Raw genomic sequence first — 288,358 nt, 5'->3', positions numbered from 1 at the left:
TCTGCAGGAGGGTGCAGGTGAACTGTAGTTTCAGAGATGGATATTGCACTCAAAAGTTGAGTATCTTGTGTGTGTCATTAGAGAGGTGTAAGAGTACTTTTTCGCTGTTTAGTCTTTCTTCATGTAACCTCAGTAATTTGCACATGTGGTATGGGGGTTACCCCTCCTAGTAAACAGAGATAAAAGAGATACAGTGTTTTCTTCGGAGGAAGATGTCAAAGTTGCCAGTAGCTGTGGTTTGTGAACGGGTCTGTAACAGTTTCACAACCAATTTTTCATGGTTCTGCTAATCCTCAGTTCCCAAAAGAATTATTACCTCACATTGAACATTTTACCTGTGCCTATTTAGCTCCTGCAGTTTTCCTGCCTGAGCATCTATGGTTTTTAAGTATACAGCCATTCACATGTTTCTGTAAATCACAAACCACTTGTCCTGTCGCTTATGATAGGATTTTTTTTCAGTACTACTAAAGCTTTCATATTAAAAAAAAAAAAATGAAAGCTTTCTAAAGATTCACAATTTATTGAGCTAGTTTTCTAGTGAATTTTCCTGTCAGACTCACGTTCTTTGCAGAACAACTTTCTAATTTTCTGAAAGGAGGCTTTACTTTTAGGAAGATGGTGTCAGAGAAGGGGGATTTTGAGAAATGTTACTCGTTTTTACCTAATGAGCATTGGAAAATTTTAGGAGATGTTTTGTCCTCCTAAAGCGTTGTATTTTCAAATTTTTACTTATTTACAGATACTAAGGGTTAAATAATATTTAAACCCATCCAAACATTGTAATGGAATAGAAGTTATTATTATCTGTGGAGGAGTGCATCTTTAAATTTGTCTTTATATAAATGCTCAGCTACACTGACAACCCAGTGCAGACCAAGCTCAGGAGAGCACAGTCATCTTCATGTTGGCCAAAGTTTGCATAATATAAATGGGTAATGCAAAGCAAACAAAAATGAGTTGTTAGGCTACTAGTTTAACTAGCATAAAAGTGATTCACTCGTTTCAGTTTGTTGTCGTTCTATAACTAACTAATTGTTCAACATGCCAGTTCAGATGAGGAAAATCTATGTTAATAAACCGTGAGTTCTGTATATTGAAAAAAATAATTAGGAGATATTTAAACAAATACAAAATGCATATTTGTGTTCCCATTAGGAGATCCCTGAAAATTTACTTCTAGCAGCAGAAAATAACCTCATGGTCCACTTGAAGAAGTTGGAAAAAGAAGGAAAAGTGTGTAAGTTCTGGATGGAGGGGTGGAAGGAGGGTAATTTCCATTTTTATTTTCTATCCTGTTTCTCATTGTACTGTAGTGCATTGTTTCCTGTGAAAACATTCTTCACTATGAGGGTGGTGAGGCACTGGAACAGGTTGCCCAGAGAAGTTGTGGATGCCCCATCCCTGGAAGTGTTCAAGGCCAGGCTGGATGGGGCTTTGAGCAACCTGGTCTAGTGGAAGGTGTCCCTGCCCATGGCAGGGGGGTTGGAACTGGATGATCTTTAAGGTCCCTTCCAACCCAAACCATTCTATGATTCTGTGATAAAAACCCCTGCAATTAGTTGCAGTAGCTGTCCTACAATTTGAAGTAGGATTATAAACAAAAAGCCTATGGTTATGCATTATTTCCAGAAGTTTAGAAAATATTTTTTAAAGTATTTGTGACATGCACAGATTACTGCAATGCATATAAGTTTAAATTTTGATTTAAAATGTACCATGGAATATGTTCCTAATGCTAACGTTTACGCCTTTGTGTATTTTCTGGAATTCATACCTAAATATGCATGTACATAGCATTTTATGGGATTACATTTTACATTTCTGCCTTTCCTAAAGGTGCATTGTTTTATATATGTGTTCTAGAGACGGTTAAAATCACACAGTGTAAATTTTTTACGATTTCTGATTAGTACAGTACTTAAACAGAGCAACTGTATTTAGTGTTTTGACATTTTGCCTTTACTTTTAGTGAACGAGTTGAAATATTCTATTTCTGTAATAGCATATGCATTTTGAAACGTTATTTAGCCAGAAGCTAAGGAAAAGATTTCTTTCTGTACATTACATAACTGCACCCAGGATTGTCTACTTAAAAGTAAATAATTACAGGAATATTTAAAACTGTTTTGAATTTCCGGCGTTTACCAACCTGAATAACAGCGTGAAATTAGTGTATTTTTTCCATCTTAGACCTCCTGTTTATTTCAATGATAAATCAGCTACTAGGTAGTAATTGTTAGAACAACTGAGACTTAATTTTTGTAATTATAATGATCTGCTTTTTATTCAAAGAAAATGGACTAGTCACGTGAATAACAGTCATTACTGAAGTTCAGAAAATGATGTCTTTAGGCATATTTTGTGCAGACTGCCATGGAAGCTTACCAGCATGATTCTTACTGCACCAGCTTTTAAAATGTGATCTCAATTCTTGGTTATTAACATACATTATTGACCTATGCGTTTGGCTCCACAAGATTCCTCTGGGGTATCAGATGCCATTGATTATTTATCCTTTCCTTTCACTGCCAAAGTAACTCAAACAACAGCATTTTCTGTTTAGATGAAGTAGTGGATAAATTAACTTTCTTTTTAAAGGTAGACTTGCATGCTTCCCTACAAAAGACTATGTGTATGCATCTTAAATGTCCAGGAATTAATTTATCTGAGTGAGCTAACTTGTCTCTTAAGCCAGGGTTTGTTTTTTTTTTTTTCCCCAAAACACCCTTTTCATGCATACTGGACAAAAATAGCTCAGCTTTCCTCAGAAATTTTGAAGAGACAGGAGACACGGAGCTTCAGTTAGGTATCTGTTCACAAAGTAGCAACTGCTTAAAATTATTAGAAAGTTTAAAGAACTAGAGGAGATACTAGTCAGAATAATTGTTGTTACTCTTCTAATCTAGTTGGAGCTCCTTGGTTCAGCTGTGTGCTCCTGCTTTCCATGTAGCACAGGAAATGCCCTTTAAAGTTTTGTTTGTTTGTTCTGTTTTTTAATCCTCAATTTGTGCTCACAGAGGAGGAGGAAAGCAATCTCATCAGAACACTTGGGGTTTGATCTCTGCAGTGTGGAAACAGTTGTTAATTTTTTAAGTACAAGCTTAGACCCAGATCTATGTTAAACATTTAACATAATGACGTGTTAAGGAAAGTTTGTTCTGTTGGTTCTAAGCATGTAGTATATGAATGCTTGCGCGCTCCTGTTACTTGTTCATTTGGTTTTGATATTATGTCCTTTCCACATAGTCTGAGTTACAGTATTTCAAGTTTTGTTCTCATTATGGAAGATTTGAGTTGCGGTCATAACACTGTCTGCCTAATTTTCACTAAATATCTTTCCAAAGAAACATGTTGTCAGTGTCGGTAATGAATGTGACCAGCATATTAGAATGTTACAAAGAGCTACTCCATGCAAATTATGGCCATATGCTGTCTGCTGCGGTCATTAATTTACCACTTAATTCTAGGGATTGCAGTTTATGTTGGTACATAACTTTTATAGCTTCAATTAGGAGTGATACTGCCTTTACAGATTTGCTTTTCCCACTTAAAACAGAAAAGTAATGTATTGTGTACAGGAGCATGACACAATATGCGCCTGTAAGCTTTCTCCCATGTTTGCATATAAATATCTTCGTCATTTTTTCACATTTTTAAAACACAGCTGATGAAGAGATAAAAATAATTTGGCTGTTCTTCATTTAGTAGCACAGATTTTTTTTTCTCTAAAGCTTATAAGTTTCAGAAAAATGCAACAAGTGCTCTGCTACCTCAAATTTCTTAATATCTAGAAATTTTAATGTCCTGAACTTTAAATAACTACAGGGTTAGTCAACTTTTTTTATTAATCATTCTTTATATTGCTAGGTTACATTGTGAAACAGTTAATGTTTATCCCCTTCCATTAAAACTCAACATTAGCCTAAAGGAAAGTATTCTGACATTTTTAATAAAAAATTACATACATATGCATGTACACGTTAAGTTTGAGATAGTCTAATGTTTCTATATAGCATCTAAGTGTTAATTTGTGACTAATTTGGTCTTTTTTTCTTAACAGTACGTGAGGCGTCTCCCAACTTCAGATGGAGAAACAATTTATAAGTTAGGCAAGATTGCTTAAGAATATTTTTAATCCGCACAGTTGCTGCATGAAAAAAATATAACTGTGAACTCAGATGATGTGTAAATAAAAACAATTCTTTTTTTTTTTTAAAAAAAAAAGTAACACAATTTTAAATCAATGTTACAATCAGTTAACAAATGTTTTTCATATTCTACTTTACATGAATTTTAAAAATAACCTGATAGGTACTGAGTTAATCAAATTGAATGACTGTGTGAAGAACTGAATGTTACCTTTGTTAAAAAATACCCAGCTTTATCATCGGTGGCAGAAGACAAATAGCAAGGTCTTATAACCTTAATATTACAATATTATAAGGAAATATTATAAACTTAGTAAGTCAGATATATTTTAAAATATCTAGTAAAAAGAAGAGAAAATATGTTATACTAAACCTGTTTTCATTTGCTTGTGCTTTTCAAAAAGTTATTTTCTAGGAAGCTATCTGTACATTCTAAAAACTGAGATATTTTTGTTAACAGATGTAAATACTGGGGTTTGCATTCCTTTTTAAATTTAGCTGCCTGTGCACATATTCATTGGTTCCTCACTCAATAAGTTTTAACAAGTGATTAAAGTAATTCCAGAGTTCTCTGTTTTCTGGTGGAAACACCATTTCTATGGAATTCATTCAAAGGATTTATAAATTTTAACTACTCATTGTCAAAAAATGCAACGAGTTGGAGCAGACTCTTAAATTCTTTATCTTATAAGATATTGCAAAAATGTGATTAAAAAGCTGTGTAAATTGAGCTATGTATTACACACCATATGAAGTTGTTTGTCTGTCACTTTATAACACAAGCTTCAAGTTTTGCTGTTAAATCCATTTAAACTACAAATATTTTAACTAAAGGCTGTATTTGGTTGTAAGGTACTGTACAGTGTATTAAAATACAGTGTTTGAAGATTAATTAAAATGGCAAGTTCAGTTCTCTGTGTCAGTTAAACTTTCAGAATCGTGTATAAATATTTGCATTACTTTGTGTATTCAAAGTGTGTGAACCTTTGATGATAGATACACTTTTCATGCTGGCTCAACCTTAAAAAAAAAAAAACAAACACAGATATGAGATGTTTGAAAGTACCAAAGACAAATATATGTCCTTGAAAATCCTTGAAAACCTTTCACAGTTCAATCCTGTATCTTCCATTTGTGAAACATGCATATGTTTGAGTATTTAAGGCATGTCTTAAGTCGATGACATTTGTTCTGATCAGCTAAGCCAAATTCAATACAAAAAACTCCTAGCAACAGCAATCCAGAACTGAAATCATATTCTGAAGTAGTAACCACACCTGAGGAGGGTAAAAAATAAATTTCTGGTCTATAAAATGATCCTTTTTGCAAACTTCATTCACCTGGGGTTTTTTTACCATATCATGACTCTTGCTCACTTCTAACTTTCTGTGCAGTGCCATTTTGGGGTCTTTTTCAGGTCTCCTAGTTTTTCTTCCTTTTATATTTCCTGTTTACTTGCATTTTTCCATTTCAGCCACTTTTTTCCCCTCCTCCCACAAACCTCATTTTTTTCAATTCCTTTGCGATTGTTTCTCTCTTCATAATTACTCAGAAGCTTTCACATGGACTTCTTGACATTAATAATTACTGTTTTCCTGTAGCTATTTCATTAATTTATAGTTACCTTTGCCATTGTTTGAATAAAGAGGTAATTATCACTGCTTTGTTTTTTAAAAACTTGCTCTGAATGATGTAATTTTGCTTCAGGAAAACAGATAGATCAGTGAAACAGCACAATTTTCTGTCATGAGGTCTGAGAACCTAAGCCAGCAGGAAACTGGTATGAAGAGGTGATGTCTCATTACCTTCCTGAGCTAAAGAAGAAATCCACTGGCAGGCAAGATGTCACTGAACCGTTTTCTTTTATTTTACTGTGCTTCATTTTAAAATACCCTGAAATGGATTTGGAATTCAGTTAAAGTATCGCTGGAACTTGCAGGCAGTGAAGAAAGCGAGAAGATATAAATCAGGGAATCCCACGTTCCCTGCTGTTCTGCAGCAAACACCTGCCATTCTCAAAAAAAAATTAGAGAAATTGCAGTTTAACCAGACTTGTCATTAATGATCTATATGGTGTCTCTGAAATACTAAAAGCCGAGATTGTGCCATTACTAAGATGTATATACAATAAAGGATACTTATATCAGCTATGACATGCTGTAAAAATCTTAAGACTCCTTGAGATTATAAATCGGAAGTGTGTGTGTTTATTTAAAAATAGAATGGTAATGTAAGCTATATGTCATGTATGTATAAAAATGAGGATTAGCCCATTTATGTACCTTGTAGTGAATACATTCATCTGTGCAGAATGTATTAAAAGTTAAGAATAAAAACAAAAGGAGGGGCAATTTCTGTCTCATCATTCTAGGAGGGCAAATGGCATTCGATGTGTTAACTTCCTAAGTAGTTAGGGACAGAGGCTGTAAGAAGCACAAATTGCATTTCCAGTCTTCCTGCCAGCCAATTTTCAAGATCTTGTCCTAAGAGGCAGCATCATTTATTAGATTTAAGACCCAGAAAAGAAGTTTGATGGTAGTTATGACCTTTTTTTTTTTTTGCATTTTCTGTTCTGTGTCTTGCTAACTTGCTGATTTATGTTTCACTTAAAATGTCGTTCTTTGTTGTATCTTTAAGGGTGCTTAGGGACAAGTGAATTCAGGAAAGGTTCTCAAATAGGAAGAGCATTGTTCTGTTTGTATCTGTTACTGGGGGTGCAGTAATGCACTTACTGCTAAATCCTCCACAGCCTTGCCACCTGAAACTGTATATGCGATGATTCTGAAGCCTAGAATTTCCAAATACAGACATCTGGAAAGAAACCTGGCAAATATAGACGAGCAATCCTTTGGCAAGAAGCAGACTGAATGCTGACAGTCCTGGGTGTTTTCGACTATCACACCTTGCAGAAGGAACTGCAATAAAAGGCAGGTGTAGAACCTGTTCACGTGAGGCAACAGGTTGCCTCATTTTCTATTTCAGTATAGCAGTTTGCACTGTACCATCACGACAAACACAAAACCAAGTTGAAACCAAGGAGCTCTGCGCCTGCATGAGAGGACTCCTCGCCAGACAGCCGAGGCACTTGCTGATTATAGCTTGAGAAAAGGATGTCTTGTCCCAGTTAAGTCCTGTCCATTATGTTCTGTGGAGATGACATAACCTGATTTCTTTTAAGGCCAAAGCAGGAAATAGATGCAAGAATACATTGCAAAAAGGATTCTAGTTTTTATCCCAACTCAATGTACTTCACAGGTGCAGTACATTACATCCATGCAATTGGGGATATGCTTTCACATTGTTAGTGCTGAAATCATGTTGTTCTTACTTTAGAGTAACAAAATACTGGTGTGGCCAGGGGATGAAGAGATTTTGAAGATAGAAAACATCTTGGGACTGAAATATGAATGCCTGTTTCATTTAAGCTTTTGTATTTAAAAAAAAAATATTACAGCTATGAAGGAAAGGATTTCTCTAGCCTTTTCTGTATTTTTACATCTCCAGATACTAAGTATCCCTGTCTCCTGATTTAACAAATTCATACAAAACCCCTGAGCATCTTCACAGCTGATGAAGGTGTTTCCCAGTTGCAAAAACCTGGTCGTCAGTCTGCTCCATATAGTAGGAAGAAAGCAAGCTGTTAAAAACAGTTCACAGAATGTACGCGGTGCACCCTGCAAAGCCATACCCAGCAGTTGCATCTTAACCTCTTACCCTGCATTCGCTAGCTGCTGGCAGCAAAAGCCCTTCTGATAGCGCTAAACTTCAGCCATAAATTACTCCTTTTCTCATTTTCTTTTTTTTTTTCTTACATACATTGGGAGTATCTGTCAGCCAGAAGCTTTAATAAATAAAAGTAGTGTAAATTTTGGGGGGTCTGAAAGACAGCTCAGTTCGGCCTGGATGTTTTCTGCATCCGTGTTGATTTCTCAGACCTCTTCATTCATTAACCTGGAACAGCCGTCTGTGACGGGGATGACTTTTTAACCCACATCTTGCCTCTCTTCTAACGTCTCTTCCCGGTTAGCTTTTCCGTAACGGTGCCCGCTCGACCCCACCCCGGTGGCGGGGCTCGGGGGGGAGGCAGAAAGAAATCAGAGGCGAACCTGGATGATGGGGGGATGCCGGGGGTAAACCCTCTCTGACCGGCCAGTGCCCGCCTTCTCCGCGGCCCCGGGGGACCCAAGGCCATTTTCTGTCGCTGCTGCCACGGTGGGAGAGGGAAGCCGAGCCGGTGCCCAACGCGGGCTCCGGGCTACCGCCAGGGCTGCCAAACACGCAGCTCCGCTGCCCGAGGTGGCTCGGCTGGACTCTGCGGACAGGCCTCAGCCCGCACTGCCACCCGTGGGCGGGGAGGCGCCGGGCCCGCCGCCGTTGGTTGGTTTGAATGGCCGGGCACTGCCCCTCGCCGCCCCCGGGGCGGGCGGGAAGGCGGGAGGCGCCCCTCCAGCCGGCAGGGGCGCTGCTGTCGGCGGGGGCTGGTCCCTGCGGCCGGGGCGGGGCTCAGCGGAGCGGCGGCTGCCATTCCTCGGCTGCGCGGCCGCCTCCGCCCCTTCCTGGCCGCGGCGAGCGGAGCTGTGCTGGCAGCGGGGAGGCGGCAGCGGCTGCGGCGGCGCCCAGCTCCCTGCCCGCCATGGCGATCCGCAAGAAGAGCAACAAGAACCCGCCGGTGTTGAGCCACGAGTTCATCGTGCAGAACCATGCAGACATCGTGTCCTGCATGGCCATGATCTTCCTGCTGGGGCTCATGTTCGAGGTGAGGCGGCACCGGCGCCCCCGCTCCCGAGGGTTTCGTCTTGCTTCTCCCCTCACCGCCGGGGGCTCTGGACGCTGGGCAGGGAGGGAGCGGGGTTCTCGATGCGCCGGGGGAGGCCGGGCGGGCGGGTGGCTGCGGCTGCCTCTCCGCCAGCGCGGGCGCCTTCCGGCGCACCTGCCCGCCGACCCACACCCTCCCCGGGCCCTGCGTCCCCCGGCCCGCTCGGCCCCGCTGTGCGCGGGGAGACTAGCCGACCCCCGCCCCGGCACACGGCCGGAGGAGGCAAGGCGGGCTCTCTGCCCGCCGCTCAGCCTCGCCGGGCCCAGCCCCTCGAGGAACGCCCTCCTCCCCGTCTCGGCCCGCAGAGGCGCAGCCCGTGGTTGCCGCCAGGACTGGGCTCCCGTTCTCCCTCGCCGCCTGTGAGGGGAGGCCGTGCCCCGCCGCGCCGCCGATGGGAGGGGACGGGGAGCGGGGCGGCGGGGCGCGCTTCCTCCCGCGGCAGCGGGGAGTTCCTGCGGGCGGCGGGGTTACGTGGCAGTCGGAGCGCGGCGGCCGGGGGAGGAGTGTGCGGGGGGCGGGGGGGGGGGGCGAGGCGAGGCCCAGCCGCGACAGGCGATCCCCGCTCTTTGTGTGCGCGGCCCAGCTGGGCCCCGCCGGCACTACGGCTCCCGTCAGGCCGCGCGGGGAGGGGAGCGAGCGGTGACGTGTGCCTATGGCCGCCGCTCGGGGGGAACGGGGGCGGTGGGTTTCCCTTCCCGCCCCCGCGGGTCGTCTCACGGGGCTGCGGGCGGTTTGAGGAGCCGTTGGCCCGCAGCGGGGTCGGTCCCGGTGTCTCGGCTGGTGCCGGAGTTACCCCGCCGCCTCCTCCTCCTGCGCTTTCGGGTCTGACAGCGGCGGAAGGGAGCTCCCCTCCCAGCCCCGCTGCTCGGGCAGTCTCGTTGGGCCCCCGTGTTGGATGCAGATGGTGTAAAATGCGCTTTTCTGGCACTTCTCGGTTACCTGCTGAGAGAACTGAAGAGGTGGTTTGCCTGCGTGACACCTAAAATGTTCTCAGTGCTGTCCCGTCCGAGTAAGATGCTTCCACTTTTGTTGGCTAAACGGTTCTGGCTTTTCGGTGTTTTAGCCATTTGTTTATAGAGTTGTGGGCCTTTTTATTGTAGGGATGGTTTTCATGATAACTTTGTCCAGTTTTTGATATTGCTCAGCCCTAGAGGCCAGTGGAGTTAAGAGAAGGAAAAAAAAAAATTAAAAAACTTTAAAAAAAACACGGAAAGAAAAAAAACGGCAGACCAAGAAAGCTGTCATGTTTGGGTTTACTGTGAAAAATTACCATCCTTATATGGCGGTTCTCTATGGACTGAGGTTCAAGAGATGGACTTAAACCATTACCTTTTATGTCTGCTTCTGGCTTACTATATTCACAGTATTACTGGTAGGGTTTGAAGTTTTGGGGAGACTGGATGTGGTGAATTCTTTTGTTGCCAGTCAGTTGGGGTTTTTTTGTTGTTGTTGTTTTTGTTTGTTTTTTTTTTAACCGGGGTGTTTTCCACCCCACTGTAGAAAGGCCATGTGCCTTTGTTGGTACAGATCTGGTACAGCTGAGAAGATTGTTGCAATTTTTAAAATGCTTTTATATGGGTCTTGGAAATCACCCCTTGGTACGGTAGGGTGTTTATACTGCCTGACTTGTCAGGACAGTGAGTAGCTGACAGAGCCTTCAAAGGGCAGCTCAGAACTGACTAAGGTTTTGGATTGTCCTCTGAAGGCTCCCTTGATGAATAGAGAGCTCTAGGCAACTTCACTAATTCAGGCAAACTCCCTGAAGTTACATGGACTGAACAGTCCGCTGCATATTCAGGGATGCCTGGAAATTGTAGGGCTCATTTACAAAGCACTAGTTTTAAAAATAAATAAATATTGTCTCTTGTGAATGATAACAAATGCTGGTAGTAACCTCATCGTTATCTTCAGATACTCAAAAGTATCCTTCCAAGATACATAAAGGAATGCTTTATGATGCTATGAATGCCACAAGGATGCTAGGTTTTTACAGCAATGAGAAATTATCAGATCATAAATACTGTAAAGTGTGGTTATGTTTCCCCCTCTGTTAAGACAGTTGATTCATGTTGGGTTTCAACAGAGATGTATTAAAGCTGATAATTAATTTGTGGTTATTGACAGATAAGGACTTGTGCTCCTGCTTGCTTATTTGAGTTTTTATAGTACCACCACCCCCCGCAGCCCCCCTCAAAAAAAAAGAAAGCACTTAGAACAAACTTTCTCCCCTCCTCTTTTATTCTTTCTGCTGTTTTTCACTGCCCATCTTAAAGGGGTAATACCACTACTGCTGGATTTAATTTCTTTTGGTTTACACTTCTTGCCAAAGGCTCTCCAAGGTCAAAAGAATGCTAATTCTACTGAGTTGGTATGCAGCTGGCCTGAAATGGTTCTCTGTTCTTGATACCTTTTCTTCTTGTCCACATTTTCCAAATCACCCACATATTTATTAATATTATATTGACCTTCAAATATTGTCAAATTAAAAAGTCAGTTTTAAATAAAGCTTATTCTCAACCATTGCTGCATGTATCATGGTCTAGGGATTACGTGATACAGTGCATTCTGTTAATGTAATAATACAGTATGGACTGGAGAAAGAATTGCAGCATGTGTTTTCATTTTAATGTTGTAGAAAAGGCTATTTGTAAGTAGCATTTTTGAGGATATTTCATTCAGCAGATTGGGTGTTCTGTAAACAAACCTATAGAGATCATGCAATGTATTCTGCCTTTGGAAAGTCAGGTGAAGTGTGTGATAATATGAGTTGATCAGTTTTATGGGAGGGGACAAACAAGCCGGGGAAGGGTGCTAAAACTATGGGGAAATGTTTTCGGTTTAATATAGTTTATTTCAGTGAGAACTTACAGCACTTTTTATTTTTTCCCTTTCAGATTACAGCAAAAGCAGCTGTCATTTTTGTTACACTTCAGTATAACGTTACCATTCCTGCCACAGGTATGTATCTTGCAGGGGGTTAGTTATGAGACAGTATATGCAGACATTATTAGTATGCTGTACTTTCTAGACTGAGGATAAGTGAATTTGTCAATTTGAATAGGTAATAAGCGATTTTCAAGTATTTCACTTTATTTTTAGTAAAACTCAATTTTAATTAATTAGGTTAGGGATGATGTTTCTGTTCTGCTGGCTTCATCGTTAGTGCTAAAACACCATCTGACTGGTAGATAAGCTCGCACTAATTCTTGCTCTAGTTTTGCAAGAGACGGTCTTTAATAGTCAAAGCAGAGTGGTAGTGCAACATAATTATGTTGTCCCCTTTCAGTGCATTTGGGTAAGCTTCCTAAGTGCACTTAAGTTTTCATTTTTATAGTACACCTTTGCAGAATCAGAATTAGTTTATGATGTGACAGAAAAGATGACAGTAAACAATCCATTGACCTAGCTCATGATGGCAGTTCAGTTTGACTTCTGTTTGTTCAACTGACTACAAACTACTTCTGTCTGAAAGGTTTCACTTTGAGAAACAAACTTATTAGCCATTAAACTATATTGGTGCCTAACAGTTAATTCTGTTTGTCTTTTAGAAGAACAATCTGCAGAAACAATCTCTCTTTATCACTATGGCATCAAAGACTTGGCTACAATTTTCTTTTACATGCTTGTAGCAATAATCATACATGCTATAATTCAGGAGTATGTACTGGATGTAAGTACAAAATATTAATTCTTTTCGTCAAGATAATTGTCTGATTTTAATTAGACTTTATTAAGTTAAAAATAAACTTTAATGTAAAGGTTTTTAACTGTTAAAACATGCATTGAAACTTTTTGATGTTCCAGTGCAGTTAACAGGTAAACGTTAAGGATTACAGCATATAAATAACAATGGATTTTCATTTCAGAAAATTAACAGGAAAATGCACTTTTCAAAAACAAAGCATAGCAAGTTCAATGAGTCTGGGCAACTTAGTGCATTCTACCTTTTCTCCTGTGTTTGGGGAACAAGCATTCTTGTCTCTGTAAGTATGCTTTCTTTTCTATTTGTATTATGAGATTTCAAAAACTTGACTTACGACGATAATAAATGAGTTTAAGGCTTACTTTTCTGGTTTTAGCTAACTTTAGTATTAAAGTGGGGACAAGTTTAGGGATTCTGTGTAGGTTGTAGTCAGAACTGATTATAAAGACCGATGGTGTTACTGTTGCTCAGTCTGAGTTGATTTACTGTCAACTGAATAAGGTAAAACTTTTTAACTCTGTTATGGTACTTCATTCTCTGTAGTTTTTCTGTGTTGACTTATTAGTGTAAAATAAATATTAAAAAAGCATCATAGGTAGCATTTTGGCAGCCTAGGGAATGAGTGTGTGGGCAGATTGCTGTAGGCTCAGGTGAATGTGTGCTTTCAGATTACATGCTCTTTGCTAGTGACTGTATGTGTATAAGCTTAGTTTCAAAAAAGGACAAGAGTATTATTTTTTTTCTTTTTTTTTTCTTTTTTTTTCCCCTTAACATAATGACTCCTGGAAAATCTTTTCTCTTAGTTAAGCTCAAAGCTTGTCAGCAGTTCATAAGGGAAGACTTATGGCTCTAATGATACTGAAATAACCTCCATCTCGTAGGGGCACTCTGTCTTGAATGAATGCTTGATTTGTTTGGTTACTTTTTATTTTTCTAAGCCAATATTGCTGTCTGGGGTTTGGTGTTTTGGGAGTTTGGTGTTCAATTTTGGTGGGGTTTTTTTTTGTAAAAGGAAATACATTGTTCTGCAGTTTCTACTTGTATGTGTAGATGTATGTACACCTGTGCATATACAGAAATAATATACGCATATGTATGTTCTTTATTTCTGATGAGGAAGTAACATCTTTGAAGGTTTATTGGGATTTTTTTGTGTGTTTGTTTGTTTTTAGGAGAACTATGTATCAGATCCAACCTCTCTGTGGAGGGACTATCCGCACACTCTGATTCCGTAAGGCCTCTTCCTTAGAGGATTGTTGGGGAGAGGAGGGAGTGTTTTAAACTTGGGGTGTGTCACATACAGTCTGTGTAGAATACGTAGTCTGTAAAATTTTCTTTGTCAGTAATGGTTTTTTGCTCATATTTATGGAGGAACTTGATTCTCTGTCAATTTGTAGCATAAAGAATTCTCTTTCTGTAGGCAAAATAATTAAGTTTTTGCAACCTTTATTTATCTAATAAAGGTTGCAAACCCAAAATGTTTGGGTTTTGGTTTTTTTTTTTTTTAAAAAAAAAAATCTTACTTTTGAGTTGGCTGGCAGGAGGGATCTGTATTTTTTTTTTCTTTGGGGACAGTGACTAAATGTATTCAATAGAAAGCTTCTGAAATGTTTTAAGTTCATTAATAAAAAGTAATATTCTTCAATTCTTGCTGTATTGTACAGGTTTCAAATGAAGTTTTTCTACATCTTACAGTTGGCATACTGGTTTCATGCTTTTCCAGAACTGTACTTCCAGAAAACTAAAAAAGTAAGTTTAAAATGTAAATCAAAAGAACGTCAACCAACTCGAAACAGTGGAATAGTTAATTTCTTTTTGACTTCCAGGGTAATGTGTTACCCTAGATTTCCCACCCTGTTCTTAATTTGTGCTACCCATTTTTCCTGATGGAATTTTGGGTGCTCAGATGTCCATGTGAGAAGATAGGTTATTTTCAGTTAAATCCAGTGTTTCTAGGGGCAGTAAAATTGTTATATATCTGTTGTTCAACGAAAAAGTTATATTTTTTTCTCATCTATTAAAATAATTTTTCCTTGAGCAAATGAATATGAGATTTTCTTTTCAATTTTTTTTTTTTGTTTCTTGTAATTAGTAGTCTGAATAGTCTCACTGAAATCACAGTTGCTTCATGAATCATGATACAGGTATAGAACATAAGCAGTGAATAATTTCATAAATCCAAGGAATATTAAACTCTGGGATTTGATTTAAATAGCCCTGTCGTCAGTAGAAGTTATGTTTAGTTGTGTATTGTGTTTTGGTTTTTTTTCAATGCTCAATTTTTAACAGCATCGTTTTCCCCCTAAGGATTTTCTCTGGGATTCTCAAAACGCTAAATCTACTGTAGTTTGGGGTTTTTTTGTAACGTACTCTTTACCTTTCTGGACTAGTCTCTTTGCTTGTTTTTGCTGAGGCTCATTTTGCATATGCAATTTCCTTTTTAAACTTTTCTGTTTTAAACTCTGCAATGTGATGTTACCAAGGGCAAATATGCCTGACTAATTTCGTGGCCTTCTATGGTGGAGTGACAGCATCAGTGGATGAGGGAAGAGCTACTCATGTCATCTACCTGAGCTTCTGTTAAGGCTTTTTATATGGTCCCCCACAGCATTTTTACTTCTAAATTTGAGGGAGATAGATTTGATGGATGGACTGTTAGTTGGATAAGGAACTGGATGGATGGCTACTTACGAGGAGTTACAGTCAGTGGCTCAATGTCCAAGTGGAAACCAGTAACAAGTGGTGTTCTTCAAGGGTCTATCCTAGCACCAGTGCTATTTAATATCTTCATCAATGACATAGTGGGATTGAGAGCACCCTCATCAAGTTTGCAGGTGATACCAAGCTGAGTGGTGCTGTTGATTTGCTTGAGGAAAGGAATGCGAACCAGAGGAGCCTTGACAGGCTTGAGGATTGGACCTGTGTGAACCTCCATGAAATTCTACAAGGCCAAGTGCAAGGTCCTGCACCTGGGTCATGGGTATCCCCAATATCAGTAGAGGCTGAGGATTAATAGATTGAGAGCAGCCCTGCAGAGGAGGACTTCAGGGTACTGGGGGTTGAAAAATTGGACATGAGCTGGCAATGTGTACTTGCAGCCCAAAAAACAAATTCTGTCCTGAGCTGCATCAAAAGAAGCATGGCCAGCAGGTCGAGGGAGGTGATTCTGCCTCTCTGCTCTGGTGAGTCCCCACCTCAGCGTCCAGCTCTGGGGTCCCCAGCACAGAAAATATATGGACCTGTTCAAGTGGGTCCAGACCTGTTGAAGTGTGGTCCACTGGGAGCACAAAAATGATCAGAGGGCTGGAGCACCTCTCCTGTGAAGACAGGTTGAAAGAGTTGGAGTTGTTCAGCCTGGAGAGGAGAAGGCTCTGGGGAGACCTTACAGTGGCCTCTCAATATTTGAAGGGGACTTACAAGAAAGATGAAGACAGACTTTTTATCAGGGCCTGTAGTGACAGAACAAAGGACAATGATTTTAATTTGAAAGAGGGTAGATTGAAATTAGATAGGAAGAAATTCTTTACAGTGAGAGTGGTGAGACACTGGAACAGATTGCTTAGAGAAGCTGTGGATGCCCTGTCATTAGAAGTGTTAAAGGTCAGATTGGGTCAACCTGATCTAGTGAAAGATGTCTCTGCCCATGGCAGAGGCAGTTGGACTGGATGATCTATAAAGGTCCCTTCCAACCCAAACCATTCTGTGATTCTGTTGTTGCTCTGTGACTAGACTGTGTCTCTGCTGCCAGAGTTCTGCTTCATAAAAGAAAATGAAACATATGTGTTATGTAACCGTAGGTCTTTGTTCAAGAGCCTAGAAAAGGCTTGGGAAAATAATAATGAGATGCTTTGTTTGTATGCTGATCAGATGCAGTATAAACACTGATGTTTTGCAGACACAGTGCAGCTGATGTTCCCATATTGAGCTAGTCATATCTCTCGAATTTGACTTTATATCCAAGTGTGGAGATTTTTTTAACGTAACTTCAAGAAAGCTGTCACAAAAGTGCGGCATATTGAGTAGCAATGTTTTACTGGGTCACTGGTGGGAACTTTGGCCTCTAACTTTTGCATTAGGTTTTGAGAGTTCATTTGTTTTAGCAAGTTCATATTTGATGCTTATTTCACCACAGTTTAACCTCTGCCATCTTGGCTTCTCTGCCTTATTCCTTCCCTTAAAGGAACTGGCTTCTTTTACTCAGATCTAGTTGTCTGTACTGCTGAGTAGACAAGAAAAGAAGTTCTTTACTCAGCTTTCTGTATAGTAGTGTATACCTCTGACTCCATTGTTCCAGTAGGCTGGCAGTCTCTGGAACAGAGGAGTGCAAAAGGCTCATCCTGGTAGTCCTTGGAGAAAATGAGCTTTTGTACTGAGACTGTTCTCCAATTTGTCTGAAAGAACTCATTTTTCCTATTCTTTCAGATCATTTAGAGTAGGTCTGTTTTCTTGCTCTTTGTGTGTGTGTGTGGTGTTTGCTGCTGTCACAAGTGTTTGATTCTGTGCTTTTGTTGGCTTTGAGATGGAGTATTGCATAACATAGCGTAGATCTTACAAGATGAAATTTTTAGGCCTTTTTTTTAATTACATGATATGTATACAAGATAAAGCTTGTTTGAAGTTTAGGGAATCTTTCCCAAAAGTAGCAGTTTTTTTAAGCACAACTGAATGTACTCTGCATACCCCTTCAAGACAGATTTTTACTGTGATCTAGTACACTTCAGTGATTCTTCTGTTCACAGATGGCACCTTTGGCTTTCTGTGTGCTGTGTGTCTGTGCTTGAATTTTTGTCTGTTTCTCTATTATTTTGTCTCAATTAATTGTTGAATTTAATGAGGCTGGCTAAAACCTAACTTGAAGCGTGACCATGTGGCTTAGCGTGATTAATAACATTATTCCCTGTATTTGCCAGCAACGGTGTGTCAGAATCTTGGGTGATCTTGAATTTTTAAAATAGATCTCAACACTAAGAAACCTTTTCATTTTGTTTCATAGACTGTTATTTTATTTCTGTACCAATCTGACAGAATCTGAAGGGCAGCAAATGTGGAACTGTAGGAAGTTATCTGATGATACAGTAATGCATACCAAATAAGTATTGTAATAGCTAATACAAATTGACAGTAGTAATATCAAATAAAAACAGGCCCTTTTAAAAAGCATCTTTGTGATGTTTGCTGTGTTTTCTCACAAGATCCTGAATATTATCGGTAAGTAAGCAGTCTATGGGTTTAGATGATCTAGACTGAGTAATTCATTGCCAGAACAGGCCACATTAAGGTAGCTGATAAACCAAGAAGAGTTTCCAAGACTAGGGAATAGTTTGTAATAGTAGATAACGTTGTATAATGATGTAGAACATTGTGTATAATGCAGACTTACTTTTTTCTTCCTAATAGGAAGATATCTTTCGCCAGATTGTCTACATTGGCCTTTATCTCTTTCATATTGCTGGAGCCTATCTCCTGAAGTAAGTAAATCATAAACTTTTGCTTGCTTCATTCTCTATCTTAAACATCTGACAAAATGTCTGAATGTTTGCTCTATTTGTTTCAATAGTCTGACCCATCTTGGACTTGTTCTTCTGGTATTGCATTACTTCGTTGAATTCCTTTTCCACATATCACGTCTTTTCTACTTCAGTGATGAAAGATACCAGAAAGGGTAAGTAGTCTTTATCTTTTAAATTAGTGTAATTTCTGTCTCAAAGGCATGTGCATTTAACTAACCAGAAACCAAAATTTCAAGGGAGTTCGAACAATGTTTTCTTAGAGGCTGTAGTTCTCCAGACTAGTTTTAGTATTTATATTTGTAAACCAACTATTTTTTTAACCTTATTCACCTAGTAAGTATGTTAGTAGCAGTATAAAATGAAATTAAATCCCACATTAAGTACAATTTTTTTTTTTTTTAAGTTTTGTAGAGAAAGGAACAGCATAGGTTGCTAATACAGCCAGTTCTATAGGAACTAATAACGTAGTTATGTACTAACAATAATGGAAAGCACTTTCCATTGAGTTAGAATTACTAGAACATTTTTTTGGTTTGAAAAAGATTGTGAGGCAGGGCTTTTCGTGCTTTTTCCCTTCTATAAGTACTAGAAATACAAGCCTAGTGTAGGATAGGTACGAAATAATGAATATAGGTTAAGTTCTTGAATTTCAAATGAACTCACATGGTGAGGAGCAAACATTTGCGTTGTTAGTACTTGTGTTTGTGAGTGGAATATTTGTTTAGTGTTTGTGGTGTTTTTCTTCCTAGGTTTTCACTGTGGGCAGTTCTTTTTGTTTTGGGAAGGCTTCTCACCTTGATTCTCTCGGTCCTCACTTTTGGCTTTGGATTGGCAAGAGCAGAAGATCAGCAGCTTAATTTCAGTACTGGAAACTTTAATATCCTGGCTGTTAGGTACAGTGAACTTGGAATAGTTCTTAAGCATGGGCTGTAAAACTGTGTTAAATGCACAATATAAACAATGTGATATTAATGATAGTAATTCTGAATGGTTAGGTGTTTTCATGCAGCCATCAGTAGGAGCAGCTTATGTAACACTCTTGTAAGGCACAGTGAAATGAATTGAAGAATTTACAGTCTACAGCTGGGAAATGTGTTGTCAGGTTGTTTGTCAGGAAAAAAAAAACAGTTAAAATGAATATCCAGTTACAGAGATTACTTTCAAATGTTTACAGTTAGTAAATTGAATTCTAGATATAATTGCAGTGACTTTACAGTCACTGGCCTTATGGCCAGAGCATCTTTGGCCCTGGTTGAAGACTCCTGCCGCTTTCTGCCTTTATTACAGCTCTTGTTGCTGCTGGGTGATGCAGAATGTTCAACCAACCGCCTGACTTTCTTGTGAATTAAGTCCAGAAACAAAAACTATTGAAACATTGACAATGTCTGCTTTACCCTGCAGAGTTGACACTTGGAATTGCAAGCCTCTCTTAAACCATTTTCAGCTGTTACTACCTGGTACCTCAGGAGTAATACTGAGAAAGGAGAAAGCAGGAAAGAAGTCTAGTACTTCCTAGTTTTGATGGAGGGGCAAAGACTTCACTCTCACTGTGTATCTAGTTTTGTTCAGCTATGCGAAGCCCAGTGGCCCTATGTGAGCTAACTCTTACATGGCTTAGGAATTGGGTGTTACTAGGAGGGAAAGGGAAGTTGCTGAAAAAACCCAAACAAAACTGAACTTTTGCAGATTCATGTTAGAAGGAATCACTGTAATGTGTTTGAAGAACCTGAGTAAAAAGGCAATTTATGACATACAAAAAACTATCTGAGGTGATGTTCTACTTTCCCTTTCTATTTGAATAATGAGATAAACTTACTGATAAGCCTTTACTTGGGTTTTGTTTCTAGAATCAGTGTGCTGGCCTCTATCTGCATGACTCAAGCATTTATGATGTGGAAGTTCATTAATTTCCAGCTTCGGAGGTGGAGAGAGCATTCTTCTTCTCAGCCTCAGTCAGTGAAAAAGAAGTTTGTAACAGCTAAAGGAAAGACCTCCAGAAAAGAAAGAGGTTTGTATTTTCAGTTTTTCTGTTGTCTTGACTTCTCAAAAGCAACTTTAGGTAAAAAAGAGCCTTTTTAAAAATATAATTGCTAAAGAAACATTTTATGTTTAACTTGCAAGTGAGATGACTCAGTTACAGAAACAGTGTCGGTGAGTGTTGTTGTGCAGGTTTTTTAAATATGAAAAAACCCAGTATATTTTAATTGTTTGTTTTTCTCTTGTAATTGAATGAAAGAATTACCATTTCTTTAGTTAATGCAGCATGAGATTTTTATTATGTCTAATTTTATCACTTGAGCAAAATGTGCCATGCTTATGTTTTGTTCCCTTATAAAAAGGGAACAGACACATTTTTAGATCTGTTCTGATAATAAATTACTTCTAAATTTTTCTTGCTCTTTTTCAAGCTTTTTTTTTCCTTTGCCACTAAATTCTGAGGTTTTAGGACAAGGAGATGGTTTGATGATCTGTCAAGTAAATAGGCTTATGTTGGCCTGATTTTACGAAAAATAGAATTTTGGTACTTCTTTTAAGGGGAGGTAATAACTACTTACTACTCTAAAGCTGTGTAGAAGCATTTGGAAATTAACTCCAGATTTTACTTCTTGATTATATCAGACTCTCCTTATGGAAGGGGCATGAAAGATGAACTGAAGCCTTTTTCCTCCAAGGAAAATTATGTGCTCCATTAAGAAAAAAAAAAAAATTCCCCACAATTCAGGATTTTTGTTGTACCAACAATTAAAACTTTTGATATTTAATTACTAACTTGAGTAACTTCCACACTTTTAAAAAAAAAAACTACGTAAGTCACTTTAAAAGCTTATTTCAGCATGATCCTTTGCAACCTGTTCCACTTTTTGATATATTGAACACAACATGTGTGAAGACCATTTGCACAGAAGACTGAGATTTGTGGTCAGAGATCAATTCAGTGATTTAAAAAAAAATTTTTTTTTCAAGTTTCTTTATTAAAATCATGTGCTTTGGAGTATTTCTGTACTCTCTTTTGATGATTTGTAATTATCACAACTTGGCTTTTGTGCAGTGTTGAGTTTTTTTTGTCAGAAAATTCAGTTGGATTTTTTTTTTTTTTTGAGTGAAGGTAGTTTCCTTTGTAGATGTCCTGCTTAATCAGAGTTTCATGTTCATTGCATTTTAAATTAATTCCACAAAACAAAAAAGTAATCTGTTATGACAAATATTTTTAAAGCATAAATTTAAATGGCATTTTAATCAGTGAGTCAAAAATGCAGTAGCTTTTTAAAATCTCCTCAACTGTTTCATTCATGTAATTTGGTGAACTTGCTGGTTTTCACCCAACTTCAGTGGAGACTTGCAAGTGGTAAATGAATAGTGAAAAAGTCAGTTAATTGGAATTGTGGTTTAATTTACAAAATAGCTGAGCTATGGCTTTCTTAAAGACTGGGCAATTTTACAGTTTATTTTAAATGGAAAGAAAAGAACTTTAAAATCCAAAAGATTAGTGTTGTTTCAGTTTCTTCTGTTTTGAAGATTCCTGTACTGTTATCTGTTCAGAATACTTGCAGAAAATACAGCAAAACAGTGCTTTTGAAAGAGTAGTAAATGCAATTAAACTGTTTAAAACAGTCTCTTTTCTTTTTTCTGTGGTTGGATGGATTTTTTGGAGACAGGGCACAATGAAATGTGTTACTTCTAGACTATCCCAAAAACAAGAAATGACAGTAGAAAAATCCTACTGGTGGATGTAGGTGGGGTACCCAGGCACAGCATGAGCTTTTTAAAAAGTATCCAAAGATGACCTTATGTAGGCTTAAAGTGGTGGTGTCATTTACAACCAAATACGTTGGATAGACTCTGACTGTTCCTGTGCGACTGATTTGGCCTGTGTCTGGTCTCAGTCTCATGTATGGTTCCGATTTTATTTTTTTCTTTTAGTTGCTTGTTTTCATAAATCGGAGCATTTGGGTGTAGTGGGGGAGAGAGGGAGATCAACAATTGTTCTTGTGGATTGGCCACGCTCTGTGGTGATCTGCAGCACATCTGCAGATGGAAAACATTCATTTAACTAGTTATTTGTACCAAAAAAAAAAAAAATCATCGCTTGAAGTTGGAATGATATTGTAAGTTGGAGCAGGGATGTTAAGCAGCAAGCATTATAGCTGGCTATGCACTCAGCTCTTCAGATCTTTCTATAAATATAGTTACTGCCAGGCAACACCTCTGCTTCCTTGGTTGTGTGACACTCAGTAACGGAGATACTTTTAATTCACAATGGTATCACATTGCTCTGTTTTACTGTAAGTTGAATGCATTATAAATGTGCAGATTTTAGGTCATTGTTTTAGGGCAAACTTTTGCTACCAAATTGTCACTGTGGTGCCTGTACAGATTAAAACTCTTGAGATCTTTAAGTTGGCCCAGAAGTGGGGTAGAAGTAAAGAGCTGCAGCTGATTACACATTCTTGCTTTGTATTCTTAGATAGGTGCCTGGTCTTGTGCTTGAACTCTTTCCATGTACACATGCTCATCTCAAATCTAACTACTGTTTTACTTCTGTCCATCTTAGCTATGTAAACATCTTCATCAGAACATAAACGAATTCCATATGTTAAAGTACATACTTTAAAAATTGTGTGTGCATGTGTATGTAAATTACTTTTCCTATATATATGAAAAGCTTGTAAAGGTAAGTGAAGGAGTGTAATTTTAGCAAGAATTAAAATATTAAATAGGTGGGATAAAGAATAAAGACCTATACCAGGTAATTGTGTATATACTGTGTGTCTCCAGAATTCCATGGGACAGTCTCATCTACAGGTTGAGTATTTTACTTTTTAAGGGAGTATCTTCTAAAATATTGTAGCTGGTCTTGATTTTCAGTCTAGATGTATATAATGCACGCATTTTGGTGTCTAGCCATGTTGGGAAACCAGACTATACCATAGTAAACTTTAAATTTTACCCTTTGTAAAAACTTAATTATACTATTGCATTATGAATTATAATGATGAGGTTTAACAAATAAGATAGATCAGAAAAAACAGTTTAAAGACTGTTTGTATAGAACATCCAAAAATGTAATCAAATACAAAGCGTCTCATTGTATTTGAAAAATGTTTTCTCCTTTTTTCCAGAAAATGGAATAAATGGAACAGTGACCTCAAATGGAGCAGACTCGCCTCGTAGCAGGAAGGATAAATCCTCGTAAAACTGGGTTTTATTAAGTTAATTGACTAATGTCCCCAAAGAATCTGCTTTTTACATGGATGGCCGTTCAGCACTAGAGATGTTATGGATTAAAGAAAATACAATTCATGGGTTTTGATTATTGCTGTTGTTTTGAGAAACTTTTTTTAAAAGCCATTTTGACTAAGGAAAAAGGTTTATCTGTCTTCAGATATTTGGGTGGGGGGAATACAACACTTTTTAAATAACATTGACACTTTTTTAAACATTTATTGTGACATAATAACTTCACTTAATGAGGATCACCGTTGCAATGTATTATTTCCTTCCAGTTTTTGTAATCCTGGTGATATATACTGTTCTACCAACTTCACTTTTTCCAGGTTCTTCAAGAAATATTGCAAAATTGACGTAAAAACTTGGTATGCATTTTCAGATACTCTGACTTTTCAGTTAATTACTTTGATTCAAATTTACAATTCAAATTGGGATTTTGAGACACCAATAAAACTCTTTATTTTGCAGTTATTAGCTACACAATGTGTGCTCTAAGAATTGCCCCATATCATTAAAACAAAACTGAACTCATTGGAAATGTTGCGGAGTCTTATTGTTTGTTGGTTAGAAATCTCTTACAAGGAACAAAAAAAAACTTTTGAGATACAGCTGTAGCACTTGAAAATTAGAAGGGAGCATGTATGGTCATAGAGTTGATTTGAGTGCACTGTTAACTCCTGTCTGTGCTTTTAAAGTGTATGTATCTTGGAGAATTAGTGTGCATTGGACCTTCTTTGAAAACTTAACCTGTCTGATTTTAGAGGGTGGAGGTTCTTACAATGTCTTGCTGTGTTTGTTTTAGGAGGCATTCAATGCTTCGTGAAGAGGCAGTTTATTAGATAAATGGATCAAGTTATGAGAAACATTCATTTATTCTAACTACTTTGCTTTGTTTCACCTCTGTTAGGATATAGTTTGATTTCTCCTATGTATATTTTTATGAAAAAAAAATATTTAAAAGCTACAACTTCTTAAAACTGATTTATTGTGCCCTTTGCAACAACTGGAAGAATCTTAATTTAAGAATTTTTCCATTATCTGTCCTTCATAGTTGTAATAAATGTTGAAGCTTTGTCCAGTTAATTTTCCAGTTTAATGTACAGTTAATGTTTCCTCTGTACCTTTTGTAATGGGTATCATTCAATCCATTTCACTTGAGAATGAGTTAGAGATTTAATTCAGCCTTAAGAAGTTACTAAATTAGTCTTTCAAGTTAACCCAAGTATTGGACTGCTTATTGATTGAGAGGAGTAATTATGAGCAATCAAGCTGATAAATAAAATAGTTTTAATTAAAATCTGTTATTATAATGGAGTTTATACCCAATGAAATAATAAATCTGCATTCTATGTCTTCTACAGTTCGGTTGCTTACTATACAGAATAAACATTTCTCGTACAAAATCTTCAGTACAAGTAACTATCCCTTCTTCAGTTGTTTAGTGCTGTTGAGAGTTACTGCAGTATAATTTATTGTATGTTTTGGCTAATTTCAGTCACAGTTCACGAGTACTTGCTTCACAGCTCCTGAAGTGAACTTGACAGGTTTGGACTTGCTTAGCTTGAGAACTCTGGGGCAGCATGCCCTGCAATACGCCCGGTCTGCTTCAGCAGAAGTAGCTATGCCATGTCTTGATTTGAAAAAATAAAACTGAAGCAGTGAAACTGTGAATCTATCTGATCTGACCATGAAACTGTAAAATTGGGACTCAGAATTTTTGAGGGAATTGCCTACGTTAAATACTTGCTGCACAAAATCATGTTTGGTGTCTCTAAAAACACCTTCATCGATTCAGTGTGCCTTCCTCTCGAGTTGTACCTTAAGCCAAAAGGGGCACATTTTTAAATTTTCTAGTCTGGTACTTTAAGTCCGTTTGCTTGTGGTATCTGGTTGTACTGGTGTGTCAAAATCATAAAGAGTGGAGGAACAAATTATGAAGAGAGCATTTAAGGTACTTCTTGAGATCTTTTAAGACTTATTGGAGTCTGAGGGTTGTAATAGTTGTTTCCCTAAGGCAAACTGTTTTTTGTAAACCTCATTCCTTGGCACAGTAGTCTTGAAATGTAAACTTGAAGTTCACTTCTTTCAGGAGACTGTGCTCTTGCCTGTTAATACTGACGTTGCTTTTTGTCTCCTTTTGGCCTTATGGACGTTCTTGGCCTTTGGACTTTTAAAAAAGCACTTTAGTTTCCGCAATGGCTTAATCTTCATCCTTGCCTTATAGGAGTTGTTGCTTTCTACCAAGTGACAGAGAATAATTTCTAGAATTTGGGTAGAGTATTGGAAACCAGTATATTCTGTCTCTTGTGTCATAACTAAAAATACATATTTATTGGTCTGGATGAGGCAAAAGCAGTAGTTTTGAATTTTCTACCTTGGGGTGGAAACCCCCATGAATTTAGAAGATTGAGACTTCTATTTCTAGTTTGATGTTACTTGTTTTGGCATAAGATAACTGGATAACTTATTTTGAATTGCTTAAAACTGATTTTCAAATGTTACTGCATTTTAGCTCTGTGTAATCTGAGATTCGGTAAGCTGGAAGAAGAGTAATTGTCTCATCATGGTTTCTTAATTATGGAATCAGGAAAATCAGAAATGGAAATGACTGAAGAGCTCATTATTTATATTCCTATGCATAATAAAATAATTTTTGCTTAGGCTGTAGTAATTTATCCTGGTCAGTTACCAGGCTTTGTCTGTTTAGATGGATTTGAATTGAGTAATTAATGCAGACTGTGGATAGGGTTTATTGGGTTTGTTTTTTTTCTTAAACCCCTTCCTCCCTGCTCCATCTTGTCAGAACTTTTCAAGAGCTAGAACAGATGATTTCAAGACCTTTTTTCACACCCAGTGTATGTTTGGTTTATGTGCCAAAATCTACTGTTTAAACCAGTATTTTACTTTTACTAAATAATTATATGTAACTTCAAAGTAAAAACAAGGCATGCAGAGCAGCTGAAATTAATTCAGAGTCACTGTTTTTATCTAGACACTCTCCTCTTGACTAGTTGCAAAGATTGATTTATGTTTGAATTTTTCATGGCTCTTTGGAAATACCGGGTTTTGGGTGATTCCATGGCCAAACTTTGGAATGATCAAGGGATTTGCCATGCCGCGAAAATGCGTAGGCTGTTTCTGCTGACGTTAGACTATGCTGAAAGTAAGTAACGTATGTTGGGATAATGCATTTAGAAAATCAATAGTTACTGGTAAGCATTTGGTATTTTTCCTAAATGCTTTTTTCTTTGAAAATGTTAGTTGTGTTTATGGAGTTAAGAGTACCCAGAATTCTAATAAGCAGCGTGGTACTTCGGTACAAGTAATTGGACTTCTGTAAAAAGGATTAATACACATCTGCTGTTGTTTTGCTCTTTGCAGATTTCTGACTGCACCTGAGGTGATTTTGTCGGGGTACAAAACTTGATATTAAAGGGAAGGGAGCATTTTCATGGTCATGCTTGGCTGAAAGTAATGCAGGCTGCTGCCGAAATTGGGGTTCTGTCCCTTGCCTTGTCTAGCACAAAGCCTTTCTGATTGCATGGTGAGCTACATCAGGGAGCTGGTGCAGCTGAAAACTAGCCTGCTTGAGCAGTTGCTTTTTCACTGGATTAGTTGCCTGATAGTAATCCTGGAGATACACAGGTATTTGTGTAGAAGCAAAAAGAAAAGATGCAGGGAAAGGTGAATCGAGCTCTAAGACAGCTGCCCCTTTCAACTGCACTTCTGGTTGCAAGTGACACTAGATGACAGTATGAGTTGGGAGATCTCACTGAAGGGCTTCCAGTCATCAGTACCAGAGGGAGCTGGTCTCTGTCGTAGCTCCTACATGCCAAACTGTTGTTTAAGTGTTAACAGATTTTTGTCAGGTGTTGTAGGGGAAGGGGGAATACTCGGTGTGCTTTACTGTACTGAGATACCTTCTATCTGTCTTAGTTTCAGGGTTTCCAAACAGTGCAAGGTGATACTGGTGGTGTAGAAATAGGAATCCAGAAAATGTAGTTTCTCTTGAACCAAAAAAAAAACCAAGATTACTTTCTGAAACAGAGAGGAAACTACAGCTTTTTGCTTTTTTGGTGTGGGATTTTTCTTGACATGAACCATTCATGTTTTGAAGTAGATCTTCCAGAGAGCTTTGCAAGAATTGCACTGTATGCCTGTCAAGGTACGTGGAGGGGAGGGTTGTTTGGTTTCTCTTACTTTGTTTTCCTGTTTTCAGGAAGTTCACCAGCTGATTCCTAGGTCATACTTGGGTTTGGTTCCATTTGTGACTCAGCCCTTTGGGGCTGTGTTGTAGAAAATGGAGACTGGCAGCTTCAATAGGCTCCCTGTGCAGTGCTGGTCATTGCTGTCCTAATTGTTCTCTGTGGAAAATGTTGGTATTGAAGGGACTTGAACATGAAGTAGAGAGAGTCGTGATACTTGTAACGTTTACAGGCCGGTGAGAGCCTGCATACAGAGATACTGCATTCCAGGGGGCTGTGGTTTAATTCCTGGAGGCTGTAGTAATAGTCATCTTGTTATGCAAATACTTGGGTTACTTCTTGCACAGGCTATAAGAATGTCCCACAAAATTAAGGCTTGGGGAAAATCTGGGAGATCATTTAAAGAGAAAAGACTCTTCAAAGGACTGACGTCAGTTATCTGTTCATTGTATTGTTATTTCTCTTTGTTAGTTGTGGATTATCTTTAGAGCACTGGATTAGCCCATGCCTGATTTTTTTTTTTTTAATTTTTTTTTTTTTAAATACTGTCTGTTGTTGTGGTGGATGTCTGGTGGGTATCCCCTCTTCTCATTGCTTCCTGAGCTACTCAGCTTACGATCTGATAAGCCTAGTTCTGTACACAGTAAGGAAGTTGGCATGCTCTTCAGGACGAAAATAGAAGCAGTGTTGGAGTGTTCCTGCATCAGACGTGCAAGAAATAAGCACATTAGTATGTCAGGTGTCATCAGAACCCACTTAGTGGGAACTGAAACTCCTTAGGATGAAGACATTACGATGCAACTTGTACTGCACTGTAGTGTTTGGATATAGCTCAATCCAGATTGCGAGTGCCTTTGTGGGTGAAACAGAACTGCTATTGGCATCTACAACTGTCGGTTCCCCTTCTGTGAACAATGGGTGAGGAGTGCTGGGCTGCAGCTGCAGTAGGCTTCTTTCTGCCTTTTAGTCTTTCTGATGTTGACAAGACAAAAGGCAACAACTGTTATTTCAGGTTTAAAAAAAAATGTACTACCTAGTTTTGAATAGAATACACTTGCTCTTAATCTCTTTCTATGTGTCCTGTCACTTTTATTTTAGGTTTCTGCAAATACTTTACTTTTATGCAGCTTTTATGGCAAATCTGTGATGGGAGTGCCAGAAATGACAACTCCTTTTTCTTCTTTTTGTGTTTGAAGCTTTTTGCAGAATCGGAGCAGCTGAAGTGTAGCTTTATAATTTGATAGCTTTTCAGTATTCATTCTTTGTCCTTATTTATTGTGGTTAACATTAAAGGTCAGGCATTGTCATGTAGCACAACACAGCTGTTACTTCTTCATTCCACACATGAGAGTGTTAGGCAATTTGATATACTGAAGTGAAAAAATGTATTGGTGAGTCTTGACTGGTTTAGCAGAAATTGATATTCCTGGATGGTTTTGTCTTCCGTATTGCAGTTCACTGTTATTGCCTTTCTCATTTAGGAAGCTGGGCACTTACTCTCTAGACTGTAGTTTTGCTGCATACAACTTGACAAATTATAGTCTAGAACTTGAGGTTTGTGTCTCCTTATATTGGTTATAAATGTTGAAGAACGTGTCTTGCATTTTAATTAACAGATAAAAATTCAGCCCATGGTGATAAGAATACTGTAATGGGGTAGGAATTGCAACACTTGAACTCCAGACTAGAAGCCAAGCCAAAACCATCTTGTGTTCTCTCACACAGGTGATTCCTCCTCTTTGTTTCTTGGTTAATCATTATCTTTGTTTTGTTTATTTAGATTGTAAGTTCTTTGTGGCAAGGGTTGTCTTTTGTGTGTGTGCGCGCGCGCGTGTGTGTACCCAGGACAATAAGGCCTGGAGCCCCGGTCTGTGGAAGCTGTAATAAGCAATCACCTTGTTATTGTTTTCCTGGATATCATAATAAAGAGTATCGAATTAAAACTGTGCTTGAATAGTCTGTTACAAAAATGGAGGCATGTAAATGGCATCTGGCCTTGCTTACAGTCCAGCAGCATAAATAGCAGAGAGGTACTGGTCAAAGACAAATACAGTGTTCTGTTTGGGGATGTTCCCTTGAACCCATGAATGCAGGGCCAGGAAATCTTAGGCTGAAGAGAAATGGCTTGTAACTCAGGCTGGAGCTTGCACAGAATTACTGGGAATTCAAGATTGTGTTTCTCACCTTCTATCAGCTTGAGAAACTGCATTGGTCCGGTCTCTTGGGATAGGGGAGTTTGCTTCCTGTAGCACTTGTGCAATGTTTTGTATCCCTTGAGTAGCACTTTCAAGCTTGAGAGGGTAACCATGAGTGTAGAGAATGCCAAAAACTGCACTGGGCAGTGCCTGGCATGGCCTGAGAGCTTGCTCTTCAAATTAAAGTGTCTCCACTCTCTTCAGCTAAGCAGCTTTTAAAGCCTTTGTAGACTTCAGCTTCACTGATATGGAAAAGTAAAATTTCCTCCAGTCTGAAGTTGAACCTCTACACTGATCCATTGGTGAGCTAGGCAAGATGGTAGGGAACTGAGGACTGTTACCCAAGTTAGGGAAGGTTGGACTGTTTTTAGACAACTTTTTTTTTTGCTGTGAATATTACTTTTCCATGGGTTTGATATGCTACATGGTGGAGGGATTGACTAGAGATCCCAGGATCTCTTTATTCAGCTCACATCAAGATATATCAGATTGTTGCTTTTGAAGAATTGAACTACTTAATCATTCTTAAAACCTGCATTTCTAACTTGTGAATCTTCAAATTAATTGAAAGAAAATGTTACGTGATTAGTCTTCCGTGAAGACACATTTGATTCTTGGCTTCATTGTTAGACAACATAGCTTAAACTGTAGCTTAAAAAGAAATTGTGTTAGAAAATCAATGGAAAGCACATAATTTTGAAAACCAGAGCTACCTTACCACCTGTCAGGTGGCTAACTCAACCATAGCTGGTGAGGTCAGGCAGATACTGATGTGTAAGTGGCATCTGGGACGATGGTAACGAGTCTCGCCTTATCTTTCCCCTGCTGCCCCTCTCACAATCATCACCTCGCTCTGCTGCCACTTTCAGAATGACCTAGCAGATACTGGTGGGAAGTGGGGCAGCTGCGGTCTTACTGAGCCATGTCAAGTGATGAGATTGGGACAAACAGCCACTAGAGGCCACCACCGCCTGTCAGCTGTGTTTGCGTCTGGGTGTCTGGGAGTCAGCAAAAAAAAAACTGTCCAGAGGCCCATGGCTTTTGCTGCACTTTCAGCAACACTCACTTGTTTCCTTTTAAGTAGCATCTCTGCCGTAACTCAGAAAACCGAGCATTGAATTAAATGAGATGCAACTCCTTGTAGGTTTGGATCTTGGTGCCGTAGGAATAAAGTGCATGTTATATCCCTCAGGCCTTGGAAAATGGCCCTATTTGGCCAGGAGCTACTTCCTCACTTCTGGTTGAGAGAGCAGGATGTAGACCTCCAGTATTAAAGCTTCATCTTAACCCCGAAGTGCAACATCTTCGATTAAAAACAGTGTTGAGCATGCAAAGGAAGCCTCAGGTTACATCTGCTGGCTGTGTTCAGTTTTGTAGGCGAGTACGCGGTGCTGGGGCAGATGCTGATTTCTTTACTTCATCCTTGGGGCAAGGGGGAGGTACAGAAAACCTGCTGTCTGTATTTCCACCAATTTTTTTATGCTTTCAAAACAAAGTTATTTTAGAGGGCCTTATAAAATTGTTTCCTGTACCAAAAAGAAATTTCAGCTTTTATGTGTCAATAGGAGACGCTTATTTTGTGGGAGTGTTGCTTGTGGACATCTCCCTTTAGATGCTGCAGCTGTTAAAGCAACTTCTCAGAAAATAGAAATTAAAACTTGCAGCTTACAGATTTTTGTCTTCAATAATAAGAAAACATCTTGTTTCTTTAGCATATGCCCCCTCTAATATAGAAGAAAGAGTTCCGTGGTGACACTGGAAAACTGTGTGTGATATACTAATTTTTGTTGTTGTTGTCTTTGGGGTAATTTTACCCTACTCTGCCCAGAAAAAAAAAAAACATCGTGCTCTGGCTTGAGCTGTTCTTGGCCCCAGTAGGATTGCTCTTGCTGCTGGAAAGCATTGCAGTGCAGGGTAATCTAGCCCTGGAAGAAGAATAAGGAATATGGCTCTCCTTCAGGAATTTCTTGGGACTTTGGTGGAGTCTGGGCAAAATTTTCCTCAACATCTGGATTTGGGTAGTCCTGGTAAGAGAATGGCAAACTAGCTGCATCATGTTATGAGCTGTGAATGTGCTTTGATTTGTAACTTGTTGAATTGCCAGCGACAGGTTCAGTGCCTGACTGGCCTGATCACCAGCATTGCTATGCTGAGCTCAGAGACAGACATTGTGCAAAATGTCAATTTGTGTGACTCCACGTCTATGGAAATGTACTTGAAAATGGGTCGCAAGGCTTGCAGCGCGTGCACTGAGGAGGTGCGATGGTGAGCGCTCTCCTCTTGCTCTGGCTGTTGCTTTTGAGATGAACGGCTGCGCTGAGACCCGCAGGAATGCGGCAGGAGCCGGGAGCTGTGGTTGTGCTGGAAGCAGTCAGTTCCCTCAGGACTTGAATAGGTACTTCCATCTCCCCACCACCAAGCCTGCCCCACTTCAAGAACTTGTGATTTGAAATGGAAACCTTTTCATTTATAGTGATAATTGCAGCTCAGCAGCATGGGGGATATTACGAGCCTCTAAGTGAAGAGAGGACAGAGTATGCCCCACCCTGGAGAGAATGATGTAAATCACTCTAATTCTTGGCACTGATATTTAAATTTTGTTCATAGCATGCCATAAAAAAAAAAAAAACCTTTCAGACATTGTAAACTGTCTGTGCTGTCAAGAAAACTCTCAGGAGCTTTTTAGAGGAAAATTTTTTTTAGAAGGTGAAGGAAATGTTGGTGTAGTTTCTAGATGCGGTGTGAATGGTGCCATAGTTCTCTTAACCACCTCGGCTCCTGCTCTTTCACTCTCCCCTCTTCCCCTTCTCTGCCCCACAAGTCAGTGAAGTCATGAGAATGAGCTGCAGCGAAGGCTGAGAGAAACTATGGTTAACCCTGGAGGTTCCTCTTACAGGGGAGCCTGGCAGACTTCTTGTCTCCACAGCTGTAAGGCTCCTTTGCGAAGAGCTGCTGTCCTGGACAAACCCAGAAGACCACTTGCTCCAGTGTCTTGCCTTCATGGCTCTTTAGGGAAGGGATGTGGGACTGAGAGAAGTGTCATCTTGTTTCATCCACCCAGTCTCTGGCAGTCATCAGCTAAGGGACTTCCGAAGCATCTGGTTGCATCAAAACTTTTGTTGAGATTCTTTTATTTGATTTTATAGCCACCAATGGAAGTATTCTACATGCATTTGTATAATCCCTCTTGAACCCATTTAAATACTTGGCATCCACAACACTCAGTAAGTTACACAATTTAACTATGCCTTCTTTGGAAAAAGTATTTCCTTTGGCTTGTGCTTTAAACCTGATGATTTCCTTGTGTGAGTCTCAAGTAGTGAATAATCATTCCCTTTTCATCCTTCTCTTTACTACACATGATTTTATAGACCTCTCTGTTTCAAGCCGGAGGGTTCCCAGTCTATTTAGTATTTTCTTGTGCAGAAGCTCTTCTGTACATCTAATTATTTGTGCCGTCTTTTGTGGAACTTTTCTAGTTCACCTAAATGCTTCAGCTTTGGGTTTATGTGTTGTTTAAGTTTATTGGGAAGTAGCTCCTAACAGTTCGTCCACTTCTAGATCTGATTTTTAAAAAATCTTAAACGGTATTTTTCTGATACGCATTTCACATTGTCCTAGCTGGTTTTGCTGCGTGTGTTTACGTGTCAGTTGAGTTGCACAACTATATTCCTAGAACAGTGAGATATTGAGATATTCATTTTCGAGCATTGATCAGTGACACAGTAGTTCCTCACAAGGAAAATGAACAGTAATTTGCCAACACGGAAGTGAAAGGCTTTATCTTGAGCGTGGCCTGGTCTTCCTTGGCCCTGCTCACTCCCTAATGGCCTGTTGGTTCTCTTTGTAGTCTAATGCCCATGTAGTGGTGGTTCTCTTTCTTGCTGATGCTATTAAAACATTTTTCAAATTATTTGGGAAAATGCTTTTCAACAGTAGCATTTGTATGCAAGTATATGGCCTAAACTGGCCATAATACCTTAGTTCTGCAATATTTCCATAGCAAACACTGGACGTTTCAAAGGTCTGGGATCATGAGGTCTTGAAAAAAGGCAACATAACAAATTAACCCCTTTTGGCGGGAGAGCTGTTGTCCTCATTGCTGGGAGTAGCTTGGATTTCTTTTACTGGAGATCAGCTAGTTCTGACAGGGTTATAGCTAATTACAAGACATAATTTTTAGAAACAAAAATCTCCAAGATCAAGCTGCCTTATTTGTTGTTATGCCAGTTTTTGTCCTTTTCCCATTTTATTAGTTACCCTTGTCCATGGTAACTTCATAAAATGCGAAGTTGCTCTCTTCCAGTGAGCATTCTCTTCCAGAACTCTCTTTCGAAGGTCAGAGCAGTATGGTTTGATGACCCCAACATCAGCCTGCTAGTACTTCCAAGGGCAGACTTAGGTCTGATACCAAACTAAGTAGCTGCATAGTAAGGTTAAGACTGTAACTTGAAAAACATGACGAGTTAAGTTCTGCTTCTGACTCTATCTCAGTCCTTTTGTGAACCTTGCACTAGTCATTTTAAACTACTCTGTTTAAAGTTTAAACAGTTCAAACTGTTAAATAGTGGATCATATTTAGCTCATATAGGTACTAGGACACTGACTTAAGGATCTGTGACCTACAAATACATTTTATCTGCTGTGCCTTGCAGTTGCTGCTTTAAAGGAAAATGGTAACGCATTGGGTTCTGCATGGCCAGGTGGTTCGGCTTCATGAGGAAGGTTGTCAAAAATCACCAATTACTTCAAAAGCAGATTTTGCTACTCAAAATACTGAAAACAAGGTGCTGTGCCATAGCGTTTTGGATTTTCTATACTTTCAATTCAGAGTCCTTTGACCTGGATGTCTGAATGACACTATGAGTTAAAATAGCATGTCTACACTAGAACAGCTAATGGCCCCAGGCCTTGGATAGAAATGTGATAAAAGGTGATCCTTGTATCAGACAAAGAGAACTGGAGAAGCAATACATTCTCACCATAAAGCAGAAGAACTGGACCTGATGGTCCAAAGGCTTCTGTGGTACCATGGGGAACTCAGCCACTGGATATGTGCATTGCAAGTGTTGCCTTAGATGCACTGTTAAAATTCATCTGAAGCCAGAAGATATAGAATAATGGAATCATAGAATGGTTAGTGTTGGAAGGGACCTTCAAAGGTCATCTAGTCCAACTCCCCTGCAAGGATCAGGGACATCCCCGACTAGATCAAGTTGCTCAGAGCCCCATCCAACCCGACCTTGAATGTTTCCAGGGATGGGGCATCAACCACCTCTCTGGGCAATGTGTTCCAGTGTTCTGTCATCGTAAAAAATAATTAAAAAAAAAATTAACATAGTCTAACACCATATATCAACTCTACATGTTGATATGTATATTTGTTTTCTTAAAAAAAAATGAACTAAAAAGAAGAACTGAAGAAGGGCTGGGGTTTGACAACCCAACCCTAGAGATTGTGGAGTGCAACTTTTAGATGAGCTTGCAAGTGCCTATAACAGAAAGAAGAACTTTGTTCTGGAAGTCACATGCCTACGAGGGAGCTGCTGACTTCAACACTCAAGCTCTGAGGTACAGTGTAGCCATTTATACAGCTCCAGAATTGTCTCCAGAGGATTGAAAACTTTTTCAGGGCTTTTTTCCCCGACTCTGGCACGCAGTCCCTTTTCCATGCCTGCAGCAATGAGCAGCGTTTTTATCTGGGCCTGTAATTTGGTGCGGTTTGGGATTTCCAAGTTCTACAGTGCCCCTACGGTTTTTGGCAGCAGCAGTGTTGCTGAGCGGCTGGACCTTTTGATCTCCCTTCAGCCTGCAAATGAACATTTCATCTAACACCTCCATACCTGTGTTCCCCAGAACAATCAGACCCTTGATTGCCTCCTCCCTCCCTCCTTCCCTCCCTCACCGGCGTACAGCAGAGGAACGCCACAATGGATGGCTGTACTTCCAGCAGTGTCTGGAGGACTATAAATAGCCTTAAAATAAATGTGCGTATGGATGCAGCGCATTGTCTGAATGATCTAAAATTAGATTGCTCCAATGTTTGCGCATCAGTCTTCCTTCGCTGCAGAAAAATGAATTTCTTTCCAAAGTATTTAAGCTTGAATTATGGTTCCTTAATGATGAGAGCGGGTGGGCGAGCTGTCTGAGGGGAAACTCCTGTAGGGATGGCTCTCGTTTTCCTAAAAGAATGAGATCAGCTGCAGCCACTACTGGGGGGGGAAACAACAGCTGCAAATTCCTGGAAAGCGTGGATATACATTGTTGCAACTTGGTCCTATAACATCACCTTTATGCTCTCCTTATTTTTCTCTTTCAAGGACATTTGCACCTTGAATGCAACAAACGATTTGGAAGAGATTTGCAGAGGGTGGGGTGGAAAAATCCCAGAGCACACGTTTACTTTTTTTTTTTTTTTGGTCTGGGATTAAATGACATTGTGTGTCCTATGTTCAAGGTATTTTTAATTCTTGGTCTCCAACCATTCTTTGCAACAAATAACAGTAACTGTGTATTTTAGATAAATTTGAACATTTCCTGATATCAGCTGGAAATACCGGCGTTAGTTGTTACTCCAGTGAATTACGATATTACTCATTCTATATAATGAAATAATGCTTTCTTGTTTAAATAACTTACTATTGAGTTAAAAGAGAACACAAATATTAGTAATGCCATAGTCTTCTATTCCCATCTTCACACTACCATGTTTTTGGGGAGGAATTTATTGTAAAATGATAAAAAATTCTAATATACTTAGCTTTTTATGTAAATCATGCTTTGTTAGCAATGAAAGCATAGAAAATAATTCATTGTTCTGTTGATGAAATTGCTTCTTGAATGGAAATAGTTGTGTTTGGTTTTTTTCTTTTCTTTTTTTTTTTTTTTTTTTTTTTTTTGTCTCTAGAGACCTGTTTACGCCAGTTTATGATGCAAATCTGCATAAAGAAGGGTCCACTGCATTGAGATAAAATGAGAGGCTTCCTCTGCTTTGCTGTCAATTTAGAAACCGGGGCGAGGGAGGGAGCTTCGAGCCATTCAAGTGCATTGGTAGAGCTCTATTAAACAGCACTAATAACGCATCTCGTATTTGCTTACACATGGTAAGAGACTTATAATGGCCATTCAGGTGAATTAAAAAATAAACTGTTGAGGTCGCTGGAGCCACCAAAGTCTTGAAATGCTCACAGAAGGTCTTGTATAGGATTCTGAACACCCCAAGAAGAGATTTAAGGGTGTGTGTTAATCCTGTAAAGGAACCCAGTAGTTTCGTATCTTTAATTTCCAAGCTGGTCTGTGAGTTTAACTCGTTCGTTATCTAGGGAGTAACAGTGCAGTCAGTGTCTGGGTATGAAAAACTTGGTCACTTACAGCCTCTTTTGTAGGGAGTTGTAGACGTCTGCATGTTAGATCCCTGGTCAGTTTTCTTCTCTGGTTTTGGAGATGAGAATTTTTTTTTTTTTTAAGCATTTTAGCATTTTAACACAGAGATACTAGGTGAAATTGTATATCCAATATGAACTCTGTACATGGTGTATTTTTATACTTATACTTTCGTACGTGTGAACATGTATGTGACTGCACCCTGAGATGTAAAGTTAGGCGAATAATTCGTTCCTCAATGGGTTTTCATGAAAAGATTTGAGGTACGGTTAAGCTAGCCATCGCCAGTTTTAGCCACGAGAGGGAGCGGTGTTTACCTTCACAGGCTACATCACTGGCGCTGGAAAGGCTCAGCACTTATTTACAAGGGTAGAAGTATTTCTTTTCCTTTTTTATCACCGTTCTGTCTTCGTTTTTCGATGTCTGGTGAACTTTGTGATAAAGAGAATGCTGCGTTCTATGCTTTTTACCTAACATAGTTGATTACAAACCTTCAACTGCATCAACCTCCACCTGAAAATTGCAAAGTAGTTTTGAACAGAGTGTATCCACCGTGCCGTTGTTAATTAACACCGAACCTACGGTCCGGATGAGATATCACTTCTGTAAAAGGATTTCTCTAGCAGTGTCGAAAACGGTAGCCACATCTCCAGATTCTCCAGACCTGTGCTTTTCTCTCCCATTCCCTTCTGCTCCCTTGGAGGCAGCAATTGGAAATATAATTTTATTTCATAATTTACTAATTTACTTGACAGCAAATGAGTTCAGAAAGCAAATGATTGCCTTTTGCTGCTGCAAGCTGCTGGTGCAATTTTTTTGTTGTTTGGTTGGTTTTTTTAAACCCCTAAAATATTATAGTTAAGAATTATAGTTAAAAAGTTTAAGTCCTGGACACTGGCCACCTTCTTAGGTGATTCCTGAGCTGGGATACAAAACACGTGCAGAAGGGAAGCAGAAAGGACTAAGATGGGGGTCTCATTACCTCCACCAGCTATAGGCTGATGAACATACATCCAGTTGCACAATAGCAGTTATAAAACAAAGCAAAATGGGAGCAGCAGATGGAAAGTGGCTAGGTGCTGTGGGGAGATACAAAGCCTGAAAGAGAAAAAGCAATGTGGAAAGGAGAGGTCGGGAGCAAGGAGGCTTGACAGCTGCTCAGGGATCTGTTAAGGGCTGGGAAGACGTCTTCTGCTGTTCAGGCTGAGGTCCTGTGCTGCAAACCTGGCAGGGAGGGCCGGCGTCCCAGCTGCTGCAGGGAAGGAAGTGGCTCTCCAGAGGAGAAGAGGTGTAAGGGCTGGGGGGTCTGAGACTGGGAAGTGGCCTCAAGCCAGTCCTAAAAACCTCAGATGCTGTAGGTATGACCAAATGGCTGCTACATGTACCCACATGGTGGATTCAGGTCTGGGTTAGATGAACACCTGCTGCTTCCTTATCTGACCCCTTATAAAAATATCTAATTGATCTGGCAGCAGGTAGTGATACGGTTTGTTAGAAACCTCTTATCATCATTATGTACTGATCCCAGCTCCACCTAAGGAGTTTATGTACCCTTCTTTGACTTACCAAAAGAATAAGGCTTAAGTAAAGTTTCAAGGTGGTGTTACAAATGAATGACACTGCCATTCTTGTATTTCATTTTTCTTTACATGCCATTTTGCATTTTATTTTCATGCGATGGCTCTTGCTTGTGGGTTTTTTAATGTATCTTCCTGTTGATTGCAGGCTAGAGAGCTGGTCTGTAATCCTTAGACATTGCTCTCTTAATAGCAGCCTTCTCACTGTTCACAGGTTCTCTTCTCTGACAAAAATGAGAAATGACAGGTATTTGCAGCAGCACAGCTGCAGCAGCCCCTGTGTCCTGGTTTTGGCAGGCATGGAGTTAATTTTCCTCTCAGTAGCCAGTGTGTTTTGGATTTCAGATGTGAAGAATGTTCATAAACACACTGATTATATGAGTTGTTGTTAATGAGACCAAGGACACTGTCTGGCTTTCCAGGTCTCACTAATATGCAGATCATAGGATTGTAGAATCATTATGGTTGGAAGAGACCTCCAAGATCGTCAGGTCCAACCATCAACCTAACACCACCATGCCGACTAAACCATGTCCTGGAGTGCCACGTTTACATGTTCTTTGAACACCTCCAGGGATGGTGACTCTACTATCTTCTTTGGCAGCCTGTTCCAGTTCATTTTGTATATTTCAGTATGCTTATATTTTGTTATTATTGCAGTTTTCCTTTGCTATTCTAGTAACCTATCTTCATCTCAACCCACGAGTTTTCTTTGCTTCCTAATTCTCTCCCCCATCCCTCTGGGGAGGGGGAGGGCGAGCGAGAAACTGTGTGGTGACTGGGGCCAAACCACCACACTCTGCTAGCCTGGTGCGGCCTCTGAACACCCAGCAGTGTCCTCTTGCTCCAAAGGAGTTTGTGTCCCTTTTGGGGGGTGAAGGGAAGGGCCGGGGCAGCTCAGTCTAGGTGATTTTGTTTTCTGGGTTCTTAGAAGTGCACCTGTAGTTCTTCGTGCTTTTTCCAAGATTTCACAGGGGTTGCCTAACAGAACTGCTGAGGGTCTGTTAGTTTAAAACCCAGTTTTCAGAAAATAACAACATATTTATCACTTGTGATGTTAAAGCAGTTCTTTTCCTGCTGGAAGATGAACATGATGACTGAATTTTACACTTTGACCATGCCTGGAGTATGAAATGATGAGGAACAAATGCACCTTTGGCAATGTTCTCGGGGGTAAGTAAGGCTGTAGATGGTCGATTAGGCTAGAGGATTCAGTAGAAGTTTAAGTATTTGCGTATGATAGAACTGGCAGCTGTTAGAGGGTTTTATTACAGGGTTTGATCTATGCTATAATAAGAGTCTAAGCCTGGAACCAGAAAATGGTCCTTCCCATGAACAAAGCTCTGTGTGCGTATTTGACAGCCAACATGACCAAAAATGTTGGCACTTCCCAATGGGTGTATCCTGAAGAAGGCTTTTTTGTAATACAACCAGAAATATGCTTTAAATCAGAAAGACTGGACACTTTTGATCTGTTTCTCTTTACATAGATACAGTAGAGAAACTTGGCTTTAGTCAGAAAATCCTTTGTACAAAAGTTAGTTTTATGTCTCTTGCTAGCTGTTTTGCTGATTAATTATTTTTCCATGTGTCATTTCTCATGGAAGCTTGGTTGCTTCAGAGATACATGGTCACTTCAGTTGTAGTTCTCTTTTTACAACCCATTTGTAGGAAACTAAATTACGGTGGTAGTTTGTATGTCTCGGAGATTTTTCTGAAAACACAGATCCCCTCCAGCAGCATTGGCCCAGGGAATTTGTGTCTTTGGTCATTTTGATATAGTTAAAGGCATTATAGTATGGCTTTCATTCTCATAGCAAAGGCAGTGGTGAGAAGGAGAAAAAGAGAATAGGAGCGGATCTCCTGATTAACTATTATCGTTATGTTTGTTGTGTGAGCACACTGATTTCTAAAAAGATAGAGGCAAGCTAGACCTTCACTGTTTGTTGTTCTCTGTAGAATACTAGCTTTGATTCACAAACACACCGCTAGAAGGTTCCTGACAGCATCGTTAGGAGAATGTGGAAGAGATTAATGCTGTTTCAGAAATGTTGTGGAGGGGAAACTCTTTCTAGTGGAAGAGTCAAGAAAGAGAGATGGAGGAAATCTGCACTGAGGTACAGGTACTGGTGACCAGAAATTTGAATTTGGTTTGGAAAATGAAACATTATAGTTTGCAACACTTTGGTCCCACTGAAAAGCAAACGATTTTTAAAAACAACCAAAACCAAATCAAAACAAAAACACCACACCAAAACCCCATCCCAGAACAAACAAAAAAGAAAGCAGTGGGTGACAGGCAAGAGAGAGTTAGTTTCAGTACTCAGAGGAAACCCTGGTTCACTTTTAGGGGTACTGAAGAAATGTCAGCATGAGGAGAGCAGTGCTTCCGTGGGGAGAGGAGGGATCTTTCAAATTCAGCTTCGCCAGTCCCATGACTTTAAGTGCTTCTGTTGTGCTCGGACGTCCTCTTTTCTCTTATTTTAGTGAGATGACATGATGAAGGAGTAAAAATGTATTTCATAATATCGCTCAAGCTACTAAAACACAGCTGTGAAGTGCACAACCTTATTCCTGTTTGTAGTGAAAGACTTCCAGTAGTGTGTGGTCAGTCATTACTAATGAGACATCACAAACAGAGAGAGAATAACAAACCAATATTCACCAAAAAGCTTAGAAAAACAAATTCTCTTTGTATTTATAATTGCCCTTTTAATTTGACTAGAGCTCAGGGAGTTTTAGTATCAGGAGAGTTGTTTCACTGATGACTGAATCGCAGCCACTTCTGCTTGGAAGAGCACTATCAGTTTGACAACTCAGAGCTTTTATTGCTCAACAGCTTCGAGCAGGAAGAGGAGCCGATAGTCATCTCGGAGGAGGCTGAGGACCGCTTCCAAAGCTGGAGCCTGGCCAGGAGTCTGGGCCAGGCTGTCTTGCCGAGGTGCCTGTGCCAAAGCCTTTTTCCTTCACCCAAAGCCATCTCGCGTTTTGGTCCTGTTCTGTAAATTCTGACTGTTTTTCAAAAAACACTGTCTTGAAAACATTTTAAAATACCAGCGATGTAAAAATAGGACTTGTAATGCAAAGGCAGGGTGGTTTTTTTGTCCCCAGCCACTAGGTACTTCTAGATATACTCATTTTAGACATGTTGTTCGAGTGTCAGCTGGATGCTTTGCCCACTTCATTCTTTATCTCCTTTAATACTCTGACTATCCTAGCCGATCTCTCGTGGCTGTTCAAAAGCACACTGAACAGAGTTGCCCTCTGCTCTAGTTCTAAGTGAGCAAAAGCTTACAGAAATTCTATGAATGTTAAATAGTTTTGCCTGTTTTCTTCTTGTTTCAGTCTTCTGTGTTCCCAAATATATCATCTATACATTTACACCAATGGAACAAACAGCTGGTGTTAAGCCTCATAATAATCTCTCCATAGGCCTGGAGATTACACCTCTTCCACACATGGGGAACCTACAGTACCTCAAAATATAACTTGCCCAGAGTAGATCTGAGAATTTAACAGAGACCTATGTTTTATCACTACATTAAACTTCCTTCTTTCCCTTGGTTTTCCTTTTACCTTTCTTTGCTTCCCTGCTGGGTGCCAGTTTGGGTCCCCACATGAGATCCTAGATTTGATATGATTTATGACCTAGGGTTCCGAATGAATCAACATACCTATACTGCTTCATATGGCTTGGGTTTGTTTTTTATTTTTTTTTTATTTTTCCTGTTATCTAAGGTTTCCCAGGTCTTCTAGTGCTCTAAATGCTGAAGAGTTGATTCTATACAGGGTCTCAAAATCTACAAAAACCGTAGCAGTTAAAAGCACTTAGTGCAAAGCTAAAAAAAATTCTCCAAATTCCTATACCTGCTCTTATGTTGCTGTATCCTTTCTGAGAACCTTTCTGGCTTTTTAAATCTCCACCTCTTTGCTGCATCCTTCATCTCTGCAGAGACACCCTACTTAGGTAACTTTCCACTTATAGCAGAACAGCCCAGATTCCTGTGCAGTGCATCAGCCTCACTCAAGAGGTGATGTTAATAAAATATTGTTACAATGGTAAAGCATTATTCTTCATTTCTCTTCATTTTGGAGTCCTTTTAATTTGTGTTGATCAACTTGCAGCCTGGATTATGTCAAGTATATTCACAACAGTAGACTGATAGATCCTTTCAAACTGTAGTAAATTAATTAAAAAAAAAAAAAGGTTCTGTTCTGTCACAGCAAAAATTCCATGTTAAGGAGTGTTTTCACTTTTGGTAGAGAGAAAGATGAGTGCTTTGCATCTGTTGAGGGTCTAGCTGTAAGCACGGTTATGGAAAGGCACCTCTCCTCGGCACCGCAATGGACTCAAAGAATGACCTAGGGATAAAATTATTTAACTGCAGGTTAACTGTGGTGGTTGGTATCAGAGGTGCCTATTGCTTCCAGCTGCAGTCGGATGCTTTCTGATGCAGAATGATGACATGTTATGTCTTAAAGATACAGGAAATTGGACTTGTGGGCTGCAGACTTCTGAAACTTGCTGAGGACTTTTGAATGCCTTCATTTTTGTCACTCTTCTTGATGCCACCAGCCTTTGAGATACCTATCTCTTGCACTAACTGCCAGGCCAACTTCTTAAATGCTCCTTTTAGGACTTCAGCTTGGGTTCACAGAAAAATACACTCAAAAACAGTAATGATTTTTTGAAATATCTGGATCTTTGTGAAGCATTTGGAGCTCATTAGCAGAAAAGCATTAGAAGCAACTCTGAAAGTATTGTGTCACACACAAAGCATTTGGCTAGGACAGAGGCTCTAGCTGTGCCATCCACTTGGTATCTGCTGTCAGCCACCCTTCTTTTCGCCTGTTGTACAAAAGAGAATTTTTTTCCAATCTTAAAGGTATAAGCATTTTGTTTTATTTCACACTTACGACCAGTGTCAGCGTCACCCAAAGGACTTCAGAGACATTGGACCTCCAAATTCTTGACCGCTGTCTAGAGGCATCTAAGGCCCCAGATGGTTAAATGGCACATGCACCGTGAGGGGATCAGGTTGGCTTCAGCACGCCACAGGAAGGTTCACACTGTTCACAGGGAGTCCAGTGTCACATCTGTTGCACGTGGACAGACCTGTTTAGTAATGCAACTTGCTCATCCCTATCCCCAGAAAAAAAACCAACCTGTTCCTAACAGAAAAGCTCCTCTGGGCTTTTCATGTGCCATGGGGTTTTTTTTGGCCATATACTATGAAATCATGTAGTATCTGCAATGTCTGGTAGCCCTACTGCAAATCGTGAGGGCTCTCCAAATGGGTGCTCAGGCTTCAGATCCTGCCAATCCTCTCCTTAAGATGGCACCGCTTAGCTAAAGAGCCTACATAGTCATATAGGCTAATTTTCACAACAGGAATTTTCCATGGCCTTTACCTTAGGTTACTGAGAACAGTCATAGCTCTTCTACAGTCTTTTGCCATGCTCCCTTTGCAGAATGGAAAGCTTTTGACGTTTTATATATATATGTGTGTGTGTGTGTGTGTATGTATTAAAATATATATATAGAAACTAATTTTTATATATATACACAAATAAATGCTAAAACCAGCCACGTAACCAGTGAAAAGCAAAACAAAACATAGCGAAATATGGGATAAAAGCTTGTCAAAAGGCTCTGTGTGTGTACACTCTGTATGTGTGTACATATGTGTTTACACACACAGCTTTCTGGATCCTTTCTAGATACATCCCAGTCACAGCTGCGATGTATTCTGTGTGTTTAGGTGGTTGGTTTCTTGATGGTGCTTTTGCATCATCTATGAATAATACTGTTTAAAATATAATGAATAAATACTGTGTAAAAGCTGCTATGAATTGGGAAATAATTTGTTCAGAATGACACGGAGAATTTCTTGGAAATTTGTCTCAATTTTTTTTGCGAAGCAGTTAGCTAAGTTTGGTTTCTTTTAGAAAACCACCTGTCAACACAAAAGCAGTATTTTTATGTCAATGACTGTTTAAGTCAGAGTTTGTGTACTGTAGATTTACTATCTTTCTCCTACTAGAAATTTTCTCATAAGCAACAACTATATATAGAGATGTTTAGGTAAAATACATTCCAATTTTGTTGTTCTTTTAACAAAATGTCAGATGTCCCTGCTCCTTGCACGGGGGTTGGACGAGATGACCTTTAAAGGTCCCTTCTAACTCAAACTATTCTATGATTCTAAATAGTTCCATATTTCCTGAGGTTAGGGACCACTTTTGCCAAGGGACTGGTTTTTGCCACTTGTAAAGTCATTACCCCACTGGCTTCAGTCAAGGTGGCCAAGTGCAACATACGGAATTGCTGTTTGGTGGAAACGTGTTTATTTTTCCAAGAGGTGATTGTGGCTCCCAAAATAGCTGCAGTACGACTGTGTAGTAAATTTTAGATTTGCTACTAAATCTATCCTTCTAAACAATTTATTTCCTCCCCCATATTACTTCAATGGTGTCCTGAATGAGTATCTCAAGCAGTGACAAGGGCAATTTGAGTCCATCTTGTTTTCTGGTAAACATCCAGTCTTCATTGAAATGTGCTCTTCTATATTTTAAGTTGTGTGCAAACTTTTACTTCCATTTATTATCATTTCCTTAGATTAGTCAGTGGACATTACAGCAGCAAGTGAAAAAAGAAGATGTTTATTTTCTCCAGTTCTTGGGGGAGGAGAGTAACAGGAAATAAAAGCATAACGTGTATTTTTACTTCTATTTTAGTATTAATATTGCTGAAATGGGCAGTGCAAATCAAGCTTGACTGCTTTTAATCTAATAAGACGATTGAATATTTTCAGCTAAAAAGACACTGACAGGTAAAGAAAAGTGGTGGAAGTTTTGTCTGAAAACCAGGGAGAAATCTCAAAGCACTCATCGGTAATTGGGAGAAAAAAAATACATTACAGGGATGTTGCATCACGGAAAAAGCATCAGAAATGCAGAGAAGGCAGAAGAAAGGCTAATGAAACACAGGAAGGTCTACCTGAGGCACGCCAGCAATTAGAGGGCCGCTCCTCCTTGCAGTTTGATTAACATTGTGAATCCTGACAAAGTCACTGTTTTTATTAAAGACGCGTTGCACGGTATCGTCCCTTCCTGTGGAGCAGTCTCATTAACTGTTTCCCTCCATGGGACTCTCGTGTGGGCTCTTCTGCGTTAAGATGCTCATCTTCCACAAGTTATCGCATCCTTCATCCCTCACGGGATGGAAGCCAAGGTGCCCTCTGAAGAGGATGTATCCCTTGTCCTGCCAGGGGATGGAAAGGGACAGTGAAAAATAGATTAAAAGAAGCAGTGACTGTCTTTAGGAAGGGCGGCTGGTGGCCTGGGACCCGCTGAGAGCAATGGGAGGCGACAGCCGTTTGGAGAGGGGACATTCCTCAGAGGGGTCCCATCCAGAGCCCTATTTATCAGGGCTTCGTCAAGGGCGAGTGTTTGGGGCTGGAGAGCAAAGGGCTGTGGAGCAGGAGACATTTTCTGCTCGTGAGCTCTCAGTGCTTTTCAGCTCTGTAGGGAAAATCTGAACTGCTCGAATACAATTGCTTGGGATGGTGCAAGTGTGATGCTGGGTGGTGTCTTCTGCAAGGTCTCATTTTAGAAATGAACTTTATTTCACGGTCTGCTTACCCTACTGTTCTTCTCAGAAATAAAGCAACAGGCCTGCTGTTACTCTGCAAAAATGACTTCTGGTCCAGGAGATCATTTTGGGAAAAAACATTTATAATTGAAATAACATAAAAACTGGGTTGCTGCTTTACAGATAAGGTGATGTTTACATTTAATTGTGGACTGCCTCCGTAACACCAGTTAAAGACAGATAGCAAAGTCTTCTAGTCCACATAAACCCAAATGCTTTCCACCTTTCTTTCTTTTCAGCTTTAATGCCATGTTGTCCTACTTAGTGAGTGAGTTATGGTAATTAGTAATAGAAAAATCCTTTAAAGAATACTGAAGGTCTGACTTATTTTTATATCAATAAAGCTTCTGTAATTTCTTGGCTGTCTTGTAGCTTCAGAGAAAACTCAGAGTAAGTGTAGTGTGGGAGGGGTTCAGCTGAAGCATAAATTAACTGTATTTCATTTCCCCTTAATAAAGAATTTCAGTTTTTCCACAGCTAACTGTATAATCAATTTGCTCCCCTGCTGGCTTGCTAACTTGCTGTTGGCTTTGCTTCAATAATATCAAGCCTGTAATGAGGGAAATGGGAGGCTCTAATCACACAGAGGAGAAATAAGCAGCTGTGATTGAACTTGTACTTTAGCTGCGCGGAGTTTTGCCGCGGCTTTTATCGCTGAAGAGCTCAAATGCATTTCCCCCCATGCCCGCCTTGCTTTGGAGACTAAAAAGCAGTGTACTCCTCCAGACTTATTAATCATATTTCACTTATTGGGTGACACTAAATACTTAAACCCTATTCAGTTTTCAGCAGCCTGGAGCTTACTCCTTCTCCTCTGTAAAGTTTTATCTTTAAGCTGTACTTTGCGTAGCCAGGGTGCATCGCAGCTCTGCTTTTCTGCATTAGTAATGTGACATAATTTCATTTTGTTCTGCTCTAAAATTGTTAGTCAAAGTATACTTTAATTGTAACATTATTGTCCCAAAAGTCTGGGAGACATTATAAAGAAAAAAAAAAAAGGTATTATAACTGCTGAGTTTGTTTTTCCTGCCTTCACCGTGCCTAGAAATTATACCCTGTGTTATGGGTTTGTTCACTTACTCACTTGTAATTCCACATTTTTTTTTCCAACACTTTGGATATACAAGACACAAGTTAAGCATACAAGATAAACAAAGATTATCTTTAGTCACAGTATCGCCAGACAAAAGGCTCTTCTGAGCTAGCAGTCCCCACCCCTACATTTCTATTTCTGCTCTTCATTCTAAACGCTCTACTTCTGGTTGTAGATAATCTGCCTGGCAGAACTCTGCAAAAAAAAAAGAAAAGCCTTATGTCAAATTAAATGTACTTGGTTTTGGTTTTGTTTTTGGGATTTTTTTACTTCAGCATTTGTGGGGGAATGACTTTTCCTTCATATTTGGATTTTTTTTTTTTTTTTTTCCTGCGAGTGCAAGAGGGGGAATAACTGGGGGGAGGAGGTGGGGTTAAAGTTCAATTTTAGTTTTCTGCGTCATTTGGTCTCATTTTGACTTGTGGCCATGTGATCAGGCAGCATTCAGTGCAAGGCGAGGCAGAGCGGGGGAGGCTGAGCCAGTGGCAGAAAAGCTTAGAAGAAAAGTAAAGATCATGACTTAAAAGTGGATTTTATTTACTTTTCTGACTTGTTTTTCTGATTATGAATATACAATTATAGTTCATAGACAATTTCTTGTTTCTTCCCGTGGTGTTTTGGAATCTCCTATGTTTAGAATCATGAAGAAAAGCTTTTTTTTTTTTTTTTATTGCACAGCAGCAACAAAAGTCAATATTGCTGCAAAGATATCTGCCTTTTTTCTGTGTTGTCAGTGAGTCCTTGATGTCATTCCAGAATGTGCCCTGTTTGTGATGAAAATTTAAAAACAAAAAGTGATGTAAATGTAATTAGGAAAATTATCTTATTTCGCTTTATAAGCAGGATGACTCTTACCATTGATTTTATCGATGTAGTACGTAGTGCACAAAATATTACCTTTTTTTGAGAGGAACGTGATCAGAATCAACAAAACCCACCCATCACCTTTTTTGGTGGCTTTGAACGGCTATCATACTGCATGCGCATGTATGTGAACACACCGGTGAGTGCTCAGACATCGGGAAGTCAGGTGAAGGTGGGATGCTCGTGGCCTTTGCGCTGTTTCAGATTCAGAGGACCCTGCCATTGCCCACGGTGCTGGAGCTACGATTATTCTACTGCTGCGTTTGGGCTGGACCCATTAGATATGGTCCAAAAATATAGCACAGAAGAAATCCTGCAGGCTGGAACTTGGCAGGGTGGAGTCCTGGAGGTGTTGAGTCCTGAATAGCAACTCAGCACGGGGCCGAAGTTGGAGGGGCCATGCAGGAGGCAGTCTGGTTGCAATGCAGGAATGGGCCAAGTTAATTATTTCAGCTATCATGGGTAACTGCCAGAGGAAGAGGCTTTAAGGCACGGAGGATTCTGAATATGTGATGGTGAACCTTCTCTGATACTGTTTTCTGTGCTGGCTGGATTGAGCAGACCAAGTCCCACCTTGACTTTGTTTTCTAGTTGGATCCCAAGATTTTTGGACCATACAAGGCTTTTTGTCTTGGCTCAAAAGACAGACTTGCATTGCCTTTTAATTCTTCTGATTCACCATTTTCAAATGTGAATGCATAAAATTAAGGATGAGAAGCATACTGTTTTGGTTTTAACCCTTCAGAAATTAAAAAAAAAAATCAGTTATTGATGAAGTTTTATATTTCTGCCTCTGCATAAAGCAGAGTGGTTCATATTACAACATGAATACTTCAAAGTTTCAGAGAATAACAGTGAGGAAAACGTGCACCCAGACCCTACTGGGGCTATAGTGGTTGTTATATTTTTCAGAAACTAGGCCAGAAATCGTCCGTGATCATGGCAGTTGTCAGTAGAAGCCATTACCTTGAGCTCTGGTTTAGAGAGAAGAGCTGGAAAGCTTCGGAATAGAGACAGGGACAACACAATTTAAAGGAAGCTTTGGTGGGATGAGGAGGTACCAAAGTCTAATGGTTGCAGTGCTCACTGCTAAACAGCAAAGTTTGTGGCTTTCCACTTCAGATGATTTAACGTGATTTGAGTGTCAGCTTTCAGACTGACACATTTTTAAAACGTTAGTCAGAATTCATGTGAAAAATACAGATAATGAGCCCCTGGTCCTCGTGATGAATACCGTCCATGAAATAATTTGAGAATAATTGAGAGCATGTACTTTTGAAAGGAAGCTGCCTGTCTTCTCCTTTCAGACCTTGACTCTTTTGTTGTGACTGATGGAGATGCGGTTTGGCAGGAGGCCTTTGCAAAGTGAAGCCCTTCTCCCTGGGACTAGCGGAGAGAAGCACAGCTCATTTCTAATTTGCTTCTGCAAGGAATTCTGATTCTTCTGCAAGGAACTTCTTGAGTCAATTGACTCAAGAAAATATAAGAAATACACCCATTGCTAATGCCTCCTTCCTTTTTCTCCATCTTGTTTTATTTAGTGTTTCCAAACTTTTGCTCTTGTAACGTTTGTGAAAGGGAAAATTCAAAACCTCTTAACAGTTTAATGTTTTCCTTGCAACCTTTAAGACCTTTTCTCTCTTTCTACCCTTCATTTCAGTTCATTCCAATCTATGCCAGCATGCTGCTGCCTTCTGGGAATGAAAACTGAACCAGATTTAGCTAGCAAAAGTGGCTTTCTCTGCTCTGTTAGAAGAGAAATGCTGCAGTAGCAGCCTGAATTTTACACAATTTTTTTTTTTGTGTTACTATGTCAGGTTATGAAACCTCCTCCAAGTTGCTGGCTAGTGTCACCTGCAGGGCTGCTCTGGCATGCCTGCCTTCACCAGCGCAGCCTCCCCTTCACAGACTTTGCCTTCGCTCTCCCTCTAATAATTTTCAGAGCTTGTTATTGTATTTTCTTACGGTGTTTTCATCCTCCCCGGTTTATTTTCGTATTATCCCCATTCTCACTAATACCATTAGAACCTCTTATTTTAGCATTACATGATGTGATTAGCATGTTGTTTAGAACACGCTTTGCTGTTTTATTAATGAAGATGCTAAATGAGATGAAACCAATTTATAAACCTCCTTAAGCTCATAGAGAGCTAAATAAACTCAAATACTCACTGCTTACCTTTCTGGTTTTTAAAGATGGCTTTAAAATGGCTTTCGAGCCATGTAAGCCAGCTTGAAGTCACTCTTTATGGAAGATTAACAAGATTCACCGACCCTCACGCAAACCTGTGAAACAGGCTCTGCTGTTTCATGAGGGCAACCTGGCTGGGGACTACACGTGTTACTTCCATTTTTAAAGCATTTAAAATTACAGGTATCATCTTTTTTTTTTTTTTTAAGCAGTTGATATTTCTTTCAGAGGTATTAGGCTCCTTGCTGTACCTTATTTGGAACAAGCATTTTCTCTTCTGATCTGCTGCCTTGCAATAAAAATCAAAGCACGCTAGCATTTCCTTTGTGAGATTTTTCATGACGAGCATCAAAAAGGTACGCTGTTCTCCAGAATACTCTTCAGTAATTCCTGACTTTGAATTTAGAAAATAGGCACCCATGTGACTACAGGTTCAGACCACAGGCTGTAAAATCCACTTGGTGCAAGGATGAGTGAAAAAGAAGATTTAAAGCAGACTCCAGTATAAGGCCTTATATATTTTTTGTTTAATCTTAACTTTCTTCAGGACATAGTCAAATAGCTTTGAAGAATTGTATCTTACTTTTTCTGGACAATAGTCTTGAAATGCGTTAGTACTTTTTTGTGTATCATCGTGCTTGAACTATTTTCTTGTTGTGGATATCCCGTACACTCAGGTATGTTACAACCTTCTCAAAGACTTACCTACAGTTTTCTGGCTGAAAAATAAAGAGTATAGTAATAAAAATATATCATGCACCAATTTATAGTTTTATAGTGTCCTGTGCTGTTGGCATTAATTGCACCACCTTACTGTGGTAATGCAGTAAGAGAGAACTTCCTCAGCTTCACAGAGCGATGTGGTTAGGTTGTCAGACTGAGAAGTATTGGGCATTCCTGGCTTTTAGTTTGGTACTTTCCCAAAACATTTAATCAGTCTGACATGGGTTGCTTGTTAGTGATTATTCTGATGCACTGGAGAGGTTGTTTCTCCTCGTAAGCAAGTTAGATTTTTTTTTTTCCCTTTGTAACTTTATCAGATAGGATGCTGCATCTTAGTTTTTCTTTTGAGAAGGTGGGACTTATGTGTTAATACTCATTTTTGGACATTCCGCTATATTCCATTTGCCCAAAATTTTCTTTGGAGTCAGTCAGAATATTCATCAAACTTTGTGAGGTTATCTATTTCCTGAAAATACTTTCAGGCCACAGTTTTAACAGATTGGTAGTTACTCTGAGTGCCCCAGTTTTTGTGGAAATATCAGAGGGGACCTGATTTTCAGAAAGCATTGAGGGCAGGAGAACAGACCACATTAAAGTTTCAAGTACCCTGAAATTACCAACTGTTAAATCTTGGCCATTACTGCATCCATTTCCCCAGATTGTACTCTGTACTTTGCATATCATCTATAGCATAAAAATAATGAGCATTTTGTCTTGCTATATATTTGCTGTAGAAAGCATCTAATTTAATTTTGAACTGATGTATCATTCCTGTGCTTTACTGGATTTATAACAATTTAAACTGTGTTAAAAATATGTAAATACCAATTTTAAATCCCTCCCTCACTTGATTTTATCTTGCCTATTTATCATATAATCAAGTGGTTTTCACTTTGGTTTTTTTACTGAGAGCAAGTTTTGTGACATGAATGTTTAATTTCATTAGAAATTAAACAAGAAGCCACATCTCTGAGGATGAAAGTCAAAGAAAGAATTGTACTTGCATTCGATAAATTTCAAAAGGAAAAAAAAAAAAGAAGCAAGCCACCAAACAAATAGTTGCTGTGCAGAAAGCAGCGTATATAGGAGAGCAAGGTATCTTTAGGAGATCACTGAAAGTACTTTGATTTCCTAAGGAAAAAAAAAGTTGATATGAACAAATGAACATAAAGGGAAACATAGGGAGACCATCATAACTCCAGTTTCTCCAGAGGAATACCAAGTAAATTATAAAACCAAAGATCTGGTTTGTGTCTCAAGTTATATTGTAATATTTCAGTGAAGGGCTTGGAGAACTGTTCTTCATTTCTTAATGGAACTGTAAGCAAGTCCTTGTTACACAGGGGTTTTTTTACTGTCCATTATTTTGTTTATTTTGCAATATGATATCTCAGTTTTCCAAGTGAAGTTTCTATGTTCCTTCTCCAGCTAACCTAAGAAAAATATGTTGTTTACTTTAAAAGATTTCAAAGTCTGGGCAAGCCAAGATAGGGAGACACAAATCCGTCCGCATGACAATATTATACTACAGGCCTGCATATTCTTTTCTCCATCAGAAATGGAATTATAGCACAAGTATACAAGATTTCTTATCCATATAATTTGATGGCAGGAAATATTAAAATAAACTATAAACTCAATTTGCAGCTTGTCTTAGGGAGGAAATTGGGATATGACTGGGTAAAATACAGATTCCAGACTGGCAGCTAAAAAACATGGATTTGCAGAAATGGAACGATTACATAAGGTTCTCTGTCATTTTCTTCCAGTAACATGGAATATAATTATCTTACCATTTATCTTAATAAATATTGGGTTCCCGAGCAAAGCTACACATACATACACAAATTTTTCTATCCCTTAAAAACACCGAAGATACTTCAACTAGCTGTAATCTTGGTGAAGCTTCTGTGCTTAATTCATGCAATCAAATTAACCAAGGAATCGAAGTCCAGAGAAAACAGTTATTACTTTGTGGAAAATTCACTTCTACAAACAGAATGGGTATTTCCTTCATTTTTTTAGAACAAGGACCTAATTTTTAAAGGTGCTGAACCTCTTCTAATTAGTTTGTGAGTGAATTAATTGCTTATGGAAGCTATTCTATTGAGATACAAGGAAATTACAAAATGGGCTTTGCTGCTGCGAGCCCCATCTCTGTGCCTTAGGCCCATGGGCAGCTGGCCCGTTTTCCTTATGCTCATTTTGGGCCGGTTCTCTTTCTGTACGAAAAGTCAAAGCAAGGGCCTGTCGGTATCCACTCCCAAGGCTGCTCTTCCCAGGCGGTGCTGCCTGGTACCCAAAGCCATGCGGCTTCTGACGGGATGCACTGCCTATGGAAAGCAGGGGGCAGTTGTCCTTTTGTTATCATCGTGTTGAGATTCTAGTTTATTTTATTTTCCTCACATCTGCCTCATACCCAGGTTTCAAGAAAAGGAGTTCTACAAAAAATCAACATTTGTTTGATTTTTTAAAAGCAAGAAACAAACAAACCCTAGAATTTTTATTATTTTTGTATCATTTCTTCACCCAGTTATTGCTTTGAATTTTCAGTAGTGCAATGATTTTTTAATATTTTTTTTTTTTTCTGGTGCCTGTGAGGGACCGTGGAGGTGGAGAGCTGGCTTTGGAGGGCTGCGTGGGACCACACAGAGCAGGGCAGGAGCCCCCCAACCCCAGCCGCCCCTGGCAGCTCCACCTTCCCCCCAACACCTCCCCTCTGTCCACTCGTGCTCAAGATGGGAGAGAAAGCAACTTCTCTGTGGAAAAGGGAGCCTGGGGATTTTTTTTAACATTCTCGGTGAAAGAGGAAGCGAAGACCAAGGGAGGAAAGGATGGAGGCAAGGATTGTTTTAAAGGAGTGCAGCTGGGGCAAAAGGAGCACACTGCTAGAAACTGCATGGGTGCAAATCCAAGAGGTGTAAATTTGCGCCTCTGTCTTGGCTTGTACCACAACGGGCCCCTTCGCCCGAGTGGTAAATAATGCCATTATTTCCTGGCTGAGAAGTCCAAAGTAGTTGATTTGTTTTCTAGAAGTGCATTGCTTTTTTTTTTTTCACCATTAAAGCCAGTTCATGTTAACTTTGACAGTTTGGCTTACAGAGTGGTTTTCTTTGGAAGTTTGTCGATTATATTCTTCAGTGCCTGAAGATCTGCCTGCCTTACAATGCCTGAGCCCCTCCTGCACCCAGAACCCCAATGCACAGGGGTTTGGAAATAAGCAGGGTTTAATTTCTGATATATAAAACACACTAAGCAATTGACTGTGACATAGTACAGATGTGACGCGCTTTTTAATAGAGCTGAAAACATCGTATGGTTAGGGAATTTCAAGCCTTTAGTTTGGAGCTGATACACCGCAAGCTGCTTGGCTTCTTTTGCCCTGCTCATCGCAGCGTTTTCCCCAGGGTGTTATTTATACTTAAAACAGGCAGTAAGTAGCAGTATCGATAGGAACAGCTTGCAATGCAGAGAGAGGATTGCTGCTGGCTGGGAGAAAGCACAGGGTATAGCCAGAGAAAGGTTGCCTGTGCTCCTGTTTTAATGCTGTACAACTTCCGTTGCTGTAGGTAAGCGATGTCAGTGCTGCAGTTCCACCCCAGCGCATGGGGCAAGGAAAGGGTAAGACAAGACATATAAAAATGAGCTGACGCAGAGTTTGGATGCAGATTTCTACCTACCTGTGTGTGAACCAGTTACACCAGAACTACAAAGTGCTTGTTTCTTTTTTTTTTTTTTTTTTTTTCAGTAAGTAGTTGTTGCAGACACTGTGATTTGAGGTAGGGCGAGGTTCCTTTCTGCTTGTATTTAGAATAATACTTGCATTTACGAAACACAGCATAGGGTTGTTTCTTCACATTGGCTTTCTTGGGAACTTTTTTTCAAACAAATCATGTTATATTTCAATGTAGAGTCTATCCTTATTGCAATCTGTACAGTATTTTCTCATGTTTTTCCTACCTGGTTTATAGATAGGTAGGTCTTAGAGAAACATATGAAGTTTGGAATTGCTGCAGGTATCAATAAAGAGACATTTCCATACCTTGACTATTCAGGAACAACTTTTTTTTTTTTTTTTGCAGTAAACCTTTTCACTTGCTCTGAAGTAGCAATTCAGTCATGATTTGGTTATGGATTATGGGATATCTAATATGTATGTACATTTCCTTGTTTAAGAAACAACCTGATTTTCAATTTCACTTTAATTTGCATTTAATTTCCAGAATTTATTCCTCCCATCACCAAACTGGCATTTTGCATGTAAAGAGGAGAAATTATCTCTTGAAAGTGTTCTTGTTTATTAGAATTTTATCTGCTCAAAAATATGCATAGTTTTATCTTTTCTTTTTTTTAGCTTATATTGCTTTGTCTCTTTGCTTTGATTTCAGGATGTTTAATTACAGTGAGTATGAATAATTACAATTGGTGATTTTATAGATGGTATTTTATGCCTAGAATGTGTATATAAGCACATTTTGAGATATAATGCATTATATCACAGATTATAAATCCGGGTTTTTAAAGCCACACATTCTGAATGGTGGTGTTCAGATGAAATTCCAAATGTTTAAGTACCTTGCTTCTACAAAATAAACAACATTAAATAGGAATTACTCTTGCATTACTTCCTTATTCCATTGTTTGGGGTTTGCCAGCTCACTTGATTTTCTTGTTTGAGTCATGTGAATTAGGAGGGCTTACTAGATGTAGGCAAGCCTGCTACTCATTGCTCATGCTCTCCCTAGTATCCGTGGTTATAATTTACTTTTTCTGGCTTTTGACTGTATAGTGAGAAAATACTTGGGAAATAAGCTCACACAGTGAGTAAATTGCAATTTATTACTACTACGGCATAGGCCATCTGATAGTTAAACAGCAATACAATACATGACTTCTCCAACCAACATAGTTTATTTCTCCACCAAAATTTGCAAGTATTCACAAACAATGCGTCAGTGAAGAGGATGCTAAGAAACAAGCACTGAGGAATTTAATACACAAAGTAATGAATCAAATAGAATTCTTGAATAATGTAATGAGCAGCTCCTCCAGAGAAAAGAGATATAATCCATTTAATAGGAACATGTAATATTTTACTCAGTTCTTATGGGTAGATTATAAGCTAAAACACATTTTGTCATAAAATTGCATGTAAGACAGTCGATGTGGAAAACGAATGTATTATATTTATGAATATTGACACATTCAAAGTTATACATGTTATACACAATTACACATTGCTTTCCTTGAATAGTACTCTTTCTACATGTCACAATCCAGGGTTCCTTCTTTATCATTATTGTTAAAAGAAAATGAAAGATTTTATCAAAGCAGTAGGGGATGGGATTTAAGTAACAAATTTTTTGTTTGCAAACATGCTTTGCCTCAAAATTGTAAGTAGTTTATGAGTACTGAAGGGTTGGATTGATTCATTTCTTTCATTGATTTCATTTTAACAGAAAAAAAAAGAATAAATGGATCTACAATAATGAGTATGAAAGAATTCTATTTTAAAGATATATACCTAGCAAATAAATTAAACTAAAGGCATGTTTGGAAGGCACATTGTATTATGCATGATTCTGTCCTGCAAGAACTAGCTAAAACCAGGCCCACCAGCTTCACACAAACAAACACATTTCAATTTCTGACTCCAAATAGCTTAAATAGCCTCCTGATTAGCAAGGTACTTAGGCATGTAAGTAGTCTCAGTGAGTATCCCCAGCAAAGCTAAATATATTTGCCAAATCACTTACCTAAGGGTGTCTCCTGAATTTTTCGAATTGTTGCATTGTTTACCCTGCTCTAGTTTCTACCAGGAGTGACTCAACAACAGTTCAGCAGCTGCTGGAGCAGGACACCTCTCTATCACACCAAACCCTGTACTTGGCCAATTTTTCATTGTTCCTTTTAACTCCAGTTTCTAGGTGCAGGGTGGGGATGGGGGTTGTAGGTTGGGGTTTGTTTGGTTTGGTTGTTTTTTTTTTTTCAATCCACCCATTCCTTATCTGGGATTTAGCTTGTAATGTTTGGCTAGGGAAAATCTTTTTGCAATAAACTCGTACAGTCCTTAGCAAAATGGGATCCTGTTCAACAACTAATCGCTGCAACAGCAGGAGCGTGGTTCCGTGTCTGAACCTATAGTTATGTGACTTGTTTCAAAAAATATATAGGTATGAGCAGAATACCCGAGCAAATGTGACCATCTCAGTTTCATAGACATCGACAGTACCCTTCTCCATCCTTGGAGGTTTTTTCTACAAATCAGACTGTTTGGCTTAAGACTGTAACGAGACATTGGTAAGGCTTTCCTGTAGTTAAAGGAGTGGTTCTCTGATAGTCCTGATCCTGATTGTAGAAATACTACCAGTACAGAAAATAATGTGCGTGCCATTGTCTTTGAAAAAAATTCAGGCAGATCTATACACAAGCAGTAGCAGTATTCTTTGTTTATTACACTTGATTTAGAGTTTTGATTTTGCCAAAATATACAAACATTTGTGCTCTAAACACCTGTTAGATTACGTTCTTTAATATTTATTTAAAATAATGACTGGGTGAGGTCTTCAGTTGAAGTGGTGTATGTCCTCATATCACTATGATGTCTGCAATAACGTATGAAACTGCATTTTAAAATTCAGGGGACCTGAAGTTAGGATGGTAGATCTGATCTCTGAACAACAGTGAGCAATTCCATGTTTTTGGAGGGGTGGGAGAGGAATAAAATGGTTATAGTGATGTGGAAAGGGACATACAGCTTGTGTGGTAAATGAAGTGATGCTTCCAGCATCAGTAAGGCCTCAAACTAAGCAGTATGCTCAGTATTAAAGTGCATCCTTTTCTCTGCACCAACTGGAGAAAGTCCGTAGCAGCTTGCATGAGCAGGGACCAGCATAATGTGCTCCAAAAGGGGAGCTGGAAGAAACTGGGATTGCTTGGACTAGAAAAAGACTGAGGAGAAACGCTGCAGCAGCTTTGCAGAAGGGTGAGAAATGGCAAAGAGAGAGAGAAAAAAAATCTCCATATCCATGTTAGATCTGAGGAGACGACAAAGGCCTAAAATGCAGCAAAAGAAACCATATTTGAGCATTAGAAAAAGGAATGGTGAGGAGAGTAGAGCAATGCAGCAGCCTGGGAGGCCGAGATGTCTTCATCACAGGTCATTAAGAACAGGTTAGACCAAGGCATGAGGAGTGAGATCAGTGTTGATCATCCTGCCTTAAAGGAAGGGGGTGGACACACATGGCCTCTTGACCTCTTTCAGCCTCATGATCTTCTTGTTTCTTTCTTTTTTTTTTTTTTTTTTTTTTTTTGATTCAGGGTATATATTTAACCAACCCAGCTGTATTTAAACTAAGAAGGAATGTGGTAGTTTTCTATACAGAAATTAAATTCCTCCTCATCATTTGGCACTCTCTGATGTAAAAAATGGACACCTCTGTCTCAGCTCAGTCTGCCCTTCGTAGGACATTTTTTCCCTTTGGTAAGCACAAGGCTGAGATTGGATAGAGGAGTATACAAAGGACAACTGGGTTTGGAAGCCTGCATCCCAGCAAGCAGAGTATCTGTAACCATCTCAACAAATATGCAGGATCTTTCTTAATTTTAAGAGTAAAAATGGGGAGGGGAAAGCTTAGGCTGCAACTTGTCTTCGGAAAGGGACAGCATAGAAAGTACTGCAAAAGCAGAGAGGAGGGATAGCTTTATGCCACCCATCTTCCAAACATTAGGGCTACAGTGGCTCTTGCAAAACACTTGTTGATTTAAACAGTGGAGGCTGAACTATTGACAGAGCCCATTACCTTGGCTGTCAGGCTGGAGTCACCAGACAATGGTAAGGCTGAGTTGGTTAAGTTACCTGTAAGTACACACATGGTTACAAATTGTGCTTTTCCAAACTATTCAGTGCATTTGCATCATCTTTCAAGCACCTATTCAAGCATGTATTATCTTACTGTAAATACAAGCCCTACGTTAGTTTACCCATTTCTCTCTTAGTTCCTTTCCTCTTTTTCATTTTTTTTGGTTTTTTTTTTTGTGAAACAGCTTTACTGTTTAATATTTGTTTTTTCAAACATTATGATGATTATTACAAATGTCTTTGATTCTGCAGAATGGCTGGAGTGGGATGGCATAAGAAAAAATATCAAAATGTAATACAATTGTAGCCTCTTCAGCCTTTGCTAACCTTACTATTTCCCAATGAGCCATATTTAAAGGACATATATAGCAGGTACACGTAATAAGAACAAAAGCAAAATCTCTGTCTACAAAAAACGGAGATGTGAGAATGTACTATGATGGTATCATCGCTTCAGAAACATAAACTATCCTTTACTGATACAGAGCTGCCTACCTGAGGACGCAAGAAGGCTGGAGCTGAGACTCAGTTTTAGCGAGGTGCTATTTCTGATGTCCAGTGATTACTTAAAAGTCATTACCGTATCCTTTCATTCCTGATAACAAGAAAGGAGCTATATTGTGAGCTATATTGTGAGCAATGTGCCATCTTGATCCTACACGTGGAGAAATGATTCAGTAATAGCATGCTACTAAAGCCCCAAAAGTGAGGGACGACAGTTCAAGGAGATGGCCACAGTTTGCAAATCCAAGGAGCTGCTTGGGTAAGGAAAGGAGAGATGTCCACAACTGATCAGGGAAATCTTCAACTTTTCTGGTTGCTCTGCACTCTCTGGCTCAGTTTTTAAGGATACCGGTTCCCCAACCCTGATGCCTTCGTCCGGAGAGTCAGGTGAAGCTGATGCTAAGGTGCTTTCAAAAGGCATGCCATTAGGGTGAAATGGAGGTGATCTCAGGGAATGGAAAACCTCTGTCCTACTACATCGTCCAAAAAGCACAGGAGCAATATTTTTTTCTAATATTTGTTAGATTAAAATAGTTGCTTACAAAAATTTGGTTATTCAGAATTTTAGAGTTGGAAGTCGAACCAAAACCATGAGCTTAAGAAGCTCTAATGAAAATGTAATTGCTTTAATAATAAAAGTAAATTAAAGCAAGCATCTGATTGTCTGAATTTACAAAACTTGAACTTAAAACTCTTAACTCTGTCCTGAAGTGAAGCCAGGCTCCTTATATTTCCTTCTTCATACCTTCTGGACTTTATTTACTTCAGTTAAAGGTTTGTAAGATCAAGCTTCTGAGCTATCTGTTAATCAAAAAGCTATCTGTGGCCTCAAGTTTGGAAAGCCATTTAACTGGTTCTGTGACTAAATTACTGTCATCCTTCCATCTCAATTTCATCTCTTTCATAATGGTATTAAGAACTTCAACACGGAGCGGCACATCTTAATTCTGCTGCATGAAATGTGCTACTTGTACAGACATGCAGAGTTTTTGCCGGTTAAAAACATGCTTCACCACCACTCCGATTTTTTTTTTTTAATATCTTCTGTGCTCTAATTACATGAGCTAGTAAATCTGCATGTGTATGTAACTCTAGATTTACATAGCAAGTGGCCAATGGAGAACACAGATTGATCATCCTCAAGGTGTAATCAGCTTAATAGTGAATATAGAAAGTACCTTCAGTATAAAAGATGTAGGGCCACTTAGGCTGAGGGTTGCACAATCATTAGGATTTAGCAGGAAAGGATTCTAATGCATGTGGTCAGTAATGAGAGGTAATTGTTAAATATGAATTAATAAAGCTGCCTTAGAATAATTTTTCGGAGGACATGCCAAAGAAAGCAGCACAAAAGTTGTGTCTAGGAGGCCTGTTAAAGTGTACCACTCCACTTGATAATGGTGGGATGGCTTTTAATTCTGCTCTTCCTCAGCAATGCTTTTTAATATCAAATTCTTGAGAAGGTACAACAATTTATGTATTCAAGTGCAGGAAATCAAGGGAAGAAGAGAGTGTTGCACAATTCTAAATAAAAAGTAAGTTAACATATTCAACAGTGTAATTACAAGGGGAAGAGAACATCACTCTTCAAACAGCAAAACCATAATGAAACACTTCTAGCTCAATTTTGTATATGCAGTTCAGTTATACCCCTTAATGTGTATGCTTGAGGGCTGATGACATTTTTTTGTTAAAGTTGCAGTACAGGGGTGAGCTGGGCTTTTGTCTTACTCAGTAGGAGGAAAGGCAATGTCTTTTTTAAATAGACTGCACGAATATACAGACTATGTCGTAGCATAACTATTGTTGAGCACATGCTGCAGGATGGGAACATGGGAAAGACAGAATAAAAGACTAGCAAAAATAAAGATAAAAGGGAAAATAAGGGCAAAAGGGGAAAAAAAAAAGACTGTTAGAGAGAAGAACGATTGGAGAAGTTGGGAGAGCAATGTGAAATAAAGCAGAGTGGCAGGAAGAATTTTGTTTTCCACAAAAAGTATCACAGAGTCACAGAACTCCTGAGGCTGGAAGGGACCTTGGGAGGTCATCTGCTCCAATGCCCCTGCTCACGCTGGGTCATCTCCAGCAGGCTGCCCCGGACTGTGTCCAGCAGGCACAACCCCTTTTCTCATGGTTGGAATTTGGTTCCATCTGCTCAGCAGTCCCATCACAGCATGCGAGAAGGACTTTTGAGGTAGATCTTCTTTGTCTGATCCAGCACTTCATGTGCTCATAATTGCTATTCATAGCCAAAGGAAAGTGGTAGAAGCAAGTGGGCAGGGCAAATGGAGGTGCAGGTCCAGCAAGGTAAAAATGCAAGCTTTTTGGTATGATATTACAATACAAGAAAAATACGCATACTTCTGGTACCAGTACAGCAGTTGTGCTTTAGCTCTACAGGTGTATTTCCTTCTGTTGAACATTACTTTGTTTTAGCATGAACTGCTACCAAAGTAGCATGAGTAAAAACAGTAATTTATTCTGGTATAAAAATATTTGCACAAATATTGATTACATTTCTAATTCTTTCCCTAAACATTTACAACTTTCTTCAAAACATTTTATAAGGTGAAACTGATCATTGTATTAAAAAAAGTATGGAGCTTTTCAAAGTTATCTGATTAAAAAAAAAAAATAATGTGAAGCAAATTATTGAATTAATAAGACATCAACATACAATAAGATGTTTGATTAGCCACTTTTTAATTTACAAGTTTGTTGAGGTGCAAAAGATTTTTTTTAATGTCTGAAGTTTCTCCTGGACAAAAAAAACCATCTTATTTTTAGTTTCAGCACATAGCACTATATACCTAGGATATGCTCTTCACTGCACGCTCTTAAGGAGTGCAGTGTACCACTGTATCAAACGGCAATAAAGCCAAAGTGCCGCTGAAGAAGCTGAGCCAGATCCTAGGTGCTTTAAAAGAGCATGGCACCATGTCAGTCAATCTGTTATTTTGAGAGGACAGATGGAAGAAGGATAATCAGCGATAGTCTGGAAATGTGATGTGAAGTCAGAGGGGCACAGTAATTGTAGTAACGATAGGATACGCGTACCATGACAGGTGTGTGTGTGTGTGTGTATTGTGTAAAGGTAGTGGTGAGTGGGGGAACCACTTGGTTGGAAAAAGACAAATGTTGTGTCCATCTTCAGGGAGGGAGATCCAGGGAACCACAAGCCAGCCAGCCTGACCTCAGTCTGTGGGAGGATTAAGTAGGAAATCCTTCTGGAAACCATGTCCAGGTGTTTGAAAGACAAGAAGGTGACTGGAGACAGGCAGTAAGGTTTTACAAAGGGCAAATTCTGCCTGACCAACCTGACTGCTTTCTGTAACAAGGTAACTGAGTCTGTGGACAAGGGGAGAGCAGTGGATGTCATTTACCTTGACTTTGGCAAAGCTTTGGACACAATCACCCATCGCCTTCCTTTAACCACATTGGAGAGGTACGAGCTAGGTAAGTAGAAGATAAGTGAGGTGGAAAATTGGCTGGACCATTGGGCACAAGGACTGTGCTCAGCAGTAGCAGGTCCAGCTGGTGGCCAGTAGTACGCTTCAAGGGTAGGTACTGGGACTGACACTGTGTAACACCTTTGTCAGTGACCTCAGTGATGAGATGAAGTGCAGATAACAGCAAATTGGGCAGGAGTGGTCAGTGCACTGGAGGGATCTCAGCAGGCTGGAGAAATGGGCTGGCAGGAACCTCATGAAGTTCAGCAAATGGTGGTGCAGCATCCTGCATCTGGGACAGAACAGTGATCCACTTTATGTGTTGTTGGCCAAGTGGATAGAAAATGGCTTTGCAAAAGAGAATTTGGAGGTTCTGGTGAGCAACAAGTAAGTCAGCAGTGTGCCAAGGCCAAGGGCATCTTGGGCCACAACAGCAAGAGAACAGCCAGCAGCCTGAGAAAAGTGGTTATTCCCATCTCTGGAGTACTTGTGAGATCACATCTGGACTACTGTGAGCAGTTTTGAGCTGACGAGTACATGAAAAACATGGACATAAAAAAGCAAACCCAGAGAAGGGTTGCCACGATGGTCAGGGGGCTGGAGCACATGATGTACAAGAAGAGGCTGAGGTCAGGCTGTTCAGTCTTCAGAAGAGAAGACTGATGGGAATGCTATTGTTCTCTTCAGCTACCTAATGGGCAAGTACAGAGAAGATGGAGCCTTCTTGGAGGTCCACAGTGGCCTTTTCACTGTGGGAGGCAACAAGCACAAGCTGGAACAGACCTGTTAGATATCAGGGGGGAAAAAAAAATCACAAATGCAGTCAAACATTGCAACGGGTTGCCCGGAGAGGCTGCAGAATCTTGGAGATAGTAAAAATTCAGCTGGATATGACCCTGTGAAATCTGGCATAACTTCAAAACTGGCCCTACTTGGAGCTGAAGGTTCAACCAGAAGACCTTGACAGGTCCCTCCCACTCTGAAGAGGATGAAGATGGTTTTAAATTTCATTTTGTCTTCTTTGTGGGTTTGAGTTAGGTATATACTATGTCAACAAAAATCTTATTGGTTTCATAAAGCCCATATTTAAATCCACTTGGGAAGGTTACTGAGTAAGTTGGGACTCAATTCCCCGTAAAGATGAGAAGAGTGATTCTACAGAGTAAATGCAGCTGCTCATGAAAAAGGCTTTGTGCACCACAAGCTGCATTACATACAGCCCTGGTGTCAGCAGGTGCACATAAACCCTTCTTCCTTACGTGTTAAAGCCACAGATGATAGAGCTTTACGAGACAGCAACCGTACCTGAGTGACCCACCAAGTTCATAAGCATTCAACAATTTGTTCATAACCTTTCACCTTATGGAAGGATAACTAATTTATTTGGAAATCAGTTAGAAACACACCTGCAAATGCTATTTTTCCTCACAGTACCCTGTGTACTGATTTTTAAAGAAATACATTATGTAGAAAAAGTGAGAAAAAAGAACATTGACAATATAGGGTTATACTGATGAGGAAAACATGGTTGCATTCAGATTCTGTTTTTTTTTTCCCCCGTTGATTTAGAAAAAGAAACTGATGAGGGGGAATTTAAACAAACTTCACTGAAAATTCAAAATAATTAAAAACGTTTCTCTGTTAAATTACACACTGGGAAAGGTTTGCTGACTGCTGTGAATAATGAAGTGAATGTATAAAGTGATGCAGTGAACAAAATAGCCAGCAGAAGTATAAATGGCAGAAGGATGAATATGAGAGGATGACAGAAAGTTTATATTACTCTTCTTCAGAATGGATGAAGCTTCTGTTGAAAAACTAAGCCCAGCTCTAGTCAGCACAATGCAGCAATGGTGATGCTGGAGAAGGTTCAGAGAAGAGCCGTAAAGCTGAATAAAATTCAGCACTAAAGTGTGTTTATCAAATCTGTTTCCCATCTGGAAGATGGTACTTTCCCTTTAAAGAACAGCACTTAGGAATAACGTAATTTCTGGTCTTTGCACACAGTGATATTTGTAACCAGGGGTTTTGAGTTTTGGCCATAGATGACAGAATGTATTTGCTCATGAGTTAGACGCTTATAATAAATTTCAGTGGATCTGAACATATGTGTGTAGTTAAATCCCCTCTCTCACCCAGTTTGAAAAGGACACTCTGCCGCATCAGACTCAGGGGTTTTGTCAATATTGAGACCATAAACTTCGTGTTACATGGGCTACCTTTTATGTTTGTACTACAGCAAGTTAAAAGGCGTTCCTTGCTCTTCCTGGTGGATTTAGGTACTAGTTTAATAAAGACTTTGATTATGTTACAGGAAGTGTGAAGTTGGAAAAAAAAAATCAAGCTTTTGTAACTAAGAAATGCTGGAATTAAAACTACCTGTGCAATTCTGAATTGGACTGCTTATGGTCATAGAACTAAAGAGATACTTTTTTTTTTTTTCTTCCAGCAGACCACTGTTTCATTTAGCATAGGAGAACGAACGAATCACAACTATGAGGTAAATGAGATTATTGCCTGAATAACTGTTTGCTTATTTGCTACAGAGATTTGCACAGATATAACAAATGAGGCCAGAGGAAAAGCTCTGTCTCTCCAGAACTCTTTGCCCCAGGTTTTTTCACATACAGACAACTCTCATTTGCCATGCTATTTCAAGGTAATATTCTGCACTCCAGACAGAATTAACCTTCAATCTCTTTGCTGCCTGCCTGTGTACGGGTAGAGTGGAAGAGCTTCCTAAAGACAGAGTAATTTCTCTGCAGAGTACAGCTGATGGGGAGGGACATTGAGAAAGGTTGTCCTCTCCAGCTGCTGCAGCTCAATGCTGGAGCATGCCCAAAACTTGCCTTCTGGAGATGATGCTGAAAGTACTCCCCCTAAACCAGTGGCATTTAGTGTAGGTAGGATCTCTGGTTAATTTAGCAGCAAAGCTCTAATTGAGCACATACAAACGACAGTCTCTCCACCCCCACTTCCTAATGGGAATGCATTCAAAGAGATTTCTGATGGCCATCCCTCCCGTACCCAAGTTCTTCCTCCAGAAGAGGAAAATAATCAGGAATTTTCAGCGACTTGGTTGCAAAGACTTTTTTTTTTTTTTTAACATGAGGAGAGTGGGAAAGACAGTTTTCCTTTAATTTGTTTGGAGCAACAATTGAACTATTTTTGCCCAATGAAAGAAAAAAGCTTAACAAAAATTGAGTCAGGCACAAGTATGGGAAATTGTATGCAGCACAGTAGGGCAAAATGTAACCATCTGAAAAACAAGGGTTATGATCAAAAAACTACTGGACAAGCCAAATTGCAAGCAGAGTTAACCATACCGCCAGTAACAATATATAATCTGCAGAAAAAACGTGGGGGTGCACACCCATGTGAGAAAATGTCAAAAATAACACTAGTTACAGTGTGCAGAGTATAGCTGGCCATTGCTGACACGTGAAAATGTACAGCTTTTCTTTTAAGATAGAATTTCTGCACCGTGGATTGCTTCTTGAACTAAAGGGCAACGTTTAACAATCATCCTCCAGCCCCTAATAATTTTTAACTCGCGTCTTCACTCCTCCAACCTCGGAAAGACCTGCATCTTCATCCCCCCTGTTCCCGTCAGCAAGATACAGTCGATGCTGTGTTACTTGTGCCACGATTTTCAGCATGTCTGTGTTTCCCTTTTTTTTTTTTTTTTTTTTTTCCACGGGGGCAAAGAAAGGAAATAAGGCTGTCCCCTCCTGCCCCCCTGTTTTTGTGAATACGGGCCACTGAAAGCTGTATCAGGGCTGATTGCTCTGGCCCCGCTTACGAGCCAGGTTCCTCCGAGGGCGGCCAGCAAAGGGCCACATTTAAAGTCCTCCGAGGGCGAAGGACTTTTTTTTTTTTTTTCTCCTTCTCTTCTCCCTTCCCCTTTCTCTCCCGTTCGGGTGCCGAGGAGGAGGCTCCGAACGGCAGCGGGGTGGCTGCCATTGTCCCTGGGGCGGGGAGCAGGACAGCCCCGCGCTCCCGCGCCCGGCACCGGCCACGGGTGAGAGCGGCAGCGGCCCGGGCCGCCCCGGCCCCGGCCTCCCCTCAACGCGGGGCCCGGGCCGCTGCCGCCGTGCCCGGGGGCAGGGGGGAGTGACTTGTGCCTCCCCCCGCCTCCTCCCCCGTCCAGCCCTCCGCCGGGTAGAAGAAGAAGGAGGAGGAGGAGGAGGAGGGCGAGTGGTGGGAGGGTCTCCATTGAAATAAACAAGCAGGCAGTTATTAAAACGGGAACATGGCGGCCGCAGCCCCAGCTTCAGCTTCATCTTACAAAGCGAAGGTCAGCGCCGGCGGCAGCCGCGGCGGGAGACGGCACTGACCCCGGTAACGGCTCCCGCACGCCCCCTCGGCCGCGGCCCGGCGGGGGGTGTGCCCGAGCCCCCCGCGCCTCCCCGGCTGCCTTCTGTAGCGCCGGGGGGACGCCCGGGGCCGCGCCGGTGCGCGGAGGGGGCGGCGTTGGCGGGCAGCACCGCGGCGTTGGCGGCCAGGCGGCTTCCCCCGCGCCGGCGGGGAGCGGGGCGGGGGCCGCGGCCCCCTCCGCGGGGAGCCGGGGGCAGGGGACCACGGGGCCACCCCTCACCGGGGGATCGGGTGCGCACCCCTGGGGCCCGGCGGGGCTGGGGTAGGGGCGCGGGTTTACTTCCCCGGGACGTCCCCCGTTTCGGGAGGCGGGGAGGTGCGGGGGGGGGGGGGGGCGTACGGCACCCCACCCTGCCGGGCCGGGGTGGGGGCTGGTTTCCTGCGCCCAGGCCAGGCAGAGGTCGGGTGCCGCCTCTCCGCGGTTCGGCCTGGGGGTGGTGGAGGAGGGGGGAAGTGTGTGGGGAGGCGAGGGGTGCTGCGGAGGGTCCAGCCCTGCCCGTGCTGAAGGAGGATGGAGCAGTTGGGGTGCGGAGGGCAAGGGGTTGTTTAGGACATTCCACCCCCCCCCCCCCCCCCGTACCGCAAACACGCACCGACATGGAAACTTGGGGGGGGTGTTGTCTCTCCCTGGTGACAAAAGGGGCGATTTGGGGAGTAGGGCGGTGTTCACCCTCTCCCCTTCCCCGGCTGACAACGACTTGGTGGGCTAGGGTGCCGGCCGTCCCCCTCTTCCCCCCGCGGCGCCCGGTGCCCGTTCACCTTCCCGCTGCGCCGGAGCCGGGGCTCCGCGCCCGCAGGAGACGCGCAGGGAAGGAAGGTGGCGGGGGTGGGCAAAAGCGGGCAACTTAGCTCTAACTTTCTGCGCGGGGGTTGCGCCTGCGTGTGCGCGCCAGCGCCGAGCTGAGCCGTGCCGTTCCGCGGGGGAGAGCGGCGGGGCCCCGCAGCCAGGCCGCGGCGGCACAGCTGCCTGCGAGCGCAGCCCGGGGCGCCCGGCCGCCGCCGCCTCCTCCCCGCGGCCCGGGGAGGGGTGGGGGCCCGGCCGCCGCAGTGCCGTGTGCCTGCGTGTGTGTGCGCGGGGCGGGGAGCGGCGGGAGGAGGAGGGGTGGGGAGGGAGGGGGGATGGCAGCCGGCTGGGCGCGGGGCCGCGGTCCCTGGGCGGGTGCCGCCCGCTCCTGCTCGGCGGCGGCCGCGGGGCTGCGCGCAAAGCCGCGGCGGGTGCGCGGCCGCCTCCGCCGGGAGCGGGCCCCCACGCGCGTGGGGAGCGGGAGGGGGGAGGGGAGAGGGGCGGGGAGGTGCCCGCCGCCTCCGCGGAGGGCGGGTGCTGAACACCACCCCCCCCACCCCCCTCCCTTCGCGGGGACCGCGCTGGTCGGAGGCTGCTGGGCGAGGTGTAACCGGAGCCTCGTCCCTCTCCCTCGCTGCCCCTCGCTCCTTCGCCGCCGTTCGGGCCGGAGCGTTCCCCCCGCCGCCCCCGCCCCAGCCCAGCTCGGGGATCACATGGCTCCGCGTTCAAGAGAGGGGCGTGTGGGCCCGGGAGTTCGTGTGCAGGAAACCTGCCCCACAGCCTGGCCAAAAAACAAACAAACAAACAAACAGCTTGGGGGTGGAAGGGGGAAAAGAAAAAAAAAAAGGAGGAATGAAAAAAAAAAAAGAAAAAGGCAAGGAGGCTGCTGGTAGTCATCGGGAAATAACGATATCTGAATCTTAGTTTCTGTTATCCTGTCTGAAGTGTGCATGTGTGGGAGCCCACTGTCTAAATACACTTGTAATTTATCTGAGAAAGTCTCCCTGTGAAAGGAGAACAGCCTGCTTGTTCAGTAATAATCAATTGGTTTTGTATTTTTTTTTTTTCTTTCAGAGTAGTAGGAAGCAGGTGAATAGGCTTTAGAACGGAACTGATAATATTTTTATGGTATTTAAGTATAGTTTGAGCTAAGCATCTAATGGCTATGACAGTTACAGCAAAGCTCTGTTGCCGCTGTAAATAAGTAAGCAGTTTGAGACTGCCAGTCTCTTTACTTAAAGCTTTTTTTTTTGTTGTTGTTTTGTTTTGTTCCTAGTTTGCTACCATTGTGGCTAAAGGCAGTCATTTGTTTTTTATCCCTTTGGGTTTTTATGTACTGAACTATAAAATCAACTGTAAACAGTTAATTTCCTGGCTCTTTACAACCCAATCCACCCGGTGGGCTCCTCTCCTGAGGGAATCCTCTGGGAGTGGCTGAAGGGAGGGAGCTGCTGCTCCGCTGTGCTGGGCTCTCTCAGAGCAATGACGATATTGCACGTCATCGTTAGTGTCATACCGAAACTGTTATTCCTCAAAGCAGGGCTCTTGTTTGCCTACACACGGCTTGAGACCACTGTGAATGGAAACCGGTTGTTTTATGGCGGTTGGTGTAGGTACTGCGCCTCCTACGTATTTTTCAGGACATTTGCTTGTTTACATCAGCGGAGGTGTCACAAATAGGATATACCAGGCCTGTGCATGTTTGCACGTACAGACATGTATGTAAGCACATACAGACACTCATGATTTGTGTCCCTTATTTTGGCATTTGTGGTACAGCTACTTGGGGATTGGAACATAGAAGTCAGCTCTGCTGTGTCACACGAGATAAAGATGCGAATTGCCCCCGAATGGTTAATCCCGAAGTTTGAGAAGTGCTGTGGTAAACTTAATGTTCATAGCCAGTCTTGGCCGTCTACAGTCCTGAAGAAAATACTTTGTCATGGACTCAACCTTCAGAAATATTGATAGCAACTTCAAGAAGAAAGGTTGATCTTTTTAACATCATGCAAATATTTGAAGAATGATGTGATTTTTTTTTAATACATTTGTATCTTGTTTTGGTGAGCATTATGCAATAAATGCTAGACAAAGGTGGTGAAATCATCTCATTTTTCTCAGCTGCCATATGATTTTATTTTGTATAAAAACTCAATATTTCTCAACTTTGTATTTTCTCAAGCTTGTGGTCTTTACTAGGGAGAGGATCCATGTATGACATGCTTCATCAGTATCTTGGTGATGTCTGAAGACACTTTTTTCCTAAATGTGTGAATCTCCTTGTGTTCCTTGTTGTGCATCTTGGTGGTGTCAGTGCTAAATTTGAAACTCGAGGCACCTGATGAAGGACTACTTTACTGCTATCAAGAATGATAGTTTTGGAATAAGACAGTTCAATTTAAGTTTTTTAAACTGGAGCTATGTTTCTTGAGAGAGAAAATAAAGAAAATTATTTCTGGTGGAAAAAAACTAGAAAATACTAGAAATTTACTCACATACAGTGTAGTGTATTGCATTAAACTGGAGCTCTGAAGAATAATGTTTGTTTTTATAATCTTTTAGGATGTAGCTTGCTCGTAAGACTGAAAGGCATTGTCGAAAGAGGCATGTAAGCAGTCTGTAGTGTTGATATTCCCAACTTTTCTCTCTGTCCTCAGAAGAAAAAAAAAAAAAAAAAAACAACCACCAAACCCAGCAAGAGCTAGCCCATCTGCAGGGAGCCCAGGTTTTGCAGCAGGAAGAACAAAGTCAGTGAGCCAGCTGCCGCTACAATGCCCACTGTCTTCTGCTCCTCGCCTTTGTTGCCGATGTCACTGCCTCATTGGCAAAATCTGGGCTTCTGTGCTCAGACAGAGTTTCTCTAGCACCTGACACCAGAATTGCAGAGGCTTATGAGCTCTAAGCCTTGAGGATGCTGTCAGTGCATTTAAAAGAAAAAGCTGAACTAAAGACTGGTACCAAATTCAAGTATAAACGTAACTGTCTGCTGACTGATAATAGGTTGTGCATTAGAGAAAGGGAATAGTGAACTAAAGCTGTTCTTGCCGTGTTCATTTTTTGTACGTTTGCTGCGGTTGGCCTCTCTAAACAATGCAGTCCGTATGCAAGTAGGTATAAAGTATTTAACAAATTCCACGCATTTGTTCAGTATTATAGGCATTAAAACACTCAGTATTAATTTATTTCTGTGTTTGGCTTTGGAGGTCAGAGGTTAGATGTGTTGTTACAGTATATGCTCTTCTGTGTGACACAACATTTTAAACTAAGAGTAACATTGATATGTACTTTATAGAAGGCATATTACAGCATCCATTCATCCACTCGTTTTCTGCTATTGGTTAATTTAGTTACAGCTACTCTGGCAGGATCCCTTATTTTTATTTTTAAATGAGGTGAAGTTCACTGCACTGCTTTATTTTTGTTAGTTGTTAAAACATTCTCATACTCCTGACAGCAGATAATGACAAATTCTTCGATGTAGACCTGGGAGCAAGGGAGGCAGAGAGGGAGAAATGGGGGAGGGAGGAGGAGGGGGGGGAAAACCCTCCTGAGCATATGGAGACATCCAGAAAAAGATGTGCATCGTCAGCTGTGATTCCATTGTGTGCTTGCAGACGGGATCTGAGCTCTTCTTCTCTTGGGAATTTAAACCTTACAGAAGTATTATTTGGCTTTTACCCGTCAGGATAATCGAGCTTAGATAACATACACTTCACATATTTATTATAGATAATATTTTGATAATATTTTAAGATTTCAGGGAATAAATACAGTTGCCAGGACTCCTGCTCTGTGCTGGAATAACATTTTGAACAGGCATACATATTGATGAAATGGCAACTTTGAGTAGTAAGAATAATTTGTAATATTACGTCAGTGGTTACATGTTACTAAGGCATCTTACCAGTTCTATGGTTAGCAGTTTGTCAGCAGTATTTACATTCTGCAAACACTCCCTATTTTTAATGGTTCAGTAGCTTAGCCTTTTCAAAACATACCAAGTAGAAATGTGACATAAAGAATGACAGCTTGTGTAGTTTAATCAATTTAGGATACAGAATTAAAAAAAAAATACCAGGGAATCTTTTAAAAAGGTTTTTAAAACAAATCTAGTTTGTCAGTGTTGTGAGTATTCAGAAATAGTATTTACATGATGAAAAACTGAGTGGAAGAAAATTGATTTTATTTTATTCAGTCCTGCATTTACCTATTACGTAGAAGAGTGTTTCCTCTCCTGAGCAGCATTTGGAATACTTCTGCTGATTTTATACAATTATTTTGAGTTGATGATAGTTTGAAAAATAGGTCTTGAATGTGGTGGATTTACTGCATTGCGGTTTGTTACTGTTTATGATTTTTCAATCTTACTCTATGGAAATTGAATGTTATTAAAGTTAAAGACTAATGGAAATTTTACTTAAGAGTCTTATGGAAATAGGCACAATTCCTATGGAAACTGTATGGTCACTGGGGTGCTTGGCATTTTGAAGTTTGCAATTAGTTCATTCATTTAAATGTCTGAAGCTATACAACATATTAACAATACACACATTTTCTTTTTTTTCCTTCTGCAGCTGCGTCATTATACTATTCCAAGTCTTCCTTAAATGGCTTCTGTAACAATCTTCCATTAATACAGTTACTGGCAGATATTATTCTTGCTTTGCTCTCATTTTAGCAGTTATAACTGATAGTAAATATCACTGTTTCTGTTCTTGTGCTCCTATTACTTAAATATTCAGAAACCTCTTTGTAATGTGCATTTACTTTTTTGCAGCTAAGATGCAATGCCTGTAATTACATTTTTCTGTTTGTTTTTAAACTTCAAGTTACTTGCTGTTGGGAAACAATAACTTGTATTTTGCTAAAATAGTCCACATATGGAAACCATAAATGTATTAATGAAAGGGCAGAGAGTGTAGGTGGCGAATTAATTAAAATATCTATGGAATTTATCCAATCCTAAGTAGTATAGATCACATGAGCTTCTATGGGGGGGGATCCTGGGACATAGTGAGAACATATATCTGATGTAGCTCTCTGACTGAGAGTTGCTATTTTGATGCTTTTTTTAGTGAGCTATGTAAGACATATTGTTGCTCTTTGGTAGGATTTATAGTGAGCATATCACAATTGGCTGCTTTATTGGCTGCCTCAGTGGAAAAGTCTAGGATTGAAGAATGGGCATGGAAAGTGAAATAACATTTTACTTGTTAGGTCAGAATTATTATGAAATTTTACTCCTGCTCTGCCCATGCTGCAATTCATCTGTGTGTGAACGAATTTAGTTTTTCATTGCTGTCAGTATTGATCTCTAATGAGCCTTGCCCATGGATTTTGAGGAAAATCACTCCAATTAAAAAACGATGCAGTATGTCACCTATTTGTACCTCACAGATTATGTAGAAGGTACTAAATCACATTTAAAAAGAAAACTTTATGAGGATGGAGGAAAGTCTGCCTATGAATAAATTTGATAATATATACTGACACTTTTATTAGAGGTATTTTTATGAACTTACACATTCATCATATGCCTGTGTGACGGAATAAATTTTACAAAAACTAAAACAACCCAGAACCCAAGGTCATATGTTCTAACACTTGTGCAAGTGAGAGTTCAGATGTCACTTGGTCTACAGTGGAGATTACTTGTCTTCATATTTCTTCCACCATGCTTTGAGTTCACAAGGTAGCTCTTCAGTCCTTATTCTTTACTGTTTAAAAATTGATATCGGGAGTTGCTGACCAACAGCTTCTGTTATTCCCAGAAATAAATGTGATTGTTGTCAACTAATTTCATGTGCTACTCTTAGACACATTTGTGCCTTAGTCTCCAGGGATATCAGCAATGTCCTCCTCCTTTTCTGTCAATTGCCTATACAGATAAATGTGTACAGATAAATGCATTATTTTTTTTTATCAGATTTCAATTACATTCTCAAGGAGAAAAGCTCTTCTTCAAGTCTAAGTCTTCTTATTTTTTCCAAAACAGTTACAACCAGAAATACTCTATTTTGTTTCATTGTGGCCAGAATACTTCTTGCCTTTTATCTTAAATGAAAAAAGTTGACCTGTTGATACTTTACTGGCTATAAAATGTAGCTATAGTAACATAATATAACGCTTTTTTTTTTTTAATTACTTGCCAATTTGTGTTGACATTTGCAGTACAAACATACTTCTACTTGTTTTGCTCTCTTTTTTTAAAGAATCGTGGCTTACTTTGATATAAAAGTACTGAATTTTTAATGCAGCCTCAAACTATTTTCTTGCTACAGTTCTGTAAGAAATTTGTGTTAATTGCACAATGGCGAGATCATTTGTGGCGCCTTTTCTTTGTCGTGTAAGAATGAGGGAACCTGAAAACTGTATGTGGGCGAAAAATATGTTCACTAAGCTTGCATACTGTAGATGATGTTTTTTCTGATTATGTCTGAAAGAGGTAGTTGTTCACTCCCTTTTAGCTAAACTGTAGTTTATGTAGTTGATATTATGCGTTTTGTTCACAACTTAGAGTTTTTATGGGGCAAGGAGGTAGCACATCTTGGGTACCTGGAATATAGATGTCTCTTTACACTGGAAAATAAAGAAATAATTGTGCATGAATGGAAAATAAAGACATAAAGTGGTCTGAAGTCAGAGAGTGGCCTGTTATTCTGGGTGATATCAGTTGCATTTAGCTGTTATGTTGACCTTTAAAAAGTTTTCTTTTACTCTTTGGGGGATGGACAATTGAATGGTGATGCTGGAAAATGGCAAGTGTGGAGGATGATGAGTATGATGTATTCTGTTTTTATCTTGTAGCTAACATTGATGACTTGTGTGTTTTTTGAGACAGAGACTCATTCTTCATGTAGGCCTTTGCACTAGGCCTACCTCTGGGCCTTTGAGCACCACCATGAACAGCTTTATGCTACTGTGAAAGCTGGCTTTCCGCAAGAGTGGCTTTTCTTGAGTTTTGAGGAGCATCCCAAGAACCTCATTCATGTAGGAATTTGCATGGGAATAGGCGCTAGCATTGACTTTTGCTGCAGCATTGACTTTCCTTTATTTCAAACTTAAGAGAGGGCTTGAGAAGGGAAGGCAGAGGACTAATAGGTAGTTTAATTGTTCATCACTTTTCTTCACTGACAGTCTAGTTTAGTTAGAGGAATAAATCGAATATACCAGATCATAAATTTGTTTGGTACCTAAGCTTGTCACTAGTTGCTGTATAACTCAAGACTTTTACTTGGGAAGAAAGATCTCGTTAGTAGTATTTCGAAGGTAGTACTTCTGCTGTGAAAATATTGTGTATTGTCGTGGTTTTCAGACAGTATTATTATTAAATGTTTTATGAATAGAACAAATGAAAATCAGCAAAACTCGTCATTTTCGTGGAGCCCTGTGGGCTGCAAGGTAACGGTCAGGAGCTGCGTTAGTCCTGTGCAGACTCTTGGAGCTGCGGTACTGGAGGCCAGGTGGATCAGGAGGTGGGACTCAAAAACAAATTGGCAGTAGGGAAATACCAGTGAGCAGGCACACTAGTTGTCAAGAAGCAAAATGGTAGTAGAGTAGTCATTCTCCTTCACTGGCGTGCAGCAGCTGAAAGATGGGAGATGAGTGGGAAACGCTTCTGTCTGTGCAGGCCCCCTCATCGTTATTGCTCCTCTGTGGGAAAGGTCTCCACACCATGGACTGGGGCTGCAGTCTGCATCCACTGGTGAGACAGCAGCTTCTCTTTGGTGTGTCTTTCTGAACTGCAGGTGTTGAACAGACGCTGTAAATCTCACTAAATCACCAGAAGATCTAGTAGTGTTTTACTTAACATTTTATTCTAAGTCAAGATGATGTTTTCTGTCAATGAGAAGCCACTTGAAACCCCATGTTTGTGATCTGTAGGGCTTTTGTGCTTTTTGTGCATTCCTGAGGAAATGTATTTATATCTTCTGTGTTTAGATTTTTATATAAGAATACTTCTTTGTTAGTGGTACCCCTGGATAGCCTGTTACTGTAGTGGTATCCCGCCTGTGACCGAAATAACTTAGGCAGAGTTTGTTTGAAGAGAGTTTCTGTGAGATGGCAGAAATGACAGAAAGAAGGAAGTTGTTTCTATATTCCATTTCTCTTGAGGCTTAATTAGTGTGCTTTTTTTTTTTTTCCTTTTTTTTTCTGTTGATGAGTCTTGAGAAGTGTATCTTTCATTTTCTTTATGTTCTGCCTTTGTGTTTGTCAGAATGTGAAGGTAGAAAACTCTTCTTTGGTAGCTTGCTTGGATACATTTGACATAAAGTACTGTTTGACCTACATACAAAAATGCAGGTATAGTATTTATATGGGTAGTGACATGCTCCTCTTCCCTGAAGAAAGGTGTGTTGCTGTGCAATGTATGTCCTCTGCTCTACAGAGCTCTTAAGCTCTATACTAATGAAGAGCTTTCTGTTTATTTGTCTACTGATACTTGTCACTTGGGTCAGGAGTATTGGAAGTGGAGATTCAGAGGAGAAACATACTTCTGTATGTGCAACTTTTATTAAAAGTTGAAATACATTTTATAAGAACACCAGTTTCTCCTTTTTAGAGATTTGAAACTAGTGCGTTATAAAATCAGCCAGCCAAGCAGTCAACCAAAAAAGGAACCAACCACTTTCACAGAGAGTTCCCACAGATTCTTTGGTGAAGAGAAAGGCTGTGTGTCGTGTAAGTTAATGTAAACATTTTAGTTGCTATCACTGTGAATTTGCAGCAGGTAGAGAGGAAGTTGTGTGCCTGGAGTGATTGTGCAACTCAAGGGGGGTTGTAGTTATGTCTGAAAAAGCAGATAATGCTCTGCAAAGTCTATGTTTCTCTTGTCGTGTTATGCTTCAGACTGCTATGTGCTAAGCATCGTATTTTAATTTTTCTATGTCTGTCTCCAAAAAGAAGACTAATATTTTTCTCTCAATTTTGTTCCTAGTGTGCTTGAGATGTATCTGAGTAGTGAGGCCCCTCGCACGTACAGCCCTTAGAAATTGTTGCCTGCCTCGCTGAGTCTTGGTGAGTTGTCTGCACCCTATTGTGTTTAATTGGACTGTGTTACAGTTTTATCTTCTTCACTGGGGAATTTGATGTGAGATGTCTTATATTGATTGTGAGGATACAGCCAAACAAGCCTTGGTTTTAAGTTATGTATGATATTATGCAGTGAGTTGAAATACAAACATTTTGGAGACTTTCAAAAAATAACGCCCAGACTGGTTATGGAAGCAGGGACCTTGCTTTGGTACCAGGACCAGGAATGGGACTCTGCTGAGAAGGGCTGAAGGGATCAGCATGTGATGTTCTTTCACGTTAAGTTTGTTTGATGTTTTATACTGTAACTAAGGAATTGACGTTTTTCAAATGTGCTGATTATGGTCTGTCTTATGGCAAAGGTTGAATGTGAAATAATACAAGCTTTTCCATCCAACTATCTGCACTAATAAATTACTTAAATTGAGGGTTGAAATCGGTATAATGACACTGATGACTTAAACTGCTTGTTGCTCAAGAATTACTGTCTGATGACTCCATCAGGCAGTGCTGTGCCTGTTTAACTCCGCTCACAAGAAGGGATAATACCGCTGAGAATTAGAAAAAGGGACCCCTGTGGATTGTTTAAATGCAGACTAATAATAGTTTGGTAGTGCAGTGAAAGAAAGTGGAATATAAATACCGTGGTTTTATTTTAGGTATGTTTAATATATCAATATACTCACTTGGTATAAATCTTTCACAAATACACAGTTGAGATTTTATGTGAGAACCTTTTCAGGATACTCATGAATAAATGTTGTCTTTTAACACATGGAGTGACTTATTAAGGTCAGAAATACGTATTTTTGAGGCTTGCACACTAAATATAGAGGTAGGAAGTGAGCCTGCTGAAAAGGTTTTTAGTTGTTTGGAGGATGACTGCTTATAAAATGCCAACCATTTATGGGTAAACTTCTGTATGTCCACATCAAGTATCATTTCCTCTTTCGTTAATTATGTTGAGCAATTTTTGCGAACTAACAATGCTTTTCTTTAAACTTACTGAATTTTCTAGCATCAATGAATGAAAACAGATTAAGTAGCTTTCCAGTGCATCTGTTTTTTCTGCCTTTTCCTTGGCTGTTCTGATAAAACAATTAGTAGTTCATTGTAGTTTATAATACTACTTAACATTTTATTTATGTATTATATTAGCTTGAAAATGATCAGCCACATAGATGTCATTACTTATTTACACTTATTACTTATATTATTTATTTACACTACTTATCTGGGCTGCATAATAATCATAATATGCATGTGCTGGTCTTCTCAATAATAAGCGACTTTTGTGGTCATTAAAGCAAAAAAAAAAAAGAAATAGTAAAAATCCAATTTATTTTTTTTCTAGTGAATAGGATTCCTAATAGAATGAGTTAGATATGTGTAATAAAGAAAGAGAAAAATGTCACTGCCAAAATTCTCAAAAGAGAACATGAAATATTGTTGTCAAGTTGATAGTGTGTTTGTTTTCAATTGCAGTTTTCCATTAAAAAAAGCAATGCATTACATAAAGACTGAAAAAGGTAAATATTAAAATAAAAAGCAATTTGCATATAATTGTATTTTTTTTTCTCTAATTAATATATGCTGGCAAAAAAAAACTCCTCTCTTTTGCATAGTGTCGCTACATTCTGCACGAAAAATACAAGTTTTGTTGTTAGCGTGCCAGAAAGTAATCTGGTACCTTTACGGATACTGACTAAAACATAGTTGCTGTGCTTGGAAAATTCAAAACCTTTAATAAGAGCAAATAAGAGATAAATATTTGTATATGAAGTCTATGGTGATGACAGTGAGGAAGAAACAACTGTGAAAAATGGATGTCATTAAAGGATTTTGAGGGTAAGGATGAAATAGAGAAGTAGTTCTCTACTCAAAATATCCCTTTGCTCTAAAGTGGGTAGTTATCCATGTGTTCATGTGGATAGTTTGGCAAAAGTCAGTTGTGTAAAACAAGGAATAGTTTCAAATTTTGATTCCTTTGAATCCTCGGAGATTCTTCCATTGGTTTCAGAATGTCCAGGATTTCAGTCCTATCTTTGACATACTCAGATCTTCTCCGTCAAAAGATCAGAGAGTTGTAGCTGTATCAGTTGGAGTTTCATTTAAGAAATCCTGGCCTTGGCCTTTGACTGGAGTTGGTGGAGAAGGTGTTGAGTTTGACTGTGTGTTGTGAGACTGTACTACCACTGTGACTTAAATTCTGTGTGTTCAGCCTGTCTACTGCTGTATTAAGCTTTTTGGAAAGTGAAACTACTGCTTAATACTTTATATGATATAATGGATAAGAGTGTGGATCTTGGACTGGTTAAATGGCTTTAGAATATGTGTATGTGAACTGATAAGAAATAATGTAAATGACAGTCTCTGGCTGCTCCCTTGTAATGTTGTTCGCTGGGGTGGTGGGAAGCAGCTGCTGTATGCTACCAAAAAGCCATGTAATTCAGCTGATACATTTAGACTTTAGAAAAACTCAAACAGATAAAAATACTAACTTTAGTTCCTAATCTAAAAGTTTTCGGTCAGAAAACATGTTTTTCCCCTCTCTTTCTCCTTTTCTGTTTGCATGAAATGGTTTGCTTTGTTAGGAGCACTTCTCAGCAAAACAAGAACGTAGATGAGAGAAATCTCAGTTTTCTATCACTCTCGATCTGGAGAGTCTGTTTCAATCTAACTTTGTAGTGATTTCCTTGGTGTTTGTGTTGTAGTTAGTGTCAAGTGTGATAGAAAATATTTTGTGTGTCTGCTTGTTCTGAGTTATAGTACTCCTTATTGTTGTTTACAGCAGTAGTAGATAAAGAAAATTCTGACAGATGTCTCATTTTTGGCTCTGTCCTCCTAATATATGTTTGTGTAAAGGGAATGCTGTCAGAAAATAAAGTGCAGTACGGAAAATAGAGTGCCTTATATTGAAATGAGTTTTAAGAGCCCTCAGTATTATTTTAAGGATGCAAGTGAGTAAAGTACAGTAGATTCCAAGTATCAAATCTGAATAAGAGAGCTCATTTCTATCAGCTCAGCCCAGCTTTGCATGCTGATGCCTACTTAGAGCCCCTGAGAGAGTTCAGAGCACCTTAATTCCCACAGGAGCTGTGTTTCTGAAGTACCTGAAATAAAATACAGGTATCCATTACAAGGTATGGATTATATTTACTGAATCAGGTCTTCTCATTTGCGAAGGGATCTGTGAGGACTATTTAATCTATATTGAATTGGTTTGCAATAAATAAAGGGAATGTGTTCCCATTCCTAGCGAAATTGAGGAGTTGTGTTTTGCATGAAATATGATCTGATTTTTCTGTTCAGTCACTCGTGTTCAGTAGCGACATTAGTTAATATGAATTGCCTGTAAAGATTAAAGATGCCTTTAAAAGTGGGTGCTTGATTATAGTGAATTTAATGCAATCAGCATTAAAATGATACTCCTAATCTGAGAGTGAAGTTCTGTGTGGGTGGTACAATGAGAACAGAAATGAGCATCTATTAAGATTTGTACAATTGCACCCCACAGATCCCTCTTTCCCCCTGCCCTCCCCGCCAGTTGGAAGTTATGGAAATATTTGGGTTTATTTTGTTGGAGAGTTGAAATTTACACAAATAAAATACACTGTATTTCCTTTAAAATTGATGAAAATTGAGAGTATTGTAGAGAGAAATCTCATCGTACTTGCAAGTAGCAGGACTAGATTTGTTAATAATGAAAGCAGTTTTAAAGTACTTTCATAGTTTTGAGGCCACAACATTCTTTTTTATTATAAATCTGGAGTAACCATTCTTAAATATGTAAAATTACTTACTCATTAATTACTGTGAATGGAGTTAAATGGAGTGCTCTGTCAGTGAACTTTTTACTGAATTGATGGAATCAAACTTCATTTATATCCAAGACTGTTGAAAACACTATCATTCAATTGATTGAAGCTCGCTTTTTGTATGTAGCTACATCCTGGAAGATTATTTTTAACACTTCAGTTTCAATGAGATAAAAAATATTTGGGAAATGAGATTGCTAACTTGATTTTATTAACTTCTTAAATATTGGTTTTGTTTTCGTAATGGGCTTTGCTAAGATTTTTTCATTTCTTACCTTGATAGGAACCTTTTTATATGGGCAAAGGTATAGTATATGTACATTTGCAGAAGAAATCGCTGTCATTATCATCTGTAGAAAATCAATATATATTTTAAATATAGATTGATGACAGTGTGCCACCAGTATTGGAGCCTGGGAATTCTAGAGGGGTCAAGAACAGGACAACTGAGCACTTGCATCATCAAAGCAGATGAGATGCATTTACTTGGGCAAATTTTCCTCTGCGCCTGCCTTTAGCCCCTGAATTGGGAAGAGTGAAATATTTACCCAGCTTGGCTCTTGACAGTAAATAGTATTAATTAAATACAGGGCTTGAAAATGACACTAGTATTTCAGATTAAGGCCAGAAGATTTTGCCTTGGCTTTCTGGAAATTGAATTCCGGTAGTCTGTTTATTTGATAGCATTATAGTACCATAATTTGAGGTTCATGGATATTTCTGTACGTTAAAGTAGGTGAATTTTTATAATGTCACAATGCTGGGATGTTAGGCTCAGAAGACTTATATGACTAGAATAGTAAGTGAATTTGCAGCTGGTTAATATTAAGTGTGGCACAGTGTGTTTCCATCTGATTGATTTACCTTTTTATTAAATGAACTGGCAAGAAATTATGGATTTTCTTCTTAAAACAAACTTAGAATGTTGAAAAATTCAGATGAATGGTCTTGGATAAGTTACAGATGTTAAGAAGTTAAGTATTATTAAAATAATTTAGAAATATTGGTGAGTTTTACACTATCATTGTGAAGGGGTCTAACTATTCAAAATGTTTTACAAAGTCCTCCTCTAGTCATCTAACCACAAGCAAAAGGGGTACTGACACTCCTGCATACACAATCTCCACCAGTCTGTAAACGCGTTGGTAAAACTCTATTTACAACTGTGGCCGTGAAAAATGAAGACTGTGCTCTGTTCTCATGTTCCAACAGCTCTGCTTTTATGGTCCAGATTCTTCCCTTCTTTCCTTATCAGTGCTTTTGTTCCTTCAGTAATCCTGGTTCAATAAACTACAGCGTTCTGTATACGCCAAACTCTGTTTCTTTCAAAACGACAGCAATAGGCAATCTAGGAAAATCTTAAAATTAGATTTGAGAAAATAATTAGTTTTCTAGTAGGTATTGCAAATCAATTGATCCTTGCGGGAAACTGTGATAGTGTCAGAGGGAGTTAAAATGTTTCTGTTCATGTTTTTTCAGCATGTTTTTGTTTTGCTTATATGTGGATATTCTCACTTAAACATCATCCTTACAAGTAACACATGGAATTGAAGGTCCTGTTTTGCATTGGATTCCTTTGTCCTTCAACCTTTAAGTACCTATTTTACACTTGTAAAAGAGTGAGGTGTCTCCTACCATTCTTTGTTCAGATTGTAAGCTTGAAACTCTACTATGTCGTGCCACAGTGTATTAGTATTTTAAAATGGAGTAAAACCATCTACATTTCTTTAAAAGTAGGTGGCCAACACATATGAAATTTCACTTTGGTTAATTTTTATGGCCTTTCAGTTTTCAGTTGTGGTTTTTTGTTTGGCTTCTCTTCACAAATCCTGGTTAACTGTGTTTTTATTGCTCAGTCCTGCCGAACAGACTCCTGTAAAACTTTTTCTGTCTGGAGTTACAGTATGTAACTTCCAGAATGTATCCTGCAGTGCAGTAGGGTTTATGTGTGGCTGATGGTACGTGAAGCTTAATGTGTGACTGCTGGTATTTAAAATATTTTAGTCTTCCTCATGAGCTCACTCTTGTGTTGTTATCCAAGTTCTGAATTCCTGATCAACATTGAAATATTTGAGGAATCAATACATGTGAGTCTATTGTAAACCGCTATGTTTGCCACACTTAAAACTTGACACAAATCCACGGAAGTAAAAAAAAAACAAAAAAAACCCAAAACACCAACATCCCCCAAAATAGTCCATTTAATATGAAATATCACATGCTATTCTACCTCTGTCACACCCCAAGCACACTACTACTGCTATTGTGCACCGCAGGCTATGTCCCATAACCTAAAGGGTTAAATGGCTTTGGTCTATTAATGTTCTGCTTTTCTTGTTTAGTGTCAAATGTACTGTGCGTGTAGCACATCTGATTCACAATAGTATGTATTTTTTAGTATCAGCATGCAACCATGTTGCCTATGGTGCTCTAGTTTTAGGTACTAGGGGCACTTAAAAGAGGAGGGGAAAAAAAAAGTGTCGGCCTGCTGATGATGACCTTGATTCCAGTAACAGTAGTTATCAAAACTGCCTCCTACTTAGTCTTCCTCTTACTTGCTTCATCACTCCATTTCTGAGCTATTTCCTTCCGCCCACAGCTTCCAGAAGTGTTTTGTGCGTTGTGGTCTTCTGATACGATCTGATAAAGCTTTGGGATAGTCCATTCTCCTCCACCTTTGCCATCTGTTAAAGCCCCTAGACAGCAACGTAGGAGGAGTGGTGTTTTGGGGTCAGGACAGCTTTGATCCATGGTTGTGAGACTCCCTAGTAAGAGTTGGATTTATTTGTATGTATGTGTGTATTTTTGAGGGGGAATTACTTACTGAAAATGTATTTTTGGTTAACTTAGAGCTGTTAATGAGTTGGCTTGAATTTCATAAGTAGTTTCATTAAGGAAGGGGGAAAATTCCCCTACTAATCCGAAATGCTCTAATGGCTCACTTTGGAAATTCTGAAATTAAAAGTTTTGAATTTCGAGGCTAGATTCACAGGAAGACTAAATGGTGAATAAGCCACAGGGAAAGGGCCTGGCTACGTGGTACGGCTCTTGTGTGAGGAGCCACTACGGGTGTGCGAGGTGACAGATCTCCCTGGGCTGTGGATTCAGTGGCATGGCCTGTGCCCCAAGTAGAGGGACGGTTCAGAGAGCCCGTCTGTTTCCTGGTGTCTGGTCTTGCTCCTGGGGAGCTGCAGTTTACCCTGCTGCTCCTGAGTCCATGGTGGCTCTCCTCTCCCTGTTGCACCAGGCTAGGGCCGGGCGGGTTGCCAGTGTTTTACAGCTGTGACAGCCAGCGACTCCCAACGTCACCCGCTTCTCCTGGGATGAGTGCAGCGGTTGGGGAGCCCTCTCCTGTACCCACACGGGCACCAGCACACAGGGAAATGGGGGTATGCCTGTCTTCAGCTGCCGAAGTGGGGAGAGGCTGCCTGCTGAACATCAGACATGGGTGCAACAAGATGGAGGAGGCAGTCATGATGCTCCTGATTCAGAGCAGAGATCTGCATTTGGATCTCCTGCCTCTTAGGAAATTGCTGCCTTCTCTGGGCTACTGAATGTTTTTGAGAGGAGCTTGTAGCCTCCGAAACGGCTCTGCTCTTTATTGGTACATAAATACTTTGCTAAAGAACTGAATTTCCTTTGTTGGCAGTGAATGCCCTATCTGTTGTGTCTGTCCTACAGTAAAGGACAGTAGTTTCTTCACTTGCTCACTTTTATAGATTTAATTTATTTATCTGCTACCCATAAGGTTGTCTTCTCAGCCAAGGTACTGCAAAGGAAGCTAAGGTGTACATTCACAGATATATTTAGCAATTAAATCCTCTTGAGGGTGCTCCTAATGCTTTGAGATAGCTTACCCTACTTTGACATGAATTAAGCTGTCTGAAACAAGGGCATTTTTCCTGGTGAGTTGAGTGTTTGCACAATTTGAAACAGTTATAAATGCTGGGGTTTTTTTTTCTTTTCTTCCTGTTCGGTGTCTGAAATGAAAAAGCCATTATAGGCACTGTTCCTCCTATCAGAGGTATCATTGTCCATAATTAAATGGATACATTTGACTACAAAGATATAATACAAATTAAAATTTCACATGGTTGCCACTGTATATGCTATCTTTCTTTCTGAATCCTTTGATAAGGTCAGTGTGAAGTATTTTACCATGTAAAACTGATGAATTCTTGAAAACCTGAAAAGATCAAAGTGAGACATATTTAGATCTCTCAGAGCCAATGAGAAGCAAAAATGTGAACTGTATATAACGTGTCTGGCAAAAGTAGAAATAAACGCTTAAAAACTTTAAAACCACTAATAAGTGAGTGTTTTGTGTTATGATGGGAAGGGCCATATGCCATAACTTGTCTTGCTGTTGACATGATTTGTTGACTGTTCTCACTGTTCTCATTTTGTGGAAATATCGTTGTATAAGCATAGCAGTAATTTTTTCATAATGAGCTGTACTCTGTTCTCTTACATTTGTGTAAATAATCTTTACTCAAGTTATATTGCAGAAAATGAGAAAGGAAGACAGCAAGCCTGCCTTAGAATTTCCTCGGGGGAGGAGGGACTTTCTAAAAAGACAAGGTTCTGAGAAGGGAAATAAGAGTGTTTCTTGCAGAAAGGTTGAGCTAGCTAGCAATCCAGGAAAGATGAAAATGTAAAATCCAGTATTGGGTCAAACCTTCTTCTGCTAATTGAAAATATTTCTCACTTAGCTTAGCTGAATTCAAAGACAACACAGTTTTACTGGTTTTAACTGATTTTGCTTACCACTGTCAGGGAAGGAAGTCAGTAAGAGGGAACTAGTGTTTTCTTACACAGAAAATACCTTGAGCAGAGTAATTTAATGCAACAGTTTTCTGTGAGGGTGCATACCTGCAACAACAAGAGAATTTCTAATTTAATATTTTAATAATTGAAAATGTGTGGGTTTTTTTCTGTGTGTATGTCTGTTTCTGTGTGGTAATTTTTACCAATTGTATTATCTATTTTTAGTTCTGTCCTGTTCCTTTGTTGAAGAGACTGGGTAATACCAGCCACTCTTACACCCTACTGGGGCTGGGCTCTGTCTCTCTTATTGTGCCAAGCTTCTGCTGTTCTTGTGTTGTGTTGAATGGGCAGTTAAAACAATTTATTCAGGCTGGCTTTGAGGGTCAGCTACAAAAGTTGAACATGTTGTTACCTTGGACAACTTTTTTGTTTGTTTGTTCAACAAATAACTTAGGTAAGGTGGCAGGAACCATTTGTAGAATTTAGAGACTTAGAGTGTTTGCTCCTGCACGTGACGGAACTTCCCTATAATTTTGCCCATGGGAATGATCTTGCCTGGGTAACAACAGAGATGGAGCTAGTCCTTCTGCTAGAGAGCCAGGAGCTTACTCCTTGCCAGGTTTGCCAGAGGTGGACTAAACAAGACATTTGAGCTGTAAGTCTCTCACTTTCTTAGCTGTAAAACGGGGTCAACCCTCATTATTTTCTACATATGCAGAATTCAGATTCATTGATGTTTGTGGATTATGTAGGGAAAATAAATAAAAATGTATTTATGCATTTAGTCTCCTCAATTATAAATAAAATGCCTGCTTCTATCTACCTGTGTTGTGAGTTAATACTGAAATTGTAAAAAGTGCTAGAGAACTTGCCTATTAAAATGTTGAAGCAATGGCTTTCTGCTGTTTTTATTAAACAAGAATCAACATAGATTGTTTTGAGTTAGCAGTATTTTTGTCTGCTTATGTTATGAGATAAAACGTCGAGTATTGACTTAACTTCACATTTCACAGAGGAAAAATTAAAAATTATCTCTGTGAAGGGTGACTATGGAGTTACTCTTTGAAATTCTAATTTAACACTTTGGTAATGGGTCAAGCCTGCTCTGAATACTCTGTGGGATTATTTGATTTGCTGTCTGGTTAACCTCAAGGAAAATGGGATGTCTTTAAATTGCTAGAGGTGCTAGCTATCACCTTATAATGGAGCCACACGGGAGAATTTGTTGTTTTAAATTAGGATTGTCACCTGATGACTAAGGGTTTACATGAATGAGGCTTATTTTTAAGATCTACCTTGATGATGAAAGTTGCAATTTTTTTTTTCTTCTTTTACTTATTGAGAGTGATAGAACTGAGGGATAAAGGGAAAATATATATTTTTTTTTTTTTTTTTTAACCTGATGGGGGTTGGGATTAGGGTTTTAGTATTTATTTAGTCTTCAGTGTTGTTTATGCATGGTGAAGTTTTCCTTTTGTATTTCTTTTGTTTGCACAAATGTGTTGTGCTCCATCAGGAAAAATTATTTTCATAGAAAAATTGATTGTTAAATGACATTCATGTGACTGTGGAACTGAAGGGAGAAGTTCTGCTTTTTATAAGTAGAGAAAGAAGCAGCTTGAATATTTTGCAAGTTTATGCATGTAACATCCTGCCAAAACCTTCAAAACTAATTTTCAAAATACTGAAATACAAGTACTCAAAGGTTTTATGCTGTGTCATACATAAAGGGAGTATTTGGTAGTTAATTAGTAACTTGAATTTGGAGGGATCAAGGCAAGATTTCAGTTAATGAATTAACTCCAGTGTTTTACTTTTCACTCTGTTTTATGTTGGATATTCTGTACCTATTGCTGTTACAATTTTTTCAGCTGCAGTTCACCTTTAAAAGCCGTATAACATACCTAGTAATATTTTAGCAGGTTACATATTTCTCTAACTTAGAAATTAAATTGAATTTTTAAACATCTATAGTTTCTGATGTCATACAGTATAAATTAGTACAATGTAAAGCTTGGCATAATACATCATTTTAATGGCACTTAGTGTCTTTTCAGGACTATTGAAAGGAGACAAGCTGTGCAGTGTGCATTGCATATATTGAGAAATTTCACAAGGCTTTTTGACATCAGTTTTGAAATGAGTCGTGAGCTCAGCTCCAGCGCTGCTCTGAGCGTGGCTTGTCCTGCAGAACTTTCCATTGCTGCTCTGTCATGTACCACGTGCCTATGTTTCACCTAAGATTTCTGATTTGAATAACTGTGGCTATACATAGTTTGAATTGCATATTTAACAGAAATTACTTACTGTTGCTTCTGATAATATTTTTTTTAAGAACATAAGTATATTTACTCTTGCACAGTTCCATGTATATCAATTTGTAATCAGTTTTTAACTTGCATATCAATATGTTGTGGCATGTGTTGGAAGCTGGTAATAGCTATGGAAATGTATGTCTTGGCCAGGTCTGAGGATTTGCAAATTTGGGTAGAACAACATAGTCATCAGTTTTGTACATGTGTAGGGGAGGGAAAATTTTTAAGAGATAAAAGTTTTTCTGTGCTTTCTAGGAGCTGACAGAGCTGTAGATAATATAGTGCAATAAGGATTATAAATACAGAAAATACACAGATATGTTTTACAGTATTTCCATCAAAGGTTTGTTTACAAGGGCAAAAAAGCCCTTCCGTCCAGTGCATTAAGGTGCATATAACAAAGTGCTGGTTGCAGCAGAAGCGAGCAGGGCTGGCTCACAAGCCCCTATCTGAAGAATTACTAGCATGCACAAGTTGGGCTGCTTTGCCACTTCAAGCTGGATAGCTTTCTGGTGATAGGAGAGGTCCTACAGCTACCCATTTGCTGGTTACTAAAAATAGCGGTGCTGGAGTAAGGACAGTGCAGCAACACAGCACCAAAAAACCTCCCTAACTCTCCAAACACTGAGATTTTAGTGAGTAAATGCTTAAACAAAACACACCGTCTCCTCATGGTAGGCAGAGTTGCAGGCCAGCACGTCCCCTGAGTCTGGCCGACCGGCTAGCTTCTGCAGCATGCCGTGAAGGTCATTCATTTGAGCTACTTGGAAAGAGGGTGGATTCAGGATGCAGAGGTAAAAAAACTTTTGTAGGGAATGCTTGACTTACTTCTCTTTTTTTTTTTCCTAGAGAGGAAATATAAACTGAAGTGTCTTTTCTGACTCCAGCTGTAGTAGGGGGAGTATGGGAGTTCACATAGACAATTTCCAGACTGAAACCTCAAATACAAAGTATTATTGTGAAATAATTAGAAATGTTCAAATAGGAGCTGCTATCAAGTGCGAAGAAGAATGATTTTATTATTGGTAGATGAAGCGCATCTTGATTTGTTTTTCCCTTAACCCTGAGGTGACCTTTCAGAAGGTGAAAGGTGGCTCAAACTCTTATTAGCTGAGATCTGGAGATTTCCTGGATATAAACTATGTGTTTTGCCAAATTATATGGCCACAGATCATCAAGCTTTCTCTAGAATTTCAACTTGACCCAAAGCTGGGGTTCAAATAAAAAAAAAAAAAAAAAAAAAAGAGTAGCACTTAATAATAAAATCTGTGCAGACTGTTTCATGTGACAACATTTTGCTTTTATTAGCTACTGTTTTCTCTCTATTTTTTTAATAGTAGATTGGTGGTTTAGGCTATATTTCATCTCTCTCTTCTATTCTGTATTTATGTACAAAATATCACTAAAAATAAGGGAAGCAAGAAAATACAGATCTTTTTTCAAGCTTGCTTGTAGCATACATAGAGAACTGAAGATGTTCAAAGTCCTAATGGAAAACTTCAGTATGGTAGGGAATTTTTTTCTGAGTTGTGGTTTTGAGGGATCACTTGCCATGAAAGAACTAGTCACTTGGCAAATCTTCTGCTAGTAGTTTGGGTTGTATTTTGGTAGGTCATTCATTAGACATCTTCTCTTTGTGATCACATCATTTCCCCCAATGGCAACAACAACTGCTTTCATGGGAAACCAGTAGTAAGAACATGGATTGATGTATTTTTAATTTTCTTTAATGCAATTAAACATCCAAAAGTAAGCAGAGCCATCATCATGTGAGCGGGCAGTTTTCTACAGAATCTCAAGAGATACTCTAGACCGCTTTTTGTAAATAGCTGCTACACTTATCTGATGTCTAATTTTTGTTCAAGGTACTTAATTTAGTGGCCTGGACACATTGTCAGAGTCGGTTTGACATCTGGCCAATATTCCTTTCCCGCTTATTATGAAGTACTTGTTATCATGCTTGTGCTCTGTGTGAAATTAATATATATTAAGCTTCACAGTGGTCTTGTGAGGTAGGAATTGTGCAGGAAAGTTGGTGGCAGAAATCAGCATAAGAACCTAAACTGCGTGTCTTCTAGATACTGATGGGAAAGTGAGTAAGGTGATGGGTAGCTGCAAATAAGATTTGTCTAATTTGTAAGCGTTGACAATAGCTCTGTTTCATTTGCAGAAGCACACTGTATTCCTGGCCTGAAAAGTTGGTAACCGGATAAATGAGCTCTGTCCTAGTGAACTTTTTGCCTTCAGACCTGTGCTATGTTTGTATTAGCCGGGTCTTTAAATACAGAATAAATGAACAAGAAAAATAAGTCTCTGGCAACAACTAAGACGAACACTTCATAAGGTGTTTAAGAAAAACAATCCTGATTTCCCTCTCTGCCCCCCTACTTCTCTGCTTTCACAGTCTCTGCTTTCTACTCATGTCTGGCTAAGATAATACAGTAAATGTCTGAGCCCTTGCAAGTAAGGCTGTCACATTGATGTTTAACTGACTTTGAAGCAGTGCAGCTGTAAAGGGGAAATGAATTCTGTTCTCTGTCAAAGCCTGTAAAAGAGTGTTTGTTTTAGCAGCTACTGAAGATGGAAGTGTTTATTCCATGACTGTGTCGGTTGTCAAAGCTGGACGTATTTTCCTGTACTAATAATATTTGGAATTTTTCATTAGTTATCATTTCCTGTTGGTTCTTGAAAGGAGCATTGAGATGCTGATTGCTGTCCCAATCTTTTCAGCTCTTACTTCTGCATTTGAATGGAAATCTTGGAATTCCATTGGGGGGGTGGTGTGTGTGTGCGCATGCATGTGTAATTATGTATTGTATAAAAACTTAAAAAGCAGTTGCAAATGTCTGATACTTTTCAGTCCAAAAAGGCAATAGGTTTTGTACGAGACACACGAGGGTCAGCTCTTCCAGTTTGTCAGGTGATGGAGGATTGTACCTAATATGCATGAAACACAACTGATTAGTCATCTCTCTTGTTTTTTTCATATGACTTCTGTCACAGACTTTTGCTCCTGATCTGCAGAATTCTCTCTTGATATGAAAAGACTGACCAGGATCTAGATACTTACTGAAACAGATGTTATTCTGTGTAATGTATTTTGAAAGTAGCTTATGACATGGCACTTACCAAATCTTAGCTGTTCAACACAAATAAAATCCTCCTGAAGTGTTTCTGACACATTGTTGCTATCGGGGGTGGGGAGGGGGGGGGGTGAAGTAATGGGCTTGGAGTATTTTTTGTTTGTTTGGCTGTTTAAGACAGATCATCTGGAGCTGAAACTTAATGAAGTATAAGGGTTTGAAATTGGACACAATAACTGTGCTAAGTAAGCCTGTCACGATCTTGGCATCGTTAGAAGAGAGCAAGCAGTGAGGGAAGCTGGATTTGTGCTGGTGTTGCTTACAATGGTATGTAACTTACTAATTACCTTTGCTGTAGAATGGTTGGTAAAAAGCCAAAATACTGCTTCCCAAGTTCCCTAGGATCCTTGTTTTGAGAGGATTACACTTCCCGGTGTTTTTACAAGAGTTATATGGATGCCAGAATGTTTTCCAAGCAGCTTTTTTTTTTTTTTTTTTTTTAATGATTGGTACAACGTAACAGGGAAGGCTGACCAAAACTTACTGAGGAAGTGAGTAGGAGAGAGATTAAAAAGATGAGAGAATAAATGAATCTGAGAGCTGCATGTTTGTGCATCTTCCCTACCCTCTTCATTTTTAGCCTGGTTTCTAAAGGAAATGAAACTCATGTGATCATGACTGAGACAAAACATGTTTATGTGCGTTTGTGGGGTAGCGTGTGTGTTTGCCATTTCCTTCCTCTGCCCCAGAGAAACTACGCTTCTACAGGTTGCAGGAAAATATGTGGTCAGGTAGATGACTGCCATCCTTTTAGTGAAAGAAGAACCTTACCTGTTGACAACCCTGGTTTCGGCATCAGAAAATCATTATGGGAGAGCAGAATTATGGATGGCTGAGGGCACAGAGTCGGTCAAGTGCAGAGGTGTTGGCGTGTTTGTCAAACTAAATTTTCATGCGCCTTACTCTTTCTGCTTGTCAGCTGGAGATTGAAACATCTTGTGATGCAGAGGAATTGTGATGTTTAAGACTTTTGTATTAAAAGTCAGAAGACATGTTATATCAAGACACTGTCTTATGTGCTTCAAAATTTATTAATAGAAGTAATGTATAGCATAATCTTATGAGATATACATGGGTAATTAAAATACAGAATTCCTTTTCTTTAAAGAAAAGTGTGAAAAGCCTTACATACATTGAGAAATGAATATGCAGGTTACAGATCCTTTCATTGTACTCAACTAAAGTTATTGTTGATAGTTACAGTCTTATTTTTCACCTATGGGCTAGCCATAATGCCATGTCTTAACATCCATTATTTTTTTTTTTATACGTCTCAGTTGGTTTTCAAGGTAGATGCAGGAGAAAAATATACAGTGTTCTCTGGCAGTGGGGCAGTGCAGGCCTTCATTTGTCCTTCTCCAAGTCTAACATAATGATTTTGGCTGTCAGTGCTGCAAGTTGTTTGTTTCAGCCTCAGATAATCAATCTGATTAAGTATCTTGGCAGTATTTGATATTGTACAGAAAGTATTTGAAATGGCGGTGATATTTCACTGAGCTACTGCTCATGTGGAAAGCTTCATTTTAATAGTCTTGATGATAACAAAAACTTAAAGGAGTGAGGTGGATATATATATATGTATATATATGCATGTATATATGTCTTAGTGTGAATGGTTGTAGACATAAACTGCTATGAGAACTTTTTCTTTTGTGCTTAGTTCCTGTTTGGAGTGAAAGCATTGAGATTTATCTAGTTAGTCTATTTTAAGCGTTACTCAACAAAAAGGTTGAGGAAAAAGTTCTCAGAATGGTAGTACAGTAGAGACAAGTGCCATGAACTCAGGCTGTTACTGGCCAGCTTTGTGCTCATCAGAAACTTCTGTGAGGTAGAAGATGCCCTTGGTCAGGTCTGATGCCCCTAGTAAGTGCTTTAGGAAAACTGGAAAATGCAGTGTTTTCTTACTTGCCCCAGAGAGAGGTTCTTCAGCGTGATTGCAGGCCAGCTTTAACCTGGGCTTCATTAATTCCTAAATTCAGTGATTGGATGGCTTTGCTTCAGTTTATCTTGCAAAATCATAGAATCATAGAATGGTTAGGGTTGGAAGGGACCTTCAAAGGTCATCTAGTCCAACCCCCCTGCAAGGAGCAGGGACATCCCTGACTAGATCAGGTTGCTTAGAGCCTCATCCAGCCTGGCCTTGAACGTTTCCAGGGATGGGGCCTCCACCACCTTTCTGGGCAACCTGTTTCCGTGTTCTGTAACTCGCATCGTAAAAAATTTTTTCCTACTTTCTAATCTAAATCTGCCCCCCTCTATTTTAAAACCATTACCTCTCGTCCTATCGCAACAGGCCCTACTAAACAGCCTTTCCCCATCTTTCTTGTAGGCCCCCTTGAGGTACTGAAAGACCGCTATCAGGTCTCCCTGGAGCCTCCTCTTCTCCAGGCTGAACAGCCCCAGCTCTCTCAGCCTGTCCTCATAAGAGAGGTGCTCCAGCCTTTTCATCATCTTCGTGGCCCTCCTCTGGACCTTCTCCAACTGGTCCATGTCCTTCTTGTGCTGGGGGCTCCAGAACTGGACACAGTACTCCAGGTGGGGTCTCACCAGGGCAGAGTACAGGGGGAGAATCACCTCCCTCGACCTGCTGGCCACGCTCCTCTTGATGCAGCCCAGGATGCGGTTGGCCTTCTGGGCCGCAAGGGCGTATTGCCTGCTCATGTTAAATTTCTCATCCACCAGCACTCCCAAGTCCTTCTCCTCAGGGCTGCTCTTGATCCATTCCCCGCCCAGCCTGTATTTGTGCCTGGGATTGCCATGACCCAGGTGCAGGACCTTGCACTTGGTCTGGTGGAACTTCATGAGGTTGGCACAGGCCCACCTCTCCAGCCTGTCAAGGTCCCTCTGGATGGCATCCCTCCCTTCCAGCGTGTCGACAGCACCACACAACTTGGTGTCCGTCGGCGAACTTGCTGAGGGTGCACTCTATCCCACTGTCCATGTCGCCAACAAAGATGTTGAACAGGGCTGGGCCCAGCATGGACCCCTGAGGGATGCCACTCGTGACTGGTCTCCACATGGACACTGAGCCGTTGACCACCACTCTGTGAGTTTGGCCATCCAGCCAACTGCTTATCCACCGAGTGGTCCGTCCATCAAACCCATGTCTCTCTAGTTTAGAGAGAAGGATGTAATGCGGGACAGTGTCAAAAGCTTTGCACAAGTCCAGGTAGATGATGTCAGTTGCTCGTCCCTTGTCCACCGATGCCGTCACCCCGTCATAGAAGGCCACCAAATTGGTCAGGCACGATCTGCCCTTGGTGAAGCCATGTTGGCTGTCACCAGCCACCTCCTTGCTCTCCATGTGCCTTAGCATGGTTTCCAGGAGAATCTGCTCCATGACCTTGCCAGGCACAGAGGTGAGGCTGACCGGCCTGTAGTTACCTGGGTCTTCCTTATTTCCCTTTTTAAAAATGGGGGTTATGTTCCCTCTCTTCCAGTCATTGGGGACCTCACCAGTCCGCCACGACTTCTCAAATACGATAGCCAGTGGCTTGGCAACTTCATCCGCCAGTTCCAAATGATACCTAATAAAATTTTTCTACTGGGATTGCCCCAGCAAAGCCCATCACTTACCAGCTCCCACTGGGACTCACGGAGTTCAGTGCCCGCTGCAGTGTCTCTGCTAGCCAGGAGTCTGTTTCATGTCTCACCTGTCTTCCCTCCCTTTCTCACTGTAGTCAGTGTAAGAAGGGCTAAAATTTCTACTTGGTAGCATCAAGGCAGAAATTAACTTTACCAGGGGAAAAAAACTCAACCTGTAAATAAGCTTACTTTCCAGTGAAAACTTTCTTCATTCACCTTCCTCAGCATTAAAAGTAAAATGGCACAGTGTGCCTGGTATGTAAATAAATGCAAGCCTAATTTAGCTTCCTGACTACAGCAGAAAAAAATTCAGGCGTTCTTTTTAGGGAATGGTTATTTAAAAGTAATGTGTTTTTGTTGCAGCATGATTATATATTTAACAGGAAACTAGGTTGCAGTCTTTATGACTAACTCTTATTACTACTGCTCCCTTGGTTTCCAGGAGGTGATGGCTATAAAGCTGTCTAAAATCTTCAGGTACGTAACATCATCTTAGACAATTTTTTGTCCTATGGTATTACTACTCCATCATTATTTTATAAGGAAAGGTATTAAGTTAAAAACCTGTATTAGTATGTTTTCATTTTCCTTCTGACTCCTTATTGTTGGTCTGGGTTGGACCATAGGAGGACCATAGTGGAACCACATCCTGAGGGTTTTTTTTGTTTGTTTTTAGTGCTTCATATGCACAAGTACAAAGCATATCTGGAACTTGTGTTTTACATGGAGGAAAAGCTTTGGCTTTTAAAGTCAGTAAGACATAAGAAAATAATTCTCTTTTTTGAGATGAAATCAAGCAGGGAATTGAGAATTTTTTTTTTTTTTTCCTCTTGTATTTTTAAAAGTTTTTTTTTTTTTTTTTTTATTGACAAAGGTAAGTATATAATGAATAGCATTTCTCAGCCCTATGTCATTTGCTGCATAGGAACAGTATTTATCTACAACATCTCTATAAAAGATCGTATGTGTAATTGCTCAGAACTCCAGGTTACTTTTCCAAAAAGGTTTGTGTGGGAAAGAAACAATTTGGGACCTGTCCTGCGCAGACTTCTGTTTGAGAGTCAGAAGCATTAAGCATTAATATTTTTCTAAAGACCACCAGGCCTGTTCAGTTACTTTGGTAGCAAGGCAGGTATTTTATTATAGCTGCATATATTTTATGATTGTTCTTTAAAATACCAGGGATGTTGCTGTCAGTATGCCTTTTAGCATCATATATTACCATGATTTGACAGCTGACAAAACAAGCATGCGAAGACTGACATTTGTGCCAGATGTCTTTCATTATATATTTTTGTAGGCTTAATTTTTCATATGTGCACTTTATATTGGCAACTTTTAATATTTTTTTTGCAGATAATTCTTCTGTGCACACTTATATTTTAGTAGATTAAAATTTTACCACAAAATGTACTTGTAGTTCTAATGACTGTGCAGAAGGTCAAAGCTTAGCGAAAAGGTGACCTGAGGAAGTCTGACCATTCTTTAGGCTTCAGAAAAAGGTGTTGAAAGTGCCCTGGTTTCGGCAGGGATGGAGTTAATTTTCCTCTCAGTAGCTGGTGTGTTTTGAATTTTGTATGTGAAGAATGTTGATAAAAGCACCCTGATAATATGAGCTGTTGTGAATGAGACTAAGGACACTGGCTTTCCAAGTCTCACTAATGTGCAGGTGCACGAAGCTGGGAGAAGGACAGAGTGATTGACCCAAATTGGACAAAGAGAGTATTCCATGCCATAAACGTCATGCTCAGTATGTAAGTGGGGGTTGCCCATGGGAGGGGGCATCCTTTGCATCCATCTTCTTCCACCTCTCTTGCTTGCTGGCATCATTCCCTCTTCCTTGCTGGCTCGCTTTTGCTCCTTTGCTTGCTGCTGGATTTTGTCTCTGTGATCGCTGCTCGGGATGGGCTGTATTGGTCATTCAGACATCGGGTGGTGAGAAATCATGCACTGTTCATTTTGTATATTTTAACATCCTTATATTCTGTTGTTTTTGTAGTTTTCCTTTGGTATTTTAGTAAACTGTCTTCATCTCAACCCATGAGTTTTCCTTTCTTCCCAATTTCTCTCCCCCATCCCAGCGGGGAGGGGGAGGTTGAGTGAGAAACTGTGTGGTGACAAGGGCTAAACCACCACAGAAAGCATCTTATTCTGATAGAGAAGCTTTTGACCATCTGAGGAGCTTAACACTATTTTTTCCTTTCATTGCTTTATGGTGGCCCTTGAAAAACTATTGTGATGCTGTTTTAAGGAGCACACAGAGTCCTGTTATCCGTAATCAAGTGTATAGTTTAAATTTATGCATAGACTTAGCTAGATTCTGATGATCCTCTGAATCCTTGACAAACAAGTGAAGTAAGTGAAGTACTACTGAAGCTTGAGTTGTCTTTTGGGATTGGCCTTTCTGCTGTTGGTTTCCTAATGCATCTGGGAAGCATCTTCCGAGGAGGAACTAAGCCTAACAGAGTCCTTCGATGGTCGTCCTGTAGCTCCTGCTATACATTCACACCAGCTGTCACGAGAGTCTTTTAGGAAATGGGATTGAAGGGTAAGAAACATGGTTTCAGGCTTTAACAAGTGTCAGATATTAAGCAGGGTAGGGCTAGACCAGATTTTTCAAGAAAAGGAAAATAAAACAGTGAGATATCTGATATATGCTTGTTATATATGGGGATGAGATTGTGGTTTCAGAACTTTTTCACAGACTGTGTGGATGAGAGAGACATTCTGAAATAAGGGATAGCCAGTGCTATGGCATTTTCCTGTGGTGACAGGGACTCAAATTGTAAAATTGCCAACTTGTCTGATCCAAGTTGGCATTTTAAATATCTGTAGTGAGCACCAGGAACGTTCAGTGGGTTGTCCTATGGTGATATGCTCATCCTCACTCAGAGGTTCATCCTGAATCTTATTATGACAGGACTCTCTTAAAACTGAGATGTTCTTGCATAGGCACCGGTTTTGGTAAGCTGGTGTTTTTTACTGTCTCCTAAAAAAAATCTGGGTGCTGCTAATCTGAAGTTGAGAAGTCTGCACTTGTAGCAGTGCCCCCTTCTCTCCACTCCTTGCAGTGAGAAGATACATGGAAAGGAACAGAAACTGTGTGCCATTGCTTTTGCCCTAGCAAGTTTATAATCTTCTTCCAAATGAGATTTGGTTCTGGAGAAAACAGAATGGTAGGAAGTAAACCTGTGGTTGCAGCAATAAGATGGTGAGGGAATGCAGTAAAGTCTGCTGAACATGATGGAACAAAATTTCATGGGTATTTTTTAAACAATAAATATAATTGTTGACTCATTTAAGTATTTCCTTTTACATAATATCTCCCCCTACACACTTGTTTTGCTCCACTGTACTTTACAAGACTTTCTATGTGTGTGTGTAATATTGTTGCTGTAATCCTGTCCTTCCCTTCCTCAACTTGTCCCTTAAGAGCTTTCAAATAATTGTTTGAAATGTTAACACTTCTCTTTTTCAAAAATATTTTTCCTCAGCTTTCAAATGAGTACCACTTTGAATTGTATTTCTGATACTTTTTCATTTTTCTGCATTTAAGAAAATGAATGGAGTGCTCTCATTCTTTGTTTTCCCTTCAGTTACAGAAACCATAAAAATGAATAGGACCTAATTTGTGCCGGCATTCCAAAACCGGTAATGTTATCTGCATACATTTGAACACCATTCAGAATTTTAGTTTTATGAAAAATCTTCTCTTGTCTCCCTTTACCCAAGCAGAATTTATGTGCATTTTGATATAACATAGTCACAGAGATAAGAGAAGCATGTGGATATGGAAAGGCAATAAAATGAGAAGTTTGAACTGCAGAAGGCTTTAAAAACTTAAGATACTTGTCTGTTCTACTCAAGTGACAAATGTTTTTTGGCAATGAAACTGTTATGGCATGTTAGTTCAGTTGTAAATATATTAATTGGTGTATTTGACTACAAATATTACAATGGATATTTTTATCACCATCCTTTAAGAACGTGTTTTACTTTAAAATATTACAATCTCGAAGAAGTATATAAATTTCTGTTGCACTGTTTATATCAGTAATAGCCAGGAAATTCTAAATGAAGACATACTCTTATTTTTCATGCAAAAGTATATTCTAAAGCTTCTCTTCCCAGATCTAAATCTAGAGCTAAAATGGTAATTTCAATAGACACAAATTTCTGTATTTGTTATAGTATGGACAACATGTATGGCATGGTTTCAATGTAGTTATGTGAATTAAGTGTCTATCTACTTGCCATGTATCTCAGGATTTGGTCAATAGAAGAAGTTAAAAGTTCAGCCTCTCGTGATTCAAGTCACCAAGTAAATAAATAAATAAATTGTCATAAACTCTGGCAGAAGTGGAAAGAGTGGGCTATTGCATCCAGTGCTGTTCTACAAATTAAATGAGTGTTTAGCTGTCTCCCAAGTGTAATCTACAAATGGATGTTACTATAATACGCACTGTTATTACCAAGCAAGAGAGTTATGAGAAGAAACCTTTAGAGTAACAATTTTACTTTCCACAGAAATGTGTTTTGTCCCTCTCCTCTACATATTGTTTTCCTGTCCTTTTTCTATCTGCTGGTGTTACATCACTTGCACACTTGGTTTTTAAAGGGTCTTGTGAAAGTATCACTCTGTTACTTCCAGCTGAGTAAGTACTCAGTTGCACCTCATAAGCTTTCCAAGTCACGTCTCGCAACAGTGACAACCCTGTTAGGAAAACAACTGAGTTTTTAAAGCCCTGTTCTTGTTCTCATGAACCATGTTAGCGATGCTTGGAGCTGATTGCGGGCTTATCGATGAATGGCGGTGCAGTGATTTAAATTATTCCATTCAATGGTGATGTAGATGTTGATCGGTTTTCAGATACTAATCCTGTTCCTTAATATAGCAGTTGGCCGCATGTGTGAGCTTATCCCGTTAAGGAACGGCCTTTGGGGAAAATGAGTCCTGAAACATTTTGGCCTGAAGGTTATACATTTCCTAGGAACTGGAAAGAAAAGATGAAATCGTCCACCCATTTCTAAGGCAATGACAAAGTACCACCGGCCTACGCCAAAGAAAAGCAAATCAAACATCAGCCCTTTGTAAGGTGGAGTAGAAGACTTATTTTGTTGATCTCATTTTATGAAATTTCTTTTGTACTTAAACTTTTAAACAAAGTTCTTGGGCCATTCAAGTGCTGTCAGCAGTGAAAAAACGTTGGAAGGATATGCAAGACGGTTTTTATTCTAGCACCACAGTTCTACCTTAATGTCCTTAATGTCAACAACTTTTGTCACCAGGAATGTAATATAACCAATAGCAGAGTAAAATCTCAGCCCAGCTGTCTGGGGATGACTCCTCTGCTGTTGTAAATTAGCGGGAATTCTGGTGAAAGAAGCTTTCCACATCTGGAGTGCTTTGGAGAGTATCAGCGCAGGCTTCAGCTGCCTTTCGTTTGCCTGCCTTAATTGTATGTTATGTCCATCTTTGCTCCTAGAAGTTGTGTGTAAATAATTACCTGTCATCTGACAAATAGCCCAACAGAGCTGCGATTGCAAAGCCAGTTTTGAATGGGCTGTACACAAAAGGACAAGTAGTTTTTCTGTGCGTTTGGTTGTATTCAAAATTATTTTTTTGCTAGAGTTTTTCACTGTGCTGTCATTCTTTACTCTGTCATTTAGGAAGACTACCATACATAAAGTTCAAATCCTTGTAGTAAACTATTAGTGCTCTCAAGTCCATTTATTTCCTAACATTTTAATGTTTTCTGCTGAATTATGGATGTTTGGTTTAGTTACCTTGCTTTAGCCAAACGTTTTTGTCTGATACTGCCAATTTCATGCTCTGTAGGGAAGATATGTTTAAAGATCCAAGAACACTTGAGAAGGGCTTGTGTATGTTCAAAGACAGAATTGAGAATAAATGCTCTAGGTTTTTTCTTTTTGACCTTTTTGAACTACAAAAATGTGTTTTAATGGTTTTCCTCAATACTGTGATATGTGCAAGCTTTGTTTTTTGTTCTGCCTTGTTCTTAACCTGTTTTTCATTGTGTCTTTCTTTTAGTTTGGCTCCTATGAAATATGAGAGTCAGGTTTCTAATGTACAGCATGTTGGAACAGGTTTTACTGCATCTCCTTGCTTTCCATTTGTGTGTTTGGGTGCATGCAGGTTTGAGAGTTATCTGCCTTTGCTGATTAGAACATTTAAATTTTTTACAGGGTTAAAAAGAAGACCTAGTTCTGTAAAGCAATACAAATTTACCTGTCTTCAGCTTAAGCTGTAGTTGTTAAGTATTTATGTACTTTTGATAGATATGACCTGCTTGTTTTAATTAACTCTTGGGTAGAAGTCAACAATACTGAGAGGGAAAGACCTCAGCCAAACCAGGTGTATGTTTCAGCTGGTGAGGTGCCTAACATTGTCTGCTTACTGTCGGAAGTACTTCAGAACTGTATTATCTTGTGTTCACATTAAAACTAGATTCAAGGCTACAGCCTTCAATACTTATTCTTTTTTTTAAAAAAAAAGTTATTTTCATTATTCTTCTCCTTTAAAAAAAAAATTGCTATTTTTTTTTGTATGTTCATGTAGAAAACCTTAATGAATGAGGCTTCTAGAGTTGAGGGGTCAGGGTACTCCTCAGCTTCGCAGCAGAACTATTTTACCAGTTCTATGTGAATTAGATATGAAGAGTATTTTCTATAATTATAAAAAGTTGGTGTGATAGTGTTTGTTTCTGGTGGCATTTTGAGCAAATCTACTAGCATAAAGATATGCTTGGTTCTTTTTTAAAAACATTATTTGAAATTTGTGTGACACTAAAATATTGTGCTATGGCTAGAAAACAAAACATAAAACTTGTTGACCAGTCGAGATTTTTTAAATCCTGTTGAAATTAATGAGGAAATCAGAAGAAATAATGAATTCCAAGGGCATCTCTGGTGTATATGTGAGACCGTTTTAGACTTGATTTAGTAATCTGTGATTTTTGTGTTCTGAATGACTGCAAGGAGAAATATTCTTTAAATTCGTTTGTATAGTTCTCCTCTCACGATGTTTGTACATGGTGTTTCCTTAAAATCTCTCATTAGCTGTTTTGAGATAAGCTGGGGGTGGGGGGAATATGATAATGGTTTGTAACTTCTTAAATTTTACTTTATGGACTTGGCTGTTTAAGACTCAAGTGTATGTTTTACTTTGTTGCTTCACAGAAGCAAAACTAAATCATACTGTCTTTTTAATAAGAATGGTAAGCTTGACAGTTGGAGCAATTGTCGAGGTTTCTCATGCCCCTGTCACGCTATCTGGTTTTGTGTGAGCTTTTTATTTATTTTGGCTTACTCATTTATGCTTTTTTTTTTTTTCATTTGAAGAATTTCCTTTTGGAAATGTGTCCTCTTTGCTGAGCTATTAGAAGGACTATAGAAGTGCATTCTTTTTTTGAAAGAGGTACAGTGTCACATTTTAATTTTTAGAATTTTTTTACTATCAAGGTTCCTAAAAATGGAGGCAAGTAATGGTTTGTTACCTGAGAAACTTTCGTGGTCTTCTGGGACACAGATATCTCTTCAGGCAACTTTACAACACTTTGGTAACTATAACTGTGCGTCACTAAGTACCATCAGTTCTTCATTTGAGAAACCATGTTTGTTTCTGCACCAGCATTAAACTGAAGAGTTGCAGCATAGCAGTTCCACGCTTAGTTCCCTAGGTCGTGCTGCTTGTGCAAAGGTATTGATCTTCAGGGTATTTAGCAATCTTTGCCAGTTGCCCCTGTGTACATTGCAGAATTTGGCAGATGTGGGATATGTTGCCCTGGAAGAGGGCTCATTTGTCAGGAGGCTGTGTGTTCTCCCATTTGGGGCTTTTCCAGATGTTATGAAGCGTAATTTAAGTTTTGCAGGAATGCTCATCGAGTAATCTCAACTGTCTAAGTTTTAACATATGTCATATTAATTTTTTAACACGTAAGACAAATTTGAATGTTTCCAGCTGTTATTTGAAATCCTAGTTCACAAGGATACTTGTTCCAAGAACTGAAATATATTGCACTTGTGTGACAAGGAATAGAAATAAATATACTACCATATATACTTGTTTACTAATAGCGTAAATTGATGGAGGATGTGCAACATTTATGTAGAACAATACTACCTGGAATAACATTGGGGGGAAACAAAATCTTCTTTATAATTTTTTTACCAAAAAAAAAAAAGCATACTAAAACTGAGGGCTTGCTGACATTCTTTTCACTGTATCATAGAGTAGGGAAACCTTGTTCTGTTTTTTTATTCAATTCCACACAAGTCCTGTGATTTCTTGACTTCTCAGGTTATCTTTTAAACCTTTTTTGCTGTGTGGAAAGGATGCAACAACGTAGTGACAGGAAACCCAGAAGAAGATGCTTTCCATGGTAAAGTGGAACCTGCTGTGTGTTTTGTTGTTAACAAAACTTGAAAGCACAGACATCTAACTCTCCAGTTACAGCTGAAGTTTGTATGGTTGCATGTGTTACCTAGGGAAGTTGTGCTGGCAGTGGCAGAGTACACAGAGCAGCATTCCACAGAACTTGTGACTTTGTACCCTGAGAGTGTTTAGCAACCTGTAGAGATTATAACAGCAAACATTTTAACCAACTTTGAAAAAGTTGCTGTTACAGGAAGAAAATAATAATTTAACCTTAAAATAAACACTTTCTGAAACTTGTTAGGAAAAAAACAGTTTTGTTGTTATTTTGCAGTATTGTTTCTGGGTAGACAGTGCACACGTGCAAAGGTTTTGCCTCAGCTTCACTAGTTCATCATGGTGGCCATACAGGACAGTTAGTAGCAGCATCATTTTATATGTAGTGCAACTAGATGAATACCAATCCAGTTATAAACAGCAAAAAATGTTAGCTTAAAATACAACTGAGTTAGGAAGAAAAAAAAAATTTTGACAGTACAACGTAAATCTGACTGTTCTGTACAAAATACAGTCTGAAACGTACATACCCACTTAATGCCAGTCTTATCTGTGTGTCTTGGCAAAGTGCATTGGCTTTTTATCAGGTGGAAAAAGTAAACTTAGTAGGTATCAGGAAGACTAGAAGCTCAATTCTGGAGCAATATATTCTTGCCAGGATGTAGTTATTATGAGGCCATAGAAAGTTTAATAACAATAATAGTGACATTGTTAGCAATTTGAAATCCCTTAAGCCCATTTGGAGGTGGGTGGGACTATATGAACGGCATCATTTTCTCTCCTTAGAGCCCTGCGAGTATCTTTGCAACAAGCTCGCCTTATGTGTGACTGAGCTGGCTTCAGCCATTGATAGGTTTTGAATGTGAAATACTAGTGGAACATGTTGTATATTGTGGGGTTTGTTTGTTTGTTTTACTGTTCCTGAGGATGGACCCTTCAACATGGGTTTATTTGTCAGCCATGCATAAAACTGTGGTCCACTACACACTCTATATATAGATCCACACTACATTCAAATGAGCATTGTGTCTAACTGAAAGTCTGATGTTCCAGTTCAGTGCAAAAATACATGTTACAATGCAGATTTAGGAGTTTCCTCAATTTCTGCAGTGGGCAGAAATTGCGCTTGGGCTTGGCTCGCGCTAAGGGATAACTTCCTTCTTGGTTCCTGCACTTATGTGTCATGTTTGACTTTCGGTAAATAAAAGCCAGTCCATTTCTGACACGTTGCTTACTTCACATTCTCAGTTCAGCGTAGAGTTTAAGGATTACTTAAGGAATAAAATGATGCTTCTGATTTGTTTGCCAAGGATAGTAAACTCTGCTATAGAATTCCAGTGAGTCGTTGAAACTACACATTTAAATATTGAATGGAATGGTGTTTCCTAAGCAGTTATTTAAACAAAGCATGGTCTCAGTGATGTTCAAAAAACATCTTTTAATTGGCTTAGAAAGCTAATTAATGAGAGGACCTTCAAGTCTTGAAAAACCCCCAGAGTTTATATTTGCTTTTCACATGTGAAAAAGGGTTATATAACTGATCAGTATGAGCAGCCTCAGCCTTTCAGGCTGTAAATAGGGAACATAGCTCTAAAGACATCAGTTTGGCAAAATAGCTTGGATATGTTTGAAAACACTATTAAATACTGACTAGTTTTGACTTGGGTACTGTTTCTGTAGAACCTCTAGTGGATGTTTCATAGATATGAAAGGAAAGGCTAATTGTTTGTCGCCTTAAACATACTTTTTTTTTTTTTTTTAAAAACATAAACGGAGCAGGATTTTCCAGAGTTTTTTAGCAACAGAACAACTCTCCTCCTTCAATATATCCAAGACCACCGTGCACTTCTAATAGGGACTTACAGGGAAAATATTCTAAGTAGGACTACATACCGACCATGACCTTTTGGACTACCATTTGGAAACTGCTGCTTTTTAATATTTATTTGTAAGCCTATACTATAACTCTTTTGGCCATGACATGAACATGCATTTTAATAGCGTCAGTACTGTAAAAATCATAACACTGACTGTCATGATTTTCTTCTTAGATAAATCTTCTACTGTTACAACATTTTTCCAGCTTTTTTTTGTATTTGATCTGCTGTACTGCAAAATGTAAGTTTTTTCACTTGAGTAACTGTACATGTGGAATAATTTAAAAGTAATAAATACATTTCCACATACGGACTTTTCATGGGCCTCGATTTTCAGAACAGCGATTAAATACATGCTGTTTTTTTAAAGAAAATATTTACATAACATTTAACTGAGTAACATACACCTTCTTAAATAGGAGTATCTCCTGAGCTGGAAATTAAACTTTCTAAATTTTTTTTCCTTGATTAAGTCTTTATGAAATGTAAGCAAGCCCAGGTTTTGTAATGATGCTTACGGACATATCAACGTCCATATGTTGGGTATTACCAAAGTACAATTGCAGAATTGCAAACAGTAACTGAAAGAAGTTATGGTTATTCTCACGTTCAGGCTGAAAAGGAGTCCAGTGAAATAGGAGTTGCTTTCATATGGAGAGCTTTCAGATTTCGGTTGATGTTTTCTTAGATGTACTTCATTGAGAAGACTAAATACTTATTAATTGTTGCTATTATAATTGCTTAAGGGTTTTTTCAGTCTAACTGTAGTGCCGTTTCTGTGACATTAGCAGACTTTTTGAATCTAGTGGTTTTGGCTTCCATTTGTAAAGGTAATTTATTGTTTTGCAATTATTTCACATTGAGTTTAACCCTGGCACACAGGTTGTGTGCCCACATTGCCCACAGTAGCTGTACGTGCAGAATACCAGAGCTGCTCGGCCGCCCAGGGCTGGTGCATGTGCTCTGCATTTCCAACAGATACAGCAGATGAAGCAGCATCAACTCTCCCTCTGTCATGGATAGTTGTGCTCTCCTCTTTACCTGAAGGTAGTTAGAAGTTACTTTTGCTACGGAAGTTCTTGTTAAGCTCTTTAGTTTTTACCATGATGTAAAACATGAAACATTGGGCTTTATTTTTGGTTCTTGGTACCAAGGCCTGTGTTTGATGGCAGTCAGTAGGTGCTTAGCCTGAGAATGTCCATATGTACAATTTGCCCCACAGACTCCCCTTTTCTAATGCACCACTGTCTTGAGCTGCCTGGTCCGTATGTCTTGCTGCGTCAAGCAAGTGTTGGGTTCCTGAGGTGCTTGAGGTTGTGTGTATGCTGGAGGGTGCTCTCTGGCTGCACCTGGTTTTTTGTATCGCATTATCAGCAAAGTGAGCAGGTCTGGTCTTGCTGGTGGCCTCAGGGCAGCCCCAAAGAAGTAGGGTATTTACAACCAGAGTATTTGGTCTCTGAGATGCCTCTTGCTATCAGACAGTTGTTCAGAGGGCCTGTTTTCTAGCATTCCACCCCTCCTCTTTTCTAAACTCTCAATGGAGACTTTGTGGGAAGTCTGTGAGGCTTTGAGAAGTGTGTGATACCTATCTAAAATGATTCTTAATGGAAAAGTTCATGAAGTGCTGCTGTGACTCTGAGATGTCTCAGTAGCAGACTCCTACTTTGAAGTTCTCACTGTTACATATATTGGCTGCAAGAGCCAGCTCTGGGAGACAGGAGATCTGTTGATTGAAAGAAACTTCCATGCTATGAAGAAATGCTCTGACACACTTCATCCATCTGTCTGGGCTGGCAGTTACTCCTTCTCCCTGAAGCAGGAAAGATCAAATGAGTGTGGCCCAGCATTATTTGATTTCACAGAGCTGGCTGAACAGGGGGATACGATTTCATGAGGGTTTCTCTAAGCAGGCATACCTACCTCCTGTGTTGAAATTACATCAGTTCTGTGAGGTTGTTAAGGCTGGAGGATTATGTACCTTGGAGTCAGTACTGCGTCCTTCATCTTTGAGTGAATCAAAGGATGACTGTTTCCGCAGTGTTAATGTTGACATACTGGTACTTCTTGGTAAAGGTGTTGTTTTCTTCTACCAAGACTGCTTGGTGTCCAGTGCAGGTCTGAAATCTTCCACCAAGGTAGTTTTATTCTCCATATATCTCAACTTTCCATACTAATAAAAAAACACTACTTTTTCTCTTAACAATTTTCTTCCTTCACTTAGGCATCCTTTGAAGAAAGCTCCTTGTTAACGATTCTTTACTTTGAGAGATCTCCCTGTGTTTCTTTCTTACTGCATAAGAATTGCTAATGGAACACAGACCGAATTGGTTTGCCTTGCAAAATGATCAGCCTTGGCTTCTTGGTCATTTCCATCCAAAGTAAAATCAGTCATATTTGAAAGGTCTAGGAAGATTCCAGCATCTTGTTTGCTGAGGTTATGTCTCTGATTGCCATAGCCAGGACTTCCTCAAGCTTTCTGGAAGTTCTTGTTGAGATGTCATGGGTATCATATGGGAAGATCTCACTTTTCTTTGATATTCTACTGAGCTACCGAGCTACTCAGTCTTGTTCTGCTGTTCTCACTTATGTGCATACTATGAACTGTAGGTCTCTGTCTTCCTTCTAGAATTGCATAGAAGAGCAGATAGCAGATACCAGTTTTTCTTTAAAGCATGTAAACTCTTCTTTGAATGTTCCGATCAGACCATGCAGAGGCACTGAGCTCTAGCCTGTAGATAGATTTTGTGAATATAAATAGAGTTGGGAAGAAGTTTTGCTTGGAGCGTCTCATGACTCTCCTCAGGAAGCCTGTTTCTTTCAAGTGGCTTTGAGGCATGTATAGTCCTAAAGTTGGATGAATCTTTCATGTTTTGAAGTGTGCAGCAGGGTAGCAATGCCCCAAAATAGTGTTTGGATGAAAAACCACATAGACTTTGGTTGTTGCCTTGAGAGGTTTCCCAGAGAAACTGTGGAGTCTCCATCCTTGTAGATATCCAAGAGCCATTTGGACATGGTGCAGCCCACTCTAGCTGACCCCGCTTTGAGAGAAGCAATAGTTGTCTGTCTTATGGCCAGAAAGGATAGGATGGAGGTTGATAAGATCATTAATCATGTGGAGAGATTAAAAGGGGGACAGTTGTCAATTGATTCCCTTCCTTGCCCCAATCCAAGAACTAGGGACACTAAATAAAATTAACAATGGTTCTTAATTCAAAGTGTAGTGAAGCTTTGTAAGTCTTTACTTTTGAGGCGGAGGGATGTAGTTTGAGTTCTGCTCTCGTGGTACCATCATTTGTGAACACTCTTGTAGCATAAACCTTTTTTTCTGTGCTTCTCTATTCTGAAGTGGGAGGGGTAAAAAAAAAAAGCAAAAGGGAATTCAGAGTTCAAGGATCCCTAGATGAAAGCTGCTTTTTTTCATTAATACTGAAAAAAGTACTTGGCATCTTGAGGAAGGATAACATATTACCAGAAGAAATCTTCCTGTGGCAATGATTTGAGAGTATATGAATGAGAGTATGTTCTTCATCTGGTAGTTGCTACAACGGGAGGGTCTTGGTCTACTTTTCTTTGGTTGGTGTACTCATTTGCCTTTTTCAGACATTTATATATTGTTTTTCTCCACAGCAAGGAAGACAAAGTTAATGAAAGAATGGTATTACATAAGCAAAAAACTCAATCATAGTTTATTTGCATGACACTGCAGAATATCCAAAGCAGCATTGATGACTGTCAAGCTACCATTTCCCGTGTTTCAATGTCTTGACTGTGTAACCTAAATTACGTTCTCTAATAATCTGTGCAGGAACATTCCTGGGTTTAATTAGTGGGAAACAATAAAGTTGTAATTTTGAACTGCAGCACTAATCTTGGACTATTTGACTGAACTACAAAATTGTCTGCCATCAGTCTTTGGTAGGATGGATAGTTATTTGGATGGTCAAGAAAAATTCTGGTAATGACTGGTCATGCAGCATATCTTCTCCCTTGTCCAAGACTTAAGAAAATGCTTCTCTTTGTTACCCACTAGTGGAATATTGGCTGCTGTAGCTGCATGCTGAATCTGTTTTTTTTTAGGATCACTGTGTCGTGGTTGGAGGTAAGGGATCTTCTGACCTGCCTAGTGACTTTTGGAAGGTAAATAGAGAGAATGCGGGAGGAAAGAGTTTTCTGCCGACCAGTTAAAGTGATTCTGGCAATTCCATTGCTATTTTGGTGGTGAAGCGAGCCCAGCTTTATAACCGCTGGTTATGACTGTGCTATGCTGCCAAAAATTTTGCAGGAATGCATGAGAGGAGAAAAATTTGGACTTTAACAGCTTATACATCATCCAAAAGTGGATGGAATTTCATGGGACCAAATGAAAATAGTTATATAGCCCACGGGGATTTCCTCTGCTGAATATCAGAGGTATACTGTAAACCATTGAGGTAGGTGTAGGCACTTCTGCTTGAAAAGGTTTCAAGATCCTTTATGATGAAAGGAGTTAGGCAGTTGAACTATAAGGGTTACTAACAAGTTTCATTAGAAAGTACATAGCAGTGTTATTTGAAATGTCCCATTGACCTCAATAGGTCTTTGTTTTATTTCTTTTTTCATTGTTGCTGTTTGACATTGAGACTGTGTTGAAAAGACACTCTGATTTGATGTTTTTGGGTATGCCTGGCAGTTTCATCTCAGTGGCCTGGCTCACACTGGGCCAAATTCAACTTTGACAAACAAATGTCCTGAACTTGCTAGAAACCTTCCTTTAAAAGCGAGTCTTGGAATGATAGGAGTTTGCATGTCGTGGCTTCTGAAATTTTTAGGCATAATGCATTTGTTTGTAATTAGATGTATTCATTGTAGTGCATGTGTATTGTGTACTTAACTGTTGGACAAAGAATTATTATCATGTGTACTGGAAGATTATAGTGTTTTCCAAATCTACAGAAATTCTAACCAGATTCTTACTACAGCAGTCCTGAGAATAGTAGGAAACTCCTGCCGGGCGCCATTAACTTTCCTAGGAAACCTTGTCAGACAGAGGCTCTCACCTTATGTTTGTGCAGCTCGCAGAACAGTGAGGCTTTAATTCTAAATAGAGTCTTTGAGAACAACTGAAATGTTAAATGTTTACTTAAAAAAAAAAATATATATTTATATAAGAGGTTGAGGATATGTGAGTCGCTAGCTCTTGATTTTCATTAACCTTCTTGAATATCTGGGACGCTCTTCTTGCTTTTTTAGCCTTGATGGACACTGGCCAATTGGGTCAAAAATTTTTAGGGAGACCTGGCAGGCATGATCCAACTTTGAATGTGGTATGTCCGTAGGTCTCTATATTGGAAACTAAAAAGTTTCTTAAAATTGTAAAAGGCAAACAGAGTCCATACATTTGTAATGAAAATTAATTTGTTTGGTGTATGTAGATTTAATCACGATGTGACTGGAACTGTCTTAATCTCATCTAGCAAGCACCTTCAGTAAGTAATTGTAGCTTGTAGCTTTTTTAAAAATCAGGATTTCTGAAAATTATAGTTCAGATAAATTATCCTTGAGGTAACTTTTTTGTTTTGTATTTGAAGTTAAATAAGCGGAGATACAAATGTTTGTAATCAGTCTTAACTACTTAAACAAAAGCTTTTCAGAAGGTAATATTCCGAAAGGCTCTGGATTTCACAGATGTGGCCATTAATATCAATGCCACTGGTAAACAAAATACAGAAGGAATTGCAGGTAAAGAAAATTGAGTTCTTTACCAGCAATACCACCTTCATTGCGCCCCCCCCCCCCCCCCCCCCCCCCCCTTCTTTTCTTTTTTAGCAGAACCACACACAGGACTCCACAGTCACGCAGTAGAATAGCAAGTGATTTTATTCCACCAGCCTGGCCAATATAATCAACATTTATGTGAACAAATTACAGATAACTGCAGCTGGATTATCTCTGATATTTAACCTATGATCTCTAGAAGCTCAGTCCACTTGTGTTGTCAAGAGATCGATGGCAGTAGCACAGCCAGCCCGGGTAGGTAACGAGAAGTGTTAGTTGTCTGAGCAGAGTTGGAAGCACAGATTTGTCCCAGACAAGGTGACTGTAGAGTTGATGGAAGACATTTCTCTCATCTCCCAGCTTATGTTGCATTCAGTCAGGTGAAGCAGGAACGATATTCTTCAGCAGCTGCTTGTTGGGTTTTTTTTTCTCCATGATTTTTCTTTTTTAGAATGCTGTACAGTTTTGTGTTTTACACAAAAAGCTTAAAGGACTTTATTTGTTTATATTGATATGTTCCTCATCTGTGCATATTGTTCTGGATATGTACCTTACAAAAAAGGAAATGTAAGGGCAAGCTAAAGTAAAAATGGAAGCAGTCATATTGTTTTAGTAGAACATATTAAGGTGGCAAAGGATGTAACAATAAGAGGCATAGTCAAAGGGTCTGTATACAGAGGTCTTGGCTCCCGTTGTGGCTAGGCTGGCTGTGGTATAGCAAAATTGCATATAGGAATGCAAGGAATTAAAAACTGTAAGATTACCAGGAGCTATAAGACTCAGCTGAGTCTAAGTATAGAAGAGTATTTTCATGCTTTATTAAAATCAACAGTTAAACACAACTTGCAGAAAAAGATAAGACCTAGAAAAGTCATAACTCCAATGGAATAGCACAGATTTTTTCTGAGCAGCAGCATATTAGTAAAATAAGTTTCAAGTCCATGCTCTTAAGAATCAAGTGGTAGAGTTACATAGCAAGGAAACCCTCCTTTGAGACTTCAGTTTAGCAGCTAAATGTTACAAACTGATGCAGTACTTGATATGTGAATCAAATGAAAACAAAAGGAAGTAGAGAATTAGAATAGGCAGACTAAACTGAAGTCAAGAATTGGAGTAAGCAGACTAAACTGAACATTTAATACTCATATTAACTTGAGTTCAGCACCAGTTCTGTACATGTAAGACTGTGCTTACTAGTTGAGCTGTCTTGTTTGAAGCTAATGGTTAATAGCTTAAAAGTTGATTAACTTGTCATACCAGTCTTGCCATACTTCTGTTTTTCTCAAACTAGATGAAAGGTTCCTTTAAGTATGGTTACTATAGTACTGCATTCCTGATGATGCTGGTAGCTAATGACGCTCTTTGTTGTAGAAATCAGGAAATGTGGGTTGAGCCTCTGGGATCTGTGTGGCTGGAATATGAAAATATTATGTTCTAAATGGCAAGGTCTTGCTGGAACAACTTGGTATGTAACATAGCTATTAATACATGTCTGTAGTTTTTGCTTTTCAGATTAATTTACTCACTTGTTGTAGTGCTATTTCACTTCCACTCATGCCAAAATACTACTTCTGAAACTACAAAATATCTTTTTATAAAGGCTTCTCCGTATTTCTTAGCGTGTTTGGTGTGGGCGTCTGGCTTCTGTCAGCAGTACTGTCTGATGGCATTTTTATTCGAAATCTATTGGGCACACAGGTTCTGGTTGCTTAAGTGGGCTGATATTTAATATGAATTAATTTCATTATACTAATTAAAACCACCCTTGTGGTATGCAGTCTTATATTTCCATTTTAATTTTTAATTTAAATACAAAGAAATTATTCATAAATGTTTACATAATAGAGTTTGCTATAAACTGCAGTTAATGTATGCCAAGCTCAAATGTTCTTGCTGTGAGACTTTCTTGCCTGTTTGGCTTGTTTTTCTAAGTTTTCAGTGAAGTGGGAATGGGGCAGAATTGTCACTGGGGACTGGAGAAAGATTTCTGGATTTGTGATTCATTTAAGTGAAATATTAGGATCTTTTTGTTGCTTAGAAATTTAATTTTGACTGTTTTTTGAAGAGTAAGATGATCTTACTGAAGTGATGTTGACATGTCTTCTTAAATTAAATACCTGGGTGATATGCTGGATTTTTATGGAAGATTACTCATTCTCTGTCCAAAGGGAAAAGTTGCTGAAGTATCCCTTGGGGCTGCTGCTTGAGTTGAGAGCATAACTCAGTCTCCTCAACATCTGGTCTCCTTTCTAAGCATTGCATCCCTTAAACTTTGTTACGTAGTGATCTGTTATATCTAGCTGCGTTAAGGACTGGCTCCTGAGCCGTGATCACAGATGATAACGTAGATAGTTCAGTTCTGGGGAAGTGAATTTCATCCCACCGAGGACATGGTAGTTGTTTGCAGGATAGACATTGCAGTTTAAGTCCTGCCTCCTCATGTTGACCCTTAAGCAGTTGTTGTGCACTTCCATGTTCTAAGCCACGTCCTTTAGTGCAAAAATGTAAATGGAAAGATCAAAATCTGTAATTTTTCAAGCCTGAACAGTTTGTCGTTGTTATGGTGTGTATACAGACAGTTCTGTGGGATGCATCTTGTGTGTTCCTCATTTCTTCACAAGAAAAAGTCATCTAATTTTAGCAGGATTGAGTTATTGAGAAAGCCTGGTGATTTTAGTTTTCACGAAGACTGAAATATAAAGAGAATATACTAAGGAGTAGTGATGAGCAAGTAGCATGCCTGTCCTCTCTGGCCTTCCTGGAATTAGGGGATAGTCCTGCAAAGAACTGAGAACAGAAATGTGTACTTGTCTGCTTTTGGGATACATGGTAAAATTTCATCATTTTCTGCAGGTTTACTTGACAGTAATGAGGTTTGAGGAATTGTATAGTGGTTCTTAAATAATCTTTCAAATAAACTTTTAGAATGAGAGAGAATCTGCACTTTCTTTAGTTCTCCCCTCCCCTGCCCTCAGCTGCATGCTGTGATCCTGTAGAATGATGCAAAAATCCTAGAATTTATAGCTCGCGCAGTTACATTTATCTGCAAAGAGAGTGAAACTCCCAGTATCCTAACTTGAACTTTTTGTTCTATTAAAAATATAATGACATTTTGCATATAAAAGCAGTACACTAAATAATTAAGTAGACATTATTTGGTGAGAAGGCTCCAAACGTTGAAAGGCTAAATTCATCACAGATGAGAACTTGGAAAAGTGGATGAGTTAGAATATGACAGTTGGATTTTTGGAAGTAGATAGGAAAAATAATATTCTTAATTGTTCTGCAAAATGCTTATCCTTCTACTCTGTCTGCATGTGTTTATTTAAGTTTTAAGTATTTTATTTATCTTTGACACAAGCTTTAGAAAGTGCAGGCCAGCATACTAGTGATTCAGTAGAGTAATGCTTTCTTCATTTTATTGCCTTAAAACCCATTTTTTGCCTTGTATTGAGTACAGTGTTTGCTTCCCATCTGCTTTAAGCAGTTGACTTGTAAAGGTTGCAAGCAAAGTTTGGCAATAAAGATATGGCCAAACTAAAAACAGTTGACTAAAGTATTTTTTCAGTTGACTAAAGTATTTTTTAGCTCCAACCACAATTTCTGTATGTTGAAGAAGAGGAGGGTATAAGGCCTATTTCAGCTGTAAGCAGGGATGGAAAATGTTTACTGGTTTAGGATCTTGTTTTGAATTTAGTTTTGGGGGGTTGGGAGGGTGGTGTTTTGTTTTTTTTTTTTTTTTTTTTTTTACTTTTTAGACCAATATATTAAAAAAAAAACAAACCAAGCCAAGATACCAACATTCCCTTGTCCCAGCCCACAAACTCTGCTAGGCCTTAGATTGTAACTTGGAGTTACAAATAGCTGCCTCCTGCTAATAGAATGAGATATGCTTGTCTAGCATCTCTTAAGTTTTCTAGAATAATAGTAAGTCTGCGAAGAAATAACAAGGTAGTGAATACAACGCCTTTTAAAGGTTTTGTTTTCCAGGTGTTTGCGTTACCTTTTACCTTGTTTGTGTTTTGGTTTTTTTTTTTGTGTGTGTTTTTTTTTTTTTTTTCTTCATGAATAAGAATCACAAAGTTATAACCAATGTTTGAAAATCTGACTGTTTTAATATTTTATTCAATCTAAGCATTCATCAGGCTGGATCCAAAGTTTCATGACTTACCAAGGAAAGAAAGATTCAGTAGTAAGAAAAACTTGAGTACCTTGTCTTCAGGAAGGCATTCAAGTCTCTGATAAGACTGGAATTCTATTGTTGGCTACATCATTCATGAGGAGATATGTGCATACAATAGATATCTTGCCTTAACTCACCTAACAGAAGGCCGGTCTGTAGAAATACTCTTCTGTTGCTAGAATACTGCTATGTCTCTTCTGTTTAATGTGTGCAATGCTGAAGCAAATTTGAAGGAAAACTACTATATATACTGATTGTTCTAAAATGTAGTTTAGAACTATCAGGACATAACTTTACCATAGTGCATGGAAAATTCTACTTCTATAAAATCTGTAGTGTATTTGGACTACTTGTTGGATGAGGAGAAAAAATAGAAAGCTATTAAAGTATGCATCTGTTGAGCTCTGTGTAGTGTGGTTATTGCATTTAGTTCTGGGTTCAGACTCTGAAAGGTGATAGTGCTGGTTGAGAGAGACTGAAATTGGGATCTTGCCTTTTTTTTAAATAATCTACATTATTTTGCAAAAAAAAAAAAAGAAATAATTGAAAAATTGTCCAATAATTTATTTAGGATTTTAGCATGACATTTTTAATATAGAATCAGTGCTTTGGATTGATTCAGACTTGGAAAACTTTGCCCTTATAAGGGAGATGGATGGAAGATGAGCCTAAAATAGGAGACTTGGCACATGCTTAACATCCTCAGAGGGGTATGAATGTAAGGACTGTTTCCAGTAAGATGGGTCTAGAAAAATCACAGCATTTCAGTCTGTGCAAAGTTTTGGGCAGCAAGATTTCCCAGTTCTGTCATAACCTCAAATAAAAGCTGCTCACCTTCAAAAAGCTGGAGAACTCTTGGGGCAGAAAGTAATCTGGAATTGTTCCATCTAGCTTTTTAAAAAATAGAAATATGAAATTAATAAATTCCTCTTGTGATAGTCACTATAGTAGCCTGTATGCTGTGGATGCTTTCTATTCTGGGATCTTTGCACATGAAGCTGTAGTAAAAAGAAAATACAGATTATTCCTGAATGGCACCTACTCTGCCTCTCTCCAGAACTACTCACTCATGTTGCTAAAAGTCCAAGGAGTAATGAGTGCCCTTTTTTTTTCTCAGAAGTAAAGTTTTGCTTAATCTGGAGTAAGGGAACTCGCATTGATGCAGTGCGAGCAAGTTACTGTTTATCAGTTAAGCCTTAGTGTTCTGTGCGTGCTCTTACGCAGTTATAGGTATTCCTCTTTGCCGTTATTTGTGATTACTGTACAGCAGAGATGATCCTTCAGTAAAAAGCTAGACTATCTTACAATGAATGCAAGGTGCTGTGGGTGTAAGACCATACGCCAGTGCCACAGACACCTTACATCCACTACAGAAATGTCACTGCAAGTTCAGAACTAAACCTGGTTACAGGTAATATCTTGCTGAAGGTTTCATCTGGAGATACTGAAGCTAGACCGCTGTCATTTAAGCAACGCTGGAAGATGGCAGTCTGTATTCAATTAAAGGAAAAGTGTATGTTGAGTTTGGCTGGTGTGTATTCACTTAGCCCAACGTAAGTGTTACCACTTTTCTTTGTTACAATAAACCTTTAATCTGTTTATAATTATTGCACGTTATAGGCATTGATGCTTACAAGCCTAGTGGGATATTTGCTAGGCAGTTATGCTAATAAGCATGCTAATAGATCTATCCACTCAAAAAATATTAGGGTTAGGCCTTGTCTAGTCCAGGCTTTAAAGGTGTGATCCTGATTGATTTTCCTAGCTTAATCTAATTAACACCTCTAGTTAATAGAGTTAAAGCCTAGAGGGAAGCTTTAGCATTAACTTCTGAGGTTTAGCACTTTTTGGAGAAAAAAAAACAACTCTGTATTGCTAGAGTTTTAGTAAGGAGTTAATAGGTCAAAACAGATAATAGATCCAACATCACTCTTAATTTCCAGGCAAGGTAGCGCCTTAACTATGTGCTTCTAGAATTTCAGGATTTCTGCAATTCGGTGCAGTTTCTCTGTTCTCATAAGTTTTTGAGAGTAGTGGGTAGTACAACACAAACATGATGAAGGGTGCTGTGCTTTTTCTATATACCAAGATACCCTTCTCTTAGAAAGGATGTAATGGCCATTTGAAACTCAGAAGTTCAGTGTTTGAACTCACTTTGCATGAAAAGCAATGATTACAATTAGGCTGTCTGTCTGTCTTAAGAGTTTCATCACTTGCTCGTTTTGAATTATTAGCCCTTTTCAATAAATATTGGCAAATAACTAAAAGGGAGGGGGAACAGATGTTTGAAAGACATGTGTAACAACAGAAAGTCGAGTAGGGAGACTTCATTAGTCCCTGAACTGAGGAAGAAAAGACCCAAAGGAGTTTGCATGGGTTACAGTGATTTCGTAAGTGTCTCAGGCATGGGAGGAGCTTTAATTTGACCAGAGTCAGTCAACCACATGGCACAAACCGATAGGAAAGTAAGCTTTGTTAGTCACAGTGCTTGTTGAATTCCTATGTTTAGCAAGCACGTATTATTTTATGTGCAGTAAGCCATCTACATTAAACAAAGTGAATATTGGAAGTCAGCAATTTGTTGTGTGTGTGGTGAATCAGCCAATAAATTAATTTTACTTTAGATTTCAGAGGTGCATTCAAGATAAATTACATTGTCTTTTGTAAAGTCAAAGCTTAATCTGAAACGATGGACTAAAGTTGATTCAGAACAAAAGTTAATTCAGAACAGGCTTGCAAATTCATTTATTAGTTAAGGTTACTTTGTAGACTCTTTAAAAGCCATTCTGGAGGATGACTGAAACATCTCTTGTGTGTAATCCTCTATATAAATGGTTTCATTTTTTGCTAATAAGACTTTTCAAGTAACTTATGTCAAGTTGTCAGATCAGAGAAGTTTTCTTTATGTATACAATAGCGGAAAAAATATTTAGGTGCAGTTGCAGGGAAAAGATGCTTCAGCTTTCTGGGAAGCATCAGTCTGTCATCACAGAGATGGTGTATGAAGCCAGGCTAATCTAAATCTCTCCTATTGCTGCTGTTTGCAGAGTGACTTGATGTCTTGATTCTTTTTTGGAACACGTGTAAGACTTTTCTTTGAGTCTTTGACACCAATTAGATCATTGATTATATCTTGCCACTCTTCACTTTGTATGAAAATCAACATGTCTGCGTGCATAATGGCATCGGCAGGCTGGTCACTTTTCGAATGTATGTAGAAGTGCTTAGCAAGAGACTTTTTTTAATGAGGAGTTTGTTTTCTTTTTCCCATAAGGATCCTGCTTCATATTTGTAACGTTATCTGTTTATTTAGATAATTGGGAAGAAGTGGAATTGTCTTTGCCTGCAAATGTGTTGTCTTTTCTGTTAATTCCGAAACTCATTTATTGTGTGATGGGATGAAGCCTCTTTGGCAAATCTCAGAATTCTCTGATAACTATTTCTAACACTATCACTGCCTTGGAGAGATTTTAATTTTAAGCGTTTGTTATGTCAGAAATAATAAATCAGTGGTAAACTAATGTTTATTGCTTTTAGTTAGAATTTTGTTGAAATTTTAGTAAAATTTAAAATGTATAAAATGTTTTAGAACTGCTATAATAAAACATCTTTTCTAAATTAGTATTTTTCTACTTAGAGAGCATAGCTTCATTTTTCCTTGTGTTTCCTCTCTGCTTAATTAATGAAAGGGATCAGTATGGGCTCCTGTTGTTTACATCTCTGTGGACTGAGATTATTTAATTGTCCTGCTTTGCTGTTATTTTCCATATTGAAAAAGGGAATAAAAAGTTGGGTGTTTGGTTTGTGGGTTTTTCCAAGTTATGTGGCTCAGAGACAGATTACAGTACCAATTTAATAATGCCCTTTTTATGCAAGGCAGATCTTTATGCACATGAGGAGTGATGATGGAAGCAGACTGAGGTGGGTAGGATACACTGGAGTCTGTGAGCAGAGACGCGGGGTGCCAGCCATCCTAAGCCAAAACACTTTCGTTCCTAACATCAGCAAACCAAACCAGCCACATTTTTATGGAATTATGACCACATTCCACAGGGAATGTTGACAAAATTTAGGAACTTAATGCATCTTTGAAACTAAAGTGAAATTATTTTGGAGGGCTTCAGTGGCGCTGGCCTTTAATTTGGGCAAAGTGATGGAGTTCTCATGCCCTGCGTGCTGGTATGCAGATGGCAGTTCTGCAGCTGCATTAATTTGAGTACAACTGTGATTAACTTGTGCTGGAAAAAAAACTGTAGTAGTCTCCAGTTTTGCCCCTTTCTGCTTCTCATTTGGAGAAGCTCTTTTTTTTTTTTTTTTTTTTTTTTTTTTTCTTTTCCTTTGTGTTGTGGTTGGAATCTTCCTGTTTCCAGTTGATTCACTTTCCATTCCAATAAAATGAAGATGGTGGTGAAAGAAGTGAACTTTCTTCCCCAAAAGGCAGCAAGATGGAAATGAGCCAAGGATCAAGTTAAGACATCTCTTGGGAAATCATTGTGGACTTTTTAGAGTGCTGTTTCCAGTACATGGACATCTGATCCAGGTTATAAATACATAGCAAAGAAGAAATAAGTATATATACAAACACTAATTAGTTTTTTTCCTGTGTTAGAAATGGGAACAATTTACATAACACAAAAAATCCAAAGATCAAAAAGCACTTGATGAGATTGTTTTGAGTTTTTTTTCTTTTTTTCTTTTCTCTCTCTCTTTTTTTTTAAGAGGTTATTGACTGATATTCTTTTAGGTGAGGAAGCTACAGTAGTTAGAAAAAACATGACCACTAGAGATTTTGGAATTTGACAAATTCTTTTCAGTGCCTTGGTGAAAGGAAACTTTTAAGGCTCACCTCTTGGGGTAAGGAAATTGGAAGGTAGTGCGCTAAGGAAGAGCAGTACTGCAAATTCAATGAATATTTTTGTATGAAAAATGAGAGTGAAAATATGATAACATTTGACCCACAAATCACATTTATTTCTGTAAGGAAATCTTTGAAAAACAAACAAAACAACAAAAACCTCCAAACACCACCACTAACAAAAAAACCCTCCCTACCTCACATGTAGATTTATGACTGGAAACCTGAAACAGACCTAAGCATATTGAGGACATCTGACTTTGTCAGAAATTGTGTCATTAATTATCTGTGATTCTTCAGACAACCCTGAGGGAAATGATTTTAAATGTTCATGACAGAGTGTGTAAGATGAAGATCTGCTGAAGTCACGCTATGGATGAGAACTGTTGACCCCAAAGAGATGAGGAAGAGGAGAAAGAGGGAGGATACTGCAGGAGATCTCAATCTGAGGAGTATATAAGTCTCTTTCTGCTAGTACCATAACTTTGGGCATTCTAAATACAGAGATGGCAGCTTCCTTACGGAAGATGTTTTGTACCCTACTCTTGGAAAAAAAAGGGCATTACATCCCATTTTGTGAAATAAGGAAAAGATTGAACATTTTTTAAAAAGTGCTGCAAGTTTCAAGGCATGATTAAGTCTGAACCAGTTGAAGGGGGAAGTACATACCTAAAGTTAGGTGCACATAAATTTATGTATGTTTGTGTATTTTACACTGCAGAAAACGTGGAATGCACAAATGATAAGCCGCATGATTTGAAAAAGTTGCTTTAAGAAAACCCCAACTACAAACCAACACCCTGTAGATGAAAAATGATAGTTTAAAAAACTTCAAGATTATGAAAAGAATTAAGGCAGTTTGGGGATGATGTGTAACAAATCAAATTGGCAAGGGGAGAGGATGAATCTAAATCAGAAGCTTGCAGTTTTAGAAAGTAACAAAAGAAAAAGCAAAGCAACCCTAGGAGAAAACTAACTTTTAGATAGTTTTAGTTTGGCAATTAACAATACAGAAAATGAAGAATGTATTTCTCTTGTATTTTGGCGTGTTTTTTTTTTTTTTTTTCTTTTAAAAGAAATAAAATACTACGTTCTGATATTGTGGTCTGATGATGAAACACTTGCCTTTCCTGTACTGGCTCAGCAGGCTATGAAGCAGCAGAGTAGTTGGCATACTGGGTCAGTTTGTCAGCTTCTGTCCATAGCTTCCTAGGGTTATCTGCAGAGCTGTCTGTACTGATAATGTTGATTTTTCTTTTTTATTCTACCCCACCCCCTCAAGCTTGTCACGTGTGGAAAATTGATATACTTGGAAGAAGTTTAATATTTTCACAGGCACAATGAGCTGCTTATTGTAGACTTAACAGCCTGACTCCAGCCTTAGATAAAATCTCAAAAAGGCTGACCAGGGACTTGATTAACCAGGAATTAAAACAGAGCAATATAATTAATGCTAGCCAATATAGTTTATTTGACAAGATAATATCTGATTTTATCTGGAGGAACAATTAGTAGTTTTCATGTAATATGCCAATACACAATATGTTTGAGAAACAGAGCTCAGATAAACTTTAGGTGATTAAGTGCAGAGGTTGCTGTCCAGCTCCTTCCTATCCCCAGCAGTGACTGTGCAAGGACAGTTCAAAACTCGCTTACAGCTTTTAAAAAAAATTATTTTTGTTTTGTTCTTTTAATCCAGAGCCATGGAAAAATGAAACAGAAACAGACCTGGGAACAAAGAGTAGGAATCAGGACTTTCTTCTCGTTAGAAGAGCTCCCTAACTCTAGTCTTTAAATTTTTTTTTTTTTTTAAACAATCACATTTGCTATCACATTTTACGTATGTTTCTTCCAGTCATTCTGCACAGTGATGTACATATACAGAGACAGCAGACGATAAGAATTTGGATACTGCAACGATTCAAGGTATAATTAGAACCATGTCTGCTGTTCATTCTGGGTAAACTTCTAGGTCGCCCTTTGGACCATACAGTTTGAGTTGGTGTTGCACAGAACTGTAAGAAATTAGAACAACCAAACTCAAAGTGATACACAGCTGCTACATTAACACTCACTAATTAATATGTTCTAAATGAGGAATCACTGAGCAACTACTTCAGCAGAAAACAGTGACTTATTTGGTCATATGCCCTTTGATATAAGAAGTAAAACTTTTTATATGAAAATAGTCTGCAAATGACATAGAAGTGTTTGGAATTATGAACAGTGAAGAGAACAAGCAACTACCACAGAGCCTTATGGATCACGTCACAAATGGTAGCAAGCTAACAAAAATGTCCATTTGAGTACAGTTAAGTATGGAGTCCTACATCCAGAAGCCATATAACAAAGGTGGCTGTTGGAAGGGTGATGGTGAATAATCAGCTGAATCCAGGACTTCACAAATAATCCTGGTGAAAAGAACTAATACAAATGTGGATGTGTGAATAGAAAGCATAGAGCGTAGGAAAGATGTATTGCAGCAGTCAGGATGTTGTATAATTTCTGTATTAAGCTATGGTAGTTATTTAGTTTACCGGCACCCACAAGTTGGGTTCGTAAACTGTAACTGCTCCAAGTCAGATCTTCTGATTAAAGAATCAGAAAAGAGCTGAAAGAGCCAAGAACCTGGATGTGCTTCCTTTCAAAAAGACAAAGCTAAAGTTGGAAGAGATGGCCTTCGCCTGCCTCTGTGTTCCTGCGCAATGAACAGTTCTGTGATAGTGAGCCCATAAGTTAAGCAAACAAATCTATAAGCAGATCCAGGGGCAGGAAGACTAGATAAAATTAATTCAAAAGTGAAGGTGCAGGTTTTTATAGGAAGATTAACAAGAGCAGAACATTACATTGCCATAGACAGGAGTGGATTTCACAGTAACTGTTAATCAAGAGCGGATGGCTTTCTTTACAGAAAAGCACTACTTCAAAGATTAATTCAGGAATTTATTTATTTTTATTGCGTGTAGTCAGATTGTCTGATCACATTAGATCTTCTGCTTTGCTAATCTGTGCTTTGTACTGTGATCAGGTGTTTGCTTACTACACGCATAAATAGTGTGAGTCTCCTTCTAAGGGAACCCAAAAGGGAAGGGGGAAAATGCCATCACGTGAAAGCCCCAGCTCCCCAGCATGATAAACATCTGGCTCTTCATATGAAACTTGAATTAGTTTATTATTTTTAGTTCACAGACATCTTGAATTGGGGCTGTGTAATTTACACATTACGTTTGTATTCAAACTTGTACTAGTAGTCCATAAATGAACAATTCAGCAAGAAATATGATACCAAAGAACTAGAGTTGCCTTTGCAATATATTTTTAATGTATTTCACATGAGAAATTTTTTGTCAAATGCCCATTTTTTCCAAATTAATGCTTTATTCTTTCACATTTCATTTACTTAAATTATAAAACATTGTCTTCCCTATCCCCCTCCCCAAAGTCTGATTTATTAATATTTAAATCAAATTTTGGCTGTAGTCTTTTTTATATATATTAAAAACATAGAATCCTATTTATATGTAAGATACATAAACAAGTAGAAACATATACTTATATATAAAAATAAAACTCAATGCATAAAAAATTGTGGCCTGCAAAGCTGACAGCCCACATAAAAGGGGCAAAGAGTTGAAGAAGGCAATATTTTAAGCCAAACTGTTAGTATAATATCTATAATTTATGCAATATGAATATTAAACTTATTTTTCAGTTACTTCTGTCTTTACCAAATTTTTGTGGTAGGTGTCTACCTAAAGCTGAATTAATAAATACTTGCTCTGTATTTTTCACTGGAAAATTTCTAGCTGTTTTTGTGAATGAGACTGGTTAAACTGTGCTATGTCCTTTTTTTAACAGTTCTGTAGACTGTATGTTTTGGAGTGAAGATTTGAAGCTTTTATTTTATTTTATTTTTTTGAGGAAAAAAACATTTTGTAATGCAGCTTCTTCTGTCTCAATTTAGAAACAAGCAAACTTGGCCAGGGTGTAAGCTTTAAGATACTTTGATGCTAGTAGATGAAACATCAGATGATGTTGTCCTTAGCAAGTATATTTGCGCGTCGCTGAGCTTCTTTTGCAAAATAAATGCATTATCTGCATGGACTAGCTCTGCCCTCTTTTCTTTGCGTTTCTTCTTCCAGATGGGGACGTGGTGCTTGGTCAAGAGGATGGGTTCGGGGCTGAGAAGAGAGGGAGAACCACACTGGGTCGAGAGGCTGAAGAGCAGGCGGGGGAGCAAGTAGTTTCAGAAAATAGTCTTATTTAGCAAAGATTAGAGACTCCCCATATTTCTGCTCTTCATAATATCTGTGAAATGAGCCCATATTAGAAGGTGGCTGTCCTGCTTGCTTTTGGTTGCTCTGTGAGCTCGAGGCACTGGAAATCTGTTCTGGGACTGCGAGGTATTCATTCACTGTGTCTTCATCGTACTTGCAGTCATGATGACAAGTGATGATTTGTTAATGTTGCTGTTGCTTTTTCCAAAACACAATAAATAATACACCCAAAATACTGAAAGAATCCTAAAGGTGCAGAAGCTATGCCAAAATTCAGGTTATTTGTGCAAGCATAGCTCAGTTCCCTGGCTGCGAATGCATCATGCCACAGGCTTCAGCTTTGCAACTCCATACGGTTTTACTACTGGAGCCCTGTTTTATTTAGCAGATATGATAGAGCCATTCTTAATAGGGGTCCTGTTGGATTGCTGTCTTACTGGTAAGAGAATGTGGATGGTGAGAAGGGAACAGGGAAAGGACTGTAGTCAGAAAATGAGTCTCCTGACCAAGGCAGCTGTAAAGAACTGAATTCTGGCTGGGCTCTCCCATACTTTTCCTTTGTGGTGCTCGCATGTCATTCAGCTTTTTAGGAGGTCGGCACTAAATGTGCATCTTGCTTGCATGTGCTCAGCTTTGGGCTGATTTGCAAAAATGCTGAGCGTTCAGTCTTCTCAAGGAGAAGCTGTTCTTTGAGTCAGGAGATGATGTGCTTTGAATATTAAAATAAATATATTTCGTAAGTAATCTGGAAAATAAGGGCCTGAGTTTCCATAATAACTACCTACATTTATATACTGCCTGTTGCTCATGCTGGAAGCAGGCGCAATGCTGATCCTAAACACAAATTATGCTGCAAGCGAAGCAGGTCAACTTACTGATGAACTTTGTAGAAGGTTCTCTCAGGAAAATAATCCTCAGTTCTGAATGCTCCAATAAATGGTGCGTGCAGTCATGCAGTGGGCAAAGAGAGTAAGGCAAGATGTTGAATATAGCGAATATGGTCAATGAAGGGCAACACAACTGGAAAAGGGCACGTGTGTGGTTAAATGCGTTATAATTCGTCCATGTAAGTAGACTGATTTGCTCAGGCAAGCTAAGTTAGGTCCTACCTCAAGAGTTTGATTTTTCTATTCCTATGCTCTATTTGTTTGCAGTTTTTTGGGGTACATTAACATGGAAACAAAGTGCATGAGATGATGACACTTACTGTTATGTGAAACCTGTTTTTGATGATACTGAGGGATTTTGTGAGGGGTTTTTTTTGTGCTTTTTCCTCTCCTGGTTTTATTACTTAACTTGGACACTGAAAAGTTTTATATGGGTGAAAAGGAAGCAGTGTTGCTTCAAGATACGAAGGTAATAGCAGAGAGAAGTGGCCTTGGGATCATGTACTTCCACTTGCTGTCTGCAGGTGGTTTTAATGGCTTTAGTCTCCTGCAGATACTCAGTTGCACTCACGCTAAATTACCGGTTATCTGGTAACTGATTATAAATACCAAGGGATAAAACAACTCTGAAGAAAGCTAATTTACGGCTGGAACTCCGAATTTTCTCCTGTAAATATTAAATGTTTCATTTAATTCTGCTGTCAGTCTCAGTTCATTGCCTTTAGCCTTTTGTCAGCTCTTTGGGGTGAGGGAACCCAAAATGCATTGTCTGAGATGAAAGGTTCTGGGACACAACTAGGACCCACAAGGGTATTGCAAATACAAGCACAGAACTTGCTGATATTCAAAAGTGTATGTAATAGAGGAGTTTATTCTGTCTCTGTGGATGATCAGTGCACACATGGTACATGTGGTGTGAATACTTATGCTCTGTTTGGGGTTTTTTGTGTTGGTTTGGGTTTTTTTGGGTTGTTTTTTTTTTTTTTTTTTCTTTACAAATTGTACACTTTGAGAGAAATCCTCTAAGCTCAGAAAGAAAGTTGCTGTTTTGGAACAGAAATGAACATTTAAGAACGGCCAATGTAGGAAAGATTTGTACAGCGTCACAGGGTTTGGTTGAAAGTTGATGTACCTCTTCTTTCCCCTTCTAATAAACAACCAAAAACTTTGTTAGCTGCAGTACTTGTGTGCAAACCAGAAGTGAGTTATCAGATCATCTCAAATATGGTGTGTACGTAGCAGAAAGGAAACTAGTCTGGGACAGATAGTGCAGAAATTTTTTCTGCTCTTCTATGTGAAAGGAAGCTCTGCAGTTCCAGAAATCCAGATGTACACATAGTAAATTAAAATGTACTTGAATATCCAAACATTAAAATAAGTAAACTTGTAAGCATTAACCAGTATCACTTGGGGTTGGGTCTTTCTGGTGTTTTTCTTCTGTTGGTGGGTTTGGGGAAAGGAGAGTTGGTTTGTTTGGGTTTTGTTTTGTTTTTGTTTTTTGTTTTTTGTTTTTTTTTTTTTTTTTTAGAGGGTTATTACTCAAAAGTATCTTAGTATCTGTGTTTTCCACTCTGAGATACAGAGTGAGTGTGTTTTTCTTGAAACCAAAAAGTCAGTTTCTTCTAATGATATAAAAGTACAAATTGAGAAAGCCAAGAGAAGATGGAGTAAGCAATTACAGTAACCATGACAGGTAATGTGCACACTGGAAGAAGTGCTGTTCTTTCAGTGGCTAGCACTGTCATATACTGAGATCACGTAATGTAATTTCTTTATTTCAATTTTGATGTTCCGGTGTTGAATTTTACTATTCCATTGTCAAAACACTCTATTAAAAAGACAATTTTGTTTGATAAATAAAATAATCTTGCTGAGAAGAACTTCAAGAAATGGATAATTAACCAGCACTATGGCAGAGCTATGCAAATTTTTGCATGCATTATTGATAGTGACAGCCAAAAAAATCCCAAGTAAACAGAAGGAGACAGTTGATTTGAGATTAATTGATGTGCAGATACTTTTCTTTATAAACAAGAATATAGTTCTGAGGTACTGAAAACTTTTCAAGCAGTTGCTTACTTTGTAATTTCAGATAGCATTACAGAATTTGATTCTAAATATGTTAACAGGCACTGCTGGAAAAATACGGTTATTAGATTCCTAGAAGTTAAACAGTATCAGTATTCCCAAAATGTACCATTAGATACAAGTGTTTTCTATCTGGGTCTCAGCCTTTTCTCTTGATATTGCTTGATGCTTGTGACCATTTGTTCTCTGAGCATCCCACAGCATCTTTCAGGATGGTTTACACAGACCTAGATGTGTTTATGTCTCTATTTTGAAACAGAAGTAGGTTAAGACTTGCAAGTGCCTTTTTGGCTTTCATGCAGATGCTTCTTGCGGGGAAGGCGGTATTGGGAAAACTCAGGGTCAAACCTCCCGACCTTATTTGTTGATGTTGCTGCTGTTAACTGAACTCTGTACAGCCGCATACTCCCGTTCTGAACCTCTCTACTGTTGCCTTTGCTACTTGAGCTTTTCTTTCCAGCTCTGAGTGACTTCAGCACATCTCTGAATAAGGACTAAAACCCAAATTGGTACTTTTCTAAGTGACAGATTTTGAGCAAGTTGATTGTGTTGGTTTTTTTCTTCTCTTCTGAACTATTTTAAAGACTGGTTTTAGAAACTCCACACTGCTGCATCTTGGTCAGAATATAACCTTTTTTTTTTGGTCTGGGTCCATTGCCAACTTTAAAACTAAAATGAAAGTGAACATTTCTAGTCAGTTTAAATATCTTGTGGTTTTTTTAAATTTTATATTTAAACATATATGTAATGACTGTTTAGTTTTGCCTCCCCTTTTTTCCTATTCCAAGGAAGCTCATACGGTCAGGTATTTAAAAATAACCCTCTGAGAAGGACTGCTAGAGTCATATTTACTCGCACGAAGCCCCATCTGAGACTGGGCTCACTAAACCATGGCAAGGCTTAGGTTACCGCTTCCGCCTCTCTGGGGCCAGGCCTGCGATGCCGCCTTGGTGCCGCTCCATGCTCGCACCCGTCCCTCAGCCAGCCCTCGGTTCATCGCAACAGCTGACTTTTCCTGTGACAAGCATTATCAGTCGACTTTGTTTGTTTGTTCCTAACACGGTAGATTTCAAATAACATCTCTTCCCAGCTGGGCAGTAGCTCTGCAGGAGCCTCCCCTATAGCCCAATAGCCTCCCCTCCCCTATAGCTGCCCCTAACCTCCTTCCCTGCCAGGCCCCTGTCTGCTCCTTCCCTAAAAAATGAACAGAATCTTCTTAAAACTTTTAAAACACATGGACTATTTCTGTCGCGTTTGTTGTTTCGAATCTTAAGTTAGTGCTTTAATGATGATATTAGTATCATTTGTCATCTTCAGGGCAGTGTTTACTGAAGTTGCTGCTAATTGCTGTGGAGCTGGGGTGAGCGGAAGTCGTTGCAGGCAGCCTTGTAGGGCAGGATTTGGAGGTACTTGAGCAGGACCCGGGTCTTGGGTGTAGTTACGGTGATAGGCTTGTATTTGCATACAGATTTCCTTTGTTTTTCCATGAATCTGCTCTGACTAATCCTTTGGCCTGTATTTCATTAAAAGTGTTGACTGCAGAATGATGGTTTTGGTAACAGATGAAACAAAACTTTTCCTTTTTTCCTTTGCATGTGCATGTAGAAAAGAAAAAGTACAGGATGGCCTTTTTTATTTGATAGTTGAGAATGTGCCTGACTTTGTCAGGAAAGCCATAGTCTAAGAATACAATACACGGGTCTTTTTATAAATTCGTGCCAGTATGGTGTATCATTTCTACTCCCACTTATCTTCTTATTCTCTCCCCTTCCCATCCCCCACTACTCTCTCCCTATTTTTAGAGGCAACACAAAGCTGTTTTGCTTCATGTGAGGGACAAAGATTAGGAGAGTTTTAACGTTTTGCAGCAGATTCCTAAAAAGTAGATGAGCCACATTTGTACACTGTACTCCTAAACTGGTGCTAAACTGTTTCTACCTTGTATTCATGAATGCTGGGTTTATTTACTTCTAAAATTTTCACTCCTTGCCCTCAGGCTGTCAGCAGACAATGGCTGAAGTTTGAACTGTGGGGAATCTGTGTGTGAGGAGCACAGATTCGCCCCTTCTCCGCATGAGAAGTGGTGCTGTGTAACCTTCCCTGTGCTCCTGTGCAAATAAGACTCAGCTCAGAGTCTCTGACCTGCAGACGGCATAGTGAGGAGAGGGGTACAAAAGAGAACTGTTTCTGTGGTGGTGAGAAAAATCACACGTACTTTCAGAAGACCTAAAGACCCAGCAGATTTTATTAAACTTTGAAGAAAATCATGTGTGTGTTTGCATGTTTATCTGTATTGATAAGTACATATAACTCACAGGGAAGGGTGCTGTCAAGGCTGCTGATGTTCAAGTTTGCACCAGGTGCAGGTCTGCAGCACTGCAAACCTGGTACTGAATGAGGACACTAGACTTTCAGCTTGTGTGAATTGTACCAAACGTTTCAGAAGAATTATTTGTTTGCAGTACTTAATAATATGGGAAACATTTGTGAATTAATGTTATCTTAAAGAATGCAATAGAAACCGTTACTAAAAAACCGGGACAATTCAAGCAAATGCTGTCAGCATAGACAGATACAGAGCAGTCTTAGCACAGCAAGAATATTCCAGTTGAATAAAATAATTAATTATTTCTTTCAGTTCTGAAGTCTGAGATTAAAAAGTGTTGCGGGTGCTGTTATTCATAAACTTCTGATATAGAAAATGTGAGTTTCTGCTATATCAAATGTAAGAACGTGATGTTGGGTGTGTTTACTGAAAATTAAAGTTTAATGTTTTTCCTTGGATGTAATATAGTGTGTGCCTGATTGGATGTGAGAAGTACCTTTCTAACAAGGCACCACATTTTAATCAGTTCATCAAAGCCATCTAGGAATCTGTGCTTGTTGTAGTTAAAAGCAAGTCAGTCACTCCACCCTGGTAGTTTTATTTCTTCCTGAAAGCCCCATCCTTCTAAAGAAAAGTTCATTTTGCTATCTCAGGTTGCCATCAGCACCTTTTCAGCTTAAGGCCTTGCCCTGTCTGTCCCCATGACAAGTTCTAGCTACCCTGCAATCACGAGTGAGGTGATGAAACTGGCACTTTAAGTAGCGTAGGTGCACGCAGTGGGGCTTGGAGCAATCAGAGTTATTAAAATTTAAATAGTTATCCAGCCTGCTTATCCACCATTGTGGGAGATCTCATTTTGTGTCTTTATGCAAAGCTCTTCTCGCAAGAAAAAAAAAAAAAAGATATCTTAGATTTTAATAAGAATTTAATTCGGCACCGCCATTAGTTTTTTTTTCTTTCTGTGTTAAACTGTCAGTTCAGATTTTTGCTCTCTTTTAGAAAGGCTTGCAGTAACACTTGTTGGACGACACCAAAAGTTCGTCTTTTTTGAAGTGGATACTGATAACAGGTTGTAAAGAGTTATGGAATCTACACATGGCTGAATGGATTTGGGCTTTTACAAAGCAGATTTGACACCCGGCCAGTTTTGGTCTCTGTAAACCTAATAAATGAAAGAGATTTTTCCACTGCCCTGTCACAGAAAACAAAAACGCAGCTTACTGAATTGGCTGTTCACTGCCAGTTTAGGATGAAAATTCTCGTTTTCTTGCTCTGTATAATAAAAGCAGTACCAATTAGTAGAAAGCAGTATAACAATCTCATATGCTTTTCATCTAGTATTTGAAACTTTAAAAAAAAATCTCTTTTTATTGTATAGTTGTGATAAGAACTTTTGAGAACTTCAGGTGTTGTTAAACTTCAGCAATCAAATTGCATGTTCTCAGACAGCTCTTAAGCAGACAGGAGTTGTTACAAGAGTCTCTTTCAGAGTTAAACTGTTGGTTTGCAAACTCCTTCTGACATCTCCTATGAAAGCAAAATAGTAATTTTCTTCTTTTTAAATTAAAAATAGACCTATAATTGGTTTATAGGGCCTTGCACTGAAGTTGATGGCATTTCTGTCCGTCTGGGATGCAGAAGGAAGAAACCAGGGAAAGAGGGAGCCCCTTGCATCTGGGTAGCAGACCCAGCTCTGTAATTGTCTGGAGATCAAAGGACCATTTGATGGTGGCCGTTAACACCTTCCAGTATAATATCCCCAGCCCCATCTCTGCCCATCCTCCTAGTGCAGCTCAGAAAGTTGGCGCTCTGAAAGACCTACCTCTTGAGCACAAGGAAGATAGATGGGGATGAGGATTTGGGGTGCATGGGAAGTGGGGTGAAGGAAGAGGTAGAAGAAATGAGAGATGGGAAGCCCCGGTGTTGCCAAAGGATTATTTACAAAATCTTTTGCGGGCTATTGATAGGAATGGGAGGCTGACTGTCCTGCTGACATACGAGAGGAGAAAAACAGAGGGTTAGCATCTGAAGATGTTTGTTTTGCATGCTCAGATGCCTTGTGTGTGTGCAATGGTACCAGCCACGCCAAGGGTGCAGTGCCGATGTGGTGTAAGAGTCAGGAGTCTGCCGGGCCACGGCCAGGCATGTGGTGTGCACCAGCATTGCCACACATGCCCTGGTGGAGTGGCTACTCAGAAAACTGGAAAATTCAGTCATCTCATTTGCAGTCATTAAGACAGCCGTAAAACTGGCCTGCCTGGTTAGAAACCAGTTGGGTAGCAAACGTTAAAGAGGCCCTCAGCTTCCCAAAAAGCAGCTGAAGGGAGGAATGGTGCTCATGGGACTGAAGGAATGGGTGAGGTGGGTCAATAGGCTCTGAAGTAGAGGAGGATGAAGATGGGTGTTCAGGACCCTCCAAAGAGGTACGATGAGCATGACAGACACTCATAGCATAAATGTGAACCTCTCTTTACCTCCTTTAATTTGTATGTAGTCAGAATTTCTTTGTACCCTACCCTAATGCATGAGAGCATTACTTTAACTTGGTGAAAGCTGTGGAGAGCAGTTGCACTGAGCTGTAGATATGGCAGGAATCCATTTCCATTTGCTCCCACTTGCACTTCAGGAAACTTGAAACAATTAAAATACTTTCTCTCTTGTGAGAGATGCACCTTATTTAATTTGTGTTCAGCAGGAACAATAGCAGTTTCCTCATTTTTGGGGGTGTCCACAGAAAGATCCTGGAACCAAAAAAGAAAATGAGTCATCAAATTTAGTCATAAAATTGGAGCTGTTTTGATTTTTAGAAGAACTGAGTGGCATTTTTGGAGCAGGTTTTTTTTAATCAGTATTAGGAATTATGTATATTTTATAGTTTTATATATACATGTGTGTATTTATGTATAAATACATATGCATAGTATGTGCTACCTGATTTTTTAGTAAATTGAGTAGAAGTATCTCACTTTAAACTTGTATTTAAATACTATACATTCTTTTTGACTCAGAAATTAATGGGATTAATATATAATAATTCTTTGTTTCTGTGTTGTAACTGCTGCTTGGAGGTAAGTATTAAAACTATTTCACATTTGGGGAGATTATGCGATAAAGAAGCTGTTTCTTTATCTGGGTTCCATAGGGAGTTGCTGGTGAGTTGGCTTAAGGGGCGGGGGAGGGGGGAAGGATGCTTGGCAAGAAACCCAAAAATAATAGAAGCCAGGCAGCTCAATTTGAACCAAAATACTTGTTGTTTTTTCCCTCTTCACTGAAAGATTTACAGAAACTTCCATAACTGCTGCACTGTCCACTTTGCAGTGTATTAAGCGTTCGTGGTGTCCAGCCACGCTGGCTGAGGATGAGAGAAGTACCACTGAGACCATAGATTCAGAATGGGGCTTGCTCTGGCCATCAGCTGTACCAAGGGCTTTCTTCTGTCCGTACACAAGGAGCCGTGCCAGTCAAGCTTTATCACTAGGTGCCTCCCTAAGTTTTTCAGGGTATTTCCCCCTGTTATTAAATTTTCTCCCTGGCTATCGCTATAACCCTGTGAAATATAGGCATTTATAATTATGGTGTACAATACAGTTCTGACAGACTAGCTGTCAGACAGTTCTGACAGACCACTCACAGTGGCCGTTGACCATGGGTTAGTGTTTGGAAACTGTTGTTTGGGATATTCAGAGATTCTTCACCCTCAGCAGGAGAGAGACAGAAGATGGCGATGGTCATTGGGCTGCAGAGGCAGAGGTACGTGGTTCAGAGGGACTGCCTGGCTTAGACAAATGCACTCACCTGACAGCAAACACACCTGATTTCTAGTCTTTGGGCTAGCAAGTGTTAATCTGTCTATGCAAAGTGGAGAAGCGTTGGTGAGTGAGAAGGTTTGGTATGGCAGGATAAGTTGAGCTAATCTGGTAGGGGCAAAAAACTGATGACTTCTGGAAATGAAAGTACTTTTCCCTGTCGTCTTCTCCATTGTCTTGGCTAGGTTGTTGTGTTGTCCCCTCTGTTTTGCTGGCTATAAAACTTCTCTCAGCCCTTGATGAACGGATTCAGTTCACTAATCTACAAAAAAATAATAGTTTAATGCCAGATTAGTGAGCTGAACAGGTTTACTAAAGGATAAGATGAATGCAAGGAAAGGGATAGTGGTGAGCCGTTAGGTTGGCTCAGCACCCTGGTGTAACAGCACACTTTGAACATTTCTGTCCAGAATAATGTTCTGGTCTTTGGGGTATTTCCATGAAAGGAAGGATTTGTGGGTTCAAATGAGAGATCTCACAAAGGAGATTATTAAGTATCACAAATGTAGCCCAGGGCCTAGAAGAGAAAACAGTGTATTAGATCAGAGCTGTCAAGCTTTGAGGCACCAAAACCACGTTTACTCACAGAGTATCTGTTAGAAAATATTCTCTGCTCATCTTGGGTTTCAGGCTCAAAACCTAAATTTCTGGAGCTAAGCACACTACTGGAATAGCAAGATGATGTAAAAAAAAGGACATTTTATTCAAAGAGTCTCACAACTTAGGCACAAACAGTATAGTAGAGTTTAATCATCATTATTTTATTAAGGAACCTGTACATGACATGCATTTTTGTGTGTTTAGGAGCAATAAAATTTCTCAGTTATCCTATGTTTTATTCTCTGCTCTGTGGGCAACTTCCTTGTGTCTTTGGCGAATGTATGAATTTCATCATATATTTTTGAATTTCTGAAAGTCATCGGGGTGAAAACTAAAGCATAGCTAAAAAAAAATAGTCATTAAACCCTTAGCAAAAAGGGGTTTTTGCTCATAAAAATAAATAGTCACAATGTATCCCGTTCTAAGCCATGATAATAAGAAGGGGATAACTTAAAAGGTTTATTTTGGTACAGTACTGCCAAATGTGTGCCAGGAGTCGTCTTCACTCTGAGATATGTCCTGAGAGCCATAGTGAGTGAGTCCTAAGAGCCGTTCTCTCAGTGGCCAGAGAATGCTACAGGTGGATTTACATTTAGTCCAAGCACCTTCTGCTAGCTTTCTGTGCAAGATACCCTTGTATCTGTGCTGTTACTCAGTTTTGCTTTTATAACTCTCTCATCTGATTTTTTAAAAAAAGTAAAATCACACTTAAGTATATAACTTCCAATTTTCACAAATCTGAGGCTCAAGTGTGTTATTTTGAACACTTACAAGACTATAAGTATATTTATTTTAGTTGATACCATATGGATAACATACTACTATATATACCCTTTACTGTTTGCTCTGTAGCTATTTTTCACACTATCATTCATAGTCTAAGAAAAACAAATTCTGTTGTAGAGTACATGAAGTGAGGTGAGCTTAAATATTAATCTAAAATAAGCACTTATGAAATGACCAACGAAAACCTTTAGTTAGTCAAAACCATGCTTGAGGGGCTGGAAGTTGCTGTAGATCTTAAGAAAATCAATGGGGAACATGAGTTTATGTCCATAAAGCTATGATACTTTGACTCACTCTGCACCTGATGTTTCTCTAGATGCTTGGTAAAAAATGGAAGGGGCATTCAACCTTACAGATATTTAGCTGAAACTAAATTCCCTTGAACTTGCGATGGTGCTGGGATGGGGTTAACGGTAGAAGGTTGGTATTGTGGGTGCTGCTTTTGTCAGACTTTGCTTCCAAGAAACAGGTTTCATCTTGTACAACAGCAAGCCACAAAGTTAGGGGTGCTGTGCCACAGCAGTGGGAACTGTAGGTGCTGTTGTCAGTACTGGTAACGTTTATTTTCTCGGATTTCTTCTATTTTTATTTCTCTTTTTTAATAATATTCCCTAAGTCAATAAAATCAATAGAATATAGGTATAAGGTTGCTATTCCATTTTAATCTCTTTTTCAGTGTGAGGACAAGCTGTGAGCAGCTGTGTGCAATGTATTGCGGAGCAGTAACCTTAATGTGGGAGTCTGTTTATTTGCATAAGAACCGTAATGTTTTACACTGAGCTCATTGTGTCATGTTATTTGAACAGATTGAAATAAAAGAGTAATCTACACTATACATGTTGATCAATGCATGGGGTAGTTTTTGTGTTGATGCTAGTGTAGCAGTAGTTATGTAGGATATTACAATTCTTTGAGATATTTCTTGAAATTAAAAAGGGAAGCATGATTTTGGGATTTTTGGCGATTGAAAATTCCAGTATTGTACAAAATTATGTTGCTTATGATGATTTAAAGAACAGCGTCCTGAAACAAACTTAACAGAATTTATTTTACCATATAGAGAAGACTCTCTCATCAAATGGTGCCAGTACGTTGATCATAGCAGATAGGCCATTTGCATGTAGTGTGACTTTAGTGATAATTGTATTAGTAAGAAAAAGCTACTGAATGTTTTCAGGGAATAATTTGTACTTCAAAAATGCTGGAAACGACTTAAAAAAAAAAAAATCTTCCCTTACAGTGAATTAATGGTCTTGAATGAATCTTTGCTGTTGGATAAGATGTTCAATACACTTGAGGCAGCTGGCTTAAGTCCTCGTAAGGATACACTTGTCCTAAGGAGGATTAGTCTTTTTGGTGATTAGTTCACTGCACTGAGCCTCACCTTTTTCTTGACGTATATAGCTGAGTGTTTATATATTCACAAATCTTATATAAATACGTGCAGTCCTAGAGCCTTTGCAAGCATTTCCATTATCGGTGTTTTATGATGTGTTTTACATGAAAGCTTTCCTACTTGGTGTAGTGTTTTAGCCCATAAATACTGATTTCAATGACAAAATAATTAGGTTAGTTTATGTTAAACAAACAACGGTTTTGGAGGTCTGCTGGGTTTCAGATGAGTTTTTAGGAGCCTTGTATAGTGGTCTGTAGGAACTAAGTGTATTACAACAAGTAGAGACAACTACCAGTGCCTAATACTTCTGATCAGTTGGTCACTGCTCTATGAATGGAAATACTTTCTTTTCCTTTTTCTTCACTGAAAAAAGTCCTTTGGTGACAGCAAATACGTTATGCTCTGCCAAATGAAATAGTGCATGAAATTCTGCTCTCTTTTTTAAGGAGGAAGTTTAGTCTAGTTTCCATGATTGTACATTGAAGTTTCATTCAACCTAATTATATTTTGCATCTTAACTGTGATCAGATAATTATTCTGGCCTAAAAAAATAACCTGGCTATTATAGATGCTCTATAGCCAGTTTAATTACTTAAATTGAATTCAAGATATAATAAAATTATTTATTAGTAATTTTTGGAAACGGAAATGAGCTTTTAATGATTCATTATGTTTTACACACTGGTGTTGAAGCTTTTCAGTTTATTTTCATAATAAACATGGATGTTCTAGGAGTGTGCATGTGGGTCATACTTTTTTTTTGCCATGGTTAATCAGTGCTTTTTGAAAATTAGGTACATCGGGTGTCTCTAGACTAAATAAGATCTCACAGGAATAGTCAAGACTTTCCTTGGAAATAATTATTTCTTACTGAAAAATAAATGTCATAGTGTGTTTAATCCATACGATAATTTTCATATAATTTTCATCCATCTGCAAGCATGTAACACTTTGTTTTCTTGGTCTGCTCTTCTGGACCATGTTTGAACAGAAGTATTCACAAGAGCCTTTGAGAAATTGTTGTCTTGTTTGCTAGTAAGAGCTCAGTTTAAATAATGTGTAAATTGGATTTTGCTCTAAAAGAAGGAGTTGTCTGTTTTGAGAGGTTTTTTTCTTTCTGTATATTTCATGAAATGACCATACATGTAATGATGGTGCTGCATTTGTTTTTCATGCCAAGATAACCACTAAATAGAGAAAAGAAAATAAAAAGTTTCCCAGAATTTTGTACGAAATTATTTCCCCTCCAGGCAGCTGTAGATGATCACAGGCAATAGTACTGTATGAAGTTACCCCTCCTTTTTGTAACTGATGCACGACTGCTCCCAGTTTAGTGCAAACGTGAAGTAAAATGGATTTGCTTAAATTATCCGTTAGCTGTGTGTGATCTTCATTGTGAATGAAGCTAACCCATTTTACTTCAGGTTTTCGTGGCCTAGAAGGATTTCATGAGCAGCTGTAGCATTTCAGGCAAGCATTGGTAACTCCGGGATGGAAACAGTGGCATCTGAAGCTGGCTGTCATCTGATGATATCGTTTGAACGTCAGTTGCAGGAGTGCAACAAAGCTGGTGGTGAAGATGATCTGAGGGCTGGAGCACCTCTCCTATGAGGACAGGCTGAGAGAGTTGGGGCTGTTCAGCCTGGAGGAGAGGAGGCTCTGGGGAGACCTTATAGCAGCCTTCCAGTACCTAAAGGGAGCTTGTAAGAAAGATGGGGAGAAACTCTTTAGCAGGGTGTGTTGTGATAGGACAAAGGGTAATGATTTTAAAATAGAAGGAGGTAGATTCCAACTAGATATAAGGAAAAAAACTTTCTACAATGAGGGTGGTGGAACACTGGCACAGGTTACCCAAAGAGGTGGTTGATGCCCCATCCCTGGAAACGTTCAAGGTCAGGCTGGATGAGGCTCTGAGCAACCTGATCTGATTGGAGATGTCCCTGCTCCTTGCAGGGGGGTTGGACTAGATGACCTTTGAAGGTCCCTTCCAACCCTAATGATTCTATGATTCTAAGACAAAGATGGCTTGCGTGGTGTTCGCCCTGTCACTGTCCACCCTCAGCCACTACTCCTCAGTTTGACCGCTGGTCTCAGGCGTTAGTGTTTGCACAGTTCCCGTTTCAGCAAGCGGAATGACTTAGTCTGTTAAGGGCTGAAAGGCGAGTGCCAGGAAATGCAGTAAGGAAGGCTGCCTGGTGCTTCCCAGGATTATAGGATGCTGGTTGGAGTTTTTTATGACTTTGTAAAACATTAGCCGTTGGGGCTAGGCAGTTGCTCTAGCTTACATTTTTTTCCTGCCAAAATTATTTAGTTATCTGGAAGAATGTGTGGAAAAAGTTATTTCTCATTGTAGATTTTCTTACTGAACAACGAACCTTTTTTGGAAATGCTCCGTGTCCCTCCCTTCGAAGCGGAGACTAGGAGTCAGATGGCAGTGCGGGAAGCGCTGGTGATAGACACAGGGGAAGAAGAGTGGCTTATGAGTCGCAGCTTTGCCTTTGTGGGCACTGCAAAAATCTCAAATCTAACCAAATTGTAACATTTTAAAGAAATCACACTTCTCCTATGCTGTTTTAAGCATGTAAGAACTGTATGGCCTGGACAGGGAGGCGGGAAGCTGGGCTGGGGGACAAAACCATGGCCTGGTAGCCCAGAATACCATATGCTGTGAACAGGAGAGACAGACCTGGAGTGAGAGTGAGAGTTACTACGATGGCACGTTGTGGGAGGAAGGAGAGGGAGTCAAGGGGAGAGTATGGCCAAGCCTGGAAGTGACTGAGCCAAGAGAGTTAAAAGCCTTGGGGAGTGGGGGTGAGGAGCGACTTGGCAAGGGCACTGAAGGTAGGAATGAAGAAGGACCAGGGCTTGAATCAACATGGGCCAGAGGATATGGCTTGAGGTAAACAAGCAGAGGAGTTTGTTCTGGAAGGTCCTTTTCTATAGAGATCTTTGAAAATAAATAAACACTCCTCGATTTCAGTAGAAGCTCCTTGAGAATGTGTTTTTAACCGTCACCTACGACTCGTCTCCGTGCAGAGAACTGCTTTGTGTTTGCAACTAGTTTACTCCTTTGCCACAAGAACTGCATGATTTATCTAAAGATTTCGACCTCACTGCTGTTTTTTGCAGATATCAGTGTGACCTCATTGTTCAAGGACTGATGTCTCAATTTCTTTTGTTTTTTCTAAAAGTGGCAAATGCAAATGTTTTTACAGTGTCCAAGTCAAAGAATGTCAAAACTGAGTTTGTCTTTGCAAAACTCTTTCATTTAGCCCCTTGTGAGGAGGAAGCCTTACAATTTAACCGCACACTGACGTGCTGTTTTTTTCCGCAGGACTCCCACTTTGTTCCGCACACAGGATGGACCCCACCAGGAATGAATCTGGTTCATGCAGTGGAGAAAGCTGTTTTCTGTAGTGCCCCTGCCTCACTTCCAGCAGAAGTTGGGCCGTGCGTGACGGGCGAGGCGGGGGATCGCAGGGAGGCAGAGGCCGTTCTGATGCTCTGCGCAGCTGTATGCTGCCCTGGCGAACGGGACGCTCTTCCCAGCTGTGCTGCAGACTTCCTAGGTGATGCTAGGTAAGTTGCTCAATCCTGGCTTTTCTCATGTCTTTGCTAGCTGTATGTGCTTTGCTTTCTTGTGGATGACTTGAGATCTTTGGATCTGATTTGGAAAAGTGCTGAGCACTGATAACTGCGAGTGAGGCAGTGGGGGCTGAGGTCTGAAAGTGCTATATAAAGCAGAATATAATGCTAAGTGCTGTGAAAAAATTAGGTCTGAGTTATGCCAAACTGGAGATAAAGTTGTCTTCGGAACTGGAGAATCATTTTGACCTTAAAGCTGTCACTGCTCTAGTTAGAAAGTGAGGAATAACGCAGTTATTCTAAGTTAGGAGTAACAGAGTAACAGTAGCACTAACCATTATGTTGACGAAGCGCTCAGCTGCACCATTGAATTCACAAAGAAATTACTTGTTCCATCTTCCAAAAAAAGTTTGAGTAGCATGAAGTAAATAAGGTATCGGACCATATGCCAAATACCAAGAGTAAAACAGATGATTGTTTTGATTAGTGGTAATTCTGTACGCTGAATGAAGCAGAGGTGCTGTGGAAATGGTATGACACAACTGCGGTGTATACCATGCCACAGAAGCAAACAAAGGCAAAGTTTAGGTTTCTCTAAAACTTACTTCTGACATTTCCTCCTGGGAGTGCTGCCTCTGCAGATTGGTTTTAGAGTAGATGTTTGTATCACATAATACAATTTGGGGTGCAAGAAGCACAGCATTTTTTGATGCTGTCAACTCAGATAACATATGTACAAAAAACCAAAATGGCACTTAAGTTCATCATTCATCCCAGGCACGTGCTTCTTGTGCCTGGTTATTGTATCAGATACAAAGTAGACAGTGTTTGTAATGCCCACTATCAGAACGGCTTGAGGTCAGAATTTCATCTGCATTTCTTCAGGCTCAGGATTTGTATTTTCCCAGTGTGATGTCCATAGCCAGCTACAATGCTGTTGTAATCAGTAGATAACGGAGAATTTTTTGGCCAAGGCATACTTAAGCTAAATGTTGTTTTAACTTGGCTAACTTGAATGCAAAATATCTAACATTAGATCAGATTTTATGAATTAACCAAGAGCGTGTCTTCAGTGCCTAGAAACGTAGTGAGTGTGTTTGCCAGATAAGCTGTTACTCGCTATTGCAGGAGAGAGAGACAGTAAAAGCTCTGAAGCTTTGGTAATGGTTAATATTATATTAAATACACAGAGTAAGAATGCACATTCCCCTTCCAGCCTGCTTGTGGGGGATCTGCTACATATGGCTCTGCAGTAATGCGGTAGGCGCTGAGCAATATTTTTAAGTGCTACTTTCTAAGAAATCCTGAGGTATTTTTGTTTGACTACTGCCGTGCAGTGCAAGTGGTTCTTTAAATCTTTATACGTAAACAAAAAAGGCAGAGGGGGGTGGAGAACAGCCTGTATTTTATGAGCAGAAGTTAAAAATGAAATTATTTGCTTTACCTAGAGCATTGAAAATTATGTTGCAATTAGACTGATGCAATAGCACACATTTCGAAAGGATCATACAATTCGCAGAGCCCGCTGGAGAAAAGCACGGGACTGGAACAGCGTGGGTGTTGTGGGCCTGCGGGGCAGCGTGCTGGCAGAGCTACGCAGGGAAGATTATCAGCTAACGTGGAGAGAGGAATGCCAAGAAAAATAAAAACTCTGCTGTTCCTGCGTATCCCATAAAATGGGGAGCAGAGGGGAGGAGGAGGGCGACTTGTTTTATCAATGTGCCTACTTTATTTCAGTGGCATGTCTAATCTGGTATGGAAAATGTTTTCCGTTATGTGAAAGAAAGAATGGAAATGGAAGCTAATTTTGAGCTAATATATTTTGAAAGCTGCTAATAATAGTGGAATTTTATTCAGTCTGTTCTATTTCTACAATAGAAAAGTAAAATTCCTTTGGGTTAACTGAAACATCTGTTGAACAAATTGGTTCAGTTTCATGAGTCTGTTACTAATTCTGAGAAGTAGATGGTGTTTTATAAAACCAGTAGAGTCAGGGGGTTTGTGCCCATATTCTTTCATTTTTTTACTATTATTAAAGTAGGTCATTTTGAAGTATTACGTTTTCATGAATACACTAATACTGTGGTTAATATTTCTAGTATTTCAAGGGTTACCTTTGCCTTAATGAACTCTCTTCAGTTTTTTTTAATCAACATTACTAGTAATCTTTGAAGTCATGGGTTTCAAGTTTTTTATCAAGTTCTTAGTAATGAAGTTATTGTGTAATTTTTATAAAACAACCCCTCTTTGGTGCATTTTTGCTTGTATTTCCTTGTTTCTGGAGGTTTTTCTACTCTGTTTTACTTACAACATTTAAATGTTAACAATTTTATTTACTTCTACTGCTGCTTTCTCATTTGGACTAATTATTCTTTGCCTGTAACTTCACAGTTGCATAAGGAATATTGTAGGTGACAAATCAGTTTATAGCTTCACATGCTGGAAGCTAAGACTGTCATAAGAGTCAATAAACTGATGTTATATGAATTAGTAAAAGAAGAAAAAGCGAGAAATTAAAAAAGAGTTTCTAAGATTCTGTTCCTACACATCAGGAATGCTCTAATTTAATCTCATACACATACACACATCTTAAAGCAGTTTAGGTTTCTCAGGTACCTTTCCTATCAATATCATCACTGAAAGGAAATCACAAGTAAGTGTAATGTTAGCGTGCAGGTCAAATTAAGTTCTGTGTGCTTTGCTGTTAAGTATATAAAATCAATGCAAGTTCTTCTTGCATACTACATGTAGCTAGCTATAATCATAGAATCATAGAATGATTTGAGTTGGAAAGGACCTTAAAAATAATCTATTTCAAACCCCCCTGCCATGGGCGGGGACACCTTCCACTAGACCTTCCACTCAAAGCCCCATCCAGCCTGGCCTTGAACACTTCCAGGAATGGGGCATCCACAACTTCTCTGGGCAACCTGGTCTGGTGCCTCACCACCCTCATAGTGAAGAATTTCTTCCTTATGTCTAATCTAAATCCACCCTCTTTCAGTTTAAAGCCATTACCCCTTGCATCCCCTTGGCAAAAGTCTCTTCCCAGTTTTCTTGTAGGCCCCCTTTAGGTACTGGAAGGCCACTGTAACGTCTCCTCAGAGCCTTCTCTGTGCCAGGCTGAACACTTTTACACATTTAAAGGGAAAAGCTGAACTTTGAATTTAGATAGTGAATATATATTTTCTTTGTAGTGCATATATTGTGTGGAAAATACAATTAAGCATGGACCTGCCTTCAGTGTGATTTTAAGCTGTGGCATTTTCAGCTCTGTGATCCAGGTGTCTGACTGTTCAGAGTAGTTCAGTGCATAGGTAATGAAGGATATAAACAGAAGTTGATAATACTTTCTAATGTTACTTTAACAGATAAATTCCTTTACTTTTTAATTATGGCTGTTTTTGAAGCTTTAATATATGTAAACTATGTGGTAATTTGTTTGTCTTCTTTAAAGTAGCTGATAAGGCAAATATAAAGATGAGGGACAGCTTTTGAGGGATTGCTGAGTAGAGGAGGAATGGAGATGTATATTGAGCTTCATGAAGTTTTGAGACTGTGAGTACTGGCAGCACAAGGAGCTGCCCCACTGTTGATAAGATGTTCCAAACAACCATTGTGTCAGTTTTGTCCTTGGTGCAGCTCACTGAAGTTTCAGATGACGTGCATGAAATTAAGTGAGGGGGAAGTTTTGTGGCTGAAGTCCTGTGCCAAGTCTTTTTGAAGTTGTATGCAGCAGCTGTGCTGTAGCTAAAGAAAAGCTTTCTTTGCTTCCATCGTAACATCTGCATGATCTTTAACAGCAGAATTGTTCCACTGTGGTGCATCATTTAGCTAATTTGGGTTGACTTCATTAAATCTTTTTTTATTTCTGTTATTAGAAATGCTCGCATTACTTTGGGTAGTAAGTTTGCAAAGATCTGGACTTGAGTGCTTCTGTGGGGAAACAGTAGACTTCAGTAAAAAAAAAAAAACAAAAAAGTCAGAAGAGGACTTGAGACTTTGAGTCTGTAGCTCAGTGAGGCTCTTAAGGTAATTGGGCAGATTTCCCATGAAATTGGATTTTTGAAAATTGAAATCCCCATGAATTGGATTTTTCTGTGTCCTCCCTTGTTTGGAGGATAGGGGCTGAACATGGGGCCATTTTTGTGGAGATGTCACAAATGTGGCATCATTGCAGCTAACCTTGGTCTAATGGCTTCCAGAAGCATGGCTTGCACCCTCCCTGCTGAGGCATTACCCCGTCTCCATTGTGCCAGCGCCCCTGCTGCCGTGACTCGGGGGCAAGCAAACCAGTGGTCAGCTAACTGCATTTTTTGTTGGGTTATTTGCCTGGCTCTTCAACTCTTTGAGCTTGCTCACTGCAGAGTTGCACAAATGTCTGTGCTGAAGATGACCTGGAAGAGGGACAGCAGGACCAGCCTCTTCTGGTTGCGAATTGGCTTGTCTGCCAGTTTGAAACCATGCCTTGACTTCAGGCAGGAAGAAGGCAATCAAGGGAGGTGTTTTTAAAGAAATGCACGACTGCATACTGTGATTACTTTTAAAGTTAAATGAAAATAAATCAATAAATCAGGTGTAATAGAATTTGAAATTTTAGCTTTAGTGTTTCTTTTAGTTGGAGGGTTTTGCATAAAGGCTTTTAAACTGAATCTTTAGTCTTCTTCCAGTTTGAGACTAAGAGGTCTGTAATTGTTTTCTGTCAGCACTGCAAAGCTGGCAAGTTCTTGTAGTTAAAGGGTGAGATCTAATGGTCAGGAGCAAGAGGTTGTGGTCTTGGAGAGCAAAACAATGGCAGTAGAAATGCAGACGCTTCTCTGTGTTAAGGATTTTGGTGATCTTGACTGTTAAGTATCTTGCATTTATATGGGTAATTGACTCTCAAGCAGCATGTCACCAACTAAATCTGGAGGAATACATTGTAAATTAAATGTGGGTGGGGTTTTTTTTTTGGAAGTAAGAATTATCACATTTTATCATCAGGAATTACTGGATATGCATCAGTTTTTCAGTTGAACAATATGATCAGTCTTCCTGCTGTAATCTCTTAGGAAAATGTCAATGGAAAAGGAGAGTGCTGATTTACGTAATTGTACTCATTGCAGAAGTTTGGTTTGTGAGATCCAATTAACATAAATAAGCAGAGTAAGAGAAAAGGCACCGGAAACATACTGCTGCTTATTAGGGTTGTTAAATGGTATTTTTGAAATTATCTTCTAGTCAAATAATTATTTTCTTTGATTTATGCTGAGAAGACTGTGTTATTCCCTGTACTCAATGTCTATAAAATTGAACATTTACTTGCCACAATGAAGAATTAATACCGTACTGTGCAAAATAACAAAACTGCTATTACAAATTACTTGAAATACTGCGTGTTGAGTGGAAGAAGATAGATCTGCCGGTGTGTGTAATTCAGCCTGCCTGCTTCAGGGGACCGCGACGCGCCTGCCTCCCCGTCCGAGAGTGACCGTGACCACGTCACTGGGGACTGAGTGCGCCCCGGGTGACAGCTGGCTGTTTCGGACTCTCACGTGGAAAACATATGTGTTTTGTGACGCCAAAGGAGTATGATTAGGTCCTAGAAACAGAGACGCTTGACAGCAGTAGCTGAATATATGCATTTTATCGACTTGCTTAGTAAAATAAGATCTTAAGTCTAGTCTTCAAAACTGAGCATATTTAATGCATTCTGGTTCTAGCAATGTTACCATGAGGTAAGGGCGAGCAACCGAGGACTTGCTTCAAAAACAGGAAGTGCCCACATTTATATAAAATTGCAGAGTTTCAGCTGTCATAAATGTGGTTTCAATGCAGTTGCAGGAGTAAAGCCCAAAGTAGTTATAACCAGCTTACTTCCTCTTCCAGTCAAAGTGCAAATAGCCATATAATTAACAATCTGTGGCTCATTTTCTCTAGCCGGGTTAAGTACTCTGTTTCGCCCGTTCAGTCGCTGTGTAAACGGAGGGAACTTGACTTGCTTAAGAACGTTTTAAAACGCAAATATTCTCAGTCATAACCAGGTCTTGCAGATTCACAGAACAGGATCTTCGCTTGCCTCTCGAGCCTGGCAGCAGAAAGGAGACCCGTGAGTGTGGCTGGCAGACTGCCAGGCTCCTCAGAGAAGAGCAAGCCTTGCCAAGTTGGCTTCTGGCCACGGTAAACTGCATGGGGCAGCAAAACCTGCTGCAGAGCTGGTAGACAGTTTTTTTTTCTCTTTAGGGACTTCCCTTCTTACATTCCATTACAAATTGGCTTTATTCAAAGTCTTTTGTCATTAATTTTTTGAGGGCTGATTGCTCAGGTTTTTTGGACAGCTTTTTTTCTGAGTTAATTCACCCTCCCTTCTGCCTTTGACTGTTCTCATGCACTTATTATGGCAGAAAAGTATGGGTACTGAAGGATAAGAAAGAGTTCCTCTTCTGCTCCTGTACACTTGAGTTGGTTCAAATATGTTTTAGGCTGCTTGGGGCCTTTGAGTAGAGCCCTGACTTTTCATCCAGACAGGCCCTGTCATCTCTATCTCTGCTGGTATCAGGCACTTGAGCAGCAAATACCTACTGAATATTCCCCATATACTCTGCTTGCTGGGAAGAGCTGGTGAGGAGCCTTTCCAGGGAAAGAGAGCTCTCTCAAGATAGTTTCTCCAGGGAAGCAACTGAAGCTGCAGCACTTGCTGCATACGGTGATCGACAGTGGACCTTTTCTTCTTGTGACAGGCTCTTGGAGAGAGGCTTTTCTTCATGTGAGAGGTAGCACTCCATTTTTTAAAGCCCCATGAGAAACCTTTAGGCAGAGCTAAACAAACAGTACTTTGTCCTAAACTTAATAGGAAACATTTTCCTTCCCTTTCCTAACTTTCCTCTTCAACTGTCAGATAAATACTGGAAAATACTTACTCAGGACCTTATGAAATATCATAATTCATAGTGACCATCTTTTAACGTTATGCAAGAAAGTTAATAGTCCTTAAAAGTTTCTTCCTGTGCTACCCAAGGTTTTCCCTGCTTCAGGAAAAGCTGGCCTAACCCATTTTGTTGTCACTGGAACAACCAGAAGAGCTACATCAATGACCGGGACCTTGACTCATCTTTCTGAATGGAGTTTTAAATGCAAAAGCTCCTCCGTGTAAAAACTAAGATACATCCGACAGCGATTGCAAAAGGAACAGAAACCAGGACAGAGTTCTGCTTCAAGCTCCCTAGTGTTTTCAGCTGTAATGTAGCAGGGAAGAAAAGGGAAGAGCAATGAAAGTAAGAACTCCTTTGCGTCCTGTGAAAAACCATGGTTGTTAGATGTATTGAGGTGTTTCTTTCATTCTAAATAATATTTGGAAACTTTCAGGACACAGCAAGGTTTATAACATATTTAATTGTGTAAAGGACTCCTTATTCTTGTCTTCCAGTGTTTTAAGAGAACATATAGCTGCCGCTCTGAAGGAAGTGGTTGCACAGCTTCTGCTGCTGCTTCTGCTTACGCTGTGTCTGTGTGTGTAGGTAATAATTTATTATAACATCAATGTATCATTACCTTCAGTCATTCCGAAGAGCCTTATCTGAGATGCTTGCCAGAGTTACTCATGTGTTTCTTTGCTTAGGGTGACATGGCCATGTTTTCCTTCATGGCTTAGTTCCTAGCCCAAGCAGAGGCGATGCAATGTGCTCCCATTGCGCTGTGTTTTGTCACTGAGTTAAGGGATTGGATGGGGTTGTGTTGTAAAAGAGGATAGTAAGACCAGTCAGTTTGATGCAGTGAATAGGTTGCTCTTACTTGTAGAGGAGTATGGCTCAAAGAGTGGTCTGTGGGCCGAAACCAGCCTGAAGGAAATTTCTGTCTGCTTTGCTTTTAGAGATGGAGAGCAGCTTAGCAGCAGCAAATCCTGCCCAGCAACTGGACACTGTTGGAGGCTTGCCACAGTCCAGTTTAGAGGGCTGCTTCCAGGGGAGTGGAAGCAGATGGAGTGGAAGGGGCTGGGTGGAAGAGCCTCCCTTCTCTCGTGGTCCAGTCTTATTTCCACGATGACATCTTGACGGTATTTCTAGGATGGCAACTTGTGGCATGTACAGGCTGGTCAGGTTGGTGACTACCCTGAGGATTAGGAAGTGTGGTCTGTGAGAATTAGCTGGCTGGAGGATCTCCATCCAACCACCGAAATATAATTGCAAAACCCTTGTAATAAGCGACCTCTTTTAATAGAAAACCACATCCTTTAAAACAGTTCATCAAAAATGCCCTTATCAGTTACAAGCTACCATTCCATATAAAATGCATCTTATTTGCATAGGAAGTAATTCAGATCTAATTGCCGTTTGAGAAGTCAGATACTAGTTTTTGAGTGGATTTTGATGTTATGGTTTTATATTGCCTTTTAGGAGAATTTAGAAATTAATTTGAGACTGTACCTATTAAACCTGATAAGAGCATGGAGAGCTGGAAACCTCTGTATATATAAAAAACATTTTTTTTTTTTTTTTTAAAAGTGCACATGTACATGTCAGCATACAGTGATAGTCTGGAAAGTTTTTATTATGCTGACACATACCCGTTACATAAGAGCACTGAATACCTTTTAAAGCTATGCAGGTCATCCAAAACAAATGCCTCTAACAATAATCTCTGCACTGGGTTGATTATTTTGATCATTGTAAGCTTAAACACTAAATGAAGATTTAGATCTTTGTGTGATTTATGTTTTTTTACTTTTGCATTTTTTTCAGATTCACTATTTTAAGAATTTTCCCACTTGCGAAACTATTAAGCTCTTGTAATACTGAAGATGGTTTGGGTGAAAATGAGATGATAGCAGAATCATGTACAAAGAGAGTCCTAGCTTTTAGATCTCGACTTACTATATTTCTCTCTTTCAGCTGATGGTAGAAAAAACTTTTAATTTACTTTTGTTTATGTGTATTTATGCAAATAATCTGTATTACTTAATTAAAATACAGTCAAATAGAGAAATAGATGCATTGTCGTAAAGTGTCACTGCAAATTAGCCTGGCCTCTGGTATGGATAGCAGAATTGTTGTTCGTAAATGAAACTGAATGAAAGCAATTCTCCTGCATCACAGTTCCCATGTGTCATTGCTCAGTGGACCTGCATGAAATGCAGGTAGTTGTAAATTCCCCTGAGCCTCATCAGGCTCCTGTGAGGTTTCTGGCCTAGCAGGAAAGATCTGTTTGCTGGGGACAGATTGTTTCTCCTTATCAGGAATGGGGCCTGCATGAGTCAGCTAACCGGATTGCTAAGATCAATGTTGAACTCTACAAATATAAAGAACAGTATAAATTAATGTTCTGTTGCAAACTTTCTAAAATCACTTTTTGCATTGTAGAAAAATAGGAGGAGATGCACAAACTTAGATGAAATAGCAAATGACTTTATAGCCTTTCCATGCTACTGGATCACACTGGGGTCTGAGTCAAGTTTCTTGAGTTCTCAGCTTCGTTCTTCCAGTCTTGTCTTCCCTTGCAGTTGTTTGAGGTCTGCTCTTGATCAAACTTTTCTGCCAAGGTGAAAATTTCCCTGTGTTCAGACATGTAGATACCTTTGGGTACCTTCAGCCTTCTCGTTTGTGTTCCTAAGAGTCAGTTCTGTTGTCTTGTTTTCTTCATTTCTTCTTTTGTACCAGGCTTTTTCCACTGTTCTTTGCCCATTCTGCTGCTGATAAGCTGAGTGGAGTGAATTTCCTCTCGACATTATCTATCTTGCTTTCCCCTGGATAAAAGACTATTCACTCGTTCCTGGCCTGGATCATAGGTGACACCAGTCCTGTTAGCAGATGTCTGAATGCTGTGTGTATGTGTGCACACATTTTATTTAATTTTTATATTTATGTGTATAATATATAAAGTAAACATCTATGTTGCATATAATTTTATGTAGTATCTAATAGCTACTGTCTGGTATATGGCTGTTAGTATTAATTATTTTGTAATTAATTATTTTATATTTATATTTAAAATATCATCTGACAACATGTTTTCCAGTTGGATGATTTTCCAGTTTCATTACTTTAAAATGTTGATTTCTGTTTTACTTTTTTTTTGTTTTGTTGGTTTTTGTTTGTTTGGGGTTTTTTGGGGAGAAATAAAACATTACCGGTAGCTTTTTCTGTTTTCTAAAGGTCAGGCACTTACTGAGACTTATCAGTTTTTGGGAGTAGTATATGACTTAATGGATAGCGTTCTAAAGAGATGTGCCTCTTTAAAACGTGTTGAACAGCTTGGGTTCAGTTCCTGTGTATTTTTATTCTGGTGGGGCTCCTACCTAGCATTATTTTCACCTAGAAGATTTCTGTATGTTTTTACTCCAAGGTTCCAATTCTTACCTTCAATAATTAAAAGGTGGTTTCAGGGCTTCTCCCAACTTTTATTTGTTGTTTGCTCTTTGAAATCTGGTTTTCCATTTCAGATAGTGTTCTTAAAAAATTACAGGGTTCAGTAAAGTTGTGACACTTTAAAATTCTATGTGTTTCTGCAGGATTTTAAACTAATCTTCTGTTACTATTGTTAATAAGGGACACAAAAATGAGAGAAAATACAGCATCTTTATGGGCATGTGAAGAATTATTCAAGTATTGAGTCGGCATATAGATCAAAGGTCTACTTTTAGGTGCAAATGACAGCTCATTGAGAATGGAACAACTTTTTTTCCTAACTGTATTTGCAGAACAGAACCATGGAAGTATCTCCAAGCACAGATGCCAATTTTGAAGTGCATATTTTGTTTTTTCTGCTTTTGTCAGTATATGTTTGTCCAGACACGATATGAAATTGGTAGGTTATTGGTCACAACACATAAATGCAATAAACTTTGCTGGCAGATGCTAGAGTATCAGACTTGCTTTAGGAGCTGCTTAGTAAAATCCCATGGTCTTTGTTGTACAAGAGGTGAGGTAATGGACTGTTTTGGCCTTAAAATTTATATTTTGATTTATTTATTTGGGTTAGTTTTTGTTCTGTCTTTTAGTAAATGATTGAGATTTCATAACTGTTTGAATTTTTTATGTGAACATATTTTATGACCTGCTTAGAAATGGTTTAATGCTGTTATTTGTTTGATTTTTCTCTGGTATATATTACTTAACTGAACTTTTCGGTGTCATGGGCTTGCTTTTGTTCTCTATTACATTTACAAAGGGTTTAGCATCTAAGAGGCAAATGTGAAATGGAGCAATGCAACTATTCATGTGAATGCTGACTTGTGATTATATCCTAGGAGACAAAACATACTTGCATAAATGCTAGATTAAAAAAAAAAATTAAAGGATCACAAATCTCTTACAATTAGTAGATTACAGTAAAATACATGTCTCTCTATTTATCTATATCTCCTATTAGATGATACATGAGGCTTATGTCTCTGTTTTCCTTTGAACACTGTCCCGCAGAATCTGTGAGATGGATTTAAATATTGTAGCACTACTTTTAGGTGGTCTGTTAGGATAGCCAGCTGTTTAGTTTGGTCCATCTAAATTAGCTTTGTGAAATTACAATAAGGTCAAGTATTTTCCTTTGTTTTTAGCCTCAGTACCTTTGGAAACACGGCTCATGAGGTCGCACAGTGCACTTGTGTACATGCGCACACGTCCCTTAATCTCCCCTCCGTAGCTTTTGAACCTATTGGTGATTTCAATCACATTTTTTTTTTTGGCACAGTGGAGGTCTCAAAATTCAGATCCCACATGTTTTGTGAAAGTAAGTAGCTGAGTACAGGTTGGAGGTATCTCAAGGTGCCCTGACAGAGGGAAAGATTACAGCATGAAAAAATCTTAGTGACCTGGGAATCCTAGTGATGGGAAGAGAGATGCTTTAAACAAATGTCCCAGCTGTTGCAAAAGCCTCATTCAAAGCTTTCACCTTTCTAGACACCAAATCCAAAACACACCGGCTACTGAGAAGAAAATTAACTCCATCCCTGCTGAAACCAGGACAGTAAACCAACCTGGAAGTGTAAATCTGTGGGAGATGAGGCTTAATTAATTCTGTTGTTCATGGGACTACTTGTTCCTTTGATATTTTAGTAATAATATCAATAGCATAAATGTTTATGTGCAATACATTTTTGCATATTTAGTTTTTAAGGTAAATATGTAGGGATATTCTTATGACCATCCTAATTTTCAGAGACAATTTTTGGTTTTACTACAATTTTTGTTTTTACTATGAACATTAATTTAATCTCCCTGTTAGGACAAGCTGAGCAGTTGCTTCCTCTGCTTTTAAAACAACAGGTACCACGAATGCTTTGCAGCCCTATTTTGCGTGTGGTTCTGGATTGCAACTAGCCAGAAATGCTGGAGCATTTTTTGGGGAGAATTCGTGGCACTATGGTTGTGCTCCAAAGGAATTAACTGGGAAGAATAAGGTCAGTACAGTACGCTTACTGAATATGGAAATAATAATAATTATTAAGCTAACTAACAAGAAGTATATTCTTAATAAAATGTGTGGGGTTTTTCAGTGTAATCATATGACTGTATAATACAAAAATTACTTTGAGAGTAGGTCAAAGATTATGCATAGCAGAGACTTGTGCGATTGGTTATGAACAAGCGAAAATAGGGGTAAACTTTTGACCTGGCAGCAGCAAATGGAACTGCGTAAAGCACCTACAGATGGCAGGATTTAACATATAGTCAGTCTCTCGCCCTTTCACAGCAATTACGATCAGATTACACCAGGCACAGAGGGGAAGGCGCTCCGTAACTGTAATACAGTGCGTCTTTGAAAGTTTTGAATATGCAGTTGCGCGTTTCGTTTTTGTAAGACCATCAATTAGCTTAGCAAGAAGAATTCCACTTTTGTTGCTCGCGTTTGACTCGATGAGTTCCTGACCAGCGTGCCAAGTCCATTTGGAACAAAAAAAATCATTTGAACCGTCTGAATAGTTTTGATAATTCACACTGCAGTGGATTTATTGCTAAGCTTGAAAGACTCTGTGAAAGTTTTATACCGTTGTGCTGCTGATGTGGGGTTGAAGGGAGGAGGAGAACGTGGCTTCAGAGAGAGGTCTGGGAAATAAGGCTCCCAACCAGCTCCTTGCATCCTTGTGCAGATGCATGCATCTTCCTGGTTGAGTTTTAAGTTTGCAAAACTTAAACAGCAAAAAAAGCAATTGATAAGCCGTGTTCATTTGACAATATCATGGCATTTAGACAACTCAGTGGCTTTCAGTTTTGTTTGTACCTATGAAATACTTGACAGATAAGAAAAAGTGAAAGTCTTGTGAATTAGAGAGGAATTATTGTCGTTTTCCTGTGAACTTTGTCGGTTAACAAAATCAGAAGCCCAGTTGCACTTTTGGCACGGTGATAGTTCTGAAGTCATCCAAGCGTACTTTGTGTAATTCACTGCCTTTGGGGAATTGACTGAAGTGAGGGGGGGAGTGTTCATGTGTCTGTGTATGCATGTGTGTGGACCTCTCCCATGTTTGGTTTTATTTATCGTGCTTTGACATATCAACACTCAGGTAAAAAGTCTGAATTGTGGAAGGCATGCTTCCTTCTAGTTGTGATCCAGCCACTATCTCTCTTTCCGTCTCTTCGCTTTGCCTTCTGGCCTGTAATCCGATGCGTATGCCAGATGTGGGGAGGTGGAGCAGAAGCAATCCAAGCTTTTAGACCATTTCATGGAGGGGGTTATTTTATTATATCTGTGGTTCACAAAAATTTTCCTTTGGTTTTTCAGAATGACTTCTACAGAGAGTAGAAATGGCAATCATATGGTAATAAGCTAAATAAGATACTGAAAAATGCTTTTTGGAGGAAGGGAGAATTTTCAAATACTGATAAAATAAAGGGTGGGGTTTTTTGGTGGGTTTTTTTTTGTTGGTTTTTTTTTTTCTTTTTAAATCATGCTGAAGCTTGTACTGTACATAGACTGCTGGGTTTAATTCCATTTCTTTTTGGAGACAAATTGTATTCATTTTAGCCATGCCTGTACCTGCAGGAAAGAGCTGCTGATGAAAGCTTTAAGGCACTTAAACGGCTCAGTGACTGCTACCACATGAGTTTGATCCGGTCACACAAGATTTTGAAACTTTCCTGGTTGTTAAAATACAGTGAAACACAAACTCCTCAAATGCCAAACAGCACACACTGTCGTAAATGAACTCCTTCTACAGTTTTCTAACCCTCCTCCCACCAACAAAACCCAACCACCCAAACAAACTTTAAGTCATTTAAGTCATACCACCCATGCATTCCCCTCTTTTACTGATGAGCAGCCTTCAGATATCCAGGTTTGAGCAGCACTCGAAATTTGCCTGGACCTGTTGAAGCCCAAGCTCTTCAGAGGAGGCTCGTGAGCCACGGTGCTGCCCCGTGCTCCCTGCCAAGGCTGGGCTGCTGGGGTTACAGCTGGCCTGCGCAAGAGATGGTGGGTTGGCAGAGTGACCCGATGGACCTCGTTAACATGTAATTGAGTCATCTTGATCTAAAGGTAGTAGCGTAATTCCTCAACATGAGGTGATTGTCTTTGTTGTGTTCATGACTTGTATGAATCAGAGCTCTTTGCGTGGCAGCGATTCCACCTGGAAACAGGAGCAATTGTTGCCAGCTTTCTGCCTCGTAAGTACCAACTTCACAGAGGAATGCTGGATTTGTTTTACTTGGGAGATGCAAAAGCCAAAAGCAATTCAGTAGAGAAAAAATGTTCTTAATATATGGAGTAGAAAGGAAAATGAATTAAAGAGATGAGTTTCATACTTGAGAAGGGAAGTTATTTTATCTATTTCTGTTCTTTCATGTTCTTTTTGAAGTACAAAAAGGTATTGAAATGCTATTACTGAAATGTTATTATTGAGACATTATTGAAATATTATGGGATTATTCCCATAGTTTCGCTGATTAAAATAGAAATTTCTTTGAAGGATGTATACTTTTCACAGCTATTTTGTAAAGAATAGACTAACTAGTTCTATATTTCAGTAACTGAAATATCTCCAACAATTACTTCTACTTAATAAATACGCTATATGCTTCTATAAAACGTAAAATATGTTAACACATTGACTAAACTGAGGGATATATTAAACTTTTAATATCCTATATACTCTTTCTCTCTGTCTAGTATTTACTATATATAGTATGTACTACCAGTGACACATGCTTTATAGTGCCTCCATTTTATTCTTTTAAATTCTGATCATTACTTGTTAGCACAGTATAACAGAGATGCTCATATTTCCTAATAGTTGCTGGAAATAAAGTAGTTAAAATGACTCTTCTAGTATCACTCAAAGCTAAGTACGAAGGTTTCCATTATGGGTTGCAGAAAAAAGCTCTTATCTACCCTTTAGTAAGTAGGTGAAACGCCTGTGTGCAATACGTGTAAGCTTAGTTTCCTTTCAGTGTTATCTAAATATCTAATTTAGTTTTCCTTTGTTCGTGCTCTGAGAGAGTAACTGACAAAAGCTATCATTTCTCAGACTGCATCTTGCATACAGATACAAGTGAAGCATGATGGGCTTTTTCCACTAGCAGAAGGCAACTTTCCAAACCTGGTGGAATCTTTCCTTGTTGTCCCATACAGAAGCATTGCTCACCTGTGTCAATACTTACCTGGTCTAATTTGAGTTTGAAATTTGTGTGGCAAGAGAGCACCATCACCACTACACCAGTAATAGCTAGGTTATTACAAGTGAATTATTGTCACAGGAATATTCTGGATAGTGAGATGTTTTTAACTTGTTATTAAACGATTGTATAATCACTACAAATAAATTAATGCATAGATTAGAGTTATAGTATATAATATACGCCTAGTTATTTGTGTGCTGCTCACCAAGCTAAGTGCTGGTTGTGTAACTGGAGAATAAAAGTAGTAATTTACCCATACAGTTCTAACTAAAAGACCTTTTATTTTTTTCACATAAGGCACCAAAATTAAGGTGAAATACTTACTACAAGAAAGTGTTGAACTTGGCTCTCTTCATTTGTAAATGTGATGGGATCTCAGAAGATGCCTGCTCCTGTGATCTTCTTAGAGAGGTTTTCTCTTCAAACAGCTCCCCACACAAGCTGTGGAGGTCACTGGCTTTGCACAATGTACGTGACATAACAAATACCTTGAAAATGAAAAAGAAAAAAAATAAAGTAACTTGACACATTCGTTTTCCGTAGATATGAGAATTAGATTGATACCAGCCTTTAGGGGAAGAGAGGGATACAGAAACATGATTTTTGTTGGCTCAGGGGCTGGTTTTGACCTCCCGACAGTCAATCCCGAGGCGCAGCGGGAGCACTGGTAGGGTGCAGATTAGTGAAAGCTGATTGGCACCAAGCACCAGCCCTTCCCATGTTTGTAGACGTGACCACTTACAGCTAATAAGCTTATAATAATTTCTGTTTAAGCACAGGTGGTGAAAGTAGTAGCGAAAAAAAAGGTAAGTAGCTTAAATACAGAGAAGGTACGGGGTGAATTGTGGTGGGAACATGTGCTGTGTGTGGTAATGATGAATGTCCAGCTCCTTTCGCGCTGGGGCTTGTGTTCATCCTGGTCCTGTATGCTGATATTCCTGTTTACACGTCAGCGGTAGAGGAAGCGGAGTGCTGAACTCCACCGAGAAGCATTACTTATCTCTCTGTTGCATTAAAATATTTTTGCAGTCAGGTATAAATATCAAGACTTTTGACGGCTTCTTGTAAATCCTGCGCAGGAATTTTTTGATGATATATATATGCACATTTCATTTTACTGTCTGGAGGACTCAATTTGTACAGAGGAATGTTTCATTTGATCTTCTGAATGATTTTGTATTTTGAAGGCTTAAAAAATTCTCTTCCCTAAACCAGATTGCTTTGCAGTGGATGACTTGATTGGAAAACAGCACATGCCTCCCTGCCTACTTTGCATTTGTTACCTAAGTGGAGTAAATTCAGCTTGGAGAGGCCTGGGAAGAAGAGAGGGATTTAAAATGATTCCTCTCTAATTAATTCCAGGGAAAATTCTGGCAAATCTGTCTTCTCTTAGTGCGTGCGGTATGTTTTTTAACTCCCATTTCATTCTGATCGCATAGACAACAGTCGGGGCTTTATTTTTCACAATGGTACTTTGATTTATCAATAGCCAGGTTTTGCGTTTTAGCACACGCGGAATAAGGAGTGTATGTGGCAGGAGTGTATGTGGTTTGTGGTTTTTTTTTTTTTTTTTGTCTTTTTAAAAGCTTATTTTCTGTAAAGGAAAAATTCCAGCGGTGGTAGGAGTGAAATCTAGCTTTGAAGTGCTGACCTTTTATGAAATAGTGTTTTACTACCAATTGTTGTAAGCCAGTGGTGATAACAGTAGTGATAGTTTTTTCCCCTGTAAAATACAAATCTTTGATTTGTTTAAACATCATGTTATTCAAAGAGAGTAAGCTCCTTCTGTGGCAGATTAGAGTGTGTTATTTCTTGGGAAAAAAAAAAGAAAAAGAAACAAGCACAAGTGAAACAAAAAAACAACCCAAGGCTTATTTCTTTGTTATCTTTCTTGGCTAACACATAAAGACCTGGGTTCTACTCCTGCTGCAATTTAGAAAGCAGCTGAACAGGTGATTTATGCCTGGTGTATGCTTCTGAGTCCTCAGCAGTCTGGGACAACATAAGGACTCCATCCTGAACAGTAAAGAACATTCTGATCTTCCTCCAAGAAAGCATTTACACATAATCTTTACAATTAAGGACGTAAATGGAGCCCTGGACTTAACGTTAGGTAAGACAGTTCAGAGAATTGCAAGATTAAGTATTTAATCCAAAGCATTATTGCTGTGGAGTTAACTAACAAATAAACTGTCTTCCTACAGTGGTACATTCTTGTAAATATTCTTGTATTTATTTACCAGTTTGGGGTTGCAATTAAGCAGTTTTCTATACAAAGCTTTTTGCGCATTTATTGTTTATTTAAAGTATTTTTCAGAAGAAAAGTGAATTATTAACACCAGGGAAAACACCACTTGAAAATGCTCATGAAAATATAAGATATTATTTTAGATTTCCTAGAATTTTAAACGTGGTTCTGTTTTACATAAATCCTAGTAGTGTACCTTCTTCTGGGAATGTTGCTTTAAGTAGAACCAGTCTTTCTAAAATGAATTGTTTTCTGGTTGGACTATTCACAGAGTGTCATAAAATCAATACCAGAAAATAATCTGCTGAAGTACCTCTCTGTAGAATTCATATAACAGTATACTACAACTACTACTGCTTTCTTCAAGTTCAGTCTTTTATCTGACATGATCTCCAAGAAATTCTCAGTGCGGAGGAGGACACCTTTGTTCCAGGGTGTTTGCAGAAGATGATTCTGGGGCATTTCTGTACTGTCATGCTACCACATTCCTAGGATTAATAATTTTTTTTTTCTTCTAGTCCCACATGAATATGTTTAGACTTCTATGTTTGCAAAAGAGTGAACATCCATCGTATTTTCTCATGGATATCGTTGAAGTTCAAGGTGGTATCTGACTGTTTGCGTAACGTCACTGTAAGTTGCAACCTGAGTAAAAAGGCAGTGTGCCTGGTATTACCCACTTAAATACACCTGGTTTACTGAATGACCTTGAATAGGTCATTTTATTTCTCTATTCATCCTCAGATCTATAAACTGCAGATAATAAAACATACATCCACCTTTGCAAAAGCTCTTTGAAATCCATGAGTAAAAGGTATCCCATAAGGTCAAAATATGAATTATTTATTGCTACATGACATGCACAGCATGCAGACTGTAAGGTTATAGAAATCCTGTCTGTTAGTCTTTCCCCTGAGAACAGAAGTCATACCTTCAGAGCTCTACTTAGAGAAGAGGTATTTGTCATATGAAATCTAATATAATCTTTATGTGTATGAGCATGTGAAAATGTTGAAACTTTGGTATGGCCAAGGAATCAGCATCAAGTGTTAATACCCTGCTTCCTCCAGTGAGTGCAAATGCAGTTTTCAAAATCATAAACATTTTAAAAATAAGGAATGAATATGAGAAGATTAGAAAGAATAGTCAGAGGTGGGGGGAAGATAGCGTTTTGTAGTAAAGGAATTAAAATTTCATGGGATCAAAATTGTGGTAGAGTTACTACAGGGTAACAGATCACTTGACTTCTGGATGATTGCTTATACTTGTGTCCATTACTCATTTCCTGATATTTGAAATACCACCAGTATGCTTTGAAAGAAACTGATTTTTCTTTTAATGTGTTTCCTAGGGTTTGTTGTAGGACCCATTTGTCATCAAAGTATAGAAGGGGAAAAAAGTTGTATTCTCTGCCCACTAGTTATAGTATTTATTTAATTAATTTAGGTATGTGTTATTCAGGATAAGCTATATACCTGTGTAGATATAGATATAAAAGATATGGAAAGCAAGAATAGGCATGTTGCAAGCCAGTTAGGGCTTTACATTTCAATGTGAACATCTTCAACTGCACTGTGAAATCAGTAGGCAACTAGCACAGATTTTGAAGAACCGGTATACAAGTTCCTGCTGAGGTATGCTACTTTAATAATTGTGTTGCTCTGTATCAGTTTTGACCTCTGAAAGATTTTAAGGAATTGTCTTCCGCAGAGCACACTTAAATTATCTAGCACTGAGATCCATGATATTAGCATAAACTTAAAATGCTTGGCCTTTAATCCAAGTCCAAATATTAGGTCAGAATTGTATCCAGCTAAATCCAAAAGAGCCTTGAACTATTCGGGATAGGCCCAGACTTTCTAATACTGACAACAGAGGCAAGTGGCTTCTTGCACAGATTTTAAAACTCCCCCGGGGATAACAGGCTGTTGGATAACTGTAGTTCTCTGTTGCACTATTGGATGAAGTGCAGTTTTACAGCTGGAGTCACATCCAGTGGGAAAGACTGGGGAGATGGTACTAGAAATAAAATTGTGGTGGAGAAGGGAAGCAGTGCTATGCCCAAGTAAAAGGTTTTTGAGAAGACTGTTCCAAGAAAAATTACCTCTACATGTCTTAATACAGTTGGTTTGGAAGATTCTACTTGCAGGCCGTCATAAATTGTCTGGTTAAAAGGAGCCATCTGCTCAGAAATATTTCCCTTCATGTTGCCTTCCATCTTGGTTCTCTTCCATTATGCTTTAGGCATCATTTTGCTTGTTCTCTGTATTTATTTGGTACTTTCATCTAGCCCTCTTCCCAGCTGTAGAGTTGGAGGACTTCGCTAGTCTGATTTTTCATATCTGCCCACTGCTCTGACTCTGAGAGTGGCTGAGGTGCTGCAGGCTATATATTAATAAAGGTAGTTAATCTATATAAATTTACACATAACATAGATATTAAGTGACTATGATGTATTAAAGACTGCAGGGATCCTGTGTCATTGGAAGCTTCCTAAGTACCTAAAACCTAAATGAGTACTTTATAACTTCCTCTTTTTTCTTCTTGTCCTTCTCAGTAATCTCCATTGCAAATACAAATATTAATGTCAGTGTTATGTGGGGGTATACCCGGCTCAATATTCCCTTTGCTTTTTTTCCCCCTTGTATTATGAAATATTTAAACTCCTAAAATAGTATTGCCACCACAGAAGTTTTTTTTAAAACTCTGCTTTAGTATAGAAGAGCAACATTGCAGCCAGGAGCTGTAATCTCATATTGCCTGCTTTTCTAAAAGTGAGGCATTTTAATCAGCTCTGTTGCTTAATTCCCAACATATAACTCATTGCTTCCACTGGGGGCTCTCCCTTGCTGCTCCTCTCAAAAAATGTTCTCACATATACCCTTCCTCACTGCCAGGTAGTATATGCCTATATATAGTGTGTACAGCTAGCATATTCAGAATTGTGTTAAATGCAAAGTCTCCAGCCAGCAGGTAATTTAAGAAATTGCATCTCTCTTGGCTAATAGGGACATAGATTTGCCATTCTTTACTGGCTTTTTGCCATGTTTTTTAGAATTTCTTTTACTTTAGATATCTTTGCCTACTGATCTGTAAGGGCTTACGTTTCTGGACAGTCATCACTGTATGTTGCACCCACTGCCATGTAAGAGTAAAAAAAGGAAAAAGGTGGTTTTTTTTTTCAAAGGCCTTTCAAGAAAAAAAAAATCCTTCAGCTGCCTAGTACCTTAACTTTCTTTGAACAGTAACGTCAGCAAACACATTTGGTCTCAGACAGGCTTATCATGAGAATCACTCCAGTTTGAGAGCTAAACTCCCTTTAATATTGACTAATGGCCTTAGTTCACTTAAATTATATTGTATCCACCCCTGTTAGGCTGTTGTGTGGGAGAACAAGTGACTGTCCCTGAACCTTGGCTCTGCTGAGCTAAGTTAGAAGGAATTTTCAAAATCTGAGTGGCTATCAGAGTGTCTATGTAGATGTTCCAAAACAATAGCATCCCAAACCCATAACTCTTATAAGCGGCAATAAAGAGAAAATCAACCTTCCAGTGTTCAGGACCCTAAATGGCCTTATCAGTCCAAATGAACCCTACAGCATCATCTGTAAATCAGTTGATAACAGATGCACGTCACAGAACAAAACCACAAGATGATCTTGAAATGTTGCTCACAAGTCAGGCAGGCTGGATTGCACTTGGACAATGGCAGTGGCCGTAGACCTGATGTTGAAGGTGGCCCCAAGGGGCATTTTGCTTTTCAAGTGGAGGCGTAGTTGGAAGCACAGAGCGCGTCAGTTCTCTCATGGTTGCTTTGGTTGTCTGTTGGCTTGTGGTTGAATTTCTGACTTTTGAAAGCCATATATGACTTTACATCCAGATTATTTCAGAGATCATCTCTGTAGTATTTTGCCATACTGCTGTTAAAACTGCCAGCAAAATGTTCTCTGTGAAGCCTTTTTGTCTTGATGTGTTGCATGCCCTGCCTCTTTTCTCTATAGTTTTGGGGAAGAAATTGCACAGGAGAAAGAACAGTTAATTTCAGGGACTTGGCTGATCTCTTCTCAGAAGGATACCCCCTTCACTCAAGGTAAATGGCTTATATGGTGTTATTTGTTATTACCTTGTTAACTTGAAATTTAGAAAATGTGGGTTCTTAAGAACCTGGGATGGACAATTTGTAAAAATCTAAATAACTCATAAATCTCATATTAAGTGTGATTTACTAAGGTTTTAAGAAATAGCCCTGTGAACTGTGACTTACTGCAGTTTCAAGATGAGAGAGACATGACAGCCACGTGTTTGAAAGATAAAGATGAGAGTCTCTTTGCCAAAAGCAAAGCAATGAAATAGCCATGTCTTCTTCCAGACTTGACTTCTCTCCCTGTTTAACTGACCTTATATCATCTTGTGCTTCAATACAACAAGCGGGGTCTTGAAGAAAGTGAAATGTGCCGTCCACATTGTTGATATTTTTGTTAGATTAGAGTAAGGTAATGCTTTTGAGATGGCTTTTGTGGAAAATTTTAAGTGTGTGAAGATGGTAGGGGCCACTAATGTTATGTTGAGGGAAGATCTGTCACCCCTGCTATTTGCAGTTGGAAGCAGTTGTAATGTGCTTGCCACCTATTTTCAAAGATTGCATCTGACGTTAACTTTTCATATTGATGTACAATACACTATCGATATGTGTGTGTAGGAGTTCTCAGGATGGGACAGGATTTCCTATGTGTTCTAAATATTTCAGATTAAAATGATTGAGCTGTATGCTCTTTCTCAGCCTTTCCCTTCAGTTATGCATACGCATCTGCTTTGCAGTTCATTTTAGGGAAAACCTGGAACAAACTGAAGTTGAAAAAGAGATTTCTGTTTTGGAATTCAGTGTGTTGAACTTTTATTTTAAGAGTTAGCAGTAGACCCAAGTCCTGACATGTTCTCTCTCTTATCATGGACTTAAGTATTCAATGTTAACCACACTGAGGGTTATTTGAGATTGTGTAGCATTTCTGCTCACAATTAGGTCTCTGTTAGAATGTTATGTCTCATTTCTACTGCAGATAATTACCTGCATGCCTAAATTTTGCCGTTTCTTTTCTTTTTTCTTTTTTTTTTTTAGATGAAATGAGTATTGTCTTCCATGTTTTAGAGCTGCTAATTGTTATTACTGGCACTAGTATTAAACCTGCACTTTTATTGGATGAGAAGTGAACACGTTTGGTTTCTATTGAACACATAACTGTCATTGTTTTCAGTATTCCTTAATACTCTATATTTGGCGATTGCCATTGTGTTAGCACAAGTTTGGTTTTTTCTCTTTTACCCTCACCAAGTAAAGTTTGAAGTTCTTGAATTTTCACAATATTTCAGTTGGATCTCAATTTTGTCACATCAACCTTGTTATAAAAAGGAGCACAGACCAATTGTCCTAAAGTGATTTTATTTCACATGAGAGTATTTAATTATTTTATTGAAAATCAAATTAATTCCAGCTGCTGCTACTTTTCCTTTCGCTTTTGTTTTACTTGGTAGGCTGCAGTCTCTAGCTCTTGGTTTTCTCATCAAATACTGTAATCTCTGGCAGCCCTTGTAGTTTTCAGGAGTATTTGTGCTTGGGCTCAGTTAAGCTGGGTTTTTCTTCATTATTCTGTCTGATACTAGTAGAAATTATCACCAGAACACTTTAAAACTCTTAACAGAAAAGCTAACTTTCTTTAGTTTCGCTTCTGTACCTTGTATCATCCACTGATACTCTGGATGTTTAATAATTCCAAAATTTGGGGCACGACCCTGCTTTACTGAGCATTAAGTTCCTCATGGTTAAGGCAAGAGGTCAGTCAGTGTTTACTGCTCATCACTGTTCGCCGTTCAGCATTTACAGTGACTTAATGCTGTTTGACGTGTTTATAACATTTAGCTGGAATGGATGATGCAGCATTAAATTAGCTTACTGTTTATTCCCAAGTTTGTAAAGAGCAGCTGTCCCTGTGCTCCAGTTTCTCCCACATGAAGCTAGTTGTAGTCTAAGGGTGTCTCCTTTCTTCAGTGAGGTCTCTTGGAAGGATGTGAAAGGCCAGAATTTCAAGGTCTGCAAGATACAGTCTCTGTGTTTCTTCCTTGCTGTTCTGGCTTTTCAAATGCACGGCAATGTCTGCAAGTCTCTAGCGGTTAGAAGACAACTACTGAACTTAGATGAGACATGAGACTTCTGTGACTTACTGGGTAATGTTAACTTTCTCTTCAGAGAGACATCCAGGCACAGAGACCCATGCATTCATCACCAGGTATGGCAGAGTGATTTGCTGTATCCTGTACTAAAGGTAGAGGTCCCACTTGCATTAAACACAACAGCAACTTTCTGTTTCAAGGAAAACCACAGGCAATGTATCAAATCTTGCTGAGTTCACACAGCATTGCTGTTATGGCCAGATGGAGAGTTACACAGTGCTGCCCTGCCTGGTTATCAGAGACCATGAAATTTCACCAAGTGATTTCTTCCTTAATCCTATACCTTGATTGAGCCATATGATGTCGTTTAGAAATATATGTTTCTAACTGAGACTACATGAAAGAAAACCTACCTTATCCTTGGATGAATTAGTATGACTTTGTTCCACTATTAGTAATAAACACTTTCTTGTCTGGCTTTTGTCTCATTTAAACTTTTGTCTAATTTGAATCTCAACCATTGAATCTTGCCGGCACAAGACTGTTTCTTGTCCACAGGTTTCAGGAACCTTTTATTATCAGAAGTCTTTTCCCATATAAGTAATTCTGTTCTGAGATGAGGTGAAATAAAGAGTTTGAGCTGATTTAAAAAATATATTTACTGAAAAGCACATTCTGTGGAGCTAAAAGTATTAAAAAAGAAAAAATTCTAGATTCTTCATAATATGGCTACATTCTGTTCAAAATAGATGGTAGCACTAGATGTTATTACATTTATGTAACTTACCGTGTTAATACAATGTTTATTTCTGTGCTGTCATATTTCCATTCTGGTTCTGGTTTTCTCTGTTTGCTCAGCTTCCTGTGGGAAGTTCCTCTTGTGTGCGGCCAGCTTGGATGGAAGCAACCCGCTATCTTGACCTTGTCTCTCTATAGGTTGAAGCCCATTTTCACCAGAGAGCACCTCGCTGTGCATAACCCATAGAGAGCACTGGCAAGCACCCCGAGACAGAGACTCTGAGCAGAGAATCTCCCCCTTTTTTTGGTTTACAAGAGGAGAAGGAGCTGAGCCAGAAGCTGACCATTTCCAGATCACACTGAAAGAATCCCTTTATTTATCCCATATGCCTTTTTAATGTGAGGGAGTAAAGCGTAGAGATTTAAAAAAAAAAAAAAAAAAAAAAAAAGAAGTAATCCCAACCAATCATTACTCAAAACTCTCAGTTAACCATAGTCATCAAACTTGTATTAAAAAAAAAAAAGAGCACAATTGTCAATGGACGTGCCCATACAGAACTTAATTGCTATATATAGCACACACTGCAGTATTGAATTCTCCCACTAGGTGTTGCAGAAACTTGCACACAGAATAGTCTGAGTGGGTGGCTGGGTGCATGCTGAGGAAGTTAGGAGGACCTTGATAAGCTGTGTTCAAGAAGCATGGAGAATTTTACACTATGAAGAGAAGTCAACAGTAATATCTGAGAGGTTGAGAGAGGAGGGAGTGTCTTTTCATTGCCCTCGTATGGACAGAAGACACAAGGTACTATAAGTATGTATGCACTGCTAATACAGAGACTGACTGTGAGAAATGCTAAGTGCTCCAAATTCCAGTGGAAGTACATTTGATATGATTCTTGTGTCCTTAAGAGGAGGTGCAAAGATCAGAAAAACTAAATTTATTTACAGTATCCTATTTATTTTTCCTCAGCTGGTAAAAGGAAAAAGAAAAATCTGTTTAGTTTTCAAGTAGTAGTGGATTAGGAGTTCCTGAACTGGTAAAATGTTAATATCAGTGACATGTAAATCAACAGGTTTCCAGTTTTGACTTGAAAACACTAAAGTTTTTGTTAGCATTCAGATAGAGGAATTTTAAAAATTGACCTAATATTTGAAAGCTGTGTGCTTGCTTCTACATTTATTGAAATGTAACACATGAGCAATCAATGCACTGTGTTTATTCCTGACATGAGCAGTAATATGCTTATTGTACTTCTTGGAAGTCAGTCCTACTAGTTGCTGCTTATCGTTCTCTGTGCCACTGAGGACCTTTGCCCCTCCAGTCCTTCTCACAAGCAGTCCTTAATGCTGCCTGATCAGCTTTCCTAAAAGTCAGTGGCCTCTTGCCTTGAATAAAGCCTAGCGAGTCAGCTTTCTGATCTTCCAAACACATTTTGAAGCGTCCTGCTGTTCTGCGGGGTAAACAAGGGCTGTCTCTATAGCTGGCAATGACGGTACCCCTTTGGGTGCTCCAAACTGAGAGGACTGAAGGGTTTATGAGGGTGGGATTGGATTCTCCTGGTTATGGCAGAGAGGGTGAGAGTAAGGACTAAAAAATCATGGTTTTGGACTAAAAAAAAACCTGAAAAGATGTTTTGGGTTTGCTTTATCAGTCCTCGCCTCAGGTATGAGTATGTCAGCAGAAGGGCAAACATCAGCAGGTTGTGTTGCTGTGTGATCGCGGTATGTCCTCGTCTCTGCCCGGTTCACACTCTCCTAAGAGAAAATAAAGGAGGAAAAAGAAAACACAAACTGAAGAGAACTGTGAAACACATGCAATGAAAGCAGTTTTCTGTTTATCAATTTCAATTATTTGATCATGTTAACACATAAATTGTAAATGTTTTCCTGAAGGTACAGCTTCCCTGCATCTATTCCAAAGCCACCTGTGGCTGGGCAAACAAAATGAAGTATTAATGAAATATATTTCTTGGAGAAAACTTAGATTAACATCTTCTGCTGTGTAAAATGTTTGTCTTATCCTACTATGAAAACATCTGTAGTGCCAAAATTAGTTTTAAAGATCACCTGCTCATCCCCAAGTTATGTCTACAATTCCTGTGAAACTATTTAAAAGGAAGCAACAATTCTGTTGTTCCCTTTGGAAGCATGTCTTCACTGCCTGATAAAACCAACGAGCCTTTCCTCCTTTGCAGTTGCATGTTTCCTTGTTTATGTTCAGACTGGCCTTTTCTAACAGGAATATGTTTTCCCTCCTTTCTTCTTTCTCTCTTTGTCTAGAATCAGTCTGTGATCAAATCAAATCAAATCAGTCAGTGGTATGTTCCCTCTTCTCCATTCGCTTTACCTGTACTCCATTCTTCACTAAGCAATCTTTTTAACGACTTCTGTATACTTTCACTCTTTTCTGTCTTCAATTCCTATGTTGCTACAACGATCCTTTTCTGTTACCTCCTTTTTATTTACACATAATTCCTTCCCTAACACTGCGATTATTGTGTTTCTGCTCACCATATTGTGTTGTCTTTGAATTTATCATCTTATGATTCCTGTAAATATCAGCAGTACAGTTTTAGCTATGGTATCTGACTGGTATCCTCCCATTTTTTTATGTTTTCCTTAGATTTGTACTTCACAAATGAAGTATTTTGTGTGTGTGTGTTCTTGTGAAAGCTCAGTTTCCTTCTGGTGCTTGTCTATTAATATATTTTCTTGAATATCAGAGATGCTCTCTGTAATCTTCACAGTTTTTCCCACATTTGTGTCATTTTCCAATTTAACCGGTGTTCTTGATGCACATTCCTTCAGCTAAGGAATTAATATAGAAAATGCAAGTGACAATTTGTTTTAATGACAGAAAGTTAAGATCACAAAGCAGTTCTTATTGTATTGGGCTTAAAATTATAGGTAGCTCCGAATAATGTTCATTTTGCTTACCTTATATAGTGTGGTGCTTTGAGATGGAAGGATGTATTTAGAAAGAACTGGCAAAAAAAAAAATGTTCAATTTAGTGGGTATGTTTATATGTTTTTGTGCTGAATATAGTGTATTATATAGTCTCCTTATGAAACCAGATTATTTCCTCCTGGACTTAAGATCTTTCTCACGGATTATCTCTGAAGCATGGAAAAGGGAAGAGTAGAAATAAGGAGAAGGGGCCTCATTCCTGCTCCATTTCCAGCTCCTCTGTCGCAGAAAGGTTGTCCTTCAGCTTTGATCGTAGCCTTGGAGCAGGGATCCCCCAGAGCCTTGCGCAGGGCCACTTTCCTGAGTAAGGCTCTGTCCCTGGGAGGAGGAGTAAACAGAAAAGGTGACGGGGCAATGTTGGCTGGTGTGTACGGGATAGCCACTATTTCCTCACAATTTCCACCTTATTTTCCTGTAAGTACAACCACAGTCTCTAACACTAACCTTTTCAGTTTCTGGAGAAACCGTAAGTTTGTGATCAATCTTGTCTTTAAGGAGAACTTTAAGGTGTAAAGGGAAAAGATGGAAGTAGAAGGATAAAAGGAGATAATTCTGTTTCCCAATTCAGATTGGAAAGGAGTAGGGACAAAGCTGCTAAAGTTGTTTCATGGGCTTGAAAATGACTTTAAGATACTTTGTCCACAGCTTAAACAGTTTACAAACCCAGCACTGAAATGTCAGGTGAAAGGCTACGCTGATCCGTGCTCCCCTGCACAGCCCAGTGCTGTCAGAGGTGGATGCACCTGGGAGGAATAAATTGGGTGTCTTAATGCTGTGTGCCAAGGTAACGGGGTAACGGAGAAACGGTGTGCCACTGCAGAAAAGGAAAGGTTTGTTCTGCTTTCAGTCTGCGAAATATTTCAGTGAGGGTAGGACAGAGCAGTATGGTTGTGCGTATACTTTGCTTTTTACAAGTAGGAAACTTTCTGAACAGTGAGGTGGGAACGCGCCCTGGGCTCGGTGTGCTCTGTCAGGAGGGGTGGGAACTCAGAAGCTGAAGCTTAGGTAGGTTTCCTCACTGGGCAGTGTGTTTGAAAAATGCTTAAGATGTTTGTCAGGGTACTGAGTTAAATCAAGATAAATGGTGTTACTTTTTTTACTAGCGCAAATCATTTATTTGTGCTTTTTTCTATTTGCAGGAGGGTTGGGTGCTGGGAGGAGTTGAACCATAGGATGTTGCTGAGAGAAGAGTACTTATTGCAGCAGAACTAAAATTACAGAAAAAAAAAAATAATTAAGTACTCCAAGGGAAAAAGAGTAATTCTAGCATGCCAGATATTCAGTGTCAAGCATGCTTAATATTCAGTTTAGTCTCACATGACATGTTTATGATCAGTGTGTGTGCCCCAGTGAAGGCACTGCCTAAAAGTGTGTTCATTAATTAGTTTTGGTGCAAGAAGTAGGGAGAGCACACGTATTCCTCCTCTCCACTGACAGCACAATTTGCTTTTCAATAGAGGAAGATGCAGAATGATTCCGAGCGTGCCAGGTTTGGGTTTCTCCTGGAGTCGTACCCTTCAAATCAGCAGAAGGGAGGGAGGGGAATTACTCTGTCTATTATCATCAAGCTCCGCTAATGTAGCCCGGGTGCCACGTGACTGCAGAAAAGGCTATTATCTCAATGAAAAGGAAACTGCTTTTTAGAGCAGCAACAGAACAGAAGCAGGAGGAATTTTCGAGTACTCCACCATGCTGGATTGTGAAAGGGGGATCTCTCTGATCAGCAGTTAGGGAAGGATTAGCGTGGCCAGTTTGTCAGCTGTCATTAGAAGCAGATGACAGAGATGATAAGCTGCTGTGTGCGCACGTCCTCACTCAGCATGTGCTTTGGTTTACATCAAGACATAACACTGGTCTGGGATAATGGAGAGCTGATATTTTTAAGGCTGTAAATTTACTGGTAATTGTCTCCTTTTTTATTATTTTTCTTTTTTTTTTTTTTTCCTCCTCTTTTTTTTTTTAATAAAAAGCCAGTGTGATGGATGAGGAATTTATCTACATCTTGATCTGAAGACGCAGGAAAAACTAGTAAGATCTGCCTTCAACTGCAAAGGCTGGAAGACGACAAGGTGTGTTTCTGAAGTGCCATGTCTTCATTGTTAGCGCTCTCTTTTTACATGTGTGTGTGCTCCCGTGTGTGCATCGTAGGTGTCTGGATGTTGGGGGAGGAAGGGGCGGGGGAGGAGGGGTAAGAGAGGTATTGGTTTGGGAGAGTGGGAGGAAGAGCTGATTTCTTTTTGAGCAAGTGAGTTTAAAGAGAGTGTTTCTATATAACAAATACAAAGAAATAATGTAAATTTGATTCTCCAGTTTCTGTAGTTTCCCCCCCTTTTTAATGGCTACAGGTGTACTTATGGTTGCCTGTGACAGTTTTATGGGTTTAGGAGGCTAAATATATCTTGGTCAGTGCACAGGAAATATTTTTGTAAGCAAGTTTTCTGGCATCCAGAATAATACACAAGCCAATCTATATTTTCCCACTGTCAAGAGGAGGTGGAGCCCGAGAGTGTCTTTTTCATTGCAGTAATTACTGTCCAATATTCAGTAATTTCTGTGCACATGAAAAAGTACAGAGTAAGTCAGACTGAGACATTTTTGCAATAAAGCTTTTCTCTTTCTGACCAAGAGCTGAAGTAGACAAAACACACTGAAACATTTGTAGTTGTTACATAACTTTCTCTATTCTATAATCTTAATAGTTTTCTTTACAAGCATGCAATCCTGTAAACAGAATGACATTCAGTTAATCTTCAGACCTCGTATTTATCTCATGGTTACGCATGCTGATGTCATGAAATATCTTGGCAGTATTTATCTTTATTTTAACCTTGGGAGGGCAACATTAAATATTGCAGATTAATTAAATAATAATGTCCTCTGAAAAAGGCTATACATGGTTACTTGTACTAAGTGTAGATAGTATGCTGTCTCCCCTGCTCGGGAAGTTCTTGCAGGCTTGTTGGCTTTATTTTCCTGTTGTGCACAGCATTGAGCCCAGCATTGCTCTTTACCTCACAGCAGTAGTCCTAGTGCTGGACCACACACAAAAAAAAAGATAGAATTAAGTGTTTTGAATTTACGTTGGAGGGCTGATCGTCACTTCTCTAGAATTTTGTCTCCAAAGTCAAGGGCAGGATTGCAAAGATGCATATAACTGACCGTTTCTGCAGTGCACTGGCAGTTTGCTAAAAGTGTGTTTTCCTGGATTCATGTTGAAATAGTGGTGGTGCCTATCATGCTTAGAATCCATTTAATAATTAACTAAATACATACAGGAAATGCCTTAGTTTATTTTATTTAGGACTTCGAAAAACTCATGTTACTTTGAGATAGGAGGGGGGAAGGAAAATATTATTGTTTTTCAAATTAGTGTAGTATGTGTTTGAAGAGACTTTATTTCATACTGTGAGGGCAGAACCAGAAACATAAACAAGTTAGTGCTATTTATTTGCTTGTTCTCTTTTGTCTTGGTTTGATTATTTTAATTGCAGTTTACCTACATTTTGACACAGAGGCCTAGGGCAGGCGGTGCCATTGAGTAGAGGCTTGAGAGCCCGTCACGTTCGCGGCACCAAATGTCGAAGCCGCAAGAACAATGAAACTTCCTCTCAGCTTCTTGTGTTTTCTTCCTTTATTTCATTACGGAAGATCTAACAAGATAGTGGGGGCCGAGTAGTGTTTACTGAAATTTTGGCATGTATATTTTGTAGAAAAATAGATTTTTGCTGCTTTTACGGTAATTTTGATTTACCTGATGCCTTTTAGGACATATTAAGGAGGGAAATTCGAACAAAATCAACCTTTTATGTAGACTCTGTTTTTCAGGTGGCTCCGTGTTCTCGCAAAACTCAAGTTGAGGTATTTTGTTTCATAACCAATTTCTTGCAGAAGTATGGTATGTAGCATATATAAAACTTCAAGCACTGTCTTTGACCAGAGTAATTTTGTTTGCTCACTCTGCAAAATTCTGTATGGCATTGTACTCAGAAAGGTTACATTGGTATTACTAAAAGGTGTTGCTCTCTCCCTTTTTTTTTTTCTTTTTTTTGTTGTCATCTCTGTAAGGTAAATTTCTTGTGCAAGGAAGGAGGGAAGACATGACTGCATTGCAAAATATACCATGTTATAAGACAAAAACCCTTCTTGGAAAGTCTGAGCTAGAAGAGTACTTTGAAATATTTCACAGAATCACTGAATTATTTAGGCTGGAAAAGTCCTTTAAGATCATTGAGTCCATTTCATTTCGCTCCACAGTTCTCAGCACAGTATTTAGTAACAAATGCCGTTAGGAACTCAACTGGCTGGTTATATTTTGAAGTGCCATTTTATTTACTTTATTTACGGGGGGGGGAAATGAGGAAAGATGTGAAAACAACCTTGATTCTCAGAATCTGCTTCATTAATAAACGGAATAAATTTGTTAGCATAGTACTATAGAATAGCCCCATTATTGTAATAAGAAAGCAGAGTTAAGGACTGAGGACAGGGTCTACAAGCCAAGCTGTCTGAGCTGAGTGAAGGGGAATACTGTAAGCTGATAATCACTGTACCTGCGAGGAAATCCCAGTGGAGTCGTCTTACTGCCTGCGTTCCTCCTTAGCTCTTCTGACTCGTTTACATTCAGCTGTGACAGGCCTAGAAGGATGCCTGAATTGCACTAAAAATTATTATTAGCCAGTAAAGCTTTAGTCTCTGAAGGTGAGGGGTAAGATTTGGCAGCCTGTGTCTTTCAGAAGTGGACTGCTCTTGGTAGCTGAGAGTCTGTGGCTGACCCTGCGGATAGGTTCCCTGATAGCTGGAATTGTACAGTGAGTGACTGGGAACAGCTGGCTGGGACATGAGGATACAGAGTGTAAGGAAAATAGCAGGAATTTGATGAAGATCCTAAATGAAGAATCAAACCAAAAGTTTATGATAAATGCACTTAATTTGCAGTGTGTATTGTACCTGAATCTACTCATTGCTGTTACCATTTCATTTTCTCCTTTGCACACTGTCCCCAGACAAACTTCATAAGGGTCCTGTCGTGTTCTGATTTTCCATTCCCGATAGCACAGGCTGTTGTGATTGAGTAACCATCTAACACTAAATTTTCATGAAGAAACTTCTTCTAGAACTGCATGGTAATAAAATTATTTTTGTTGCTTTTCGTGAAGTTTTCCCAGGTGTTCAGTCCAACTAGTTTTAAATGCATGCCATTTTTCACTTCGGAGCAGTGTATTGCAGGCTTCAGGTCAACTCGTGCAATGAAGGTAGTGAGTGTTTCTTCACCTTTCTAGTAATTGTATTTCATTATATTCCAAAATTAGAAATACTTGGAATATACACCAATTCTTTCTTAGCACTTGTGATTCTTCCTTACCAGAAATGGTTTCATTGTGCATAGAAGTTAATTTCAGTTTATTTTTACAAAGAAAATAAAATGGCTGATAATGACCATTCAGCTTTAATAGTAGAGTAACTTTGTTTTCCTTGGGCTGCAGAATACAAGCATAGTTGTGTCAGGCCTGTGGAGTGATTTATGTCCTACAAAAGAGAGAAATAACAATTTGACATCTTCCTCTAGTAGACTAGGAGGAAAACCCAAGCTTTAGTGAACTCAGTGATAAAATTCTGATTTATTTTAGTTGAGTCATAACACCCCCTTAGAACTCTTCAATGTTTTCCAGAATGTCATTTCTGCTGTTAAGGGAATGGTGGTAAAGCTTATAGGGTGTTGCCTGTAAGCATTGTGGAGGCCAAAGGTATATATGGATTTAAGGAGGAACTGGGCACAACTGGAGATCAGTTTGACAGTGGGAGGAGGAGGAACAGCAAGATCACTGCTAAGATTGAACCAGTAATTGTCAGAAACAGAGAGGGGAGGTATCAGGGAAAGGATCATTTGTACTTTTTCCTGAGGTATCTGCTATTAACTTCCATGACAGACAGTTGCTAACTAAATGTCGCTTTCATTTGACTCGTGCAGCCATTCCTGTGTATGTTTTATTTGGTCATAGTCTGTATTCATATATGTGTGTGTGTGTGTATATATGTACGTATCTATGTGTGTATACACACACACACACACGGGTACCAAGCTTGTGTCCACAAGGTTTTTTGACTAACTAGACTAAAGCAGCTAGATTTTTAAAAGTTGTGTTTTCCTTTTAAATACCAAAAAATTACAGTTAAACTTCTCTCTTCTTTTGTTATTGCTAGTTGCTGTGTTTTACTAAAGGAAATAGGAGAGTATGATTGGAGACTGACACAGACATGACATTGAAGAATTAGTAATTGTTATTTGTGTTCACAGATCAGTTTGTACACTTGTGGATGTATTAACATGTCTGATTAGGGTGTACAGGCTGCTGTGGACATTTAATTTTTTATCAAGTCAGTAGTACTTCCTAAGTGTTTGCAATATGCTTCTGTGTGGCTCTGACGTAATTGATTCAGTTAGTTTTCGGTTTTGTGCTTAATAACAATGTGCATAGTTAGTACTCTCAGTGCCTTTGACAAGAGTTTAGTACAGATCTAACACATCTGTATTAAGAGATAAAACTAATTCTGCATCTTCAGGTATGATCTCTTATGCATACTGCTGTACTCCCTCAAAAAAAAAATGTGTGAACTTGATTGTTCTTCACAGTTTAATAAGAAAAGATTAATGGAACTTTTTCTACTTCCCAACTTTGTGCTGCTGCTCCAGTATAAATGGATGATACTGGCATGGGTACCAGTGTCAGCAGGAAGCATCTGCTGAGGGGAATTACCTGCTCATGCAAATATGGGATAGGAACAGGGGCCAAACCCAGACTGGTCTCTCCCATAGCATCTGGGACTACGTCCTTGTCGTCAAGGCACACTCTGGGACCAGGGCTGAGGTAAGGCACCTTAGGCTGAGGAGGATGCTGAGTTTTCCAGGGGAGATGTTCTAAATGCATTTCAGAGGCAGAGAGGTTGGTTAAACCAAGAAGTGGTGCAGGGTTCTGAACCTCACATGGGCACTGGCCACAGCCCTGACTGGCAGAGGACAGCAATGTGAAGCGGAATTCACCTCGTAGCAAGCTGTTAACGTTACAATGACCATGGCTGTTTGTGGAGCTGAGTATTAGCATTTATATAACTTGAATATAGAGATGTTTGACTTTGGTCAAACTTTGTTTGCAATTGTTAAATTGCAACATTCTAGAATAAAGAAGCTTGAATTCTTGATTCTTAAATTGAAACTTTATTGTTATACACTGTTAAACTAAATGAGTGCTTATGAGAGCATCTCAGTATTTTAGAAGTGTGTGAGTATATAGGTGTATCTGGTAGGTATGTGTGGAGTAGGTTATTCACTCCTCATGACAGCAATGTCAAAATGTGTAGAAATGCTTTAGATAATGTTCAGCTAAACTTCCTGCAAATTAGTTTTGATTTGTTACTTGGTATTTAGCATTTGAAAGAATGGCTTGAAGTTTCAACACGTTTCCTAGCAATTGATGGTTGGGTAGAAGGGAAAAACAAACCCTCTTAGTGCTGCAGCTAAGTGAAAATTAGAACCATGAGTTTAATTTTTGATTAGGCACCAGAGAAGATACACAAGCTGGGCTTTCTAAACAGCAGCAAAAAAAACCCAGTAAGATCATGTGTTTTCAGTAACAGCATCTACTCTGAGACTGAAGGAACATGATTTTGATGACCAGGTTAGAGCTATGAAAGGTGGCAGGCAACAAAAACATCTCTCGATGAGGCTCCAGCGCAAGCTTGGGTTGCACATCGCATAGCACCTGAGTGGTAGCTCTTCTGTAATACGACCATGCAGAGGTGCTAAGTTGATCCTAGTGACCAGGAGGACCAGAACCTTTCTAGCTGTGTGGAGTCATTGAAACTGAGGTTGATTAAGTGGTGGAACTCACATTCACATGTGACAGGTTCTCTAATTCTATGTATCAGTTTGATAACGATGTACTGCTGTGTACAGCTGATGTGGAAATGCCATGCTGTTCTGTCTGGCTCACCCTCTGCTTTTTACTTTTTACTTTTTACTCTTATGGAACCGAGTTTCCTGAGCTTTTTATTAATGGAATATGTTTTATCTAAAGTTAACAGTCTGGTATTCGAGAGGCAGTTAACTGGAGTTAAATCCTAATGTAGGCATGCGCACGCCACAGAGATGCATGAATGGCTTTGCCTGTTGTGGTGGCTATTTTTCTCACTACTAAGATAGGCATCTTGAAAATCACGCTAGCTTATTAGTATTGTAAGTAATGTATACATTTGTGTCAGTTAGATTTATGAGATTACAAAATGTTCCTGGATGTGAGTTTTTCTGCAGTGCCTTACACTTGTGAGGGCAGTTGTTTCAGTCTTCCCCTCTCTGTAGCCTGGTTTTCGCCTTGCGCTTTGGTGGTTTCTGAGGGGGAAAGTTGGTGTGGGAATTTAAGTGGACAGGTAATGGTTTTGAAACTTAGATTGGCAGAAAAGGATTCAGGAGGAGTTAAAATATGCTTAACTCACTGTTCTAGAAGTACTATCAACTGGAAATGAAGACTATTTAAATACAAAATTTCCTTTAATATTATCCTTTTCTGTGTTATTAGATTTGCTTAATTTGTCAGCTGTGCTATTCACAAAGTTTTACTTTAAATCACAGTGGATTTGAAATATTAGGCTTCTAAATCAGCCTTATAAATAAAGTTGTTAAGAATTGTGAACTATACGAAAAATTCTAGCCTAAATAAACATCTTATGTGGGAAATTAGACAACTCCTTTTCCAGTGAAAATGCTTGCAGGCTTAACGTTTTTTTTTTTTCAGCCGTAGATTGATACTCATCAAACGCAACCCAGAAGGTTAAATGGTTTTAGAATGACTTTTGTTTTCTTTCTTTTTTTTAAAACTTAGCTACCCATCGCAAACAGAAGGATGCAATAGTGACTGGCACACATATACAGATAATATCCTGGCGTTGTATTTTGTTTTTTAATCTGGTGGTTTAAGGGGAGCTTTAGTGGTATTAAGCGGCATTTCTTCTGTCTTTGACTATTGAGAATCAGAAACAATTCTTGATAACAAGAAAGAGGTAGAATCCTGAACGTGAAATTAAGATACAGAGTCTTGAACAATTTTTTTTTGCAGTAGTGCCATCTGCGTCCTTTTTGATGAAAACAGACCTTTTCCTTTTTAAAAGCGGAAATGGAGCAAACCTCTTGTATGCTACATAAAAGAAATGGTACTTTCTTCCTCTGATCTTTTTTTCTCTGTTGTCTTATTAAAGCCTAGTCTTGCTATTCCTGGGCATATTAGAGGTGGCTGACGTAGGCTAATCCGTAAGCAGCTGGGTGAGTGGCTCTGGTAAGTGCCTTAGCCGATGGGAATAGGGAAGGCAGGAGCCATCCTGCAGTGCTGGGGTCAGCCTGGAGGGGTTTTTGCAAAGTCTCAGGCAGAACTGTGGGTTTCTCAAACCTCTGGTTTTGAGTATTTGAGAAGAATCTCTTTCTCCTTTAAGATTTAGGTGGATTTTAAGGAAAGTCCTATTAAATACCAGTCTGTAACACTGAACGTTAACGTTAGCCATTTATTTGGTGGTTACAGCGTGTGTTAAAGAGCTGCTGCCACCCATTTGCAGCCTAATGTGTTTATTAGACAGTCTTCCCAATGGCATCTCGAAGTGTCTTTCAGCTAAAAAATTCATGAGCATTATTGGCTTTCAGGCTGGAAATGGAATATGTCTTCTTTTTACTGTCTAATACACCACTCTAAAGCCATTACACAGGAGTAAGGGAAGAGATACCGTTGAGGAAGGAGCCTTCGGCTTAAACGTTTGTTTATAGTCTGTTACAGCTTTTTGTAGACTGAGCAAAAATGGGAGTAGTAGGTGTTGGAGCCAGTTTTCTGTTCTTTTATAAACGAGCTCAATGGCATTTGCTAGTAAATTATGTTCCTTTTCTGAGTTCTAGTTAGAGCTCAGAATAAAGGAGAAGTTAGTAAATATTATATTAAATCTTGTTTTAATGTTACCTATAATAGACTCTCTTTCAAATAAAATTTTACCTTCTAATAAGTGTTATTTTCAGATAGAAGAGGCTACAGGAGCATGCCAGATTTTAGTACAAGTCCTTTAAATGTGGCAAGAGTGTTTCAGCTTGCTGCTACCACCTTGCTCATAGAAACTCCATTTTCTACTTTTGCTTTATACTGCTTGACTGTTGTAGGGTAGTAAAGATTTTAGGCAGTTTCATCTGTAGTGAAAGTGAAAGTTTTTTTTTCAGGGAAGAAAAGCATACACTTGAATAAGTTAATTTGTATTTTTAATATGAGGTTAACATCACCAACCAAGGTATTGGATGGGCATCTTGCTTATTTTGGCAGGCTGGCATTATCCCAGTTCCAAGTGTTCAGTGATAAGGGATTGTTACAGTAAGTTGGTTGCAGATGTTGCTTATGTATACTGGGATGCGGATGCAGGAGGATGATTTAATACCTCTTTACCTTTCTTTTCTGTCAAACTTTTTAGCAGTGGACCTCTTGTCTTAATTTAATTTTACCAGATAATACAATTGGTTCTGTTCCTGCTTCTTTTATTTCTCTTGATTTTCACCTCTTATTTTTTTATTCATTTCCAAACCCTTATCTGTATCTCTGTGGATCTGTTGAAATACCCATGCGAAAAAAAATTTGCACACAAGAAGGCTGAGAGCTTCAGTGTGTGGGGTTTGCAGGTTCAATTAGCCAATTGAGATTCTGAGGGGTACCACAATCAAAAGTGCTGGGAATCAAAGCAACGCTTCCTCCTGAACCGCTGTGGCTCACCAGTAAAAGGTTGGCCTTAGGCTCCAGTGGCTCCTGTCTCTGATCTAGCATCTTATCCTGCCTCTGACAGCCATTTCCTTTTGAGGCCTGGGAAAGTGGCTACAAGTATTGCCTTCTTCAAAAGGGTTGAAAATTGCAGTATGTATCAATATTAAATATTTTCTGATTCAGAAATGGAGCCAGTGAAAAAAGGGTTCATAAGCAGGAAGAATGTGAAGAATCAGAAGTTGCATGTGACTTCCAACTTTCCTCTGGCTTCTACCAGAATTAATGCTCCATGGAGTACGTCAGTAATTTTGAAACCGAGACTGAAAGCTTCTAGTCATGAGAACTTCACAGGAAAAAAGTATGAATTGTAATGGATGTGTGCTTGAGTTTACAATTAACCACAGAAATTTGAGCTGTTTATATTTTTAAATTGGGCTGTTAGAGGAAATTTTTGCAAAACTTTTCATTGATTTGCAATATTTTTAGTGAGTAAACAGTATTTTTGCTGTTTGTTACTCAATAAAACAGTGACGTTAATAATTCACTTCTATATTTATCAGTTGTATCTCCACTAAATGCACGTATTGGTGTGGTAGTATAGTACTGCTACCTGCTTGTCCGCTATATGGTACTTTACCTTTTGTTTGCTACTTTTCAGATTGAAATAGCAGCTTTGAAGATGTAATCCTCATTTATTCTTTAACTGCATTTGTTAGGCTTATAATAAATCTGACAGTTTAACAGGCCTTGTTTGGAAGATGGCCTGCCCAGATAAGAGATAAAATGCACATTATCTTCTTCTGCACTGACTCTGGATGATTAACTGGATTCACTGATGCTGAGGATCGGTGCTGGACGGTTCACTCTGATGCCATGTTCCTTCGTGGCATTTGAGGAGCGAAGGAGATGTTACAAATTCATGCAACTGATTTGTGTTAGTTTTTTTTCTGTCTCCTCCTTCACAGGGCCTCTGTTTTTCTTTTTTTTCTCGCATGTGTTTTATTTTTGGGTTTACGTTGCTTTGGTTTTTTTCCCGTTGAAAGATAAATGTCTTGTAAGAATATGTTTACTATTGCTTTATAATTAGGTTAGGTCTTTTTGTGTACTCTAACTTAGAACAGTTGCTGGTGGAGGATGTGAAGGAGGATGTGCTGTCATGATGAGAGCAGAAACTATTGTTTTATCACTGATAACAAGAACAAATGAATTGAAGCCTCTTTCAGGCTCTGTTGTTTGAGTCTCCCAACATCTGGTAGAAACTGGTTAGGTCTCAGTGACTGTAATTACTAACATCTACCATCCAAGAGTTTATTAACTTAATTTTTTACTGTTTGTGATTTATATTTAACAAGTAGACAGTGATTTTGTCTAATTTTTTTTTTTTGTCTCTCTCTCTCTCTTTTTTTTTTTTTATTTCTTTCTATTTTGGATACTTAGACCTGTGGTAGCAAAATGGAGAGAGCAGGTGTTAAATGTAAATACAAATAGAATATTTACTTACCTGAGATCTCCTGTTGGTACAGGTCATCTTTGGAGCCTGAAATTAGTTCTTTAGGTATTTTTAGTAATAATAATTCTGCTTCTCTAATTATCTCCTCCCTGGTATGAAAATGCTGTGGTGTGTGTATTTATCTTTCCATTACTCTGTTACTCCTCATTCATGCCCAGTGGAATTGAAGCTTGAGGGGCATCTGAGTCAGCATTAGAAGTTCAGCTCTTAGTTATTGTTGTAGGGTTTTTTGCAGGACAAGTGGAAAAAACCTTAATATGTATTGAAATGAAAAATCTGCTACCACCACTGAAGGCAAAATGCTAATCCCACAATGGGATATTATGTTTGTATTTTGGAGTGCAGTCCAACTCCCAGACAACTTACACAATAAAAAAGGGAGTGCCTGGTCTTGCATGACAATTCATTCTGCAAGACATGCATTCAAATTCAGCTGTGCAAGACATTTTCTTTCAAATAAAAATCAGTTTAGATCAGCATCTGACACATCATGGTGCTATTTTTTTCATTAACAAAAATATTTCTCCATCTCTCTCTCTTCAATGCAGTGATTGCTGCTGGTTTTGTTTTTACTAATTCCCAATTTGGTGAATCCTTTTCCTGTTCTATACCATGCTAAATAAGCCTTACCCTCTTTTTCTTGACTTTTGTTTCAGAAGACATATGGTAGAGTGATATTACATTTCCATTTCTTCTGAAGCACTATGTGAACCAAACTGTTCAATTTCTTTATCTTTCTTCTTTCTGGAAATTCCTGCAGAGATGTATAAAGATATCAGAAGAGCAGGATGAATGCTGCTTTTTAATTTTAATCTAAGGTAATTCCCTGCAGGGGAGGTTTATTGGAGTAACACTTTGAGCCTCTGACTTGTCAGTCTGCTCTGAATGGCTTCAGTTTTGAAGTGTCATGTTTCCTGGAAAAAATTCAGATTTCAAATTTGGAGTTTTATTTTCTGGCCTGAGAAACTGTCTGTGTGGTTCAGGATCCTAAGAATATTTAGAACAACTTTTCAAGTTCCTGAATTATCTTGTTAAATATATTGGTTTATGTTATGAATTTTTGTGTATTATAAAATTATTAGTAATAATGAATAAACAAGAAAATTTGAGATGGATAAATTAATGTGTATGGAGAGAGTTAGGGCAGAACCTAAAAAGCAGTATATGCAGCTTAGCTCTTTCCTGACCCACAGGTGTTTGTTTGTATCTCTAAAAATTCTTCTATCAATTCAATGTAAATTCATATGGTTTTCCCCTTCTCCCTTGAAAGTTTCCTAGGTGCCTGCTCTTTGGTACTATGTGTGCCCAGAATACTTTCTTCTGAAAAATGTGGTTTTATTTCCTTGCTTATACCACATTAAATTTGTAGAGGTACCTAGAGCCTCCAGAGACCTTAATCTAGTAGTATACACAGACCTTGAATGTGAATTAGCTCATGGGGAAAAAAAACTGAAATAGCTCTTTTCTTCTTAAAAGACATGAGGAAACTGGGAGGGTGCTCACCTCTTTGACTCTACTTGACTTGTTAGGGTCGTTGCTCAGAAATGGGAGATACAGGTTTGCTACCCTCCTCAGCCTAAAGGATCCAACCTCAATCCCCTGTGTCTTAAGACAGTGTTTGAACTACTTACCTGTGAGTTTAGTGGTATGGGCTACACACCTAAAGATTCCTACTGTGCTGCAAGGGTTAATTAACCTTGCCCTCTCTGCTTCATAAACGTCCAGTTTTGGCAAGCAGATAGCCTCCCACCTATGAGGCTGTCCTGCGTGATGAAAAACACAGGCTTGAAACCCCTCTGCCAGGAGAGAACTGAATCTCCATTGCCCAGTTTCTGGCTGTTCTAGTTGGTGTGTTGTATCATGGAAGAGCAGGGCAGCAGGTTATCTACCCACTGCTTGTAAAAGATGATTCCTCCTCACTTCTTCTAACTTGGGAGAGGATTTTAGTTTCTGAATCCCAAGAGAACAGGAGAACTTTACCCATCCCAGTCACCCTCTAAATCGCATGGGAGATAGGGTTTGGGTGACACATCCTTTTCCTTTTACTACTGAGTACTAGATACTGCTGACTGACTTTCATTTTTACTTGTGAGATTTTTTTTTTTAAGATTGCCTTAGTATCGTCTGTTTAGCTCTTCACTTTCCAAGGCACCTAACTCTGGATTTTGGTGCAGCTACTTGTGAGACTTTGGTTCCTGCAAAAATAAACTTCCCTTTGAAGTAAGCCCAGCAGACTAGGTGGGAAAACTGTCAATAACTGTTCCTGAGGAGGAAGTGTAAGTGAAGGGGGTTGTTCCCACTAAATGCTTACTTCTGGCTTTAATTCTTACTACTCTGAGGGGAGAAGATGACTGTTGAATATTTGACAGGTTTTCGTGACTTGTTGTGCTTGCTTTTCTCAAGAAAATCAGATTTCTCAGGTATTACTTGGAAAGCATGAGAAGCGAAGGGATTCCCCAGTCTGATTTTTCTTCTGAACTGTAGGTCACCATGTGAGTCTGGCTCAGAGATCAGATGATCTTGGGAATGTACAGCTTTCATCATGCTGATGATTTTTTCTCACCTTGGTCAGTGAAAAAATTTAGTCATTGGAGCAGAGCCCCAAGGACAGTTTCAGCTCTCTGCTGACAGAGACGTGGAACTGCTGTCTCCTCACAACTTCTCTTTAATTTTGTCACAGTTTTCTTAATAGCATATTGCTCCTTCCTTGGAGTTCTACTTGTGACACTTGTGAAATTGCATATTTTCAAGAAAGTGCTTTGCTCCTAACCAGTTGGAGAAAGGTATATTTCTTCTACTTTGGTATTTAGATGAACTGGGAAGTGAATGATTGTTGAGGCTAGAAATCAGTGAAGTTATACGGTTCTGAAGGAACAGCCAGTGTCACAGTCCGCACTGGAGACTGCAGTAGATGTTTCACACTCTACAGAAAGGTTGATGTTGGCGTGGCGCTGTGAATGTCCTGGCTGGGGTCACTGGGAGTTCCCCAGCAAGCACAGTGTGATGGAGTTTGTGATGGTCGATCTTCCCTTTGAGAGCTCAGCTCTGCTCTGCTGCAGAACCAGGGCCTTCTTGCTCTTCTTGGAGTGGGTTATCCTCAAAACAGTGGCAGTAAGTACATGTGCGTATACATGTATGTACATGCAGGTATACATATGCATGTATAGACATAATTGATAAAAAGATAATCCAAGTATTTTTCAACTAGGATCTGATACTATGCATGTCAAAGACCAGCTGGGAGCTATGTATTTGAGGGATGATCTACTTTTTTTCATAAAACTTGACCAGTATCTCAAAAAAGGAAATCACTTCACTTTCTCCTCAAACTGGTTAAAAATAAAATTTTTTCAGTACAAATAAAGGAATTTTCATTTCTAATGTTTTGGGTTTTTTTTTTTATTCAGGAAAATGTTATAGGTGTTCAGTTCTGAATCTGAGACAGCTTCAAGTCTTCATTTGCTTGCTCATGTTTCCATAAGTAGCTCTTCTTGGCATCGCTGCAGAGCTGCGTAGATCTTTGTCCCTAGGCTGTTTCTGCCCATATCTTTGTTCAGCCAGTTCACCGGGAAAACTAAGATTCCTGTGTGCCCCTGGTGGGGCAGAAATGAAGGGCTTGGAGGAGGTGGTGGACCTCTTTGTTTTGATGCCAGACTAAGATTTTCATTTTATGCTAGTGTGAAGTGATCACGGAATTGCAGGCTCCAGCACTGGTTTTAGCATGGTATGAAATCACCTCCTGGAGACACTCACCTCCTTCATGGCCCTCGTGTTTATTTTTCTGCTAATCCCAAACAATACAGGAGCTCTCTGAAATGTCTGGCAGTGTTTCTCTGCCACCGTCCTACAAAATATTTATTGGTTCCTCAGTGATCTCAAAGTGTTGACAGATGTTCTGTTTCTACAATGTGGTACATGTACCTGTGCAAGCATTGTCTTCTGATTTTTAACTAAAACTGCATGTGCTGCCTTTTCATGTAGCTGGGATACATGTTTAATTTCATGTACTTAAATTCTGTTGTGTTTTTCTTGTTCTGTGGCACAATGGCTTTTCCTTTGTCTTTCCTCATTCGATCTTGCAAAATTGCCATGAAAATTCAGCAACCCAGGCACAAAACATACTTCTCTGTTCTTACATAACTGGTGACAGTCAGAGACATGGTAATGCTTTACTTGTCCACCGCAAATTTTCTTCTGAAGGAGTTTTTTGTAACATTTTGTGGGGTTATAAACACAGTGTTTTTATTGATACCTTTCAAACAAACTGTATTTCAAATGAAAGATTTGCCAAGTAAAAACTGAATTGAGCAGGGAACGGGAAACTTAGAAATATGAACAAAGAACTCGGGACTTTTCCACCATAACCCTTTCTTGCACTTTCTTCCTTTTAGTTGCTGATATGTGTTCAAGATGAGTGGGATGGGAGAAAATACCTCTGACCCATCCAGGGCAGAGTCAAGAAAGCGCAAGGATCCTGATCAGCTTGGACCCAGGTTAGATCTTTTATGTCTGAAGACACTGAAAGAGAAAGGCTTCGAAAAAATTTTACCTGTGCAGATATTTTTCATAACGACAAACTTGCCATTCTAGCAAAGAGAAGTCAACTCTGATTCAGTAATTCTGTGTTGTTGTGGGTCTGAGGTGGGGAGTGTTGTCTTTTATTATTGTTTGCTTGTTTGTTTGAAATCCAGTGTAGTGTCAAAATATACAATTTGGGTGACAGTATAGGAGTTATGTAAAAAGATGTTTTGGCTAATCGCTGCAGAGAGTCTTCAGTCACTCATCTGGCAATCCAAGATTTTTTACCACATCTCTTGTATGTCATAATCAGGGACTTGAAAAATATTTTTCAGTTTTATAGCATTTGCATTACCAACACAAAGAAATTTTAAAGCAGAACCATTCATTCAGCATTTTTTCTTACGACTATCTGTTGTAATTTCACAAGGAGGCAGGGAGTATGGATTGTTTGGTGTAACTTTTTAAGTGGTTTTATTTTCTCACACACTGTCACTATGTGATACTCCTTCGAGTCTCAACGTCATGTGCAGGGATACTTTTAAATGTTCAAATCCCATCCCCCCAGTTAATCCCATGTTTTGAATTTCAAATCCTAAACCTCTTTTGAAACAAAACCATGAAAAAATAAGTAACATCTTTTTTTTAATGCTCTTTTCCTTGTTCCAGGGGAAACTTTTCTGGTTAAGATACTTGTAAGTTACATTTTTTGTAGTGAGAGAGGGCAGTTCTCTCTGGTTTCGTAAAACTACTCTCAAACCATTTGAAATCATCTTTGAGCTGGCCAGAAGACAAGCAAACTGACTTTAAATTTGACATTTTTATAAACTCCTCTTTCAGCCCTAAAAGAAGCACTGAGAAACGCAATCGTGAGCAAGAGAATAAATACATAGAAGAACTCGCGGAGCTGATTTTTGCAAATTTTAATGATATTGACAACTTTAACTTTAAACCTGACAAATGTGCAATCTTGAAAGAAACTGTGAAGCAAATTCGTCAGATAAAAGAACAAGGTAAGAAGATGAATTAATTGGCTTTGAATACTTTCTGTGTTGATTAATACTTTATTTTTGGCAAACCTGATAGTCTCTTCAGCTTTTCTTTAGCAAATTCCCAGGTTTTTCATTAATCAGTAATGTAAAATGCTGTCATGTCATGTGAACAGAGTGTGTTAAGTGTCATATTTGGTATTTTAAAAAGGAGCTTCACAGAAAATTCAGAAATTGCTGAGAGAGAAAATTCAGTTCGATGGAACTGATCTAATGGAACTGAAATCAGTTGTGCTTATACAAAAGTTGAACTAGCAGATGGCTTTGAGGGAAAAATAAAAAGACTACTTATATACCCTTACATGGCTGATGAATCCATGTGAAATAGTAATAATCCAGGAGAGCAGGGTATGAAAGTATTCGGCATACCCCCTTTTGCTTTCTTTTGTTGGTATGAATAGATATTGTGGACTAAATTATCTGCGTCCCTTAAATGATGACATCATATCCTCAAATACAATAGATTTGAAACTATTCTAATCTCTAGATAGGGTCCTGTTATAAATGTAAACCAGAGAACGTGACAGTTTTCTTCCTGTTCTTTGTCTAGAAGATTAGTTTTGTATTTCTTTTATTTTAATATATTTTCTATTTAAAGAAAAAAAAAACCAAATCTTTTAGAAACTGAAAATTTTTGGAAGTGGATTTTGTGGCATAGGTCTATCTGGGTACGTGTGAATAGCACTGCAGGTGTTTGGGGTAGATTCAAATTCTTAAAGTAGGTGTGTATTGCTTTTATTTTAATGTAGAAGAATGGAGTCTCTTTAGAAACTCCATTTAGAGCAATTCCTTTGGTTTTTAAACACTTTAATTAACATCTTTCACTTTTTCAGTATTCTGTGATTTCTGTGAGAAAATTTCTTTTCCGTACTGTATGTGTGAAGTTACAGAAGTGGAGATTACGTGCTGGATAATTCAGATACAGATCTGTTTCTAAAACAAGTAGATCTAAAATTTCAGACATTGGCCTATTCAAAGCTAACTAGAAAATGGGAAAGTGTCAAGTTGTGTCAACTGCCTCTGAAATGGCTCTAATTGATCTATCTTTGAGAATATTCCTATTTCTCAACTTTTTCTCTTCTTATTGCTATTAGGTTGCCATAATTTTTTTAATGGATATTCTAGTGAAGTTGCTGTGCCCCATATTGCAAGAATACCTCTTAATCTGGCACAGTGTCCATCATCGTTTTGCACCTTGCTGACATTTCAGATTTCTGGTTTTCCCTTGTTTCCTTATTTTCTTCTTCATTTTTTCACTTTCAGTTTTGTTTTGCTGCAACCAAGAGCCATACTATTCTTATCCTTACCTGAGAAGAGAAAAGGGGGGGAAAAAAAAAAAAAGTATTTTCCTGGGATGTGAGTCCACAAAGAATAATCTGTTAGTCCATTTGGTAATTCCCTCAGGAGTTCTAGAATGTCTAGTCTGAAAATCTGGCTCTAACTAATGGCAGCTTGGGCAAATCCAGGACTTTGTTGTTCAGCACCAATATGACAGAAAGAGTTTTGATGTTGTTATAAAATGTTCACACTCATCAGAACAGGTTACATGTAAATTATTTAAGTTATCGTGGGCCAGAATTGTACCAGAGCTGAATGTACAATTCATTTTCTAAGCTCATAAAGTTTTATTGCAAAAACAACTGAAAATACAATTCTAAAGACAAACTAAAATGCAGTGAATATTTTTTATTTCAACAAGTAGAAGTAGTTTGCATCCCTTGAGCAATGAAGTTACTAAATCACTCTATGATGTTGATTTGTTGCACAAGGTTCTTCGGCTGAGAACAATTAGACTGTCTGATAACTGCTTGAGTCTTTACATAAAACTCACAGCTGGTACAGACTGGACTTCAAGCCTCTCTAAGGGGCACTGCAAAACATTGAGACCTTCAAGGTGGTCATTCATAGCATCTTAGGATCTAAAAACTAAGGTTAGAATATTCAACAGGTTGAAGACCTAATGAGGCTATTACTGTTCCTCTCTCATGTTTTTTTAGGTATTTTATCACCTCACATTGGGAATCCTGAGCTTTTGTATATTAATCCTTTAAATGCATTAACTTTTAGGCTGTTGCAAATCTGTTTGCTTTTCCACTGCCAAGACGTGTTAGAAGATTTTACAATGGTGAAACACTTGCATTATCTGAACAATATCAATTTCTAAAACAAAGTAATAAAAATAATACTACACTTGCATAAAGTGTCATGAGGCTCAGGTTAAAAATCATATTTTCTTACAGTTAAGATGTTTTGTTGATTTTTTTTTTTTGTTATACTAAATAGCTGTAGGAGAAAACTAAATGAACATCCTGAAATTCCTGTGTGATCCTAAACTAACACAGACAAATTCAGATGGCTCAGTTTTTTTACAGTGGGCCTGCTCTGCATTTCTTCAAAGACAGAGTAGATTAAATTTGGGAAAACTTACTTTACAGTTTTATTATTTAGAAATTTTAGTAAAGAGGTTATATTTTTGAAATAAATACTAAAAATTCTTCAGAGATTTTCTTCTTTGTGCATTAAGACATTAAGGTTTATTTACTTATAAAAGTGCAGTCAGTTATAAATACCTTGTAAAGCCACTGAAAGCAACAAGTTTTATAGCTGCTACTGAGATTTGACAAGGAGACTTTATTCTAGGTTCCTAGGAATGAAAATGGGGAAAGGAAAAATACAGATAGATATTCATTTCCCATGTCAAACTTGCTGGGCTGGTATCTGAAAAAAAAGTAATAGGTTTTTTGCTGGTGTAATACTATATAATTTGGTACAATGTTACCCTGATCTATTTTATATGCAAATATGTATTTGCAATACTGTATCTGTTATCTTTATATCATTTCTCACAGTGTATACTTCAAAGATTCTTCAGTTGTGGTATGTTAGAGATTCGGTTTATTGTAATTTGAAAGCACGTTATAAATACATGCATGTAACTGAATTTATTAGAAGAATTAAAGATATTTGGAAGATGCAACCATTGCATGTAGTTTTAATCTGTGTTTTGAAATGTTTTTAGTACAGGGGAAAGTGAAGACAAGTTTCTTTACAAAAGCTTAATTTTCTGCTGAGGACTTTTACCGTATTATCTTACAGTGATTGGTAGAGATTTATGGATGTCCAGAGGACATGAAAAATTGTGATTTTAGCATCAAGGTGACACAGAAGTTGTATTAGTGTAAATCTTAAGTGGATGTTTCTACTGGGGATTTGAGACTGTTGTTTCAAGCACTTAGGAAAAAATTCATTCAGTTTTTTATTTATATCATAAAAGTGATATGAAATGGTGGGTTTATGGTTGTGTTACATGGTCATGAAAGTGTAAGCTCTCCTGTTATTTGAAGTCTCTGTTAAAGTACTTTCAAAGAATAAGTCATATATGTTGCATGTGTGTTCGTGACATACACAGATGTGGACAGGCACAGTAAGTTCCAAATTGCATGTGCTTAATTAAAAAAGCTTGTTTTAAGCAAGTGTAAAGACAACTGGGATTACATGTTCCTTTATGTGCCAGACAGCCAAGAAGCTATAAAGCCAGTTGATTGTACTTAAGAAATATATTAAGTAAAACATTTTTTCCACTGTAGGATCCTACCATATTTTTAACTTCAGCACTGAAGAGAGGTTCATTTCAGTTATATAAGTACTGCTGAAAATGTTTTCTCATATCTGAAGACAACAAAATTCTGATAGCAAATAAAAGGAGTCTGGATTCTCTTCTTCCTTAATTTACAATCAGTTGAACTGTTTCACATCAGTCTCATTTGATTTCATACCTACAGTAGTTCTTTCCCTCAAATCTTGGGAACTGCGTGACTCCTCTCATTATGTTAGTGTTTTTGTTTCTCGTTATTATTTTTGGTTGCTCTCTTCCCCTTTAGCTGATTTTTTTTTCCTTTTAGGTATTAAGCAGGATATAAAAATTAAACCTTTGCCCTTAGTTTAAAATTCTTTTTATCCATCATGCTAACCTCAATCTTGGCATGTAAATAGCTCACATTTTAAAGCAGAGACTATTGGTTACATTTCACGGCTTTTGAACATCTCCTGGTTCAGGCTTTGAAACGTCCTTTTCTTCATTATCTGGTTGTGCTTTTACCCTCTTCTCTGGATAACAGCAATTCAGTAAGTACAGAGAACACTGAAGATCACCTTCAGCTTCTTCAGCAGTTTCTCCAGCGAAGCGGTCTCCTCTGACCCCTACTCTGACAGCAGGATATAACCCACTGTGCCAAAGTATCCCCAAATGCAATTTTATGCCTCAGCTCCATTTTCCTGCGGAGTCCGGCTTTCACGTGTCACCAGTTTCTGAAAAGATTTTGTGATCAGCTTTTCAGTAGTACAGGGAAGGGGTATCAGGGTGGTGATTATCAGTCTAGCTGTTAATGTACACTTTTGAGTTGTCAGATCTTGTTTTCAGAGTAGCCGTACAAGACAGACCTTGAGCAGAATGCATCCCTATCTGAAAGCTAAACAACACTGGGAGCAGAAGTACTCGGTGAAGAGAGACATACAAGAACTATGGAACTTGTATGAAATTAAAAGAAGGCTTATTGTTAATCATATGTCCTCTTTTTCTAGTTTCACATGTGATAACAAAACCTGTTTTTTCTTCCCCATAGCAGTATTACTTTGTAATCACAGGGTCACTGCACCAGATAGTCTGCTGTTGCCTCCAGTGCCAGTATGCAAGTAAAATCGCTCACTAAAGGACAACAGTATGGTCTTAAAAGCTGTAATGAGCTGTTACTTTGCTGCTACTGTGAATTTATCAGATCTGAATTTAGTTTCATATTTCACAAAGTATTTAAGCAACTACCTAACTTCAAGCAGATGAGTAATCCCTGTTAAGTCAGTGGAACTACTTAAAGGTTTAAAGTTATGTGCATAAATATCTTACCAAATCAGAGTATAAAACAAGAGAACATATGCAGACTTGTTTCTTGTTTGTTGGGTTTTGTTTTGCAAGTATTTCAGTTGGTCGATTTTACTGTAATTATTTTTTGCATGTTAATCATATTTGACATGTCAGGAGATCTGATGACAGTTTTTGAATCTTTTTTGAAGGAGTTCTGCATGGCTATTATTATTTATTTATATGTGCTGTACTTTCAACCTGATGGGATTTTAAGACTGAATTAAATGTCAGAGGAATGTGTGCTGTGAAGTTAAGCAATTTATGCAGAACATTCACAAAAAAAAAATCTATTACTGAATTTGCTTTGCTGTCTCTTCTACCTATAGCTGAGTGATGCACTGAAAATGGCTTTGATCTTCCTCTGTGCATTGTTAAATTTTTTTTGGCCAAATATCCAGTTATGTTGACTTTACTACTTGCATGCCTCCAGAGAACTACTTATTCACTTAAGAATTTAAACTGATTTTAGGTGATGCAAACCATCAGTTTATTTTCTGGCTCTGATGAAAAGTAGTCTTTAGCCAGGAGACTCATAAAGTGGGAAATTTCCTGGAGTTTGCTTATTTTACTGGAGTTGTGTGTCATGCAGACAATTGGCTTAGGCCTTATCTACATATAAGTTGCAGCACTTCAACTATATTAATGGTTTTCTGTGGAAGCAGTCTTATAATTTAATTAATATGACTTATGAGAGGAGTAGCTGAAGACACTTTTGTGACATATAGCTGTGTCCACACTGGGCCCAAACTATTGAGAGAGTTGAGATTGTTCAGCCTGGAGAGGAGAATGCTTTGAGGAGACCTTTAAGTGGCCTTCCAGTACCTAAAGGGGGCCTGTAAGAGAGACAGAGAAAGACTTTTTTACCCAGGCCTGTAGTGAAAGGACAAGGGGCAATGGTTTTAAGCTGAAAGAGGGTAGATTTAGATTGGACATAATGAATAAATTCTTTACCATGAAGATGGTGAGACACTGGAACAAGTTGCTCAGAGAAGCTGTTGATGCCCCATGATTGGAAGTGTAAAAGGTCAGGTTGAACAGGGCTCTAAGCAACCTGATCTAGTAAACAATGTCGCTGCCCATGGCAGGAGGGGTGGACTAAATGATCTTTAAAGCTCCCTTCCAACCCAACCCAGTCTGTGATTCTGTGATTCTCTTGCTTTAAGAAAACAGACAAAAATAATCATCAAACTGGTAATCAAAATTGCGAAACCAGTGTAAAATCTCTGCTTTTAATAGGATTTAATAGATTGTTGTAGTTTTCTGCTACCTAATAATGGTTAAAGTCCTGTCTGCTGTTTTAGAATAAATATAGCCTTGTTCCCTAATGTTAATAAGAGTGTTTACTTATCATTTGATTAGGAGATTTAGGTCAATTTTGTTATTATTTGTTTTGACTAAGAGCAGTAATAGAGTAGTCCTAAAGATGCTGATGTGCAGGCTGCAGACAAACCTGTGGGAAATGAGGCAGCTGTTGAAAGCCCTGATTCCATCATCCCTGCCTTCCCTCTGGCCGTGAGTTTCCTTTCTCCCCCTTATCCTGGCAGCAGCATTTGTGCAGTTGGATGGTGAGCCTGAGCAGTAATTTTTTATTTGGCTGGTTTGGTGAGGGAGGAGAAGATCTGTCTCCCCACAGGTCTTTGATGGGGCCCCCTCCAACATGAGTCCAAGCGTGCCAGCAATGACTGAGCCGTCGACTAACGCCCACAGCTGTCTTTGTGCTGTTGGGCAACACCAGGTGTTGGGCGATGACTGTCACTTAACAGGACATGTCTCTTGTTCATGGGCTTCAACTTTGTTGATGATAGATGACTTCAGTTCTAGGGATGATTTGTTTGATTGAAGTTTCAGATTGGAAAGCTAAGCTTTGACTCAAAGTTATGGCTCACAGTTGAAGAGAAACTAACTTCACTCCTAGCTGTTAAGATAGTGGTCTTTTTCAGGTAGAAATAGTAATTATTGGCAGGTGTTACAGGAAAACTTATTTGGTTTGCATCCTGCTGGTATTTTGCTTTTCTTTGATCTTTATTTTGTTTTCTTTCATAACTTCTAAATGACCAAGAGAGAAAATAATTCAAACTCGTGGAGCATGGTTGTTTACTTAATGTTCTGTAGCTGCAAAGATGGTTGTGATCTAAGAAGCCTGTGATACTAATGTTGGGGGATGCTATAAAGGATTGAGCTGCTTCTGCCATATTTAACATGCTTTGAGAGATTTGTCTCAAGTGTTCCCTCTTTGTTCGTTGCAGGAATATTTTCATTAAATTTTGGTTTTGTTGCTTTAATATTTAACAATCATAGAATGGGCTATGTATTTTTTACTTCTGGGAGTGTAGTAAAAATGTCTTGTGTAAGAAAGATGGAGACATCTCTTCCTGAAATTTAGGATTTTGGAGGCTGCTTCCTTGCAGATAGTGTATTGTTCTCAGGCTGCATTTAAACTGTCACTGAGCACTTTAAAGGTCAAAACTTTGCAGTTTTTCTTCTTCAGGTATCATGTAATCTCTTATGAACTGTAAACATCATAAATGCATTTAGCCTTTTACATTTGTAAAAAAAAAATAAAATAAATTATAGAAATATAGGCTTACATTGAGCCCTCCACAGTATGAACTAAGATCTTGAGTCTAGTGTTTCTCTCCAGCTGCTCTGTCTTCAGAGTTGTCTGGTCAATAAGAAATACTGAGTTTAGGTGCTAAAGAAGGATTGGGGGCTGCTGATTCGAGTATCAATGTTTGTGTTTGTAGTGTCTTGTTGCTGGAAGCTATGCAGCTCACCGTAGAACATGAGGGCTTGCTGTGTGCTCTAGATTAGTGAATGCAGCGTAATCATCTTAGTAGCATGTAAAGCAAGTAAATGAAGAGAGAGACTTTGTTACCTTGATTGTCTGTGTGGAACTTAATTTATGGAATAGCAAATTAATTTACTGAGAGGAGTGATGATACTTCAGTCAAAAGAAGATCATCTATTGTAAGGAATCTAGCTTTTGTTACACAGCTTTTATCTTTTCTTTTTAAAGATTGCAGCCTGAAAAGTGATAATATAATATTTACTCACAATAGGGTGCAATGCCTTTTATACCATGTTTGAATCCTGAAAATCTGTGGATCTACAGCACATTAAAGAGGTATTGATCAAAGGCTCCTCTGTGTTCAAACTAGAAGCAGAATAATTGCATCTAAGTCATACATTTTGTTATTTCTGTAAAAGATTCTGCAGATGGACAACTGCACAGTTTGTTAGAAATAGGAGTCCTTGTATGTGAAATGACTGAGACTATGAAAAACAATTACTACTTCAGCTTTCAATTTCTTTTATGAAAACCCACAGTCTGCAACTGGGGTGGGGGAGCGACTGAAGTTTCGAAAGATGATGTGGCAAATGATCAGTTACTTGCTCTGGCACGTACACTTTGAGCTCCTAGTGAATGTCCTCAGACAGATGGTTAGAGAGCCAAGACATATATGCCTTCTGTTTCCTTTCATCATTAAAATGTGTTGACACATCTGTATGTATTTTACAGGACAATTGGTACTCTGGTGTGTGCACTACACACTTGCACACACACATGTTCTCCCTCTTCCCTCTGAAAGTGAACCACTCTTCTTTAGCTTACACAAGATCAGAGCAAATGTCAGAAGATGGAGACAGAAAAGTACATAAATTTAAGTTTGGCTAAAGTACAAAACTTTCAAAGTAGATAGTCCATAACTGGAGATGCTCCAGATACTGACATGTTATCTGAAATAGTATCCAGGTACCCCTTTGGAAGAAGCAGTAGTGTGGTACCTCTGTTGACTGAGGCTATATTCATCTTGAAGCAGAAAGACATGTCCCTGCAAACCTTGCTTTGCTTACCGACGCATAGCAAAATGGAGCTACGCAGTCTGGCTGCCATACAGGACTCTTCGATGGGCGAAGGCAGGATACGACCTAACACCTGGAATCAGTGGCCAAAGCCAACTCATACGTAAGGTGAAATTTGAAGTGACTTAATGAAGAAATTCATGGGTTCTAGCAGCCCTCCCAGTCAGATGTGAATGTCCTTTAAAATGTATATCATAATTTAGTGGAGCTTCTTGGCGTGATGCAGGAGCCACTTGGTGAAACATTTTTGGGATTTGGGGATGCTTTACAGAGATCCAGCTAGACAGAGTGGTCCCTTGTCATCTTAATATGTGCGAGCATGAAGGGCATTAGCCTTTTACTGGTACTTTTTCTTCTGAGGCATAATTTCCTAGAAAGACTTGGAACACCCTCTGAATCCCATGATCCTTCTGAGGGAGATGTCTTCCAAAGACAGGTTATTCTATGTCAAATTAGGTCTGGGCCTATGTTCAACATTGAAGAGGAAGTGTTCTTAAATATAACAATTGATTCACTTGGAAATGAAAAAAAAAAGAGGAGGAAGCGATGTCAAGGTTATAAATTCTAAATATAGATCGGACAACTCAGAGGGACTCTCATTTAGATTCTTCTTGGTTTGTTTGTTTTGGTGTTGGGTGGAAAAATATCAAGGTATTTTGTGCCAATAATATAACATTCTTCCTGTCTCCCTTCTTTTCTACAAAACCTTTTACCTGCTTAGCTTGGAGGAAATATTTGAATGTTTGAGTTTGGTTTTCTATCTTTATTTCTTATTTCTTAATATCCTCCTTGACTTTTCTGAATGCAATACTCCATGCCACTAGCTGTCAAAAGTAATATTTTATAAAGAATAAATTTTATTTGTATTTTCCTATGTCTTTCTTTTCTCTTGAAGGGTTTTATTTTTCAGTTTTTGCGATTTTCTCCTTTTAATTGTCTTGTGCTTTGTTTTTCACTTCTTCCCCAGTTATGCTCTCTGTTGCCTTCAGTGTGGCTTTAGCTGTAGCTTTGGGACGAGCATCACCATACCTGTCACAGTTTTATTCCATTCACTGATGTCTCTCTGATACTGATACTGTTTTTTTCTCTTAGTGCTACAGTAAGAAATCATCAAATAGTTTTAGGGAATGTGACAAACTTACTAATGAATTGTTGAACGTTACACTGATCGATATCAAGGATTATTGTGATTACTATTAAGCTTGAAAGTTGAGTCACCATCTGTCTAGCTGCTAGGGATGCTGATTTTAACTGGACATTATAATGCAGCTTGTCAGGCCATTGTACTTAATGTTTGGAATGTAATTATGTGTTTGCAGTTGGCAACTTAAAATGTAAAAATGCCTAGTAAGCTTTTTTCCCTTGCTTTTTTGTATCAGTGATACAGGCAGAGAAGCCAGTCCATAAAACCTTTATTAAATATGACTGAAGGAGGATATTGGCTTTCTCAGGGTCCTTGTGAGTTACGGTTTAAGAATACTCTTCCTTTCCCTGAGCTCTGTGTGGTCGTGGGCGTTGTCATTCTTTCTGCAAAACTCAGACAAGGAGCATGTATCATTTATCTCAACAGCTTAAATCCTTTCCAAAGTGAGGGTTTGGTTTCTTCTGTTGGGTTTTTATTTTTGTTTGCTTCATTTTTTGTTGATTTTTTGAAATAAGGACTTTGTCCAAGATCTACAGATGGCTTAGAATTTTGATACTTAGCTCAAAACCCAGTATCCTTAAGTGTTTTGGCTGGGGTGGACCCATAATCCTATGGAAATAACAACTATTATTTAAAGGTCTAGCCTGTTGGTGCTCTGATGGGTGAAGTGAGGAGCAGGCACCCATGTTCCTTTTTGCAAGTGAGTAAGTAAATTGCGAACTGGAGGAAAATATTCTGGATTATCACTTCTGATCTGATGCATGGGCTTGGCGGCAGACCTACGTTACCAGCCTTTGTGCCAAGGAGGGGGATGACTGGAGTCAGACCTTAATCTTCAACATTCAGTGGTTAAAGCTACATTTGTTCAGCATATGCAATGCAGTGATTGCCAAATGGAGTCACCTCACTCCCAGCCTGTGTCATGTCAGGACCTTGGGGCTGGGGAAGAGCACCGAGGCTACAGAGACGGCTATGGCAGTGCCCACGACACAGACCATCTGTTCCAATAAGCTGCTAGTTGCCTGTGGTTTAGTGAACTGTTTTTAAGATGGGTCAAAGTTTCTTCTCAGAGGAGAACTGGTAAAGCTTACTGAGAAGGCAATACTCTTTGTGTTTAATACTTATTTTTCTGTTTATGGATTATACTGACTTATTTAAGACTAAATGTTAATCCCTGCTTCATGACTCTGAAAGAGAGAACAAGAAACCATAACACCTAATTAATTAAGTTGTAAGTATGGTTCAGTCTGTTGAAGGAAGCCCATTTGTACCTATCAGTTCTATTAGCAGGCGTTTTAAAATGTCACAGAACAAATTAATGTAATTGAGATTAAAAGTGCCTTTGTCTGGATGTAAATCGTAGCAACAAGATAAGCCAAACTTTTCTAGGGTAATGAAAAAAAGATCTTTTAATTTTAGAGAATATCTTAAATAGTATGTGTTAATAATCATTACCATCCTTCCAACAGCCATACTGTATTTATAATGTACCTGAAGTAATGTAGCCACTGTTGAAATATATAAGATTAATCTCAAACAGTGTTCTATAAAGGATTTTGAATAAAAAAAAAAAAATCCTTTAAGTAACTAATATGCAGAAGTAAACAGATTCTTTTAGGAAACTTTGTTTTTCCTTCTACTTTCCTTGCAGTAATAGGAATATTTCTGTTTCTAAATTGACTTAAATGTTTGGCTGAGGCCTGTGATGGTGGGTTGGGCAAGCATGAAGAGGGGCCCCAGCTTCTATTTCTGAACACTGAGCTATTATAGAAAGAAAACTTTACTTGTCCTTAATGATTCAGAGCTTTTTTTTGTAAAAGATTTATCTATTATAATCTCGACTATTAAAAGCAGTAGGAGCCCTGTTATCCATGTTAGCATGGACACATTAAATTAAACTTGTTTCTGTTCTTCCTTAGCTGTCTTCAATTATCTGTGCTCCATTTTGGCCTATGCTTTATTATGGACATTTTTTTTTCTTTCATGGGCTCAGAGAGAGTCCATGATCCGTCATATTTCTTTTTGGTGTGCCATATTAGGTCTCTTGAAAACTTTTGCAGTCATCGATGGCAGTTCATAAAAGCAAAAAAGATCTTTGCCTGTTGTTGTGAATGATCTGGTGTGTCACAAAGATTTATCATCAGCATCCTAAAATAAAGAAGATTTTGTAATCATGGCGATGTGGCATTCAAAGAAAGGCAGTCATCTGTTTCCTTTTAACAGTTGGTTGAGTACAGAAGAGTGAGGCTTCAAGAAATGGAGTCTGGCTAGATTAATATTTCTTTGCAGTGTGTTATTTTGGCCTAAGTTTTGGAAACCTATACGTTTAATTAGCTTGGCAACTGCATCTGCAGATTCTCGTCTAAAGAGTGTTAACTCTTGTATCTTTATTTTCAAAATCTTGCCTGTGTTTTTACATGTCAAAGAACCAACTGGAGAGCTGTTAACTTATGTGAAAGCAATATATTATTTCTGAGACAGTGATGGAGCCCTGTTTTGAATGAAATTCAGATCCTGCCATATTTCTTGTCTTTCAAAACATTATCTCAGCCAAAATGTTAAAGAACATCAGGCTCCCACCATTTAGACATTCATATTAATACAGTTTTTAGAGATGAATTATCAAAACAAGATGAGGTTACTCATTAAATATCTAACAGTTATAAAATTGTAAATGCCAAAAAATACAGTAAATTTGTCTGTCCTAATTCAGTACATACCAAAGAAAATAATTACTTTGTTAAACAGAGTGATGCCAAATATTTGTATCTAATATTTCAGTGGAGAGGTCAGTTAGTTTGGCTTTTGAAATTCAGCCGTATTAATGTAACAGATTTTAAGTCAACGCTGATGGATGCATATACAGTTGAGTAGTTTACATGAGTGTTTTGAAGTCATTTAAATACCAACAGGGGCAAAACTGTTTCCTGGATGTGTAAGTGTTTGTGCATACAGCCACAGATACATGTATTTGAACCTGCTTATCTGATTCCAGCATAAAATAATAAGTGACTGATTAAATTGAGGATATTTTTGGATAAGGCACTGATAGCCAATGTACTTGATCTACCATGTGTACTCCTTTGTTGTCCAAGTACTGTATTTTCTGTATTTGTAAAATATTCTGAATTATATCGCAACCAGTCAGAGATTTGAGATTATACTGGTTACTACATGTTCCTAGGAAGTATAAATTCAAAAAACCAAACAAACAAACAATCAAACCAACCTCAAACCCCTAGCATTTAAAAAAGCATTTTAAACTAGTGAAAATTATAAATTCTCAGCACCATCCTGGATTTTGGCCTTTTGATAGGGAAATCTCCTGGGCAGGCAGCACCTTTGATGATTAATTTATTTATGCTCTTTTCGAGTCAGTCAGTATACACTGGAAATATAGCATTAGTGGTCTTTTTGGAGAAAAGAGAAAGGATATAGCTTAAAAACATAGGAATATATACACACACATTTGATTTATCAGTTCGCAAGTTAAGCAAACCCTTTCATTTTATATAAAAGTGTAGGTAGAATGTACTCAAATATTTTAATATGCTAAAACCTGTCTAAAAATTCTGCAAGAGTAAAACTACACTCAGTTATATTCCTTTCCACTTTTTTTTTTAAAACTTGCTGGAAAAGGTCAATGTTGCAGCATGTCCAGCGGGATCAACAGGTGAAGGCTGTGATGGGAGCTTAATTCCACATTCAAGAGATATTAATGAAAACCAAGTTTCCACTCACAGTGTGGTAGTCTGACATATCCTCACAGTTTAAAATGAGGCGTGTGGTGAGAAATAGTTTCTGGATCCAAGGTTGCTTTCAGTCTTAGTTTAAATTTCACTTAAATGGTAGGATGACAGTTGTCCTTCTGTGTCTATACTGATAAATAAAAATACTAGAAATAATTTCAGCAGGGAAATTATGTTACTTGCTGTGTTGCTTTGTATTTTTATTGTGTACCGAGGATGAATCAAGTCTTTGAGGATTTGTGAGGGTTGTAATTCTGGGTTTTACTTCAGTCCCCAGACCTTAACCTACCAGAAACTAGTGACCTCCTGAGGTTGTCCCATATGTGACTAATCCCTGCCACTGCATTAAGTAGATAAACATAGGACTAGTAGGTGCATATTTCTGCAAATAATGGTATTTCTGTAAATAATGTCACTTTTAGTTGCTGCTCTTGAATACAAGAGTTAGCAATCTTCAGAGAAGCTCTTTAAGTGTATTCATAGAGCACGAGATGCAGCCTCAGTGCTCTGAATGGAGCCGTGTGCCGAGAGCGCGGCGCTGCGATACCCTGATTCAGGGGGCTTGGAGCCGACCGGCTCCTGGGGCAAGGGGAGGAAGGAGGGGGCACTTCCATTGCTGCAGCTTGTCCTCTTCCTCACTTCCCAGTAGCAGACCATTAGGTTTTGTAATAATGAGAGAAAAAAGGGATCGTAGATGTGACGACAGAAGAGGCAGGCAAAATGAGAATGAGGAAGAGCAGAAATTAAGTAAGGATAGTAAAATGTGTATTAAAGTATTTAGCAAAACATAGATACAGAGATATTAGGCTTCTCTCTGTCTGGCAGTTAAATGTTATTCTTGGTGAGGTGAATTTCATTATTTTTGTCCTTGATGGTCCGATTCTTTTCCAAGCAATTATTTCCCAGGCAGTGCTTTTTACAGAAGTTGTATTGGGTGACAAAAAATGCTGGCTTCTACAAAAAAAAAGTGATGGTGAAATGTCAAAATTATTAAAATAAATGAAGTTAGTATTAATTTTATGTATTACTACTTCCATTTGTTGCTATTCCTAAATCCATCGTGGTTTTTCAGTGTTTGTTTTACTTTCAGTGCCCGTGAAAATTTTAGACGCTGGCTACTGTTACTGAATTTTCTAAGATCGGACATCACTCAAAGCTTGAAAAGCTCCATGGATGTTTACCTGTATTTGGTGGTTTTGTGAGAATGCAAAGCTTTTTGTAGGGCCAGTGTCTTACTGATGCTTAACAGCGGGAAGGTGGGACAGGAGAGCAGCCACGCCAATTAGTCGTTGAAAACACTGCAAAGAAGAGCCCGCGGTGTTGTAAGCACTGTTACTCCTGAGCGAGTAATTGAGCTTTCAGCTTTCTGAGGGCTTTTAGCTTAAGCTGTGGGGTCATTTACCACCTAACTGAGTTTCCACCCGCAGTAGTAAATATGAAGGTAAACCATGTGCGTGCAGTGAGTGGAGCAGGGCATGGGGAGATGCGGGCTGGGCTGGGCTGGGCAGGTGGGCACGCAGCCCTTTCCAACCAAAGGGGAGCCAAGCCGTGCTAACAGGAAGGCTGTGTGTCAGGGAGGTGGGCAAAGCTGTGCTCCTAGATTGCTCGCAGTGAATAAACGTGCTGAGAAACAGTGCAGCTGTGCTTTTTTAATATGCACTGCAGGAGATTTCAGCGGCCTGATGATATATCGTGCATTAATGTTGAAAAGATAAACACATTTGGAGAGCACAGGAAGGCCTTGTGTTTTTATGTTAGCAGAATGCTTCCTAATGAATAAGAACGTGCTGCTGGCTTCACAGAGCCATATGGCAGCTTTTCTAATTTTAGTTCAGTGCAGATGCATAATTCCCCCTTGTTTTACCTCCTAAAACCTTCCTGAGATGTTGCATAGTTTTTCCTGTAAGACTTGATCTATAGTTCCTGGGGGAAAAAATGTATTCAAGAGTCTAATAGCTTCTTTGCTCTGGACAGATGTATGCTGTATGATGAAAGAGCAACCTCACTACATAATCACTTCCCTAAAATAGTAGCTAACTTTATTCACAGGGATGGGATAAGCTGGTCTTAAAAATGATTGCTGAAATAGTTGCTGTTTCTTAGGCACCGGTCTTTTGAAAAATTACTTGATTTCAGAGAGAAAAAAAACAACTTGTGTCAAGCCAGTGGGAACTGGGTAGGAAACAGGCATGTGGATATCGAGTTCCGTGTGAGCCTTGGATCGTAGTGCTTTGAATTACGCAGCTACAAGGCAGAGCTGCTTTCCCTGTGGTTAACCAAGCATCAAAATAGCTTACACGATCTTCACTGCTTTGCTTGATCATGTGTAGTGATCCAAAACTACTCACACTACCAAATACAAGCTTTCTTTTTTTTTTTTTTTTTCCTGTTTTTTATTCAAGTTGATGAATTTGAAGGTACTTTTTGTATACCCCTATTCATGTTAAAAACCTCCTGACCATGACCACAGTCAGTATAATTACTTAGCAATAGTCATACACAGATGTTACTAAATATAACATTTCAAATGTTATTAAATCTAATATTTAAAACTGCCATGTCAACTAAAATTTAAACGTTTGCTAAGTATACTTGCTATTATATGTTAACATTAGTTTTTAATACTATATCTACCCTTATCTTTGGCCAATTACATACTTTTACTGTTTCCATGATTGTTTGGATTTTATTTTTGCATGGCAATTCAGGAGAGATCAGAAACACCACAGAGCGAAAACTTACAAATATGAATGAGGCAAGACAAAAGTAATTGGCTCATGCATACAAAAATGGAGAAGATAAGTTGCTTTCAAGACAGTTGCAGTGCAAAAATTTAATTGCATGTTTAAACATCGTATAGCATTTACAATCACTTTCAAGTGGTGTTGCTGTTACTGCTATAAGGATCTTTCTTGATTTGTGTACTTTTTCTAATGTGCAGAGTTGAGCTTCCTAGTATCCCTTATAATAAATATCTTCGCTTGTATTTTTTACCTATTATTATATAAATGAGGATATATGATTTGAAATGAATGTGACATTTCAGTAACAATTCCAGAAAATTACGAAGAACAGTAATTATATGGGGCACCTGAGAAAACTTGTTTTAAGCAGTATTGGATAATAAATTTGATTCTGCCCATTACAGTTTTTTTTTCTCTTGGCCTTTTTCCTCAGCAGTTTGTAGAGCACAGGTGCTGTCCTGTCCAGCATTTCACCAGCGTCTCTTTTTTACTCCTTTTGTTCTATGAAGAACCTGAAGTATTTTTCCTCCAAAAAATAAACTAAATGTGTGTAGATGCAAATTTTCGCTTTCAGACTACATTTCATCTTTTTGTAGTCCCTGCAGAGGCTACGATTTTGTTCTTTACTTCAAAAACGCGTTTTGGTTTTGCAGAGAGCAACAGGCTATTTCTGTAGCTGGTTTCCATAAGAGCTTGAATACAGACAAAGAGAGCTTTTTGGGTGGTTCAGCTGGTCCTGCCTGCCCACCTGTAGGAAGGGAGGGTTTGAAACACAACCAAGAGAAGGCGATGCCCGTCAGTAGCACTGTCAGAAATCCAGAGAGAACCGACATAGCTTGAGTTGGGAGGATGGAAAACCAGGAAGGCTTCCTAAGTTAAAACACAGCAGGAGACTTCGAACTATTGCTTTTGGCTTCTGTTTCTCTGACTTAGGAATTTCTGTTAAACTGATGTGATTTCACAAAGGTTTGCTTTCAGAATCTGGAATGAGCTTCAAATAAAGCTTGAGGCTTTCCCACTGATAAATTTGTCAGAAAATATTTGTGAGGGCTTTTTTCCCCTTCTTTCTTCTGTTTATTAACATAGAAAAGTAAATACAGTTTATGATCACTAGGAAGATGCCCAATTGAAAATACTAATATGTATTTTAGCATATTCTGCATATACAATTGTAAACATATCCACAGTTTAAAGTCTAAATTACACATATCACTGAAATGCAACATAATTGGGTGTATATATTCTTTGCAGTATCTCTCTCAGGAGTGCTTCTATTTTATTTTAATTTTTTTCACTCTCTAGGCTAAACTCTTAATTGAGTGGAGCTAATAATTATTTCATGTGCGTGAAGTTTGTTCCGCTGCAATTTAGATAAAATATGCGTGATCCCTGGTAGCCGTATTTATAAGGATGGGACTGGTTTCTAATTGAATGCTCCCTCTCCAACGGAGAATCCCCCATGTGGAGGTAAAGCCGTGGGAAGCCCCTTTCCACCCTGCTCGCTTCCTCCACCAGCACAAGGCTATATTTCTCTTTCCATACTAAACCTCTGCTCTGCCTTAGCTGCCGTGCCCCAGCAAGCCTGGTAACGCTTTCCCAGCCTTTTACATTGGAACAGGGGCATCGCTGTTCTAGGAGGCAGCGTCGCCGGAAGGTGTGAGATCAGGGAAACCAGCTCCTGCTCTCGATGTTACTGGCCGCAGTGGAAAAATCTAGCGGCTGTGGTTAGTCACAGGGTAATACCAGCAATTCCCGTGGGGCTGGCAAAAAGGCTTCTGAGAGGCTTTGCAAGGTTGGGCCTCTGCAGCTATTTTCCTAACCCCTAACATTTAAAAATCATTAATCTTGTGTAGAAATAATAAACTCTATGTGCTTCTGATTTCTTTGTAGGGCCCCCAGTGAACCTAAAAAAGATAGAAGTAAAAAAAGGAAAAGTAAACTTTACATTTTTGCGTGACTGCTTAATGCCGGAAACTGTAACTGTTAAGAAAAACAAAAAATACCAACTCGTGATAAATGCATAAGTGTTGTCTGCACTAGAAATTCTTGTATCAGTTGCTGGGTTTTTCCAACCTTCCTGCCACAAATTTTTGTTCTTAATTAGCCCCACGTGCTGTATTGCTGAAGAAAAGATTTGCATTTCAAGACATTTCCCATGCTTGGCTGTCAGGACAACACTGCTGACAGAGTTTGCACTGACTTTTCCTGTGTGTGCTGATAGAGTCTTCATGAGGGGCTTTGTAGTTCAGTCAAAATTGCATAATTTATTGCATAGCTGAACATTACCAGTAGCTGCAGTTTGTAACGTAGACATAAGTTACTGTTGGTCTTACTCAGAGGCTGTCTGAGGCCATGGTTTCCTATAAAGTGCCACTTAAATAAATGTATAGGGACCTGTGGCCTGAATGTGTGGCCTCTTCTAATCTCTCTGACCACTTAACTTCTTATGCAATTAAGCTACAGATCCAATTATGAAGTCCATCATTTTCAAGCACTTGTGATTTATAAAGTTTTTCAGAATGCCCAACCAAATGCCATGAGTAGTGTAGTGTACATTGTCACCATCACTGGGAGAGGCAGGTAGGCAACTTGTGTGTCTAAAAGAGCATTTTCATGTTTTCTGTATTCATTACACTTTTTCCTTGAGCAAGCACTGTGTTTGTTGATCCCACAAAGATATTGGGCCCTCTGTAGAAAAGGGTGTCGAAGGGAGAAGAAAACCGAGAGGTCAAACGGTTGTGAGGAACAGCTGATGATGGAATGGAAGCGGTGAGGGATAAATGAGTTGAAATGGAGAAATGGGGACCCAGAGGGGAAAGCCGCCGCTGTCAGGGGCTGGATGTGAGGCTTGAGAGATCCTTGGTCTGACCTGATACTGCAGCTTTTCTCTTGATTACCATTATAGTAATTAAAAACTTTCTCCCTTTTCTTTGTATAAAACCTCACCTGTGTGCATAAAAGAGAACAGTTGCTTTTATAGATATGTTATTGGTGGTTTGTATGAACTTTGTGGTTGTAATAGTGAAAAAAATCTTCAACAAATGTTTTGTATTATGTGAAAAATAATCAGTAAAAGTAGTCTCTGTAAATCAGTGAAATGAGGAAACACTGTGTCATGAATGTGCTTGCACACTGTCACTGGAATATATCTGCAGCCCCTCCATTTCTAGAGCATAGAGAATGATTCGATGTTCTCCGGTGCTCAAGGTGCTATCGATGGCTGAAGCCGTGAGGGGATGAAAGCAGGAAGCTGGTATCCGTAGCCATTATAATATTTTGCAGTGTGAAAACAGGGATCACATTATGCTACCAGGAACAGATGGGACACAAATATCATCACTGACTTTATTAAAAGCTCAGCCCTATTTTTAGAATCTTTTAGAATTCTTTCACAATTTTTACAACATGTTTTCAGTATTGTATAATCACACTCTGCTATATTGTAGTACAGGAAGGACTGTTCAGCTTTTTTCTGTTACACCTAATATTTGCTTTTTGCCAAAAGAAGAAGAAAGAATAGAAAAGAAGAAAAAAAAACCAGAAAATCCTGCTGCAGTCCTCAGTCCAAGCCAGAAATACTAATTTTGTATCCTAGTGAGTTTAAGTGACAGAGGAAGGTTTACTAGTTATTTCTAATGTATTTATTTTTATCAGATTATGCTAATCAAAGTGATTTAAAATTATTCCATTAGTTGCAACAGTCTGTCTTCAGAACAATTTTGTTTCATCATTCTTCACAATGGTGCTATAATGTGTATGAACATACTGTAAGATAGCTAAGATTCTCATGACTGTTTTTTCATGAAAGCAAGAAACCGTAGAAATCTAGGGTGAGACAGCCCAAGTGACCCAAGCCGTATTGCCAGCAGGTGATGGCTGGTGGGAGAACACCCAGGGGTTCTCAGAAGCAGGTCCTTTGCTGTATGGCTAAGCAGCATATATTCATGCTGACCTTGTAACCTCTGCCAAGGAAAGAGTTCAGAGGAACTTTGGCTGAGGTATTGCAGATCTACAGATAGTGGAAAATACTGTACATTTGGATACATTTCAATTTGTATGACTGATGCTTTAATTTTCACTAAACATGATTTTCCAAAGGCCCTTTGCTCCATCTGCACGTGGTACTTTCAGTAATTCCTACAATGAATCTTCTGCTGGTTTACTGTTGTTAAGGCTTAAATTCTTGTTATAATTTCAGTGTGCTTTCATGTTTATTAAAATAACTTATTGCATAATACTAAAAATAAAACATTTTTTATTATTTTTAGTATTCTAGGTTGCAATATAACCCTAGCTTTTACATAATTGCTTGAAAATAATACAAGAAAGTTTGGAGTATAGAGCTAGCAACAAAAAATTACTCACTTCATTACCTTATAATGTAGAAGATATCTTTTGTATAGTGTTTTTATTACTTTTATTTCTTCTCTTTTAAACACCAATATCATTCTTGGAATAGAAAAAATTATAAAGTCCAATCCTTGATAGGAATTATAAACCCTCTTGATTTGAAAGTTCCAGTATGTATGAATATCTGTTACATTTGGAGTTGGGATCTGTGATACTGTATATAACATATTGTTATGCTCCAGAAACCTTAAATATTTTTTTCTTGCCGGTAATTTTCAAATACAGCACTCAAAATTGTATGTAGTTTTAATACCATATTGGTAAATAAGGCAGTACGAAAATTATGTGATAGTAAAAATGTGGGTGGAGGCATGGGAACAGAAAAATGAGACTGCTGTTTCTCAGTACTGAAACAGTAGATTGCAGACTTATGTTTTTCCTTCTAAATATAGCGGTGGTGGAAAAGTTGTGCAGCTGTGAGCTTCACATGCTCTTTTAGATCAAGCTTTTACTACACCTTCATCCTGGTTTTTGCTCATTGCACCTTGACTGGCAAGGTGCAGTGTTGTCTTGTGTTTGCCCTCAACTATGCCTGTTGTTATGTTTGATAGTTTAGTAAAATGTCTAGCAGAAAAACAGCAGAAATTATTTCATTTGTGTCATAAAACTTCAAAATTGAGAAGCAAATACACTAGTTATGCTTCTGTTGAATCATTATGGGAGAGTATTTAATCTCATTTTCGGAATTGTTGCACTGTAACCGTTTCACAGCTAGTATCAATACTCTAAGGGCACTTAGTGTATCACTTTGAGAGCATGGCTCTGTGATTTAACACATAGTTTTCTTTATTGCAGAAAAAGCAGCAGCAGCTAACGAAGATGAAGTGCAAAAAGCGGATGTATCATCTACGGGTCAGAGTGTGATCGACAAGGATGCACTTGGACCAATGATGCTTGAGGTGAAGAGCACAAAATTCCTTTATTTAAGCCAGTTCTGCTCCCCCTAGGATGAAGAGCGGTGTAACAAAATAAAAAAGTGTGGTCAGAGGTGACTTTAAAAGAATGGTTAAGAGAGACAAGCCATCCTAGCTACTTAGGATTTTGTCATTTACATGTAGGCAACATATTTCTGTTGGATTCTGTGATGAAACTCTCATTATGTTGGGGTGAGGAGAGACAGAGAAAAAGATAATTCAGCTGCTTTGTAATGCAAATAATGTGAGGGGCTTCACTTGGTAGTAAGTCTTGGGTGTCTGCACATACATGTTTTACTTGTTCTAAACCACGATAGATTTGGAAGACCTGTTGTACCTGAACATTAACTTACCCATACAGTAGTAAACACGTGAATAATACTTCCTCTAAAATTGCACGTCATTGCTATGTTGTTTTAATGGTTTATCATTTCAGCACTTAGAGCATGACTCTTCCCTCTGGAATAGTAAGCAGGGAGAGCTTTTCAAAACATGTGTTTCAGTTTGTTCAGTTAAGATTTCTGTCAGATTTTAGCTGTTATTTTGATATCCCAAAAGGCTACATGGTGAAAACCAAGCTTCTAAATATCTTAATTAAAATGTTGGGTAGGTGGGTTATCTGGGATCCTAATGTCACACACTGCTGTCCTGTGGCACTACTGCTTTATCTACTTAAGCTTACTTGCAAAGTGTTTATTCCTGTTCTGACTGTGGGCTTTATCTGTAAGGAAGAATAAATGTTACTTTAGATTAAAAAAAAAATACAAACTCTGAATCAAGCTAAAGGAACCAACTTTGGCAGAAACATAATTATACTGTCATTTCTGAATGTTGCAGGAGCAAGATGCATGTTGGAAGTTTTATGTATTTCCATTATTTTTCATTATTTGTTAGATGAAAGCAAATTTTCCTGTACTGTGTACAAATAAATGTTCCAAAATCACACATAAGGGAGATTAGGCAGGTTAGAGTTAAAACATTCTTCTTCGAAAGGCAGGGGTAACAAATTAATTGATTTAATATAATATTTATTATTTCTGCTCACTGAATTAAATATTGTTCTTTTTGCTATCAAACAAGGTTAAACATCCATCTTTTACATTACTATGTTAAAATTTATCTTTAACTTCCTGTTAATTTAATTGTAAGGACCTGTTTTAATCACAGGAAAAATAAGGATAAGACGATTTTTTCTTTTTCCTGGCTTATCTTGCGTGATTGGCTATTGCAGCAAACATGACATATAAAAACACCCGTCTGTTCCATTATTGCATTTAATTTCGTTCTCCTTCGCAGTAAAACCCTTGCATATTAACAATGAAAGATTGTGGAACTAAATTGATAAACGGTGGTCCTTTTGCTCCAAGAATCTTAAAAGGACTGAAAGTTGTTATATATTTGCTGTAAAAAGGCTACAGATTCTTTGTGTCTTTATCTCCTTAAGGAAATGCAATTAAGTTATTTCATCTTTACAGAACCCCTTTATACAACCTCTTCAAAAGCCTACCCTTTTCCATTGCCAAATAATAATGGCAATGCTGATGAACAGTTTATTAGTTGATTTGGTTTCAAAATGTAATTGTCTGTTTTTATTAAAGAATAAAACTGAAGAATCCTCAAAATAGTGAGTGTTTCCAGCTGAAGACAGTGAGTAAAATTCATCATGCAGCTGCCTCTGAGGAATATTTTAACATATTTCTTGGTTAAAGCAGAAAGTAATAGGAAGAGAAGATGAAAAAATAGTCAAGAGCTGACAACAGCTTAAAGAACACAAATGTATTTTCCATTCCAGTATATAATCTAAAATAATATCTGTTCTCTTACTTTCTCTTCCAGCATGTTGTCCATTATTTGTTCCCCCATTGTCCCAATAGCTCTGAAGAAAAGTTGTTTATTATGGTGGCATACATCTGGGTCAGGGTTAAGAAATTATTACAAAAATGGAAGCTTCTAAAAGATTCAAGTGGCGGGTGCATTAGCTTGCTCAAAAGCCTACTGCTGCTTATCTACAAAATTATTTTATTAATAGAACAGAAAGAAATGGGAGACTGGCATATAAGGCCCTGTTTTACTCTACATTCAGATGACCTCTTCTGTGGTCAACCCGAGAAGTAGCTGTGAGGAAACAGCACAGAGCGCTGGCTTGCCAAAGAAGTTGCTGCAGTAGGAAATAGTAGGGAAAACTGAAGACTATTGTGGGATGCCAGTAACTCTCACAATCTCTTGCTTGCTGTCTCTGCCTTTGAAAGTTTTCTCTTTAGGACTCTGATAAACATCTGCTATGGCTTTCATTTTGCAATCCCTTTGAATTGATGTAAGAGTGAACTGCTGCCAAGCAGAATGGTTCAGCCAAACCCACACCCTTCTGCCATCTCTAAACACCCTGTGTTGGTGGGCTAGTTCAGGGGACTGATGTGGCTAGCATCTATTTTTTTTCCCTTGCCTTAGTTTTCAGCCAACTCAGTTCTCTAGTCTGGCTTTTCATATCCTCAGACAGTACAGGGAGCTGTCATGGTGTAGAGAGGACTAAACCAAAGAGATCATGCTTACATTGGCTTCAAGCAGGGGTGAAATGCAGTCTAAGACACTAATCCCTAACAGAGATGCTGATAGAAAATTCTTTACAGTCTCAATTAATGAAAACTTGCAAATCATTGTTACTTAAGCGAAATATGAGTCAACCGGAAAATGTCACGAATGTTACAAAAGCAAACAGACAGGAGGGAGCTGTCCAAAGAAAGTGAATTGACGGGAGCAGCCAAGAATGATCAGAAACAAAAAGAAGGCAATGACGAAAAACAGTCAGAGATTAGAATTGGTGACAGTTAACAGGAGAAGAAAAGACCTAGTTTATCTTAATTTAGAAGCACTCAAGAAAAGTATACACTTCTGCATTTATTTGTGGGTTTTATTATTTTGTAATTTAAAATAGAACAAACAAACCACTTGGCAACCATTAGCTCAGCTGCTCTACTTGTGCATTGTGCTTTCACTATCCCTCCCCTTTAGCAGATTCATTAACAAACTTAATTTGGGAAGGACCTCTGGACCTTGTGTAGTCCCACCTCCTACTATGAGCTGGTCCAACTAGAGCATGTGGCTCAGGTCCGAGTCCAGCCGAGGTTTGAATATCTCTCAAGGAGGAGATTTCACAGCCTCTTTGGGCAACCTCTTCCCATATCTGACCACCTTCATGGTGATTTTTTTTTCTTTTATCTCCATGAAGTTTCCTGTGTTGCATCCTATGTTTATAGCATCTTGTCCTTCCCCAGAGAACCTCTGAACAGAGCCTGGCTCTGTCTTCTCTTTAGCCTTCTGCTAGGTGGCCAAACACAGAAATAAGATTCCTCCTTAGCCTTCTCTTTTGGATTTGCTAACTACTTGGTAGCGTGCAATATTTTTAGTACATACCTGTAGCCTGTGTACTTGAGAACTGCCTGCGAAGATCAACACACAAGTTGTACAGTACACAAGTTTGGTCCTATCAAAAATGTCACATGCCTCTATACACTTGTTAGACAGTTTTTCAGTGACCCGAGTTCAGGTTTAGTATGGATCCACTCGCTTTTAATTAACCCATAATGAATCACGCGTTGCCTGTTTTTCTGACTTGTTTCTATCCCTGGAGATGCAATAATTAATAACTGTTCTAGTGATTTCCCACCAATCCTTAGAGAAGTGAATAAATCAGGCAAAGCTACAGAAGTCTGTAGGGGTTAATTGTTGATTGAATGCTTAGACCAAAAGCTTTGGTGCTCTAAGGTTAAAGGTATTCCCCTTTATCTGCTGTGATATAAAGCTAGAAGGATGTATTCTGAAATATTTCCACCACCCACCATCATGCTTGCATCTTAAGGAAAAGAAAGTTCGAGTGAGAAGTTCTTACCGATGTTCAAATTTTTACTTTATCTTTGTCAAGTAGACGTGATGTAGCATTTGGCTTAGGCTTCAGATAACATACAGCAGATATCTTGAAAGAACGCTGCAGCTAGGTTGTCACCGTCACAGGAGATAAGGGCGGAAACCAATCAGCAGAAATGACTAATTTAGACACTTCCTCGCAGAAACTTTTAAGTCCTTTGGAATACCATGGAGCTGAGTTGAAAAGGTGAAAGTCTGGTTCCTGTTCTCAGGATCATGTGTGGACTGAATTAAACTGGTGTCAAATACAAAAAATGAAAGCAGTCCTGGGAGCAGGGACTGGAGCTGCACTATCCTTGCTGCTCACTACCTGCACTCAGCTCCCTTTGCCCGTCTCTGCTTTTAATCCCTTGTGTTCCTGGCTGCAGGGGGCCTCTCTTCTGTGAAGATGCATTGCTGAGGATGTGGACAGAGCCTTTCTCTTTCTTTCTGCCAGTGTTTTCCTTGCATTGTGTCAGCACATCTTAGGATGCTTTCCTGGGATCAGGCTCCCTGTGCTGCACAGAAGAGTGAACAGGCTCTAGGTTTAGCAGAACCAGCTTCTGGTCTGGGTTTCCAGCTTCATAGGCAGGCAGATAGGTAGCAACCTCTTCCATTATGTATGTTTGTTTGTTCATTTGTTTGGGGTGGGGTGGTGGTAGTTTGTTTTCATGTGTGGTTTCGTTATTTTGCAAGGGGTGTACTTTTCTGTGCTTTTACACTGATTTGATGTAAGTAAGATTAGATGCTCAATCTGAAATGTGTCCTTTGCTGTTACAGACAAGAATGTAAGAACTGGGATGGGTGCAGAAAGATTCAACTATGTCTTCTGAAGGAAATATTTATTTTCTGGATATCTTTTTATTAATCTGATTGATTTGTGTTGTGTTTGTTTCTCTTTCTCTCTCTGCCTTTTTTTTCCCTTTAGGCCCTAGATGGGTTCTTCTTTGTAGTGAACCCAGAAGGTAATGTTGTGTTTGTTTCTGAAAATGTGACACAGTACCTAAGGTATAACCAAGAAGAGCTGATGAACACAAGCATATATAGCATCCTGCATGTTGGGGACCACAATGAATTTGTCAAAATCCTGCTGCCAAAATCTTTAGGTATGTACACCTTTTCCTCATATCATACCATTACTTATTTAAATTTGGTTTAATAAATCAGCATTTCAGTAACTGAAGTTAATGCCTTTCCACTACTTACAGTTTCATCATATACACTCTGTTTATTTTTAATGTATGTATAGGCCATATGAATGATTAATATTATTCTCAGAAGCATCGTCCGCTCTTTTCAGATTCTCCTTTGTTAAAATTACTCTTAGTAACTCATGGTAACTGATATTTTTAATGGATCTCCAGAGTGAATCACTAAGAGACAGCATTAGCTATATGAACTCTCTGTTAGTTCACTCTCCAGGCTGGTTATTCCAAGAATGACCCCAGAAAGGTGAATATTAAAAAAAAATCAGAAAACTCCTTAGACTTGAATTTTTATTTCAATGTTTTTAGTCTCACCAATTTTACCCTTACATTTCAAAAACTATTTTTGTTAGCTGCAGGCATTTTTTTGCATTTATATTAGTATTGGTTTTAATGTCATTGGTTTTAATGCCATTGGTTTTTGGAGGAGGTGAAAAGAAAGAGAAAGTCAATACTGGGCACCTCATTTACTCAGAGCTGTTCAAAAACTATTATGCAATTCGCTTTAGCATTTTATGACTTTATTTATAAACCCCTGAAGAATCAAAAACGTAACACTTTTAATGGCTAAACCCCATAAATTACTGCCTTTATTGCATTTTATGACTGAAGAGGGCAAATGAAGAGTATTTTAGAGATGACCCTGCTATTTTCTTATGTGATGTTACATTAATTCACTCTTGACTGATGTCCAGTACCTATGTTTGTGCATTTTAGGATTTTGTTTTTTTTTTTTCACCCGTCTTAGGCACTGTGTTAAACTTTAGTTTTATCCACCACTGTATCCAGGTTATTCTCATCCCTTCAGTCTTTCCCATTGTAGCTGAGGCAATGTGTTTCAATATATTCCCAATTACATTGCTTCTTGTTTTTATAAATACCTATTATTTTCTTTTCTTTCTATTTCTAATTTGGGCACAGATTTTTATGCAATGCTGCAGTCTCTTTTGTATTAATCACTATTAAATTCAGTGGACAGATTCTACATGTGGCCTTATTTCTTTCAGGCTTGTAAATTAACTTGTTCTACCCAGCAGGCTTTTCACTGTGCTGTATGACTTTTACATGCACCAATATTTAGACTTTTGTCCTGCTTTTCTAATATGCCATTATGAGTCACTTGAAAAAACCATGATAGCTGAACAAATTAGCAATGCTCTTAAAATATGAGAATTTTTAAAAATTACTTCTTTATGTGCTGATTTGAGCTCTAATATCAGAAATAGGTTTTTGTTGTTAAATGAGCTTGTTTCCCGACCATTTTGCAAAGCACCTTGATTAATTTCCTGTGGATATGAATGAAATGACTCCTGCCAGATTTAATCTGACTGTATGATCTTTGCTTTGCTCAGTGAACGGGGGATCTTGGTCTGGTGACACTCCGAGGCGTAATAGCCATACCTTTAATTGTCGGATGCTGGTAAAACCTCTTCCTGATTCTGAAGAAGGCCATGATAACCAGGAAGCACATCAGAAATACGAAACTATGCAGTGCTTTGCTGTTTCTCAACCAAATTCCTTCAAGGAGGATGGTGAAGGTAATTACTGCTTTCAGTTGGTGTTAGTATTTTCTCTTCCCATGCTGTTGTCGGACAGCACTTTCAGTACAGTTGATAAAGTGAGGTAGAGTTGATAAAGCGGCTTCTGAATCCTGACAAATGGAAAAATTGTAAGTTTTTTTCTTTTTCATTTAACTGTGGAAGTTATTATGACCATATACACTCGCATGCACCTATTTGTTAAACCAATATAATTGAAGTTGAGAGTAACTCTGTTTACATTAAAGAGATAGCCTAGTTTTATATCACTGCAATTGTAAGAATAATGTAGCTGACTGGGAGGAAAGTTTCAATGAGCAATTTTTTGAATTCTTAGAATTTGAAGACAATTGTCGTACACCACTTCCTTTACCATTTACTACTTCAGCAGGTAAATTTCCTCAGATTGTGTTTTAAGTATTCAAATAAGTAAAAGTGGCTTTTTATGTAGCTGCTTTCCCAGGGGGAGCAAGCATTTGGGGCGTGTTTAAGAAATGTGGCTTGGAAGGTACAGAATGGTGAATGCTGAAGAAATGTGCTCTCTCTGCATACAGTGTATTATTTTTTATTACTTGTCTCCTGAGTGGTTGAGCTGCTACAGGTATGTGCATAAACACTTGCCAATAATTATGAGCTGTGGTGGAGTCCTTGATAATTTTTCTTCTAAAAATGAAAACAAACCCACCTCTCCTATCTTCTTCATTGTTGTAGGAAATAATGATGGTGTAAAATCAGTAGTTCTTTTACTGGTACAGAATATTCTTTGGGTCCAAAAGGATTTAAGAAAATTTTAAAAATACTTCTGAATTATTTGTGGAAACAAAATCTTCCCCCTCTATACAAATTACTGAAGTAACATTTTTCTTTAAGATTTACAGTCTTGCTTGATTTGTGTTGCAAGAAGAGCTCCAATGAAGGAAAGACCACTTCTTCCTTCATCAGAGAGCTTTACTACTCGCCAGGATCTACAAGGTATTGTGAAATAGGAGGTTTTCATGTCTTCTTCTCTCCCCCGCCCACCCCCCACCCCCCACCTCCCCCCAAGAGGAAATAGCTGTAACAAATGTTTTGTCTAATATCAGGCAAAATAACTTCACTGGACACAAGTACCATGCGAGCAGCTATGAAACCTGGCTGGGAGGATTTGGTGAGGAGGTGCATTCAAAGGTTCCATTCGCAGCACGAGGGAGAAATATCTTTTGCCAAGAGGCATCACCAGGAAGGTTAGGTTTCATATTTTTAGCACTTTCTATATTTAAACTGTTTGTCATTTGTATCTGTTGGTTGTGTTCTCTTTGTTGTGTTTACATGGAACATTGAAGAGCTACCGACAGTCCTGTTTTTCAAGCTGATTTGCCCAGTGCACTGATGGCTCTCTGTAGAGAGGTTTTGCACTTTTCCCCCTGTTTATTTTAGTCTACTTGTTATAACTGTGCCATATTGTAGGTTGCTTTAAATCTTCAATTTGTCGCAGTTACGTTAGAAAGACCCTTCCGTGTTGCCCACCAAGACATTCACTACCTATTATTCTTCAGAACCTCAGCTTACAGATTGCAGTTCATTGACTCGTATTCCTGTTCTCTACAAAAATGGACTTTTACTGTCGCATTTCCTGTGAAAAACACTCAGTGTGAATTATCAAAGATGCATGCTGTCTGGAAACCTCCATTGTTGTATGTATCTAGCTGATAAGTGTTATAGGATACACCACAAGCACATCTGCTCAGTCAAGATTATGGTAGGTAAGATGTAAGAGAGTACTGCAGTGCAAAAGGTTCCCCATGAGTGGTAGTGACTGGCTGGGGATTTTTATTTTCATAAAACCTGATACTGCTAATTCGAGTAACAAAGATCCAAATTACTAAAACAAATAACCCTTTATAGTCCACAGGAAAGTCCTTTCAAAACCAGTGCAGAATAATTGGAACATATCCAGAGCAGGAGCATCATTCTTTGGGTTCACGTTTGTAGAACAGGGTTTACAGCTGGCATGTAACAAATAGCTGCCATGGTCATTAAACAACTGGTTCACTGTCTTGGAAGCTAAATTGTAACTGGATTCTCAAATTATTCCACCAAATACACACAAAAAAAAAAAAAAAGAAAAGCTAAGCTTTAGTCATGCGGCATTAGTTAAATATTCTTTAATTTGTTCAACTTTCATGAAACCTTCAGCTTTCATGTTGGGAATGCAGGGGCACAGAAATACTGTGATATTTCATATAACAGCTTTTGGGGTATATACAGTAGGAGTGCTAAAAGTTCAGACCCTTATGCTGTCATTTCAGATAGAGTAGAAGAAGGTGGTATGCAATTAAACTTATAGTAGGGGTGTGGAGAGCAGTTTCAGGTAAGGACCTGTCTGTGCCAAACATGATTTAGGAGTTTCTGTTATGGTACAGTCACTTGTTACTTCAGTCCTCTTCAAATGATTCCTGACCAAATTAGCAGCTCCTACATTCAGTGCTGAGGTTTGAGTGGGTCCTCTCTAAGTTATCTGTGAAGTGATAAAAATACACATGGTTTAGACTTTACACTGTCTCATTTTGCAGGAAAGGCTTAGGATTGTTGTATAAACTGTAGAATTAGTCTAAATGAGGGGGCTCTTTACTTCCTGTGGAAGTGAAGAGTGTAAGTGAAAAGAAGAGGAAGAAAAACCTCTGGAATTGCTTTGCTGCAAAGGATCCAGCACTGGAGAGGAATAATGGCCTTTAGCATGGAGAAGAGAAACAAGGGGTATCTTGGATGGTAGTGTCTTCGCACTCGGCTGAGGAACCTCTTGCAATTTTATAAGTCATTACAGTTTGAGAATAGAAGCAAAGAAAGTAATGGTCTCCTACATGTAATTTAATGTTAAGGTGGGAGAAAAAATCAGCATTGACTTGATAAACAATAAAAACTACAAAGCTTTTGAATTAACTCTCAGTATAAAGTGCAAAATATAGAGTAAGTTTTTATTGGCCAGAGTCAGAAAAATAGCATTTCCTCAAGAGGAATACGGAAACATTCTTGTTTGCTTAAAGAATTAGTTTGGAAAATGATTTAAGTAGAGATTTCACTTGTATCCTGTTGGCATTGAGTACTGGAATTTCCTGATGTGGTATATGCTAAAGTTAAGAGCTTTGGACCTTCTGGTGCCCAAAGGTTAAACTGAAACAATGACATACCTAACAGTGAAATTTTGCTTTGTATTGTTTCACAGTTGTAGGTTTTTGTTTTTCTTTACATTTTTACTCTGAAAAACCCCTTCTGGTTGTTTAAATTGTGCTTCCTGTTTTCTCACTGCCTAAATAATACTTTTAAACCTTGCAGAACAATATATCACAGTGGGGGGGGACGGGGAAGGAAAGCAATCATAGCCAGTCCTGCAAGACTGAAAATCTGGTAGCTGTGTAGAGGAGACTATTTAATAAAGCCATACTCAGAAAACTGTGTCATTTCATTACAACAGGAAATATTAAAAGACAAGCAATGAAATGAAGATCAGATGATACTATTAATTAAAAAAAAAAAGAAAACCAAAACCACAGAAAATGTGTATGTATGAAAAAAAAGGAAATTAAAAGTATTTGTAGTACTTCATTCCTATTTTTTCCCTAAACAATTATATGAAAATTCTGAAATTAAGTATTTCCCTCCTGCTACATCTGCAATCGTAATGTAATAGCTTTTGGACTAGGAACTGAAGATGATCAGACTTGTTTCATTGATGGCAGAGTGAACAGTAGAATAAATGTTTGGAGTTTTGCTTTTCCATAACATGATTTACATTTTTAATTAAAGAAATGTCACAGGGGTCTACAGAAGTTAGAGAACTGAATTTGTTGAACTTCAAATTTACATTGAAAACTTAAGGGCTGCAGAATATGTGCAGTGAAGTATATCCCAGACTTGAAATGCAGTCATATCTAACACTGGGGAAGGATAGCACAGCCCCAGTTTTGGTTTAGGTAATTGGATTTGCAATTTGTTTGTGCTGTATATTTTTGTACTTATTCTTTAAAAAATAATAATTTCTTGTTCCAGTTCTTCTTATTTGTAATTGTTCCCATGTAAGAGATTTATGTACTTTTTAAATTAAAGAAGTAGTGAGAGTAACTGTTACAAGATAATTTAAGCAGGCAATAAGGAGGAGAAGATACAGGCTAATGGAAACAGATGATCTAGAAATTAAAGACATTTATATTAATCATCGTGATGTAGATGATAAAGATGAAAAAATGGATGAAGAACAAAAGGAGTTAGACAAATGTTTGATCAAAAGGGAAATGGACATTCAAGGACTACGTGGCCCACTCCTGACATATTCTGTGTTTCATAGTATCTGTCCTGTTATTGCTATCACTCTTCATAGTTTTTATTTACATTATGTGGGATCCTTTATTTTATATACATACATCTATTTCTTTTCAAAATTTTTCTTTTTTTTTTTTTAATTGACAAAATGTCTGTGGTATCAGTTATGATGGATTTAGAACATCAGATGTTGAGCAATGAAGCTACTCGTATGATAATTTCTCATTAATTTAATTCTATTATTTTGGTTGCTTGCAGTGCTGAGGCAGGGACTAGCGTTTAGTCCTGTTTATCGGTTTTCCTTGTCTGATGGCACTATCGTTTCTGCCCAAACGAAGAGCAAGCTCATCCGTTCTCAGACGACTAGTGAACCTCAGCTTGTAATCTCCTTGCATATGCTTCACAGGTAACCCTGACTGGTTTATTACATCGACACTCTGCAGAGAGACAGGGAAACTACAAAGCTGCCAAACCAAATAGATTGTTTAAGGCTGATAGACGTTCAGTTGACCTAGAACTGATAGCATGAAAACAAAATAGGTTTTTTAAATCAATGCTTACAGCAGGAAAAGACTGCAAGATTATTTCAGGACTTACAAATGGCCTGCTGATTTTTTCACATCAACATCTACCCTTAAGCATACAAAATGTCCTTTAATTTCATGTTCTTAATTTCAGTATTTTAATTTCCTCTCTTTTGCATAGTAGACACAAGAACCTTTCCAAATGTAATTAAATCTAGAAAACTTATTATATGCCTGTAGTTCACTGTCAGTTGTATGTTGGGCCTGGGTCTTCTTTAAAGAATATGTTATTATTATTAGAACTGCATTTTAGACAAACTGCATATTTTAACTCCTTGTCTCTCTTCATTCCTTGTCTTTTCTGGTGCTTGGAGAGTGGCTTTCACATGTCCAATCCTGAGAAATGCCACCACTATTAGTTTTTTTTTAAAAAAAAAGGCACAGCAGTCATATGTTAAAGTCAAGGATAAGTAATCACTGACCTCAGAACTTACAATGTAAAATTTGAATTAAGTCATTGCATGTGCTCGTTTAGTTGTGTCAGATTTTGTTTCAGGCTTTAATTGCTGATTATAATTACAATGCTGTTTCCCTATATCCACAGTATCAATGTATTGAATGGAAGAAAACGGTTCTAAACGTAATTAAAACTGAAGCCACTTTACAGAGATTGTAGATTTGAAAATTGACTTGACCAAAAGCTGTCTGAGATTTGTTTTCTTTGGGTTGATGAATATACTTGGTATTTCATGAAGTGCTAAATTTTAAATTTAAAAAAGCACCATTAAGTTAAAAATGGTACTTGCAAATATTCCTGCTTTTTTTTTTTTTAGCTGAACATTGGTACTATTGTATTTGTAATAAGTAAGGTTTTAAAAATCCACCTCTCTTTTCATAGTTAAGGTTATTCACCTTTGCCTTTTCACCTAATATAACAAATACAGAGTAACAAGCTTTCCTAGGCTGTGTGCTTCAGTTCTTCCACTTCTCAGGCTTTAGCAAAATGCAAAGGTTTATCTGCATTTACCCTGTGTAAGTAGGAATGGTTTTTGTCTCATCAAAAATACATACTAGGAATGTTCTGTTAGTATTTGTTTTTTGAAGTCCAGAGTTTATTTGATTTTTCTCAAAACCTCATTTTTTTTTTCTTCCTAATCTACTTGACTCTGTCTCTTTTATAGCTTTTAGCATTTGTGAATATGTCTGATTTTTCTGATTTAAGTTTTAGCATAGAAGTAAAAAGTGTATTGAATCCTTCCATAAACTAATTAAAATCTACTGAGGAGAAGAGAAGTGACCTTCAGGTGTTCTCATAAGAGCTTTTTCTCTCTGTGTATGTGTGTGTGTCTCTTCTCCTTCCTCCATCTTGCAGCCTATATCTCTAAAACATGAGTTTTAGCTCCTATGTGTGTGGGTTTTTTTCTTCTCCTCTTTTCCTAAACGCCCGTGCAGGACTGGATTGCCAACAGACTGTTCCTGTTCTGAAGTAGTATCCGGTAGTTCTCTTGGCTCACGTGCTGGTTTGGAGCGGTATCGAAATACTCTGGCAGTGTAGAAATGTGACTTTTTCAACTTTCTTTTCACTATGAACTTGGTGGGCAAATAGCCCGCTCCAGCCTTGCGGTGGGACTAACTCACAGAAATTTCAAAACTCCAGCAAACAGCTGTCCACAGCTGTCTTGTTAAACATGTATTTGTTGGGGTCACGCGTTTCAGATGAGATTTCTGTCAGTTCTAGAAGGTAGCTGTTGCCGAATTGTAGAGGAGAGATATACATGAAAGGGAGAGAGTCTGAAATTGTAACCTATCTGCGTTTCTAATGACTGTCATGTAAATGAGGAATAATTTTGTTTTTCCTCCCTTCCACTGATTTGTTAATGAGGTACTGAAAAAACCTGCTGTTAATGTGCAGCCATGTTGAGTGCATATCACTTTTGTCAAATTGTCAATTTGTTTATAATTGTAGGTTTGTTGTGTTATTTTAAAGCAAGGTTTGGGGTTTTGCTTCTTTTTCTGTAATGTAATTGCAAGTTGGTCACTGTCATTTTAGCTAATGGGTTGTTTTTCTTCCCCTTGCCACATAGAGAGCAGAATGTCTGTGGAATGAATCAGGATTTGACTGGACAAGGAATGGGGAAGATACTGAACCCAATCAGCTCCAGCAGCCCTGCCCATCAGGCCATGTGCAGTGGGAACCCAGGTCAGGATATGACCATCAGTAGCAATATAAATTTTGCCATAAATGGCCCAAAGGAACAAATGGGCATGCCAGCAGGCAGGTTTGGTGTTTCAGGGGGAATGAACCATGTGTCAAGCATACAAGCATCCACTCCTCAGGGTAGTAACTATGCACTAAAAATGAATAGCCCCTCACAAAGCAGCCCCGGCATGAACCCAGGGCAGCCAAACTCTATGCTTTCCCCAAGGCATCGTGTGAGCCCTGGAGTGGCAGGAAGTCCTCGCATCCCACCCAGTCAATTCTCCCCTGCAGGAAGCTTGCATTCCCCCGTGGGAGTCTGCAGCAGCACAGGAAATAGCCATAACTACACCAACAGTTCCCTGAACGCACTTCAGGCCCTCAGCGAGGGCCACGGCGTTTCTCTAGGATCATCGTTGGCTTCACCTGACCTAAAAATGGGAAATTTACAAAATTCCCCTGTGAATATGAATCCTCCCCAGCTAAGCAAGATGGGAAGCCTGGACTCTAAAGACTGCTTTGGACTATATGGGGAGCAATCAGAAGGTACAACTGGACAAGCAGAGAGCAGCTGCCATTCAGGAGAACAGAAAGACAGTAGCGATAGCAGCATGCCACCGGTTGTCAGTGGCGAGAGACCTGATGGACAGAATAAACTGCATGATGGAAAAAGCCAGACAAAGCTCTTACAGTTGCTGACCACCAAATCGGATCAGATGGAGCCTTCGCCTTTGTCCAGTACCATGGGAGACGTTAGCAAGGACTCCACGGGAGGGTTGCCTGGGTCTGGTTCAGCACACGGAACCTCGCTCAAGGAGAAGCATAAAATTTTGCACAGACTATTGCAGGACAGTAGTTCTCCTGTAGATTTGGCCAAGCTCACAGCAGAGGCCACAGGCAAAGAACTGAACCAGGAGTCCAGTAGCACAGCTTCTGGTTCGGAGGTGACTGTTAAACAGGAGCCGGCGAGTCCTAAGAAGAATAATAATGCACTACTTCGCTACTTGCTAGATAAAGATGATACTAAAGATATTGGTTTACCAGACATACCCCCAAAACTGGAGCGGTTGGACAGTAAGACAGACCCTTCCGGTAGCACAAAGTTAATACCTATGAGGACAGAAAAAGAAGAGATAAGCTTTGAGCCTAACGAACAGGTAAGCAAATCTTTGCATTATGTGTGAATGAGATATTCTAGGCCTGCATTCCTGCCATCTTAATTTTTTCCAGACTTCCTCTACGAGGAATTTATTGACACTTCAAGGGAACACTTCAGTGTTCTCTGGAACACTCAATTTGGTGTCACTAAGTTGGGTGCACCACTCTGTCTGGAGGAACAGACTCTACCTGGGAGGAGGTGGATTCCATAGGGACTGAAAGCTGGGGACCCTTTCCCAGCTGGTAGTCCGAGTAAGAGAAAATACTTGTAACTGTTGGTTAATGCTAACTTACTGCCAGTTTTTCCTATAGGGCTGTTGTTGAATTGCTGTAGGTTAGATGGGCTCCTGACCTAGCCCAGCATAGCAACTACATGGCTCCTGCGTCAAGCAGGTTCATGTTCAGGGACAGGAGCTGTTTGAAGGGACTGATACCAACTTTGCGTTATGGGTCTTTGTGCTATACTTCATCCGCAAATTAAAATCAAGGCAAATAGTCTTCCCTTATTTTTGTGCCAATTAGGGAGTTTTATTGTTTTGGGCTTTTTTTTTTTACTTCAAAAGTTTTTATATTCAACCCCAAGTTCCCGTGGATGATTAATTGTTCAGTGCAGAGATCACATCTCCCTGTGCAAGGTTATCTGCATTGAATTTTGCATTCAGAATTTCTCTGCGTTCTGTGCGTGATTGTTTGGTGCTGTACTGCACAACGTACTAATAAACTGTCTGTTAGGACCTACGATTTCACTGGCCACCATGCAGAATTCACTTGCAGAAAGCACCAGGTTCACCATCACCCAGAATGCTCCAGTTTTCAGAGCTTTTTAAGAAAAACAGACCCAGCAAAAGCAATTTGCTACTTCAATATTACTGTTTATTTTATTTATAAAATGAGTAGTTACAATATCAGTTTTAGTGTGAGACATTTTCTGGGGAGTTTATGACTAGCTGGAGTTAATGATCCTTAGCTTTGTCCTACGCTATCAACTCTCCCAGCTGGTCATTAATCCCTAGGCAGTGCCCTGCACTTTAAGCCTTAGTTTGTAAATCATGATCGGATCGTACATGGTGCAAATGTTCATGACTCTCATTCTCAGCCATACCGTTCACTTTTTAAAATATTGTGTATTTTTAATATGCGGACTGGGTTTGAGCTTGTTTATTTTTGTAAATGTGTTGTCTTTTTATTGTTGTGTGTATATAAATAGATAATTTTTATTACTTTCTCTACTGTATTTTGAGGCTGAGTAGGCATAGACAACATTTTCTTAGCCCTAACTCACAGCATTGTATAAATACATAATTTTTAATATTTGCTATATTGTATTTTGAGGCTGAGTAGGGATAGACAACATTTTCTTAGCCCTAAGTCACAGCATTGTTTTGGTTTTTTTTCACTTGGACCTTTCAGCAGTCTCTAACCAGTAGACAGTGCTTTCAGCAGTGGTTATAACCACAAAACGTAGAGGCCAAACATGCCACTATGGTGTGGACGCAGCATTGTTAAAATCTCAGTTATCCAAGCATCTCCTAAGGTTACTTCACTTCTGTTTCAACAGAATTTGACAGCTATTGCCATTATGTAGGAGCAGTTGTGGTTTTTCAATCCTTCCCATGCTTTAGGGGAAAACTGAGCCAAATTGCACTAATTTCTACAGGGATTAATCCTCCAGCCGGGATGTTAGTTTAGTTCTGAATACAGCTGCTATTTTGTAGTGCCTGTAGAGGGAGGGCTCACATTCTCCGTGAGAAGCTTTGTTAGACTAGAAAAACACGGATGTCAAGAAGTTCACAGCTAAACTGGCAAGAATAAACTGTTGTAAAAACATCTAATAGATTTTGATTCCTAGTTCAGATTCTACACATTGAAGTCAATGGCATTATCTCAGATAATACTGGATTGAAGGCAGAGATCCTTCAGTCCTCAATATTTTATATTGGACAAGAACAAAGAAATCGTTAATCAGAAAAAAATTTATATCCGTCTAAGTAGATCAAAATCATGGCCTTCACAGCTATCTACTATTCTATGAGTCTGTGAAGGTGAGCTGCTCTCTAGGGATGTTCCCATTGCCTAGATGGCTAGTTTAATCTTTTTAATGACTAAAGATAGGTAAGTTGCGTCTCACCCTAAACGTAAACATGTGACTGTAAGACTAGCTTTAGAGTCTTCAGTGTCCACGAGCATTACAGACCTCAAGCATTTAAAAATCAGGTCCCCAATATTGTGAACTTTGTAAAGTGAATAGTCTATTAATTTTTTTTTTTTAGGCTTTGTCTTTCTGAGGTAAGGGGAGGGATTTGAGGGGGCAGGAATACAGAGTATGGATGTATTGCCTTTTCTTAAAATTTGAAGACGGAGATTGCTGCTAAGGAGAGAGGGAACCAGAGGTACAGGAATGCCCAGGAGTTGGGGCTGTTCAGAAAACCACAAAGCAGTGGAGGACGCGTGATAAAGTGGTAAGGGCTGAAGCGCTGGGGCTTCCTCAGCGCCAAGGTAAGGAGGAGCCAGTCCCGCGGCCACGATGGAGGGCTGCTGCATAACGACAGAAGGACTTTTGTTGCTCCCATTGGTTGTAAATGGAGTTTTAAAACCTACTTAAAATGCAGTGAAGCCTGGAGCTGAATAAACAGGAGAAGTCCAGTGTGGAGAAGGAGAGGAAATGGTGGGGAATATAAAATAATGTAAGCGTTTATCTAGCTGAAGGCCAGGCCTTTAAACAAATAACCACTTTACCCCAATTATAAAATCACTGAAAATATTTAGCATCAGAAACTCTTCAGCTTTGGAAGACGGTCTCCCACAGGAAGTGCTCATTGCCTAAATTTAGATCAAAGCTGGAACTATTTAGTACAAGACTAGAACACAGATTCTTGTGCTAAATTCTTCCATCCTCCTGCGTCTTTCCCCCCCCCCCCGCCTTCTTCCTCCTGTATGTAAAAATTAGCCATGTGCTTGTGTTACCTATTTTGCAGGTTTATTTAAAACGTCTTCTCCCTGAGGAATGTTATATTTTTAAGTAATTAGTCACTGGAGTGCGCAGTTTCTCTGGAAACTGCAGTGGGATGGCCCCTGCAAGGGGGATCGGGGTGTTGGGAGGCAGCAGAGCCATTACGTTTTCTCCTTTTACTTTTGGTGTGACTTTCTGAGCAGGAAATGCTTTGAAGTGCGCCACTGTACTAAAAATAGCAGTCTTCTAGGTAGTGTGTTTAAACATACACTTCTGCAGAGAGCAGCAACTGACAGGAAGCCTTTCTCAAATGGCAGAGAATATTTCCAGCGCCGCCGTACCTTTTCCCCTTCCTTGGTGGGATGATGGTTATCAAGCTCTATTAGGCTGATTGCTATTCCAGTTAAGGCAGCTGTGGGGGAGAGGATGAAAGAGAGACCTGCTGGGGAGGCTCAGCAGAACTTTTCCTCAGCACCAACAGTAGTAGGACTGCTGCTATCAAGCACTGCAAGCGCTCATATCATTCCCCACTGTTAAAAAGGGAAGGCAGTGGAAACACGAGTCCTGATTTGCTACAGATTTGTTTTATGGGGCATCCCTCAGCAGTAAACCTACACTTCCCTGCTGGCCCATCAGCTCCCGTGGAGCTGCCGTGGTGGAACTTCATCCCATGCCATCCTTCCCTGTGCCCCACTGCTTTTGTGCTGTCTCTCAAAAAAACCCTGGTTGTTCTTCTGGCTGCAGCCAACACTCGCTGCTGCTGGTCAGGACCATCCCGTGTAGTGACCAGCATCCTGTGTATGATCAGCATCCCGTGGAGTGATCAGCCAAATCTGACAAGGACTAGCTAACAGCTCAGGGGAAGGACAGTGAAAGCACAGGGGGACATCAGAGAAATGCCATGCCCTGAACAACGTCAGGCATTGCCTTGCTAAAGAAACATTTTGTTTAGCCATAGGATTTCGCACTGCAAAACTCTTCTGTAAAATTGAGTGCGGATTATTATATTCATCTTACAGAGGAAGCAACTAAGATTTAGAAATTCGAAGTGGCTTATTCTTTGAGAAAGCACTTGGCATAGTGCAGAACGAAAGCCTTACCTCCGTAAGTGTACTCTCCTCTTTTTTAGCCAGCAGACAATGTAGACAGCCTGTTTGTCTGACAGGGGCTTTGCAATGCCACAGTCTCCACCAGTGCTGTTCTAGAAGACATCTTAAGCATGTACCTTTTTGTCCTAAAACTCAGAAACTATTCTGGTGTTCCTCACACACTTTGTGAACTCTGCTATCCTCTTGCTTTATGTGGAAACCGTTATCTTCTCAATATTAAAATATTTTCTTTACACATGCCCCTTATCTTCCAAAAAAAAACCCCTATTTCTGATGTCCAGAATCCATTAAATTCATGAAGGACATTGGTTTCTTCTTGAAATTCTATCACAGCTTTAGAATGGGCATTCCATTTTCTGAATGCTTGTCGACAGCAGTTCTCTTCCCAGAAGCTAGTAGTAGATTAGCCTGATAATATGATGGGATTTCTAGCCAATTGTTTGTTTAATGCAGTTACCAGGGAGAGAAATACTATATTGATTCCACTTCTGATTTACTTTTTCCTTCTTTTTATAATCCTTTAATTTGTGGCCAGTTTGGAGCAGGGATTTGATTTTGTTTACCTTTTATGGTCAAATGTTTTGCCCATGCTACAGAGGTAGCTAATGAGCTAGCTTGGGGTTTATATAGGGCAGGTATCGTTTCAAGTTGCGTCCCCAACAAAAGACATCCTGTTGTAAGGAAGAAGTCTCAGATGCCTCTGTCATACATGGCCGTAAAGGAAATGCATACATGTATGAAGTTCGGAATACAGGGTCACAGTGGAAGCCATGGGCATTGCCCATGGTGGAAAAGAGATCTCCAGAGAGTTTAGGGTCTTGTCCAGTCTTTACAATCCATGGAAGCTTGACAATGACATAGCAACTTTTGTAAACCAAACTTCATGTTGAGGTGTAACTGCCTTTCAGTAAGCAATTAACACTTTAATCTGCCTTTCTCTACATGATGGTGAAAAGTACTTCGAAAGGAGGTACTTTTTCAAATGCAAAAGTATTTCTAAGCACAGTTTGTCTTATGTTTTCTGGCACTTACTGTCCCAGTTCTACAGAGGTTGTTGTAGTTGTATTGTAGAGATAATGAAAATATATGCACGAGAACTTTCTTGTGACACTTAGCACTTTATTAGGCTTTTTTTAAAAAGTTTTGAAAAATAATTGTTTTTCTGGGAGGTTAGGATATGCCTTCTGTTTACATAAAGTTCATTTTTTGACCATTAATAAAATAAATATAGAATATGAGTAAAAGAAAAATCCCATGAAACTAACCAAGTAAATATTTTAATGCTAGTTACTGTACATATGGTGCCATTTGAGGATGAGTCTGGAAAGACTTAGACTAACATCATAGCTTGGTGTTAATTCTAAATCTATCTTGGAACTTTTGCAGCAGTTGAGAACCCTCATCTCATCAAAAAATAAAGAGTAAATATGTGATATTGATTATGTTTAAAAAAAAAGGAAGCTTATGTATTTGTGTTTTATAATATATCTGTTTTATTTGGCCTTTCTTTGCCACTTCCTGAGAGGAATTAAAAGCATCTTGGGGAGTGCAGTTTTCTGACACATTTGGATCAATATGTTCTTCTCTAGCTTTGTTTTGGGTTTGGGTTTTAGGTTGTTTTTTTTTTTTTTATATCTGATGTTTAAACAAAGAATTACAGTAGCCAGAATGTTAAAAAAAAAGGAAGAAAAAAAAGACACAAAATCCTGCACAAAACCAAACAAAAAAAACCCCAGCAACATATAAAACTTCCCTTCACTGTTGTCTCAGATATGCTTAATGAAGGCCATATGCCTTAATTCCCCCAAAGAGTATTGAATCATCCTTTTATAATTTAAGATGCTCTGCATCAGTCTCCTCTGCTGGCTCTTGCAGTCATCTTGTACCAGATCTCCCAGTGCTCAGAATGCGGCTGCTATAAACATTGCTCACAGCTGTCTCTCGAAGCGCCTTTTCCAATCTGGTTATCACCTGTCTGCGCAATGATTTAGGTTTCCTGCAATCACATTTGATTCCTCCTGGCTCTGCCTTTTCTGTTGGTGTGCTCTGTCCACTAAACTGCTTGTAAGCGCCTGGAAGGCAGCGAGTGAGCGGAGGGATTTGTCAAGAGCAGGTAATGTCGGACCAACGTGTTTTCCTGAAAGTCGGTAGTGTTATGTAATTAAAAAAAAATCACAGGCTTTCTGGAATATGCCATCAGATTGTACTATGTGTAGAGCAGATTTTCTGCTTTACTCAGCAGTTGTAAGGCTTCATCTTGAGTCCTGTTCTGGACATGGCACTTCAGCAAAAGTGTGGATCAACTGAAGACAGTCCACAGAAGCAACAAGAGCAATGAGAGGTCTACAAAACAGGTTATATGCTGAAGAAAACTGAGAAGAATTTAAGAAGTTGAGATTGCATATTAACTTCAGCTTAAAACCCCAAAAGGCAGATGCTTTCAAATACAGAAACGATTAGAAGAAGAAAGGGGAACACAGTTTTTTTGCCAGATTCAAAATATGACAGGAAGGAAGGGCCTGAATTTCGGTGAGGGAGATTTTGCATTGACACTGAGGAAAAAACCTCGCATAGTAAGGATGGCAGAGTGCTGAAACCAGTTCCCTGGGGAAGCTGTGGATTTTCTGTCACTGGGTGTCTTTAACAAGAGGCTGTATGAACTTCTGTAGGGAATGGCATACACTGATTTTGCCTTGAGGCTTTAAATTTCTTCCAGTCCTCTGATTCTGTGATTTCCTAACCACTTTGCCAGTAACATCAGCCCCTAGATCACCCACATGCTGCCTTTTAACAGAGTAAACTCTTTGCACCATATATTCCAAGCTGTTAGACTAGGAGGTGATGTGGAAGAGTAAAGAGTAATATAGTGTTTATCTGCAGTCAGTCATGCAAAAAAGGCACTAGAGATGTAACCTCAAGGCATTTTACCTACCTTTGAATAAAATAGCTGGGCTTCCCCGGGAGCAGGTAAGCTGTGGCAGCAGGGGTTTAGTACGGGCTAACACGTAGCGCTTCCTAGCTGGGCTGTGAGCGCCTCGTTAGGAAGTTTAAAGCCATCTCAGGTATTTCTGCATTATCCTGTGATCTGCGGCATAAGCTTGTTCTTGGTAAGAAACAAGTTCATGATGTGGCAGCAGGACAAAAAAGAACAGGAAGAATTGTATTTCAGTTACGTACGTGTTTGTGGTGTTATTTCTCGGTTCCCCATCCTTCATGGCTGGCTGCTCACTCTCTGCCTCTTTTCCATCACTGCACATTTCCTGATGAAGGCGCTGATTTTAAGTACGTTTTTGTTATAAATACCATCATGAAATGTTTCCTGTGCAACTTGGTGGTAACTTGAGACTGGACTGCCTGTTGGTAATTATTGCCCAAAAGAGTTTTACCCTATTTAAAGGTTTAGGATTGGAGAATATACTTGGAATAATTTCCAAATTTCAGTCAGAAAAATATTTTAATTCTGAGGGTTTATAGACAGAGGTGCTGAACAAAAAAAAAAACCATACTGGTAAAAACCAGCATTTTTAAGAAAAACATGCAGGTCAGTATTTATGTTAGTATAAGATGACCTTAATTTTTTTCCCATCTTTATTTCACGGTAAGTTTCTACTGAATTGAATGTAACTAGATTTCTCCTCTTACTGTAGAGAAGGTACTTTGACTGATTTGGGAAGTTGTGGGTAAAAAAAAATTCCTAAATCTAGTAACTACTTGAAAGGTTTTAATTTACAGAACTTAATTGAAATGTATGTTTCTTCCCAGTTAACTTAGATAGAGCTATTCAGTGTTAAGGTTTTGAATGTAGCAAAGAAAATGCATATGGAGAATTGTTTAGCCATGAAGCAAGTTTTACATCATATGCTTTTAATCAGGTCCTTAAGAGACTAGAAATGTGATTGTGCTGAAAGGAATATTGGTTATACCTGTATTAACCTCCCTTTTCATCACTGTTGGATCTCTTCCCCTGACAAATTGTCCGTGCTGTCTGCACTGGTCACAGAGCGCATGGGAGAATTTCTTTACCTTTTCCTGAGGTACGGATCATGTGAATCCGTACGTCCCGATGCCAGGCTTTTGAAGAGGTGCCAGTGCCACACTGGGCTCCCCAAATGCAAGGTGGATGAGCCCTGGAAAGCCTGCATAGTTCCCTTTCAACAACTTCGTGAGCTTCCTCCACATCAGGCTTCGTGCAGGAAGCATCCGAAGCTGGTGCGGGTGTAACGGTTGCGGGCTGCCTGGCTCGGCACGAGCAGGACGCTGACAGCAGGCGAGCAGCGACGTGTACTGTGGGTTTGTGGTTTTTTTTCTTGCAGCCAGGCAGTGAACTGGATAACTTGGAGGAGATTCTGGATGACCTGCAGAACAGCCAGTTACCGCAGCTTTTCCCAGATAGCCGCCCAGGCGCGCCAGCGGGCTCAGTCGACAAGCAAGCCATCATCAATGACCTCATGCAGCTCACGAGTGACAGCAGCCCCGGCACCGCCGTGGCCACCCAGAAACCAGCAATGAGGATTTCACAGAGCAGTGAGTCTGCCTTCCGTGCACATGTGGGCCAAGCTTGTGAACCCCCAAAGCAGAGGTCGTGGAGCCCCTGGGTTGGCCAGGGAGAAACAGGGCAGCTCCTCCTCCTGCTCTGGTCTTGTGTGATGACATAGCGCCATCTGCGGTCATCCCATTTCGAAAGATATGTAGAGGTTATGTCTAATTTGCACAGCACCCTGGAATTCTGTGCCCTCTGAGGAGTTTTAAGGGGTTCCCTCAAGAAAAAACAAAACGTCCCTTGCTGTGGTTATAGGTGATGCTGCTGTTGCGAGGGCTTTGGCGTGGAGAGCACGTGCGTTTTGTTCTGATCAGATCGCTCCTTTTCAGTAAAAGGGATGAGGGAGGCTTTTCTAAGCGTGAAGGAGAGTCGTCTTCTAAAACCACAAGATTAATAGAAAGATGTATGATTAAGAGGAATGCCCAGTTTTAATTTGAAATTGTGGCTTTTAATTGAGTCACTTCCAGCTGACAGTGTTCCTTAACTTTATTAATTAACTTAGAAATCAGTGTTGAAATGTTGGTCTGCTACCATAGAATAATGGAAGGTGAGCAAGACAGGAGTCTTATCAGCTACAAATGTTGAAGAAAATAGCATTAAAAGCCACTACTTCATTTTTTTCCTCCTGTTGGCTAGGATGGCAGCGTCTATTTACTTCCTTAAATGTACACTGGTGGGTTTTTTATAAAACATAGAGCTTAGGTAGTGTTTTTAGCCATTCTGGTGATATTAAAATAACACTCTACCACTTTCAAATGAACTCAAATTATTACTTAGAAATGTTTAAATTAATATTACTATTAATAATAAACATTACTGTTTAAATTCTTATTAAAACCACTACATATCCTTAAATTATCATTTGTTATCAGTGTTGCTCAGAGAAAGATGCTTGGATTTAAGGTACTCATTTTTGCAAATGTGAGGATACTAACAGCAGCAACACATAAGTCAGAAGGAAATCTCTGCGCATCTGAAATCTTTCACATATTCCTGCTGAAGCAAGGTCTTCTGGTTCCTTCCACTGGAGCCTTTTGGCTTTCCAGAGTTAACCTGCCTTTAAATCTGCTTTCAAAGCTAGTGGCAGTACAGTAACACTGTGACTATAAATGAGAGCGTTGGTGGTTAGCAGCAGTTCTGTAACAGCAGCATCCTGTTTCCCATGTGAATTAAAACCCTAAAACTTTTTTCCCCCAGCTCAGTCTTGGGTCTGTCTTGATTCCTGTAGGGAACTATTTCTGCCTTGTTTTCAGTAGAAGAGTATACAGAAAACAGGCACACAGAAATAGTGAGTGGCTTCTCACATGCTCACAGAAAAGCAATCGATAATAAATGTGAAATCATACACAATTCCAAAAGAGGTTTGGGCTTTTCTTTTTTTTTTTTTTTCTGGAGAAATCATCAGCTTTGATTTTATGGGTTTTACATGAAAATACTTAAAATGTTTTAATCTATTAAAAAAAAAAAAAAAAAAGACTTGAAAACTGCCAGATTTGCCAAATTACCGGAGTTTGCTGCATGGGGGACAGGGAGTCTCCTTCAGTTCCATTCTGACCAAGAGCAGAATATGTGATCTGAGCACTATCACATCTCACCAACTGCGTTGTTATTTTGGGCTGCATTTCCAGCTTTCCTTTTTGTAGGATCAGTGGGCGCTGAAAAAGCTACCGTTATAATAACTCACTAATCTATGTGATTTTTCAAACTTCTGGGGCAAACTGTTCTGAAACTGTCACTGAAGTTTGGTTTTGGTTCAATCCTTAGACTTTATGATGATCCTAAGCTTGGGAATGTATTTTTTGTCTCATAAGTTATGTTTGCTTGTTTGAAGAGACAGTCAAGAAAAAAATTTTATCTCATGCTTAGGAATTTAGGTGTATGTGATGTGATGTATTTCCTTATATATGCATATAAGCAAATTCACCTGGCAGAGAACTTAGATCAAAAAAATAAATAAATACAATGAGTTCCTGTAGTCTGGTTTTATAAAATAAGAAGAAAAGTCAGAGACCTTTGTTTCTGTACTTTTTAACAAGCTTAATAAACCTCATCTAAGTTCTCAAATTCAAAAGTATCACTGCTTTCATCTAAAATAAGAAAGAAGTGCTTTAACTTCTTTGTAATATGGTGAATATAAAAATGCAGAAGTCACTTAAAGGATGCTGTTATATCAGAGACTCTCCTAGGGAAGCTATCAGGAAGTATTGCAAATAATAATTTTTTAAAAAATTGTTAATATATTTGTATGTATTTTGTTGGTATGATTGGAAATGGAATCACAGGCACAAGGTCAGTGTTTGCTTCATGTTTGAGTACTAGTTGTGCACATAGGGGATGCTTTCATGCACTGGAACATTGCCCAAACACCAGCTGAGCCAGATGCTTACCGGTCAAGGTCTCAGGCTCACTTTTCTGAGACAGTCTGCAGTTTTCTTTGAGGAGGCTGATTTTAAGAGCACAAAACACCTCAGCAGAAGTTATATAAAGGTGACAACAGCCATCAGGCATGGGTCTATTTACCAGACTATTATGGTGTCACAGGTCTAATTCTGGACTGCTTATCTGTTGTTGCTGAATCATGGAGATTTTTACTTTTATTAATGACAAAAAATGTAAAAAAAAAAAAAATTGGGAGAGACATCTAGAAATGGGGCTACAGGTTCCAATATAGACTCAATCTGTCCTTAATTTTGGTAACTTCTTCAGGGGCACAGCTTATGTTGGAAAACTTTCAAAACTGAGATAATTCCTAACAACCTGCCTCAGGATGACATCTGCAGGCAATTACAGTCCTACGAGGTATAAGATTAATTGCCAGTAGCATGCACATCACATAGTGGTGTATTTTGCTGGAGTGGTTCTTCTGTAAGTTAAAGTGCATCATTTAAAGTTTTAAAAATATAAGTCGTATCTCTTTTAGTGTCAGAATGTTCCATTTTGAAATTTACATACAAATTTCAAGAAGGGATGTTTCTCAGACAGATATTGAGTGGGTAAATTATGCAGTATTAAATAGCTCAGACCAAGAGCTTAAAGTGTGTTTGGGTTCTTTTTTTTTTTTTTTTTTTTTTTTTTTAAACGAGTAAAGTTTCCATTCTTGTAACTTTGCTTTTTCCTTTGCTCCTCCTGTCTAGCTTTTAATAACCCACGAGCAGGGCAACTGGGCAGGTTATTACCAAACCAGAATTTACCACTTGACATCGCACTGCAGAACCCAACAGGTGCAGGAACTTTCCCACCCATAAGAACGAGTAGCCCTTACTCAGTGATACCTCAGCCGGGACTGATGGGCAGGAATGAAGGGATGATAGGAAGTCAAGGAACTTTAGGCACCAGTAGCACAGGTAAGACAACTTTCCATTTTTTAAAATATACTTCAGTAGCAGACTATAGCACGTGTAACTTAATGTTGCGGTTATTACATGTACAGGTAATGATAAGTACTTTCCAAAGAAAGTCTGGGAAAAATCATGTTTCGTGGGCTGTTATTTATTGACATATTTATTTTGAATTTCTGTTTCTGCATATATTTAGTCCTGCTCTTTGTGCACTGCTTTTCACTTACCTGTAAACCTCTAGATGAACACATTGTACCGGCAGTCAGAGTCTGTTCACATCAATGTTCCAGATTCAGCTGGGGCTTAGATAGGTAAAGATCCAATCTTTCTGCCTCAAAAAAAGCAAATAAGTGAACCACTTCTCTGTAGAGGTAGTTCTTTCAAAGCAAAATTGTGGGCAGTACTGTTGCCTTTGTGATGTGTATCTCTGCAGACCTTGGTTTTGCCCTTGGTTATCCTTTATTTATTAGCCTTAGTTCTCATTTTAAATTAAAAAAAAATTGTAATGTTTTAATCATTTTTTGAAACTTTTTGCAAACCATCAGATGTTACAGTGGTATTTCTTAGCTTTTGTTGTGGATTATGCCTGATCTGTAGTGCATTGATTTCTTCCTGTTGCCCTAATACTGTACAAATATACCATAGGGGGTTTCACAAGAAAAGTCTGGCTGATGGACTTATTTCAACTAGTACGTATTCTGAGACTGTCCAAGTGTACAACAACTGCTAAGAACTCTGAGTAACTAAATGGGTATTGTAAGTCCTTTCAGCTGGCTATTCACTGTCAAAATTTTATATTTAGTTTGCATTGGTATTAAAAAAGACATGCTGCCAGACACTGAAATATCCTGTTTAAGCAGTTTAGAGGTCAATTTGTAGTCTTTCAAGTGTTCTACTACTTTCATGTTCTGTATACATATTAGAGGATGTTATTCATCTTATGTTTACAAGTTAGAGAGTATTATCTGTGTTCCTGCCATTTGCTCTAGCACACCACATATTTCAGCTGATAGAATATGTACACAAATCGAACAAACCTGAGAATGTAACACTGAAGCAAATTTTGTACAGCTGCTGAAACAATGACCCTCTTCAGAGGGTTTTTCTTCTTGGTTATATATCACCAAATAATTGAAGTGACGAGTAATAATTTTTTATGTGGCTTTTAGTATTCATTTAAGGATGCTGCAAAATGCAGCTGGGGAGACCAGTAGTCTGATTTGAAATCAGTATTTTGTCTGCTCTCTTGACTGTATAAAATTGACATGTATAAATACTATGAATGTATGTCTTTGGGTTTGGGGGGATTTTGTGTTAGGGTTTGGTTGGGGTTTTTTTTTGCTACTGTCAGAGTGTAGTACTCTATATATTCCAAGTGTAAATAAACTGTATCAGTTGTTTACAGTAGATGTAGGAGGACTTCCCCTAAAATAACGGTAATGAACTTCAGCATCTATCGGAAAGTTCCTGTGAGTAATTTCCCTGCATCATATATTGGTTCGAAATTGTCTGGGTTAGCCTTGAAGCTAAGAAGGCTCTAGGTCCCGAATGAAAGGACTCATGAAAAGATGTTTGCAGAATGCGAATTTAAATGTAATCCTCCTAATTTGTAAGTGTGTGTAGCGATTACATGTTGTTACTCAAGTCTTCATTCTCACTTAGCACTTGGAAAGTAAAGCACTGGCACGCACACTAGCAAACGTGATTCATTTCCTGAGGAAGGAAGTTAGGGTTATCCACACACCCTCGGCACCTGTTGCAAACTACATGTGGGAACACTTACTCCGAATTCCGAATTTACATTTCAGCAGTGATAAAAGGATCTTCCTCATGTAATATGTATGATAATCTCCAGTCCCTTGACTAAGCAGCATAAGGCATCATTCTGTAGCTTTGCACATCTGGACAAGCAGTTGTGGTACAATGTGCTTTGAGTGAAACTACTGCATTTTCGTCGCTAAAAATGCAGCTCATCAGGCAGTTGTAATGCTAAAGCTGTTCTGAATTGTGTGCCGGCACCTAAATCTGTTTGGCTTTTGTGCAGGAATGATCAGTGGCAGCGCCCCTCGGCCTGCCATGACATCTGGAGATTGGGGAAGCCAGGCTCCTGCTGTGAGGGTGACCTGCGCACCCACAGCTAGTGCCATGAACAGGCCGGTGCAAGCAGGCATGATCCGCAACCCCACGGCCAGCATCCCCTTGAGACCCAGCAACCAGCCTGGCCCAAGGCAGATGCTTCCCTCTCAGGTCATGAATATGGGTAAGTGTGGAGTTGTGCTTTTTTGCATAGGCCGGATTGTCAAAGATGAAGCGGAGAAAAAAAAAAACCAACAGACTCACTTCAGTTATAGATTTGATGAGAATCATATTCCACAGTGAAAGTTGCCTGTGTAAGTGGGAAGGAAGGTGTGTAAAACACTAACTTTTAACACATATATTGATATGAACAATCCCTGCTACTCTGTAGCTCCACAGTGGTGTGGCCAAAGAAAGATGATATGAAATTGCTCTTGTTCGTTGAAGATACGGGGGTTTTAAAGAGGAAGTACCAGGAATATTATCGTTGTTCTTGGTCACTTTTAAAGCAAGCACATTATTATGTTGACTCTATATGCTGTCTTTTTTATGCTTATCTTACTCATTTTTTGCATCTGTGGTGTCATATCTGCTGGTTTGTGGTTTTGCACCACTTTCGAGTTCTCATGTTATTTTCTCAAATTTTAAAAGACATTTTTAACAAAAAAAAAAACAATCCTTTTAAATGTAATGTTACTGAAGTCTTAATGGTTTTGTTTGCTTTTACTGTAACATAGATAATTCAGTGGATGTAATTAACATGAAAGTAGATTATTTTCACAAAAGTTATGTGGTTATTTTTCCTTGATTAGGGCCATCCGAACTGGAGATGAACATAGGAGGACCTCAGTATAGCCAACAGCAGGCACCTCCAAATCAGACTGCACCCTGGCCAGACAGCATCTTGCCTATAGATCAGGCAACTTTCGGTAGCCAGAACAGGTGAGTCTTACTGTCGCATCAAACGATGGAGAGATTTCACAGGCCCATATTTTGTACACTTCATGGAAACAAAGCCCTACATAAAATCTTTACCAAATGTGTATCCGTTTAATACTTGTAGTATTTTATGCTCACGCAATGCGTACATGTTCCAGTACTACTTATAAATGTTCTCTTTGCCATTTAATGCCTTGGAAGAATTGAAAGTTCTGTATCACAATGAATGCTGCCAATGCTTTGGGTAGTTGGACCACTTTCACCTCTCAAGTATTAATATGGGCATGATTCTGTCTGGTTTTCCTGGTTTTATTGTTAACAATTATACTTAACGCTGAATGTGGAAAAATGCCAGAGCCTTTGTAGTTACAACATAGCTGTCTTTTCCTGCAACAGGGTAGCGTTTTAACTAGTGCAAGACATCGTTAATTTCTGTTTTGTTTGGGGTTTTTTAATTTACCTAAATTCTGTAAAAGGTGAGGAAGGAAAGATGAAGTGAAATGGAGGGTGCTTCTTCCCTGAAGTTAGCTCCTTCTCAGGTATCCAGAACCACAATTTGATCAGAAGTTATTAATTCATCTGTAATATATTAACTTTGTTCATTATTAAGGTTTCTAAATAATGCCATAACTATGAAAACCAATTTATACTTCTTTAAAAAAGGCATGCCTTCTCCAAGAAGTTTGCTGCTTAAATTAGAGAAACTGTATGTGTGTGTGTATATATATATGTGTGTATATATATATATATGGACTGTGTAAGTGATACAAAATGGACAGCTAAAGGAGTAGTGTTGAAATCTTTTGAATTGTATGAGTTGGGATAGTTTTCAGTAGTAAATGGGAGGAGTGCCGAAAAGAAAAGAGGAAGCAGCTGGAAAAAGTGTTTGATGAAAGATTAATCTTCTGACTACATTCTCTTAATTTTCACTATGAAAGGATGTCCAAAAATATTAATTTGTGTGGCATGTTCTCTTTTACTTTTCTAACTTTTTCATGCTTTTCACGATGTGCTAATTTTCCCCCACTTAGGTTGTCCATATGCCAAAAGCACTGTTTGTGTAACTTAATTATTCACTTAAGAAATTACACCATAACATAAAATACAGGGCCATATTTGGTCAGCAAGCCAGGCAGATAATTCTTCCATTTTGTTACCTTTGCATTTCTCATAATTTCCCTGTAGTTGAAGATAGTGAAAAAAAATTCCCATTGCATTGCATCTGAAAGTAATCATATTTTGATCATTTACACTTAGAGATGACGGATTATTTGGTGCTGCCATTTTTTTGTTTTATTAATCCCCGAGATTTGTATTTTTATAATCTGATTTATCATCATGAGTTAAATTTTATAAAAGTTGTGAGTAAAAATAATTCTTTCAGAGAAAAATTGAACATTATTATTGTGGTGTATAAGAGAAATGGTGAAAACACAGAAATTAATGTCATTGTTTAACATACAGAATTTGACAATTTTTTTTTTATGTATAAACTTTGTTTTACCATATATACTCATGCCCATTTACAATTTGAGAGGTTTTTTTTTGCTAGCCCCATCGATTATTTTTCCAGATCATAGATCCCTTCTTATAAGTCATCTTTAAAGTTTTCAAGCAATTTGATTCAAATTATTTTTTTGCCCTTTTACTGATTTATAATTCCATCTCTGAGAATTATAGAAACTTCTCTATATATGAGATTGATTAATACTTTGTGATGTTTTAAAGGTATGTCATATACATGCTTTTTTTTTTTATTTTTAGTCCAAGGTCTAATTTAAAAGAACTATGTTTTTGTTAGTTTTCCTGCTTGCCATCCTTGGGGTTTTTAGGTGTGTAGCCTGACAATGCAGATCTCTCTTCTGCTTAGCTTAGACATAGAGATTAGACTTCCATGGCAACCATATATCTCATTATGGAAACTAAATACACAAACATGTTTCTTTGTTTTTCCAAACAGATATGTAAAAAGGGTTCACATATAGTGATGTTTCCTCCCTCCATGTGAGACCGCTTTTGTTGTCTCTGAGTAATTATCTGGGATGAGATTCTGCCATGATGTGCACATATAGTAATTGCCCTTGCTTGCAGAATGCTGTGCTCTTTATATTTTCTATTGTAGTCTTGTAGTATTGTGTGTGAAGTAGGGCTCATGTGTGAACTGCAAAACAAAAATGTCATTTGGCTGCAAATAAGGTGTTATTTCAGTTTTAGTTTGTTACTCAGTAAGTTTTGTCCTTTGGGTTTGGAATAAACCTTTATTCTGCCTTTGTAACTGTTGAGTGTGCTTTGCATACAAATTCAGGGGTGAGGTACGCAGGGTTTATAGAGCCGGCACACTCTGCCTGACAGTATCCAGATTCTTGCTGACACCTTTCTGAGGCACATAACCAAGGTGCATAAACTGGTACCCAAGTGTGCAATTCCATAAGGTGGTTTAGGCTGATGCAGCGTTTTGCTGCAAAGAAAAAGGGGAATGTCCTTTTCTCCCTGCTCCCTCATTCTTCTGGCCGGCTCTTCCAGATGTTCAGTTTGTACGAGCTCAGATAGTCCTTGGACCCCTCTGTGACCTCTTCGACTTGCTTAGTCTGATAGAAAACCAATTAAGAAGAGTATCTGTGGAAATCTTTTTCTACTTGTGACAGTATACTTAACATCTAAAATTCAAAGTTACAATTAGTTAAAAAAAAATTATTTGGTCTTTTGTGTTCAGTGACTGTATTCTATACTGACTTCTGTGCTCCTCTGTTGACTCTGTAACGTGAAATCGGCACTCGGCTGTACCTTTGGTCTGCTTGCTCATTTGTCACCTATATCATGCTTGTAGGGTCTTGACAGGCATCAGTCATGGTATTTAGCCATTTCTTTCGGTAACATAACTTTCATTCAGAATAGTTTTCTGAACAAAATTGGCAGTGAGTAAATAATTTCTGTCTCCACTTGTTAGTTCAATTTGAGTACTAATCCTCTGATATTATTTCTTGTTTTTCAGCAGCTGTTTACCAACGCTGTGCTCATGTTTTGACAGGCAACCGTTTGGCAGCTCACCAGATGATCTCTTGTGTAATCATCCTTCATCAGAGTCACCAAGTGATGAGGGTGCTCTCCTGGATCAGCTTTACATGGCATTAAGGAATTTTGATGGTTTAGAAGAAATCGACAGGGCTCTAGGAATACCTGAACTAGTTAGCCAGGTACACTGGACGTTGCATTGCATGTACTCAGTATTGCATTTAAAGGATACAATGTCAAGGTGGAGGTAAAACGTGTGTTGAAAAAGGGAATTATAAAACACTTACTGCAAGCTAGGATGGAGTTACGTATTTTGGTGGGAGTCCATCTAACAGCTCAGGGTCACCTGGAAAGCTTCCTTCAGCCCCAGGTTTAGTATTCCTTCCTCTCCCTTGCCACACTTGTCTAGCTCTCCTGCTTCTGACCTGTGGTGAGCCACTTCATTTTATGCAACTCACCTGACCAAAACCAAAAAATTAACAGATTTCAGCTGATCTGATCAGAGGAACAACTCTGTGTAGGAGAAAGGTAAGATCACAGCCAGCAACGGGATATAGGAAAGAAGAAAAAAGAACATGAAGACCTAGGAGCAGAGGAGCAAGATCAAGACCTTTGTGTGATGGGAGCAACAAACTTTTCATGAGCAAACCTGTAACTTGTAATTTCACCCATAATTTTTCCCATAGTTGATTAATGTGTGTTAAGGGACAAGTTTCATCTGAAGCAGCTGATTTCACTCCAAGCACCTAAAACTGTAGTTTTTTTAAAATTACAAACAAGCTTCCTAAACTTTGCAGCATGAATTTGTTCAATTATTTTTCATCTGGTTTTTTTCCCCACTGTTATTTTGTTTAGCATCCAGTTGGTTCTTTTCCATTTCAGTCTTACGTGATGCAAAAATGTATGCTAAAAAAAAAAACAAAAAGAAAAAAAAAACCAAACAAACCTGAGGGGGAAAAGTTAGTACTTGATGTTTCTGGTATCAAAATGGTATTTCCAGAAACAGCTGTATGTGTCTATGATGACTTCATATTCTCAGAGAAGACTAGAATACCTATTTCATTTCCCAGCACTCATCAGTGACCTGAGCACTTCTGAACTAGCTCTTCATTTTAGATATGAACTAGGACCAGGGAAATCCTGCTTTGGACATGTAGAAGCTATCTCCAAGCCCATTTGGTATAACATAGAATTCGATGAGGTGTTAAGCTGGAGATACAATTTATTGGTGAACTTCAGTTTTGCAATGTGAAACTTTCACGCAATCTGACATAGCTTTTGAAATACTACCGCCAAAAAAAAAAAAAAGGAATAATGTTTTATTTCAAACTAAGTTTCTCAGTGAAAACAGTTAAAGAATTTTGCAGATAAGAGAACTGTTGCATTTTAGAATATGTTTTTAAAATATCCATCAAACATTTTATAGGAGCTTAAAGTCTTTCTTTCATGAGGGCACTGAAATTTATATTAACTTGATTTCCAAGTCAATGTGGAATAAGCTATAAAATTATTCTGGCTAGAGCAAATATTAGGGGAGTATCTAGAATGGAGTTTAGAATTGTGTTAGCTTTTTTATGCTAATAGATAATCAGTTTGTGCGAAAGTGCCCTGAAAGAATTAGGCACTCTGTTCACATTAGCTTCTGTAATAGTTTCAGGCATCTTTATTTGAAGTCATTATTTTGTTTAAAGATACTGATAAAAATCTACTTTCTTATCCTTATTCATTTGTAGCATCTTTGAATTTGTCTCAGATTCAATGGCAAAAATATGCTGGCATCACTTCATTTACAGATTTTCATACAGCATTTGTCATTTCATTAGCAGAATGATACAATGGCTGTGTTAAGAACATGACAAAGATTGTGGGTCTTTTTTTGGGGAAAAAAAAAAAAAAGAAGACATAGGAGTTTGCGTCCATGAATATGTTTTGACATTCAAAAATACAATTATATTTATTTTTAAGTTTTATATTTAGGTAAAGAAAATTTGTTTAATTTTCTGTTTAAAAACATTCACAGCCTAGAAGGTTGGTTTTGCAGGGTGGCTGTTATTAGTCTCGTGTAATCCTATGAAAAGTCATATCCCGCCAACTGTCTCTGTTGTTCACATATTTCTGCAGAGCCAAGGTGTCGACCCAGAGACCTTCCCCAACCAGGACTCAAGCATCCTGATGGAGCAGAAGGCTCCAGTGTTCTCCCAGCAGTACGCGGCGCAGGCTCAGATGGCGCAGGGCAGCTACGCGCCCATGCAGGACCCAAGCTTCCACCCCATGGGGCAGCGCCCGGGGTACGCAGCCCTGCGCATGCAGCCCCGGCCTGGCCTCCGACCCGCCGGCATCGTGCAGAACCAGCCAAACCAGCTGCGGCTCCAGCTGCAGCACAGGCTCCAGGCACAGCAGGTACGTCCCCTTCCATGCCCAGTTCCACGCTGGCGTGGGCGCCTCTCCTGGGCAGCACCTACTGACTGTCAGCTTGCTCCAAACAGAACCCGGTCTTAAGCGTGTACCCTGTTTTATTATAGCTTAATTCCACTTTTAAACTAAAGACACTAGCCATAATGAGTTTTGCCGGGACACCACCTTGCACGTTCTCTGTTCCGATCTTTTTTTTCCCCCTTTCCATTATTATTTCTATAATACTGTGCAAGAATGTGCCTAGTATTTAAGCCTAGGTCTCACTAATTCTTTGAGCAAGGCTTCAGTGATGCTTTTTGTTATATGAGTCTCTTTCTGTTTGTTATATCTTGACTCTTCCAGCAATCTAAGTGCTTTCATTGCTACCTGTTACCTACATCCTTTTTTTTTTTTTTTGGCCTTTGTTTACTTTTGAGGATAATTTTTAAATGTATAGATTTGTAGTACTATAAATAAGATACTAATGCTTTTCTAGTGGAGGAGAAAAGATAATTTCTGCCTTCACACATCACACAATAAGGTCTAATTCAGAGTAAACCTCAACAGTCCAGTCCCAATCTCAAAAAGGGTAGGAACTGTAAAGGCAGTATATTTGGTAAGCAGCTTAGTGCCTGTGTTGTTATTTGTATGGTGTATTGTCTTCTTAAGAAACAGGATTCTGTGAATGCTAATAGGACTTGGAAAACTAGTGCCTGCTTGCCTATGTAAAACTAGATCCTTAAACCAACTGATCAGGGAAGTAAATGTATATACCTCTGTATACAAAATTTCCCTTTTCTTGTTTTCCTTCTAAGAACTGTTGCTTTTTGGCATTGGTTTGGGGTTTTTTTTCCCTTTAGAACCGGCAGCCACTGATAAATCAGATCAGCAGCGTCTCCAATATGAATCTGTCTTTGAGACCTGGAGTGCCAACACAGGTGAGAGAAACAGTACTTCAAAAAAAAAATACTTGGTTTTCTTCTTTCTCCCTCCAATTAAATAGAGTAGAAATGCTATGTGATAAATACATACAATAAATTCTAAAGCTTGAATACAAATAATACAGTCTATATGGAAAGAAGTATTTTACTGTTTTATTTCTGGGACTCTTTCCCATATGTATGTGGGGTGGATGCTTGTTTACTACAGATATAACTGCATTTTTAACCAAGCTTCTCATTTCCTAAAGATCCTTTTTTTTTTTTTTTTAATGAGCTACTCTATTTGTAATTACAAATTGCTGCAACATTAAACACTGGTATTATTTCAGTTACTGACTCTTTCACTGCTGGAAGTCTTTCCCAGCATAAGTATTAATAAGATTATTTTCTCCCCTTTAGTATTATTTTTAGTTATGTGGTGGGGGAATAAAAGAGCTGGAATCTTCTAGATTGCTCCAGTGGAGATGCCTCCACTGGTCAGGTTGCCTTAGAAGGGGTTATTGATAGGTGGTGGTGGTTTTCCCTGCAGGGCCCTATCAACGCGCAGATGCTGGCGCAGAGGCAGCGGGAGATCCTGAGCCAGCACCTACGGCAGCGGCAGATGCAGCAGCAGCAGCAGCAGGTGCAGCAGCAGCGGACGCTGATGATGCGAGGACAGGGCTTGAGCATGACCCCCAGCATGGTGGCCACTGGTGGCATACCAGCAACCATGAGCAATCCACGGATCCCGCAAGCAAATGCACAGCAGTTTCCATTTCCTCCAAACTACGGTACTGGTTACAACCCCCCAGTGCATTTCAGCAGTGTCTTTATTTCCCTGTGTCCTCCCCAGTGCTAGGTCCAAGGCCTGCTCCCACAGGCCCTTGCCTGGCTCCCTGAGAACGATAGGAAACGTGAAGCTTCAGGCCCCTTGGTAATCCTCAAATGTGACATGGTACCTTCCACTTTCCTAGCTCTAGTACCACATATTCTCTGAGCACTGCTCTTTTTTTGAGCAATAGCAGAAGTGTGATGTGTGTGTGCGCGTATATCTATACGTATAAACACATACAGATGTGTATGCACACAGGAACACGTCTATGTCTATGTATTGGCTCGGTGGACTCTGAATTTTGACTACCCTCAACAAACCAATATATACAGTAAAAAGTGCAAATGAATAAAAAGATATGAATTGATGCTGGAAAACAGCATAAGGGGCCAGAAGCTTCACCAGAAGCAAATATGTACATAATCTTCTAAATTGTTTTTATATCAGTGGGGATTTTTTGCATTTTGGTAGTGAGATATTGCTTAAATATCAGGTAGATTCTTCCCTTCCAAAAAAAATTCATGTGTGCATTATAATGTAACATTAGCAACTAACAATTTAGTTTAAATAATAAAAATTCATTTAAGATTAGGTATTCCCTTCCCTGTCCTTAAACTTTTTGTTGGTATGTTTTACAAAGCTGTCTACTGCCTTGTTCTGGGGGTGCATGGGACAGTTACCCCCATATGGCTACTGTTATACAGCTTCTTTATTTATAAGTACTGTATAAGTTATATTACAATTATATTAAATAACATGAAATGTGCAAGTTCTGCTGATATAACAAATTATGTCCGTCCAATTCTAAATTTGCTGTCTGCTCTTACTGACCCGTTATCCTTCACAGCAGTAAGAAGTCAAGTTAGGCAGACGGTGATACAGGACTGTATTTCACACCACCTGATTCTTACGCCAGCATTAAGGGTGACTTGTTTCTGTTGAGTATGATGTTCTTTATGAACTTAAACAAGACCGAAATGACTTGGTTTAAAACAAGATTTCTGCACACAATTGGCATGTAACAGCTTAAATTTAGATTTTCTTTGCATCTAGATTTTTTTTTTCCATTTTACAAAGTCATTAAATGCTTGCACAAAATGTCATTGCCTATTTTTGCAGTGACACAGAAACAGAGACACTAAGGTTTTAGGAACTTCAGAAAAAGTTGAAAATTATAGCCTAAACGGTGCCATATAGTGGACGGGTCATGCATAACTTTCACCAAAATGAATTTATAGACAGAAGCAAAATGTTTTATTTGTTGTTTTGAATACAGTTTCTGAAAAAAAACAGTCACTTGCCAATGTTTTTGTTTTCATATGTAGAGAGGAGAGACCACTTGTATGAGCAGGACATGCAGGTAGCTAACATACTTAGGCAAAATTATTTTTTTAAAGTTACACATAAGTATTAGTTGATCTCTTGCTTTTAATCTAGATCCCACAATAAGACACAAGATTATAGGTTCCACATGACATAAGTAGGACTGTGTAAAGACATGTCTGCAGGTATGAGCTCTTGGCTTGTGTTAACTTCAAATGTACACTGGCTAAATTTCTCGTTTTCTTCTTCAGGTATTAGTCAGCAGCCTGATCCAGGCTTCACAGGGGCCACCACTCCTCAGAGTCCACTGATGTCCCCACGACTGGCTCATACTCAAAGCCCCATGATTCAGCAGTCTCAGGCTAATCCTGCCTATCAGTCCTCTACGGAGATGAATGGGTGGGCACAAGGGAATATGGGTGGAAACAGGTAAATCCAGAACAAAACCAAAATGAACACACAGAGTAATGGGGTCATTTATGGTCTACACTTATTTATGGGGTCGTTTATATGCAATTGTTTGCTTGTTTGTTTGTTGTTAACTATTAACCTAAAAGAGATTTCTTTTCAATTTGGCTTGACGCGTTGGTTTATATTCTGTCTTTATACAAGGCAAAGTGAGTGCATAGCTAAAAGACCTGCATCCACACAATGCATTGCTTTGTCTGTGATAACTGAAGGACTGTGTGTCCTTAAGAAGCACCTCTGCTGCACTGTGAGCTCCAGCCCCTAACATTTGTGTGGATGCATTTCTTCCGCATACGATTTCCATGTGCTCCCACACTGCTTTCCACATGGCTGGATCAGCTGAGCTGGAGCCTATGCATTCCCTACTTCTCTGGAGTTGCGATGACTGGATATCACCTCCCACTTTAAACGCTGGAGTGTAACCAGGTTCAGTCCATTAGCGCTTGCACATACTGGGGGTCAGCATAAAACTGTCATTCTCTGAGAGCATTGTAGCATGCCTCATGCATGCAGTCACCTTTTCAGTTGAGGCCCATGCCCCAGTCGGTATAGCTCTAATAATCAGTCTGTCCACGTTGAATGGGCTGGGTGTTGAACACTATCAGTAGGCAGCAAGGAGCTTCCAGATGGCAGCGATCTGTGCTTTTCACTGGAAGACAGGAAGAGCCATCAGGCTGGTGTACAGCCTGTATCACTTGACACTGGGGTGCGCACAGTTGTCTCTAGCACAGTGCTTTCGTCATCCTGAAGTTCTCAGGCTGCTTTAACTATCCCACCCCAGCAACAAATCATTTTCTTGCTGGTTGACAAAGATTTAATAAACCCAGAAAAACAGTATTTCCATGACAAGGCCGATCCAAATTCCCCTTAAAGCAACTGAATCCTCATCCTTGTCCATGCCTCTTCCTCACTGTCTTCCTGAAGCATCTGCAGGAGGCACAGCTACCGCTGTCGTGGCTTCTACTGAAACGGCAGCAGGGGCAGCTGGATAAGACTAATGGTTGGCTTGCTAAACTGCAGCTCTACGGCGGAGACATGTCAAATGCGTTTACACAAGCCACTGAGTATTCACAATGACCTGTAGTGTACTGTTTCAGCCATCCAGATAACAACTTAAAAATGGGGTTAGGTGGCCTGAAAAGACATGGAATTGGAAGGAAGAGAATGGTGGGATTTTCCAAGTTTGGTCCTGTGCCCAGAATGCCGTTGCACTCCACCAAGTCTCACAGTGCACAGTAATAGCCTAATGGAACACTCAAATGCAAGGCTGAGCGTTAACCCTGAAAGTTTTCCTCAACTGTGGGAGCAGTGCTTCGCAGGGAAGTAAAAGTCAGCCACTGATACAGAGGTGATTACTGTGTGGCATCTGACATACAGCAGCCCTTCCACAGTATTTCAGTCTAATGCAGATCCTCCAAACAGATACAGTAATAATTCCTTCATTGACTGTTGGATTATGCTCAAATAGTAGAAAAGATTGATATGTAAACAGTGAAGTGCGTTTTAGGAAATAGAAAAAAAGTCTCTCATATGACTTCCGACATAACGGGAAGAAAGATACTATCCAGAAGGCTCATCTGGGATGAGATCTTCCATGGTTATTCCTCCTTAGGTTGTTCTGAAATGGCTTTAAAGGAACATCGAGGGTAATTGTCTTAAGCTTTATGTTGTTTCTTACAGTGCCACATTTTCAAAACCTAATGCTAAGATTTAGTAAATCAATTTCTGCACAATTGCATGTCTATATTTGTGAGCCCACTTGCCATAATTGTACGTGCAAATCTGGTATTCATATGTGCAAATGGCCTCTTTTGCAAAAAGGTGTATTAGACCAAATCCAGTATCAACTCAAGAGTCCTGTGCTGTGATAACGCTGGAGGGAGAAAAAGGGGGTTTCCTTTCCCTCCAAAAATTGCTTTCCCAAAGATATTTAAAATATATACAACGCCCATTTAGACAGCTAATTGGCTGTTATTGCACACACATAACAGATTTGTACTCTGCCATAGTTTCACACGCAAAGGCATGCATTTTTGTGCACAGACATGGGACCTTAAATTTTGAAAATCTATTCCTTAGATGAAAATGTAGCTGAAAACTAGTCTTTCCTTTGGAGTTGGCGTAAATGACAGTATGTACAAATTCTAGCTTAAGCTGTATTAAAAAGAGAGTAGTTTCTTAGTGGCTTCAGCATTCTAAGTCTGACACATTGCTTTTTCCATTCCTTGCTGTAGCATGTTTTCACAACAGTCCCCACCACATTTTGGGCAGCAAGCAAGCACCAGCATGTACAATAATAACATGAACATCAGTGTATCCATGGCAACCAACACAAGTGGTATGAACAACATGAACCAGATGACAGGGCAGATCAGCATGACCTCAGCGACCTCTGTGCCTACATCAGGGTTGTCCTCCATGGGTCCTGAGCAGGTGAGAATTTAAGGACTTGAGATGACAGCCAGAGGATTTTCTTTGACTTGCAGTAGTTTTTTCAGGTCCGCTGCGTTGGGCTGTAACTGCTGTAAGCCATTACATTTCTTTCACTAGTTTTCTTGAGAAATGATGATGTTAAACAGGCTTTGTTTTTAGCTCTGTGGTCAGGTAACCAAGGTGGCTGATGAGGTAGAGAACACCTTTTGCATCTAAATTTCCCACTTTGACCTAGCACCACTGTAGCTAGCATATGTAGTTGCTCCTGGACTTCCGTGGAAAGTTCTTGCTGATCTAGCTCCTGTTCCCAGTAGGTAAGTTTCCACAGCACAGTTGCAGGTCACCAGTGTCCTTCCTCGTTTTCTCTGCAGTGGAGACTAGCACTGAATGGCAGGCAACTGTTTCCTAGAGATAAGAGTGAAAGATGCTGGTGTGGGCAGTGTGTGGAAGATGCTTCTACTGCCACTGTGTTTGTAGTACCAGACAATAGGCAGTCAGCCTCACAAACTATCAATCTGGCACCTTCACGAGCACAAAATCCACACCTTTTGTAATGTGCATATAAAATAGGTTGCTGAAGCAATAAGTAAGTAACCTGTTCTTTTCTGCTGAGAGGAAGTTTATACATTTGGTTTTATCTGAAACTGCTACTTAGGGTATCTGAAGTAAGGAAAATAAAATTTCCATTTGTTGACCTGCACTTAAACTCACGCAGTACATTAGTAAGTACTTGACAAACAAATCCTCTTAATTAACAGGCTCATATGTTTGTTTCAGAGTGGAACTCCAGTTTGTTCAACACATAGACTTGACATTATGGACTTTTCTTAGAAATACTGGCAGGAAAGTACCGCTTGTGTCTTCAAGCAGCATCTTCTGCTATGGTGGGCAATATTGCCTTTTTTCCCAGACCGCAACATTCCAGTTCAAAGCTGGTTATATTATTGGCTTGTTAATATATGTCCTTTTTCCAGCCTAAATTTGATAACAGAGTATTTACTTTTACATTATTGTCCTTTAGCTTAAATAGCTCCTTTCTCTTCTTGTATTTAGAAAAAGCCATTCTACCAACATGATTTTTTTGTTGTTTTGAGGTTGTTGGATTGTTTTGTTTAGGGTTTCTCTGTTTTTCTTTTCTTGTAAGTTGAACAAGCCACAGTGTTTCTGTCTTTTCTTGTAGGTGTTAAATTCCCTTTCCTTTTCTGCACCTGTTGCAATTTGAATCAGTATTTCCTAAGCAGCAGAGCCATGTGCATAACACTAGTTCTTCCCCATTTCTCTTGGAATACTCTGACAGATATAGCCCCAGATCACATTTGTCTTTTACAGCTGCCACATACTGGTGACCTGAAGTAATTTTGATACTCCCAAATCTGTCACCTTCTCTCATATTCCCAGTTGCTAAGCCCATTATAGCAGACTTCTTTATTATTATTATTAGTTCCCAAGTGCATACTATTGCACACATTTAATGTAGTAAAACAATAGTAAAACAAAAGCAAAGAAAAAAAAAAAGAGTAGGGATTTGTAGGTGACAGCACAATTTGATTTCTTAGTATGCCCGTGCTATATAATTTTTCCCAGGAACCTAAACTAAGACATACCCAGAAAGAGATCTGAGTTCATTTCAAAGGCTTCCATGCAGACTACTGTTTCCAGTGGCACAGTTACGGCACTGCTTTTACTTCCTGTTAGACTACTAGGTCTTGTTTCAAGATAGCAGTTACCTAACTTCCAGTAGGCTGAATAGGCTGGCATTCTTCATCCACCTCAGCATTTGTTTTTCAGCCTGTGCCTTTTGTGCATGTACTTTAAACTCCGTTGTTCTAACCTCCTTCTAGAAGTATGAACAGGGTAACCAGAGACAGTGATTTAACAGTGACTTCACCAAAGCTGTGTAGAGTCAAGCTCTGCTTCTGATTTCTCTTTTCAGTCCGTGGATGGGTTGCCTTGGCTCAGTTGGTGACAATGTCGCACTGCAGAGCGCATACCAAAATGTTATGATGATCCCCAAATCCTCCTCAGCATGTTCTTAAATAGATGAAAGTTGCATTCATTGTTCCCAGACGATATTGCCTTTCTTTTGTCTACATTAAATTGCATTTCTTAGATTGACTCTGTTTAACCAAAGTGCTGTGGCTCATCCTGTAAGAGTAACCTGGTTTCCTTCTGATTTACCACCCCAGCACTGTGTCATCTGCAAACTCTGCAAGCAAATGTTTTATGTTTCATCTAGGTCAGAGGTGGCCAACTGGCAGCCGAGGGCCCATTTCTGGTCCACAAGACAGTACTTCCTCAGGAATGTTTGCTGTGCTGCTTCACATTTTCTTCTCTGAGAGACTGGAATAAATGTCTATATTAATACTATTTTTGTGTGTGTGTTCAAGGCTTAGCGTTTTACAATTTAGCATCTTTATTTAGCAATTGACCTAGGCTGTGCTAAATTTTTTCTTCTGACTAGTGGTTTTCAAAATGACTGTATTTTCTTAAATTCTGCTGACTGTTGCCATTTCATTCATTCTTTTGGCTTTTTTTTATACTGTCACCTACACTTTTACTTACTTATTCATTGCCATTTTTTGTTCCATAATACAAAATTTTAACTTCACATGCTCATCACTTTCTAACCACAGTGAATAATAGTGGTTACACTACAAATGTGTTCCAGCTTTTGAAAAAAAAACTTAACACTTCATATGTTATTGGATGGTTTTGTAAGTAATATGTATTACTTGTTAGTAAAAAGCTGTGCCTGGGCTTATTTTCCTGGCAAGAAGCAAGTGTATTACCTTTGGTACCAAACAGGTTTGTTTGGCTCTTTCTCCTGTCTCTTTGTGGCACTATACTGCATCATATGGACATATCTAGAGCTCAGAAATACTAAGCTTGGTGTTTATCTGCTCATACTGATGTATCTCCAGCTCCTCTTGTTTACTACCTAGGCTCCCAGCATCATCAAGTAAAAAATTAATATTATGCCCAAAATGGGCTTGCTATTTATGATGCTTAGAGATTCTTTTATGTACTTGAGGGATCAGACCTTGTCTCATTGTCATCTTCTCCCTTATAATTACATTAAAGCTCTTCAGGCTGCTCTTACTAGTGTCTTCTAGGAGGCTGAAACGCTAGCTGCCAGGTTTGCAGGTTTCCCTCTGTCCAAAAGAGCTTCCCCAGGCACCGAGAAAGCAAACCTTCCCAGTGTTGCACCATTCACACAACTTACTGTCTCCTTGTCCTGTCTGTTTGTTTGCACAATGGACTGTTGCCATGGTTTTGCCTGTTACTTATTTTGCATCATGGATCCATGTTATTTACCGAGTTGTCAGAGAAGCAATTTGAAACCTATGCGAGAGAAGAGACTTTTCAGTATATGAAATAAACCCCTATCTAGAGATTCACTCAGAGCAGATGTTTATTAATCTGCACAGGGTGGTACTCCCCAGGCCAAAATGATCATGGCATCTACCAAGAGTTATCTTGAAACAGTGTTTTGATTTTGTTCAGCATACTGGTTCAAAGGAGCTCTAGAGTGTAGGAAACTTTTCTTATTAGCCAGTTTGTATATATTTCTGCTTCATTAGCAGGAGGCTGTATTAATGTGCTTAATTGCAATGGAATTGTAAAACATCTTCTGTCTTGTTTTAGTCAGATTTCATATCTGATAACACCACTTGACCTGTCTTCAAAAAATTATACAACCTCTTCCATTTCTTTGTCCTTCTCCATAGTTTTCTGATTTAATTGTTATTGCAGTCAGAAAAGTTAATGTGTGAATGCGGGGTGTTTTGTTTCAATGACTTCTGAAGCAAATGTATTCATGTAACAAAACAGTAGATTTTTTTTTTTTTTAATCTGTTACTGTGCCAGTCAGGATCCTTGCATCATCGCTGACAAAGAGATTCTGTGATAGGAACTTCACCGGTGCCTTTGCTGCTTTTGTGGCGTGCAGCCTAACCATCTTCCTTTTCCATACCTGTCTTAACTCTGCCGTGATGCAAATCATGCACTCAGCTTTCTTTTTCTTCCCAAACTGCTGTTGATCCAGGATACAATTTTTTATTTCTGCTTTTTATTTTTTCCTTCTTTTTGTCTACTGAACAAACAGAAAAGGCATTTGTGCCTGTGCATGTTGATCAATAGCAGAAAACACCTTTCAAACATGGATTGTGTTGCTTACTCAGATGCATGTAGATAAAGCTGCAAAGTGGTCTACTTTCTCACTTTCCAAACAAAACAGTGTTGTTCTCTTCCTTTCTGATTTAAATTTTTAGATTCAGGTTTTTAAATCGGCTCATTTGTATTAGGAAGTAGGAAGCACCACTAGGAGGCTTGCAGCACTTGAAACAATTTCTTCAGAGGTGAAATCCCTATGGCAAAAATATTTTAAGTTTTTAACCTTTCCTATTGAACCGCAGTCTTGTCTCTGGCAGTATTTGAAACCACCTCTTTAGGTGGCTGCATGTGATTTTGTGACTGACGTTTTGCAAAATTGGTGAATAGTAACAGAAACAACAGTCAGGAGGACCTGAAAAAAGAAGACTGGTGTGGTAAATTCAAGACAGTCTTTCCCACTTGCTGCAGCAGGTTGCTGTAGCTGAGGTGAGGTAGTGCAGTGGCAGAATCTCCTCTCCTTGGCAACACAAGTCTCTTAAAGGGCAGGTGACACAGAAAACATCTTTCTTCTTCCAGCAAAATCTGGAGGGGCTTATCTTCACTGTGATCACATGCATCTAGTCTGAGGAAGTAACAGAGAGAACTGAGTCAACAAAGACTCCCTAGGAGGAGGTTTCTTTCCCTGTAAGCCTTCTAAAGAAAGCTGGATTTTCTAATACTTTAGAAGCATGCTGAAGGGCTGTGGTTTGTATTTTATACCAGTTCCTACACGGTGAGATTAATCCTTTGATTAAGAAAGCAATGCTGTAAATTTGGCAAGCCACTCTTTCCACATAACTAAGCATGACAGACCCTTTGGTTGTGCAGTAATACACAGCTTCAATACTTTCCTGTGGCTGTGTTCAGAAAATTGTTGAGACCATCTCTTTAGGAAAGCATGCCGCTGCAGGTTTTCCCATTTAATACTATATTTTTCCCATTGCTTACCACCAGAAAAATAAGTGGCATTAAAACTAAGTCAATAGTCAGTATAATTCAGCCTACGTGTTATCTGATCAGGCTTTGAAAAAATTGTGTGGTAGTTTGCAAGCAGAAAAGCTGTGTGTTATTTAGGTTAGGAAAGTAGTTATGCATTTCTGCTTTCAGGACTTCGATAGCACGTCCTCTTCAAATAATACTGACCTAATTTATGGAGCCTGTTTTCTAAAATATGCACAAGGGTCACAGTATCGGGAATGAAACCTTTGTTGTTGACTGTGAAACAGAATAATATGAGTCAAACACATGCTGCACAGGAAGGGTGCTCAGCTATCTAGTCACTTCCCTGATTGCAACATCATCTCAAAAGTGGATATTCGTATATGCAAGTAGCATAGTGGTTTACATTGCTTCTTTTTAATTCCCAGCCTTTTTCCCCAATGTATTTTTTAAATTAATTCTCCTTAATATCTTGTTACCAATAGGTTAATGATCCTGCTATGAGGGGAGGCAATCTTTTTCCAAACCAGCTGCCTGGAATGGATATGATAAAGCAGGACGGAGATGCAACACGGGTAAGCAATGGCATACATAGACTTACAGGGGCAGCGGAACGATGAATATGCTGTGGTCTGGAATGGCTGGCAGTATCTTTTTACTTACAATGTTAAAATTACCCAGGGTAATAGTAATTAAGTCTTTTGCAATTAATTTTTTTAATTCCACTTCTGGTGACATCTGTATTAAGTTCCTTGTTTAGATCCCACTAGCATTACTGAAGTGAATAATGCAGACTACATTTACATTAACAGAATACATTACGTTATTGAATTAACAGTCACGTCCAGCAGACTTATGTATGGTTGTATTTGCTTTTTACAGAGCAATTACACAACTATTTGCTGATGATGGGAAAGACCCTTGATTTATATTTGTGCCGCTGCATGCTTACCCAATGGCGTGTTTCATCCTCAGTGTTTTACCACTTCTCATTGCATTACACTTAGGGCAAAAAAATCTCATGAATTATTTAAGTTACTATTCTCTGTGGAGTGCTGCTTCTGAGAAGAGTGGCAGAACTGAACTAATTTCACACAAATTTCCAGCTGACAGGGTAATTAGCGTCTGCTTAGGTCATAGATGATTTGTATTCCAGACAGTAGCCGTACTGAAGGGAAAGGCATTGTGGAGTTCTTGGCGTGTGGCCGAGTAGATGAGGCCGTTTCTATCTGCCTCAGTGGAAGGGGGTTTTTTGTGGAAATAATTCATTAAAAATTTCATTTGAAATTAAGTTGGTTACAGCAAACGCGAGACCCGCTGCGGTGTGAATGGGGAGCCCGCTCTTTCTCCTGCCCAGCCCCAACATGGTGGCAGCCCGGCCCCGCCCTCACCTGAGGGCCGCGGCGCCCCGCCCACACGCCGCGCGCCTCCCGCCCCGGGTGGATGGAGGGGCGGGGCCGAGCCGGGGCTGAGCGGCGAGCGGCAAGCGCCATCTAGCGGCTGCCGCCGCTCCTCCCGCCCCCCCCCGCCGCTCTCCTGGCCCGGAGGGGCGGGGCGGGAAAGGCCTTGGGGTAAATTCCCGGTTTCCTGAGCTCCTCGTGGCCGTCGAAGCCGCCGTTCCCGTACTGTGGAATCTGCCTGAGGTCCGTCCCGCACACCCGGGCTTCCGGTCGCCTCCTTGTCAGCGGTGCTGAGATCAGAAAGGTGGAATTAAATAGGCAAATTTTCCTCTTGTGCTGAATCCAGTAGCCAAATTTAACGTTTTCCACATTAGAGAAAAGGCATTTGAATAGTAGGGGAAATTAAAAAAATGTGACTGCAAATGTAGCAGGAGTAACGAGAATGAAGAATGTGAAAGTACAGAGGAGGGAGTATCCGTACGCGTGTTTTATTTTATCCCTCTTTCTTTTGCGCGCATACGTGTTTAAAACTTCCTGGAGGCCAGTTTTTTTCACACCTTTGTGGTTCATATCAAAATCCAAGAGCAGATCTCTGAGGGCACGCAGAGAGTCCCTTCTGCAACCATTTTGTGGTGGCCTTGACGATTAATAAAAAGTTGCAGTGCGTTCGGCGTTAGCGGAAGCTGCTGCATGCCAGGGCATCGCCTTCCTGCTTCCTGCGCTCCCTAACCAGTTCACTTTCACGTGCTAGGAGAAGCCAGACTGTCAGAGAACAAAACACCGGGTACCACTGAGGAAAGCAAGGGAATAAAGCTATTGAAGGGGGGACGCAGACTGAAGAAGAGGAAGGAGAAGGCCGATCTTAAGGAATGGTTGAAGAGAGAAGGAAGAGAAAGTGGATGTGACAGAAGGGGTGTGAGGGAGGGTGGAGGGAATTCAGGGAAGAAGGTGCAGGTGGAAGGAAATGAGCAGCAGGACTTTGGACAGGGAGTCTGTGGGGTTTAAAATTAAAAATAGAGTCTGTGCCAATGAGAGGGACAGTGGCTGTGTGTGAGAGCAGTTTTGTCTTGCCTGGTAATTTCTTAACACCTCTTGAATTATTTTGTAAGGGTACATTGGACTGCACTTTGCCATTTTACTTTTATTCCACTAATGTAGCTCTCGCTGTCAAAGAAAATGTGAATGGTTTATATGCACTATGAATACCTTTTACTGAACTCTGAACTGTAATAGAGGCTAAGTAGCTACTATTTTCATGCATCTGTGCTGTAAACTACTCCTACATAACTTTTTTTTTAAAAGCTCAAGCTGTGCAATTAGAAGGCTGACGAGAGGATTAAGGTGCTTCATCCCTTGGCAGTTGTGGCTTTAATGTATGAAAGCTGAGAAATTCATCTGACAAATGAGAAACTCATCTGGCAAACTGGAGATGTTTTTCAATATTTCATAAAGTTGATCTCAGCAACTGTATCATTTAAAGGAATAGGTTCTGTTTAGAGTTGAGTAACTGGGAAATAAGATGCTGTTGCTGAAATCAGTACAACTATGGATGTCAGATCTCTACATTTACTGTTTCAATTTGTTTGCTTAATTTCACTTTGTTTTAACATGTTAAGGATAAAGTTTCTACAGCTTAAGACTTGCAAGAATGATACTAATGTTTAACAGAGAAGCTGTTTTTAAAGTAACTACAGGACAGAGAATTTTCTGTCTCTTTCCAGACACAAAGTACCCTTCATTTGTGGAACTGAAAATAGTTGCAACTAGAACAGTTTAATCTATTATTTTGCCATTATTGGAACAAATTTGTGTTAACTAATTTCACATGGTAAAAGAAGGTTTTGAACCTGCTCCTATTGAAAAGTAGACGTCTGAAGAATAGTGTTTGTAGCTCAGGTTTTTGAGGGGCATCCAGTTTAACTTAATACAGAATAGCAGTAATCTTATAGTCAATGATCTTTGGGGTTTTCAGATGACTTCTGTACTCCTGACATTGCATAAATCAGCCATGGAAGTTGTTCTGAGCAATTTTTCCCACATCTACTGTCAGCTTGGAAATAATAGTTTGACATACTTCTTTTAAAGTCCTGTTTGCATTTGTTATATCTAAACAAAAAGGCGTAGGGGAATGTTTTTCTAGAGGTCCACTTGTGCCTTCTTTGTCTTATTTCCTCCTTTATATATTTTATCACCCTGTGACTCAAATCTTTGTTAAATTATTAAAAAAAGAATAACCTTCTGCAATGCATGATTTTTTTCTAAGTCACTGGTATAGCGGAAGCATTTGTTTAGCATATCTGTAGAAATACTAAAAGTCCACTCTGAAAACAAGGACATCTCCTTTGGATTTTTGCTTCTGGTCCACACTTTATGACAGAAAAGCACTAGCAGGGTCCCCAGACTGCGTCTCGATGTGTCAGGAAGAGGAGCCAAAGTTTAACTTGTCCATGTTAGCGACGGTTTAAGGGATGCAAGTGTGGTGTGTATGTCCTGTGATAAAGCGAGGAGGAGCAGGAGCAGGACTCGCTGTGTTGGCCTCCAGATGATGCTTTTGGGTGGTCACTCCCAAAGAGGTCCAGCTGCACCAGCTGGGCTGGGAATAGCAGGTGTACAAAACATAGGACCTTGCTTTCCCAAATCGTGGGATGGTTCCTGACACTGACTTTATTTAACAGTAGAGATACATTTCTAGGCTTTCTGTGGTTGCAGAGGAAAGAGTGGTAAAGTCCACATTACAGTGGAGAAAGCTACCTACTGCCGGCACTGCCTCTGAGCAAATAGGGTCTTCCTTGCGCATGGCAGGAGGTTGTGAGCAAAGAGCCACTGCGCTGCCAGAGCCACGGGATACGAGTGGAAAGCAACCCCGCAGGAGGAGAAAAATGGGTTTTGGCTGGATTGGCTCTCTGACCTGACTGACCACAGTGCCCCATGGGAGCAGGAGTTTGCAAGGGGAGGAAGGCAGAGAGGCACAGATTGCAGTCACTGGAAGGGACGGTCTTAAAACAACTGTGAAAACCACATCCTGAGGTTTTTATAGGTAAGAAAGTACAAGATAATCAACTCAGCTGAAACCAGTTTGTACTGTTTGTGAAAGAAGACTGCAAGGGTAGTAAGTATGATGCAAAGATCATCTCTAGGGACTGGTAGCTGAAGCTTTTTTTACTTCTTTATTCCCTTTTTTATTATGATTCTTGTAGGGGAAAGTGAACCAAGGCAGTTGTAGCTTTAAAAATTGGAATTAAATTTCAGGTTTAAAATAATACACCAATGCATAATCGACAGTGGATGCTGTTCTCCAGCATCCAGCTCTCATTCACCCATCCATCCTCACTATCTGGCAAGGAAGAACTAACTTGTTTTTCTCCAATTTCTCTTTTTCTTGCAGAAATATTGCTGACCCTGAGGGTGGTTCGGTCGCTCCTTTCTTCAGCTGACTGGGCTTACGGCCCCAAATCCTTACCAGTTTGAAGAGCTGCGTCTGTTTGTCGTGACCCAGCCAAGCTGCCAGCGCCGGTGGCGGCTGCCTGCTGCCACCGGGACTCAGCCCTGCCTTCCCAAGGGGAGCCGGGCGGTCGTTGCCGAAGAGCAGCCTCTTCTTTGACAGTCTGAAGCTAGCGTACAGACAGTTGCTCAGTCTGTTCACTGCATTCACCTTAGTGCAACTTAGATCTCTCCTGCGAAGTTAATGTTGACAGGCAATTTTCATAAACCATGTCAGATTGAATGTATTTAAATGTATGTATTTAAGGAAAAACAACCATGCTCTTGTTCTGTTTCTGTTTAGTTCTAGACCTTGGGGTTTGGTTTTTTTTTGCTTTGTTTTCCCTGGCTTATTCAGTCTGGTGCAAAGGATTCAGTTCCGTCTGAAAACTGGTGTTTTAGACTAAGGCCTGCATTTTGGGGCGGAGAGGAGGCGTGGAGGAGGGTGTAGAAGCAACGTCTGGTACATATAGAGACCTCCAACGAGCGCGTTCCACTGACAACAAGTCAGAGACGATGAACCGATGCAGAAAACTATACAGACCAATTTTGAATGGGGTTAAAGTTGTAGAACAGATGACAATTACCCTGTGAGAGGGCTCTTTGTAAGGGGCGTTTCAGTTGGGTTTTGTGGTAATGTTTGTAATGCAAGTCATGAATCAAAAAATACAAGTTGGTTACATTCTTATTTAATTAAACTCCTAACAATCAACAAATCCTGATTTTTTTTTACCTGGCTCTCCTGACCTCTGTCATCTTCTTCTTTCTAATAGAATAAAAAAAAAAAAACAGGTTACCCCTTTATTTCCCTAGGTGTGTTTCCAGCGATCTGGACAGCCAGTTACTGGATGCTGAACAGCAAAGTTCGATGGTAATGCATGTACTGATTATGGTAGTGGCAGAATTGGTGCATAATATCCAAGAGCTCAAGATACCTGCTTTAAAGCATGATAATTTCTGGTTCCCATCCCCTTAGCTGGGAAAATGACAATTCCTGTAATACTTATAGCAGATATCACTACAGCCTTCACCACTATTGTGTGTTTCTGATTATTTTAAAGCAGTGTGGACTATGAGGACGTTTTGTAAGGTACATAAAATCCAGTTTATATGTAAACAAGCAATAATTTAAGTTGAAGACTTAAGTGTTTTACTTGTATAATTTTTGTGAGATATACATGTTGTGAAGTTGATTCCAAATGAGGTACTTCAGTATTAAATTAGATATCTTCTTAGCCGTGTGTGTCTCCTGGAAAAGTGTTTTGTAAAGGATCACAATGCCTTGATTAGACCTAATTTGTAGGCTTGAGACTTCTCATTTTCTAAACCTTGTGATTCTGCTCATGATGTCATTTAACTAACCTATATTATATGCAGCCACTGTAGGAACCAATTCTTGATTTTTGTATGTTTATATCCTTTCGTAACAAATCTTAGAAAAACTAACTGTTACTAAGCAGGCCACTGTTAGGGGGTGGTGGTTTTTTCTTGCCCACTGTGGTTGGAATAATCTTTTACTGAACTGACATCAGTTTTTGAGGACTTGAAATATTAAGAAATTTATGGTTTTGACCTCTGTTTTCTTTCCGCTGGCCCCTAATCCACAAACTTTCTAACCTGAATGCAAATTTTTTTATGTCATGTAAAATGCAATGCATTTTATAGTGTCTCATCAGCCATGCCTTTTGGGAGTGAAAGGTTTATTCTGTTGCCAGTTAATTTGTTTTGGTTTTCAGGTGGGAGTTCAAATGAAATAGCAGCTATTCTGTATTAAGGCTGAGGAAAATATGGTAAAGGTGGTTTGAATAGGCTGTTTCTCTAGAAGGCTTTTCATGAAAGCCCCAGAAAGGTACAGTTGTGTTTGTCCCTAAGGAGGGCAGTGCCACCATTCTGGAGAAACATTTTTCAGCTGTCACCGTTCTGTTACCAAACTCAAACAGAGTATTTAGTCAGCTGAGCCATCCTCTTACCTACGGATGGGAAACCAAAGCCACTCACTCAGCCCTGAGCTCCACTGCCTCATTACTACGACATTTGTGTTAAGCTTGCATTATATATTTGACAAAAAATTATTTATATAAGAAGTGTATAAATTTGAAGGGATTAACTTCATACACCACAACGAGTAAATTGAGTTTTAAAATAATTTTGTTTCTATTCCATTCTTTTCCAGTTTTTAACCGTAACATCTGCAGATAGATTATTCTTTTTCACAGTGGACAAAACAGTTTAAATTTGTCCCGTTTCACGATAGACCTGCAAACCCTTGTCATCTGTAGTGATTATGATACTTCATCATCCATTGCCATTTTGAAAGAAAGGAGATTGTACCTATCACTTTGGCTCTGTTTGGGTTCATCGTGACTTTAGTCGTCTTCTAACTAATGAAAGAGAAAAGTGAGTGAAGGAATCTTCTGATCATATTGATCACTATAGAAACAAAAAAGCCAAATCAATTCCCTTCATTATCAGTATTTTCGTCCTGTATACAGTAAATTTGTCAGAGAAAGTACTTGGATTTTGTTTAACAGAACAATTAATCAGTGTTCTACTTACATTACTAAATGTGAAAGGCGCATTAATGTGAAAAATAAGCGTGTATACATGGTCGTACGGCCTGTTTAAGTGTTCATGTAATGTGGTAAGTTTAAAAAGTGAAGTGAGCTGTTTTGCTACAATGAATTAATTTGTACTCGATCTTTAAAATATTGTCCCACAACCGGTATCCTTTTGGGCCTGTATTAATTAAAAGCAATGTTTTTGCAGTTTATACAATACATTTTTTAATCTTTGTTTAAAAGCGGAATTCATATGGGCTTAACAGAAGAAATGGGTGGCACAGCTCCACTTGCAGAACCCAAAGATACACAATCAGTTTTGAAATGCAACTTAAGCCATTAATTGTTGGTGTGAATTTAAAAGTTTTCTAGTATTTGTATGGTAGTATGCTGCCTAAGAGCAAAAGCATTCTCTGCACAAAAGAAAATTTACTGTAGTGGCTTTGATTTTAATTAGAATTTTCTCCCTGGTGTTTCTTTGTAGACTTAAAACAAACTCTTTTAAGTTTCTTACTACAGGTAAAAGCTATGTGCAAGAACCTCAAAATGCTAAAATCTAGCATAATGCCTTAGATCTGTTTTTAAGTCTTGTATATTCCTACATAGCTGTCTGATGTATTATATTTGTATAGTGAATTGTGTACAATTTTGGAATAAGTGCATCATCACTTAATCTTTATGTTGTTCAATAGAGATGATGGACACATTTCTTCAAACATTTACTGTCATTTAATTTTTTTTTCCCTTTATGTCATTTGTGGGTTTTATTTGTACAGTTCATCATGAAGTTGCATCTGAGATGTGTGTATATGAAAAGATTATACAAGGGTAAAATTAAGCAATATATAAACTATGGTTCTTCAGGAGAAAGCTTACAGTGTTTCAGGTTGTGATTTATTTTCAAAACGGAGTTGACTCTGAACATCACTTTGTTCACCTGCATTGATGTTTGTATTTCTAGTGTGAGCAGTTTATGCAAAGGTAGATATATTCAGAGAAATTTTAAATACATTTATGCAAGTTAATATTGCTTTGCTGATGCTATTTGCTTATTTGATGTTAAATAATGCTATTGTAAATAAAGAATTCTGTTGTTATTGCATCATTTAATAAATTTTAATGCCTTCGGGTTTTACATGGCTTTAGAGATTTCAACGTGTTTCTGTTGCGTCTTCATTTACTCATAGAAGGGTGTACTACTAAAGCACTACAGGCTGGATGAACCGGCAGGTTTTAGAAAGACAGCGGGCTTTCCGTGGTCGAAGGCTTTTTTGTGTTCCAACTGGTTGTTACTCCGTTTATAGCACTGTATTAACTGAAAATGTTTATCACGTAGCTTAATGTGAGAACAGTTCAGTGTGAGTACTTTTATATCACAGTCAGAACAAATGGGCGTCTTTCGTGACGGTTTCGGCAGAGGCAGACCTCAAAAGGTGTCAAGTGGGACTGAGCAGAGTTAAGGGCTGGTTCCCCTTGCTATGCCAAATGGTTAGTTTAAGACAGTTGGAAATGTTTATTTGGTCAATTTAAAAAAAAAATAAAAGCAGCTATGAGAATGCTTGTTTATCAGAATGATCTGCTGCTCTCTCTGGGGAATGGATGGGGGGGGAAAGCTACTTACAGTAAGAATTTTAGAAGCTAAAGTTACTTTAAAGACCTCCAAATAGTGTTAACCTCTCACCATTCCTACCAAAACAAGGCTTATCCTGCAGTTCTCGGCTTCAGCAAAATTATTGTGATCCTTGGGTAAGAGGAAAATACTGACTCATTAAGAACAGCAAGGAAGGAGGATGTCTCTTTCCAATGTAAGATCAGAAACAAGCAGAGAAAACATCTCTGTACAGTAAAAGGAAAAATGTTTCTGATTGGAACTTTGCCTTTAGGCACGATTGTCCTCTTATAATGTATCAAAAAGAAATAAAAATTCTTGACAACAGTTTCAGCTAAAACTCTGGGCATCAGCCTGTGATGAGCTAACTATGACCTCTGATGTAACTGACTTCATGAAAGAGAAGTGCCCCCTTTTGCTTTCTGGATCAGGCTTTGGGGACAGAGACCAGTCGCAGGGACAGAACAGGGATGCTTATCCTGGTTTTCCACAGGCTGAACTCGGGATGGGAGGAGGGCTGCCTGTCACACTGCGCTTGCGGTCAGGCTGTGGCAAGGGTAAAGAGCAGCCAGGCGTACCTGCCCTCTGCTTTGGCCTTTTGGGCTATGAAGTGTGGAAGTAGAGATGCTAAGTACAGCCTGAGTGGGCCTCTTGACCGAATTCTTCCCCTCTCCCCTGAAACAGTATTTGCACTGAAACTTTCCTGATAAATTAGTTCATGTGCTGAAGAAAGCAGAAACCAGAGCAGCCTTGAGCGGTTCTGTGGCCTTGTGCCTGTAAACGGGTACGCAGGACTTGTGTCCTCTTGCCTGTCTGTGACATCGTGTTTCTAGGTGTGTGTACACCGTGTACCCTCTCCACAGGGACAGAGTTCGCATCACCAGACGCTGTCGCTCGGCTGCGTCCTGGCCTCTCCTACAGCCAGAGTTACAAACCACCTCTGCTCTGACCCCCTCTCAATTGCAATTTGGGTTATTTCTGCGACAGCATCTGGTGCTGTGAGGGGGATTCACATGTCCTCCTTTGCTTGAGGGGACTGTGAGCTGCCCCCTGCCAAACCTTGGTGGTGGTTGGTGGTGCTTGAGAGCTGGGCATTGAGGTCTGTGCCACTTAGGGACTGACTCTTGTGACATTACTCAGCTGCAAAAGAAATTGCCCCAGCAGTTAAAGACTCAGGTGGTGCGACCCCCTTAAGCCTTCCCTGACTCTGGTTCCAGCCTGGTTCCTTTGGTACCAGTGCTGATGACGCCGACCTCAGCCAGCACGTCTAGGCTCGCCCTAGACGTTGTGACCTGGAGGGACCCCTCGTGTGTCTTGGTTCCTTCCCTTTAGGCTCTGGTTCTGGATAGTTGCCTTGGGGGTGAAAGGCATGCAGTCGATTGTGTGAGGGGATTAAGTCTTCTCAGGGATGCCCGAACCTCTTCTGCTATCCCTTTGCTGTGGATAGGTCTCAGCTTTGAAGTCCCTGGCTGAGGATCCAGGTGACACGGGCTCCCTCTGATGTAACTTTGTTTCCTCTGAAAGTGGGACACAGACCGTCTGAGGAAGCTTCGCTGCCTCTAAAAACAGCTCCAGCTCATTGTGTGCATACACTGTCCTCTCCAAAAACACGGTCATGTGACTGTCCTCCTTGTGAGCGTGTCCTGCATGTCTCTGAGACTGATGCTCAGCTTTGCTACTGGGCAAACCTGCAAACAGGAAAGCGGCAGCCGCATCCCCCAGTCTGAGTAGAGATCTCACGTCCCTGGGCTGGGCTCCAGCAGCCAGGCAGGAAGGTCCTGGGCTCGGGCTGCTGGGGGAGGCAGCCGCTTCAAACATCCCTTAACAATTTTGTAGCCAGCAGGATCTGGTTGAGTTTTGAGTATTTGTGAGATTAAATGTGTATGATTCTTATGTGGTGGGGGACCAACCCTTTGCTAATGCACCTACAATGATAAATTTGTAACCAAACGTAGAGCCTTATGGGGGCACCCAAACAGGACCAGTGCTAGTAAATCCTTGGGTTGATTGGAACAAGTGGATAGGAAAGAAGATGTTTATAGAACATTAGAAGAGTAATAAGAGTTCTAAATGTCTAAAGCTGAATGCCTAGTGATCCAAATTTGTAGTTTAGGGGATGAAAAGAGGGGTTTACCAGAGTATGTACCAGACCTTCTGTAAGCAACAGATCATTTCCAACTATCAAATGGATAAACAGCGTTGGCTATAAAGCATGAGGCAACCAGAGAGAATCAGGCTAAGTTTGACCGCTCTACAATTTGAACTTTCAAAGCTGTGAAGAACTGGGTAGAAAGGGAAATGCATGGCTGCAAAGGAATAGCCTCAACTTACAATGATTTAAACCTGATAAAGCTGAGTAGTAGAATCGAGTAGTACAGAGGAAAATGGTGAATTATGGGGGAACAACTCTGTAAACAATGGTGGTGTCGTGGTTTTGTTAGTGAGGGGGGGCCTAAGGTGGTAGCTTCTGTAGGAAACTGCTAGAAGTCGCTCCCCTTTGTTCAGGGGACTTGGACAGGCCTAGGGCGGACCCACTGCTGGCCAAGGCCGAGCCGATTGGTAGCAGAATGTCTCATGATAACGCCTCTGTGATAACGTATTTAAGAATGGGAAAACAGAAAAAAAAAAAAAAAGAGAGGAGAGAAGATGTGAAGAAGCTGAGCGGGGGCAGAGGCGCAGAGGGGGAGGCGCGAGCCTGATGGGCCTTGCAGGCCTCACCCTCTGGCCTCTCGCCAGGCGGCCGACTGGGCCCGACTCGGTCCGGCCTGGCTGTAAGAAGTGGAGAGGAGATGAGAAGTGAATAAGATGTAAAAAAGATCCCGAGAGACATCTACCAGCCTGTTGTGAGGAACGGCTGCAGACGCCAAGGTCAGTTCAGAAGGAGGGGGAGGAGTAACGCGGCTCCTGGCCAAGATTCCCCTGCAGCCTGTGGTGACGACCATGGTGGAGCGGGTTGTCCCCCTGCAGCCCATGGAGGTCCACGGAGGAGCAGAGATCCACTTGGAGCCCGTGAAGGACCCCACACCGGGGCAGGTGGATGCCTGAAGACGGCTGTGGCCCGTGGAGGGCCCGCTGGGACAGCTGTTCTGAAGGGACTGAACTCCGTGGAAGAGATGACCCACGCCAGAGCAGTTCCACGAAGGACTGTGGCGTAGGGGTGGGACCCCACGATGGAGCAGGGCAGGAATGTGAGGAGTTCTTCCCCTGACCATGAAGCAGCGGCGTGAAACAACGTATGATGAACTGACCACAACCCCCATTCCCTCTTCCCCCCTGTGCCGCTCAGGGAGGGGAAGGTAGTAGAGATAATGTTAAGCTTGGGAAGAGGGAGGGGTGAGGGGAGGTTATCTTGTTCTCTGTCTCATTATCCTACTGTTTGTAGTAATAAAGAATAGTTTTCCCTAAGTCGAGTCTGTTTTGCCCGTGACGGTAACTTTAAGGATTTCTCCCTGTCCTTATCTCAAACCTCGAGCCGTTTTTCCTTATATTTTCTCTCCCTGTTCTCTTGGAAGGTGGGGGGAGTGAGAGAGAGACTGCGTAGTCTGGTCCCGATCAGGGCTGAACTACGACAGTTGGAAATGTGAATCTCCTGTGGCGCCTCTCATTACACAAATGCATACCAGCCTGTCTGTGCACAAGAGGTGGCTGGGCAGGACCAGGGCCAGCCAGTATGATTGTCAGTGGCACAAGAGGTCCAAGGATGCTTGGATAACTCCCTGCTCCAATGGGATATATGGTTTTTTACTTTATCCTATTCTGAGGAGCTAGAACCCTTCTGGGGATCATGAAAAGATTCTGGCTTTCAAAACACCACCAGTTTGGGCACAGGGGACAGGCCAAGTGACAGTTTCAATGCCACCCAACATGGTGTTTTCCACCAGCCGTGAAGCTGGGCACTACAGGCAGCAGCACTTGGTGGTGAAGGGTGTAGGGGAAGGGGCTGAGACCCTGCTTCCACCAGAGAGTCAGAGGTCAGGCTCACTCACCAGAGCAGCAGGAACTTTGCTCTAATGTTTCAGTTCATACAGAATAGGCTCTGAATGAACTACTTCACCACCACTGACTGAGATATTTAAGGATGAAGAAGATGGGGTAAACCTACTGACACCAAAACACCCCCCAGCCCCATACAGCTGCTGGGGAGGTGGGGTTGCTCCGGCTCCTGCAACACACCCAGAGATTCCTCCCTAGGAAATGCTCCTGAGAAGATAGTGCAGGAGAGGTGGGGAGACTCTCCTATCGCTCAAAAAATGTCTCTCCCACTCTGGTTTCAGGCTGTAGTCCACTTCATCACTTCACACCACAACTACTCAGGAGTCTTGAAGGACCCACAGTGAACCTGGCAGGAGTAACTTATTCAGCTCCCTGCGAACTGCGGGCAAAGTGGCTCTGCGAGACAAGAAGAGGAACAGCCATTCCTGCCCTTGCTTGTGTTGCAGCTATACAACAGGATTGGCTCACTCCAACTTTTTCTTGCGCACCTATTTTTCAGTCATTTGCCTATTCTCAGTGTATTTGGACAGCAACGGATTGCTGTAGAGAAGTCACTGAGCTAATGGCGATGTCAATAAAATGCTGCTATATCTAAAGATATGGCTGATACTGGAAAAGGAAAGTTGAAGCACTTTAATACGTGATTTCCCTTTTTTTTAATAATCACATCAGAGGAGGAGGTCACTCTGCTGCTCTCTGTCCTCTCCTAAAGCCCTAGCAATAAATTGCTTCTGCTGTGACCCAATCTAAACCATAATTTGGATTATTTCCACAAAAGCATTTGGTGTCATGACTGGGATTCCCATCTCCGTGCTGCAGCTAGTTGTCGGTGTAAGCCCCGGGGCACAGGAAGCCCACGGTTGGGTTGCTGGGCGCCAGGGTCTGCTGCGGCACCGCAGTCTTGGGGGGCTCAGGGGGCTGCTCGTAGGTGTAACCTGTGTGCTGGGGAATCTGTAGGAGGCTGGGGAAAGGAAGGTGTAGAGTGGGAGTAAGAGTGATGACGAAGAACCTGTGTTCAATCTGAGAGAAGGATGGGAGGGCTTGGGATGCATTTTTTTTCTGATCAAGAAATCTGGATCAGTGGTGACTGAATGCTATAAAAGGAGCGTGCAGAGATGTCCCTCGGTGCTTGTTTTTAACATCCATCCCCACATCGCTGTGAAAAAAATGCTGTGAAAGGAAAACCTGAGCGGCCGTTCAGTCCTCAAAAAGTCAAAGGCTGCAGGCACACATACCTTGCGCATTGCTGGTCACAGCTCCCTGCTCAGATGGGAGGGGGAAGGTGAGAGGCTGCTGAGAGCTGTGTGCTCTGGCAGGGGGACATCTGTAAGGTGCCACTGAGCAAGGTGCCCAATGCCAGCAGCTTCAGGAGCTGCTCCTGGTGTGGCAGTGAGGGAGTTCCCAGAGCTGGTCTTAAGACTTTTCTTTTTGAAGCCAGAATCCCGGAGTGAATTTTCCCTTCATACGCTGCCCCTCGCCGCTGCTGGCAGCAGGGATGCTCAGCACCAAGGGGTGCTCAGCTGAACTGAGTGTGTGTGAGCCGGACGATTCCCCTCGAAGTGAACCGGCATTTCTCTTTGTTCCTCTTTTTCACAGGCAGAAGAGGCAAGCTGTTTCCCCAGCCAGGCTGAAAACGCATGTCAGGACTAGCATCTCAAAATTGGGTTTATTTTTACAGAACTGCTCCCTGGGGTGCCGTGGTGAGCAAAACCAACTGCTGGCTGGATCTGGCGGCAGAATTCCCAGTGGTTCCCAAGAAAAGGCCAGAGCATCCCACCCGCCCTCCTGCCCGGCAGCCCCGGGGAGCGGGGGCCGCAGGGGTGGGGTGCGCCAGCCTGGCCTGCTGGGAGCTGGCTCTGCACGGCTGCCCTTCTGCTTCCCCCCACCCCATCTCTCCCCTAGGTCGGGACATTTCTAATGCAATAAATGCCTTTAACCTCGTAGGGGATGAAAGCCTCTAAAGATGATCTGCAATATAGTGACAACGGTGCTTCAAGCCCTTTTCTTCTCCTGGGCTCCGTGTCATTCGGCTTCTAGAAAAATAATTATATTTCTTTCTTTAATTTAACTCATGATGAGAATTTTAAAATCTCACATTTTGTTTGTTTGTTTTCATTTCTCCCAAACTTCTGAAGCGAGCACGTCTCCTCAAGCCCCTTTCCCTTTTCCCTTTACCTGGAATGGGTAGCCAGAGGATTTCAGATTATCTGGCAACAATTAATTTCTAAGTGTAACTCAAACTTTTCTGTGCAATTGCAGCTCAAAGGCTTATTCCTGTAAATCTGATTAACTCTGTCATGGCTTTTACGCTACTGATGCTGCATCAATAAAACCGTGTTAAACTGCCTGCCTGAAACCGTTTCCTAAAGCAACACAGCATCAGTTCTGTCTGACAAATAACAGAGGTTTGGAACAACATGGAGAAAGTAAAAAAAAAAAAAAAAAAAAAAAAAGACTGATAAACAAAAGCATCAGGCTATTTAAGCTGAGGGACTATCTCAAGCAAGGCTTGAAGAAGGCTGCATTCCTACCTTCTCCCTAAGCCTCCTGTGCATGTTGGCTGTCCCTAGTGTATTCAGTGTTTTTGTCTTGCAAATGGAGGTTAGGATGGAGAATGGGGTGGTAGGTAGGAGAACTGGCCCAATACATGTAATGCAAAGTTCGTAAATGTTGTAAACGTTCAGACTCAAGTCTGGGGACAAAGCTGCGCTGACTGTGGAAGGAGCCTTGGGAGCTGGGAGAGCCTGGATCAGTTCTGGGTAGCGCTGTGTGCTTGTGTTTGCTGTCTTATTGTTTACGTCTTGAGTGAAAAAAAAAAAAAAATAAGGGGAAGTTCCAAATCTGAAGCTTTTGGTAGGGAGGAATTGCAGTGCCCGAGGTCCCACGCACCCCCACTCCCCCGGGCAGCCGGTGACTCTTCTCAAACTCTCTGTTTCAGAGCACTTAGCTCAGCCAGATAAGAAATAAGGACTGGAAGGGCGCCTTCACCTCTGGTCAAGTGCAGTCAGCGACGGCGTCCAGAGCCACTCACTCTCTGTCTGAGGCCGCTTCAGGTGATTCCTGATACATCCCTTCGGTGGGATGAAGGCAATGTTTTACAGACGATCACATGGAGCTATGTTAATTAATTTTTATAGCACACCATAACCACTCAAATGGCACCTCAGCCTCCGGGAGCTGGACCTGGCTGTGTTTGATCCCCGCTACAGCTGTGTCTGTGCACAGTTTGGCTGGTGCTGCAATGTGCCCCGCTGCCTGGCTCTGAGAGGGACCCATGGGTGCAAGTCCCCACAGCTCCCCGCAGTGCAGCGCAGCCCACCGCAGCCCTTCCCTCCACACCATGTGCAGTGTCACCCAGGCCGGACACCGGCAGGGCAGGAGCCAGCCCGGGGGAGGCTCGGCAGTGACCCATCCGGGGAGGCTCTGCAGTGACCCATCCGGCTCGTGCCCTGCCTGCCATGGGGTTCCGCCCTGGACTAAAGATTTCTCCATCTCCCTGCACCATCAGGGATGACATCCTGTGCACACCTTGCACACTCCGGGATCTTGCAACTCAGTTGCTCTTTTGATCCTCCAGGTCCCCTTTTGATAGCAATTGCAGCACGTAGCCCCCTGGGAGGAAGAGGAGATCAATAGGAGAAATCCTAAAATATTAGATATTAGGAGAAAAATTTTTACAGTGAGGGTGGTGGAACACTGGAGCAGGTTGCCCAGAAAGGTGGTGGAAGCCCCATCCCTGGGAACATTCGAAGCCAGGCTGGACGGGGCTCTGAGCAACCTGGTCTGGTTGGAGATGTCCCTGCTCCTCGCAGAGGGGTTGCACTAGCTGACCTTTAAAGGTCCCTGGGGTTTGGGAGGTGTTGGTTTTTTTTTTTCTTTTTATACCCAAGCCCCACACCTGCAACCCCTGAGACACTGCGTGGGGGCTGTGGGTCCTGCGGGGGAGTGCGGAGGCCGGCTGGCAGGGCGCTGACCTGCTGCAGGAGCGGCTCACCCGTGGGGAGCATCGCTCCCGCACCCCGGCCTCCTGCTCGGGGGGGAGAGGCTGAGCCCACCCGCGCTGCGGCCAGGCCCCTTGGTGGGAGCTTGGAGAGGCGGAGGGCAGTGCCGGCGGCAGGGGAAGTGGGTCCGGGAGGCTGGGACGAGGCGTGGAGAGGGGGGAAGGGGGGTCCCTCTGACACCGCCGGCCTCGACGTGGAGCAGCCGCGGCTCCGCCCCGAGGTAGGGGGACCCGTCGGGGCAGCACCCTCGCCCGCCCCCGGGGCTGCGCGACCCCCAGGGCGGGCCGCCCCCGCCTGCCCTCCCTCCCTCCCCTCCCCGGGCCCATATAGCCGCAGGGGGCCGGCGGCGGGCGGGCCCCTGGCCCCGACGGCGCCGGGCTGCGTGCGGCAGCTCCCGTGCCCCCATCCCGCCCCCCGCCCCGACACCACCCGGGTGTCTGCCCCCACCCCATTGCTGCCCAGCACCTCCCTCCTTTCTCGGCCCGGCCCGGCATGGCTCTGTCCCTGACCGGCGAGCCGGTCCCCGCAGACGGCGGGGAGGCACTGGGGATGAGCCCCGCCGGCCTGGCCGCCTACTACCCCTCTTTCCTCCCTCCCGCCCCGTACTTCGAGGCGGTCCCCGATTTCTTCCAGCCCCTGAAATCTCTGACCGGGCTGGTCCCCGCCTCCCCTCCTCTGCCCCCTTTCTCCTTCAGCCGGGTCCCCGCTTTCCTGAGCCAGCCGCCCCCCCTCCCTGCCGAGCCCTTCCCCGGCCTCCCCCTGCCCCTCTACGCCACGCCGCCGGCCCCTTTGCCCCCCAGGGAGGGCTCACCTCGCGGGACGGGGGCCCTGGCTTCCCCCCCGCCGCCTTACTCCAGTTCACCCCGCAAAGCTGCCCGCAGCCCGGGGGCCGGCGGGGCGGCGGGGCAGAGCTACAGGTACTGGTTCACCGAGGAGGAGCTCAACGCGGTGCTGTACGGGGCCCTGCGCAGCAGCCAGCCGGCCGGGAGCCTCCACGCCATCTCGGGGCTCCGGGTGCCCCCCGACAGCCCGGGTAAGAGGTGGGGAGGGGCGAGGGGGGGTCTGCTCAATGGGCAGCCGGCGGCGGGAGGGGCACCGGGCGGAAGGTCGGGTGTACGGCGGAGTTTGGGGACGGTGCCCAGGCTCAGGGGGCATCGTCCGGGAGCGGGGGGGCACGTCGGGCTTCCCTTCGCCGCCCTGCGAGCCCACGGCGGGGAAAAGCGGGGGGTTAAATCGGGCTGCGGCCGGTGTTGGGGGCGGCAGGACCCCGTCCCTAAGATGGGGGTCCCTCCTCTGCAGGTGCCGCGGACTCCTCCGCCCCGCTGCTCGACAGGGACTCGCTGCAGCTGCCCGAAGGTAGGGACCCGCCGCTGCCAGCCCCCCATTCCCCCCGCCCCAATTTGGCCACCCTCAGCCCACCTTGTCCCCCGCAGGGCTCTCGGTGCTGCGGGTGACCTACGGGGACGTGTCTCAGCTCGGAGTCTTCTGCACGGACCCCATCCCCAAAGGGGTCCGCTTCGGCCCTTTCCAAGGCAAAGTGGTCAACACTAGCGAGATCAAGACCTACGACGATAACTCGCTGATGTGGGAGGTAACGAAAGCACCGCCGGGCTCCCCCCTGCATCCCCGTCCCCGTAGTCTGCAAGGGGGGGTTGTGTGTGCAGGATGGATGCGAGAGGGAACGTGTGCGGGAAGGGTCGCTCCAACCTGCTGCGGTTCTCCCTGCTCTCCAGATCTTTGAATACGGGCGCCTCAGCCACTTCATCGACGGGAAGGGCCCCTCGGGCAACTGGATGTCCCTGGTGAACTGTGCCAGGTTCCCCGAGGAGCAGAACCTGACGGCCGTCCAGTGCCAGGGGCAAATCTTTTACGAGAGCTGCAAGGAGATCTTGCCGAAGCAGGAGCTGCTGGTGTGGTACGGCGATTGCTACCTGCAGTTCTTGGGCATCCCCATCAGCCTGAAGGGCACGCCGGAGGGAAAGAGACCCCCCCAGCACCCCGAAGGTGAGCCTCCACCCCGAGGGGCACGGCCCCCTCTTCTTCCAGCGGGCCGGCGTCCGGTCGGGGTTAGACTGGCGTTAGGAGAGGCAGAGGAACTCGGGCACCACGGCAGGGGGATGTCCCGTTTTGGGAGGAAAAGCGGCTTTGGCGGGGGCGGGGGGCATTCATATCAGAGTGTGCAGAAAGGATGGCATTCCCGTGGGCAAAACTTCGGTGGGGAGAAAACGCGATTTGTGCCAGGGCAGGGAAAGCGGGAGCGGGTGAGGGGTGCGTGGCTCGGCCGGGTGCAGCGGGAAGGGGGGGAAGCGATTTGGCAAATAGGCGTGGGAATGTGGCGTGGGAAATTTTGTAGCTGTTGGATAAATGTTCAGCTAGCCGCTAGACCCTTCGTTTCATTTTAAGGCTTGAGCCAAAGTTACTTTTATAAAAGGTTAAAAAAGGATGTGTAAACGGTTGAAAACATCTCCTAAATTCAGCGCTTAAGCGCAGTTTGAAATACGACAAAACCATGTCAGCCTGGTTTTGTTCTGCAGTGTTTTGAAAACGATAGAAAAGACGTGCAAGTTTGTTTTTCTTTTTGGGATGGGAGGTTGAATTTACGGACAATAACCGCTAAGAAACACCTGGCGATGTTGCGCTGTGGGGAGACGCTTGTAATGCGCGTTGGGTTTTCGCGTATTCGCTCACCGGTTTTGGGGATACAAGGATGAAATTCTGTCTTTGCTGAAGTCGGTAGCCAAAACCAATTAATTTTACCAGGCTGCGGGCTCTAGTTTGCTCCCCTCCGTTAGAAAGGCGAGTGGAGCGGTGCGGATGCTTAAAGAGCTTCGAGGTGTATTTTGTTAAAAGAGAATATCCAGCATCCATTTACCGTTGTTACCCTCCCGGAGACTTAAAATTCCCGGCTGGATACCATCCTCTGGTAAGGAAGCAGATGGGAAAGGAGCCCCTTTCACTGTGGTCTTAACGGGGAGGTGGTGGCACTGTCCCTTCTGCTGCACAGAAGCCGGCGACAGCTTTAAGTGCGAGCGCTGCGGCAAGGTTTTTGCCTACAAGTATTACCGGGACAAGCACCTCAAGTACACCCGCTGCGTGGACCAGGGGGACCGCAAATTTCCTTGTCACCTTTGCAACCGATCCTTTGAAAAAAGGGACAGGCTGAGGATTCACATTCTCCACGTCCACGAAAAGCACAGACCTCACAAGGTGAGCCGGAGCCCGGGTCTCTCTCCGCGGTAAATGGATGGATATCGGGAAAATAAACCCCACGGTCTCGGTGAGACTTTGAGAAGAAGCGGTGTTTCTCCTGGGCTTTTTGGATGTTTGCATGTGGGTTTTGCTGCTTTTCTTACACGGTGTGGGGCTAAATTGTGTTTGAAGATGCTCCACTTGTCCCGGGTCAGGAGAGATGATGTCTCGTGTCCCTCACCCACCACTTCACCCCAAGAACCGACAGACATCTGTGTCTGTTGTGCACAACGGGAGTTAAAAGTTCTACATTCAACGTGGAGCAGATTTCCAATTAAAATAAGCAAATCCTTGCTGGGATACTTGCCTCCTCGCCACTAAACGCCCCTCCGTAGCACTGGTTTTCTCCAGGAGCACTGGGACTGGAAAAATCAGACTTTTCCTAAAGGCTTGGGAAGGAGGAGTTCCAGTGCTTGAAATCACTCAGTTAAATCAGTCCTGAAAATCTTGGTTTATAGATCACCCTGCAATAATGTGAAATTTTCAGGAAAGGCTTTTATAACTATATCAGCAATATTAAAATGTCAGAATGTCACATTGATTAAGTAACAGATGAAAACCATGATTCTGTTAAATACGAAGTATTAAATGCCATGCAATCCTTCCCCTCTTTCTTTCCTTTCCTAGAGCATTTATTTTTGAGTGCATATGAAAGAAATCCTTCAGAAGAGCAGGAAGATAAACTTGTTCTGAATGTAGTGCATTTATATCGGAACAGATAAACTCAAAAAGCAAAGATGGAAAATGTGTCAGTAGAAAAAAATACTTTATTTCAAGATCAGTCATAGCTTAATTTATTTTGAGCTATGAAAGATAATTTCTTCCAAACTAATTGTAGAGAGAAAATTATTTTGAGACTCACACAAATTGCACCGAACCAGTGCGAGTCTCTCCAGTGACTCCAGCCCCCTCTGAACTGGGTTTCGTCCCGTCGCTGCTGGCTGCAGAGCGCACGCCACGCCATGAAAACGAAAACGGCAGCTCCTCGGGTGGGAGGATGAGGTGCTGCTTGCTTCTCTCCTCTGAGGAGAGTGAAATAGCAACTGAAGCTTGATATACATTTTGAAGAAAAGTCATGATTTTACAGAAATTTTCAGATTTTGATTACTGAAAGTTAATATTTTCTGTTCATGTTCTGAAGAAGCACCATTTTTAATGAAACGATTTTAACTACGCACAAAAAAGCTTTGAAATGTTGCATTATTTTCCTTTTTAAAAAAAAATTAAAACCAGATTAAAATTCTGACTATTTCACATTGTTACTACTTGAATTACTGCTGTGTTTGTATATACATCCATCCATAAACATGCATATAAATGTCTGCACATGAATATATACATAAATATATGTAGAAAAATACATGCACACATGATCCACATACCTAACTTTTATTTTCAGCTATGCTGTTGTGTGCTTCCTTTTAACTTAATCCCCACTTTTTTTTTTTTCCTCCAGTGCTCAGTGTGTGGGAAGAGCTTCTCTCAGTCCTCCAGCCTGAATAAACACATAAGGGTCCACTCCGGGGAGCGCCCCTACAAATGCGTCTACTGCAACAAGGTGAGGCAAAGCCCCGGCTCGTGCCTGCGCCCCAGCCCATCCATCTGTCTGTCCTCTGCTGCACTTTGCATCACACCACACCTGGGCAGGGGGAGGCTCTTTCCATGCTCTGTTTTATTTTTCATTTTTTTTCTGTTTCTTTTCTGATTTATTTGAAGAAAGTGTTGATATCCAGATGAGTATGTATTCTGGATGAAGTTGTGAGTTGGAAGTGATGGGGCAAACAGGCTCAGACCTCTGTGCTCCTGCTGTCACTCTGATGTGGAATTTGTTTCATCCCAGCTTGGAGAGCTGTTGCAGGGATAAGGTCTAGGAAAGCTTGAGTGCACTTCAAATACCGTCCCAAGGCACTCTGCTATATCCAATATCCCCTTTTTCATCAGGTAGATAGATTTTGATCTTCTCAACACTGCTTCTAAAGTGAGGTGGACAGATTTGTCCCATAAGCTGAATCTGCATGATGTGACTTGGTGCACACTTACCTTGTGCGACTGGGCACGGAGGTGTTATGTCAAAAAGAACATGAATAAAGCCATACAGCACTGATCAAAGGTGCTCAGCTGTTGCTGCTCTTCACAGAAGGGATAAGGCAGGTGAGCTCTCCCTGTGCAAGTAGTGACAGCTCTCCCAGCAGTCAGAGGGAGGGTGGATGTGCAGGCGGCTGCTGGATGAATATCAGTAGGACTCCATGTGCTATGGAGTGTCCAGGCAATGCAGAAGCACCGTCAGCATGTAGTAAGGTGCTCCTGATTTTGGAAAGAGAGGTGTTTTGTTCATAACTATCTGGACTAACACAGAGCTGAAGTGTCCTGTAGTAAAGAAACTTTGAAGAAGCTCCTTTTGGCTATTACATTTTTTTTCTCTCTAAGACACTCTGAGCACTTGTAGGGCAGTGTTTAGGATGAAGTGTCATCCTTTAATCTTCCGATCACAGGAAGAGATGGCAGAACTTTACAGGTTGATGTGGGAACAGATCTCTAGGATGCGTGGGACCCTTGACCAGCCCCAAGCCGTTCTGGTAGGACTGTTGCAGATCAGATCAGATTAATCCATTAGTCCTCAGGCTGCAGGATGTGACCATCCTGGGACAATAGACATCATTCATCATCTCGGTGACATTGTGAGAATAAAGGAAAAGTGTTGGGCCAAGATCACCATTCTGGCCCACAAACACACTTTGACCCCCTTGATAAACACCTCCAGGTGTTTATAGGGATCCAAGATCTGTTTGTGCACTAAGGTTCTTAGTGAAAAGGCGTCATCTGAGATGTGTTGCTCTTTGCTGTGAAAACTTACTTGAGATGGTTCAGCAACATAACTGTATTAAAGGGGATATTTTGTGTGTGTGTGTGTGTGTGGTCTGCAAATAGTGAAGGGCCTGAAAGTGTCTCTCTCAGGAAAAGAAAAATGGGGAAAACACGGGGAACGTTGCGACATTCCTGCTCAAGTCTCGGTGAGAGGGTTTTCTCCCCAAATGCAGGAGGAGTCTTTGGGGCGGGGGGGTGAAAGTGTGATTGTGCACATTTTGCTGCTCATGAAGAAACAGGCTGGAATGCCTCTGATGGAAGAGCAGAGTAGGATGGAGCAGGAAAATGAAACCCAGAAAGATGGATGCTGGACTGACCACACGGATGAATTCTGTCAGCTGAACCCCAAGCCGGTGTATGAGAACGTGAAAGGGTTTAGCTTTGAGAGTGAACCTGCATTATGTCTCTCAAACATAAAGGAACTGCAGAGCTAATTAGGACGGTATTGACTGCTTATCCCTTGACATGTAGAAGATATTTATTGGTGTCTCTGGTGAGAAATCTTTCTCTGAGCTTCACATAACTCCATGGGCTCAGCCATAACTGTGTAGCTGAGTGCGACAGGTGTTGATTTCTGGTTGCTCATTGCTGGGAGGTTTTGGTTTTTCTCCAGTTATCTGAGGATGTGAGCTATTTGAGAAGGTATTTTGTGGTTACAGTGCTTCTGACGGGGCCTGGGTTAGCTGAAACTGGGGATTGTATGTGTGAAAATGGATTACTTTCAGCTCCTCCTCCCCGCTTTCCAATCCCTGCCCTTCCAGGCATTCACGGCATCCAGCATCCTGCGCACTCACATCCGCCAGCACTCGGGGGAGAAGCCCTTCAAGTGCAAGCACTGCGGCAAAGCCTTCGCCTCGCACGCGGCCCACGACAGCCACGTGCGCCGCACGCACAGCAAGGAGAAGGGCTGCACGTGCTTGACATGCGGCCAGCACTTCGCAGAGCAGGACGATTACCACTTCCACATGAAGATTCACACCACCTATTAGTCAAGAGCTCCGCGGACACGCCCTGGACCAGCTCTGCGTCTGTATCGGTCTGTGTGTCATGTGTTTGTCGTGGTTGTGTGCACGCCGCAGGAGGTGACATTGACCCGCGAAGCCACTCTCTGGGGATGTCTGGTCTCTGAACCCTGGGCGTATCTCTGAGTGCAGGGGACAGGAGTTTCTCGCCTGGGTACCCTGATCCCACACTGGGGTGAAGTCCAACATGAGCTACCCCACCTTTCCCTTCCTCTCCTCCCATACCTGCATTTCTACAAAATGGAAACATAGGCAAGAGGGAATTTCACCTCCCACAAATCCTTTGTGCACAAATATCACTGTGAGGAGCGTTTCTGTGTCTCTGATGCACCACATCTATGGACTGTCTGGTGCAGTCCGTATCAAAGCTTGTGTGAGGGACGTTTTTATAAAGTGTTTGTTTTGTTTGGGTGCGTAACCAGTTATGGGGTCTACTTCCCCTTAATGTGCAAGTCTTTTAATGGTGCTCTATTTGTGAACTGTCTCAGAGATACTGACTGGTGGACCAGCATAAGAGGGTTTAAGTTCTTCATTCAGCTGCCTGGACACCCAGGACAGTGAGATCAGCTCTTCCAGAGGATGCTGCACCCTGGTTAGCCCAGGGGGAGAGGGGCAGGGTGTCACAAAATCGTTACAGGCCTGTGGTGCCAGCTAGTTGAGATAGTGGAGGGTGGCTCTGCCTTCTCACAGTTTAGTGGGCCAAATGTGAAGATATTCCCAAGCACCACTGAGCTCTCAGGTGGGTCACACACAGTCAACTGGACTCGTAGAGGCATTGCATTTTGGGCTCAGCACAGGCCAGGAGCAGGCACAATGCTACCACAGGGCTCTTCTGTCTCTGTTTCCCTGAGCTGTCTCATCCTGGCCAGGTGGGCCTTTGTGGTAACTCCTGACGCAAAGGGTGAACTCCTCCACTTCTTCCTCCTGGCTCTACAGGGATGGCTGCTCTAGTGGCACTCCCTTCCCCTATCCTAAATTTAAGACTTAAAAGTGTCGGATAGGTGATGCTAGGATGTCTCAGCCCCTAAAACTCTCAGCACATGGAGTTCCTCCCCGCCTCCCCAGCCTGCAGGAATGCCTTCACCTCCTTGGGAGGACTGAAAGGTTTCACCTTCTATTTCTTGCTGACCTTCCAAGCAGGTCAGGAATGACTTGTGCAGCTTTTCTGTTTTCTTTTTAGCAAAAGGGAAGTATTGGGTCAGAAATGCTGGGGTTTTTTTTCTATAGAAAGAGCTGCTTGTCTAGGTATGGGTGAGAAGATGTACTCTGGGATCCTTTTCTTGAAAGTTCTAGTTTTGTTTCTTTGCACTCTGACTTGCAGAAGGACAGTAATACCTCAGACATTCTCTGCTTTTGTACCAACAGACTTTGACCCAGATCAAAACTGTCTCAAGTCCATGTTACAATGGATAAAGGAATTTTCAGTGTAAAATCCTACATTATTAGACTCTGATTTCTTCAATGTGTTTTAAAAATAACCAGAAGTCCTTAATGACCAGCATTCCCTGGCGATGTGAAATCTCAGCTCCATGGAGGCTTGGCAAACAGCCTGTGCTGAAGGACCACTGAGTACAGGGAATGCTGTAACTGGTGCAGAAGCCTCTTACTGCTGAGTGGTCAGCACGGGGAGGGGGGCTGTGCAATTGGGGGGGGGGTCCCTGTGTTGGTGGAGCTGTGTGTTGCATCCAAGATGGATAATGGAAGCCCTTGCTGGAGCTAGTTGATTAACACAGACAATTTGATGTTACTGGGATGATGAGTTTCTCTTAATATCCTAGATCAGCTAGGGTTAACAAGGACTTTGCACATAAATATCAGAGTTTTTAATTTGTGCCAACCTTAAACAACTCTCTTTAAATGCAGTGTAGAACTAGAAAAGTTACCTGCACATTCAATTATATCATGCCAATACTGTATAAATATCTATATTAATTTGCACTAATTTTATATGGTTTATTGTGCTTTAAGTTGGTGTGTCCTCATAAGTGAAATACTGAGGCCCAGCACTAGGCAGTATCTGAAGTAAGCAAGCCAATGCTGTTGTACATGCATGTAGGTTTTAGGGTAGGACGAAGATCACATTTTGTTCTGAATTTTTTTGCTTGTTTTGATATCAAAGATTCCTGGAATGCAACAGGCTGAATTTTGTACATATTGACAGCTGAACTGGTGAGTGCTAAATAGGTAGAATTCACTCCTGGGCAGAAAATTATCACAGTATTTATGTCTACAAACCATGCTGAAGTATGGGTAGGGGAACTGAATTTTACTTCCTGCTGCCTGCCCATGTTGGAGGTGTTTTTCCTCAAGCATACAGAACCCTGGCCAAAAAAACTGTGAATTTTCTGAGTGAAGGCTTTACTGGTTCAGTCCCTTAAATGGCTCAGGATTTGGTGAAATCATCAACTACCTAGTAATGAAACGAATGCTCTGACTTGGCATGGCTTACAAGTGCCATGAAATGCATGGTTAGCTTCCCATAGAGGTCATCTCCTTGTTTCTTGCGAATGAGGTTATTTATTTAAGTGGTGCATCTTCTCTAGTGCTTTTAACTGTGTGCATTTCTGCTTGAAGAACCCCCAAATATCTTAAGAGTGCTAATATTTTAGCACTGATACAGTATTTTGTGACAAGTTGTCTGTAAAAGAGTATGTGTGTGAAGGGTTACATTAAACATGTATATGTAAATTTTGATACAAATTATTAAGACTATTGCAATGAGATGTATAGAAAAGATGAAAATAAATTATTGGAGACTGCAGTGTACACGCGTGGGCTATAGCTTGCTTATTTTAAGTACCAGCAAATGGATGAAGGGTGTTTTCTGCGTCATTTGTAAGTCATTACAGAGTGTAGTGGTTTTGTTAGTGAGGGGGGGCCTAAGGTGGTAGCTTCTGTAGGAAACTGCTAGAAGTCGCTCCCCTTTGTTCAGGGGACTCGGCCGGGCCTAGGGCGGACCTGCTGCTGGCCAAGGCCGAGCCGATTGGTAGCAGAATGTCCCGTGATAACGCCTCTGCGATAACGTATTTAAGAAGGGGAAAACAGAAAAAAAAGAGGAGAGAAGATGTGAAGAAGCTGAGCGGGGGCAGAGGCGCAGAGGGGGAGGCGCAGGCCTCATGGGCCTTGCAGGCCTCACCCTCTGGCCTCTCGCCAGGCAGCTGACTGGGCCCGACTCGGTCCGGCCTGGCTGCAAGAAGTGGAAAGGAGATGAGAAGTGAATAAGATGTAAAAAAGATCCTGAGAGACATCTACCAGCCTGTTGTGAGGAACGGCTGCAGACGCCAAGGTCAGTTCAGAAGGAGGGGGAGGAGTAATGCGGCTCCTGGCCAAGATTCCTCTGTAGCCTGTGGTGACGACCATGGTGGAGCAGGTTGTCCCCCTGCAGCCCATGGAGGTCCACGGAGGGGCAGAGATCCACTTGGAGCCTGTGAAGGACCCCATACCGGGGGAGGTGGATGCCTGAAGGCAGCTGTGGCCTGTGGAGGGCCCGCTGGGACAGCTGTTCTGGAGAGACTGCACCCCGTGGAAGAGATGACCCACGCCGGAGCAGTTCCACGAAGGACTGTGGCGTAGGGGTGGGACCCCACGCTGGAGCAGGGGAGGAATGTGAGGAGTTCTTCCCCCGACCATGAAGCAGCGGCGTAGAACAACATATGATGAACTGACTGCAACCCCCATTCCCTCTTCCCCCCTGTGCCGCTCGGGGGGGGGAAGGTAGTAGAGATAATGTTAAGCTTGGGAAGAGGGAGGGGTGGATGGAGGTTATCTTGTTCCCTGTCTCATTATCCTGCTGTTTGTAGTAATAAATGAATAGTTTTCCCCAAGTCGAGTCTGTTTTGCCCGTGACGGTAACTTTAAGGATTTCTCCCTGTCCTTATCTCAAACCTCGAGCCGTTTTTCCTTATATTTTCTCTCCCTGTTCTCTTGGAGTGTGGGGGGAGTGAGAGAGAGACTGCGTAGTCTGGTCCAATCGGGGCTGAACTACGACACAGAGTCATGGGAATTACAGTCCTTGTCCTGCTGGGTAGCAGCTGACTGCATTAGAAGTCAAAGGCACCCAGTGTCTTGATGGATTGGGCCTTAAGTGTCCCAATGGCTCATGGAAGCTGAGGCCATTCAGTTCTGGATTGAGTTCACTCCCACTTGCAGCAAAATGATGAATCCAGATTGGGCACTAAAAAAAGGCATTTAACTACCCTATAGCATCCTCCTCTCCCTTCTGAATAGCGAGTCCCAGCTGTGCTGGGGCTGGGGGGCAGTGTGTGGGGGGGTGGCACTTGCCCAGCAGCACACTTCTCAGCAGGGCAGGGAGAAATAAAGCAGCAGGGAGCAGGATGCAGGGTAGGCTGAGCTGCCCGGCCAGCCCGCTGCAGATTTAAGGAAAATGAAGTGATTGTCAGTGCAAACATTGCTGTCCTTGCCGGCCAGAGTTTAGGAGAGGTTAGATTTAGATTAGGGAGTGCACCTGTACCCTGTGTGCATCCAACGAGATGGTTTTTGCTCCCCAGGGATTTGCATATTTACTCGCAGCTTCTGCGGCCAGGCTGCCAGCAGCCTGGTGAGTGAGCAGCTCTGGCCAGCTCAGCTGGGAGCAGGGTTTTAGTATTTTAACTGGTAAGAAGGGAGGAGAGGGAGGGAGCGCATATGCACACTGCGCTTTTTCATCTGACGGGTTCCTGGGAATGACTGCATGGTGCAGAATGCTACTTGCATGAAGGAGGCTGCGCTACACCTTCAGCTGAAGGGAGAATATTTGTGACCCAGCCAACTGCGAAGGTTCAATCCTTTTCCTGGGAAGCCCCAGCTGCTCGGTCCCTCTGGGAAGCCCCAGCTGCTCGGTCCCTCCTGAGCAGACACCGTAGTATTTGATGCCCCTGGCCATTTCTGAGCTGAGGCTGCACAAAGCAGGACATCCCTGCAGCTCTCTGCGGGACCAGGCTGTGGCTCTGCGTGCTATACTAGATGCGCCTCTCCCATTTCTTGGCATCACCAAGGATGAGACGGAAGCAACATCTTCCATGACAGGGACTATAGCAATACACCACGGGCAATCAGCACCCATGTTTCGCACTTGGTTTGGCTTCAGCAGTGGCTGTAGCATGACTTCCCTGGCTGGGGGCTCACTCAGTGCCCTTCCCAAGCCAAGGCAAAGAAGAACCAAGCCTGTACCTGACATGTGCACCCTGGCTTTTCTTTCCCCTAACTGGGATTAAAACTGCTCCTTTTAAGGGGAGTGGTAAGTGGAATCATTGGGATGAATCAGCCCTGTAAGACACTAGCTGATTTTAAGTGCTTTGCATTAACTGTGTCAGGGGTTTTTTAAATGTTAAATGGAAAGTGATCTAAATAGAAACCAGAGGATGAGGGCAATCTCTCCGGCTGTTTTGTTGGAGCCATGGGGAGAGAGATGAGCTGTGTGAGGCTAACTCCTGAAAAGCCCCTTCTTGGTGAATGACAATGGCAAGACAAAAACAAAAAGGTGGTCCCAGAGCTCAGGCTGGAGAGTGCGAGAGCACAAAAGGCCTGGCCACCGACATCTGCTGCCTCCAGCATCTCCTGCATCTCCCCTCTCTTCAAACACCTGGTCCCCATCCCCCTGCCACCCCAGCCCCTGTCCCGCTGCACTCCCCAGGGGACAGGGAGGTGGTTAACCGCTGAGGGAAGGCGAAAAGGAGCGAGGAGCTTAGTGAATGGAAGATAATGCCACAAACAAATATTGATTAGTGCCAAACTGTCCATTAAACAAGAGAGACCGTTCAGCAGGGCAGCCCTGGCTGGCTGTCCCCTCCTTTGGAAAGCCGTTTCTTGGGGTCCCCAGTTTCCTACAGTGCCTCCGCAGCAAGCGGTGGGCTTTGTTTCACCCCTACGGACATCGTAACTGGCATCTTCATTTCTCTTACTCTCCTCACACATGCACATCCCCTTGCACCTTCTCCCTCTGGCTCTCCTTAACCTATGTAATGCAAGGCCTTGGGCACGTGAAGGGTGTCAGGAGATTCTGGCTTTGCTCTCTGCTTTCCTTCTTTTTTTTTTGACCCCACATAAAACACTTATGTCCAGATTTTCAGTGGGAACAGCAACCATCTGTGTTTTTATGGTGCTTGCCTCAAGCTTTAAAAAGGCTTAATCTCCACCAGTGAATGCCTTTTCTGAAAAGCCAGTCCTTTGAAGGTGCCTGGCATTGCGTGTTGGTGGTTGGGGATACATAGGAGGACCAGAGGAGATCATCACAGCCGGCTGTCCTACAGCAGGACCCGAGCGGCTCCACTCCATTGGCACCTCCAACCCATCGCTCTGCTTAGCTGAGTTGCCAGCGGTGGCAAACCAGGCTGGGATTCGCAGGCCAAACCTCTGGCTAGCCCAGCAATTCAGTAGTGTGGAAAGCACTGTTGCATGACTTAGTGTGAGAATGCCACATGGTCCTGCAAGCTGTGGTACTGCCAGGCTGCAAAGTAGCAGTGAGAAAATGCAATTTCTTCCCCCTTTGACTGCAGGGAGTTGAGCAAAGCCAGTAAAGGACACCTTGGTCATTAACAGAAATGGGAGCTGAGAAAATGTCCTCTGTCTATCAAGGGAGGGGAAAGGGATGAATTATTGGGTTATACTGGTCAAAAACCTCAATTCACAGATATTCCTTGAAGTGAAATCAGGATGTGGAGTCCCTCCTCCCTAGGGAGAAAGGGTTGAGTCCATCCTTTGGCTTCATCCAAGTTAAGTTGGTGGCGTTCCCTCCAGGTCTTGCAGGGCTCCGCATGGTTTGGAGGGCTCTGGCCTGGCACTGTGGCAGTGGGGACATTGTGGCAGGCTACTCCCTGGAGAAATCTCACTTTCCCACAAATGACCCCATGGCAGTGGTGAAGGCAGCCCCACGGCCAGCGGGTGCTGAGGGCCAGCTGAGGGATTACCTGTATTGATTCTCTAATAGCTGTCAAGGTGGAGGGAAAGACTACTCTGCCACAAGCTCGGAGCTCTTAGCTGAGTGGGAGCATAAACGCCCCATTAAAGGTTTCATTTAATAGCAATCTTTACCAAAGTAAATGGACAACAGCAGCCCCCCCCCAGCCCCGAGTCCCTAATGCAAGAGCCATTACGGAGCAGGAAGGCAGCACACAGGAACACATATTTCTGCAGTATCGGTTTCACCAACAGTCTCAAACCACTCTTTTAATGAGAAATTGATTTTTTTTTTTTTAGGGATGTGAAAACCCACAGCAAACAACCAAAGGGGAATCCGTTTCCTTTCTTGAACCTCCCCCTGCAGCCTGATGTGTAGCTGTTTCCCACCGATGCACCCATCAGCAAGCAGGAACTCCAGCTGGCAGCATCCTGCTCTCACTGCTACTGAAGACAGGCAAGACAGGAAGAGTCGGTGCTGGAGACAGCAGCGCTGAGGGACGCTGGTGGGACTGGGAGCTTTCCCCTCCATAAGCCATGCACAGTGCTGAAGGAGGGACAGTCCTGTCCTGGAGGAGAGCAATGCTTGGGTCTTGTTTTCGTGGTGGGTCTGGAGATGCCTTCTCTAAGGCTTTTTCCCCAAGCTGGCAGTAAAAGAAGACTTAGCACCACAGCTCTGCAGCCACAGGAGCTAAGACAGGCCTCTCAACTTTTCTCTTGACTTTGACGGACCTATGATCAAGGGTGGTATGAAACCTTGTATGGATATTACTATATTTATCACTCTATCACAGCAGGCTTCTGTTTAACCCATGCCTCTTCTTCTAAGCCTTTTTTTTCCGTAGTTTCAGAAGTAGAAAGATCCCACGCACAATTACTTTAGCACATACAAAACAAAATTCAGCATGAAAAAAACATAACAGCAGAAGGGAACATTCCTGGAAAAAGAGACATTGAGTTATTTGCCCAAGCATCTGGATTCTTTACCTGTTTCCCCTAGACCCTTTCCCAAAGATGCACTCAGCCTAATATTTTGGAAGTTTGAAAAAGGAGGGATGGAGAGGGAGCCTTTCAAGTAGTTGATTGGTTTGGGTTTCTTTCCACCAAGAAGATAGTTCAGGTGCCAGATCTGCAGGGAGGCGGCCGCAGAGAAAACCACTCTGAGCTTAACTCCCTGTGGGGAAGGTGCCTGGATTCAGGGCTTTTAAGCTCCTTTTGTGTGTCCATCTCTTTATGACATCATTATCACCATGTTAACATAGCTTGTTTCTATATATTGGGTTCTTTAACTGTATAATATTAAAATGAAAAAGGTATGTTGATTTTGCTTAGAGTAACTGGCCAAACCTATTGAGATGGTGTGTCTAACCCAGTTCAGTTGCTGTCAGTTTTGCAGCTATAAGAGACGAGCAGCAGGGCCTGGCATGACAAAAACATTCTTCTTTTATGACTTTGATTGATTTTGTCTGGTGGGAGCTGTTTTGACCGAGATGTTGTTATGACAAAAAGGTTCTATGGGCGGGCTAATAGAGAACAGTTGCTTTACTGAATAAGAGAAAATAATTTAATTTGGGGAAAATTCAGAAGAGAAGGAAAACTAAGCGACTGGTAGCATTTAAAACCTCCCCCAAAATCCATGCGACTTTTTTGTCCAGGACACTTTTCTTTAATTACATCTGTCTGGTAGATGGATCACTTCTTTTTCTAGCAGCAATAAGGAAATCAAAATTATTATCAAATATTTTAGATTTTATCTTTACCTTTTCTTCAATCTATGTCTTTGGGACTCATCCTCCTTGCAGCAGAATTTCATTAGGTTAGGACAAATGTCAGTTCTGTATAATGTATAACGATGACCAAAGATGATGCATATTGTATTTATATAGCTTTGTGCTTTTAATCATTGACATAGGAAAAACCCCACTTATTTCCATAATACTTATGACATATCTTGCATGTTATTAAACTTGTATGATAATAATAGAGTTCTAGTAGGTGGGTTAAAATCAAAATTAAGTATTTTGGATTATAAGATTTCTATTTGCTTCTGTTTTATGTAACTACATGGTTGTACTGATAATCCCCTCCTCTACACTGTATAGATATTTTCCAAGTGTATTTACCATTCTTAACAGAATATTACTGACTGTTTTGTATTTGTGTGTACGTATATGCACATATATGTGCATTTGTGTACATGTAGGTATGCTCATGCATATGTATAATGTCTATGAAAAAAACCATCCTTTTGAAAAGTCAAGCAATACTGAATATTCAAGTATTGAATATTCTCACTCAGGATAGAACTAGTAACTATCCACTCTCAGCTTCATTATTTCTTTGGATGGCATTCATGTTGCAAAAGATAATTTGCTGAAGCTTCTTTTCAAGACATGCTGTGACTTTCAAACTAGGTACTCAACACCATCAATTTGTTTCCTTGCAGCTCTGGCCAGCTGTAGCTCTGGCCAGCTGCAAGGATGAGCAGAAGACTTTACAGCAGTGGCAGATGGCAGTCACTCTTCCTGTCCTAGTGCTAAGGACAGCCATGCTTCCCTTGGGCCCCAGCGGGACAGTGGTTCATACCCTTTCCAGTCTTTATGTTGCATTGATATTTGGCATCCCTTTTGTATTTGTTTTCATGTTCCCTAGGCCCTTCTGTAATATGAAAGACCTGACAGCGCCTAGCTGAAGGCTAAGTCCTTTGAAGCAGCTTTGCAATAATACATTTTAGCATTTGCTTTTGTGGAAGCAGCTCTACTTCGTAGTGTTACTATATTGGTATTGATCTGTGCTGTGTGGGTCCGTATTTGTCAAGCTTTCAGAAAGACATATTATCAAAGATTTCTACATGACAGAGTAATTAAAGGTCAGCCTCATAAATAGTTATAACATCCAAGGCCAAAGGGGAGTTTTTACAGTCATTAGAAGCTCATCAGAAGTTTAACCTGCTGGAGTTTAATATGAGGTGCTTAGCTGCAGCACGGTCCGGTCCCGCCATGGCTGTAGAGAGTCTGGGTGCCGTAGCGGGGTCAGCACAGCCATTGATGAGACCAGGCCAACAGCTCTTCATCTCCTCAACCCTTCTGCACGTACAGTCCAACACGATGCAGTTGTCTGCCTCTCCTTGCTTTCGGGCAGGTCCCTTCCTCAGCCAGCACTTCAGCGGGATTCAGCAGCATGATAGTTGCTGCATACATACCAGTCCCTGGGGGGCTGTAAGAAAGAGCTTTTAATCCGCTGTTGTAACTATCCTGATGTGGGGCTCCCACCCAGCAGCCCCCCCCCCACCTCCCATCTGCCAGGGGACAGAGTTAAACTTACTTTACTTCAACGTCAGGCTCCTCACAGCTCTATCTCGCCATCACTTGTAAAGTATGGAATAAAAGAAAGTTAAAGAATTACACAGTTTAGTGGATTAATGTATGGCTGGAGAAAAATGGCAAAGACTTTGCAAATTCAATTCATATTTCCCTTGCTAAACATGACACTTAACAATGTCAAAGCTGGAGGCAGTCGGCTCAGCTAACTACCTTCAGAGGGGTAAAGAGATCTGTTAGTAGTATTTATCACCTTAAAGACTGTTCATGTCACACTCAATTTCTTGAGTTTGGATTATTTTGCTTAAACCTACATGTAATTTAGAGATTCCATGACCCCCCCCCCAACAGCTATATAACTATTGGAAGCTTCCACTCATTTCCATTCAATTGCATAGCAATATATCAATAAGTTAATTGTTTTTTTCTACCCAGATCTTTAAAGAGTCTATCACGACCAAATATTTCCTTTCCCAAAAAGAATAGCTGAGGAGGGGAAAAGTCTACTTATTCCTCCTTTATCTATTTGATGCAATCACTGCTAAAATATTCAATTAACTTAAAATTATGAATGAGAACCTGTCAGATACTGTCTTTTGTAACCGGCCATCTAAAGCCAGGCAGAACA

General features: G+C 40.0%; 4 protein-coding genes across 7 annotated transcripts in view; all 4 read left to right on the top strand.

Moving 5' to 3' along the window:
- The window catches only part of LACTB2 (lactamase beta 2), a 15,789-nt gene extending 9,485 nt beyond the window's left edge, over positions 1–6,304 (top strand). Inside the window, 2 exon segments of the mRNA XM_010115912.2 lie at positions 1,159–1,240; positions 4,064–6,304. Of these exon segments, the coding sequence (XP_010114214.2) occupies positions 1,159–1,240; positions 4,064–4,107 (126 nt within the window). The 3' untranslated portion in view covers positions 4,108–6,304.
- A 2,386-nt stretch (positions 6,305–8,690) lies between these two features.
- Positions 8,691–24,767, top strand: TRAM1 (translocation associated membrane protein 1). 2 transcript variants are annotated; one of them, XM_086740928.1, is made up of 11 exons: positions 8,691–8,907; positions 11,862–11,925; positions 12,516–12,637; positions 12,834–12,950; positions 13,843–13,901; positions 14,335–14,419; positions 18,068–18,138; positions 18,228–18,332; positions 18,930–19,073; positions 20,028–20,188; positions 23,301–24,767. In XM_086740928.1, exons 1-11 carry the CDS (start codon positions 8,785–8,787, stop codon positions 23,372–23,374), a joined length of 1,125 nt encoding a protein of 374 aa, XP_086597054.1. In that variant the 5' UTR covers positions 8,691–8,784; the 3' UTR covers positions 23,375–24,767. The 2 variants fall into 2 exon arrangements, with proteins under 2 accessions (XP_086597054.1, XP_086597055.1); XM_086740929.1 differs by lacking the exon at positions 8,691–8,907 and adding an exon at positions 9,699–9,976.
- A 41,590-nt stretch (positions 24,768–66,357) lies between these two features.
- On the top strand, positions 66,358–261,918 carry NCOA2 (nuclear receptor coactivator 2). 3 transcript variants are annotated; one of them, XM_086740926.1, is made up of 25 exons: positions 66,359–67,405; positions 77,208–77,287; positions 139,552–139,796; positions 169,478–169,576; positions 184,178–184,279; positions 185,145–185,317; positions 206,978–207,081; positions 211,925–212,102; positions 213,554–213,739; positions 214,610–214,711; positions 214,822–214,962; positions 218,294–218,441; positions 220,644–221,913; positions 230,287–230,497; positions 233,648–233,857; positions 235,896–236,111; positions 236,740–236,869; positions 239,895–240,060; positions 242,000–242,278; positions 243,133–243,210; positions 243,743–243,983; positions 245,599–245,776; positions 248,050–248,248; positions 253,825–253,914; positions 258,125–261,918. In XM_086740926.1, the coding sequence occupies exons 5-25, from the start codon at positions 184,197–184,199 to the stop codon at positions 258,134–258,136; spliced, it is 4,395 nt and encodes a 1,464-aa protein (XP_086597052.1). In that variant the 5' UTR covers positions 66,359–67,405; positions 77,208–77,287; positions 139,552–139,796; positions 169,478–169,576; positions 184,178–184,196; the 3' UTR covers positions 258,137–261,918. The 3 variants fall into 3 exon arrangements, with proteins under 3 accessions (XP_086597053.1, XP_086597052.1, XP_086597051.1); XM_086740925.1 differs by having other exon boundaries at positions 66,359–67,449; XM_086740927.1 differs by lacking the exon at positions 169,478–169,576 and having other exon boundaries at positions 66,358–67,449.
- An 8,954-nt stretch (positions 261,919–270,872) lies between these two features.
- Positions 270,873–277,483, top strand: PRDM14 (PR/SET domain 14). Its single transcript, XM_086741499.1, has 7 exons — positions 270,873–271,413; positions 271,680–271,736; positions 271,814–271,971; positions 272,114–272,384; positions 273,385–273,587; positions 275,086–275,187; positions 277,256–277,483. Exons 1-7 carry the CDS (start codon positions 270,873–270,875, stop codon positions 277,481–277,483), a joined length of 1,560 nt encoding a protein of 519 aa, XP_086597625.1.
- Positions 277,484–288,358: the final 10,875 nt, after the last annotated feature.

This window comes from Chlamydotis macqueenii, chromosome 2 (assembly GCF_036417535.1).
Source record: "Chlamydotis macqueenii isolate bChlMac1 chromosome 2, bChlMac1.mat, whole genome shotgun sequence".
Taxonomy (NCBI): Eukaryota; Metazoa; Chordata; class Aves; order Otidiformes; family Otididae; genus Chlamydotis; species Chlamydotis macqueenii.
This window is presented reverse-complemented; position numbering and strand designations above follow the sequence as displayed.

Coding starts and splice junctions, on each gene's coding strand:
- TRAM1 (XM_086740928.1), top strand. CDS start 8,785: ATGGCGATCCGCAAGAAGAGCAACAAGAACCCGCCGGTGTTGAGCCAC. Junction 12,638..12,833: donor TTCAGGAGTATGTACTGGAT/GTAAGTACAAAA, acceptor TTTTCATTTCAG/AAAATTAACAGGAAAATGCA. Junction 13,902..14,334: donor TATCCGCACACTCTGATTCC/GTAAGGCCTCTT, acceptor TGTATTGTACAG/GTTTCAAATGAAGTTTTTCT.
- PRDM14 (XM_086741499.1), top strand. CDS start 270,873: ATGGCTCTGTCCCTGACCGGCGAGCCGGTCCCCGCAGACGGCGGGGAG. Junction 271,972..272,113: donor ATAACTCGCTGATGTGGGAG/GTAACGAAAGCA, acceptor CCTGCTCTCCAG/ATCTTTGAATACGGGCGCCT. Junction 272,385..273,384: donor ACCCCCCCAGCACCCCGAAG/GTGAGCCTCCAC, acceptor TCTGCTGCACAG/AAGCCGGCGACAGCTTTAAG.
- NCOA2 (XM_086740927.1), top strand. CDS start 184,197: ATGAGTGGGATGGGAGAAAATACCTCTGACCCATCCAGGGCAGAGTCA. Junction 214,712..214,821: donor TACTCGCCAGGATCTACAAG/GTATTGTGAAAT, acceptor GTCTAATATCAG/GCAAAATAACTTCACTGGAC. Junction 243,984..245,598: donor TCCATTTCCTCCAAACTACG/GTACTGGTTACA, acceptor TTTCTTCTTCAG/GTATTAGTCAGCAGCCTGAT.